The sequence below is a fragment of the Microcaecilia unicolor genome, chromosome 5 (assembly GCF_901765095.1).
Source record: "Microcaecilia unicolor chromosome 5, aMicUni1.1, whole genome shotgun sequence".
Taxonomy (NCBI): domain Eukaryota; kingdom Metazoa; phylum Chordata; class Amphibia; order Gymnophiona; family Siphonopidae; genus Microcaecilia; species Microcaecilia unicolor.
This window is the reverse complement of record NC_044035.1, coordinates 325,603,512-325,881,099: the sequence shown is the minus strand read 5'-3', so window position 1 is coordinate 325,881,099 and position 277,588 is coordinate 325,603,512. Positions and strand designations below refer to the sequence as shown.

General features: G+C 44.3%; 3 protein-coding genes across 4 annotated transcripts; all 3 read left to right on the top strand.

The window, feature by feature from the left end:
* The first annotated feature begins 22,420 nt into the window (after positions 1 to 22,420).
* LOC115470861 (fatty acyl-CoA hydrolase precursor, medium chain-like) lies at positions 22,421 to 91,349 on the top strand. The gene is made up of 14 exons (XM_030204449.1): positions 22,421 to 22,568; positions 22,682 to 22,822; positions 31,714 to 31,918; positions 37,337 to 37,475; positions 40,988 to 41,121; positions 41,321 to 41,474; positions 61,509 to 61,622; positions 64,775 to 64,879; positions 69,271 to 69,411; positions 70,870 to 70,950; positions 73,693 to 73,840; positions 87,723 to 87,872; positions 90,883 to 90,955; positions 91,088 to 91,349. Exons 1-14 carry the CDS (start codon positions 22,562 to 22,564, stop codon positions 91,257 to 91,259), a joined length of 1,764 nt encoding a protein of 587 aa, XP_030060309.1. The 5' UTR covers positions 22,421 to 22,561; the 3' UTR covers positions 91,260 to 91,349.
* Positions 91,350 to 126,942: 35,593 nt separating this feature from the next.
* Positions 126,943 to 189,431, top strand: LOC115470866 (fatty acyl-CoA hydrolase precursor, medium chain-like). The gene is made up of 14 exons (XM_030204459.1): positions 126,943 to 127,122; positions 130,999 to 131,089; positions 140,869 to 141,073; positions 142,422 to 142,560; positions 152,646 to 152,779; positions 157,778 to 157,931; positions 163,594 to 163,707; positions 168,062 to 168,166; positions 169,133 to 169,270; positions 171,884 to 171,964; positions 178,026 to 178,173; positions 180,072 to 180,221; positions 185,217 to 185,289; positions 188,851 to 189,431. The coding sequence occupies exons 2-14, from the start codon at positions 131,008 to 131,010 to the stop codon at positions 189,017 to 189,019; spliced, it is 1,692 nt and encodes a 563-aa protein (XP_030060319.1). The 5' UTR covers positions 126,943 to 127,122; positions 130,999 to 131,007; the 3' UTR covers positions 189,020 to 189,431.
* A 10,513-nt stretch (positions 189,432 to 199,944) lies between these two features.
* LOC115470865 (fatty acyl-CoA hydrolase precursor, medium chain-like) lies at positions 199,945 to 274,933 on the top strand. Of its 2 annotated transcripts, none has more exons than XM_030204456.1 (14): positions 199,945 to 200,065; positions 200,659 to 200,745; positions 206,438 to 206,642; positions 218,035 to 218,170; positions 231,692 to 231,825; positions 234,808 to 234,961; positions 237,761 to 237,874; positions 241,282 to 241,386; positions 243,977 to 244,117; positions 256,345 to 256,425; positions 259,434 to 259,581; positions 265,073 to 265,222; positions 267,678 to 267,750; positions 274,424 to 274,933. In XM_030204456.1, exons 2-14 carry the CDS (start codon positions 200,670 to 200,672, stop codon positions 274,599 to 274,601), a joined length of 1,695 nt encoding a protein of 564 aa, XP_030060316.1. In that variant the 5' UTR covers positions 199,945 to 200,065; positions 200,659 to 200,669; the 3' UTR covers positions 274,602 to 274,933. The 2 variants fall into 2 exon arrangements, with proteins under 2 accessions (XP_030060316.1, XP_030060317.1); XM_030204457.1 differs by having other exon boundaries at positions 265,108 to 265,222; positions 274,424 to 274,512.
* Positions 274,934 to 277,588: the final 2,655 nt, after the last annotated feature.

Below are 277,588 nucleotides of genomic sequence, written 5' to 3'. Positions count from 1 at the left end.
CTGACTTTTGGAACACCTCCACTGTTTATTGTTTATCTGTATGCAAATAAGTTTACAAGCATGTACTCTGAGTGGAGGAGTAACCTTGTGGTTAGAGCAGTAGGCCGAGAATCAGAGTTCAAATCTCACTGACACTCCTTGGGACCTTTGGTAAGTCATATAGGGGATAACTCGTGAACAAACTAATAGATACCACACCGGTAACCACAACCAACACAGACACCCCATCAGTAGACAACCTTGCTAAATACTTCAATGAGAAAATTATAAAGTTACGAATCACGTTACCACCTAATACCACCGACCACGAAAAATTTATGGACTGTCTGGACCCAAACCCCGACGAATACCCAGCAGACCGAATCTGGACAAACTTCGATCTACTAACCGACGAAACCGCCACCCAAGCGATCAACAGGTTCACCAAATCCCACTGCAAACTGGACATATGTCCCAATAACCTAATAAAATCCGCACCTCAACAATTCATAGTAGACCTCACTTCACACCTAAACTTCATGCTACAACATGGACACTTCCCTAAGGATAAAGGAAACATACTACTTACCCCAATACCCAAAGACTCAAAGAAAAAAGCAAAATGACATAACCAACTACCGCCCGGTAGCATCCATTCCTATGGCAGTCAAACTAATGGAAAGTATGGTAACCAAGCAGTTTACCAACTAAACAAATTCTCAATACTACATGAATCAGAATCAGGATTCCGATCCAACCACAGCACCGAAACAGTACTAATCACTCTACTAACCAAATTCAAACAAGCAATTGCAACTGGCAATAGTATACTTCTCCTACCATTCGACATGGTAAGCCACAAAGTACTATTAAATATCCTAGAATACTTCGGGATTGGAGGAAACGTACTTAGTTGGATCAAAGGCTTCCTAACAGCAAGAACATACCAAGTGTCATCAAACTCGAACACATCATCACCATGGAAACCTGAGTGTGGAGTATCCTAAGGATCACCGCTTTCACCAACCCTTTTCAACCTAATGATGACACCCCTAGCCAAATCATTATCTAACCAAGGCCTAAACCCCTACATCTATGCAGACGATGTTACGATTTACATCCCGTTCAAACATGATCTTACAGAAATCACAAATGAAATCAAACACAGCCTCTATATCATGAATTCCTGGGCGGATGCATTTCAATTAAAACTCAACGCAGAAAAAACACAATGTCTCATCCTCTCATCACAATATAACACAAACAAACCCACCACTATAAACACGCCAGACTACACTCTCCCTGTTTCAGATAGCCTGAAAATTCTCGGAGTTACAATTGACCGAAATCTTACACTAGAAAACTATGCGGAAAACACAACAAAGAAAATGTTCCACTCAATGTGGAAACTCAAAAGATTAAAAACTTTCTTCCCAAGGGAAATATTCCGCACCCTGGTACAATCAATGGTGCTAAGCCATCTAGACTACAATGCAATCTACGCCGGATGCAAAGAACAAATCATGAAGAAACTCCAAACTGCCCAAAACATAGCAGCCAGACTCATATTTGGAAAAATGAAATACGAAAGCGCCAAACCCCTAAGAGAAAAACTACATTGGCTCCCACATTGTGTTCAAAATTTGAACTCTGGTTCATAAAATCATTCACGGCGAGGCCCCGGTCTACATGTTAGACCTCATAGACCTACCAACCAGAAATACAAAAAGATCAGCAGGCACAAGGGGGGCGTGTCAAGATGGCGGTGTGATCCGGGTGGTGTGTGAACGCTGTGCTCTTGCTGGATTACGATTTGGAAAAAAATTCCTCATAAACGATGCCTCATTCAAAAGAAAAGGGATGGTGAGGTTTGCCCCCCCCCCCAACTACCTCAACATCGTCCCCAATCCAGCAGAGTTTAGATCGTTTCCTCACCAGGGCCTCTTCGAGTGAAGTGAGGGTGGCAATTCCCGCTACGGAGGTAACCGGAGTGGAACCTCTGCTGGGACAGGAAACATCATTATCTCTTCCCTCTGATTCCTACATACCTCCTTGCCTGGCGCTAACTGCGATGTTGGGAGAAAGTTGCCACGCTTCCAGAAGTGTAGTGTGTGAACTCTCTGGTGGGGATCCTACGCCGCAGCAAAAATGCTTGGAGAATGGGACCCGCGATTCTATCGGAGCCCCAGAAACAACAAAGGAGGTTAGCCTTGGAAAAATCTGGTTAAAGCTTAATGAAATGGACGTAACTCTCCAGAAATCTTCAGGTGAGGTATCCGCCTTGTTTCTTAAATTTGAAGATTTGGTAAAGACAGTGGAAGTAGTAAAGGAAAGTCTGTCCACTCGGGTTAATCTGATTCAAAATGAAGTAAAACAACTACAAGAATTTAATACTACTGCGGCTAAAGATAAATTAGCTCTCCATAGAAAGATTGAGCAGATTGAGAATTTTAATAGGCATTGGAACCTTCGTCTCTCGAATTTCCCTAAAGTTCCAGGGTCTCTACCTTTGGATTTATTTAAGAGATATCTGCATGAAAATTTAAAAATTCCACTAGATGCTATTCCTCCGATTAATAAGATTTATTACCTGCCAAAAAGGCCCGGGAAAGATGAAGGGAATCTCAGAGGTGGGGAAGAAATTGATTTGAACAATATATCTGCTATTCTGGAACAATCGATAGAAAACGCTTCAGAGAGAGCTACACTTTTGGTTTCATTTGTGTTTGAACAAGACCTCAATGCTATCCTAAGACTTTACTTCAAACACTCCAAAGATTTTTTTTGGTGGTGCAAAAATTTGGATCTACCCGGATGTCACTAAAACAACTCAAGAAAGGAGAAAGATTTTCCTGACTATGAAACAAGATGTTTTGAAACTCGGTGGAACATGTAAATGTGCGATTCAGAGAGACTAAGAATATGTTTTATATACCTGAACAATTAAAAGTTTTTCTAGATATGAAAAGGTTGAAATAATGTTGGAAAATATAGTATGTAGAGGTTTCACACGTAACTTTTAATAATTCAAATATGCCTTTATAGCTCCTATTATATTCCTTACATGTCCCCCTACTAATAGCGGTCTGAGAAAGCTGACCTTATCTTAATTTCTTTATTATAATATTTTCTTTGTTGCTAATATTGCATAGCTGTGTTTCTGTTTAACAAGTGAATGACTTGTGAAAAATTGTAAAACGTATATAAATAAATAATAATAATAATAAAAGATCAGCACGCACATTCCTGAATCTCCACTACCCCAGCTGCAAAGGACTAAAATATAAATCAACATATGCATCCAACTTCTCCTACATAAGCACGCAACTATGGAATGCACTACCAAACGTCATAAAAACAATGCAAGACCTAACAAACTTTCGAAAATCACTAAAAACTAACCTTTTCAAAAAGGCATATCACAATGACCCATCCTAAATACCAAAAATCGAAATCTATACCAGAATTGGACAAAACCGAATTCTCTACACCTGACTACTTTACCTCATATTTCGGAAATGAACTCTCTATACTGACTGCTTAACTTATGTGTCACTCAAAGCCATGAGACCAGACAGGATCCATCCCAGGATATTGAGGAAGCTTAGAGAGGTTCTGGCAGGCCCTCCTAAAGACTTGTTTAATAAACCCTTGGAGATGAGAGAGGTTTCACAGGACTGGAGAAGAGTGGATGTGGTCCCTCCTCATAAAAGTGGCGACTAGGAAGAAGTGGGAAAGTACAGGCTGGTAAGCCTCACTTCGGTTATTACAAAAGTAATGGAAGCATTGCTGAAGGAAAGTATAGTGAATTTCCTGGAACCCAATGGGTTACAAGATCCAAGGCAACATGGTTTTACGAAAGGTAAATCATGTCAAACAAATTTGATTGTATTCTTTGACTGGGCGACCAGAGAATTGGATTGAGGACATGCACTAGATGTATTTCAGCAAAGCCTCTGACATGGTTCCTCATAGGAGGCTCTTGAAAAACTTGACAGGCTAAAGTTAGGACTCAAAGTGGTGAACTGGATTAGACACTGGTTGACAGATGCCAGAGGGTAATGGTCAATGGAATTCAATCAGAGGAAGGAAAGATGAGTAGCAGAGTGCCTCAAGGATTGCTGCTGGGGCCATTTCTGTTCAATATATTTGTGAGCGACATTGCAGAAGGGTTAAAAGGTTGGTTTGCCTTTTTGCGGATGATACCAAGATTTATAATAGAGTGGACACCCCAGAGGAAGTGTAAAACATAAAAAAGGATCTACAGAAGTTAGAAGAATGGTCCAGTGTTTGGCAGTTTAAATTTAATGCAAAGAAGTGCTGAATGATGCATTTGGGGAGTAGAAATCCAAGGGAACCATATGTCCTAGAAGGTAAGAGGCTGATATGCAGAGACAGGGAGAGGGACCTTGTGGTGATGGTTTTTGAGGATCTTAAACTAACAAAACAGTGTGACAAAGCGGAAGCCGTAGCCAGAAGGATGCATCAAGAGAGGCGTAACCAGCAGAATAAAGGAGATGTTGGTGTCCCGCCTGCACAAGTCATTGGTGAGGCCCCATCTGGAGTATTGTTTTCAGTTTTGGAGGCTGTATCTTGCTAAGGATATAAAAAAAACTAGACGCTGTCCAGAGGAAGGAGACACAAATGGTATAGGGTTTGCACCAAAAGACGTATGAAAAGAGACTGGAAGACCTCAATATGTAGACCTTAGAGGAAATAAGGGATAGGGAAGATATGATATAGATGTTTAAATACTTGAAGGGTACTAATATAGAAACAAATATTTTCCATAGAAGGGGAAACGGTAAAACTAGAGGTCATGAATTGAGGTTGCGGAATGATAGACTTAAATGTCAGGAAATTCTTTTTCACGGAAAGGGTGGTCGAAACCTAGATTGCCCTTCTGAGGGAGGTAGTAGAGACAAAAACGGGGACAGAATTAAAAATGGTGTGGGATAAACACAGAGGATCTCTAATTAGAAAATGAATGGTATAAAAAAAACCCCTAAACTTCATGGCTACATGTGTGTGAATGTGTCGAGTGATGCTTAGATGGCGACTCTGGCTGTGATGAACTAGGGCTGGTGCCAGGCTGACTTTTAAGGTCTGTGTCCCACAAATGACAAGACAGGCTGAAGTGGATTTCGACAGCAACTCCAGTAGGTGGAACGTGAGGACAGGGCCAGGACAGGGCCAGGCAGATTTCTATGGTCTATATCCCAGAGACGCCAAAGAAAGATCATGATCAAGTATTTTACATCACATTCACTGTTGATGTAATTATGAATTGATAATGAGTATAACAGTTGCTCAGACTGGATGGACTGTTCAAGTCTTTATCTGCCCTCATTTATTATAATGGGTGTTAAGGTGCACCTAACCTGTAATAGAACACAAGCACAAAGCCATTTTGGCACATAGACACCTAGGTGTGACCACTTATGCCAAGACAATGGCTGGTGTAATTTGCCGCACCTAAGTGTGCTTTGCAGCACACTATGTTATGTACTGGACCTGTCATGACAGGAAAAGGTGTTTCTCTTTTAAGAAAGCCAAAACTATAAGTCATATAAACATAGAAAGGTTTAGGCAGATAAAGACCATATGGCCTATCCAGTCTGCCCATCCATGCCATCTGCTCTCCCTATCACTCCCTTAGAGATCCTCTTGACTTGTCTCAAGCTCTCTTGAATTCAGATACTGTTCATCTCCACCACTTCCACCGGGAAGCAGTTCCACAAATTCATCACCCTTTACATGAAGAAGTATTTCCTCAGATTACTTATGAGTCTATCCCCTTTTTCACCTTCATTCTATGTCCCCCTCATTCCAGGGCTTCCTTTCAATTGAAAAAGACTTACCTCCTGTGCTTTTATGCTGCATAGGTATTTAAATGTTTCTATCATATCTCCCCTCTCCCACCTTTCTTCCAAAAGTACACATGTTGAGATCTTTACGTCTGTCCCCATATGCTTTATGACGAAGACCACTGACCATTTTAGCAGCCACCTTCTGGACCGCCTCCATCCTGTTTATATCTTTTTGAAGGTGCAGTCTCTAGAATTGTACACAATATTCTAAATGAGGTCTCATCAGAGTCTTATACAGGGGATTCATCACCTCCTTTTTCCTACTGGCCATTCCTCTCCCTATGCACCCAAGTATCCTTCTAGCTTTCGCCGTCATCTTTTCTACCTGTTTGGCCGCCTTAAGATCATCATATGATCACACCCAAGTCTCACTCCTCTTTCATGCACAAAAGTTCTTCACCTCCTAAACTGTACCGTTCCTTCAGGTTTTTGCAGCCCAAATGCATGATCTTGCATTTTAAGAATTAAATCTAAGCTGCCAAATTCCAGACCATTCCTCTAGCTTTGCTAAGTCCTTCTTCATATTATCCATACCATCAGGGGTGTCTACACTATTGCAGATTTTGGTATCATCCGCAAAGAAGCAAACCTTACCAGACTGCCCTTCAGCAATATTGTTTACAAAAATGTTAAAAAGAACCGACCCAAGAACCAAACCTTGCAGCACACTACTGGTAACATCCTTTTCCTCAGAATAAACTCCATTTGCCACTACCCTCTGTTGCCTTCCACTCAACCCAGACCCTTATTCAGTCAGTCACTTCAGGGCACTCAGTTTATTAGTCGTGTATGCAGAACCGAATCTTGATACACCACATTTATCGCTCTCCCTCAATCCAACTCTTTGGTCACCCAGTCAAAGAAATTAAGCAGATTTGTCCGACAAGACCTGCCTCTAGTGAATCCGTGTTGCCTCGGGTCCAGGTCCTGTAATCCATCGGATTGTAAAAACTTTAGTATTCTCTGTTTTAAAACATTTCCATTCATTTACTTAACACAGAAGTCAGACTTACCGGCCTTTAACTCCCAACCTCAACTTTACTTTCACTTTTGTGGAGAGGGACCACAGCTGCTTTTCTCCAGTCCTCCAGGACCACTCCTGCTCTAGAAAAGCATTGAAAAGGTCAGCCAGTGGAGCTGGTAGAACTTCTCGAAGTTCCTTCAGTACCCTCAGATGTATGCCATCCGGTTCCATCACTTTGTCTATCTTTAGTTCAACTCAAAATAGCAAAACCACTCCAGCTCACATATAGGCATATTATGAAAATGTGACTCCGTCCAACTGGAAGGGATACAGCTTTCACAGCACGAGGATGAAGAACTTAAAGAAGACCTCGGCTGGGTTGGCGGGGGTTGGGGTCCCCCGCCAGCTGAAGTAATATTTTAAAAAACCGGCAGGAGGAAGCGGACCTCGGGGGTAGGTGACGGCAGTAGGAGGGGAAAGGGTTGACGGCGGTAGGGGGGGCGGCCGCCGGGGGGGCGGCTATAATGTGCCCCCTCACTCTAGCCCCTGCCCCCCCTACCGCCGAACCTCAGATACGCCCCTGCCAGGTACGGGGAAATATAAGGAACATTCATAAGTGTAAAGTACAGTAACAATGACGTGTTTCTCACAGAACTGCTGAAGGATGTCCCTCTTACAGCCTCTCCCCCTCCTTACCATACAGCCCTTCAGCACAGAGTTGTGTAAATAGGTATGTTGTCTAGCACTAGTGATCTGCCAAGTAGAAACTTGCAGATAACCATAGGTAGCACATAGACGATGTTTGCTCTCTGATCACCAGACACCCTTACCCACAACCAAACCACATTGGTGAGGGCCAGGAAGGAGCTAGAAACAGCTGGGTCATCTTTTCACATTGAATGTATCAGCAATGGTATATAGTACTGAGGAGAAAAGGGAAAACAAAGGTAACAGCATTAGATGGATGTTTACTTCATCACAATTGCAATATAATACATCAGGTACAGAAGGGCACAGGCTAGGGGAATTATTAGGCACCGGGCTGTAGCCACCTGCAGGTAATTTAGAATTGAAACTGCAACCAGAACCCCTCTCCCTCACCATGACTTAAGGGCTCAAAGCCGCGGTAGGCACTCACCTGTGGCCACCTTGAAAATGGTTTGCAGGATAGAATTTAGAAATGTTGTTGTTCCATAACTATGGAGGATTGTAGGACTGTGTTGAATAATGTGTAAAAGACATTCAGTGCATATATGCTTCCCCCCCTCCCCACCCCCAGCTACCTTGAGAATGGGTGGGCACTTCATAAAAGGGGACTGGGGTTCACCACATAAAGAAGGATGGAACCTACCAGGGAGCGGTACAGGCCCAACGGGAAGTGGAGCAGCAGCTTCAATGGCTGGAGTATAGCATCGAGGGTCTACGGTGTGACCTGCAAGCACATAGTACAGCCCTGATGCAGCAACAAATGACATCTCCTTCCACCACTGAACAGCAACCACCGGCAAACCTGGTGAAAATAGAAGTAAGATTTGAATGCAGAGAACATAGAGAGAATGGGGAGCCCTTGACCATGAGGGATGCACACATCCATTCTCAGGGCCTCTTCCCCTCCCCGACCCCCAGAGGCAGGCACAACTGAGTGTGTCCAATAGAGAACAAGACATCTGTACAATGAACTGGGTAGACTACAAAATCATCAGTATCATAGTCCAGTGTATTAGAGTCCACTGCTGTCCCTTGCAATCCTGTTGACCAGCTGCAGTGCTAAACAGGGCTTCTAGCGCAATTAGCTTGCAAATGCATGCTAATCGGCGCTTAACGCATTCATCCCCAATGATCAGCGACCAGCGCGCCAAAGATTGGGTTGCTGGCCGCAGCAAAATCAACGCCAGCTCTGAGCTGACGTTAGATTTTGCGGATCATTGGGGATGAATGGTGAGCCCTGTCCAGCATGCAGTTGCATGCTGGCAGGCCTCCCTTCCCCCCCAAAGCATACGCGAACGGGGGGTCCCCCTGATGATCCCCCCCCCATGTTCACGGAGGGCTGGAGATCCGGTGGGTCTCCAGCACCCCCACCCCCTGAACTCACAGAAATCCAAGTGGCCACCTCCCGAAAAACGCTGTCCTACCCTCCCACCCAGCAATGGGGGGGGGGGGGGGCTGGAGGATCAGTGGGTCTCCAGCCCCCCAAACCCTCACAAATCGTTGATTGGCCGCCTCCGGCCAAAGGATCGCCCACACGGTGATGTATCGACGGGGGTGGGGGCTGGAGGTCCGGTGGACCTCCAGCCCACCTCAACTCCCCCCCCCCCCCAGTGTTCTACTTAGATTCCCTGGTGGTCCGTGGTGTGGTGTGGTGTGGTGAACCCCCCCTCCCGCCCCCGCTACCTTTTGTTGGAGGAGGGACGCAGCCTGCCTGCCTCCCTCCTCTTCTAGTCAGTTGACGCCCAAAATCCTGGGATGCGCTAGGCGGGGCTACAGACCATGTGTGGGCGATCCTTTGGCCGGAGGCGGCCAATCAATCATTTGTGGGGGTTTGGGGGGCTGGAGACCCACCGATCCTCCAGCCCCCCCCCCCCCCCGTCACTGGGTGGGAGGGTAGGACAGCGTTTTTCGGGAGGTGGCCACTTGGATTTCTGTGGGTTCAGGGGGTGGGAGTGCTGGAGACCCACCAGATCTCCAGCCCTCTGTGAACATGAGGGGGATCGTGGGGGGGGGGGGGGGGACCGGAGGTCCACCGGACCACCAGCCCCCACCCCCCTTCGCTGGGTGGGAGGGTGGGAGGGTGGGAGATGGTTTGCCCGGCGGCGGCCTCGTTGTTCGGGCTTGGCAGGCTGTTTGACAGGTTTGGGCTTTTGACAGCCCAGACCTGTCAAACAAGTGCGGGAGGATCGGCACAATTCTCCCGCACTAAAACATGATAATCAAAGATAATAGCGCTGCTTAGATTTGCATGCATTATCTTTGATCATCGATGCAGAAAAGCCCTGCGCTGTCCCGGCGCTATTTTTAGGGCGCTGTTTGGAACAGCGCGGGGCTTTTGATCATCTGGGCCATAGCAAGCAGCTCCTGGAGGGTAGAGGATGGAGAGTTGGTCAGATGCAGAAAATGCAGAGTATATGCTAAGCTGCCAGCTAACACCCAGCCAGAAACTTTTTGAAAGGAAAGGTACACAGCCCACACACCAGTTATCTTTTAAGAATTGGCCAAAAGGTATCCCCACCCCCCACAAAGAAGACTGAAAAAAACAAACAGGTTTACAAAAGCATACAGTGGCAAAAACATGGTTTACTACAACTGAACGTAAAACGCTTAAAAATACCACCCCATGATCTAAAGAAAAACCTCTAAAGTGCAAGCACAGAGAAAGCCATTTTAAAGAGACGCCAATAAAGGGAATGCAAACTTCCAAACCGGAAGTGCAGCTGGGGACATTTATCATTTTCACCTATAATCGAAATTAGGGAGTACAAAACACAGAGCAGCTGGGGACATCCATAGTTCCCCACCCATAATCGAAATGGGGATGCCCAAATTGCAAAGAGCAGCTGGGGACGTTTAGGGATTTTGCCAATAATCGAAATTACATCGTTCTTACATGGGAGTCCTTGAGATAGTGTTTAAGCGCCCTTCTCTGTATTTTCGATTCTTTGCATCGCATTGGCACAATGGCACCAAAACAGTCACCAACCCACAAAGGTAATTTCACCGTGACCTCTACACTCCTTCCATAGTTCTATGTCTACCACACCTGCCTGTGTGGCTCTCTTGCACATCAGTCTCTAAAGTGCACTCTATTCCTCCTCTCTCATCTGTGATTACCTGCTAACGCCATTCTTCATCATCTGTTTCCTGGGTCTTCACATGTGGGGCTATCTATATGAATGCTGCAAAACAAAACTGGGTTATTTTAAGCAACACACTTCCGTCCATTTTGCTGTGCAGGTGATGACACCAGTCAGACACAGAAGCTGGTCTTAGTGGCCACCAGCCCCAGCATACTGAAGGGCAGATAGAGCAGGAAACCAGGGACACAGACAAAGGTAACAATAAAGACGTCTCATAAAAAAAAAAGGTAACAGGGCACTGAACAACTCTCAACTTTCTCTCCCAACAACGATCTCACCACTCTCCAACTCCACAAAATCACTAATAGGTCTAAAGACGACTTCCCCCTTAGCCTGGTCGCTTTTATTTCAGGTCTAACTAAGGACGCCCATGTTCCCGCCCATGCGAATCCATTTCGCTAGCCGTTATATGGTGGAGGCGCCGATCTCGTAACGCCACCCATAATACGCCCCCAACACGCCCTCTGTGGGGATGACCATAGATGGGCGTCCTCACGCTGAGGACGTCCTTACGGCCCTGTTTCAATTATTAGATTTGGGCGACTTTCTTTCACAGGGACGCCCATGTGCCTTTTGTGTCGCTTTTTCAACACCCTTCTCTTTTGAAAATGAGCCTGATAACCATCACCAGGAACATCCAGGCATGCAAATGTCCTCCAACAACAATGTTTTCATCCAATAAAAAAATCACTTAATCGAAATAACACTTATTTGGACTCGGTGTTCTTTTCCATATTAATAAGAAATCAGCTGAAGATCTCAAAACCACTTTTGGCACATGGTGACAACACTATCAAATAATCTATAGTTCCCCTTTAGTTTAGCCAGCTCTTCATGAGCAAAGTCCTCTGAAAATCGTTCAGGGACTATGACCCCTCCATTCCTATCTGTGTTTCTCTTCTGCAGTCCTTCTAGCAGCCCTTCAGCTGTGAACACAGGACAGAAATATTTGTTAAACAAATCCGCCTTATCTTAGAAGCATAAGAACATAAGTGCTGTCATATTAGGACAGACCGAAGGTCCATCAAGCCCAGTATCCTGTTTCCAACAGTGGCTAATCCAGGTCACAAGTACCTGGCAAGATCCCCAAACAGTAAAATACATGTTATGCTACTTATCCTAGAAATAAGCAATTTCCAAAGTGAGACGGAGGTCTGTGTGCTGAGTATGTCCAGCATGAACAGCCATTTTACAAGCTGGAATGTCCAACATACGAAGGGCAAAAAAGCAGGGCCTAGAACGTCTGCTTAGCAGCATTAGAATGGCCACACAGACATTCCTGCAAAGTAAAGGCGTAGCCTAGTGGTTAGTGCAGTAGACTTTAAACCAAGGGACCAGGTTCAATCCCATTTTAACTGTTTTAAAATGTAATTGTGAGACCTACAGGAACACAAAAATACATAATATCTGAAGCAGTCATACAGCTTAGTATGCCCTTTCAGCTTCACTTTCAGGGGAGAAGGAGGAGGGCAGCAGCTACTGGGGGATTAAGGAGTTTAACAAACAGGAAAAACAGTAAGGGAGATGGATGAAACTTCCAACACAACCACACTAATGAGAAAAGACTCTTAATGATATGGTTTTATTGATGAACAAGAAAGTCCTGACACTGGACTGTGTTTCGGTTTGAAAAAGCCTGCCTCAGGGGTCTGGTAGTGACCATAAATATGGAATACATTAGGGCATATTATTTTTAACTAGGAAAAAATGCCCGTTTCTGAGTGCAATGAAACGGGCGCTAGCAAGGGGCCCCCTCCCTCCGAGGTACTTGCCTTGTTCGGGGTTCGCGTTCGCCTTGCATTTCGGCCCTCGAGTGTTTTAGCTCCGCCCTCGACGTCATGACGTTTTGACGCGAGGGCGGTGCAGACACTCCAGGGCACACCAGATATCTCGGGCGCCTCAACTTCCGTGGAGGCTTCAGAACGTTGGGGTTGCCTTTTATGTAGAGAGATTAAATAAAAATACAATAAAAAATAACTACACAGTTAAAAAAATAACATAAAACCTGTACATATGCTTTCACAGGCAAAACAAAAATACATAAAAAAAGAATATGTACATGTAAAAATATGTGTATGTATAACAAAGATATGTGCATATGATTAGTGAGACAAGCATTTCCCTGTATACATGTACAATTAATTACAAAACATGCTTCTCTAAACACGCTTAGGGAAAAGACATTATTGTTTACAAAACATACTGAGAGAAAAAGCACAGCACCACTGTTGGGCAAGTATATCTTAGGCATATTGACTGAGTAATGAAATGAAAATATAAGTGATATTGCGCACTTGTTTAACCAGACAGAATATGCATATGTGATACAGAAACAGGTGTTGCATTTGTATCCCACATTTTCCCACCTATTTGCAGACTCAATGTGGCTTACAATAATACGGTCTTACGTTCCTGTATTGACCTTTGAAGTCAGAATGATTGAATATTTGGTACCCAACAGACAGGACTTAACAAAGATCTGGGTTTTCTAGCCCATTATAAACCATAAAGTTGTATTGCTCTGTTTATCACCCTCCTCTCACCTATCCACCCCCATCCTGTTAGACTATCTCTGAAATGCTTTGATGTTCCCATGCATACCTCCTACCCATCCCCACCCTGTTAGACTGTCAATGAAATGCTTGGATGTGTTACTTATATATACTGTCATCTACCACATTTGCTTATTTCCGATCTGACGAAGAAGGGCAACCTTCGAAAGCTAATCAAGAAATGTATTAAGTTATGTCCAAAAAAAAAGGTATCATCTTATTTTCTTTTCCATGTTTTATTTTGTTTGATTTCTATTGATCACTGTTCGGGTGCAAGTTTAAAGAAAGTTGGCAGGCCGGGCTGTCCACCAATGCAACATGGATATAGTTTGGAGTGGGCATTGCCCTCCTAACAACTGTAGGATGAAGTACCTCCCTCCCCTTCTCCTTCCCTTCTTTTACTCTTCCTCACATGATCTAGCATCACCCCTTCTTGCCCCTCGTTCCTTGTCTCCCTCAAATTTGCCTTCCTCCCATGGCTCCTTCCTGCTCTTGGAACTGCCAACAGTAATTAAATAAATAAACAAATAAATAAATAAATAAAAACAAATGAAAAGCATAGAGCCTCATGCTGAGGCTGTCAGTTAGGCTCTGCCAGTCCCATCCCCAGGGAGCCTGAGTGACACCTTCAACATGAGGCTCAGTGCCAGCTGCATTTTTGCTTTGTTTTTTTTCACTGCTGACAGTCCAGGACGGATCCATGGGAGGAAGGTACATTTTGGGAGGCAAGAAGGGGTGATGTCTGGAAGGGAGAGAGAGAGGGAGATGCTGAACTATGAGGGAGAGGAGAGAATAAAAATGCTGGGACCATTTTGTGGTGGGAGAAGGGGTTGATGTGGGGACTGGCAGATGCTGGGGCTGAGGTGAGATGAAGGGACTCATTAGGGAGAAAGGGGCCAAAGGCAGACTCTGGGTGAGAGAGACATGTAGAGAAGGAATGGAAGACAACAGTAGGAGAGAGAAGAAATGGAAAGGAGACCCGTGGAGGGGCATTTTCGAATGGGGATGCCCATCTCTGAGGACGTCCCCGTGAAGGGGCGGGGCATCTCCTATTATCGAAACAAGCTGGGCATCCATCTTTCGTTTCAATAATACAGTCGGCGACGCCCAAATCTCAACATTTAGGTCGACCTAAATGTTGAGATGGTCGACCTTAAAGATGGACGACCTCGGTTTTCGCCGATAATGGAAACCAAGGACGCCCATCTCAAAAACGAACAAATGCAAGTCCTTTGGTCATGGGAGGAGCCAGCATTCGTAGTGCACTGGTCCCCCTCACGTGCCAGGACACCAACCGGGCACCCTAGGGGGCACTGTAGTGGACTTCACAAATTGCTCCCAGGTGTATAGCTCCCTTACCTTTGGTGCTGAGCCCTCCCAAACCCACTCCCCACAACTGTACACCACTACCATAGCCCTAAGGGGTGAAGGGGGGCACCTACATGTGGGTACAGTGGGTTTCGGGTGGGTTTTGGAGGGCTCACATTTACTACCACAAGTGTAACAGGTAGGGGGTGGGCCTGGGTCCACCTGCCTGAAGTGCATTGCACCCACTAAAAACTGCTCCAGGGACCTGCATACTGCTGTGATGGAGCTGGGTATGACATTTGAGGCTGGAAAAAAAATGTTTTTTAATTTTTTGTTTGGGTGGGAGGGTGTTGGTGACCACTGGGGGAGTAAGGGGAGGTCATCCCCCATTCTCACCGGTGGTCATCTGGTCAGTTCGGGCACCTTTTTGAGGCTTGGTCGTGAAAAAAAATTGGACCAAGTAAAGCCGGCCAAGTGCTCGTCAGGGACGACCTTCTTTTTTCCATTATTGGCCAAGGACGCCCATCTCTTAACCTTGCCCCCGTCCTGCCTTCGGTACACTGCTGACACGCCCCCATAAACTTTGGTCATCTCCACCACGGAAAGCAGTTGAGGATGCCCAAAACCGGCTTTCGATTATGTCGATTTGGGCGACCCTGAGAGAAAGACGTCCATCTCCTGCTTTGTGTCAGAAGATGGGCGTCCTTCTCTTTCGATTATGCCGCTGATAGTATTTCTTCCCTTCTGACAATGACAATGATATAATTATGTTTTATTTATATTTTTTGTTTTATATAGTTGTCCTCAGTTGTATTTTATTATAAAAATTCTATAAAATGTTTGAACTTAAAAGAAACCCAACAACATAGAAAGACTGACAAGAAAAATTGGGAACAGAGAAATAAGATTACTAGACAACAAAAGATAGAAAAGAAAAACATTTTCCATTTTTACAGACCATCAGCTTGGGATTTGTGCACATCTATTTTCTGCATGTTTGCAAAGTACAGAATGAAAAAGCATTTCACTTTTTCTTTTTCCAGGACTGCATTTCTCAGTCTAGCTTTTTGGGGAGTTTCCGTTTCATTTTTCCTCTTCATTTTTGTTTCTAATTTGTGAGCTCTTATTCTGTACTAGCAGAGGGCATTTTCATGTTCTGCATGTGTGATTGAAGTGAAGGATTCAGCTAGTGGTTAGTTCATGGATCTCTAACTGTTTGATTTGTTGTGTTTCCCCATTAAGAAATGTGTTGATGTTCTAGGGCCTGGTGCAATATTTGCAGATGGCATAGGCGCCCGGTATAAGAGGCTTGGACAGGCTAAGCCTCCCCTGCTGTGCTCTGAGGGGTTTAAATTGTTGATTTACCTCCATCCTCACAGCAGGAGCTGCAGTGAAAGCCCTCTAGCCTTGTGTGTAATCAGTTGTAGAAATTGGTTTATGGTTTGTTTACCTTACTGCTGGGAGAGTGGGGGAGGGGGGTTGGCTGGAGGTGTCCTGGGTTGCCAGGGAGATATTTAATGAGGATGACTTCCTGACCTGCACTGAGGACAGATAGCAGCAGATACTGGGCAGCATGATCAGAAAAAGTCACCAAACAAAGGTAAAAAAAGATCATTTTATTTTCATTATAGTGTTTGGAATATGTCCACTTTGAGAATCAGGTGCTCAACATTAAAAGTTTATATTTATTTACTTATTTATGGCATTTTATCCCACATTAAATATGAATTAGGGTGTTTTGTGGCTCTACACGTATCATGATATTATGATCCCTTGTTTCATATTGTTGACGATCTGCATTTTCCATATGGGTGGTATATTGGTGTATTAGGTTCTGCCCAGTGTAATATTTATGGTACAGTAAGGTTCTGAGTGTGTTTTTGCACAAAGTTGTGCATAGTGTTTTGCAGTTGAGCGATTGTGCTTAGAATATGCTTTGAGCAACCACTTTATTCTTTGACATATGATACATATCTAATATCTAAATTTAATAAAAGGTATTAATTGTGACTTTTATTTTTATTTATTTATTTTTTTCTGTGTGTTATCAGACAATTATGGATTTAAGCTCCACCCCTGGCCCCACCCCTAACCCCGCCCCTTTAGCCTCCCCAAACAGTTGGGCCACCGACCGCCTATGGCAGATGGTGTTTTGCTTTCACAGGTAGGGTTGCTGCAGTTTGAATCGTGGGAGTTAGAACCTATAAAGCAATCACTATACCAAAACCCGAGTGTCTTCTTTGCAGGGTTTGCGTTACTTTACAAAGTGTTTCCAGTGGAAGATGAGTGTGTTCCCAAGATGATACTACAGTTTTAATATTTATATATGTTTGTATGCTGAATTATAAAGGTCCCAGCTTCATTATTGGGGAATGCGGAGTGTGTTACAGAACTGGGAGTGACAGGTTTATATTGAGATTATGTCCCAATCTCTATAACAGGAGTGAGCAACCACGGTCCTCAAGGGTTACAACCCAATTGGGTTTGCAAGATTTCCACAATTAATATACATGCGTTTGATTTGCCTGTACTGCCTCCATTGTATGTAAACAGATCTCATGCATAGTCATTGTGGAAATCTTGAAAACCCAAATGGGTTGTGGCCCTCAAGGACTGTGGTTGCTCACCCCTGCTCTCTAGTCTTCAGACTTCACTCCCATATGAAATAATTCTGTGTGATTGAAACTGGACAAAGGGGTTGCTAAGGCCTTGGGACTTCTTTTTAGATTAGCTATAAACAAAAAAAATACTAAAAGTGGAGGAGGGGAGGGGGTGTCACTTTGACTTGCCTCCCCCAATAGGTTGGTTGCCAACATGGATTTAGTGAAGGGAAATCTTGCCTCACCAATCTATTATATTTCTTTGAAGGGGTGAACAAACATGTGGATAAAGGTGAGCCGATTGTGTATCAGGATTTTCAAAAGGCGTTTGACAAAGTACCTCATGAAAGGTTCCAGACGAAATTGGAGAGTCATGGGATACGAGGTAGTGTCCTCTTGTGGATTAAAAACTGGTTAAAAGATAGAAAACAGAGAGTAGGGTTAAATGGTAAGTATTCTCAATGGTGAAGGGTAGATAGTGGGGATCCCCAGGGCTCCGTGCTGGGACCACTGCTTTTTAACATATTTATAATTGACCTAGAGATGGGAGTAACTACTGAGAGAATTAAATTTGCTGAGGACACAAAGTTATTCCAAGTTGTTAAATCGCAAGAGGATTGTGAGAAATTACAAGAGGACTTTATGAGACTGGGAGACTAGGCATCTAAATGGCAGATGACATTTAAAGTGAGCAAGTGCAAAGTGATGCATGTGCGAAAGAGGAACCTGTATTATAGCTACGTAATGCAAGGTTCCATGTTAGGAGTCACCAACCAAGAAAGGGATCTAGGCATCGTTGTTGGTGATAGTGTATGGCAGCAGCAGCTAAGAAAGCAAATGGAAAGGAATGGAAAACAAAAATGAGGACGTTATAATGCCTTTGTATCGGTCCATGGTGCGACCGTACCTTGAATATTGTGTTCAATTCTGGTCACTGCATCTGAAAAATGATATTGTGGAATTAGGTAAGGTACAGAGAATGGAAAATGATAAAGGGAATGGGACGACTTCCCTATGAGGAAAGGCTGAAGTGGCTAGGGCTCTTCAGCTTGGAGAAAAGATGGCTGAAGGGAGATATGATAGACGTCTATAAAATAATGAGTGGAGTGGAACAGGTAGGAGTGAATCATTTGTTTACTCTTTCCAAAAATACTAGGACTAGGGCACATGCAATGAAGCTACAAAGTAGTAAATTTAAAACGAATGTGAGAAAAGTTTTCTTCACTCCATGTGTAATTAAACTCTGGAATTTGTTGCTAGAGAATGTGGTAAAGGCAGTTAGCTTAGTGGGGTTTTAAAAAAGGTTTATTTCTGGGATAAGCAGCATAAAATGTACTGAGCTTTTTTGGGACCTTGCCAGGTATTTGTGACCTGGATTGGCCACTGTTGGAAGCAGGATGCTGGGCTTGATGGACCTTTGGTCTGTCCCAGTGTGGCAATACTTATGTACTTATGCTACTGCAAGGCAAAAGACTTTGAACTGAATATTCACAGTTAATGACAGTCTGACAGTATTGTAGAGAACTAACTTGATGTTTTGCATAGAAACAAAACCCTATTAATTTAGAAAAATGATAGAGGCAGGTGGCCTTTACAGACTAACCATGAGCTTTCCAGGACCAGAGTCCACTTTGTCATATGAGTGAAGTTTAGGCGGTGGGTAAATGCACATGATGTTGTATGGGGGAGGGGTAGGGATACAGAGATATAGAGAAAATACTGAAACGTGCAGGGCACGGTATGATTATAGCAGTACAGTTAATTGACAATTGCGGTGAGAGAGAATAAAGACAGGATGACTTCAGAACAGTTAAGGCTATTCACATCTATAGTTAGCCATGAATCCATTATCCCTATTTAGACCTGTAGTGATGTTGTGAAATGTTTTGATGAGCTCCAATTCAGCAGTTTCAGGCTGGAGTGTCCCTTGTAGATGTATTTATTTATTTTAAAAATGTATACTACCTATAACTAGGTGGTTTCCATTAAAAAAAACATTCATAATAAATAAAACAACACTACACAAAGTAAAACAAAAAAAATGACATCACTCAGCAATAAAAAGGTCATTTCCAGATATGGTCAAAAAAACAGTCATAAATAATTGTGCCTTCAAAAGATTTTCTGAACTGTGCAAAATTAGGGCAATGGCGAAGCTGGCCAGATAGCTCATTCCACAAGGAGATCCCAGCTGGAACAAACGCTGAAGCTTGTGTATTTGCATGGCGCAACCGCGTCACTATGTCAAAACTGAGCATGTGTGGCCTGAGGGCCTAGCAGCTGCTAGGCAGGCAATGCAAGGGGGGTCCGGCGCCGGAGTTTTCTCTCTCCTGCTTCTGTCAGGATGCGATCACCCAGGTCCCATCAGCAGCAGGACGGAGAGAGACCTCTGTGTCGGGCCCCTCCTGGAGGCCCGGGCCCGGGGAATTTTGTCCCCCTGCCTCCTTTTGGTGACTATGCTTGCAACTCTTCCTCCTCCTTCCCTCCTACTCCTCTCTGGCACATGCGATGCTTCAGCATATGAACTAGGCACCATCCGCCCGATTTACTTCCTCATGCTTGAAACTAATAGCGTGCATATCATTTGCATACTATTAGCTTTGAGCATGATGCAATATTTCTTTGGCGCTGTTGCGGTATTTCCCGACGCTGTTTCATACAGCGCTGGAGGTTTGAGCATCTGGGCCTGAAATTTGCTGATTGTTTATGAGGGGGGGAGGGGAGAGAATACATTTCTTGCTGAATACCTTTATGTGGTGACCTGCCTCATTATATAGCATCTATACAAAATCTCAGCAAGGTGATCACTACAGTTTGAAAGGAAGATTTAAAAAAAATAAATAAATAATGCATGTTGGCAACACATCATCCAGAATAAAAAGATGCCCTGGGCAAATGATGAGGGTTGTTTTAAAGGGCATTAATTACTGTCTCATAACCAGAGCTGGAAACCATACAATAAAAAAAAGTGCAGAGCAGGCTAAAGGACCCACCTCCTTCCAGAAAAAAAAAAAAAAGACCTGAAATAGTAGCAGCACTGCAGTGTGAGACTTCACTTCTTCTTCTAAGACTGTCACTGTGCAGGTCAGTAGAGGAAACAGCAAAGGGGGAATGGGGAAGGCTTTGATTTTGTAAGCTCTAAATTTTTATGCTTATACAGAAAATCAGAAGCTAAATGAAAAGATGGTATCTAAACAAGAATAAATGCATGGAATGTCCTTCCTAGCAGAACAGACTTTTGCTATTAGGCTAGAGATTGAAAACATTTGCTGATTGATTGATTGATTGATTTATTTAGCTTTGCATTGGCTGTATCTCTGTAAAACTATTTTCATTTTCTGCTTATCCTGGGATTAGCTAGGAGGAAGGAAGGAGGCATTGCATGGGCATTTTCTCCTTTTTTTTGTTTCCTCCCCTTCCCAGCTGAACGTACTCTCTTTCTAATATCACTATGAGACAGTAAAATAGTTTTCAGCCTTTGGTATCTCTGGCTTGATTTTCTGTCTGCCTGTCTCTCCCTTTTATTCTAATTTTTTTTTTTTTTGTTCTCTGTGTTCCTTTTTCTTCTTCTCTGCGTTCTGCCCCTTTCTCTGTTGTCCTATTTTATTCTGATGTTTTCCCTCAGCAGTGGAGGCTGTAATCTCGTTCCCAATCTATTCTTCTTCTTCTGGTTTAGCTCTTTTCTTCTCTGATCATTCCTTATCCTTTTCCTCCTACTTTATCTCCCTGGGTTTCTTCTTTTCCAATCCTCACCCCAAACAAAGATCTTCTGTCTTCCTCCCGTTGTCGTCCCTCCATCCTCTGCTATCTTTGGTCTTCTTTCCTTCTACCTTCCTGGGCTCTACCTCTCTTTCGCTCATCTTCCCATATCTTGGATCCTCTCTCTCCTCTTCTCCCCTAAAGCCATCTCCCCGCCCCCAACTCTTGTTCTTTCCCTCTTCTCCTCCTTTCTGCCCCTCTTTGCTATTCCTCAACTGCATAAGCAGCACTGCATAAAGATAAGACTGACTTTTATGCAGTCCAATTTGACTGCTAAACTTAGGCGGTTAAGTGATCAATATTGGCACTTGACTGCCTAAGTACCGACTCCGCCCATAGGCCACCCACAAAATAGCCGGCTTGGAGTTTAGTGGTTGGGATGATATTCAGCAGACAGCTATTTCTGGCCAGTTAAATCGCTTTGAATATCAAGCCTTATTTTTTCATTCAATGAACAATGAAGCTTTGGAATGTTGCCAGAAGATGTAGTCAAGGTACACAAGGTACACAGTGACTTTAAAAGGGGTTTGGTAAGTTCCTAGAAGAGAAGAGAAGTTCATAAACAATTATTAGCCAAGTTGACCTCAGAATTCTACCACTGGGAGGGAACTGCAAGAAATGGATCTATGCCTTAGGATCAGCTGGGTTCATCCTAGTGACCTGGTCTGGGCATTCTCAGAAATAGGATGCTAGGATTGATTAAGCTTTGGTCTGATCCAGCATGGCACATCCTATATGTTCTTTCTAAGGACGGGCTATTTTTTGTAATTTTGCATGTGTCTGTGTCTGTGTGTGTGTGTGTGGGGGGGGGGGGGTCATTCAATAAGTGTGCACTTTTTGCAAAGAGGGTACACTCTTTTCTGGATAATGTATGCATGTAGAAACCATACATGAACACATATATATGCACAATGAGGAAAAGAGAGCCCTTGTTGGAGTGGAGGAGTGGCCTAGTGGTTAGGGTGGTGGACTTTGGTCCTGAGGAACTGAGTTCTGAGTTCAATTCCCACTTCAGGCACAGGCAGCTCCTTGTGACTCTGGGCAAGTCACTTAACCCTTCATTGCCCCATGTAAGCCGCATTGAGCCTGCCATGAGTGGGGAAAGCACAGGGTACAAATGTAATAAAAAAAAATAGTGTGCACTCTTGATGACATAGCTCCTGCAACAAGCAAATGCCTGGGGAAAAAAATGAACAAAAGAAATATTCCCAGAAATGACTTAGGAAGTCACATGAAACAAAACTTCTCTGACTGCCCATCCCTAGTTCTTACATTCCTGGGTTCCTCCTCTCATTCTTTTTCCACTTCCACTCCCCTCATGCAGCAGCAGCAGCAGCTCCAGCAGGAGCACCAGACAATGGGTCTGAGCAACTTGCTGCTTCCGTAGCTCTTGTCACCCATTGGCTCATTTTGCTCACTAGAACCAATCAGTGGTGTTCAGGAAGCGGAAAAGTTTCCCCTTATCTGTTGCCTTTGCTGTGGTCCTGTGCCCACCAATCTCTGCATAAAAGAGGAGGTTACCGCTACCAGATCCTGGAATCTCTCCTGGAAAGTGGCTTCTAACCTGAAGACTCAGGGTGAAACCCAGAGAGTTCTCAAGTATGCTGAATTTGGATTCAGCAGTAGTATAATGGGATGGGAAAGCACAGTCCCTTAATTTGAACAAAACTGATGGACCATGAATGGTACAGTGTAACATTATAAGGTTAATTTTTAAACCAAGTTAAATAGAGTGCCAAGAATAAGGAGCTCCTGTGCCTGTGTGTAATTGATTGCTTTCCTTCTCTTGCATTCCCAGTTGCAATACATTACAGCACTGTGACAAAACTCTACTCCTCGTTACCTCTAGAAACCCCAAGAATGGCTTCCTGTGCCACCGGTCTGCTGCTCTGTTTGATTTGCAATATTTGTTTCACAGCTAGTGCAGCAACAGTCAAGGGTAAGCTCAAAATAATTTTACAACATTGATATTCATATGTTCATAGAGGGTTTGAATTGGTAAAAGCAACCCATTATCCCCTTATTTATATATATGACTCTCAATGTGTTAGCAAAACTAGAAAAAGTTCAAAGAGTGACCAAAATGATAAAGAGATTAGGGCTCTTTAGCTTGGAAAAGAGACAGCTGAGGAGGGATATGACTGAGGTCTACAAAATCCTGAGATGTGTAGAACGAGTAGAAGTGAATCGATTTTTTATTCTTTCAAAAAAGTACAGACTATGGGACACTCAATGAGACTATGGGACACTCAATGAAGTTACATGGAAATACATTTAAACCAGTAGGAGGAAATATTTTTTCACTCGGAGAATAGTTAGTGGTCACAGCGGTTAGCGTATCTGGGATTGAAAACGCTTTGGACAAGTTCCTGGAGGAAAAGTCCATAGTCTGCTATTGAGACAGACATGGGGAAGCTACTGCTTGACCTGGGATTGGTAGCATGGAATGTTGCTACAATTTGGGTTTCTGCCAGGTACTTGTGACCTGGCTTGGCCACTGTAGGAAACATGATACTGGGCTAGATGGACCTGGTCCAATCTAGTATGGCTACACTTATGTCCTTATGTAATTATTTGTGCTAATTGACAATAATTTGAATTTACAAGCGCATCTTTATATTCAGTATTCTATAAAGATGCACATATACATTTTTACATGTAGATCTGAAAAGAGGGTGTGGCCATGGGAGGGGCATGGGCATCCCTAGAATTTGTGAACAGTGTTAAAGAATAAGGTAGATCCATGCTTAATTGGTGTAAATCGTTGGCAATAAATTTTTTTTCTGCTCCCTCCCTCCCGAGTCTTCTTCTGCCCGTCTCTCCCGTCCCGTCCGCGTGGTCACTTCTTACATCCCTGAAGCCTTCTCCGTCTCCCTCCTGCGCAGCACCAGCGATTCGATTCATAGTCAGCCTTCTGCCAGCGTCGGGGCCTCTCTCTCCTCAGGCGCGTCCCGCCTACTCTATTGCAACTTCCTGTTTTCCGCAGAGGTGGGACGCGTCTGAGGAGAGAGAGGCCCCGACGCTGGCAGAAGGCTGACTGTGAATCGCTGGTGCTGCACAGGAGGGAGACGGAGAAGGCTTCAGGGAAGTAAAATGTGGCCACGTGGACGGGACGGGAGAGACGGGCAGAAGAAGACTCGAGAGGGAGGGAGCAGAAAAAAATATTTATTGCCCTGAGGCGCATAGGCGCCATTTTTTCAAAACAGCTGTTTAGGGGAGCGACCGCTCCCCCTGCGCCCCATCTAGCTATGCCACTGACGCCAGCACTTTATCAGCTGAGCTCTCCCTGGACTCCATGCTTCAGCTTCTACTTTGGTAGGTGTTTCTAACTCTGTAGTCTGCTTCTTATCTTTTGGTCCCTCATTGCTGACTTTGCCTGTACCTGGATTACCCTTCTGCCTGCGGCCTGCCTACTGACTTTCACCTGCATCTGGATTATTCTCTTGCCTGCCACCTGCCTGCTGACTTTCGCCTGTACCTGGATTACTCTCTTGCCTGCCGCCTGCCTACTGACTTTCACCTGTACCTGGATTACTCTCTTGCCTGCCGCCTGCCTGCTGACTTTCATCTGTACCTGGATTACTGTCTTGCCTGCCGCCTGCCTGATGACTTTCGCCTGTACCTGGATTACTCTCTTGACTGCCGCCTACCTACTGACTTTCGCCTGTACCTGGATTACTCTCTTGCCTGCCCCCTGCCTACAGACTTTCACCTGTACCTGGATTACTCTCTTGCCTGCCACCTGCCTACTGACTTGCCTGTACCTGGATTACTCTCTTGTCTGCTGCCTGCCTACTGACTGCCGCTTGTACCTGGATTACTCTCTTGACCTGCTGCCTGCCTGGCCGACACATTCATCACCCCACTTCCAGCTCTGTCCCGTAAGTCCTGCAGGCCGCCCGCACCTAGGGGCTCAACCTCTGGGCAACGGCGGTCAGCGCAGGTGAAACCGGGGATTGTCCAGCCGCCAAGCAGAACCTGGTCCGAGTACTGGGCTCAGCAGCGCTCTACTTGGTACAAGAACTCACAAGTCTGACAAGGGCTGATATTTATGCAGCCCAATTTAAGGGCCCAGTTTACTAAGCCGCGCTATAGGTGCGTTAGTGTTTTTAACGTACGTTAAACATGTACGTGTGTTAACAGTGTACATGCTTACAATATCCCTATAGGCGCCTACACAGTTAGCACATGGGCTAACAGGCATGTTAAGAACGCTAAGGCACCTTAGTAAACAGGGCCCTAAGTGATTATCTTATGTGGTCAGCCAACTCTGCCCCTGGAATGCCCATACGTTATCCGGTTCTGGTGTAGGTGCTAACCGAAAATATTCAGCGGTGCTAACCAGTTAAGTGCAGCTGAATATCAGCAGTTAGCCACAGATAGTCCTCTCCTGCCCACTTATATTGTTTTGAATATTAGCTGGTATGCATTCTTTCACTATATTTACATGTTAAAAGCACCTCACCTTGAGTATTGCATTCAGTTCTGGTCGCTGTATCTCAAAAAAGATATAACAGATTTAGAAAAGGTTCAAAGAAGAGTGACCAAAATGATAAAGGGGATGGAACTCCTCTCGTATGAGGAAAGGCTAAAGAGGTTAGGGCTCTTCAGCTTGGAAAAGAAATGGATGAGGGGAGATATGATTGAGGTCTACAAAATCCTGAGTGGTGTAGAACGAGTAGAAGTAAATTGATTTTTTACTCATTCCAAAGGTAAAAAATACTAGGGGACACTCGAGGAAGTGACATAGAAATACTTTTAAAACAAATAGGAGGAAATCTTTTTTCACTCAACGAATAGTTAAGCTCTGGAACTCTTTACCGGAGGATGTGGTAACAGCGGTTATTGTTTCTAGGTTTAAAAAAGGTTTGGACAAATTCCTGGTGGAAAAGTGTATAGTCTGCTATTGAGACAGACATGGGAAGCAACTGCTTACCCTGAGATTTGTAGCATGGAATGTTGCTACAACTTGGGTTTCTGCCAGGTACTTGTGACCTGACTTGGCCAGTGTTGGAAACAGGATACTGGGCTAGATGGACCATTGGTCTGACCCAGTATGGGTACTCTTATGTTCTTATCAAGTAACATATTTATCCAATATTTCCCATATCTGCTGTTCAATGGTATAGGAGGTTAATTTACCTATAGCTATCTATTCATATCTTATTTATTATTTATTTATTTATTACATTTGTACCCTGCGCTTTCCCACACACAGCAGGTTCAATGCAGCTTACATAGTAAAAAAAACAAAACATTACAAAAGTCTTGTAAGTAGAATATTACGAACTGTAATAAACATAATAATAGTAATAGTAATTCCTTCTTTAGAGGTACACCATATTCCACCAGATTGTAAGATCAGTTTGGATGAAGATCTTTCCATCTATTATTTGTTTTAAACAAAAGCTGAAAGAAGTTGAAAAAATATATATCTGGTTTGGTTAATTTGGTTTGAAGACCACCCAAAGGCCAAATCACCACTTTATAATTGGTCTGTGATTGGCAGTAACATTTTGACCTGCTCCCATACAGCTATGTTGTTAGACAGGGGCGAGCTATATGGTCAGCAGTGGGAATCCTTGTTGGCTGAGAATCTGGAGATTTTCAGGGGAGTCAGATAGGTATGATGAGCCAAGAAGAATATTGATTCTGTTATAGAAGCTAAATATGAAGTATAAATACACTGACTCTGAAAGGGGACCCATTTCTTGGGGGTTAGCTTTTAAATCTTTTTGCTGGACTTTACAGACACCATTTCTATTAGACAAGATTGTGACATCATGTAGAACCTGGGTCCAGCGTAGGACAATGTAGCAAAGGATCTGGTCATATCTGTACCATGCATCTTGTCCCCATCTACATATCTGCACTTGGCCCCTCAGCTATTTGTAGAAAAGCATTAGGATCACAGCAATGTTATCTGAATGTTCTAATTGTGTGCTTATTAGATAGTCCGTCATTATTATGCTTGCATCATATTATGTCTCTGTTATTTGAATTTCAGTGCTGTTAAATGTGTATATTTTTGATCCTGTTTCATGGTAGTCTTATTATTAGGTTTCAATTTGCTGTTTTCAAGTTTTCTTCTTTCATTGTATTTATGTTTATACTTGTATATTTTACTATTGTTATACTGATAACAAAATTGTACGTTTGATGTTAAACTGTAACCTCTGTACACCGCTTTCATAAAGGCAGTTAATAAATCTCAATCAATCAATAAATAAATATCAGTTGAAAGGTCAGTAGTATGCAGACCACTGATGCAGTTGGAATCATTTACAAAATTGGGTCTGTGAAAGACTGAACTCAAATCAAAGAATTGACCAACGGGCAAAATTCCTCTGGCATACCTTTTCTTCCAGCAGATTTCAACATTATTAATAAGAATTTTATTGTTGTTCCAAATTGGGAAATGAGCTGGAGAAGGGTCTGGCAGTTCAAGGCCCCAATCCAATGCCTGAAAGGCTAATAAGGTGGCAGTCAGAGGTAGATTAGTAGCATCAACTAGCTTTGGAATCATACTAGTAACTTTTTGAAGAGGGGGGGGGGGGGGGCTACAACAAGGCTTTTTCAAGAGAAACCACAGGGGCCTGTGCTGACTGTGTCCATGCCAGAGAAAAACCACACGGAGTGTGGAGGTGCACTTGATCCCCACAGGACAAAAAAGCGAAAACAAAAAAAGGGGTGGGGAAAATAGGCTCTATTCAAACAATGGGGCAGACGTATAGATTAGTTAAAACAATGATTTTTATTGTGAATAGGTGACTCAACACAGCCGTGTTTCGGCGCCGTTGCGCCTTCCTCAGGAGTCTTCCGGAAGTGTTTCAATCTTTGAGGTGATTGGCACATTGGGGGAAAAAACACTAAGGGATACTTTGAGGTGATTGGCACACTGGGGAAAAAACACTAAAGGTGTGCAAATATTCTTGAGATTTTTGCATCGCCACTCGCTCACTCTTAAGGAGGAACTGTGCATTTCTTTATGCCATTATCTTCCTGAGTGTTACCCATCTAACCATTGAATACTCCTTTGGAAGAAAGGATTGTGTATCCCTTAGTGTTTTTTCCCCAGTGTGCCAATCACCTCAAAGATTGAAACACTTCCGGAAGACTCCTGAGGAAGGCGCTACGGTGCCGAAACACGACTGTGTTGAGTCACCTATTAACAATAAAAATCATTGTTTTAACTAATCTATACGTCTGCCCCATTGTTTGAATAGAGCCTATTTTCCCCACCCCTTTTTTTTGTTTTTGCGACTGTGTCCATGCACCATAGACCATTCTGATGGAACAGACAGAGAAAGGGAAGCATTTCAAGAATAGAAAGTATTTTGGGAGTAACCATCATTTTAGTCACTTCTAATTGACTCCACTAGGACAGGTGTAAGGGAGATCAAGCTGGCAAAAGCTCTTGCAGGGTTATTTGCAAAATCATAACATTCTTCTTGATGGTTTCTCAAGGAATCTAATGCCTTCTTTAGCCAACTGGAAAGGATATTGATGCAGATTTTAGGAGGTCACATGTTTATTCAGGGGAAGACAATCTGATTTGCATCAGTGATCAATAGTAGCAAGATACAGAATTGAATTGTAATCCTGGGTTTGTGTAATTACTTAGGCAGCTGCCCAGTATTATGATCTCAGTAGTGGGAACCAGATACATAAATAAATTTATAGGTTGTTGGGACCAGGGCCAGGACTGGAATAATCCAGGAGGCAACAACAAATCTTGATCAAATTTTCTGAAAATGATAATTTGATAGTCACTAACCTCCCTGTTTACAAAGCTGTGGTAGAATTGCCACAGCCCTTTGAATGGGCTGTGCCAGCATTGCCATATGGCAGCCGCTAGAGCGGCTTTGTAAACGGGGGGGGGGGGGGGGGGGGCTAAATTATTTAAAGAAAACTGACAGCACAAATTGCATATAATGTTTAAAGATATCAAATTCAGTGACTGACAGAACAGTGATAGAGCAGTTCATTGAAGGGACTGCAAATGAAAAGAGTCTGGGACTGAGAATTGGTCCAACAACTAAAGACTTTTAGAATCAGAAACAGAACTGAAGTAAGTAAGAGAAAGAGTATAAACCGTTCTAGTGCGAATGAGTAGAACAGGAATAAACATAAATTTGGGGTGGCTTAGCAGGGTGTCTTAATTATCCATTTATTTTGGGGAGAGTTAATTCACCATTTGAAATGTGAAGAAGGTTACACTAAAAAGAGAAATGCACCCATCAGAGATAAAGTTCTGCCTTGTTTATTTAGTAAAGAAAAGGAGTAGGCTGACATAAAGGAGGAGAGAGAGAGAGAGAGAGAGAGAGAGAGTTGGTAAACATTTTTACAAAAGGGATTTAAATATGTGACCTAAGTACTAACCTGAGTATGGATCTTTCCAGTCTCAGTTCAAGAGCTTAGTTTACTATAAAAGTGATGCTGAAGTTTTTTTTTGTTACATTTGTACCCCACGCTTTCCCACTCATGGCAGGCTCAATGCGGCTTACATGGGGCAATGGAGGGTTAAGTGACTTGCCCAGAGTCACAGGGAGCTGCCTGTGCCAGGAATCAAACTCAGTTCCTCAGTTCCCCAGGACCAAAGTCTACCACCCTAACCACTAGGCCACTCCTCTGTTGAGAAAGCATGATTATATTTGTAGATAAAATATGTTATAATTACCATTGCATAAACTGGTGACATCTTATTTGTGCAAATTAATATATATTTAATATTCTTAATTTCATATTTAAAATTTGAAATATAATTTTAATGTTAAATTCAATGGCTGGTGTTGTTTGAATGGGGAAATAAACCATGACATAAGTAACATAATTTTCATAGGTGTAATACCTGCATAATGGTGTGGTCCATCCAAACGTCATTCATGTGTATGCCCTCCAGCAAAGTGTACATAGTAGTCACACCTATCCCCAAAAATACAACCAGCCAGATCAGCGACATAACAAACTACAGACCAGTAGCCTCAATACCACTACTGACCAAAATGATGGAAGGTCTAGTAACACAGCAACTAATGGAATACTTGACAAAATTCTCAATTCTTCATAGCTCCTAATCAGGGTTCAGACCACAACACAGCACTGAGATGATCATAACCACCCTGATAATGAAATTCAGAAACTTACTACGCCAAGGACAAAACGTATTATTACTACAATTCGACATGTCAAATGCATTTGATTTAGTAGACCATAAGACACTAATGACACTGCTCAACAACATGGGAATCAGCGGTGCAGTGGCAACATGGTTCAATAGTTTCCTAAAGATCAGATCCTATATTGTAAAAATGTCCCACCAAATATCAGTGTCATGGACCTCAGAGTGTGGGGTACCACAAGGATCGCCAATTTCATCAATACTGTTCAACGTAGTGATGGCGCCTCTCAGAAACAAAACTAGAAATAATGGGTTTCAACCCATTCATATGTGCAGATGGCATCACCATCTTCATACTTTTTCAAAACAATATCACAAACATACAGGACAAAATTAAAAAAGGCTTAGACCTCATGGAAGAATGGGCAACAACTTTTAAGCTCAAGGAGAATAGAGACAAAACCAAATTCCTAGTACTATCCAGCCTACACAACCCCCACATCTTACCAAAAGCTTACAATCAACCAACAAACATACCACAACAAAACACAACTTAAAATACTGGGAATCATTCTCGACAAACATCTAACACTAGACACTCAAATATCCGAAGTAACATCAAAATGCTTCAGAACACTATGGAAACTGAGGAGGATAAGAGACTATTTCCCCAGACAATCATTCCCGATACTGGTCCAATCAACGATACTATCTCAACTTGATTACTGTAATGCAGCATATGTAGGTTGCAAGGAGAACACATAAAATCGCTGCAAACAGTCCAAAACACAGCAGCAAGACTAATCTTCAAGAAATAGAAATACGAAAGAGCAACCCCACTGCTTGAAGCACTACATTGGCTACCAATCAAGGCAAGATTACTTTTCAAAACAAGCATCTAATCCTCAAGATATTATTCAGTATGGCACCCGAATATATGCTTGACATGATTGTATTATCCCCAAGAAATGCAAACCCAGGAAACAGATGCTACCTACTCCTACACCTACCAAACTGCAAAAACACTATCTACAAAACCATCTACACAGCAGAATTTAACTACCTAGGTTCCAAATGGTGGATCTCAATACAAAAAGCCTTAAGAAGCTTCACAAATCTCCTCCAAATTCTGAATAGAAATGAAAACCTACCTCTTCAAAACATTCTACAGCTAAGCAAATCAATCATCGACTTCCTTCCTCAAAATTACCTTTTCAAAATATATGAATAAATAACACCAAAATTCCTCAACTAAACACAAATCTACCACCACCTGTTCAAAAACTCCTATTCAAAAACTCTGTGAACAACTACACGAACTATAGAAGCTCTCTCCACATTGCACAACACTACTGTAACTCCACCAAAATGTAAATCGTAATATAAGTAAATTGTAACTCCATTTTAAAATGTAAATTGTACGCCACTTTGAACTGAAACTTGTTTTTGGATAATAGTGGGATACAAGACTGCATAAATAAATACATAAATTAATTAATTAATGCACTATCGAATATAGGTGCGTACTTATAAAATAGCATGTAGCAGAAAAAAGCCATTTACAGGCATATGTGAGCACATCCTCATATAAATGACTAAAATATCACATGTTCTTAGCACCTTAGCCTCCTTATAAAATTACTCCCTTATTGTACTGCATGTAGAACTGTCAATTATTGTTCTTTTAATGATGTTGGCTTTTCTTAAAGGGAAAGGAGTTTTACAGCCCACTGTGGTCACAAAATATGGGAAACTCCAAGGAACGCTCCTGAAAGTAAAAGGCACAGACAGACAAGTTGAGGCTTACCTTGGGATTCCATTCGCAAAACCACCAGTTGGACCACTGAGATTTTCATCCCCACAGCCTGCTGAGTGCTGGAATGGAGTTAGAGATGCTACATCCAACCCACCAATGTAAGACCTTTGTATATCTATAAATTATAAAGGCGGCTGAGGGGAGATATGATAGAGGTCTATAAAATAATGAGTGGAGTTGAACGGGTAGATGTGAAGCGTCTGTTCACGTGTTCCAAAATACTAGGACTAGGGGGAATGCGATGAAGCTACAATGTAGTAAATTTAAAATGAATCAGAGAAAATCTTCACTCAACGTGTAATTAAACTCTGGAATTCGTTGCCAGAGAATGTGGTAAAGGCGGTTAGCTTAGCGGAGTTTAAAAAAGGTTTGGACGGCTTCCTAAAGGAAAAGTCCATAGACCGTTATTAAATGAACTTGGGGGAAATCCACTATTTCTGGGATAAGCAGTATAAAATGTTTTGTACATTTTTGGGATCTTGCCAAGTTTTTGTGACCTGGATTGGCCACTGTTGGAAACAGGATGCTGGGCTCGATGGACCTTTGGTCTTTCCCAGTATGGCAATACTTATGTACTTATGTTAGGTTCAGCCGCACCTGCATTCTATTAGTTGCCCATTTGCCAATCCAGAGGAAGGTCCGGTGAACAGTAACCACCTGTAGCCACTAGTCATCTGTATAATATAATATTAAAAAGTCTTTTCTGACACTAACCACCCTGTTTACTAAGCCGCACTAGTGGCTGCCACATGGCAACGCTGACACAGCCCATTCAAAGTGAACGGGCTGTGTCGGCATTAGCGTATTACCCATCACTAGCGCAGCTTAGTAAACATGGGGTAAACATAGTGATCAACTCAGTTTCCTAGTTTGCCACTTTTAACTAGACTCAATCTATATTATTATATATTTGTACGTCTTGTTCCTTTGATGCTATTCCTGTAACTTTAGACTTCCACATAGTGGAAAATTTTAAAATTGCACTGCTCTATGAAGAATTCCATCCTCCGGAGGCATCTATTTTCCTCTTGTGTGCTTCCTTGTTTTATTCTTTGCACCTGGAGTAAAAATGATGCCTACAAGAGTCTTGATATATTTGTGCAATGTTAAAATATCACCCATTATCGACATTCAAAGAAGGCGTTGCCTTCGAAAGCTAAACAAAAAAAATGCATTAAGTTAGTCCAATACAAAAGGTATCATCTTATTTTCTTTTCTATGTTTTGTTTTATTTCTATTTATTACCTTCATTCTACGTGTAACCTTGGTCTTACTCTCAAGTCCTGGGCACTGGCTAAGCTCTCAGGCTGGGTACCTGAGACCTGGGACACAAACCAAGTTCTGTTTAGGTGAGTTGGGCACAGGCCAGGGCCAGGCTAAATCCTGGTAGGCCATGGGGTTTTAAGCCACTCTTTTATTGGTCCCAGAGTAAAGGACCTTCACTCGTACTACAAAAATACTCATCACTCCAATGCTTGTATTAAATGCAAACAATTTGTACTGGAATGCCTCAAAAGGCAGCTATCAAACTTCATCTGATTCATTTAACAGCAATCTGTGTTACTGGTAGAGGGTCTCAGCAACTAAGTTGATGTACTTTTGAAAAATCCTAGAGTATTTACCTATTTACAGTACTGTCTAGCCCACCTTTACCCATCCTTCCTGGCAGAACAATTCAAGGCCGTAGCTTCCTGCTCCTTCTGCAGGCGAGCGTCCTGCTGGGCTTTTACCCAGCTGCCAGACCCCCTTAGGACCGGACCACCGTGTCTGTTCTCTTCCCTCTCAGAGAGGCACTTCTTTGAGCTGCTCCCTGTCAGGGGCGTAGCCAGACTTCGGCGGGAGGGGGGTCCAGAGCCCAAGGTGAGGGGGCACATTTTAGTCCCCCCCCCCCGCTATTGCCGACTTTGCCCCCCCTGCTGCCGACTCCCCCCACCATTGCTGATTTTGCCCCCTCCCGCCGCTGACCCTCTCAACCCCCCTCCTGCCGCCAACCCTCTCGACCCCCCCTCCCGCCGCCAACCCACCGTTGCCTACCTTTGCTGGCGGAGGACCCCAACCCCCACCAGCCAAGGTCCTCTTCTTCTTGCAAAAGGCTTCCTTCTGTTTCTGACGTCTTGCACGTTCAACTTCAGAAAGCAGCAAAGGCAGGCGATGGCGACGGCAAGTTCGCGGCAGGAGGGGGGTTGGTCGGGTCGTCAGCAAATCTACGGGGGCCCAGGCCCCCCAGGCCCCACGTAGCTACGCCACTGCTCCCTGTGACACTGAACAGGCTTCTCCCTGCTTTGCTCCCACCCGGAACTCTCCTTTCAGTTATTGCTGTTCCAGCAGAAACTACCTCTTTATTCAGCCTTAGGTTTATGGGGCCTGATTAGGATACCCCCCTCTCCTCACAGGTCCGGTGGGGGTGAGGGTAACCAAAGACCCTGTGCTCAACAATGCAACAGTTTTTTTTATTGCATCTTAACTCCATCCCCTTATGATATCCCCTTTCATTCAACTCCTGAAACCCCCCTTTGGGCTGGGTTCTCCACCCCTAGCACTAACACTATACCCCTCCCCCCCCCCCCAATAAATCTGGAGAGTTCCTAACACCAGTTTCGTAATCCCCTGGGTAAATTCAATCAATATAGCTTCCTCACTCCCAATTTCCCAGGGGAGTATATAAGGAAAACAGTTTCCGTTTCAACAATCCTCCATTGTTAAGCCAGGATTTTTATTTATTTTAATGACACCGTTCCCTTTACTTTTCATGAAAGCATGTGCTTCATTTGATTGGCTCGTACTTTATGGAGGGGGGATGGGTAATTACAGTATTTCACATGAACATATAGTAACATAGTAACATAGTAGATGACGGCAGAAAAAGACCTGCACGGTCCATCGTCTGCCCAACAAGATAACTCATATTTGCTACTTTTTGTGTATACCCTACTTTGATTTGTACCTGTGCTCTTCAGAAGAAAGGGTTTATTATATAAACTTGTACTGCCATGTCAAAAGATCAAATACTTTTACACAGGCTTTCATAAGCATTTCTGCAGGTGCTCACTGGGCAGAGCTCCAGCATATGCACATTTTATAAAGAACGTCAGCATGCTCAAACCCTTATTCTATAAATAGCACCCAAAGATAGGTGTGCAATTGGGTGCACGGTTATAGAATAGGGTCATTAACGCACATACACTAATTGGCACAATTGGTGCTTAATTGGCGATAGCTATCAATAATTAGTGCTAAACTGGCACTAATTAGTATTTACACATGCAACTGTTTTACTCCCCTATTCTACAAACAACGCACCTAATTTCTATAGCATGCAATTTTGAGGTGGGTGTGGCCAGTGGAGGGGCATAGGGGAGGGACACATCCAGTATTTTGGCCTGGTTTTATAGAATACATGAATTTTTGTGCCTAAATGCCAGTAGTTAAGTACGTCTCCTTAGCTGGTCTACCAAATCAGCAAAGGTATCTCTGTACATAAATAATCATCAACCCAGCTGTTAATATTTAAATCTGTTTGTAACATCACTTAGATCCAAACTTCTTTTTGTATTCCAACCATCTTGAAACTTTATTCTTAGAAAATATTTTTCATCTTGTATAACAATCCTTTAAAACGCCTTACAGCTTCAATTTGTATCTCTTGCATATCTTCCATACAAGATTACATAAAATGCAGTACACGGACGCCTCCACCTACATGTGGCATGTTTCGCCATTCGCTGCCTCAGGATGTGGTCCAAGATTCAACTAGAGTGCAAAAGAGTTTCTCCACATTGCATCGGTGTCTGACATCTTAGAACAAAAAGATTTTATTGTTGTGATATTGATCTGCTGGCTTTCTTTCCCATATTGGATTTTGCAGATCGTTTGCCTTGTTGTTTTTTGGAACCTAACTTTAGGTGTCCTTTACTGAATCTACCCCACAGACTACAAATAGTTACACCATTTTTGAAGCAGGTGTAAATGTGTGCTTCACCATTCGTACGCTATCGAGGTTGATTCTGGGTGCTTAGAAGGGAATTCAGAACGTGGTGCCCAAAGCTAGGCTTTGAAAAGATCCACGCTAAGATAGTATTCTATAAAGGGTGCTCCATGCAGAGTGCCCTCTGCTGAATACTAGGTTAGCATGGATCTCGTGTCCAACTGTGGGTGCCACACTTACACCTGCTGAAACTTGGTGTAAATCCTGGCATGCAAGTAATTGCAGTTGTGCACAGAAATGTCCCTGTTCTATAACCACGATTAAATCCTCAGAACAACCCTGACCTGCCTGAGCCCCTCCCATGGCCACACCCCCTTTTGAGTAGCATGCTATAAAATTTAGTCACACGGTCATAGAATTAAGCATGGAGCAGATTCACATGCATCTTTCTAATTTTTGACAATTAAGTGATTTTTAACACCACTTATTAATTAACTAATTTGTATGCATGCAGATCTAGGATCCACGCCCAAATTTCTGTGTTTAACTTTGGGCATCCTGTATAGAATCCAGGGGCTATTTTGCTTTTATAAAACAGGCCAAAAATCGGAGCCTGGACTTTCCACATAGGTGTCCTATTACCAGATTACCTCTGTATGTGTTTACATTTAGCAGCACACTTCTAAGTTGCCTGAGATTTCCTGTGCTATATCAGCCTCAATTTAATTCACTGAGATTTTTCTGGGAAAACCTCCAGGTCTAGCTGCATCTCAGTCACTGCTTGTTTGCCATGCTATGTCAGCAGCTAGAGTAATACTAGCTACCTATTGGAAGACCACACAAGTCCCTTCTTTGGTAAAGTGGTTGAATAAGTTGTGGTACGGAACGATTGAGGGCTATACGTTGTAAAACTATATCTAAATGGGAGGTGGTTTGGGAGCCTTTTATTTCACATTGTTCCTTTTAAGCACAGTATTTTATGGAGGTGGGGGGTTTTCTTTTACTGTATTTATGTTTGGGGGTTTTCTTTTATAAATTATTAAAAAAATATAGAAGTTGTTGTATTGTGTTTTATTTCATACTAGTAAAAGAAGCCCGTTTCAGAGCAAACAGGCCCTAGCAAGGTTTTCTTCGCCAACACCCCCCTCCCTCCCTCCCTGGCCAACCCCTTCGTTGTTCTGGCATTGCTCCGCCCCCAACGTCATTACGTTTGACATGAGGGCGGGGCCCAGAGCGATTTACCCCCCCCCCCGCCTTCCTCCCTGCCAACCCCTTCGTTGTTCTGCCATTGCTCCGCCCTCGAGGGCGGGGCCTGGAGCGATTTTGGTGGCTTCACCACCACGAACCTTTGAACCTTTTTGAAGGAAGTCAGAGGTTGGCTTTACTGATGTCAGTGTCCTCAGAACGTTGAGGGTGAGTTTTATTATAGTAGATTATGTGGGGGTAAATGATACTTTACTGCTGTTTACTGTGGTTTGCGTATGCTGTTGTGTTTTACTCTTTGTATTATCTCTCATTGTTTAATAAAGACTTCTTTAATTTCAAAGAAACTGACAAAGATTTCCTTTGATATCTTGTTCTGTCTTGAAAGGTGCCTGCAGTCACAGCACATGATAGAAGTAATAAGATTAATTATGAAAACAGATATTCCTCCCCTTCCAGTTTCAGAAGACTGTTTGTACCTAAATGTTTATACATCTGCACGACGAAAGAAGAAATCAAAGTTACCAGTAAGCAAAAAATGAATGGGCTACTTAGAATGTTCCCTAGAGATACAAAGGGGGAGATTCCATATATGGTGCCTAAAAAAAATGGGCGCTGAAATCAGTCCCGACTAAGCATATTCTATAATCGGTGCTTAGATTTAGGTGCCGATTATAGAATAAGCTTAGTTGATATCTCAGTGCCTAAAACTACACGCATCCATTTACCCAATGAAAATGTAGCGTAAATCCCGGCGCATAGATTTACGTGCACTGGGACATATTCTATAGCTATGTGCGTAAATTTTGGAGCACTCACAAAACGCCCATTTCCCCACCCATAACCACACACCTTTTTGCCTGCATGCATTAGAAGTTCGGTGCACTTCATTGATTTGTATGTGTAAATTCTAATTAGTGCCAATTAGTGCTCATTATTGCTTGTTAAATGCTGTCATCAGCACTCATTAGCTTGTTAAGTGCATTATTATAGAATCTGCACAGATTGTGGCGTGGATCTCTGGGCACGCTGTAGAGAATCCAGGGGAAGGGGTAATTCTATAAAGTGGGCGCTAAGATTTATTCCTGAATAGACACATAAATAATTAGAATAACAGCATATCTGTGCGTATATGAGCATATAAACGAGGAGTGGTCACATTGAACAGTCAACAACACCAAAAGAAACCCAACGACTATTATCTTCAATCAATATGTTTAGCACAAAAACATTTTATATATATATTGTATAATGGACCTCAGCGGCAATGCATCTTAACAGATGCATTGCCGCTGAGGTCCCTTATACAATATATATACAGCCAGACATTATACAATATACAGCCAGACATTTTCTTAGCTCGCCTTGCCTCTTCACCGGTCCATGTTTTTCATCTTGTGTCTTTTCTTATTTTATACTTTATATATATTTTGTAATTTTCTTAGAACTTTAAACTCAAAAACTTAGTTTTTAGATGTAACTTGTAGACAGCCTTGTGATCTTCATTCCACTGTTTGTGCCACATTAGTGGCTTGGAGTCTTCATGGCTCTGTTAATGTCCGTTGCCCCTCTATCGGTGTTGTGGGGTCTTCGTGCTACCCTTGATGTTTTGTAGTGCTTCTGCCTCTCTGGCAGATCCTGCCAGCAAGTTACATTGAAAATGGATGTAAAACCTGACTGAAGTGCAAAATCGTTTTGCCCATTTTACTTTAATGAATCCAAATAAAACAAGTTAATTTAATAATTCAGAATCAAAAAACAAACCAAATAGGTGATAGATCTGAAAATGAATCAAACTGAAAATGCCTGCAAACGCTATTCCGGTACTATGTAAGTCACATTGAGTCTACAAATAGGTGGTAAAATGTGGAATACAAATGTAACAAATAAATAAATCAACATCAAAAAAAGTTTGAAAAGTACGTTATGTAGATGTCTCTCTTTGTTATTAGAGGATTCAATCAACGAATTCCTTAATTGTAGATTAACAATGAGGAACCTCAGAGCTCCTAATAGGGAAAATACAAGAAGTATTTCTCAAACCACTATTAAACTCAGGAGTAGAGTACTATCATAGGTCCCAGTGAAAGGAGAAAAGGAGAAAAAAAGACCAAACGCAAAAAAACTCATGAGTACGTGAGAAAAACGAGTGATCTAAAAAACTCACTCTCTCCTTCACTTTTTTATACTAATAAACAAAGTGAGACAAAAAAACTACATGATCAAACACTACCGGGAAAACACCCAGAAAAACTACTCACGATTCAACCTGTGTAAACTAAGGAACCTCCCCGCATTCACCCTTGTCCAAAAGGCCTCAACCTTCCCCTGCCGCCTAGGGCCTGCACTCCGCAGCCGTGCTGCTCTTCATACAAAAAAGATTGTTACGTAATATAAAAATCATTCACTTATCCTTGATGCTAGGCTCCAGGCAATAATGTCTCTTAAATAAAATGTTCCCATGTGAACTTGACTATGCCCTCATTTTTGAAGCCCTATTTGTAATACACACATGTGAATACAAGCATGTAGATGCTTATAGAACATACATGTGTAATTTTAGAAAGCCCAGAATTTACATAAGTATAACATAAATTTTGTGAATGTAGAAAAGGAGTGTAGATTAGGTGGACAATGGATGTGAATTGGGCGGGAGTATAATTTACATGTATAGAAGGGGAAGACACATGTATGTCCCAACACCTCGTCATTGGGATTTACACCTGCTCATTTGCTCATACATGTTTCTGCAAAGTACTCATTTGGGTAGAAGAAGTGTAGCCAGGTGGCTGCACTTATCTCCTACCCAAATGAGCATCTTGCAAAAACATGCAAGTGAGCTATGGACCTCCAACTCCCACCATCCATTCTATCTTTCTGATCACCATGATCACCCCCCCCCCTCTACTAGCAATCACCCTCTGATAAACCCATGCTGGCAATCTCCTCCCAAGCCCCATCCAAAGCCTCCCCAATGCCAAGCCCCCCCCCCCAAAAAAAAAACTTGTCCTCACCCCAATCCTTCTCCACTGCCTGACCCCACCATAGATCCCCTATCCATCTCTAGGGCTTACCCAGAGGTCATTCTTGGTGGCCCAGTAGCAGGGTACTACTATACACTCCCTATACACTCCCACCCCACCTAGCTCTGTGTTCTTGGGATTGGGGGTGATTGCAAGCAGGGTGGTAACTGGAGGTGATTGTAAGCAGGGGATGATTGAGGGAGGATCACAAGCAGGGGGTGGTGATTGGGGGAGTCTGTTTAGGAGGATTGGCTCTAGAGTTATCTGATGCAAGGACAGTCTGTTCCAGGGTGTGTGTGTGTGAGGAGGGGGGGGGGGGGTCTAGTGGGGACCTCTCTGTTTACTGGGGATCCACATATAGATTAGCAAAATTGCCTGCCTGACATGTGCTGTCATGTACATATGCAGGTTGCTGTTTTTCAAGCTATAAATGTAAGTGATAGCATACACATGTGTAAGACCCTGTGCTTTCCACATGTATTTTATATGAGTATACCATAAATTCATGCATGTAGAAAGGGAGTGTGGATTGGGTGGTCAATGGGTGTGAATTGGGCGGGAGTATAATTTACATGTATGGAAGGGGAAGACACATACATGTCCCAACACCTCGTCTTTGGGATTTACAACTGCTCATTTGCTCATGATTGTATTTTACCCACGTGTAAGTTTGTGACATTGATTCTGCCCCTACATGTCTTTTCCTGGGGGAAGAAATATATTGATAGGACGTAAACCTGCAGATCTGCATTGCTAACATGATGCTCAAAATCTACACATGGTCACTTCCATGTGCCTGCATGGTTGGAGTGTAAGATTACATTCAAAAAATCACAAGTTTCTTTGCTCTCTTCTTATATATATATATATATATATATATATATATATATATATATATATATATATATATATATATATATATATATATATATATATATATATAGGTTGAAAATGATATAATGGATAAAAAGCATTTCTTATGATCAAAATACCTTTGCCTTTGAACTACTTTTCAGGTCATGGTCTTTATCCATGGAGGAGCATTTGTGTTTGGGGGAGCCATATTTTCTGATGGATCTCCGTTATCTGCCTATGAAGATGTGGTAGTGGTAGTAATTCAGTACAGATTGGGGGTCCTTGGATTCTTTAGGTAAGACATCTTGTATTCTATATATCATATAGCAAAACACTTTGAACTTTATTACAATACATTGACCAGCTTTAAATACTTATTGATAATTTTTGGTTTATCCTCTAATGCTACAAGGATCTCAGTATTTTTCATCTATGTCCCAATTAATATTAACATGTCTAATGGTGTCGCATTTCCCTACTCATTCTGCTTCCAGATCTGAGGATGCAGACATTTCTGGAAACTGGGGCATTCTGGACCAAATTCAAGCTTTACACTGGATTCAGGAAAACATCGAAGGTTTTGGAGGTGATCCACATTCTGTGACCATATTTGGAGAATCAGCAGGTGGAATAAGTGTTTCTGCCCTGGTAAGTATTACAAAAATTTGTAATGAACTGATATATAAAACTTCATAAATCAACATTACTCAGCCTGTGGCTCTTCATAACCTCCACGAATGTTACAAAATGTTTAAATGGCACAAAATAAAACAAGAGTAGATACTGACAACTGAAGGGCTAATAATGGGTTCTTTGCAACCCATCTTGCTACTACTACAACATATCATTTCTATAGCGCTACTAGACATACGCAGCACTGTACACTTGAACATCAGTATCATGATTTAGATATATTAAGTATGAGATCTGTTGTCAACTTCACGAGGAGCGTGTAGTGACCAAAGTATAAGCTCATTAAATAATAAAGGATATCTACAGCTAATATTGGAGAAATCTCTTGTAGGTTTTTGACATCGATTGTGCTACGTACTGATTTGTTCATAAAGTTAGTTGGATTATTTAATTTCTTCACATACCATATCACTGAAAACCGGGGACGACCATCTCTAAAGACGACCATCTCTAAGGTCAACCTAAATGTTGAGATTTGGGCGTCTATGACCGTATTATCGAAATGAAAGATGGACGCCCATCTTGTTTCGAAAATACGGGTTTCCCCGCCCCTTCACGGGCTGTCCTGCGAGGACGCCCTCATGAAAACTTGGGTGCCCCATTCGATTATGCCCCTCTGTGTGGTTTGTGCAGAATGTACAGGGGAGGCTGTAGCCTTAAGTAGGATACAATCGTGAAGAAATCTTCCTCCTTGTTGGAGGGCTTCTAGCTGTGTACATGTGTCCGAGAGAAGAGTGGAACAAGGGTTACATTGATTTGCTTCAGTGAAAGGTCAGCAAAATGGAAACGCATTAACAGCAGTGTGAAATGTACATTATTATTATTAGCATTTGTATAGCGTTACCAGACGCATGCAGCGCTGAACACATGACACAAAGAGACAGTCCCTGCTCGTTATTCAGGGAATTTTGATCAGTTGCACAACAGGGGATCTGTTTTTCTATGTGAAATTTTTTGTAAATGTAATTTGTGAGGTTTTAAGAATTTTGTATTTATTTACATATTTGCAAGGATGTGTGAGGGAAGGGAACCAAAGAAATGGCACTTTCAAAATGAGGCAGGAAAGATTTGTTGAAGAAAAATAGCATTTATTATACAAGAAAATTAAATGCCAGGGTAACACAGGCAGTCTGGGGCTCCCAGTCAAAATGATACAGAACACTGTGGGGTCAATTTTCAAAGCTGGCCATCAGCATATAGTTTCTTTTTAAATGCTAGTCACAGTGACCACCAGATGGTGTTATTATCCATATAGTAAACTGCATTGGCTTTCTGTATAGCAGCTGAATCAAGGAGGGCTTTATTCAACCTATTTGAGCTGAATAAGGCTGCTCTCTGGGTAATTTTTAGTCCCATTCTGTCTCTGCCCCTGGCTCCACCATCCCTCTGCCCTTAAATTATATGAATAGTATAGAAAGGTCAGGCACATATTCAGCCCATATTATCTTTATAACTTTTTGAAAATACATAGATAGGGGATTTATGCTGTCACCAGCTTTCAGTGACCGCATAAATCTTTTTGAAAACTGGCCCGTGCCTTTCAGCTCACAGAAATGATTCAGGAATAATTGGCCTCCACAATTCAGTCTAAGGCAGTCTAACGTTGGAAGAACGCAGTGCCTGTAGATGTTAATTAGGACTCCATAGCCTCTCATGTTTAGGCTTTCAGCAGTCAAGGTCAAGATAGCTACATGGTTCTCGGAATTTAAGAATTTATAAATCCCCATCTTATCTCTCTTCTGGTTTTCAGTAAAATACCAGAAAGTATAACTATAACAGTGATGACTAAGTGTATTCTATAATCGGCACCTAAGTCTAGGTGTCGATTATAGAATACTCTTAGTTGATATTTCAGTGCCTAAATCTACGCGCATCCATTTACACCCAAGAAAGCGTGGCGTAAATCCCAGAGTGTAGATTTAGGCGCACTGGGCCATATTCTATAACTAGGCGTGAAAATTTCAGAATGCCCAGAAAACGCCCATTTCCCCACTGTAGGTGGTTATATAGATTTTGTAAGAGGCCAATTCCTACATACGTACTCGCTTATGTCTAGGGGGTGTGGCCTCCGCCCGACATTCGCTACATGGAAAATAACGGACAGACCAATGGAATATATTAGTTTATTTATACAGTGTTATATACAAAAATATAGAAAAATCCTTATCAGCTTATAGCATCAGCAATTCCTGATTGCATGCACAATGATACCAAAAATATAGAGAATAACTATGATTATCCTATTGGCTAATCTGTAATGACAGATAAACACAATACCGAGATCCTAATGATTACCACACAAATCTTATACTAGGCTAACAGCGAGTAGAGATCATAAATCCTGACGTCACGCATCTGATGGGTCCGAGCACAGACCAATTATCTAACCCAGCTTGAAGGAAGTAAGCTATGATCTCACCGTTCCGGTCACCAGATCAGGTTCCTTCCGATACCTCAGCTGAATGTCTCAGCAAGGTCCCACGAGCTTAGGTGATGCACTTGTCTTGCTCAGCAACAGATGATACAGACTCAGTATAGATCCTATAGACAGCTGTAACCTGGGGAAAAGCTTTGCCAGGTATTATCAGTAAGTCTCTCAGGTAAATCAGGTGCTTGCAGAAATGCAAGTCCTCTCCTCTTCTTTTCTTCTGTTCTTCCCCCTTCCGTTCTTCCCGCCAACTAACTTTCTTCTCCTTCTGTTCCCGCTTCTCCGACCCATCAGTTTTCTGGGAGCCAATCAGAAATAATCCCACCATGTACTCCCAGCATCTGTATGAAGCTTCCATTGTCCGTCTTATCTCGTAAGCTCTCTCTCTCTCAGGGACATGCATTCTCCCCCGATACAGAGTGACCTTGGAGGTGGTGCAGGCTTCAGTAAATCTATTACAAGCTGAAATGCTGACTTCTGCACAGTTGGTAGTCAGACATATAGGTGAAAGGTTGCAGCGTCCATGTTGGCTGTAAAGGTGCTCTCATGTGCACACCGGGTGGGTGAGATCACAGCAAATACTCCTACAGATTCCCCCCCTTGGAGATGGAAATTACTACAAAGGAGTAAAGGCCGTCTCCAACCTAACTACAAAAATAAGCCAGACAGTTCAGTCAGGATTCAGGTACAACTTCATGGTCAACTACAAAAAGTTTCAAAGTAAATCTCAACTAATGCAAACTAACACACTTCCAACAGTTCTATTAAGCAAAATAATGTTCACAAGGAAATCAAAAATGCTAATACAGCAAAATACTGAATAATAGAACCCGCATGTGCAGTTAGTTAAAAGTCTTAACACATGAAAATTAATCAAACAAATCATGAACCATAATCACATCATGCAAAGCAAAGCATATTAGTACAGAAAAGTGAAAACGGAATAAATTGTTGGCAAAACGCTGGTCAGATGTAACTACATAAAGTCTTGCAATCTCATCGCCGTAGGTGACAAAGTGTTTACGCGATAGCGTAAATGACGAAGGTCTCTCCAAAACACTACAGCACACAGGAACATGATGAACCACGAGATGGTCAAAAGTGGGATGACAACGTGAGTGGACATGTGGAACTGGGTGACATCAGATGAACGACGTTTGTAATCTGCAACCTCGAGAGTCTCATGGTCAACAGATAATTCAACAGTGTGAGAGTCTTTGGACTGTAAAAATGGTATAAGGTCCATAGCAAAGTCAATAGGATGTCCACGAAATACATCAAGCACTTCCAACTCAGAAACAACCGGGTCTGTGTCAAGATAAAACAGGGAAACTCCTCCTACATGGGCAACAGCATACTTGGGTACAGCGATCACACAAACATTGCAAGGAAGAGTGTAACGGTTGATTACATCATGCTTCTGAAAGGTGACCGTAAGTTCCGTACTAGGTGTGCTAACTAACCATACCGTATCCAGTACAGCTACAGTGGTATCAGAAAAATCGTCATATTTTGACATGGTAACCTTACACTTCTCTTGGACATTCTCTGTGGACAAGCCACAAAGAGCTTCTGTTGTGTCTTTCAGGAAAGGTTTACCAGGGCATAGCCAATTAACATCTTTAGTTTTGTGGCAAAGGTCTAAGTTAGGGACCAAATAATGTTGCGGAGCATCCTGTTGGTAAGCAACATACTTAGGTGTATCAACATTAAGGTACAAATTCTCATGCCACGTACCTACATTTACAACTTGTTTAAGCTGGTATACATTCTCAGGCATAATAAATGGCAAATTAAGGATGAAGGCAATTTCCATACGCTCCATATCCAAATAAAGGGGAAGGGCAGTACCTAAATGAAATGCGATTTGAATTTGAAAAGGTTCAATAGACAAACGGGTAACTTTGGCAAAGGCATCTTTAACAACATCAGATGGTATCAGGTACGTTGGTATCTGTCCCTGCATTAGCTTACTAACACTAGTATCTACTTCCCTAAATAAATCCTGGATAAGATCCTTAACAGGTTGTATAAACACACGGTCTTCATTCATGGTACCTTTAATTGTCAACAAATCAGCTGTGTTAGCACTAATTTTATGTGTATGTAAATTCACAAGAGTGACCGTATCAGCAATAGTTTTACCCTGGGCCACAAGTTGGCTCTGTTGGACTACCAATTTGGTCTCGATGGCTTTCAAGTCTGCTTGGATGGCTTGTATATTGGCCTGTAGCTTTTGGACAGAAACTACGTTGGCAACAGACATGGAAATACCAAAAAGTGAACCGATGGCCGAAAAAATCAAACCACCGGCCAGACCAAGAAAACGCTTAGATCTGGACCTGGAATTATAAGGTTGCATAGGTTGTACCATGACTTTGTCCAGTTGATGCAAAATGTTCTTCACTTGTGCACGGGCATTTTGCATATAATTGAGAAACCAGGAATGGGTAACAGCAGACAGAGATAAGTTACTCATATTGAAATGTTTCAGTAGTACATGCATAGGGTCAAGGGACACAACTACTTTCTGGGGAACAATCTGGGACTGGGTAATCAGGAAGCCAGGGTTATCTTGCAGAACAACTCCAGACATGGGACCAGGTTCGATCATCTTGGACCACGATCCCAGCAGCACGGAGATCAAGAACACGATCATCAGGGTTCTTTTCTGCATCTGCAAGGTACAAAGAAAACAGACTATGCTGTTGGGGTGTTAGTACAGTTCGTGTCATCAACACATACGTCTGGAATCAAATGACTGGGATGACGTGGTCTCAACTGATTGATGTGGACCCATTTAAGGGTGTCTTCACCCTTAGTATTTTTCTTGAGGCAAATTTGGTAAGCCACAGGTGAAGCTTTTTCCACTATTGGGAATGGACCACGCCAACTAGGCAGAAACTTCCTTTCTTTAACCTTGTTTCTGGCAAAATTGAAGTAGAATACCTTGTCGCCAATTTGGTATTCTTTAGAGGTAGTCCCTTGATCATAATAGGCTTTTCTACCTCTAGCGCTACTTTCCAAATTTTTCTGAGCAAAGGCAAAGGCACTTTGCAAATGCTTACGCAAATGGGTGACATATTCATGAGTGGAGGTAGCACTGGACAAGTTCACATCATTAGTCCTGTACAACAAATGCATTGGTAATGTCATTTCCCTACCTGTCATCATCTCAAAAGGAGACACTCCGGTGGAACGGTGGGGTGTGGAACGAATCGCCATAAGGACCAATGGTAAGACAAGGTCCCAATTCTTACCTGAGGATGACACATACTTCTTCAGAATGGTCACGATGGTGCGATTAGCTCTTTCCACCTGTCCCGAAGATTGAGGTCGGTAAGCTATGTGCAACTTACTCTTTACTCCAAGCATCTTCCACATATGTTGAATCACCTCTGCCGTGAACTGAGAACCTTGGTCTGAATCCACTCGCATAGGCAAACCCCACCGGCTGAACACATGATTCAGTAGTAAGGTAGCCGTGGTTTCTGCCGTGCAGTTGGGTGCAGGCAGACACTCCAACCACTTGGTGAACAAGCAGGTGACTGTGAGCAAGTACTTGTTACCACGAGTGGATCGAACTACAGGACCAACCCAATCAATCTGGATATCCGACCAGGGCATGGCGATACCCTTCTTCCTAAGTGGTGCTCGGTGAGATGGTGAAGATGGCTGGAAACGACAACAGGTCAAACACCCTCGCGTGTACAACTGTACATCCTGTCGCATGTGAGGCCAGGAAGCTACTTGCTTTAGGGTCTCATAGGTGATATTCTCCCCTCGATGTCCAGCACATGGTTCGTCATGGGCATGCTGCAACATAATGCCTCGATATTCTTTAGGCACCACCCATTGCTCAATGCCATGCTTACTCGTCCGAATAAGCAGGTCCTTGTGAAGTTTGAACTTCTCTCGGGAGGCGTAGAGTATCCTCATTTCCTCATCTTGCTTGTGTTCTTCCGTCAGGGAACAGTCTTGCAGATTCCATATGTACTCATAAAATCTACCGATCACCGGGTCGGATTTCTGTGCCATGACAAGATCAAAGGATGGGACTTCCCTGCACCACTGGACCACCGGCGTGTCGTTGGACTGCTTCGCCTGTCGTCGGGTGACCGCATGGACAGCCGCAGTCTCCACATCTGGGGGTCGCCATAATTCTCCTGTAAGCGCACCCTCCTTGGCCAGGTGATCGGCCAAGTCGTTTCCCAGCTTGTCGGGACTGTCAACTTTTGCATGACCCTTGACCTTCTTCCAATAGATGGTCATGTCATGGTCCTTTACCAGTTGATCTAAAATCCGGATCAAGTTTCCATGATGTACTGGTTTTCCTTTGGAATTTAACATATTTTTCTGCTTCCAGATGGGCAAATGGGACACAAAATTCTGTCTCACATAGTCCGAATCCGTACATATGACCAACTGTCGGACTCCTTTCTGAATTGCAGACTGTACCGCCACCAGAGCTGCCACAATCTCAGCGTACTGATTAGTTCGCGAGCCCAAGCTGTGTTTCAGGGTCTCTTCAAGATTGGTTGGATCCCATACCACTCCTACTCCTGCAACCAATTCCTTGACTGTATCACGACGGTAAGCACAACCATCTACATAGACCTTAGGCATGGTAGCACAAGTCTGTTCATCATACAGATGGTGTCGATGAGGTTCTTTCTCTAGCGGGGGAACATCTGCTTCGGGAATACCTGCAATGGAATCCTGTTCTGCACAATCATGTAGGTCAGCCATACCTTGGGCTACTGCGTTACGATGTTTCTGAGCATACCTTACCTCCAGAGGCCAGCCTTGAAGAGCCAATGTCCAGGAGACTATTTTGCTGTTTGACACTCGACCGGTCTTAATTCGGTCACTACCCAAGAAACTGATGGGCTGGTGGCAAGTCTCCACAATTAGCTTCTCACCTTGGATGTAACTTCTGAAGTGTTGCAAAGCCCAAACGGTAGACAGGAGTGTTTTCTCACAGTCGGAATACTTCCTCTCCACATCCGTTAGTCCTTTACTGGCATACGCCACTACCCTCTTATCCGTGTCATACTTCTGATATAGGACAGCACTCATAGAGTGTTGGGAATATCCCAAGTCCACGTAGAACTCACGACCTCCCTCGGGGTATGCGAGGCATGGGAAGCAGCTAAGCTTGTCTTTCAGCTCCTGCATAGCAGATTTCTGTTCTGGCCCCCAGACCCAAGGTGTATCTTTCTTCAACAACTTGACCAACGGTCGGGTGATCTCCGCATACTCATCTATGAACTGTCTGGAGTAGTTGCAAATTCCTAGAAAGGAACGAAGTTCAGTGATATTGGTGGGCTGTTTCAACTGTTGTAAAGACTGCACTCGCTTCTTCTGGGGTCGCAGACCCTCAGCAGAAATTTCATACCCTAAGTAATTCAGTGATTTCCTGCACCATTGTCCTTTGGCAAGAGTCAGTTTAGCTCCAGCATCTGCCAAATGCGTGAAGACATGCTCCATCTCCTCCAGGTGTTCCTGAAAGGTAGGACTCTTGATCAGAATGTCATCCACATAGACCACTGTTCCTCGAGCTTCAGCATCTGGTAGGGCTTTGTGTAGGAAAATGTTGAATTCAGCAGGTGAATTGAGAAACCCAAAGGGTGTCCTGTTCCACGTATACTGCTTCTTCCCAAACGTAAAAGCCAGTTTATGCTGATCGTGGGGATGGACTGGTACTGTCCAAAACCCTGATGCCAAATCCAGGCTGGTGAAATACTTAGCCCCCCTGATGGTTGCAAGGTTCTGATCCAGTGGAGCCATAGGCCACCGGGACAAGGGTACTCGCTTATTCAACTGACGGTAATCCAGAGCGATTCTCCAGCTGTTATTCTTTTTCAAGATGGGCCACAGAGGGGAGTTGTACGTGCTGTTGCATTGTCTGATGATACCCCTGGTCTCCAAAGTGTTGAGAATCTCTTGTACAGACTCATAGGAAGCCAATGGAATCTTATACTGACGCACAAAGACAGGCTTGCTACCAGGTTCCGTAGGCACTCTGGTGACATGTAGGTTCGTAAGTCCACAGTCATACGAATCTACAGCAAAAAGGTCCTTGTAATTGTACAACAACTGAGTCAACTTCCTCTTCTCTGTGTGAGTAGTACAAGCATCAGCCTGTTCCACTTGCTCTTTCACCATAGCATCAAACTCTGAGAAAGGTTGGTTGGATGAAATTTCCACCTGTTCTTCAATGTCCTCCTGCAAGGTTGAGGTTTCCACAGAATTCACCCTTCGAGGCTTCTGAGGTACAGACATTTCCCTGGACAGAAACAAGAAGTCATCTTCCACCTGTACCTGAGCACACGTCGCATCATAGGGCCAAACAAACTCGAGAGATATGAGGCCCCTGGGAGAGGTAAACCAACTGTCAGTCGTCTCCCCCCCCTGGCAGGTGTCCCAAGAAGAAGGCAGCCTGCCAAGGATAGGCAAACTTACCTCGACATCATGGAAAGACTGGCCAACCAGAAAGCCAAAAGAATCTCCAGCAGATAGCTCAACTTCAGCAGACTGTGGATTGGTGACCAACAGGTATAAGGTGGTACCGGTGACCTCCAAACATGGCAGAACACCAATTGCCAATCCAAGGTCTCGAAAGTGGGCATGTGGGTTAAAGAACACTACATCATCCAGCAGACGTTGTCCTTGAGCGAGGCGAAGCTTGAGGGAAAAATCCCGTACCCTACCTGGAATGGTTACATCCTTGTCACAGACTACCTCACAGACCTGGGGAATGGTCTGTCCAGACTTCAAACAAACAGCCGTAGGTTCAAGTTCCACTGGGTTGTTCTGCATTCTACTCCACAGGACTAGATTCACCAGGTCCACATAAACTCCCAGTCGTGCAAGGCAATCTGACCCCAAACATAAGGGTTCCCTCAAGCCCCGGACAATAGAGAAGTGGTGAGTGAATGTCTTCTTTCCCACAGTCAAGGGAAGGCCACATATTCCGTCAAGCGGCTTGGAGCCTTGTCCCGGTACCTGTACCGAAGTAGAGGAACATCTGCTGAAGGGAAGTTGTACAGACTTACGAATTTGGCTGTACAACGAGTCACTGATGTAGGAGAGATCACTAGTGAACAGTAAAGTAGCTTGAAGCAATTGGGTGTTAGCCACCTGAACTGGTATGGTGAATTCATCACCTTTCTGGGTGATGACAGTCACCTTGCAAGGATGAGCAAAATCAGGACCAGAGATAGGAGATGAGATTTCAAGTGATGCTGAGTCCTGTGAAACAATCTCTAGATGGTCCGCTTGTTGCACCAGCTCTTCATGCTTCTGACCCCCTTTTGGTGCCTCTGTCAACGGAGGCTCCCGCATGGGCGGATCCGCGGAACACCGGAGATCAGTCCGCAGGGGAGTGTCCTGTAGCTCCACAGAGTTGGCATCACCGACTGTACGCCAGTATCTCCCTCGCACATATTTAAGGGGTCGAGTGACTTTAGACCAGATCGTTTCCTCGTCATAATCCAAAACAGGCCGAAATCTCTTCAAAAGGTCATTTCCAATCAGAAATTCTTCACCCTCACTGGTAGTGATGATGGCAGGGTGCCTGACGGTCATCTGTCCAAGCTGTAAAGATAGCCAAACCTGTCCCACAGTTCCAATACTTTGATTGCCATAGGCCACCAGTGACAAGTCGCACGGTGTGACACGCAGCACATCCTGACCCCCCCCTAGAGATGCCTCGAGTTTCTGAAACAGGCCCTGGGTGACCAAAGTCACCTCTGATGCTGTATCCAGGAGACCTTCACAGGAAAGTACTTGTTGAATTAACAACTCCACGGTATATCTGTAACCTTTAGATATAAGCTTACCTAGAAAATACCTGACTTCCTGGGATGAGTCTTTTGAAAGAGGCCCTTCCGGGTTCGAGGGCTGCGACGCAGAATGGTTCACGGGGGACTCCTCACTGATGGGCGACAACGCATCCACGTGGACAGTGGGGACGCTTGCGGTAACAGGTTTTGTGGCCACGTCTAGTCATGCTTGTTCTTCCTCCGAAGAGGATGGCTGTTCCACCTCAACAGATTTAACACTCAGCCCCGGAGGGGTCGGCGGTCTAGAAGACTGGTCCTTCTGCTTCTGGAATTTGACCTTTTTATGAGATGAAGGTGTCTTAAGTACACTGCTAGACTCCGCGATTGAACATCTTGCCATCAATTGGTCCAGCTGAGCTTGCATAGCACGGATCTTCTCTGCATTCCACTTCTTCTGATTAAACCGCTTCTTTTTAGGTTGTTGCTGTCCCTCCTGTGCAATAGGAGGCGCTGCATCCCGCGGCAGGGCCTGAGAGCCCGGCGGCGTAGTTGGTCTCGGCGCTTTGTTTTCCAGAGAAAGCGTGGAAGTGACCGCACAAACAGCGGGTGGTATCACCCTGTTGCGACTCTTGGATGCCGGTTTCGGAGTCTCTGCGATTGGCTTGGCGCGGCAGATTTCAAAAATTCCTTCAGCCTGCTTTAGAAGGCTGGAATAGGGTTCTGTGTTTTTTCCTGCCAAGGGAATCTTTATCGGATCAGGCAGACCCTGTATAAAAAGTTCCCTGAAATCACCAAATTCAAGATCTTTAGAATCAGGCGGCACCCCCCCTTGGTAAAATGCATGCTTCAAGCGATGGGCCCACTCCCGCGGACTCTCCTCCGGATTACAACTAATAGTATACGCTGCACGCTTAGCTTCAAGAGAGTTGGCAAAGAGACCGTAGCGCTTCGCTAAGGCTTGCTCCACTGACCGTAAATCGGGGTTATCGGACATGATCAAATCTAGAACTTCATGGCACTCGGTGCTAAAGGTCCATTTGAGGAGGGCTCTGATGTCATCCTCAGAAGAGACGTGCATGGTCTGCAGGAGTTCATGCACTGCCTTAAGATGGGTTTCTATGGATACCGAGGCAGACTCTTTAAAAGGCGCTATTACGGTGCGTAGCATCTTTATAATATATGCTTGCCTCTCCATAGACATTCCTTTCTTGGGTTCCGGCCTGACATGCCGCTGATCACTACCAGGTGTAGAGAACCTCGGGGCAGGTGTATTGCTAAAACTGGGTGGATCTGCCGAAGGCTGAAACCCTGAGCTAGGCACCTGACCAAGTGAGCTGATGATTTCAGCAGGCCGTCCCTGATCCCGTGCCCCCAATGGGTGTGTCACTGTCTCGGGTCTGCTGCTTCGGTCACCAGCCACTATGGGGCTGGATTGTACAGAGGGGCGGGAAAGAGCCGAAGCCATGCCCCCAATGGGTGTGTTTAACTCGGGTCCCTCCCGGCTCACGTAACGGTTCATTTCGGGAGCTGGGCTTGGGTGACCCGCAGCAAAACTGTCGGGGAACTCTAAGGTATACGGTACTTCTTCCTGCGCCATGTGCGTAAGCTCTTGCTGCATTGTGGAAATCTTTACAGTGCACTCATCTAATGCTTTAGACAATGAATCTCTGTCCTTCACTGTATATTGTAATTGCAGTGAGACTGTCTCCTGCTTCTCTTTTAACTCCGCCAACTCTAGCTTGGCCGCGTGCCAATCTTGAAACACAGACACAGATTCTTCTTGAGTGGTCACTAGCTCCCTGCGCAACTCACTCTGAACACCTTCTGAGACCTGTTTTAGCTCCCGATATAATGTCTGCAACTTATCTGTTTCCCTAGTCTGGTTGTGTAAAGCACCAGTCAAACGAGAAAATTTCTCTTGCAACGAATCAAAAGACACGAGGTACTGGGCAATTTCTTGCTTTAATGTGTAATTACGTGCTTCACAATCAGATAGGTCACACTGCAAAGTTTTACACTTATCATACAGTGTCTGGCACTCCGTACACATCTCTTCAGAGGAGTGAGGTGGGGCGGGGCTTACATTGGTCCCTGCTAAAGCAGATTTGGCAGTCTCTAAATCAACTCGTAATGCAGCTAACTCGCTGTCTCGCTCCTGGACAGTTTCCCTAGTCTGGGACAAATCTAACTGCAAATCCGCTATGCGATCTGTTAGAGGTACAGATACCTCTCTTATCTCATTCATCAAAGAGTCTTTAACTGCCAAAAGAGACACGCCCAGTTCACAAAGCATCCATTGTGACAAATGCTGTTTCTCTTTTATAATTGTATTTAAAACCGTAGCATATACTTCTGAGCTATTCGGTGAACTGCTACTAAATAAAGCACGTACAGACTCTACTGTAGGAGGTGCTGGTTTCGTCTTACTATGAGAGAGTGGCAGTAATATTTTCAGCACGCCCTTCTCCTGTTCACTTAGGAGCATTTCAGGCAATGTGCCAACCGTGCCGGTCGCCATGTTAAAGACTAAACACACCCTGTTTTCCTTCCTGACAGAGAGTTAGAGAAACCGTTATTTCTCTTTTGGAGCTCAGAGTAATAAATCTGTCAACCAATTACAGCAATAAAACACAGCTGTATAAACAAAGGTCTGCCGTCAGCTAGGGTGGAACTGCAGTTCGTGCAAAGAGAAACAGAAGGTTAAACCAGCTTTCTGAAAAGACCCAGAAAAAGGCTTAACTTCTGCTATTCCTGCACCAACCGTCCCGGACGAGCCCCCAATTTGTAGGTGGTTATATAGATTTTGTAAGAGGCCAATTCCTACATACGTACTCGCTTATGTCTAGGGGGTGTGGCCTCCGCCCGACATTCGCTACATGGAAAATAACGGACAGACCAATGGAATATATTAGTTTATTTATACAGTGTTATATACAAAAATATAGAAAAATCCTTATCAGCTTATAGCATCAGCAATTCCTGATTGCATGCACAATGATACCAAAAATATAGAGAATAACTATGATTATCCTATTGGCTAATCTGTAATGACAGATAAACACAATACCGAGATCCTAATGATTACCACACAAATCTTATACTAGGCTAACAGCGAGTAGAGATCATAAATCCTGACGTCACGCATCTGATGGGTCCGAGCACAGACCAATTATCTAACCCAGCTTGAAGGAAGTAAGCTATGATCTCACCGTTCCGGTCACCAGATCAGGTTCCTTCCGATACCTCAGCTGAATGTCTCAGCAAGGTCCCACGAGCTTAGGTGATGCACTTGTCTTGCTCAGCAACAGATGATACAGACTCAGTATAGATCCTGTAGACAGCTGTAACCTGGGGAAAAGCTTTGCCAGGTATTATCAGTAAGTCTCTCAGGTAAATCAGGTGCTTGCAGAAATGCAAGTCCTCTCCTCTTCTTTTCTTCTGTTCTTCCCCCTTCCGTTCTTCCCGCCAACTAACTTTCTTCTCCTTCTGTTCCCGCTTCTCCGACCCATCAGTTTTCTGGGAGCCAATCAGAAATAATCCCACCATGTACTCCCAGCATCTGTATGAAGCTTCCATTGTCCGTCTTATCTCGTAAGCTCTCTCTCTCTCAGGGACATGCATTCTCCCCCGATACAGAGTGACCTTGGAGGTGGTGCAGGCTTCAGTAAATCTATTACAAGCTGAAATGCTGACTTCTGCACAGTTGGTAGTCAGACATATAGGTGAAAGGTTGCAGCGTCCATGTTGGCTGTAAAGGTGCTCTCATGTGCACACCGGGTGGGTGAGATCACAGCAAATACTCCTACACCACCCATAACCATGCCCCATTTTGCCTGCGCGCATTAGAAGTTTGGTGCACATCATTATAGAATACACTTAGCGAGTTGTATGCCTAAATTATAATCTGTGCCAATTAGTGCTCATTATTACTTGTTAAGTGCTGTTATCAGCGCTCAAAAGGTGGTTAAATTGCACACATTGTTATAGAATTGACGCAGATCTTTTGGAGTGCTATATAGAATCCGGGGGCAAACACTGATAAAGCACCTGCATCCACTTATAGGTCTAGAATTTTATTTATAAAATATTATATACCACCTCCCTGAAACAAGTCATCCAAAATAACTAAAAGATGAAAGAAAAATATAATCTTAAATCTACATCACATAAACATCTACTATAATAAAAAGCACCTCCAATGTTCTGAAGCTGACTTCGTGGCACTGTGGCAGTGTAGGGTTCGTAAGTCTGTCATTCAGCGTTTCATTGGCTCTCACTGTCATGCCCTCACGTCGTCACAAGAACGAGGAACCAATCAATGGTGTGAAAAAATCGCCCAACACGCCTGCCCAGTCCGTCACTGCAACACGCATGAGGGTGTCGTCGTTCCTCCCTTCCTCCCTCCCTCCCAGTTCCAGGGGCCCCCCCCTTCCTCCCAGTTCCAGGGTTGTTGTCCCTCCCTTCCTCCCTACCTCCCTTCCAGTTCCAGGCCCCTTCCCTCTGATTTTTAAAAGTCATCTTCACTTACCAAGTCAGGGTTACGGCGGCGGCCAGCAGCGGTAAAACGCGTGCAGGCTCGGGCCTTCTCTCTCTTTCTCAGCTGTGGTCCCGCCCTCATTTCCTGTTTCCGCAAGGGCGGGACCACAGCTGAGAAAGAGAGAGAAGGGCCGAGCCTGCCCACGTTTTACCGCTGCTGGCCACCGCCGTAACCCTGACTTGGTAAGTGAAGATGACTTTTAAAAATTGGAGGGAGGGGGCCTGGAACCGGAAGGGAGGGAGGAAGGGAAGGACGACGACCCTGGAACTGGGAGGGAGGGGGGCCCCTGGAACTGGGAGGGAGAAGGGAGGGGGGACCCTGGAACTGGGAGGGAGGGGGGACCCTGAAACTCGTAGGGAGGGGGACGACGACCCTGGAACTCAGAGGGAGGGACGGAGGGGGGACGACCCTGGAACATGGAGGGAGGGGGACACTGGAACTGGGAGGGAGGGGGGCCCCTGGCACACACTCTCAATCTCACACACACACACACTCTCTCTCTCAGAGACACACTCGCACCCTTTCTCACTCTCTCTCTGTCACACACACACACTCGCACATTCACTCTCTGTCTCTCACACAGTCACTCTCACACACACTCTCTCTCAAACATACACACTCCGAGGAAAACCCTGCTAGCGCCCGTTTCATTTGTGTCAGAAATGGGCCTTTTTTACTAGTATATATATATATATATATATATATATATATATATATATATATATACAGTGGTGGAAATAAGTATTTGATCCCTTGCTGATTTTGTAAGTTTGCCCACTGACAAAGACATGAGCAGCCCATAATTGAAGGGTAGGTTATTGGTAACAGTGAGAGATAGCACATCACAAATTAAATCCGGAAAATCACATTGTGGAAAGTATATGAATTTATTTGCATTCTGCAGAGGGAAATAAGTATTTGATCCCCCACCAACCAGTAAGAGATCTGGCCCCTACAGACCAGGTAGATGCTCCAAATCAACTCGTTACCTGCATGACAGACAGCTGTCGGCAATGGTCACCTGTATGAAAGACACCTGTCCACAGACTCAGTGAATCAGTCAGACTCTAACCTCTACAAAATGGCCAAGAGCAAGGAGCTGTCTAAGGATGTCAGGGACAAGATCATACACCTGCACAAGGCTGGAATGGGCTACAAAACCATCAGTAAGACGCTGGGCGAGAAGGAGACAACTGTTGGTGCCATAGTAAGAAAATGGAAGAAGTACAAAATGACTGTCAATCGACAAAGATCTGGGGCTCCACGCAAAATCTCACCTCGTGGGGTATCCTTGATCATGAGGAAGGTTAGAAATCAGCCTACAACTACAAGGGGGGAACTTGTCAATGATCTCAAGGCAGCTGGGACCACTGTCACCACGAAAACCATTGGTAACACATTACGACATAACGGATTGCAATCCTGCAGTGCCCGCAAGGTCCCCCTGCTCCGGAAGGCACATGTGACGGCCCGTCTGAAGTTTGCCAGTGAACACCTGGATGATGCCGAGAGTGATTGGGAGAAGGTGCTGTGGTCAGATGAGACAAAAATTGAGCTCTTTGGCATGAACTCAACTCGCCGTGTTTGGAGGAAGAGAAATGCTGCCTATGACCCAAAGAACACCGTCCCCACTGTCAAGCATGGAGGTGGAAATGTTATGTTTTGGGGGTGTTTCTCTGCTAAGGGCACAGGACTACTTCACCGCATCAATGGGAGAATGGATGGGGCCATGTACCGTACAATTCTGAGTGACAACCTCCTTCCCTCCGCCAGGGCCTTAAAATGGGTCGTGGCTGGGTCTTCCAGCACGACAATGACCCAAAACATACAGCCAAGGCAACAAAGGAGTGGCTCAGGAAGAAGCACATTAGGGTCATGGAGTGGCCTAGCCAGTCACCAGACCTTAATCCCATTGAAAACTTATGGAGGGAGCTGAAGCTGCGAGTTGCCAAGCGACAGCCCAGAACTCTTAATGATTTAGAGATGATCTGCAAAGAGGAGTGGACCAAAATTCCTCCTGACATGTGTGCAAACCTCATCATCAACTACAGAAGACGTCTGACCGCTGTGCTTGCCAACAAGGGTTTTGCCACCAAGTATTAGGTCTTGTTTGCCAGAGGGATTAAATACTTATTTCCCTCTGCAGAATGCAAATAAATTCATATACTTTCCACAATGTGATTTTCCGGATTTAATTTGTGATGTGCTATCTCTCACTGTTACCAATAACCTACCCTTCAATTATGGGCTGCTCATGTCTTTGTCAGTGGGCAAACTTACAAAATCAGCAAGGGATCAAATACTTATTTCCACCACTGTATATATATATATATATATAACAATACATGTAAAAAATGAGAACCAGCACAGGGATGCTGCCATTAATGACCCCTTTTACTAAGCTGCGGTAAAAGGGGGCCTGCTCTGGCATCAGCGTGTATTTTTGGCTCACACTGTGGCCACCTTCTACCGCAACGGGTAAAAGGCTGAAGAAATGGCCGTGCAGTGAGTGAACCATGCCTCGTGGCCATTTCAGCGGGGAGCACTTACTGCTACTCATTGAGGTGGCGGTAAGGGCTCCCGCGCTAATCTGGAGGTATCTGGGCAGCACATGGTACTGCCAGATTACTGCTAGGTAAACACTGGCACTACAAAAGTAAAAAATATTTTTGTAGTGCCAGAAATGGCACACAGGGGGTGGGAACTACAGCCAAGCTGCTGCGATAGCCCGGCGGTAGTTCCGGATTAGTGAGTGGTAAGCCCACGTTGGATTTACCACCGCTTAGTAAAAGACCCCCTAAACTATTATAATGATCTCACATAAACAGAGTGTAATTATCCTGGTATATAAATTCCCTGATTGGAAAAATGTTTATACCCTATAAACATGCTCCCCAATATTCAGCTGGTGGCAGACAGGATTTTTTTGTCCACCGCCAGCACTAAAACCAGAAATTCAGTGCCAGGCCCTGTCCAGGCTTCGGCACTGAATATGTATTTTTTTAAAGCTGGCTAGCGCATGAGCTATTAAGCTAAAATTCATACTTAACCGGCCATGAGTTAGCAGATAAAGATAGGACAGCTATTTATGCGGTCCTATCTATGCATTAAACCTGGCCATTAGCTCTGAATATCAGGACCTAACTGCCCCTGGAATGTTCCCAGAAAACCCATGAGATAGCCGGCTTGAAGTTCTGAGTTAACCAGTTGTTTTCAGCGAAGATGATTGGTTACGTGCTGCTGAAAATGACCTGATAGCCGTGAACAAGCAAGTTAACCGGTCAGCGGCCATTCCTGGCCGGTTAACTCACTTTCATTATTGGCCAAATGGGATACAGATTCCATAAAGACTTATGGTGCACAGAAAGAGAGAGTAGATAGATTTTATTCTTGACAGTCTACATGTGAAAAACTGTTTGTTTTTGACCTACTACAACTACGTATCATTTCTAAAGTGCTACTAGATATACGCAGCGCTGTACACTTGAACATGAAGAGACAGTCCCTGCTTGACAGAGTTTACAATCTAATTAGGACAGACAAACAGGACAAACAAGAGATAAGGGAATATTAAAGTGAGGATGATAAAATAAGGGTTCTGAACAAGTGAATAAGGGTTAGGAGTTAAAAGCAGCATCAAAAAGGTGGGCTTTTAGCTTAGATTTGAAGACGGCCAGAGATGGAGCTTGACGTACCGGCTCAGGAAGTCTATTCCAGGCATATGGTGCAGCAAGATAAAAGGAATGGAGTCTGGAGTTAGCAGTGGAGGAGAAGAGTGCAGATAACAGAGATTTACCCAGTGAATGGAGTTCCCGGGAAGGAATGTAGGGAGAGATGAGAGTGGAGAGGTACTGAGGAGCTGCAGAGTGAATGCACTTATAGGTCAATAAGAGGAGTTTGAACTGTATACGGAAACGGATAGGAAGCCAGTAAAGTGACTTGAGGAGAGGGCTAATATGAGCATATCGACACTGGCGGAATATTAGTCATGCAAGCTTACCCTAACGAACCTACTTAATCCTATCAGCCCACTTATAGTACTCCATTCTGACAATGACACTGCCTCTGACACCGATTATACCTTTAACCTTGTCTCCTAATACCCCTATACTCATCCTCCAATCGTTTCTTCTCCATCTTCCTATTCCATCCCCCTCCCAGTCTCCTCTCCTTTTACTAATCTATTGTTTACCTTCCCATATCCAACCCATATATTCTTCAAACCTTATTATTATTATTATTATGTTATTGTAGTTTGTAATTACAGGACTCTATAATGCTTTTTTCTTTACTATGTAAGCCGCATTGAACCTGCTGTATGTGGGAAAGCGTGGGGTACAAGTGTAATAAATAAATAAATGGCTAAGTGGGAGACCTGTGAGAAGCAAGTTGCAATAGTCTTCCTGTATGTAACATAGTAAACGATAGTCCTGTATTGGTCCATTCTGCCTGCTCAACGAAACAGCCAGAGTTGTATCTGGCATTCTATGCAGGTTACGCCACATCATGATTAAACACTGTCATCACAAATAGGACAGCTGGCAATTTGCCACCATGCCAATCCCATTTAGGTACTTCTATATGTATTGTACAATCTTGGAACTCAATACCACAATATCTTGCCAATAGTCCAAAAAAGTGGTTTTATTGTTATGGCCTGCAGCATAGTCACATATATTATCAATACATGATTAATCCAACAATCAAACAACACTGCTACCTAATTTCAACTTTGAAATGTCTTCCCCCCTCCCCCCCATTAAGATACACAGCACACACAATGACGACATTTGATATGAATGTGATAGAAAATATCAACTAAATGAAAACGAGACCGTCCTCTCTGCCCTTCTGATAGCAGATTTGCTGGAGTCTTGTTATGTCCCGTGCTTGCTTGAATCTCTGAGCAAGGGAGCTGACTGTACCAGAGAGCAGGGTGTGGTTCTGGGACTTGGTACAGTTTGCCTGCTTCCTTTTCTCTTGGTAGTGAAATTTTTGATTTAGTTTCAGAGGGTGTTTTTTGGCTGACATATTTGAAAATGAATATAGACTGTATCAGTGTTGGCATGTATATTACAGAGAGCTATTAGTGTTAGCCCTCTGCTCCTCTGAAAACCTGATGACCGTTTTGAAACATGGATTGTGACTTTATAAACCTAAATTTCTATCCTGATGGATCCTGAACTGTACTTTCTAGATACTGAGCTCCCTCTGTAACCTCAACTTTTTTTTTCCAGATTCTGTCTCCTTTATCCAAGGGTTTGTTCCACAAAGCCATTTCTGAGAGTGGGGTGGCAAGAATGCCTCATTCCATCATCTCTGACCCCCAAAAGATAGCTGACTACACAAATGTAAGATTTTTAAAGTTTCATTCACAGCAGTATTTTTCTCTATGGTCGCTTCTTCTCCGTCTCCCCAGCTTTAGATTTTGATTTCTCACCTGCACAGGATAATTGCTCAGGTAATTCAGTTCCTGTATCTCTGCTGAACAATGACCGAAGAGAAGCCTTCACAGACAGTGAAACTTTTCATACTGCTTGAGTGCCAGCAGGGGTCACTGTTCTCCAAGGCCCGCAAAGGCATCACCTCAACTTGCACTTCAACAGCCTTGATGCCAGGAAAACTAAGCACAAACTCATACAGATATCTTTTTTCCTCATTATATTTTAACAATGCAATCATTTCTTTGAAGACGTGAATTAACGTGAATAAAGGTGAGCCTGTTGATGTAGTGTATCTAGATTTTTGGAAAGTTCCTCAGATAGGAGGCAATGTTCTGTTGTGGATTAGGAATTCGTTATTGAACAGAAAACAGAGGGTAGAGTTAAATGGCCATTTTTCTCAATGGAGGAGGGTGAATAGTGGAGTGCCGCAGGGATCAGTATATTCATACATGATCTGGAAATTGTAACGACGATTGAGTTGATTAAATTTGCTGATGACAGAAAACTATTCAAGGTTGTTAAAACACATGCAGAATGTAAAAAATTGCAGGAAGACCTTAGGAAACTGGAAGACTGGGCATCCAAATGGCAGATGAAATTTAATGTAGACAAATGCAAAGTGATGCACATTGGGAAGAATAATCCGAATCATAGTTACCTGTTGCTAGGGTACACCTTGGAGTTCAGCACCCAAGAAAAAGATCTAAGTGTTGTTCTAGACAATACGCTGACATTTTTTGCCCGGTGTGTGGCAGCATCCAAAAAAGCAAACAGGATGCTAGGAATTATTAATAAAGGGATAGTAAATAAGACTGAAAATACTATAATGCCACTGTATCACTCCATGGTGCAACCTCACCTTGAGTATTGCATTCAGTTCTGGTCGCTGTATCTCAAAAAAGATATAGCAGAATTAGAAAAGTTTCAAAGAACAGCGACCAAAATGATAAAAGGGTTGGAACTCCTCTCATATGAGGAAAGGTTAAAGAGATTAGGGCTCTTCAGCTTGGAAAAGAGATGGCTGAGGGGTGATATGATTGAGGTCTACAAAATCCTGAGTGGTATAGAACAAGTAGAAGTGAATCCATTTTTTTTACTCATTTCAAAAATACAAAAACTTTGTTTATATTTTTTAAATAAATAGGAGGACAATTTTTTTTTCACTCAACGAAAAGTTAAGCTGTGGAACTCTTTGCCAAAGGATGTAGTAACTGCAGTTAGCTTATCTGGGTTTAAAATAAGTTTGGACAAGTTCCTGGAGGAAAAGTACATAGTGTGTTACTGAAATAGACATGGTGAAAGTACTGCTTGCCCTGGGATTTGTAGCATGGAATGTTGCTACTATTTGGGTTTCTGTCATGTACTTGTGACCTGTCTTGGCCACTGTTGGAAACAGGACACTGGGCTAGATGCAGTGGCGATCCTAGCCTGCATGACACCCGGGGCGGATCGCCGATGCGCCCCCCCCTGGTGAAATGACACCCCCCCCGGTGCACGCCGCTGGGGGGGGTGCCTCGGCACGCGCCTGTCAGCTGAGTTCGCTAACCGCTGCAGCTCCCTCTGCCCCGGCCGGAACAGGAAGTAACCTGTTCCGGGGCAGAGGGAGCCGCAGCGAAGTTAGCAAACTCAGCTGACAGGCACGCGCCGCGGCACCCCCCAGCGGCGTGCACCCGGGGCGGACCGCCCCCACCTTGGTATGCCACTGGCTAGATGGACTATTGGTCTGACCCAGTTTGGCTATTCCTACGTTCTTAGGTGCAATTCAAAAGAGGTGTGGCCATGGGAGCTGTATGGGCGGCTCAGGGGGCATACCAAGAAGTTAGACGTGATGTTATAGAACACTGTGATTTGCACACCCAACTGCCGAAAATTAGGCACCAGCATTTACACCAGGTTTCAGCAGGCATAAATGCTGAGGCCTTAAGTTACGCACGAAATCTGCTCTAAAAAGCATGTTCAGCATGAAGCACCCTTTATAGAATAGTAGTGTAACGCAGATCTTTCCAGCACCAAACTTTGGGTGGAACACAACACGAACAAATTCACCACCATTAACACACCAAAACTGAACCTCCCAATTTCGGAAACCCTAAAAATTCTTGGAGTTACTATTGACCGACACCTAACACTTGAGAGTCACACAAAAAAAACCACAACCAAAAAGATGTTCTACTCAATGTGGAAATTAAAAAGTGTAAGACCTTACTTCCCAAGGACCGTCTTTCATAACCTGGTTCAGTCAATGGTACTCAGTCATCTAGACTACTGTAACGCAATCTACGCTGGCTGCAAAGAGCAAATACTCAAGAAACTTCAGACAGCCCAGAACACTGTAGCTAGACTCATATTTGGTAAAACAAAATATGAAAGTGCTAAGCCCTTACGAGAAAAGCTACATCGGCTCCCACTCAAAGAACGCATCACGTTCAAAATATGCACTCTAGTTCACAAAATAATCCACGATGACGCCCCAGCTTACATGACAGATCTAATAGACCTACCACCCAGGAATGCTAAAAAATCATCCCGCACATTCCTTAATCTTCACTTCCCCAATTGCAAAGGTCTGAAATACAAACTAATACATGCATCAACCTTTTCCTACTTGAGCACACAATTCTGGAACGCTTTACCACACAACTTAAATACGATCTATGAACTGACTAACTTCCGCAAACTACTGAAGACCCACCTCTTTGACAAAACATACCACAATGATCAACACATGTGAACTCTTCCACATGTAACCAGAACTATCCTACTCTATTATGTGTTATAATATGATCATGTTTTATTATTATCACGCTACCCAAGATTCTTTTGCAATACTAAATGTATACTTTCCTACAAATTTCCACAATTCATGATGTATTGTAAGCCACATTGAGCCTGCAAAAAGGTGGGAAAATGTGGGATACAAATGCAATAAATAATAATAATAATAATTTACTGAATCCAGCCCATTGCTTTTATTTTGTATTTAATTTCTCGAGTGCAGTTAATGAATAAATGAAAAGTTGTTTGTTTGCTTTGTTTTCTTATATTTGCATGGACTACAGAAAATAGCAAATTTGTCTGGCTGTGAAGACAGAGATTCTGCTGCCACTGTGAACTGTTTAAGGAACAAAACAGAGGATGAACTTCTGAACTCCCCTGTAATTGCGGTACGTGGAAATGTTTGATTTTACAAGTTCATAGTCAGCTGTAGGACAGTACAAAGACCTCCTGGAAGGTCCAGGAGATCTGCTGTACACATGGGGAATAATTTTATAACCAGGCACCATAAAGAATTCCAAATACACGCCACGTAGGCTCCTATGCAGCTTTATACATAAGTACATAAGCACTGCCATACCAGGAAAAGACCAAGGGTCCATCAAGCCCAGCATCCTGTCTCCGACAGTGGCCAATCCAGGCTTCAAGAACCCGGCACCCCCCCCCCCCCCCAAAAAAAAAACTTAATTCTTAATAATGTTCAATGGACTTTTCCCTCAGGAATCTGTCCAAATCCCCTTTAAATTCCCTAAGGCCAGCTGCTATCACTACATTTTCCAGAAACGAGTTCCAGAGTCTAACTACACGCTGAGTAAAGAAAAACTTTCTCCTATTTGTTTTAAATCTACCATATTCTAGCTTCATCTTGTGTCCCCTGGTTTTGTTGTTGTTTGAAAGTGTAAACAAATGCTTCACATCTGTCCACTCTATTCCGCTCATTATCTTGTAGACTTCTATCATATCACCCCTCAGCCGCCTTTTCTCCAAGTTGAAGAGCCCTAACCTTCTCAGCCTTTCCACATAGGGAAGTCGTTCCATCCCTTTTATCATTTTCATCGCCCTTCTCTGCACCTTCTCTAATTCCTTTATATCTTTTTTGAGATGCGGCAACCAGAATTGGACACAATATTCTAGGTGCGGTCGCACCATGGAGCGATACAACGGCATTATAATGTCCTTGTGTTTGTTTTCCATCCCTTTTCTAATAATACTCAACATCTGTGCGCGTTCTTAGCCGCCGCAGCACACTGGGCAGACATTTTTAACGTCTTATCAACGATGACTCCCAGATCCCTTTCTAGGTCAGTAACTCATAACGCGGAACCTTGCATGACATAGCTGTAATTCGGGTTCCTTTTACCCACATGCATCACTTTGCACTTGTCAACGTTGAACTTCATCTGCCACTTGCACACCCAATCTCCCAGTCTCGCGAGGTCCTCCTGCAATCTTTCACACTCTTCCTGCGACTTGACAACCCTGAATAATTGGCATCCAGAAATATCCCCAGTAGCACACAAATGCTCTTCCACAAATTTACAGCTTCACTAAGGCAAGTGTAAATATGGGCTTGTGCTCTACGTGGCCACACTTGTATTTTACAAAGTACATGTGTATATCAAAATTCTGCACCTGCGCCACCCAAACTATGCCTCAGGAAAACCTGGTCCATGCATTTGTGCACCTCTTCTATTTAGCACACTTGAACACCGTGTTCAGCCAAATAATTCCATACTAGTGTAACCCGGGTCTCACCCATGCGCTTGCTCCAGCCCCGGGACACAAAAGAAAACACAAAACTTCACAGTCTCCGCTTACTCTCAGGCCACTCTTACCCTGTACCTCCTCCTACTACTACTGATCATTTCTATAGTGCTACTAGACGTACGCAGCGCTGTACACTTGAACATGAAGAGACAGTCCCTGCTCGACAGAGCTTACAATCTAATTAGGACAGACAAACAGGACAAACAAGAGATAAGGGAATGTTAAGGTGAGGATGATAAAATAAGGGTTCTGAACAAGTGACTAAGGGTTAGGAGTTAAAATCAGGTGGGCTTTTAGCTTTTCAGTCCAGCTTTGCTACATCCCTCCTCATGCTATCCATACCATCAGGGGTGTCTATCCTATTACAGAGTTTGGTATCATCTGCAATGACTGAGGCAAACCTTTGCAGACAGCTGTTCAGCAATATCACTTACAAAAATATAAAAAGAACTGGCCCAAGAACTGAACCTTGTGGCACACCACCGGCGCACCACTAATAACATCCCTTCCCTCAGAGTGAACTGAACCTTGTGGCACACCACTGGTAACATCCCTTCCCTCACAGTGAACTGAACCTTGCAAAGCACCACTGGTAACAACCTTTCCCTCAGAGTGAACTGAACCTTGTGGCATACCACTGGTAACATCCCTTCCCTCACAGTGAACTGAACCTTGCAAAGCACCACTGGTAACAACCATTCCCTCAGAATGAACTGAACCTTGTGGCACACCACTGGTAACATCCCTTCCCTCACAGTGAACTGAACCTTGCAAAGCACCACTGGTAACAACCTTTCCCTCAGAGTGAACTGAACCTTGCTGCACACACCTGGTAACATCCCTTCCTTCGGAGTGAACTGAACCTTGCAGCACCACTACTACTACTACTTAACATTTCTAAAGCGCTACCAGGGTCACGCAGCGCTGTACAATTGAACAAGGAAGGACAGTCCCTGCTCAAAGGAGCTTACAATCTAAAGGACAAAGTATGAAGGTACATTATCAGCACCACTGATAATATACCTTCCCTCAGCATGAAATGAACCATGTGGTGCACCACTAATAACGTCCCTTCCCTCAGAGTGAACTGAACCATGCAGCACACCACTGGTAACATCCCCTCCCTCGGAATGAACCGAGCCATGCGATGCAACACTTGGTAACATCCCTTCCCTCAGAGTGAACTGAACAATGTGGTGCAACACTAATAACATCCCTTCCCTCAGAGTGAACTGAACAATGTGGTGCAACACTAATAACATCCCTTCCCTCAGAGTGAACTGAACAATGTGGTGCAACACTTGGTAACATCCCTTCCCTCAGAGTGAACTGAACAATGTGGTGCAACACTTGGTAACATCCCTTCCCTTAGAGTGAACTGAACAATGTGGTGCAACACTAATAACATCCCTTCCCTCAGAGTGAACTGAACAATGTGGTGCAACACTTGGTAACATCCCTTCCCTCAGAGTGAACTGAACAATGTGGTGCAACACTTGGTAACATCCCTTCCCTTAGAGTGAACTGAACAATGTGGTGCAACACTAATAACATCCCTTCCCTCACAGTGAACTGAACTTTGCAAAGCACCACTGGTAACAACCATTCCCTCAGAATGAACTGAACCTTGTGGCATACCACTGGTAACATCCCTTCCCTCACAGTGAACTGAATCTTGCAAAGCACCACTGGTAACAACCTTTCCCTCAGAGTGAACTGAACCTTGCTGCACACACCTGGTAACATCCCTTCCTTCGGAGTGAACTGAACCTTGCAGCACCACTACTACTACTACTTAACATTTCTAAAGTGCTACCAGGGTCACGCAGCGCTGTACAATTGAACAAGGAAGGACAGTCCCTGCTCAAAGGAGCTTACAATCTAAAGGACAAAGTATGAAGGTACATTATCAGCACCACTGATAATATACCTTCCCTCAGCATGAAATGAACCATGTGGTGCACCACTAATAACGTCCCTTCCCTCAGAGTGAACTGAACCATGCAGCACACCACTGGTAACATCCCCTCCCTCGGAATGAACCGAGCCATGCGATGCAACACTTGGTAACATCCCTTCCCTCAGAGTGAACTGAACAATGTGGTGCAACACTTGGTAACATCCCTTCCCTTAGAGTGAACTGAACAATGTGGTGCAACACTAATAACATCCCTTCCCTCAGAGTGAACTGAACAATGTGGTGCAACACTTGGTAACATCCCTTCCCTCAGAGTGAACTGAACAATGTGGTGCAACACTTGGTAACATCCCTTCCCTTAGAGTGAACTGAACAATGTGGTGCAACACTAATAACATCCCTTCCCTCAGAGTGAACTGAACCTTGCAAAGCACCACTGGTAACATCCCCTCCCTCAGAATGAACCGAGCCATGCGATGCAACACTTGGTAACATCCCTTCCCTCAGAGTGAACTGAACAATGTGGTGCAACACTAATAACATCCCTTCCCTCAGAGTGAACTGAACAATGTGGTGCAACACTTGGTAACATCCCTTCCCTCAGAGTGAACTGAACAATGTGGTGCAACACTTGGTAACATCCCTTCCCTCAGAGTGAACGGAACAATGTGGTGCAACACTAATAACATCCCTTCCCTCAGAGTGAGCTCCGTTTACTGCTACCTTTTGTTGTCTAATACTAGGATATCCAGCACTGGCATCTGGTTATGGTTCAGCACTAAATATCTGGGTATAAAAAAGCTCCGGGGGCTGTCAGCTATATATTGACCTATTTACTTTTTTTTTCTTCAATTAAATGCTCATTCTTTACAAATCAGCTGTATGTTTTGTGCTAAATAGTTTTCTAACAATATTTAAGATGAGAACCCTAATTATAAGACACTGCAGCTCATGAATTCAGTGATCAGCCAGCCAGCATTTTTGTGCATTGTATGAACAGGCTACTAGAACTGAAAGATGTTCTTTGCTTTGGTTTTTGGAGGCTATCTTGATCCAGGAAAATAATCTTATAATTAACAAATTATTTTTCTTTAGAACATCTCAGTAGTACCAGTGATTGTGGATGGAGTTCTTCTTCAAAAGAGCCCTGAAAAGTTCCTGCCAGATGAACTGGACAATCCTGTCCCTTATCTGCTAGGAATTAATAACCATGAATATGGTTGGCTACTTCCATCTGTAAGTTCTTTATTATTCTGTGTACAATTTTAAAATGAGTATTAGAGACAGTACGCTTTTATGAACGCTTTCAACTTGTATTGGGTCTAAATTTAGGACACTTTTATTCTAAATGCTGTTGTAAACTAAAATCATACATGCAGTTTAAAAAAACTTAAATACACCGCAGAAGTAAATTTTTACTATTCCACAGGTTATCAATAGAAATCAAACAAAATAAAACATGGAAAAGAAAATAAGATGATACCTTTTTTATTGGACATACAGTGGTGGAAAAAAGTATTTGATCCCTTGCTGATTTTGTAAGTTTGCCCACTGACAAAGACATGAGCAGCCCATAATTGAAGGGTAGGTTATTGGTAACAGTGAGAGATAGCACATCACAAATTAAATCCGGAAAATCACATTGTGGAAAGTATATGAATTTATTTGCATTCTGCAGAGGGAAATAAGTTTGGTTTTGCCTATGGACACCAAAATCTCAAATCCAGTCCTGAAAACCAGCAAATAACAGGCACATGAATGCTAGGTAGAAAAAGAGGCAGAAATTACTCGCTTAAGGGTCCTTTTACTAAAGCTTAGTGTGTACTATGCTAAGAAGCCTATAGGTATAAAATGGACTTCTTAGCATGTAACAAGCACTGAGCTTTAGTAAAAGGGCCCCATAATTTGATTGCTTCCAGAAAGTTTTGAATTTGTTCTCCATCTCAGTCCCAAGCCTCTAAATGTAAGCAAAGCCTGTTGCAAATTCCTGTATCAACATTACACTCAGCTCAAAGTAAATCTGTATTCCTCAGGTTTAAAACAAGCTTATTTACAACCATCCAAGTATTCACCTGCAGCTCATCAGCCACCTCCACACTTCTCACTGGAAGAAATACTGGGGATGTTATCTGCACACACCAAAACCTCCAACCTTTCTCTTGCAACATTTTCACCAATGGTGAAATATAATCATTAAAAAATTCGGCAGTAAACAGTGACCCTTGTGGCACTCCACAGGCTATGCCTTCCAAGCAGATTTCCATTAGTCAACAGTTCAACACGAACATTTTGTTCTCTTTGACTAGGGAACATTCTCAAGTGCGATAATATGACCCTTTGCATTTCAATAGTCATGGTTAGATGTATGGAAAACAGATGAGATATGTAACAGCATCCATAGCCGAAGAGAGAGATACATTGGATTCAGCCTCTCAAGCTACACAGAGACCTGAAGTCAATGAATATCTCTCTGCTGAAAATGTTTATAAACCCCTCTGTCTCCCCTTCTCCTAGCATGGGCTGGTCTAAAGCTATTTACCACAGCCACAGGACAGCAAAAGATTTGTCCCTACAAGAGGAAAGCGTTTCAGTGCTGAAGATTCGGATTGCTAAACCTTTCCTTCTAGTGTTAATGCCATGGTATCATTATTTAGAAAATGATCTATTTTAATATCAGCATGCTTTGTTATACAGATGGCTCAATTGTCTAGATCTTTGCAAGGAGCACCTGAAGAAAATGTTACCACTGTTTTTCTGGATTTACTGAAATTCATGGTAAGGTGTAATCTAAGAATTTTCTCTATCTTGCTTCACTCGGTGTTCTTCAATTTCTCATAAAGGCATACATAACATGAGCATGGAGAAACATTAAGGGCCCTGTTTACAAAGGCGCACTAACGTTTTTAGCATGTGCTAAAAATTACTGTGTGCTAACCTTGTAGATGCCCATAGTATTCCTATGGGTGTCTACACGGTTAGTGCATGCTAAATTCGCTAGTGCGCCTTTGTAAACAGGGCCCTAAAGTTTTCATTTAAAAGAATCACAATGCCTGAGAGTTAATTTTTAGACATTCATTTCTGATGTTCAGTGGCACCTATCTGGTTAGTAATATGTGTTAACCAAGTCAGGACTTCTGACATGGATATTCAGCAGTACTGCACGGGTTATTCTACCAGATATCTTTATAAACTATCTCAGTACTTTCCAGACAGTGGCAGGGTGCTCAGTCGGTGGAGTGAGAGCAGCCCCTGGAGTTTTTGGGTAGCAGAATATTCAGTATGTTAACCAGATAACTATTTAGATAAAGTTAGGACAGCAAAATAGGCTGCCCTAACATCTGGTTTACAGGCCGACCAAATTTTAGCCTTGTTTTGGGCTCGGCTGAAAATAATACTGTTCTGTTCAGCCCCTATTCCCTCCCTCCTCCCCCCTTGAAAAGAAAGAGATTCCCCCCCCCAGGTCTACCATATTGTTGGTGGTGGAGTGGCTAACTAGGGCAGGAGCGATCCTCAGTCACTCCTGCCCACACCAGCTCTCATGAGACTGCCGCTGGAAGGCCTGGCAGCCATTTTGACCAAGAAGCCAGCATGGGCAGGAGCAACTGAGGATCACCCCTGCCCCGGATAACCACTACACCACTGATAAGGTAGGCATGGAGGGAGGGGCTACATGTGGGTCTGGCAGGGGGCTCTTTCTATTTGGGGAGGACGGAGTGCGGGCTGTTCCTGTTCAGAGGCCAAGCAGGGCTAGTTTTAGGTTTGGGTTTGGGTAAAACTGAGTGGTGAATTTTGGCCACAGATTCAAGTTCGAATCCAAAAAACCTGGTTTCGGTTGGCCTCTAATCTGGATAGCTGATCAAATTACGGGCTTAATGTTACTGCTATGCGGATAGTGCTGGCATTGATTGCCCTAAGTGGATATTCAGTGCTGGTCAGTATTCAGATACTGGTGCTGTATATCCACATTACTCACTCTCTGTGGCTCCATATTGACTGGACAGTATGCTCTGTACTTTTATTATGAGCTAAGATGTATAAATTCAGAAAAATTCAACAGACCCAGAAAAGATTTTAAATCAGGGAAAATCCTAAGTGGATCTGGAACCACCATCTTGAAAAATGGCCATGTCTGGCCCCCTGCGATGCATCCTATGATGCACAGGATGGGGGTCAGTCTGCCATATAAGGGAATTTTTCAAGATGGCAGAGTCAGATGCAGGAGCATGTGGGTATCACTCCTGCCTCTTTTGAGGTATGGGTCTGGAGGGCTTGGGAGGGGGCTTGAGGAAGGGTTGGGGGGAGGATGTTACTAGACACCAGGGATGTCTTTTTTTAAATCAGGGCTAGGGGTTCAGTTCAAGTCAGGGGGCGCTAGGGAGGGGGGCCACTAGACCACCAGAGATATTTAACATTGAGGAGTAGGGAGGGACAGAGCCGTTACACCACCGGAGATTTTTGGTTATGTTGCAGGGGGATAGGAGGGTGGTGGGTATGTGGAATGCCCTCCTGAGGGATCTGGTGGAGATGAAAACAATAATGGAATTCAAACATGCGTGGGATAAACACAAAGGAATCCGGTTTAGAAGGAATGGTTCCGTGGAATCTTAGCGGAGATTGGGTGGTGACAACGGTAATTGGGAAACAAAACGGGAGCTGGGCAGACTTCTACGGTCTGCGCCCTGATCGTGACTGAATAGATAGGGATGAGCTGGAGTGTAAATTTTAAGGGGCTTCGACGTTAGCTTCAGAACTTAGTATAAAAACAGTGCTGGGCAGACTTCTACAGTCTGTGCCCTGAGAAAGGCAAGGACAAATCAAACTTAGGTATACATATAAAGTATCACATACCATGTAAAATGAGTTTATCTTGTTGGGCAGGCTGGATGGACTGTGAAGGTCTTTATCTGCCGTCATTTACTATCTTACTATGTTAGGTTGGATCAGTTCAGGAGTGGAAGGAGGGAGCACTAGACTATCAGGGAATAATGCAAAAAGCTACTAGGGGCAGGGAGTTGGGCTTGGGGGCTCCCTCTAATCCTAATATGCCACTTCAGATCTGACAGTAGATTTCTTGCACTGTTGATATCAGTAAACGGGCTATTAGCTTCTCTGCACTGCTGTGGATTAGCTAATATCCTGTTTACCGTACATTTTAATATGTTATGCACCGAGGTCTTCTGTATGAGTTAACCTCATTGCTGAACTCCATAGAACACTCGTTAACCTCTCACTGCAGCCAATGATAGTTTTCTGCATCGGCCCCTCAGGGAGGGAATAATCAAGCAGACACTGTTCAGCAGGGTAGGTCAGATTACAGTTTAATTGTGATGCAATTTATGTATCAGAATTAAACCCACTAACACTCTTTGAGGTGGTAAATTGTCAAAATGATCTCCTTACACTTTTACCATGAAATTTTGATCTCAAACTATTACTGAAAGCATGATACTTTCAGTGGGAGCAGCCAGTTCTGACCAAAAATGATCAGTTAAGAACTAAATGTTATATTTATATCAGATTCCTAATCCTGAAACCTACAACCTGGTGATTGAGGAGTATCTTGGAGATACAGAGGACCCGATCCAACGGAGAGATCGGGTGCTTGAGTTGTTTGGGGATTGGTTCTTTGTTATCCCAGCTGTTCAAACAGCGAGATATCACAGAGGTGAGTCTCCAGATTATGTAAGGGAAAAATGATGACTGTCAGGTCTGTTGGGAGAGGGGTAATGAGAGTGTAGATGATGACAGTCTGAAATCTTAGATTTGAGATCAGGTCTATATATTGTGTGTATTATAGCATTCATTCATTGAATATATTTATTTCTCTCTTTATGTCTGCTCTTGTCCAACAAATGAGCAAAATCAGACTATACGGAAGATAAATGACAATTTATTAAAAAGTGAATTGGAATAAATTAACTTTTAGTTTACATTCAAAGGAATGAAAATTGGGGGGGGGGGGGGGGGGGCTGATGTACTAAAATGTGATTTTCTTTTCTCAAAGGGTGAAGCACCATGAAAAATGCTAAAATTTTAACTCTCATGAATTGTCCTCTTTTACAAAGTAATTTGCGAAATGTGGCCATTCTCTGCAGTATATTTGTGTATGTGGAGCCCTATTTTAGAAAGGACATAGAGAGGGGAATTCAGATGTCCAGGTCAGGACATGGAGAATTCCCACAGTATTTTACAAGAGGTTTGGCCAGACATAGAGGTCGGCTGAAATGCGGGGAACCAGGAGAAAGGAAGAAGCTTTATGGATCGTCCTGGAAAGAGAAGACGGAACCTGTATCCACACGGGGGGTTATCTACAGACCTCCTGTGCAAATAGAGAATTTAGACAAGGATCTAATAGAAGATATTCAAAAGATTGGTATGAAAGGGGAGGTGCTACTGTTGGGAGATTTCAATTTGTCTGATGTGGATTGGAACGTCCCATCTGCGGAATCGGAAAGAAGTAGGGAGATTGTGGATGCCTGTCAAAGTGCCTTGCTCAGACAAATGGTGATGGAACCCACGAGGGAAGGGTTGATGCTGGATCTAGTGCTCACTAATGGGGGTAGTGTTTCCGATATCCGGGTGGGTGCCCACCTATGTAATAGTGATCATCACACGGTATGGTTTGAAATAAGGGCAAAGGCAGAGTGTGGACGCACAAAACTCAAAGTACTGGATTTCAGACGTACTGATTTTGATAAAATGGGGGAATACCTGAAGAAGGAGCTGTTGGCGTGGGAAGGTGCAGAAGATGTGGAAAAACAGTGGTCCAAGCTAAAGGCTGCTCTAAATATGGTGACTGATCTTTTTGAGAGGAAAGTAAACAGAAACAAGAGAAGCAGGAAGCCTATATGGTTCTTCAAACAAGTAGCTCAAAAAATAAGAGCAAAAGAGGCTTTGTTCATGAAATACAAAAGAACACAATGAGAGAATCACGGAGCAGATTATCAGATTAAACTCAAAAAAGCGAAGAGGGAAATATGGTTAGTGAAAGCACGAGCAGAAGAAAAAAATCGCTAAAAATGTAAAGAGAGGTGACAACCTTTTTTAGAAATATTGGAGAAAGGAGAAGAGATAGGAATGGAATTGCGAGACTGAAAGATAATGAGAATGGCTATGTGGAGAGTGATGAAGATAAAGTGAATGTACTAAACAATTATTTCTCTTCGGTGTTCACGGAGGAAAATCCTGGAGAAGGACCACGGTCGGCTGCCAAGGAAACGTCTGGGAATGGAGTGGATACTGTGCCATTTATGGAAGAAAGAGTTTATAAACAGCTTGACAACCCCTCCGAAGGGACACCACCTTGTAGTGGTGGAGGGGCTTCCGTGTTTCAATGACTCAGAGGGCTATGCTGAAGGGCTACCCATATCAGACAGGCCTCTGAGGAGAAACCAGACAAAGAGTGTCCCAAACTGGGAGAGTGGTGAGATCGTGACCTGGAGTTCGTATGCCCAACGGCCCAGCTGCCCTCTGAGGTTCTGTCTTCTTTATGTAAATTTCCTCTCTGCAATTGCATTTTCCTTAACTGAGAGGAAGGGAACAACCAGCGGTCAGCCGCTGACGGCCAGCATTTTGTCCCCTGAGCAGCAAGAGCGGGACCGCTGCGCATCGAACTGCCCACAGATGAAAGGGTTGGCGAGTCCTTTGATTAGCGCCGGTGAAGGAGCGTCGATGCTCTTGGACCTGGAAAAACAACTCCAATCGCTCCCGAATTTTTCAACCACAATGTCCAAAGGAGTAGAGGAGTGAGTTAGAGGCATATGCTGAAACGGAGGACGTTTACAGCAGAACCCGAATCAGCGGAACCACTCCTAAACACCTCAAGAGAAATCATCTTGGAGTTTTTGGCTTCCGTGGAGGTTACATTGAACACCATCTGGAAGGCGCTTTGGGACCTAACGGCGGTAATAAATAAGTTTGTTTCAGATATGATCTTATTGGAGAGTTGCATGGACAATCTGACTGAACCCTCTGAGAGTGAAAAATTGATATGACAGATGAAGTTCTGTACAAGCAAGAAGCGGTTATGATCTTGAAAATGATAATGGACCAGAAACTTTGAATAATAAGGTGGATGTTTTTGTGGATGATTAATGTTGAGATTATTGTTTTTCCCAGAGTTCCAGGTATGACTCCTAAAGTTTTCCTCTGAAATATTTCCTTAATTATTACTTCGAAAGGAGCGAAGCCTGTGAAAACTGGGATTGCTTTAATCAGTGGGATTTGAATTAGAGACTTGAGCATATGTATCGTTAAATAATTTCTGGTTTTTAAAAGAGAAAGAATGTAATCAGATGTATTATTTCTAACTAAAACCTGGACAATAAGTATGTTCTTAATGAATTGAATTGACTATATGCCGTATTTGGTCTTGAGGAAGCCAAACAGATGATCAATGTGGAATAATGTATTAGATGAGTAATATCTAGGGATAATCAGGTTAATACCATGTTTTCTTTTTTCTGTTTACTGTTTAATTGATCTACTTGTCTTATTTCATTCTCCCTATTTTTCTTCACTTTGTGGTCTAAGAAAGAGAAAGATTGTATATAATCCATATATCTAGTTGGGATTGTTTTCTTCTTATATTGTATTAATGTGCAATCATCTCTGTATTACCGTTTGCAAGTGACCCTTGTAAAATGAAAAATTATAAATAAATTATTTAAATAAACAGCTTGATAATCTGAAGGTGGACAAAGCTATGGGGCTGGATAGGATACATTCCAGGATACTGAGGGAGCTCAGGAAGGTCCTGACGGGACCTCTTAAAGATTTATTTAATAGATCTTTAGAAACGGGAGAGGTTCTGCGGGATTGGAGACAAGCGGATGTGGTCCCTCTTCACAAAAGTGGAGCCAGGGAAGAAGTGGGAAACTACAGACCGGTAAGCCTCACGTCAGTGGTAGGAAAAATAATGGAGTCACTGCTGAAAGAAAGGATAGTTAACTTTCTAGAAGCTGACGGGTTACAGGCCCTGAGGCAACATGGCTTTACCAAAGGAAAATCGTGCCAAACGAATCTTATTGACTTCTTTGACTGGGTGACCAAAGAACTGGATGAAGGACGTGCGCTAGATGTAATCTACTTGGACTTCAGCAAAGCCTTTGATATGGTCCCCCACAGAAGACTCGTGAATAAGCTTAAAGGGTTGAACTTAGGACCGAAAGTGGTGAACTGGATAAGAAACTGGTTGACCGACAGGTGGCAGAGGGTGGTGGTAAATGGAATCCGCTCGGAGGAAAGGAAGGTGAGCAGTGGAGTTCCTCAGGGGTTGGTGCTAAGAACCAGAACATCACATAGACAGAATGTGACCCCATGGTTCAATGACAAACTAAAAAAACTCAAAACACAAACCAGAAAACTCGAACGAGCATGGAAAAAAAAAAAAGATGAGCACACACTTAATGCATGGAAACAAACACAAAGAAAATACAAATATGCAATTAGACAATCCAAAAGATCCTACTATAAAACCAAAATAGGTCCAGACTACAAAGACCTGAAGAAATTATACCAACTCGTAAACACGCTCATAGATACCACCCCTATCACTACAATCAACATAGATATCCCATCTGCAGATGATCTTGCCAACTACTTCAAGGAAAAAATAATTAAACTACGCAGTACAATTCCTCAACAGAACACCGATATTGAACAATTCTTCAACCTACTGGACTCAAACTACGAAGAATACCCCTCAGACCACACCTGGTCAAAATTTGCTCTTCTCTCCACCGAATCAGTTACCCAAGCGATTCACAAATTCTCCACTACTCATTGTAAACTGGACACCTGCCCCAGTTATATACTTAAATCAGCACCCAATCGCTTCATTGACGACCTTACATCCTATCTAAACTGTATGCTCCAACAAGGTCTCTTCCCCAAGGAACATGGCAACATACTACTCACCCCACTACCGAAAGACACAAAGAAAAAAACGAATGACCTTACAAATTATCGCCCAGTTGCATCCATCCCACTAATAGTCAAATTGATGGAGAGTATGGTGACAAAACAGCTCATGGAATACCTGGACAAGTTCTCACTATTGCATGAATCACAATCAGGATTCCGTCCTTCCCATAGCACAGAAACTGTACTAGTCACTCTCCTGGCCAAATTCAAGCATGAAATTGCCACAGGTAAAAGCATACTCCTCCTCCAATTTGACATGTCGAGTGCATTCGACATGGTAAACCACAACATACTATTACGCCTCCTAGACCATTTCGGGATTGGAGGAAATACACTTAATTGGTTCAAGGGATTCCTAAACACCAGAACATACCAAGTTAAATCAAAAACAAACATATTATCACCGTGGAAAGCAGACTGTGGAGTAGCTCAAGGATCTCCACTTTCACCAATACTATTCAATATAATGATAACCCCCTTGGCCAAATCCCTATCCAACCAAAATCTTCACCCGTTCATATATGCAGATGACGTCACAATCTACATCCCTTTCAAACACGATCTAACAGAAATCATCAATGAAATCAAGTACGGTTTGGACATCATGGACTCATGGGCAAACTCATTCCAATTGAAATTAAACACTGAAAAAATACACTGCCTCATCCTCTCATCCCAACATAATAATTATAAACCCACAACCTTAAACACCCCAGATCACACCCTCTCTATCTCAGACAGCCTCAAAATACTAGGCGTTACAACTGACCGCAATCTCACTCTTGAGAGCCAAGTAAACTCCACTATAAAGAAAATGTTTCATTCAATGTGGAAGCTTAAACGTATAAAACCTTTCTTCCCAAGGGAAACTTTCCGCAACCTGATACAATCAATGGTAATGAGCCACGCAGATTACTGCAATGGAATATATGCGGGATGTAAAGAACAACTCATAAAGAAACTCCAGACAGCCCAAAACACGGCAGCCAGGTTGATATTCGGTAAATCACGTTTCGAAAGTGCCAAACCCCTTTGAGAAAAACTGCACTGGCTCCCAATCAAGGAATGCATCACATTCAAAATCTGCACCTTGGTCCACAAGATTATCTATGGTGAAGTCCCAGGATATATGGTCGACTTGATTGACCTCCCAACCAGAAATAGAACTAGAGCATCACATACCTACCTAAATCTTCACTACCTGAGTTGCAAAGGTCTCAAATACAAATCAACCTATGAATCCAACTTCTCCTACATAGGCACACAATTGTGGAATACACTGCCAAAGACTGTGAAATCAATCTACGACCATCTAAACTTCAGGAGATCATTAAAGACCTACCTATTCAGAAAAGCATTCCCCACCGACCTAATCTAGATGCCTCCAATCTGCAACATGGCAAACCATAAACTGTACTTGACACTATATATTACTTCCTATCTTCTATCCCTAGGAACCTGAATATACTAACTTAACCCGACCCTAACATCAAATTGTTTCTGTTTCCATACCGGTCTAGGTGATCGCCTTACGTTAAGATGTAAGTTACATTGAGCCTGCAAATAGATGGGAAAATGTGGGATACAAATGTAACAAATAAACAAATAAATAAATAAATAAATATATTTGTGGGAAATATTGCTAAAGGGTGGGAAGGAAAGGTGTGCCTTTTTGTGGATGACACAAAAATAGCCAATAGAGTGGATACCCTGGAGGCAGTAGAAATGATGTGACGGGATCTCTGAACCTTAGAAGAATGGTCGAGGGTCTGGCAGTTAAAATTTCTCACTTGATAGACTTAAGGAAATATAGAAACCTGATTACCTTTATCCAACAAATTACCGTATTTTTCAGACTATAAGACGCACCGGACCATAAGACGCACCTAGGTTTTAGAGGAGGGAAATAGGAAAAAAATTTTTTTTCCTTTTTCCCTCCTCTAAAACCTAGGTGGTCCGGTGCATCTTGTCCGAGTTCGGGATCGCCCTCCCCTACTCACGTCACGCGATGTTCACTGGTGGTCTAGTGACGTTGGGGCAGGAAAGAGCCCCCTCTTTCCTGCCCAGCGCGCTGCTCTCCGTCCTCCTGTATGCTACCTGACGGTCTCGGCGAGATTCAAAATGGCCGCCAAGAATTGCAGTCTCAGCGGCCATTTTGAATCTCGCTGAGACCTTCAGGCAGCATACAGGAGGACGGAGAGGAGCGCGCTGGGCAGGAAAGAGGGGGCTCTTTCTTGCCCTGACGTCACTAGACCACCAGGGAACATCGCGTGATGTAAGTAGGGGAGGGCGATCCCGAACTCGAAACTCGCTACCTTCGGACTATAAGACGCACCCCCCATTTTCCTCCCAAATTTGGGGGGGAAAAAGTGCGTCTTATAGTCCGAAAAATACGGTATAGTGAGTCTTTATTTACATATATGTGATAGTGCTCAGTACTGGGTGCATATCGTTGAGCTAATGAATAACTCATATAATAGCACCTATGTCCACCATCATAGCACTATGTATCCCTACCTCCCTACCAATTGTTCTTTAGTTTTTTAGTGGCTCCTTAACCTCCTCATTCTATTGCAGCCTTTATCTCCATGTATATCTCCCTTCAGGGACTTTTATGCTAAACTGTAATTCTCTCAGTTTCTTAATATTATCAGAAAGTCCACTTATCTTGCAGGGGTCTGTTGTCTCGGATGATCTCCCTATAGTGCCAATAGATGGGCTATGACTCAAGTCTTAAAATCTTTTGTTCTTTTTTCGTTTGCTTGTTATGTGCTACCCATTTCCATCTATGCATAATTCGTGCTACACAACGTGCTCTCTATCCCGGTGTTTTCTGTATCTGATGGGGAGGACCCTAGGGGTTGTTCCTTGTTGCCAATCTCTTTTCAGAGGGGTACCCCAGGGAGATAATTTATGGGGGTTAAGGGGAATTGGGTGCTTTGCAGGATACAAGGTGGGGAAGTTTGAATGCTTGCAAGGTGTGGGAATCTGATGCTGTAGGGCATAGGAGCCATCTTTTCAAAATTATTGGGGGTGCTAAGCCCAATGGAAATAACCCCTCCCTGGACACATACTAGGAATTTTCTCAATATTGGGGGCACAGCACCCACAGAGTCGGCTCCAATGCTGCAGAGGGATGATGAGGGGGCTGAACTTTACATCACACACTTATTCATGCTTAGCGGTAGGTATAAATGCCAACATTTAGTCTTCTGGGGTCAATACAAAAGTCACCCTCAATGAAACAAATCATTCCTTAAACCACCCAAGTACACCAAAACACCTCTCACACGACCTTACCTAACACCTTCTACCTAAATTCCTCTTTCACCTCAGCTTATGATCGACTGTTTTCTTAAAACATGTAATGACGTTCTCATTTCCATACTCTGTAAGCCACATTGAGCCTGCAAAAAGGTGGGAAAATGTGGGGTACAAATACAATAAATAAATAAATAAATATGGATTCCCCTTGTGAAATGGGGAATCCACATCAATATATTAGGCCCACACAATCAACCTTCTCTTCCTGCCCCTACCATGCTTCCTAGCAATTTGGGTATGTGATGAGCATCACCATGTGTAAATAGCCCCCTTTGTAAAATGGTTTTTATGTTTGTATGACAATCTACCCATGTAAAAGCTATGTACTCATAAGGATGCTTCTAAAATAAGGATCATAGTCTTTGACATGTATTAGATTCATAAATAATGAGATGATATGATGCAAAATCATGCAAAGAAGCTCATAACTATACTCCTACACTGTATTTGTTCACACCGGAGCCTGTAATCAGCTCTCCGAAATTATGTAAGCCACTTTGAGCCTACCAATAGGTGGGAAAATGTGAGATACACATGTAATAAATAAATAAATAAATAAATAAATAAATAAATAAATAAATAATCGTGTGGAATCCCTTAGGAAAAGGAAGAGTTAGTGGTTATGGAGGATGGGCAGACTGGATAGGACGGAGGATGGGCACAACTGGATGAGCCATTTGGGCTTTATCTGCCATCATGTTTCTATTCATTTTGAATTATGTGAAAATGGGCACATGAAAGACTGTACAGGCCCATTTTCTTAAAAAAAAAAAAAAAAAAGAATAATAATCACACCTTAATTAGATTTGCTTATTTTGCCAACTGCCCCACAGTTCAATTTCACACAATTGCTTGCTAGAATGCTAATTTGCATCCGTATCAATTTTCCTGTGAAGAAGCAGATAACCTGAGAGCTGTCCTAAGGGTTAGGACATTGGCCCCTTAATTATTATTATTATTTAGATTTAGCTCACATCTTTTACATTCAGGTACAGTAGGCATTTCACTCTTCTAATGTTAATCTGTTCATGAGCCCTTGAGCCGAGGCCGAGGAAGGATCTTAGCCAAGGCCTAGGGTAGACCAAACAGGCGCTAAGCACAACCCTAGCCACCAAGCCCTGCACACACAGGACAAGCAACTAACACCAGCAGAAAACGGGAGATAGACCACTCAGGCGGGCTGAAAGGGAGCCCACTCGTACAGAGTCCAAGCGTGTGGGCCTCACAGCCAAACAGGAACCGAGTCATACAATGGGAAGGGAGAAAGAATAACGAGGGGTCCTTGGCCCAAGGGACTGGAGCACAAGCAACGCACACAGTGCAAGCTAGAGACACCAGGGAAGGGCGACAGACAGAAGCTACTATAGGAATAAACAAGACTGTGCCACACGGCAGTCAAGGCTAATGGAAGCCACTCAAAGGAATACTCTAGGCTGTACCTTACAGCATTCAAAGGTAAGGGGAAGCCACCTATAGGAATACACTAAGATGTGCCACACAGTGCACAAGGGTAAAGGGAATCCACACACAACAATGCACAAGGCTGGCCCCACAACACACAAGGGTAAAAGGAAGCAAACAGAGGAAGTTGCCTTAACATACATAGATCAGATAAGGAGCAATGCTCACCATAATCAGGAGACAGACTCAGCAAACAAAGGGAAAAAACAGGCTAAAAGGAAGGCTGCTTCTGAGACACCACACAGCAGAAAGCAGGGCAAACATGGCAGACAAAGGTAAGGCAAACAAAGGAAAACTTACACAAATGAACAGGAGCAATACAAGGACAGGAAGGCTGCCAACAGAGGCAGGACTACAGAAGGCAAATACTAAACTCTGCGCATAAAGGGTTACACTAAGGAAAGGGAAGCTAAAACAAACAAACTGGAACGATACAAGGGACAAGCTTACCACAGACAACTACATCAGAAAGCAGGGAACAGACACAAGTGCAGGGGAGTGAAACAATGAAGCTCATGCTGGGAACACCCAGCAAACACAGAACCTACAAGCTACGAGGAGAGTAGGCAAAGTCCAACAAACACACAGACTGAGAGAAAGGGAACAGGCTTCAGAAGACAGGAATCAAATGCTAAAGCATGACCTGCAGGGCCGCCGAGTGGGTGGGGCAGGGGGGGGCAAAATTCCCCGTGCCCGGGACTCCAAGGAGGACCCGGTGCCGGGGTCGCCGCAGTCCCCAGTCTCCACCTACTTACCCTCAGCTCCTTTCTGTCTGCCATCCGACCACCTAAATTTAAAAAAAAAATCTTGAAATTGGCAGCGCAGTGTCTTCTACAGTGGGGGAAATAAGTATTTGATCCCTTGCTGATTTTGTAAGTGTGCCCACTGACAAAGACATGAGCAGCCCATAATTGAAGGGTAGGTTATTGGTAACAGTGAGAGATAGCACATCACAAATTAAATCCGGAAAATCATATTGTGGAAAGTATATGAATTTATTTGCATTCTGCAGAGGGAAATAAGTATTTAATCCCTCTGGCAAACAAGACCTAATACTTGGTGGCAAAACCCTTGTTGGCAAGCACAGCGGTCAGACGTCTTCTGTAGTTGATGATGAGGTTTGCACACATGTCAGGAGGAATTTTGGTCCACTCCTCTTTGCAGATCATCTCTAAATCATTAAGAGTTCTGGGCTGTCGCTTGGCAACTCGCAGCTTCAGCTCCCTCCATAAGTTTTCAATGGGATTAAGGTCTGGTGACTGGCTAGGCCACTCCATGACCCTAATGTGCTTCTTCCTGAGCCACTCCTTTGTTGCCTTGGCTGTATGTTTTGGGTCATTGTCGTGCTGGAAGACCCAGCCACGACCCATTTTTAAGGCCCTGGCGGAGGGAAGGAGGTTGTCACTCAGAATTGTACGGTACATGGCCCCATCCATTCTCCCATTGATGCGGTGAAGTAGTCCTGTGCCCTTAGCAGAGAAACACCCCCAAAACATAACATTTCCACCTTCATGCTTGACAGTGGGGACGGTGTTCTTTGGGTCATAGGCAGCATTTCTCTTCCTCCAAACACGGCGAGTTGAGTTCATGCCAAAGAGCTCAATTTTTGTCTCATCTGACCACAGCACCTTCTCCCAATCACTCTCGGCATCATCCAGGTGTTCACTGGCAAACTTCAGACGGGCCGTCACATGTGCCTTCCGGAGCAGGGGGACCTTGCGGGCACTGCAGGATTGCAATCCGTTATGTCGTAATGTGTTACCAATGGTTTTCGTGGTGACAGTGGTCCCAGCTGCCTTGAGATCATTGACAAGTTCCCCCCTTGTAGTTGTAGGCTGATTTCTAACCTTCCTCATGATCAAGGATACCCCACGAGGTGAGATTTTGCGTGGAGCCCCAGATCTTTGTCGATTGACAGTCATTTTGTACTTCTTCCATTTTCTTACTATGGCACCAACAGTTGTCTCCTTCTCGCCCAGCGTCTTACTGATGGTTTTGTAGCCCATTCCAGCCTTGTGCAGGTGTATGATCTTGTCCCTGACATCCTTAGACAGCTCCTTGCTCTTGGCCATTTTGTAGAGGTTAGAGTCTGACTGATTCACTGAGTCTGTGGACAGGTGTCTTTCATACAGGTGACCATTGCCGACAGCTGTCTGTCATGCAGGTAACGAGTTGATTTGGAGCATCTACCTGGTCTGTAGGGGCCAGATCTCTTACTGGTTGGTGGGGGATCAAATACTTATTTCCCTCTGCAGAATGCAAATAAATTCATATACTTTCCACAATGTGATTTTCCGGATTTAATTTGTGATGTGCTATCTCTCACTGTTACCAATAACCTACCCTTCAATTATGGGCTGCTCATGTCTTTGTCAGTGGGCACACTTACAAAATCAGCAAGGGATCAAATACTTATTTCCCCCACTGTATGTGAAAGCGGCAGATCACCTCGGGCGGGCCTTCCCTCACTGTGTCCCTCGCGGAAATAGGAAGTTACCATCAGAGGAGGGCGGGACACAGTGAGGGAAGGCCTGCCCGAGGCAATCTGCCGCTTTCACACAGAAGACGCTGCATTGCTGATTTTGAGATTTTTTTTTTTTAAATGAAGGTGGTCGGATGGCAGACAGAAGGGAGCTGAGGGTAGGTAGGAGGAGACTGGGGACTGCGGTGCCGGCGGCCTGGGAGCTGGCGAGGGAGACAACAGCAGAAGCGTTGGGGGGCAGGCAGGGGCAATCTTTGGGGGGGGGGTGGCTGGGGGTGCCCTTGCCCCAGGCCCAGCTCAATCTCTCAGCAGCCCTGATGACTTGTAAGGAGAGGTAAGCTTAAATAGATCAGGCTTCTGACATCTGCTGCTTCTGGCATCAGCTCAACCCCTGACAGGCCAATCAGAAGTGAGTCCCAAACATTCCCCTGCCTGTCTAGCAGAATCATAACATTTTAGAAGCATTATACTCTTAAATTATGTTGAGATAATAAAAATATCTCCATCTGAAAGAATCCAGTTTTTTCACGAAGCAATATGGATACTTGTACTCTGTAACCTTTTTAAAAATGCATACCCTACCGATCCAACTTAAATGCCTAATCTCTGCAACACAACCAAACTAAAGCACGTAATGGACATAACACAACTCTTCCGTTCTCGATTCCCTAATGTGGCTGTGCCACATGAACTTGATCTTACCACAACATCACCCTGTATTTGTTCACACCGGAGCCTGCAAAGGCCTCTCTGGTACTATGAAACAAAAAAGTGAGGAAAACGAATGAGGATGCCAAAAAATGCTTTATTATATAAGAAAAACGACCCAACACATTGAGCCTACAAATAGGTGGGAAAATGTGGGATACAAATGTAAGAAATAAATAAATAAACAATATATATACATTTATACAGCCACTACTGAAGTGTGTCTTGTTCTGTTCTAGGTCACTCCTTGTTTCCACACCTGCATTTTGACCCTAGTAAAGTACAATCAGAGAGAACACATTTCCTTTTCTCTCACATGATATCCAGCAATCCGCTTCCTCTCCCTCTCCCACTGCCTCTACTCTAATCCTTTATTGACCCATGTCCCCATGGATCCCCCCAACACCATGTTCTGAAACACTTTAATTAATGGACTGTGCTATGCAGCTGTGCAGTGTCCCTTATCAGAGAGGAAAAATTGCAATAAAATAAACTAATGGAGAAAACTCCCACCCTTTCCCACCATCCCCCAAATATTCCATAAATATTCCTCCATCTTTTTTCATGATGTTATTTAATTCTATACCATTAACTCTGGTGCTCTAGAAACCTAGAGTGGAGAGGGAGAGGAAGGATTTATTTAATTTATCTATGTATTTGCTGCCTTTTTGAAGAAATTCATCTAAGGTAGTGTAGAGCAAGAATAAGAAGTAAAAATATTCAAATAACAGTATGCATTATGCATATGTCCACACAATATACATTAGACCGCAAAGGGTATAAGTGGAAGTGGAACATATAGACAGATAGAATAACAAGCAGTAGATAGAAAATAAGGGTGACTAACAAGTACAAATTACATGTAGAATCAGAAAAGGTGCATGAAAATGATCTCAGGTAGAGTAAGGGTGGATAAGCAAATCCTGTATGTGCAGTCGGTGTTAGCTCTTGTGTGTGTGTGTGACTAGCTAGTTAGTCACTTCTGGAGTCTTTCATGAGATACTTTGACAAACGCCTTTTGAAAATCCAGGTACACAATTTTGACTGGCTCACCAGTATCCACATCCTTCAAAGAAATGTAATAGATGGGTGAGGCAAGATTTCCCTTCACTAAATCAATGTTGGCATGTCTAATTAATCCATGCTTTTGAATATGCTCTGTAATTTTGTCCTTGGCAGGACTTTAGCAGCCTCGCAGATGTGACGAGCGAGATTCTGTTCTTCAAGTACTCTAGCCCATTACCTTTAAGGGCCTTGAAGAGTTTTAAATTTAGCCTGTGCTGAGAAGATGGATGGAGGAGGGGAGTGGGGAGGAAGGTGAGATGGATTTTATATTGTGAAAGATAGAGAGGTTTTGTTTAGAATTGTGTGGGCCTGCTCAATGTTGGTTATAAAGAAAGTAATTAAAAAAAAAATCTCATTCAACACCTTCAATATCAGCTGCTGACCAATTCCCATGTAATACCTCCGCCAGAATTTCTGTCTGTAGGCATTTTTAAAAAATCATATTAAAAATGGTAATACCTGTTTATTTAAAAAGTGGTCTGCCTAGGTGAACTGCCATCCTCATAATCTGGATTAAATGTGATTGCGCCAGACATTTCTGTTCTTATCCAGTAACTGTCTCGCTTTTTCTATATTCTGCTAGACTCTGGCCTTCCAGTCTACCTCTATGAATTTCAGCATCGACTAAGCACATATGGTGATTCAAGACCAGATTATGTAAAAGCGGATCATGCAGATGAAATTGGCTTTGTGTTTGGGAGTTGTTTCCTGGATACTAATGCATCTTTGCTAAGTAAGTAATTAAAATAGTACATATTCTCACCTACACCCCCCCTTGTTTTGGGGGTAGATAGGCTTTCCTATAATGTTTTTTATTCCTGAATATTCAGCACTGAATATCTGGGTACAAAGTGCCCATCGGCACTTATCTGGATGCTAGATAACTACCTAGATAAAGTTAAGACAGACATTTTGCTGTCCTAACTTTATCTGGATAGATGCTTGGTTAGTGAACTGAATATTGCAGCTAACCAGTAACTTATGGCTCTGCCTTAGCTCCACCCAGAACTATCCGGATAGCATCAGGGCAGCTCAAGGTAATTTTCAGGCGCATTATCCAGTTAATGATGTTGAAAATTAATGGCTAGCCCTGGTGAGTGGCATTTACCCAGGTAGGAGCCACTCCTACCCAGATAGGTGTGCTGAATGTCGACCTCACTGTCTGGTATGTGCACTAACAATAGTAAATTGACTGCCTGTCTAACAGCAACTCAAGAATGGGCAAAACTACTACTAACTACTACTAATCATTTCTGTAGTGCTACTAGATGTACACAGCGCTGTACACATACTATATAGGTACTTTCTCTGTCCCTAAGTACATAAGTAATTATTATTATTATTTATTGCATTTGTACCCCACATTATCCCACCTTTTTGCAGGCTCAATGTGGCTTACAGGGTGTTAATTTGGTATGATCGTTACATAGTGTTAGATACAGTCAGTAATAAATTGGAAGTAAAAGAGGAATTAATTAGAAGATAATGGGTAAGGTCGTGTCGAAGTGTTTATAGCGTTTGGGTGATGTATGGAGTAGTATGATTCATCAAGGATTGTTTTTGTAGGCTATGTTGAAGAGAAATGTCTTCAAAGATTTGTAGTTTGATTCATCAAGGATTATTTTTGTAGGCTTTGTTGAAGAGAAATGTCTTCAAAGTTTTGCGAAAGTTGGTTAAGTTGTCCGTGGTTTTCAGGGTCTTGGGTAGTGCGTTCCATAGTTGTGTGCTTTTGTACGTAAAGGTAGTCGCGTATGCCTGTTTGTATTTGGTTCCTTTACAGCTGGGGAAGTTCAAGTTGAGGAACTTACGGGCTGATCTTCTGGCATTTCTGGGTGGTAAGTCTATTAGGTTCAGCATGTAGATTGGGGCCTCTGCGTGAATGATTTTGTAAACGGTCGTGCAGATCTTGAACTCAATTCGTTCCTTGAGCGGGAGCCAGTGTAGTTTCTCTCTTAGGTGTTTTGCATTTTCGTATTTGGGTTTTCCAAAAATAAGACGGGCTGCGGTGTTCTGGGCTGTTTGGAGTTTTTGAATGGTCTGTTCCTTACATCCTACATAGAGAGCATTGCAGTAGTCCAGGTGACTTATCACTAGTGATTGTACCAGGGTGCGGAAGACGTATCTAGGGAAAAAAGGTTTTATTCTTTTGAGTTTCCACATTGAGTAGAACATTTTTTTCGTTGTGTTCTTCACATGGGTATCGAGTGTGAAATGCCATACTGGGAAAAGACCAAAGGTCCATCGAGCCCAGCATCCTGTCCCCAACAGCGGCCAATCCAGGTCAAGGGCACCTGGCAAGCTACCCAAACGTACAAACATTTTATACAAGTTATTTCCGAAATTGTGGATTTTTCCCAAGTCCATTTAGTAGCAGTCTATGGACTTGTCCTTTAGGAAACCGTCCAACCCCTTTTTAAACTCTGCCAAGATAACCGCCTTCACTACGTTCTCCGGCAACGAATTCCAGAGTTTAATTATGCGTTGGGTGAAGAAAAGTTTTCTCTGATTTGTTTTAAATTTACTACACTGTAGGTTCATCGCATGCCCCCTAGTCCTAGTATTTTTGGAAAGCGTGAACAGACTCTTAACATCCACCTGTTCCACTCCACTCATTATTTTATATACCTCTATCATGTCTCCCCTCAGCCGTCTCTTCTCCAAGCTGAAAAGCCCTAGCCTCCTTAGTCTTTCTTCATAGTGAAGTTGTCCCATCCCCGCTATCATTTTTGTCGCCCTTCACTGCACCTTTTCCAGTTCTACTATATCATTCTTGAGATGCGGCGACCAGAACTGAACACAATACTCAAGGTGCGGACACACCATGGAGCGATATAACGGCATTGTAACATCCTCACATCTGTTCTCCATACCTTTCCTAATAATACCCTAGGGGGCTCACAATTTAAGTTTTTTGTACCTGGGGCAACAACAAACTCTGCTTGATCTTTGTGAGTTTTTAACACAAGTGGACAGGTACCTGATATCAAAATTTTTGCAGGAAAGGTATGATGCAATTGTGCTGCAGCATTCAGAATTAATTGGAGCTGGTGCAAACTCTTTATGGTTTGACCAATATACAAGGCATTACAGTAGTCTACCATTGATGTTAGACTCTTCTCAATGTATTGCGAGAGATTTTGTAGTTGCCACAAGTAATAGCAGTAGTTTTTAAAGACTGCCTAAATTTTCAGGATCAAAATAAGGGGGTCTTTTACTAAAGATTAGCTCAAGTTATTTATTTATTACATTTATACCCCGCACTTTCCGACAAAAGCAAGTACAATGCGGCTTACATAATACACAGAATTACAATTGTTAGAGTCAGGAGAAAATTACAACTGTAATGTAACATAGTAGTAGAAGGCTTTGAGAATGTGTGAGAAGTTATCTGCAGCAAGGCCCATAGAAATAAAATCCTTTTGGAATCCTTCCAGGTACTTGTGACCTGGATTGGCCACTGTTGGAAAGACGATATTGGACTTCATGGACCATGGTCTGTCCCAGTATGGCAATGCTTATGTACTTATTTCCAAGTTGCACTCATTGTTCTGTGTATTATGCTGACAGTTGGTCATCTTAGTACTGTTTTGTTGTTTAAACAATGTAAACTGTTGCAGTACATTTGTTGCACACTGCTTTGGATGAATCTGTTCATAAAAGTGATTTTAATAAACCCTAATAAATAAATATGTTGTTAATTATAGTAATGTATATCTATTTAGCATTCATATTTTCTCCTTCAGGTAATGCTACAGAGAAGGAGAAATGTTTCAGCAGAAAAATGATGAAATATTGGGCTAATTTTGCTCGAACTGGGTAAGAATTGTGGTACCGTTGATAACAATTTTGTTAAGTCACTGGTTTGTAACCTTCAGATCTAACACGGTGTAGAAGACTGAAACTGACAGACTTTATTCATTCTGGCTGTCGGTATGTTTGTTTTCTCAGAAATCCTAACAGTGATGAGTTGGTGACATGGCCAATCTATGACCAAGCAGAACAATATCTGGAGTTAGACTTACAGCAGAAGACAGGAACAAAACTGAAAGATGACCGAGTGACATTCTGGACCGAGATCCTGCCTGAAAAACTCCAGCAGAAAACCAATGAAAAGAAGTAGAAGGCTTAAGATAACTTGCGCTTTATGTAAATGTAAAGCTTTTAATCATGTTAATGAACTTGTAAAATGATTGAATTTCGTGTTCAGCTACATTAACTCCATATTATATGTGACGAAATGCCTAGCCACCCACCTGGGGTTACCCCAAAGCCACTTACAGAGTCTATCCCCAGCAAAGCTCAGGTCTGCCTGCACCTGCTGCTTGTGCTCTACACTAGCACCCTCCTCCCACCAACTAGATCACAACCGCCTCCGGGCGAGTCTCTCACACTCAAATATATCCCCAGTGATTTCTAGGTTACTGGGGCCACACTCCCAGTGGTCCCACGGTTTCCAGAAAGCACTCACAGACCCAACACACAAATCACCAAGATTCTTTATCAGTCCAGACAGACAGAACGAAAAAGTAATTGTGCTTATTCTCAAAACTTGGAACAGTGGACAAAAATGTGCATTTGGCAAACAATAAAAGGTAACTGAAATATGGATCAATTATAGCACTAACTAAACATCTATATACTGTCTAAACAGTACCTGGGAAGATCAGGACATATAATTCACCAAGCCTCAAGAAAGAGATCTGTTTCTCTTTCTTCCTGGCTAAGACTGAAGCAAAAGCCAGTCACAGTTTTGCGAGGACGTCCTCAACAAAACTTGGGCGTCCCTTTCGATTATGCCCCTCCACATAACCTTGCCTGTGTTGGAAAGGGAAGGTCTAATCATCTCGGTGTAGCATTGCCACTGGCCAACCCGATTACAGAGAAGCAGCCATGGTTCTGTGAATGCAAGATACAGTTGTCTTGGGTGGGAGGACGTACCTTTGCTAGACATGATGTCATTGAGACTGCTGCAGCTGGACAGTTCAAATGATGCCAATATCATGTAGTCATTGTACAGAGCCTTTCCTAGGGCCAGGGATTTGGATTAGACAGTTGACTTTGCCTTTCTGGAGAGGGAGAGGACCTCTATGTAGTACATGGTACTGCTCCTGGCATTCTATATTTGGGACTTGTGATTCCCTACTGACAAGCACAGCAGAGATTCTATCAGGCTTATTTTTGAAAGGGATCGCCGGCGATCTTCCGACACAAATCGGGAGATCACCGGCAATCTCTCATTCCCGGCCAAATCGGTATTATCAAAAGCCGATTTTGGCCGGCCCCAATTGCTTTTTCATTGCGGCGCCAGCCAACCTTCAAGGTGGTGTGTTGGTAAGGTAGCGAAGGCGGGAAGGGGGCGGGGCAGGGTTAAGAGATAGCTGGCTTTACCTTATTATGAAAAAAAAAGGCCAGCTTAAATGAGCATTTCGCCGGCCGGACTTGGTCCATGTATTTTTAGGACCAAATCCAAAAAAAGAGCCCCAACTGACCAGATGACCACCGGAGGGAAGTGGGGATCACCTCCCCTTACTCCCTCAGTGGTCACCAACCCCCTCCCACACACACAAAAAAACAATTAAAACATTTTTTGACAGCCTCAAATGTCATACCCAGCTCCCTTACAGCAGTATGCAGGTTCCTAGAGCAGGTTTTAGTGGGTGCACTGCACTTCAAGCAGGTGGACCCAAGCCCATCCCCCTCCCACCTGTTACACTTGTGGTGGTTAATATTGAGCCCTCCAAAAAAACCCAAAACCCACTGTATCCACATGTAAGTTCCCCCCTTCACCCCTTAGGGCAATGGTAATGGTGTAGACTTGTGGGTAGTGGGTTTTGGGGGGAGATTTGGGGGGCTCAGCACACAAGGGAAGGGTGCTAAGCACCTGGAAGCTAATTTTTGTTTTTTTTTAAAGATTTTTTAAGTGCCCCCTAGGGTGCCCAGTTGGTGTCCTGGCATGTCAGGGGGGCCAGTGCACTACAAATGCTGGCTCCTTCCACGGCCAAATGCCTTGCATTTCACCGGTTTGAGATGGCCGGGTCCGGTTTCCATTATGGCTGAAAATCGGAGCCGGCCATCTCATCTAAACCCGGCAATCCTATTCTAAACCTGGCGAGCGATTTGGCTGGCACCAAGCGTATTTCAAAGATGGTCGGCCATCAATTTCACTGGCGCCGTTTGATTATGCCCCTCTATGTCATTGGGGCTCATATACAATGTGGAGTGTTGTAGGGTGAGCTGCAGCCACACCACATATAAATATTTTCTTTGTGGTTGTTGGGGAATCAGGGGAATGAATCTAGAACAGCCATGGATGAGGGCTGACAAACTTTATGCTTTTTGAATGCGTTGGTGTGGTCACATGTCAATGTTGTGAGAGCACCCAGCCACTGTGTTTTGAGCTGTTAGGGGCATGTGCTGTGATCCAGGTGGTATGCTGGAGCCGGCTCGCAAGAGCCGCTTGTTAAATTTTGACAGATCTTGCGAGCCGGTTGTTCTTCGGGGCGAGCCGGCTCCATTACACGAGGTAAGCATGGCAGGAGGACGCCATCACAGGCCATGCTTACCTCCCCTCCCGCTCCCAAACATGTCCAGCGATTGTCCTTCGCCCCCACCCTCCCCTCCCGCTCCATCCAAATTTTTCTATTACCTCCGTTGAAGTGCCGCGTTATTCTGACGTCATTTCCTTTTTTCCGCGAAGGCAGGACTGAGGGCATGAACTCATCAGAAGCAAACAGGGAAGGCTAGAGATGGGCAGCAGGGCTTTAAATAGCGCGGCGCTTCAACGGAGGTAATAGAAAAAGATGGCTGGAGCGGGAGGGGAGGGTGGGGGCGAAGGACAATCGCTGGACATGGATGAGAGCGGGAGGGGAGGATGGGGGAAACGGAGAATCGTTGGACATGGATGGGAGTGGGAGGGGAGGGCAGGGGAGGGAGGAGAATCGCTGGGTATGGATAGGTAGAGGGGGGCAGGGGAGAGAAGAGAATTGCTGGGCATGAATGGATAGAGGGGGCAGGAGAGAGAAGAGAATTGCTGGGCTTGGATGGGTAGAGGGAAGCAGGGGAGAGAAGAGAATTGCTGGGCATGGATGGGTAGAGGGGGGCAGGGGAGAGAAGAGAATTGCTGGGCATGGATGGGTAGAGGGGGGCAGGGAAGAGAAGAGAATTGCTGGGCATGGATGGGTAGAGGGAGGCAGGGGAGAGAAGAGAATTGCTGGGCATGGAGGGCAGCATCAAATGTTGTTGCCTATTGTGTGGAGGCAGGAAACTACAAGGTCCAGAATGCACTGCAGCAGCAAAGGAAGCAGAGTCAGGGTGAGGACTCTGGGCAGGAGAGTGAGAAGCCAGGAGTTGATTGGGAAATTGAACCAGGTGTGAGAGGTTTTCAGGCAGCTTTATTAAGACAATGGTGGAAAGCTGGAGGGGAGAGGTGGATGCACTCTGTGGAAAAGGAAAGTAATTCTGTTTGTTTGACTGTTTAAGTTTGAGAAGGGTTTAATTCTAAGTTAATGCCTTTTGTTATGTTCACTTTGGGAGAAGAACTGTTTGTGTTAAAGAAGAAATAAGCCATGAGAGTGATGTTAAATGGCACATAATAAAACCCTTAATTATAAGAAGCCTGGTGTTGATGAGCATTTTGTGGAAGGAGAAGAGAAGGCAGAAAGCTCCCCAGTGATTAAGGTAGAGTCCTGGTGACTTACCAAGAAGGGAAGAGCCCAGCAGTGACTATGTGTGAAGGAAGCTAAGCAGCGTTAGCTCTGGCCACAGTCTGGAAGGGTGACCAGCTTCACACTATAGTGGGCACTGTGTGGAGTGAGGCCAGAAACACATGTGAATGGTTCTGTGGACTGAGCTCTGGCAGGCTGCACAGGTGAAGCCATGTAAATTAGACAGAGTATGTCTATGTGTATTGGTCAGAGCACTTGCATGTGGAACCCACTGGCAGGAATGGAAATACCTGGTTTTCTAGCCATCGTGGGAAACCACTGACACTATTTCTGTGGTCTTGCTGGATACTTGAAAATAAATGTTTACTTGGCAGCCAGACCGTCCTACCTGTGCTTCTTCATTTTCCCTCACTTTCCATGTCTCCTCCCCCCCCCCCCCCCAATTTCACATGGATTAGCACATGTATATTTCTGGCATTTTGTAACTTGACACGTATCTCTTGTACACCTGTTTTTTATATTATAATCTACCTGCACTTGAATAACTTTTCTTCTAAAACCATGGTTAAAATCTTCACGTGATCACTTCCGCATGTATTTTGGAGGGTAGAGGAACTAGCTATTACTTCCCAGTGAAATACTTTCTCCTAGAGAAAGTCTGCAAAAAGCAAATAGCTGAAAGATTTTAAGAGAATTGTGATCCTTTGAAAATTTCGGTGTTAGAGCTCAAACCAAACACTTATGTGATACTAAAGCTTGTTACTGAATTTTGTTAAGAGAAAAAAATGATTATTTAGATTCACAATAGTAGTTGTAAAATGATGGGTTTATATATCGTACAAGTGATTAGATATACCTATTACTGCAAAAGAATAGAATCCTGTACTGGTTGAGTATTGTTTATATGGTTAACTTAACTGTTTACCTATCTTGAACATAAATACCATTCTCCAACCTGTTGTCGGGAGACATATTTGTTTTAAAGTATCCTTAAGTCTATTCATGAACAGGTACCATAATTCATTTAACCTTTTTCTTTTCCATCCTAGCCCCTCCTCCCTACCTCTGCTTATCCAACATTGCTGCCTGGATGTCCAACCGCCACCTGAAGCTGAACATGTCCAAAACCGAGCTCCTCGTCTTTCCACCTAAACCCACCTCTCCTCTTCCTCCACTCTCCATCTCAGTTGACAACACCCTCCTCCTCCCCGTCCCATCTGCCCGCAACCTCGGAGTCATCTTTGACTCCTCCCTCTCCTTCTCTGCGCATATCCAACAGACTGCCAAGACCTGTCGCTTCTTCCTCTTCAACATCAGCAAAATTCGCCCTTTCCTATCTGAGCAAACCACACGAACTCTCGTCCATGCTCTCATTACCTCTCGCCTTGACTACTGCAACCTACTCCTCACCGGCCTCCCACGTAGCCATCTATCCCCCCTTCAATCCGTTCAGAACGTTGCCGCACGTCTTATATTCCGCCAGAACCGATATACTCACATCACTCCTCTCCTCAAGTCACTTCACTGGCTTCCGATCAGATACCGCATACAATTCAAGCTTCTCCTCCTTACCTACAAATGCACCCGGTCTGCGGCTCCTCACTACCTCTCTACCCTCATCTCCCCCTATGTCCCCGCCCGTAACCTCCGCTCACAGGACAAATCCCTCCTGTCAGTTCCCTTCTCCACCACTGCCAACTCCAGGCTCCGCTCATTCTGCCTTGCCTCACCCTTTGCCTGGAACAATCTTCCTCAACCCCTACGCCAAGCTCCCTCCCTACCCATTTTCAAATCTCTGCTTAAAACTCACCTCTTCAATGCTGCGTTCGGCACCTAACCTCTCATGAAATATAGTATTACCTACCAGACGGACTCTACACTTGTCTTTAGATTGTACACCTGTCTTTTTAGATTGTAAGCTCCTTGAGCAGGGACTGTCCTTCCATGTTAAATTGTACAGCGCTGTGTAACCCTAGTAGCGCTTTAGAAATGTTAAGTAGTAGTAGTAGTAGTAGATTCTTTAACATGGTGGGACCTCCCACTGGTTAAAGTAACCCTTTAGAGGGTAGGATTGTGGAGAAGAGTGGTAGGGTCTCCCCAGCAAACTATGTACACACCAGGTAATACATGGAGAACTTGGAACATCAAGCCCCAACTGAGACCCTCAACATGAAACAGGTATCTCCTCCATCCTTGGGGTATCACACAAGATCAGACAGGATGAAATGTTCCTTTCTCAAACTGAAAGTTGCTTTATTGTTATTTTGAAGGAAGGTATATGATAATAATTTCAGTTTCTTTCCCAGTGACATTTGCAGGCAATTCTCAAAGCCATTCCTGCAAGAACACAGTCTAGAAAAAGAGTTTCAGCCCACAATGGCCTCCTCCGTGAATACACAGAACCTGAGAATATATGCTAATAATTTCTTGGCCTCTTTTTGGCTTGAATCTAATGTATGGTCTGGGTTTTGAATTAAGGGGAGTCCCTTCTTGGCCATTGGGCAGAGATTGACAGATGTTTACAGTATGGCAAGAGGAAGGATTAACACCCTACCATTCAACCCCACTAAGGACACCATGGTGTTACAAGCATTGCCAAAGCAGGGGGGAGGGGGGTTGTTAAAACATTTTTTCAAAATCTCTGAGAAAATTATTTTGAAAATTGGACTCCTTGAGTGTGGTGATAAGAGTGTGGATGAGGGTTCTGGTAGTGTGCTCAGAAAGGAAAGGGCGAAGTTTGGTGATATTATAGAGAAAGAAACGACAGGTTTTAGCAGTCTGCTGAATATGTGCAGAGAAGAACCCTCCTCTCAGTACCCTTCTCCACCACCGCCAATTCCAGGCTTCACCCATTCTGCCTTGCCTCACCCTATGCTTGGAATAAACTTCCTGAGCCCTTACGCCAAGCCCTCTCCCTACCCATCTTCAAATCCTTACTCAAGGCCCACCTCTTCAATGTTGCTTTTGGCACCTAACCTTTATACCTTTCAGGAAATCTAAACTGCCCCAGTTTGACAGCCCCTACTTGTCTGACTGTACATTTGTCCTTTAGATTGTAAGCTCTTTGAGCAGGGACTGTCCTATGTTAAATTGTACAGCGCTGCGTAACCCTAGTAGCGCTTTAGAAATGTTAAATAGTAGGAGTCGAAGATGACCCCAAGGTTACAAGCTGATGAGACAGGAACGATGAGAGTGTTATCCACAGAAATAGAGAATGGGGGAGGAGAGAGGTTGGTTTAGGTGGAAAGATAAGAAACTCAGTCTTGGTCATGTTGAGTTTCAGATGGCGCTGAGACATCCAGGCAGCAATGTCAGACAGGCAGGCTGATACTTTGGCCTGGATTCCTGCTGAGATTTCTGGTGTGGAGAGAGAGATCTGGGAGTCGTCAGCAGTGCCGTAGCGAGGGTGCCTGACACCCGGGGCGGGTCGCCGCTGCGCACACCCCCCCTCCGGATCGCACGGCGCCCCCCGAAACGCAGCCTACCTTGCAGCGGGGGACAGGCGGGAGGGCAGATCCGCCCCCAGTGCACGTCACTGGGAGCTGCATCGGCTCTGCTGCTTCCCTGCTTTCTCTGCCCCGGAACAGGAAGTAACCTGTTCCAGGGCAGAAAGAGCAGGGAACCAGCGAGCTGACCCCCCCCCCAGTGCGTGCACCCGGGGCGGACTGCCCCACCGTCCCCCCCTTCCTACGCCACTGGTCGTCAGCATAAAGATGATACTGAAAACCATGGGATGAGATCAGAGTACCAAGTGAAGTATAGATGGAGAAAAGAAGAGGTCCCAGGACAGATCCCTGAGGTACACCAACTGACAGTGGGATAGTAGAGGAGGATCCACTAGAGTATACACTAAAAGTACGCTGGGAGAGATAAGAAGAAAACCAGCAAAGAACAGAGCCCTGCAATCCAGGAAAGAACAGAGCCCTGCAATCCAAATGAGGACAGCATATCTAGGAGTAGGCTGTGATCAACAGCGTCAAAAGCAGCAGATAGATTGAGAAGGATGAGGATAGAATAGAGCCCTTTGGATCTGGCCAGGAACAGGTCATTGGAGACTTTAGCAAGCACTGTTTCGGTTGAATGAAGGGGACAAAAGCCAGATTGAAGTGGATCAAGAATAGCTTGAGATGAAAGAAAGTCAAGGCAACGACGGTGAACAGCACGTTCAAGTATCTTGGATAGGAAAGGGAGAAGGGAGATGGGGCGATAGTTGGAAGGACAGGTAGGGTCCAATGAAGGTTTTTTAAGGAGTGGTGCGACTATGGCATATTTGAAGGCATCAGGAACAGTCTCAGTGGAAAGTGAAAGATTGAGGATATGACAGATAAAAGGGATGACAGTAGGAGAGAGAGCGTTAAATAGATGGGTGGGAATAGGATCAGAGGAACAGGTAGTTTTGAGAAGGAAAGAAGATGTGTAGTTTCCTCTTCAGTGATTTCAGAAAAGGAAGAAAGGGAGGCAGGGGTTGGAGGGTTGAGAGAATGGACTAAGGGAAGGAGAACTGGTTGAGAATTCAAGTTTAATCTTGTGAACCTTTATCATGAAAGTACTCAGCCAGAGTCTGGGGAGAAAGTGAAGGGGGAGCTGGAGGTGAAGGCACTTTGAGGAGAGAGTTCAGTGTGGCAAAGAAGACGTCAAGGGTTTGAGCAAAGAGAATTTGTCAACTGGATGTAATAAGTCCTGTTTGGCAAGTAAAAGAGCAGACTGGAAGGAGGTCAGCAAGAATTTGAAATGTATGAAGTCAGCATGGGATTTCAGCCAAAGGCGTTCAGCAGAGCGGGCATAGGAACGTAGGTAGCAGATTCTAGAGGTCATCCAAGGCTGGGGTTTGGTACGTTTGAACGGGGAATGGGAGGAGAGAATAGTATTATAGGAAGAGACAGCCTCATTGACAGACTTGGATAACATAGTGGCAGAGAAGAGATTTGAAACACTGGAGGACAGAGTAGAAGGGTCAATAGCCATTTCTAAATGTGTTGGTTAGGTTTGGACGGGACTGGGGAGGAGGGTGTTTAAGTGTGAGTTATCAGATGATGGTCAGAGAGGGGAAGAATTGAGACAGCTCCTTTGAGCAGGGACTGCCCTTCTTTGTTAAACTGTACAGTGCTGCGTAACCCTAGTAGTGCTCTAGATATGTATAGTAGGAGGATAAGATCAAGACAGTGGCTGTTTTGGTGAGTGGGGGCAGTTGGAAGATTGAAAGAGGATGTTAAAGCAAGAAACATAAAGAGGGCTCATTAGCATGAATGTTAAATGAAATAAGAACAGGACTAACAGCTGTGGGGTGGAGGACGGGACTGTAAAGTTAAAGTGAGAGTTGAAAGTCCCAGATCCCATATTAAGTGGGCTCAGTTGACAAGTGATTTGAGAAACTGGTTGCTGAAAGACAAATTCCCTGCTGACATGAGTAAGGAATGCTAAGGGAACTGTAATTTGCCTAAGGGTTGGTTCATTTGCATATTCTGCTGAATCCTGATAGTAAAGTGTTCCCCATAAACTTATACTTGTGTCAGGAAGTTGTGACACAAGTATAAGGAAACTACAACCTGTTATGAAGGGAACCTCACAAGGAGGGGGGTCAAGAGCAGGAGGGCTGATAACTGAGAAGTCATCCAAAGTTTAAAGAGGAGCCCAAATGTTGAGACAGAGACTACAGCATAGTGAAGAAGAGAACTGTCTTCTAACTTTTCTTAGAGGCAGAGCTCTTGTGAATCCTGGGGGTGAGCTTGGGATGCAGCAGAGACAAGCACTGAGTTATTAACATATTTTTGTAAGCAATGAACACTTGTTTTGGCAAACATATCATTACATTGATGAAAGGAAAGTTGTAAACCTGCAGGTAGCTGATGCTCCAGATGAAGTCCTCCAATGGCATCCCTGCTTCTCAGTTGCAACTGGTTTCACCATAAGGTTGAGCCACACAGCATCGAAATTTGAGGTTAATTTTGCAGTATTAAGTCTCATGAGGCTTGATAACCATTGGAACAGCCTCAACTTCCAGTGCCATGTGGCTCAAGCTCCTGATTATACCAGTTGCGGTAGAGAAATGGATCCTATGAGAAGAGCTTCTGTAGGCCAAGAAAATGAGGTTGGTGGGCTGGGCTTTAGCCTGCGGGCCATAGGTTGGACAAGTCTATAGTAGAGGATGTTGTAAAAGCTATACCCGGCTTCAGCTATTCCTCCTTTAAATAAAATTTACTATTTACCAATTCCTCCGCAAGCTGAACCTGGAAATAGTGGTGATAAAATGGCATATTCAAGAAATTTATCCTCTGATCGACAAAATCTATAAGAACCGTTGGACATTTCACTAATATTAGAAACATCTTTATCTGAAATAGAACAACGTAGAACTCTTTTCGTTTCATTTGTTTTTGAACAGGACTTAAATTCAGTGTTGAAGTTAGTTATATTTTAAGAATTCTTTGAAAACCTTTTGTGGTCAAAGAATTTGAGTATACCCTGATGTCTGTAAGACAACTCAAGATAGAAGGAAAAAATTCCTGAGTTATAGAGAGGAGACCCGAGCTTTGGGGGCAACATACGTGCTTGCATACCCATGTAAATGTCTGATTAAATATATGGGTATAAAATATATATATATTTTTTAACCAGAACATCTTAAAGCATTTCTAGAAATGAAAACGCTAACCATTAAACCTAAAAGAGTAAATGAAGATATCAACTGATTATTAAAGAAATAAAGGGACTATAAAGGCCAGCCCATGTACTTAGGAAAAGTTTTTGTGCTTAATCTCCTATTGTCTTAATCACTCCCCCCCCCCCCCCTTCTTTCTTTTTGTGGTCTAAAGAATTATATAACTTGATTTATGATAATTTTCCTTGTTGGGCCCAGTGGTATGTGCCTGTAATTCCTGTTTTCATAATTTATCCTTATATTTTGTATTCAATGTTATTCAATATGTTTCTAATGCATGTTAATCGTGTAAGAAAGTATAAATTAATAAATAAAAAGGTTTGGATAAATCCTTTGATCTGGGGAAAGCTACTATTTTTGTCTAGGTTAAAAACAGTATGGAATCTGATAATTTTCAGGATCCTGCCAGGTTGGAAACAAGGATACTACCTTCAGTAGGTGAGGCAAGTCTATTAGGTGAGGCAAGTCTATAAGGCAAAAACACTGTTACATAATTGGCTATCCAAGCCAACAGATTATACAGATCTAAACAGGATGAAATGTTCCTTTCTCAAACTGAAAGTTGCTTTATTGTTATTTTGAAGGAAGGTATATGATAATAATTTCAGTTTCTTTCCCAGTGACAGTTGCAGGCAATTTTCAAAGCCATTCCTGCAAGAACATAGTCTAGAAAAAAAAAGAGTTTCAGCCCACAATGGCCTCCTCAGTGCATACACAGAACCTGAGAATATATGCTGATAATTTCTTGGCCTCTTTTTGGTTTGAAGCTAATGTATGGTCTGGGTTTTGAATTAAAGGGAGTTTCCCTTCTTGGCCATTGGGCAGAGACTGACAGATGTGTACAGTATGGCAGGAAGAAGGATTAACACCCTACCATTCAACCCCACTGAGGACACCATGGTGTTACAAGCATTGCCAAAGCAGGGGGGAGGGGGTTGTTAAAACATTTTTTCAAAATAAACCTCTGAGACAATTATTTTGAAAATTGGACTCTTGAGTATCTGTGGTTGCTCATGTTAATAAAATTAGACATTTCCAGATCCCTATCCAAAGGAAAGAGCTCCATTTTCTTTCTTCTTTGTTTTGTCAGATGTGTAAGTATATCTAGAAAATTCTTCCATGTAAGCACTTTAGACAAGCTATTATATAATTACTAGTGGAACCATACCCGTTTCCTCAACAATGAAATGGGCCCTAGGAAGGCTGTCATGTAAGCTTTTTTTTTTTTTTTTCCTCGCTCCCCTCCCTCCACATCCAGTGATTCTCCTCTTCCCTGCCCTCCCATCCGTGTCTTGCGATTCTCTCCTCTACTGTCCTCCCATCCCATCCATGTCCATCAATTCTCTTCTGCCCTACCCTCCCCTTGGTGTCCCGCGATTCTCTCCTCCCCTCGATTTCTACCTCAACGTTCTCTGGCTGGCTGGCACTGGCTTCCATTCTGTTCGTAACATCCCTTCTGATGTCAGCTCGCCTCCAGTGTTCCATTCCTCCTCACTGTTCCGCCCTCTGACGTCTTTACGTCTTGATGCGAGGGCGGGACAGTAAGGAGGAATGGAACACTGGAGGCTGGCTGACGGCAGGAGATGTTACAAACCCAGCCAGCCAGACATGGAACGTTGGAGGTGCAAATTATTATATAGGATTATATAAGCTTTCTAACTGCTGTGGTGATGTGGCAAGCAGATTATAGAAGATTTAATTTACTAGGCAACCTGAATAATCTGAAACCTCTTAATAACTTACTCTCTCTCAGATGATGATACAGATGAAGAGACAAGACCGGAATTGAGGTTATACCTTAGCACTGGGCTTTCTCTACCTTGGATAATGTTGGACTATGTTGTCAGGAACTCTTTGTTAAGATGACTTATGAAAACAGAAGAGTCTTATGGGATGGAGCAGTACTGGCTCAAGATCCTTAAGAAAAAAAAAATAGTGAAGAGACCCATTGATGAGAAATTGGCAGAATATCAACAAATAAAACCTACAACTGTAGTCCAGGGTTGTCAAGGTTATTTGGCCACGAACACCATGAACATCTAAATATTTCCATTAGTAAGCCTAGTTAGGGGCCTTCTCTTTCAAAAAGTAGGTCAATAATAAGTCATCTAAATTAACTGCGATGACCCAGGCAGCTTATTTCTTACTCCACCGTGCATTGTGGACTCCTGATAAACTAGCTAAACATGCAGGAATTTTGTGCCATATGATATTTTACTGCAAATGTTTGAAAATATATTGGGATATGGTTTGGTGTACCATATGTCAAATTCTCATGATCTCAGAGCCATTCACATACCATATTTTGATTTTCCGCTCTGTTAGGCTTCAATCTGATATGACTGATGTGATAAGTACATGACACGCCCTGCCCTGATCTAGTCACTAGAGGGAGCTCCAAAGGGGTATGCCACTGTAATGACCTGAAGGATCAGCTAGGGGGTGCTCATAGTATAGGACCTGCCCTACCCTGAAGAGGCCACCGGGGAGCTCTCACGCTAGAAGATTTCTATAGGGACCAGAAAGGTTCGCTAGGGGGAGCCCTTGAAGAGACAAGCAGGGTCTAGATGGCTGGGGAAGGAAGGCTATCCCTTTAGGAGATGGAAAGGTGGAGATAGTTCTGGTCCTGGACCTTTCTGGAACCAAGGGGAGGGGCCCAAAAGAGGTGGGAAGGATTATTAGTCACACTATAAAGAGCACCCTCCAGGAAGAGCAAAAGAAAGGAGACCTCTGGGAGGAGGCAAAGGGATCTTAAGGAAGCCAGAAGGAAAAGGAGCTTTGGGAAGATGAAAAGGGGACCTCCAAGGAGCAGGAGCCCAATAAGACAAAAAAAAGGTACTTACCTTGCTAGAACTTTAATGTGAAGAAACATTGAAGGAAATGAAATAAGAACAGGACTAACAACCATGGGGTGGAGGACAGGACTGTAAAGTTAAAGTTGAAAGTCATGTCCATGGGAGGAGGCTATTCTAAACTGAGACCCAGATTCCATGTTAAGTGGGCTCATTTGACAAGTGATTTAAGAAACTGTTTGCTGAAAGAAGAAATCCCTGCTTACATGAGTAAAGAATGCTAAGGGAACTGTAATTTGCCTAAGGGTTGGTTCATTTGCATATCCTGCTGAATCCTGATAGTAAAGGGTTCCCCATAAAAGGTGTCAGGAGGTTGTGACACAAGTATAAGGAAACTACAACCTGTTATGAAGAGAACCTCACAAGGAGGGGGTCAAGAGCAGGAGGGCTGATAACTACTACTACTACTTAACATTTCTAGAGCGCTACCAGGGTCACGCAGCGCTGTACAATTTAACAAGGAAGGACAGTCCCTGCTCAAAGGAGCTTACAATCTAAAGGACAAAGCATGCAGTCAATCAAATTGGGGCAGTCTAGGTTTCCTGAATAGAGGTAAATGGTTATGTGCCGAAAGCTACATTGAAGAGGTGGGCTTTGAGCAAGGATTTGAAGATGGGCAGGGAGGGGGCTTGGCGTATGGGCTCAGGAAGTTTATTCCAAGCATAGGGTGAGGCGAGGCAGAAAGGGCAGAACCTGGAGTTGTCGGTGGTGGAGAAGGGTACTGATAGGAGGGATTTGTCCTGTGAGCGGAGGTTATGGGTAGGAGAGTAAAGGGGAGATGAGGGTAGAGAGGTAATGCAGATTGAGTGCATTTGTAGGTTAGTAGGAGAAGCTTGGACTGTATGCGGATTCTGATCGGGCGCCAGTGAAGTGACTTGAGGAGAGGGGTGAAGTGAGTATATCAGTCCAGGCGGAAGATAAGACACGCAGCAGAGTTCTGAACGGATTGAAGGGGGGGATAGATGGTTAAGTGGGAGGCCAGTGAAGAGTAGGTTGCAGTAGTCAAGGCGAGAGGTAATAAGAGAGTGGATGAGAGTTCGGGTGGTGTGCTCAGAGAGGAAAGGGCGGTTTGCTGATGTTATAGAGAAAGAAGCGACAGGTCTTGGCTGTCTGCTGGATATGCGCAGAAAAGGAGAGGGAGGAGTCGAAGATGACTCCGAGGTTGCGGGCTGATGAGACGGGGAGGATGAGGGTGTTATCGACTGAAATAGAGAGAGGAGAAGTGGGTTTGGGTGGAAAGACAATGAGCTCAGTCTTGGCCATGTTCAGTTTCAGGTGGCAGTTGGACATCCAGACAGCAATGTCGGATAGGCAGGCCGATACTTTGGCCTGGGTTTCCGCAGTGATGTCTGGTGTGGAGAGATAAAGCTGGGTACCGTCAGCATAAAGATGATATTGGAAACCATGAGATGAGATCAGCGAGCCCAGGGAAGAGGTGTAGATTGAAAAAAGGAGTCCAAGGACAGATCCTTGAGGAACTCCAACAAAGAGACAGATGGGGGTGGAGGAAGATCCATGAGAATGTACTCTGAAGGTACGGTGGGAGAGATAAGAGGAGAACCAGGAGGACAGAGCCCTGGAACCCAAATGAGGACAGTGCGGCAAGAAGTAAATTATGATTGACAGTGTCAAAAGCGGCAGATAGGTCGATGAGGATGGAGTAGTGACCTTTGGATTTGGCAAGGAGCAGGTCATTACAGACTTTAGTGAGTGCCGTTTCTGTTGAGTGTAGAGGGCAAAAACCGGATTGAAGTGGATCGAGGATGGCATGAGAGGAGAGAAACTCAAGGCAGCGGCTGTGAACAGCGCGTTCAAGTATCTTGGAGAGGAAGGGTAGGAGGGAGTTGGGGCGGTAGTTGGAAGGACAGGTAGGGTCTAGTGATGGTTTTTTGAGGAGTGGTGTGACTACAGCGTGCTTGAAGGTGTCAGGGACAGTTGCAGTGGAGAGAGAGAGGTTGAGGAGCAGTCACCCTAAGTTTAAAGAGGAGCCCAAATGTTGAGACTATAGCATACTAAAGAAGAGAACTGCCTCTGAACTTTTCTTAGAGGCAGAGCTCTTGTGAATCCTGGTGGTGAGATTGGGATGCAGCACAGGAACTACAAAGGGGTCTCAATACATAAGGGGGAAGGGAAATGGGACTTGATATATCGCCTGTCTGAGGTTTTTGAGTGGAGGAGTGGCCTAGTGGTTAGGGTGGTGGACTCTGATCCTGGGGAACTGAGGAACTGCGTTCAATTCCCACTTCAGGCACAGGCAGCTGCTTGTGACTCTGGGCAAGTCACTTAACCCTCCATTGCCCCAGGTATAAATAAGTACCTGTATATGTAAGCCGCATTGAGCCTGCCATGAGTGGGAAAGCGTGGGGTACAAATATAACAACAACAAAAAAAATACATTCAAAGCAGCTTACATATATTCAGGTACTTATTTTGTACCAGGGGCAATGGAGGATTAAGTGACTTGCCCAGAGTAGGCAAAGCTCTAGTGTATACTGGCAGAGAGCTACTGGTTTAAGCTGTTGGCTATGGAGGCATCAGCTGCTGGAATCCAGATAGTCCCCAGTGCGAGAGGGGAGATTAGGTAGAGTGGGCCCTTGGGCATTAAGGGCCACACATTGAGGATTGGTTCCAGTCAATATTATAGGAGTCCCCAGAGATATCAACCAATGGAATCCAGACAGAGCCCCAAGTGAAAGGAAATTGTGTGGAGTGGGCCCATGGGGCCCATCACACTGAGTATAATAAGAAATTATTTAATGGCCATTAAGATGGTTTTAATGTTGTGAGCCCTCTGCAGTGCTAGGGCAAGAACAAGGCGGGAGCTGTTCCTTTGAAAGTCAGCACCCTTCCTCTGTCATCCCTTCTAGATGAGCAGGTCGCCCTCTGGTGGCCAAAGTCTTTTTAGTTCAGGGAAAGAACTACTTCCCCCAGAAGCCACTAGTTCAGGGAAGGAATTACCCTCCCTAGAAGCCACTGTGGTTCCAGCAGGACTCTAAGGAAGGGGAGGGAGAAATGAATGATTGGGAAATGAGTTCTGATTCAGGGAATGAGCATCAGCTGGGGGAGCTCAGGGTGAAGGAGGACATGGAATGCAATAAAAAGGATGTAGGGGAAGAAGAAGGGGTAGAGTGTATGGAGGTGCTGGTTTTGCTCAAACTCAAGGAGGAAAGGTAAAAGCTTTGGTGGTTTCTATATTACCTAGATTGTGGAGGATGGGGGAAGCTAAAGTGAGCCAGCGGGGGAGAAACTGGTGGAAGCAATTAACCCAGAAACTGTCTGCTTATAAGATAGTGCTGATGAGGGTTATGATATGTTTCTGAGCAAGACCAGCAGTTGCTGTTTGGAAATAGAACTGAACTGTGTTAAGGAAGTAAATGTAAATGTTAAGCTGAATCCTCCAGGTGAAGGAGGTGATCAAATGAAGACTAATGCTGTGATGAAAGAGCTTGAACAATAAAGCCTAGTGTTTTCTAAGAATCTTGAGTGTGCTGGAGTCCATGGGGACCGTAAGATGAGCCAGCATGAAGGGTGCTGACTAACAGAGGGAGACACAGAAGGGGAAGAAGCAGGTCCCAGTCAAGAGTTGGGCTGGTTTATTTGGTCAGGAAGAGTCAGTTGAAGCTAAGTAGGAATAGCCTCGGCCTCACCTGGAAGGGTGACCTGGTTACAATGCGTTAGAAGGACACACACCAGTTAGAATTTAACATGTGGTAGAACACTGTGTGTCTAATGGCCAAATATGAACCTGGGCAGCAGAAAAAAAAACAGAACATAATAGCCATAATGGGTCAGCCAATGGTCCACCTAGCCCAGATCCTGTTTCCAGCAGTGGCCAATCCAGATAATAAGTACCTGGCAGAAACCCATTTAGTTGTACCATTATATGCTACCAATCCCAGGGCAAGCAGTAACTTCCCCCCCCCCCCCCCCCCCCATGTCCACCTCAATAACAGACTATGAACTTTTCCTCCAGGAACTTGTACAAACATTTTTTTAACCCAGAAATGCTAACTACTGTTAAAATATCCTCCGGCAACGATTTACTACTACTTATTTCTATAGCGCTACTAGATGTATGCAGTGCTGTACACTTCAACATCAAGGACAGTCCCTGCTTGACAGAGCTTACAATCTAATTAGGAAGGACAAATAAGAGATAAGGAAATTACTAAGGTAGGGATGATAAAATGAGGGTACTGCTAATTCCAGGCTCCGTTCCTTTTCTCTTGCTGCACCTCGTGCCTGGAATAGACTACCCGAGCCTGTACGTCTAGCCCCGTCTTTGGCCGTTTTCAAGTCCAAACTTAAAGCCCACCTCTTTACCACTGCTTTTGACTCCTAACCACCACTCACTTGCCCTGTCCTTTTATCCTCACCTCTTTATTCCCTTACCCTTAATTGTTGTCTGTCTGCCTGTCTTATCTAGATTGTAAGCTCTTTGAGCAGGGACTGTCTTTTTGTGTATGGTGTACAGCGCTGCGTATGCCTTGTAGCGCTATAGAAATGATAAGTAGTAGTTAGTGAGTAAGGGTTAAGTGTTAAAAGCAAAAAGGTGGGCTTTTAGCCTAGATTTGAAGATGGCCAGGGATGGAGCTTGACGTACCGGCTAAGGAAGTCTATTCCAGGCATATGATGCAGCAAGATAAAAGGAACAGAGTCTGGAGTTAGTGGTGGAGAAGGGTGCAGATAAGAGAGATTTCCCAGTGAACGGAGTTCCCAGGGAGGAGTGTAGGGAGAGATGAGTGGAGAGGTACTGCGGAGCTGCAGAGTGAATGCACTTATAGTTCAATAAGAGGAGTTTGAACTGTATGTGGAATTGGATAGGGAGCCAGTGAAGTGACTTGAAGTATCCTGTTTTCCAAACAGTGGCCAACCTATATCACAAGTACCTGGCAGAATCCCAAATTGTGGCAACACTCCATACTGCAAATCCAAGGGCAAGCAGTTGCTTCCCGTGTCTGTCTCAATAGCACTCCTGATTTTAAAAGCACTAGTAGAGCTTAACTATTCTTTGAATGAAAAAAATATTTCCTCTTATTTGTTTTAAAAGTATGCCCATGCAATTTCATTGAGTGTCCCCTGGTCTTTGTACTTTCTGAATGAGTGAAAAATTGATTCACCTTCACCTGTTCCATACCACTCAGGATTTTTTAGGTCTCGATCATATTCCCACTCAGCCGTCTCTTTTTCCAACCTGAAGAGCCCTAACCTCTATAGCCTCTTCCTCATATGGGGGTAGTTCCACCCCCTAAAGCATTTTGGTTTCTCTTTGTTGGAACTTTTCTAATTCCACTTACACAAATTTGAAAAGATTTGTGACCCATTGTTGCATTATTGTCTGTCTGGAATTTGCTTGATGACTAGATGTGCTTAATTTAAAAAAAATTTTATTACTGTTTATGGTATCTGGATTATGTGTGTTTTGTTGCTCTTGTTTTTCTGTGGTGTTGTATTAATATACCTAATAAAGAGATTTGAACTAGAAAAGAAAAATTAGGTCAATTCTAGTCCTAACTTTAGCAGCAGGTCATGAAGTGAAGGTTAAGGACTGAGTTAACGGTCTATCATGTCCCACAGCCCTCCCCCCCCCCCCCCCCCCCTGGCATCCATGCAAGGAGTAGGTTCTAGTAACATGTTACCTCAGTCCCTACCTTTTGCCACTGCTAGTGCTATTGAGACCGACATGGGAAGCAACTGCTTGCCCTGGGATTTGTAGTATGGAGTGTTGCCACAATTTGGGATTCTGCCAGGTACTTGTGACCTGGCTTGGCCACTATTTGGAAAACAGGATACTGGGCTAGATGGATAAGCAATGATCTCTCTCTCCTCTCTCTAACATGAATGTTGGTATTTAAAAAAAATTTGTATCCACATAGGGAGCTGCATGCCATGTGCAGGAATGCTCTTCTGTACATAAATGACTACAGTGCTTTACTATTTTATAACTCTGGTATATCCCTTTCAACTCTCATCTGTACACTTCAATGAATTAAGAAAAAGATTGCGGTCCTTCATGCTCTTAAACAATAACAACAACAAAGTCAGGAAATCTCAGTTAACAGAAGCATGAGGTAACTTTTTATCCCTCAGAACTGGAGTTAAAGCCCCAGCATTAGAAAACCCTGTGCTTGCTCAGTAATTGTAATGCTCCTGGTAGGAGCAGTGCTATGCTGTGAGAGCCTCTAGCCCTTAATTACTTTTATCGGCCTCTAAACCAAGTTAGAAGCAGTGTTGGAACATTATTTCAAAATTGCTCTTCTCTACTTCCCCCCTCCCCCATTCCTTACTGTATTTCCAAACACACACAGAGCAGACAAGTACTGAGCTATGAACACTTGTTTTGGCAAACATAGCATTACATTGATGAAAGGAAAGTTGTGAAGTGCTCCAATGGGATCCCTGCTTCTCGGCTGCAACTGGTTTCACCATAAGGTTGAGCCACACGGCATCGGAAGTTGAGGTTAATTTTGCAGTATTAAGTCTCACGAGACTTGATAACCATGGGAACAGCCTCAACTTCCAGTGCCGTGTGGCTCAAGCTCCTGATTGTACCAGTTGCGGCAGAGAAATGGATCCTATGATAGGAGCTTCTGTGGGCCAAGAAAATGAGGTTGGCGGGCTGGGTTTTGGCCCGCGGGCCATAGGTTGGACAAGCCTGTAGTAGAGGATGTGATAAAAGCAATTAGAGTAGCTTAAAGGTTCGGATAAATCCTTTGATCTGGGGAAAGCTACTACTTTTGTCTAGGTTAAATACAGTATGGAATCTATCAATTTTCAGGATCCTGGGTTTGATTGACCTTTGGTCTGACCCAGTATAGCAATTACGCTCGTATGTAACAATCCTAAATAACACTGTACCTTCAGTAGGGTGACCCAGTATGGCAATTATGTTCTTATGTAACACAATTCTAAATAACACTGTACCTTCAGTAGGTGAGGCAAGTCCATAACGCTAAAACAATGTTACATAATTGGCTATCCAAGCCAACAGATTATACAGATCTAAACATGGCAGTGTCAATATATACTTGGCAGGAGACAAAGGTAAAGTATGAAATATAATTAGGGCCTCAGGCTGGATGCCAAAAGGCGAGGTACAAAACAAGGTGTGGATAAGATCAGAACTGACCTCAGGTCATCAGCTGGGACGTACTGAAATGCCGTCTAGATGAGGAGCTGGGCTATTGCTACACCAGTCTAAATGCAGGAAGCAAGCTAGGTACAAACACAGCAGAAGCAGTAGAAAGGTTAAGTGCAGATGGAACACAGAACCGATCGGCAACCCCCCCCCCCCCCCCCCCCCCCCCCCCGGTGGTTAGTTCATCTGAGAAGAAAAGAAATCCAGGAGCATCACGGTACTGCTTCAAACTTAGCCAGGGCTCTGCCCTGACACTTCATCCACCAGTAAGATCTTCCAATTTTTTTTTGTTAAACTCAAAATGTACAATGCATGAAACCATTGACACACAAGATACCCAGTGTACAGCACTGTAATGTCTAGTAGTGGTAATGCTATAAAAATGGAAAAAAGGAGGGGGGTCCTACAACTTTTGAGTCAAGCAGAAACTAGGGTGAAAGTGAGTGAAGTTCCAAATGACCAAGGCAATCACTTTGTCCACCTTTAGCTAGCAACTCATGAACAGTCGTCTGAAAATCGTTCAGGGACTACTACCCCCCCCCCCCCCCCCCACCCCATTACTATTTTTGTTTGTCTTCTGCGGTCCTGCTCCCAGCTCTTCAGCTGTGAACATAGAACAGAAATATTTGTTAAGCAATATCAACTTCTGCATATTCCTCCCCTTCACCTTTTGCACTTCCTTCTATCACTAACATCTACAAAATATCTTGTCCCCCCTCCCATTTTACTGTATTGTTGTTTTGTTTTTTTTCATTTGCATCTTTGCTTTCCTGACTACCAGCTTCTCAGCTTTTCCAGATATTGTCTGAACTTCTATGATCCAAATTTTTCAAATTCTGGCACTGTGTTCCGCATAGTTGATACAATCCAGAAGACCTGTCTCACACCTTGTAACTTCTCCAACATCATCGTGTCTAATGTCGCATCTTGAGAATCTAACCCATCTTTTATCAACCCTTCTTCCTAATTCTCAGGACAGAGCTCAAGCTACACCCTAAGAATAGAAATTACTAGATTAAAAACAAATTGCACCAAGAGAGCTCTTAATACTGTTTTATCCTTCCAATTCATTCTAAACTTTTACTGTGACATTTCTTTAGTTTTTAAAACATTCTTTTTATTAGTAATCTGAATTCAGCAGAATAAAGTTATATTGGCCTGTGTAACCCGAGGGGTTAATAAAATAAAATAAAATTCTCCAAAGACAAGCAGGCCAATATTCTCACAATTGGGTGACGTCACGTCGGCCCGGAGGACTTTCTAGCAAAGTCTACATTAAAATAAAAAAAATCACTCGTCGCGCGGGTGGATGCAGTGCGCATGCGCGCGTCCGTTTTCCCGCCCACCGCGAGGACACATTCCTCAGTTCTCTGAAGACAAGCAGGCTGATATTCTCACAAGTGGGTGACGTCACGTTGGCCCCGGAGGATTTTAAAGCAAAATCTCTTTTACGGCGTTCCGTCATGCGAGCGATCGCACTGCGCATGTGCGCACACATCTTCCCGCTCGCTGTGCGGACACGCCCCTCAGTTCTTCTTTTTCCGCGTCTGAGGAGACACGGAGTTTGTTAGTGCTTCGTGTTTTCTTCAGGTCCTCGAAGTTAAATCTCTCTTTTATTTTACCCTTTTGGGTGTTCTTTATTTTTTCATTTGTACTTTCTCATGGCAGGCTCATTGTGGCTTACATATACAGGTACTTTTTGTACCTGGGGCAAGGAAAGGTTAAGTAATTGCCAGAGTCACAAGGGGCTGTGCCTGAAATGAGAATCAAAATTTATAAGTTTTTCTTTATAAGTTTCTTTTTTTCTTTTTTCTTATGAAACAAGAGTGTGCTGGTAAATTGTTATCTGTGGGCTCTCTCTCGCCAGCAAAGTAAAACAAGCCCACATTTTAGGATCCATTTGTTAAAGTCCCAAAATTCTTTAAAACTTAACAAATGGCTCTCGAGAGCTGTGAGAGCCTGTTCCAGCACACTACTGTCTTTAAGCCTTGTACCCGCTGCAACCGGATACATCGAGTGAGTCTCCACCCGCCTCGGCGCCTCCTGCTTTGCAGGTCATTCGGGCACATCGGCGGATGTGTCTTGGGCCGGATCATCTCCCTGAGAAGTGCAAGTAGTGTCTCAAAGACGAGACGTATGCTACTTGCCAGGGATGCCCAAAGGAGATCAATTTTTGAGTCCGATAGAGACCGATGCACGCTGGGTACAGTGATGCATCGAGTGGGTCTCCACCTGCCTCGGCGCCTCCTGCTTGGCAGGTCATTCGGGCGCATCAGCGGACGTCGGTACCATCGGTGCCCAGAGCTTTGCTCCCTCTGTTATGGAGGTATCCGGGCATCAGACATCGGTCGGTGCCGAGAGCGTTGCTCCCTCTGTTATGGAGGTATCCTGGCATCGGACGTCGGTACCATCGGTACATCGGTACCAGATGTCATGGGTACCATCGGTACCAGGTACCATGGGTACCAGGTATCATCGGTACCGGGTATCATCGGTACCAGGTACCATCAGTACCTTGGGTACCATTGGTACCAGGTATCATGGGCACCATCGGTACCGTCGGTGCCATCGGTACCGGGTATCATGGGTACCATCTGTACCAGATATCAAGACTATCATGGGTACCATCGGTACCGGGGGTCATCGGTGCCATGGGTACTATCGGTACCATCGGTCCCATCTCTGTTATGGACACGCAAGTCATCTGGCAGTCCGGTTTCGATTCTGCCCTCGGCTTCGGTACCATGGGTACCATCGGATGCCATTGGTGCTAGCGCCTCCTGCGGCATCTAGCTTTTCACCTGGGATTAGATCTCCTTCACCGATGCTGCCTCCGGTATTGGTGTTTGCAGCCTACTGGGTCGATTCTCCTTCACTGGAGTCGTCTGGAGAGTCAACTTCTCGACCCCGTCGTAGAGGTTACCGCGCCTCCATGTCGGACGGGTTTGGATCTGAGCTGCTCTGTTTGAGTAGTTAGCTCAATTCAATGATGGTTCATCTGATGAATATGAAGGTCATGGGGTTTTTTCTGCTGAGAATTCTCTAGATCTTCTATCTGTCTCGACACATTACAGTGGAGATTGTGAATCAGCCCCAGATGCTCGAGGTCCTGGACTATCCATCTTCACCTAAGTCTTCTGCCACATGATACAAGAAGACTGAATCCCTCTATTGGATCCACGGGGAACCCAGTTTCATTAGGCCTCAGTTACCTCATGATTCTGCGGTGGTGGATTCTGCTCTCAGAACAGATAGGAGTTCTAAGAACTTGCTTCGGCGCCCCCGGGGCCAGAGCATACATCCTTAGCCTCTTTTGGGAGAATGGCGTACCAGGCTGGCATGATCGCGTCCAAAATCAAGTCCTGCCAGATCTTTACGAGCATTCCCACCGGAGTAGGCTAAACCTTTTCACCAGGTGGTCAGGTAGCACACGGTGTGTCGCAGGTTCCTGTCCAGGGGCATTTTCAACACTTGTAATGTAACATCTAGATTTCTGCTCTGGGTATAGTGATGCGCAGACTCTCATGACTGTGTGCCTCTCACCTGGAGGAGGGGACTCAGCAGAAAATTGTAGATATTCTGTGCATACACTTCCTCATCTCGGAAGTTCTTTAAAGAGAAGAGTAGTTTTCCTTGTGCCTTAAGGGATCGTACGTATACTCCTACTTCTCGACAACCGGTTCAGGCTATGCCACAGCACGCTCGTTCTAGTCAACGGCGTGCACCTAATCAGGCCCCTGCAGCTATTCCGCAAAAACCAGGGAGGGGTTTTTGACTGGCTCCAATTCAGCATAGCCACCATAAAAAAAATTTTAAAAAAAGTCCGTACCGGCCAATCTGCCTGTCGGGGGGAAGTTTAAATTTTCTCCACCAAAGGTGACTTCTTGTAACCTCCAACCGGTGGGTTTTTCAAATAGTCCGGTTAGGATACATTCTCAATCTGGAATCAAACCCTCCACATTGCTCATTGGGAGCTTAATCCTTTAGCTTCCATCACAAGTGGGTACTTGCAGAGGAACTCTCTGCCTTTCTCAGTGCCAATGCAGTCGAGCCCGTTCCACCAGGGCAAGAAGGGTTGAGATTCTATTCTAGGTGCTTCCTTGTGGGTTGCGTCCCATCATAGACATAAGGGGCCTAAACAGGTATTTGGTTCAGGATGCTTTCCCTGGGCATCCTTCTTCCCATACTTCAGGAAAACAATTGGTTATGCTCTCTGGACTTACAGGATACTTATACCCACTTTGCGTCCAGAGTATGTTTTTCCTAGTGCCTGGCTGTTGTTGCAGCGTATCTTCATGGACTGGGAGTGCATGTGTTCCCTTAACACGATGATTGCCCGTCTCAACAGATTACAGCACAGTAAATATTGAGACTTCTAGGCACATGGCTTCCACAGTTCACGTAACTCCCATGGCACTTTTACACATGACATCCGCTCAGTGCACCCTAGCTTCCCAATGGTATCAAGTTCAGGGAATCTAGAGGATGTGACCCAACTGTTCACCAGTTTTCGGAATTCCCTTCAGAGGTGGTCAATTCTCTCCATTTTGATTCTGAGGCGTCCCGTCCAACTTACTCAGTCACAAAAGCTGCTGACGAAGGTTGCATCCCTCCTGGCTATCCAACCAAATTATTTTAATTCAACCAAACAATCGGGTTGTGATGTACTCGATAACAAAGGAGTACTGGATCTTGCCCTCTGAGTCAGGATGTCATGCAGATGTAGCGGTGGGCCCGCCAACACGGCATGTTTTCTCCAAGCCACTTATCTAGTTGGCGTAAACAGCAGTCTGGCCGACAGGCTGAGCAGGATAATGCTACAGTCATGGTTGTTGAGCATGGCTGTAGCTCGAAAGATCTTCCGGAAGTGAGATACCCCCTCAGTGGATCTTTTTGCTACTTAGTCCAATCACAAAGTCCCTCAGTTCTGTTCCAGGCTGCAGGTTCATGGCAGGCTAGCATTGGATGCCTTTCTCCTTCATTGGGGGATAGGCTTTCTGTATGCGTATCCTCCCATACCTCTGGTGGAAAAGACTTTGCTGATTCTCAAGCAAGATTGTGGAGCCATGATTCTGATCGCTCCCCTCTAGCTGTGTCAGATATGGTTCCCTCTTCTTCTGGAGTTGGAATATTTTCCAGCTCTCATTACGCAGAACGGGGGGGCACTTCTACATCCCAACCTCCAATCTCTGGCTCACACGGTCTGGATGTTGAGAGTGTGGGTTTCGTTGAGTCTTCCAGAGAGTGTCTCCCGACTCTTGCTTGCTTCCAGAAAAGATTCCACAAAGAGGTGTTATTCTTTTTCATGGAAGAGGTTTGCCGTCTGGTGTGACAGCAAGGCCCTAGATCCTGCCTCTTGTCTTATACAGACCTTGCTTGAGTTCTTTCTACACCTGTCTGAGTCTGGTCTCAAGACCAACTCTGTCAGTGTTCATCTTTGTGTAATAAGAGCTTATCATCAACGTGTAGAAGGTTAGCCTTTAGCTGTCCACTTCATGAGAGGTTTACTTCTCCCCCAATATTGAGAGAATTCCTTGTATGTGTCTAGGGGGGGTTATTTCTGTTGGGCTTAGCACCCCCAATAATTTTGAAAGTTGGCTCTTATGCTTCGGTCAAAGCCCCTATCACTCCTTATCCAGTATCTTGGGGTCTCAATGTCGTTTTCATCCAGCTGCTGCAAGCGCAATTCAGGCCACTGGATTCCTGCCATCTGAAGTATTGGACCTGGAAGGTCGTTTTCCTTGGTGGCTGTTCCTTCAACTCGTAAGGTTGGTGAGCTTCAGACTCTAGTAGCTCAAGCGCCTTACCTTACTTCTCATCTTAACAGAGTAGTTCGCATGCAGCCAAAGTTCTTACTGGCGCTGGTATCAGAGTACCAACTGATCCAGTCAATTGTCTTGCCAACATTCTTTCTCCCTCATCTTACAAGCCCTGGCGAAAGCAAGCTGCGCACTTTTTACGTGGAGCGGACGAGCTCCCTCAGACAGTCCGCCCAGTTGTTCATTTCTTTTAATGCCAGTTGCTGTCGGAAACCGCACCATTTCTTCTTGGCTAGCAGATTGCATCTCCTTTGTTTTTGTCCAAGCTGGACTGACTCTAGAGGGCCATGTCACGGCTCACAAAATTAGAGCCATGGCTGAGTCGGTGGCTCATCTAAGATCAGTCACTATTGAAGAGATCTGCAAGGCTGCGGTGTGGTCATCAGTCCACACATTCACATTTCACTACTGCCTTCAGCAGGATAGCCGACGCGACAGTCGGTTTGGGCAGTCGGGGCTGCAGAACTTACTTGGGGTTTAGAATCCAACTCCAACCCTCCTAGGCCCATTTTTGTTCTGTTCCAGGCTACACTCATTTAGATGTTTCTTCTTTTCAGGTCAATTTTTATTCTGGCCTCGCCATTGCGAGACTCAATTGACCACTGTTTGTTGTGTTGTGTAAGCCTGGAAGCTAGGGATACCCCACTTGTGAGAATATCAGCCTGCTTGTCTTCGGAGAAAGAGTAGTTACTTACCTGTAACAGGTGTTCTCCGAAGACAGCAGACTGCATATTCTCACAAACCCTCCCACCTCCCCTTTTGGAGTTGTCTCCTTCATCTTTTGGATTTAACTGAGGGGCGTGTCTGCACAGCGAGCGGGAAGATGTGTGCGCACATGCGCAGTGCGATCGCTCGCGCGACGGAACGCCGTAAAAGAGATTTTTAGACTTTGCTTTAAAATCCTCCGGGGCCGACATAACGTCACCCACTTGTGAGAATATGCAGCCTGCTGTCTTTGGAGAACACCTGTTACAGGTAAGTAACTACTCTTTTTTTTTCTTCTCCGCATCAGAGGTGACACGGTGATTGATAACGTCTTCGTGTTGCTGTGCCCGGAGGTGAAGAAGAACTTCAAAAAGTATCCTTTTTTAGTGTATATTAGTAATTGTTTTGTCGTTAAGTTTTCTTTCTTTTAGCCTGCGATTTTATTTAAATCGCTCGTCCGGGTTTTTTTTTCTTGTGTCCTTTTCTTTTAACGACACAATCGCATCTTTTGATTTGGCAGGGGCTGTTTTTCCCGATATGTCATCGAAGACGCCCAGCGGCTTTAAGCCTTGTGCCCGCTGTCATCGGGCCATCTCCAGCACTGACCCACACTCGTGGTGTTTACAGTGCCTTGGGCTGGACCACCGCTCGGAGGGCTGCAAACTGTGTCTCGCTATGAAGAAGCAGACACTGCTCTCCCGAGATGCCCAAAGGGAGAAGATTTTTGGGCCCGGTGCTTCGTTGGCGCCGTCCAAATCGGCGCCACTGAAGTCGGTGCCGGTGAAGTCGGTGCCGTCGAGGACGATGCCTTCGAAGCCGGCGTCGTCGAGGTCGACATCGAAGGAGGCGTTGGCACCGGGAGACCGGGGACAGGCTGCCATTCGACCGATGCACGCTGGGAGCAGTGATGCATCGAGTGGGTCTCCGCCCACCTCGGCGCCTCCTGCTTTGCAGACCCCCCGGGACCGTCCTGCATCGGACCCGGCCCCGAAGAGACGTGTGGATTCCACATCCTCTTCTCCGGTGCCGAGGAGTCTCGACGATGGGCGTCGGGCGAAGGCCAAGAGGCACCATCGTCGTTCTCCTTCGCGTCACGGCACCGGGAGCTCCGGGTCATTGATACATTCGATACCCGATAAGCGTCGGTGCCGAGAGGATCGCTCCCCCTCTATTACTGAGGTACCGACGCGTGGGGTCACTGGCAGCCAAGTCCCCATTCCCCAACCTCAGCAGACTTTGCCTCCAATGCCTCAACCGACCCCTCAGCATCTTCCGGCAGCAGCTCTTGATGAGCGTATGCAGGCCCTATTTCCTTTTTTTATGGAAATGATGCAGCAGTGGCAATCGGCACCGAGGTTGTCGGTGCCGGCGGTGCCGCTGTCGATTTCAGAGGCACCGGTGCCGACGGCGTCGGAGGTATCGACATTGCCGGTGCCGGATATTTATGCATCAGGCCTTCAGCCTGTGGTGAGGTCTGTCTCACCGGTGCCGCCTCCGGCGCCGGTGTCTTTGACTTCCCAGGTTGGCTCTCCCGAGACATCGGGGCAGGAAGCTTCGCCGGAGTCTCAGGGACCGTCAACTTCTCGACGCCATCATAGAGGCCGTCAAGCCTCTTCGTCGAGACAGGCTCAGATCCGGGCGGCTCTGTCTGAGCTTTTAGCCCCATCTGACAATACCTCATCAGAGGATGATGATGAAATGCATGGGAGTTCTCTGGTGAGGACTCTCAAGGCATCCCATCTGATTCTACTCCCTCGCCCCAAAGACAGCTTTCTCCTCCCGAGAGCTTGTCTTTCTCATCTTTTGTTCAGGAGATGTCTGAGGCCATCCCCTTCCCTGTGGTAATTGTGGATGAGCCCAGAGCTAAAATGCTTGAGGTTTTGGACTATCCATCTCCACCTACATCTTCTGCCACAGTTCCTTTCCATGAGACTGTTGAGGAACTGGGAGAAGCCTTTTTCTTGTCCAACCGTCCCCAAAAAAGTTGAGTCCCAATACCGGATCCACGGGGAACCCAGTCTCATGCGGGCTCAATTGTCTCATGATTCAGCGGTGGTGGATTCTGCTCTCAGAAGAGCCAAGAGTTCTAGGAACTTCTCCTTGGCGCCCCCAGGGCGGGAGTACAGAACTTTGGACTCTTTTGGGAGGAAGGCGTATCAGGCTGGTCTGCTCGCCACCAAAATTCAATCGTACCAACTCTACACGAGTATTCATTTGCGGAACTCTGTGAGGCAACTTGAGAGTTTGGTAGATGCACTCCCACAGGAGAAAGCTGAACCCTTTCGCCAAGTGATCAGGCAGCAGAAGGCGTGTCGCAAGTTCCTGTCCAGGGGCGTTTTTGACACTTGCGATGTGGTATCTCGCTTCTCTGCTCAAGGTATAGCGATGCGCAGGCTCTCATGGCTGCATGCCTTTAACCTGGAGGAACGAACTCAGCAGAAGATAGCAGATATCCCATGCCGGGGGGATCACCTTTTCGGAGAGAAGGTAGAAGAGATGATTGATCATCTCTACCAGCGAGACAACGCTATGGATTCTCTCTCCCGCCGGGCGCCTTCTGCATCCACTTCCACTTCTAGGAAGTTTTTTAAGGGAAAAAGAAGTGATCCTTACGTTTCTAGAAACCGCAAGTACACTTCTTATTCCCGTCAGCTGGTTCAGGCTCGACCCCAGCCCGCTCGCTCTCGTCAGCAGCGGGCACCGAAGCAGGCCCCTACAGCTCCCCAGCAAAAACCAGGGACGGGTTTTTGACTGGCTCCAGCAGAGCATAGCCGGAATCAAAGTACCTGTGCCGAACGATCTACCGGTTGGGGGGAGGTTAAAATTTTTTCACCAAAGGTGGCCTCTCTTAACCTCCAATCGGTGGGTTCTCCAAATAGTCCGGTCCGGGTACACTCTCAATCTGATTTCCGAACCTCCAAATTGCCCACCAGGAGCTCAGTCTTTCAGCTCCTACCACAAGCAGGTACTTGCAGAGGAACTCTCCGCCCTTCTCAGCGCCAATGCGGTCGAGCCCGTTCCACCAGGGCAAGAAGGGCTGGGATTCTATTCCAGGTACTTCCTTGTGGAAAAGAAAACAGGGGGGATGCGTCCCATCCTAGACCTAAGGGCCCTGAACAAATACCTGGTCCGAGAAAAGTTCAGGATGCTTTCCCTGGGCACCCTTCTTCCCATGATTCAAGAAAACAATTGGCTATGCTCTCTGGACTAGAAGGACGCTTACACTCACATATCGATACTTCCAGCTCACAGGAAGTATCTTCGATTTCGGCTGGGATCACAGCACTTTCAGTACTGTGTTTTGCCTTTTGGCTTGGCATCTGCTCCCAGGGTATTTACGAAGTGCCTGGCAGTTGTGGCAGCGTCGCTACGCAGACTGGGACTGCATGTGTTCCCTTATCTGGACGATTGGCTGGTGAAGAACACTTCTCCGCAAGAAACTTTGCAGTCCATGCGGATGACTATTCAGGTGCTAGAGATGCTGGGGTTTGTCATCAATTATCCCAAGTCCCATCTCGTCCCAGCTCAGAAATTGGAATTCATAGGAGCTCTGTTGTGCACAAAGACAGCTTGTGCTTATCTTCCAGGACCCAGAGCGGACAGACTTCTGTCTCTGGTTTCCAGAGTGCAAGCGTCTCAGCAGATCACAGCTCGGCAGATGTTGAGATTGCTTGGCCACATGGCCTCCACAGTTCATGTGACACCCATGGCATGTTTACACATGAGATCTGCTCAATGGACCCTAGCTTCCCAGTGGTTTCAAGCCACAGGGAATCTAGAGGATGTTATCCGGCTGTCCATCAATTTTCGCAACTCCCTCAATTGGTGGACCATTCGATCCAATCTGGTCTTGGGACGCCCATTCCAAATTCCTCAGCCACAAAAAGTGCTGACGACGGATGCATCCCTCCTCGGGTGGGGAGCGCATGTAGATGGGCTTCACACTCAAGGAGCTTGGTCTCTTCAGGAGAGGCATCTCCAGATCAATCTCCTGGAATTGCGAGCGATCTGGAACGCCCTGAAGGCCTTCAGAGATCGGCTATCCAACAAAATTGTTCTCATTCAGACAGACAATCAGGTTGCTATGTATTACACCAACAAGCAAGGGGGTACCGGATCTCGCCCTCTGTGTCAGGAGGCCGTGCAGATGTGGCTATGGGCCTATCAAAACGGAATGTTTCTCCAAGCCACTTATCTAGCCGGTGTAAACAACAGTCTGGCCGACAGGCTGAGCAGAGTTATGCAGCCTCACGAGTGGTCCTTGAACATGACTATTGCCAAAAGATCTTTCGAGTTTGGGGCACTCCATCGATAGATCTTTTTGCTTCCCAGGACACTCACAAGGTTCCTCAATTCTGTTCCAGACTTCAGGCCCACGGCAGACTAGCATCGGATGCCTTCCTCCTGTTTTGGGGGACAGGACTCCTATATGCGTATCCTCCCATTCCTTTAGTGGGGAAGACTCTCCTGAAACTCAAGCAAGACCAGGGAACCATGATTCTGATAGCGCCCTTTTGGCCCCGTCAGATTTGGTTTCCCCTTCTTCTGGAACTTTCTTCAGAAGAGCCATGGAGATTGGACTGTTTTCCGACCCTCATTACTCAGAACGAGGGGGCGCTTCTGCATCCCAACCTCCGGTCTCTAGCTCTCACGGCCTGGATGTTGCGAGCGTAGAGGTTGCCTCTTTTGGTCTCTCTGAGGGTGTCTCCAGAGTCCTGTTTGCTTCCAGAAAAGATTCCACACATAAGTGTTATTCTTTTAAATGGAAGAGGTTTGCCGTCTGGTGTGACAGCAAGGGCCTAGATCCTTTCTCTTGTCCTGCACAGACCTTGCTTGAGTACCTTCTGCATTTATCCGAGTCTGGTCTTAAAACCAACTCGGTCAAGGTTCATCTTAGTGCAATCAGTGCTTATCATTCACATGTAGATGGTCTGCCTATCTCTGGACAGCCTTTAGTCATGCGTTTCATGAGAGGTTTGTTTTTGACAAAGCCCCCAGTCAAACCTCCTCCAGTGCCATGGGATCTCAACGTCGTTCTCACCCAGCTGATGACAACTCCTTTCGAGCCACTGGATTCCTGTCATCTGAAGTACTTGACCTTGAAGGTCATTTTCTTGGTGGCGGTTACTTCAGCTCGTAGGGTCAGTGAGCTTCAGGCCCTGGTAGTTCATGCACCTTTCCTTGTCTTTCATCATGACAGAGTAGTTCTCCGCACGCACCCAAAGTTTTTACCGAAGGTGGTGTTGGAGTTCCATCTGAACCAGTCAATTGTCTTGCCAACATTTTTTCCCCCTCCTCACATGAGCCCGGGCGAAAGCAAGTTGCACACTTTGGACTGTAAAAGAGCACTGGCCTGTTACGTGGAGCGGACACGCCCCTTCAGACAGTCCGCCCATCTGTTTGTTTCTTTTAATCCCAATAAGAGGGGAGCTGCTGTCGGAAAACACACCATTTCTAATTGGCTAGCAGATTGCATTTCCTTCTCTTATGCCCAAGCTGGGCTGACTTTGGACGGCCATGTCACGGCTCATAATGTTAGAGCCATGGCGGCGTCACTGGCTCATCTAAAGTCAGCCACCATAGAAGAGATTTGCAAAGCTGCGACGTGGTCTTCAATCCACACATTCACATCGCATTACTGCCTTCAGCAGCATAGCCGACGCGACAGTCTGTTTGGGCAGTTGGTGCTGCAGAGTCTGTTTGGGGTTTAGAATCCAACTCCCCCCCCCCCCCCCCCCCCCCCAGGCCCATTTTTATTCTGTTCCAGGCTGCACTCTCAGTTAGTTGTTTTGTTTCAGGTCAATTTCTCTTATGTCCTCGCCGTTGCGAGGCCCAATTGACCATTCTTTGTTATGTTGAGTGAGCCTGGGGGCTAGGGATACCCAATTGTGAGAATATTGGCCTGCTTGTCTTTGGAGAAAGAGTAGTTACTTAACTGTAACAGGTGTTCTCCGAAGACAGCAGGCAATATATTCTCACAACCCTCCCACCTCCCCTTTGGAGTTGTATTCCTCTTTTTCTTGGAATTTAACTGAGGAATGTGTCCTCGCGGCGGGCGGGAAAATGGACGCACGCATGCGCACTGCATCCGCCCGCGCGACGAGTGACATTTTTTCATTTTAATGTAGACTTTGCTAGAAAGTCCTCCGGGCCGACGTGACGTCACCCAATTGTGAGAATATATTGCCTGCTGTCTTCGGAGAACACCTGTTACAGGTAAGTAACTACTCTTTACTCAAGTTGTCCCAGGGTTCCATTGTGGCCATCAGCACAGGTCTTAGAATTAGCTGAGAGCTGAGCTTCTGTTGGCTTAGCAACAGCTTGGCTTACTGTTACAGAGAGGCTCTCTGGCTGGCAGTTAGGTGTGGTAGCCGTGTTAGTCCACTCTTAAAGGTTATCAATAGAAATCAAACAAAATAAAACATGGAAAAGAAAATAAGATACCTTTTTTTATTGGACATAACTTAATACATTTCTTGATTAGCTTTCGAAGGTTGCCCTTCTTCATGGCTGGCAGTTGGAAGAAGAGGCTGAAGACAGAGAAAAGAGAGGTTGTGTGTTGAATGCTGGCTGAGTTTAGAGAAAAAGTGAAGGAGTGGAAGGAAAATTTAAGCAATAAAGTTGGGAAAGTGAGTAAGTGGAAGGTGAAGGGTAAGTGAGAGAAGCAAGGAAGTTTGTGCTTAATTAATAAAAGTGTCTGCAAAGGTGTGTTTTTAAAGTGTTGGGAAGATTGAATGGGGGTTAACTTACCTGAAAGGGGGGAAATAAGAGTGAAGGAAGGCTGAGACTGCATGATAGTGAGTGGGTTCCTGTGAATTTCGGTGCGCCTCTTCTATAGGTAGGGAAGAAGTAAAATAGGATAGGCTTTAAAGAAATAGGGTAATTTAATTTTGTTTAATTTCAGTGTACATGGCCATAGTTTTGATGTTTTAAATTTTAATGTCATTTAGCATAGGGAATCTCTTTGAGATTAGGGAGTGAGGGTATTGCTTCCATTTAAGTTCTGTTAAGAGAGGTTTAGGGAGAAAACAGCGCTGAAGAAAATTTGGAACAGAGGAAGAAATCATATGGGCCCCCACGCAAGAAAGTAATTGCTCCATCAGAAACTTGCAGTGCAGCTAAGTGACTGTAAAAGGGAAATTCATGTAGCAAACTTGTATTGAAGAAAAAACCCCCACTATTTAACTACTTACCTGCGGTGTCCTGTGCTTGGAAAAGGCGGGGACTGAAAAAGATGAATTAAAACACAAAGTATCAAATTCTAATATTTTACATACTCGAACAGAAATTCATTGACTGAAGTGAAAAGAATAAGTTGATATTGATAGAGGTGCAAGATACTTATCTAATAATTATCTGATTTAGTTAAAGAGGGATGAACCTGTAAGGAAAAACAAAGAAATCCTTGGTTAACAAAGTATGTGTTATTTAAGAGAACAGTAGTATACATTAATAGAAGGTATATTTGAAGCTAGAAAGAGGTATAATTCTCCTGATTTATTTAGTGCTTAAATAAATCAATATTTGTTTTAAAAATTTAAGTTTGGTTCTTTTCTAACCGGTATAAATCCGGTATGTCTGTTGTTTCCTCCCATTCCTGATCTAGGTTTGGGACGAGGTTAGCTTTATTTAACCTGTTTCCCCCTGTTCCGGAGTTTAGTGATAGCTCTCTTGGCACGACTACAGGTAAAGAGAGTCCTGTATCACTTACTAACTAAAGAAAACATCTCTTTGGAACGGGGGCAGCAGGTTACACCTGCACCCTTGAAATATGCATACTTTCTCTGTGAGAGGAGGAATAGTAGACCCCTAAAGTTACTAATGTATATTGGGGATAATTGTGTAACTGTGCAGTAGGAGGCTTATTCTATAATGGAACTGAGGTGTCTAGGTTCTATTATAGAATGCTAGCGTGACGTAGGATACTTATGCCTAACATGTAGGTGCTCACACATGTGCCAGGCATAGAGCTGGTGTATTACAGCTCTGTTTGGAAACTCTCTCAAATGAGTGATTCCAGGATTGGATATGTGGCACTGAATATGAGCAATTTTTTTAAATATTAAAGACACTTATCTTGATAGCAGAGATTATTCCCTCTAACAGCAACCTCCTGAAGAAGCCCATCTATCAGGTTCCAATGGGTTTATAATTCAGATAAGTGGTTGGGGTTTTTTTTCCTTCTGTAAAATCATACCATCATTCTGCAATAATTAATGCCTGAGCAATCACAGTATGTGGCAGGGACATATGTATTCTGTAAGTTATCCATGTAAATGGGAGCCCTCACCTTTGTCCCATCCATGCTTCTCCTCCCCTGTACAACCCTCCCCCTTGCAAATACCTGCCTGGTTCATAGAATTGCCCTTCACATGTGCTGTAAGCCATTCAGTAATTTACTGATGGGCAGATTATAAATGAAATAGGAATCGGAGTGGCATTGTACAATTATAACCCAAGGGTCTAATAAAAATATAATGTTTGGAGCCAGCATCTTCCATTCCCTTCGCTTCTCTACCTCCCCTTTCCCTCCATGACAGCTCCCCCCCCCCCCCCCCCCCCAGCTAGGTGATGTAGGATTAATATTAGAACACTTATTTTCTGTGATGATCCCCTCTTCATATATCTAGAAGGCATATGCATTTACAAGAAATACATGACTAATGGTTTTTATAACTATTTTGTTATACATTTTTTACTTGTTGTATGTTTACTTTTTTGAGATAAGATAAATCAAAAGAGAGCTGTGGAGTAGAAGATAAAAAGAATTCAGCTTCATCCCTCCCACTCTGTAATCATGTATTATAAATGCTATCAAACGGACAGGAGAGAGTGAAAATAAGGAACTCATAAAATCATTTTTAATGGCAGTATAATCACACCTTATTTAACACCGGCAGTATAATCACACCTTATTTAACACCATCTGACTTTCTTGGAAAGAGGTGTGTTTGAGGGCAGCCAAACGAATCATTGTCCTGGGAAAAAGTACAACAAGACCAGAGAAAAATGCAGATCAGGTGAACACACCTCTTTCCAAATAAAGATCCCTAAAGTGGAAGCAACAGTGAGAGGAAGACCTGTCTTCAGTTCCAAGGCTGTCACTGTGCAAGGGAGACATCTCTTCTTCCAAGGCTCACTGTACAGGTCAGTACTGGCAAACGGTAACACTGAATATCCCCAGGAAACAGCAGAGGGAAAATTGAGAGTTTTTATTTTATACAAAATTAGTTCATTTATAGCATGTGATTTAACAAAGGGGCCTTTTTACTAAACCACACTAAGCACTAATGCATGCTTAACATGTGAAAAAAGGCTTACCACAAAACATGTTAGAGTTTTGCCTGTCCGTGTGCACTAAAATTGTTTTTAATTTTTTTTTTTCAGGATGGGGCATGTCATGGGTGGGGATAAGTCCTTCCAATAATTTTCTATTTAGAGCACTTGTAGCTTTGAGCACGTTTAGTAGTATGTGTGTTTGCAATAGCACTATTAAATAGCTTACTAAGGGATTGCCCGATGAGGAGACGCTATGCCACTAGGCAACAAAACATTTAGGAGTGTGCCGTAAGTGGTGTCTTCTGAGGGTTCCCATATTAAGTTCAGTATGCATTCATGTATTTGCAGTTAACACATTTATGCAATTGAATACATCTTTAGAAGTTGGGATTCATGTTGTTATTATCAAAAGAACAATTTTATTGAAAATAATACAACGATTCCCACAGGTGCATGCTGCACACACAATTAGTTCTTTTTTCTTTGGATTGGTGTAGTATATGGGTGGGGAACTGGCATGGAAGCGTTCACATTAGCACACACCAACTGGATGACATGGACAATGCAGAAGCATTTAATGCCTCCTAAATAGGAGGCAGAAAGTGTTCCCACATTATCTTTTTTGGGCTTAGTGAACAGGAAAGTCCTGCATTAGCATGCGCTGTCCAGATTTTCCCACAGCTTAGCAAAAGGGCCCCAAAGATAGGAAAGTTCCTAGAAGAACTAAACTGAGACCCTGAAAATCTAAAAACACTTGCTGAAGATATTTTTGCTTTGTTTTGTGTTTAATTTTTTGCTGTGTTTCTTGTTTTAATATTTTATATAAGGGTTTAGAATGAAGGCGCTGGAAAGTGTTGTGGTTTTTGTTTTTTTTTCTTACTGCTAAGGTGGAAGCTCCACCTTAGCTTTTATAAGTTTAGGACAGGTTGATTTATAGGGGCTTGATATTTATTTTATATATATATTTTTTTTCTCTAGGCTTGAGTATTTGCCTTATTATGGGCTCCTTTTACTAAGTTGCAGTAAGCCCAATGCGGGCTTACTGCTCGCTATAACAGAAGTACCGCCAGGCTATGGTAGGAGCCCGGCGGTACTTCCCACCTCTACAGCATCACTTCTGGCACTACAAAAAATGTATTTTGTAGCGCCAGACTGTACCCGGTGGTAATCAGGCAGTGTCGCGGGTTACCACCATGTTTGTGCAGGAGCCCTTACCACCACCTCAATGGCTTCCCCCCACCCTCTTCTATAGCACCAAGGCCACTGAAAAAATTAGCTATAGAGTTCTTTAACTTATCAGTGCATTTTGCAGGCAGCACTAGTGCACTACAGTGTTTTGTTTTTTTTTCAGATCTGAGGGGCCCTTTTACTAAGCCATGTAGGTGCCTACGTGCACCCAACGTGTGCCAATTCAAAACTACTGCATGGCCCGGGCACAAAATTGTATTTTTTTTTCTATACGGGCCCGTGCCCACTACATGTGCCAGAAACTTTCTAGCACGTGGCACTAACTGGGTGGTAACTGGCATTGTATGTGTGCTGACGATTATCACCTGGTTAACGCGTGAGACCTTACCACTAAGTCAATGGGTGGCAGTAAGGTCTCAGGCCCACAATGGACGTGCGCCAATTTTCATTTCGCCGCCAAAAAGGCCTTTTTTTTGCAGGTGCACTGAAAAATGAACCTGTGCACGGCCAATACATGCGTCTACACCAGTGCAGGCCACCTTTTGGCGCACCTTAGTGAAAGGACCCCGCATCACCAAGGAGGGGAAATTTGGCATTTTGCACAAAATGTTAAGAATGCCCTTTTGGCAAAAGCTACATCATGACTACCTAAATTTAAATCTGAGCCCCCCTAGGCTTCTGCCCTCAAAATGAAAGTTAAGCCATCCATCTAAAATCAAGGTCCCTTTTGCAGTAAATTTGCACTTCCAATGCATTAGGTGCAAACACCAGTGAGAGCCTGTGTGCTAACTGCTGGGAGCACAGGGCAGACACCAAGGCATAGATTTAATAAATGGTGCCCACAGATAGGCACCAGGATTCTGTACTAAGCTGTTATTCTATAACAACATGCCTAATTGCCGGGAATGCCTCTGGCCTGCCCATGCCCCCTCCCATGGTCACTCCTGCTTTGGAGTTGCGCTGCGCTGTGAAATTTAGGCACGCATGTTGTAGAATAGAGTGTAGGGCAGATCTGTGCTTAACTCCTAACTAATGCCATGTAAGTGCTTGTTAACTCCAATCTCACCTAATTAGCTAATTAATTTACACATGGATCTGTGATCGGCATTCAACTTTGGGCAACCTATATAGAATCCAGCAGTTGGGAGGTAATACTTAAAATGCCTACAGTTAGGCGCAGGGATAAAATGTGCTACATATGAATTCTATAATGGCAACTGAGCACGCAATTGGTGGTGGTGAACACTAGTGCAAGGCCACGTTTACATATTTAATTTTAGGTGCAAGAAATTACTCTAGCTCAAATGCTCACACCTAACTGTAAAGAGGGAGACCAAAGACACAATAGAAAGCAAAAAAAAAAAAAACAGCACTTGGGTCTTATAATAATTCTTTATTATGAGACCCAACATGGGCCATGTTTCAGCATCTGCACCTGTGATGGGGGTCTGGAAAAGTGACTTTATTAAAAGCTATTCAAAAAGATGGTCAAAAGAATCAGTATTTGAAGTCAAATACTCAAAAATCCAGGAACGCGTCCGGAATACGATCCTCAATTGTGTCACGGCGGCAACCAACTAACAAGCTAAGTGTAAAATTGGATGTGCAGGTTTATAGAATTAATGGGTTACTGCATGGTAAATGCATTGGTAGATAATGTAAGTGCATCCACATTAACTGCTAATGTAATTACTCCAGTCCTGAGAATCACCACGCCCTACTGACATCGGCATCAGTGCTCTTATCTCCCCTCATGCGATCTCCACTGCATACACATATTCACTGTTACTGCAGCTCCAGCCATGACAAGCTACTACTACTACTACTTAGCATTTCTATAGCGCTGCCAGGGTTACGCAGCGCTGTACAAGTTTGAACATGGGGAAGGACGGTCCCTGCTCAAGAGAGCTTACAATCTAAAGGTAACAAACTAGGTATCATGAATGGGGGAAGGTGGTTAGGCGCCAAAAGCAAGGGAGAAGAGATGGGCTTTGAGTAAGGACTTGAAAATGGGCAGGGAGGGCGCATGGCGTATGGGCTCGGGAAGTCTGTTCCAGGCATAAGGTGATGCGAGGCAGAAGGGGCGGAGTCTGGAGTTAGCGGTGGTGAAGGGTACAGATAGGAGTGATTTGTTCTGAGAGCGGAGGTTACGGGTGGGAACATACGGGGAGAGGAGGGTAGAGAGGTAATGGGGAGGCTGCAGATTGAGTGCACTTGAAGGTCAATAGGAGAAGCTTGAACTGTATACGGTAGTGGTAAGCTACATCTCTTATGCCACAGAGCTCCAGGTCCCCGTGGCACCAAATGCTTCTACCTCCTAATCTGCATGGGCATGGCACGTAGGTTTGTTTACACATATGCAAACTTATGTATACAGGCAGATGGACCCTCCATGGCAGATGCTATTGCTCAGTGAAATGCACCTAAAAATGAGTTGCTAAACTTGTGTGTGATTTCTGGGTTTTTTTCTTTGAATTTTCTGGGTAATGCTACCGCACTCGTTTCTATTCCATACCACAACAGTATAAATAAACAGCACTCATTGTTACCCTACAGATCTGAAGAATGGCTTCCTGTGTCGCAGGTTTACTGTTCTTCTGCCTGATTTCTGGCATCTGTTTCACTGAAATTGCAGCAACAGTAAAGGGTAAGATCAAAACGTTGATTTATATGATTGGTAACGGGGCAATTGAATCGGCACCAGCTTAAAATGCATGTGTCCAAACACAAAAGAACAGCCACCACCTTGAAGTGAAGGCAATAATAATGAAATAGTACTATAGAGGGCACTGGAGTTCTGCTTTTTTCTAACATTGCACAACAAAGACCTCTAGTAAACTCTACCAATATAAAGTATGTGACCTTGTGAATACTCACTGCTTCTGGAACAGAGGGATGGCCCTTCTGCCTGTGATTGACAGTGGTGGGAAGAGAGACCCATTGGAAGGAAACTGTGTTCCTATTAATGACAAGCCCAGTGGGGGTAGTCTGGTCTTTGGCTCCAGCTCCCCGGCTTTATTATTTCTATTTAATGTACACCTAACAACCCGCTGCACCTGGGGAGAGCAGGAGGGAAGTGCATTTAACGGAGCTAATGCAGCTGCTGCTTTTACACAAAGTGAGGCCTGGTACAGAGAACCAGCTCGACACCCTTCCTACAAAGAAGCCAGGGGAGAAAAAGCAACAAAATAAAGCCTGAACCAACAGGACTGAGGACTCCAGGAGCTTGTATGTCTGTTGGGGCAGGGATCACTTAAAAGGACCTACACAGATCCCAACTAAGGGCCAGATGCACTAAACCTAAGGAGCCAGCACCGTGGTTTTTAAACCAGTTCTAGCCAGTCTAGTGAGCAAGTAGTAAAACGAGACATGCACAAAAGGGTTCTCTTGTTGCAGGAATTACCACTATTGTTAGCAGAATCTGTGGTACTTCAGGAGTCAAACACCACACACCAGAATGAGAGAAAAGTCTTCTTTATTTGCCAGCAAACAAAGTAGGACATCAGCGCTAGCTCTCTCCTTCTCTTCTCAGCTCCTTCTCTTCTAACGTAAGCTGCTTCTGTTCCCATTTATATAGGGTCCTAAACCCTTCTAGCCCCCCTTTCTCACCAGATGGTAAAGAATAGATTGATTACCCTGTCTTGAACTAATTATCTCTACACCTTTACTCAAAAATATCAGTTACATAGGTTTGAGATATTTCCTAAACTGACCTATGACCTGGGGCCTCTCAAACTAGACAATGTGGCACCTATCTCCTGCATTTTATTATTATTCACATAATCAGATTCCCGGTTAACTTCATAACTTGAGCTGGGTTCATTGAGGGGCTAAGGGGCCAGTCTTGCTTAATGGCACACAGACATGGTTTGTTGTTACTTTCAGAAGACCAGTCCTACACTTAACTATAATCCATCAAGGAGAAGACTTGACTTTCTCTGACCTCTTTCACCTATTAGCTTCATACACAGAACTAGCTAGGACTGTGGATAATTCAAACCAGATGATGACCTCTTAAACTGCAGACAAATCTCACTTGAAAAGTCAGACAAAGATGTAACACTGAATTGAAAAGATATTCTACATAGAAATAGAACTTATTAATTAAACAGAATAAAATATATTTTAAAATAAGCAGAAATCAGAATTCCTTATAAGACAAAATCTAACTTATCTAGAATTATTTAAATCTACTCTATCTCCTTCTACAGCGTTCAGTCTAATCTTTTAAAACAGCTTGCTTGCTGATCCCCTCGAGATTGTCCACTATGCCTTACTCAGAATGGCATCCAGATGTGGTAAATAATACCTATGAACAATCCATCACTCAAAAAGGGACACACAGTTTCATTTCTCACTGACCTTTCTAACCTCTAGTCTAGCAAAAGCTAGACTTCTGAGTAATTAAACCCAGATGGCATTCTACCACTTTCCAGGACTGAACCAAAATTAAACAGAATTAACAAATATGATTTCTTTGTCCAAGCTGCCTCACTCTGAGCCATTTTCCTGTCACGGTAGCAGCTAACGGAATGCAAATGATCTAAAAGGTATTATGAGCTAATTAGTATTATAATGTGCATGCAAGTCAGATGCACAGCTGTTTTTTGACCCCATGCACAAAAGCAGTCCCTACCTTTACTGTGGAAAATCTAACAGGAGGTCTGCACACCTCTCGTTAATGCCTGGCTGGGGCTGCTGTGAGCTGTTGCTGGTGCAAGAAGCATAACAGGCACTTCTGTGGCAATTTATTGGAGGCTGTAGACAGCTATTATACATGCAGCTTGTCTGCGTGTATGAAGCTATCTTTGGCATTGTGCAGCAGAGGGAGAGACAGCGTGACCCTGGAAAGAGAGAACTGCAAAGATCTGAGGGAGATCCAGGTCTCTCTCAGCCAATCACAGCGTGTTTAGTTAACAGCAGTGACAGCTAAAATGTGCTGCGATTGGCAGGCACTACTTTTTAGTGTTCTGCTTTCTTTTTAAATGCAAGAAGCATAAGTGCCTGCCAATCGCAGCACTTTTAGCTGTCACTGGTGTCGGCTAAACGCGCTGTGATTGGCTGAGAGAGACTTGGATCTCCATCGGATCGTTTAGTTCTCTTTTTCCAGGGTCCTGCTCTTGTCCTCTGCTGCACAGTGCCAAAGATGGCAATTTATTGGAGGTTGTAGACGGCTATTATACACGCAGCTTGTCTGCGTGTATGAAGCCATCTTTGGCATGCGCAGAGCAGCCACGCATGTCTAGTGCATTCGACATGGTAAACCACACTATATTAAGAGTACTAGATAAGTTCGGGATTGGTGGAAACATATTTAACTGGATCAAGGGTTTCCTAACCACAAGAACATACCAAGTAAAATCAAACTCAAACATATCACCATGGAAAGCAGACTGCGGAGTACAACAAGGATCACAGCTATCACTGATCCTCTTCAACCTAATGATGACCCCACTAGCCAAGTCCTTATCCCAGGGGCGTAGCCAGACTTCGGCGGGAGGGGGGTCCAGAGCCCGAGGTGAGGGGGCACATTTTAGGACCCCCCCCCCCGCCGCCGCCAGCACCACCACGAACAACTTTGACCTCCCCCCCCTGCCGACGACCCTCTCGACCCCCCCCCTCTCCAACTGCTCCCGCCGTTGCCTACCTTTGCTGGCGGGGGACCTCAACCCCCGCCAGCCGAAGTCTTCTTCCTTCGTTTGGTTTCCGAGTCTAACGTGCAGGACATCAGACTCGCAGAAACAGAACGAAGCCTTGCAGGGCTTCGTTCTGTTTCTGTGAGTCTGACGTCTTGCACGTTGTACGTGCAGGACGTCAGACTCAGAAACCAAACGAAGGAAGAAGACTTCGGCTGGGAGGGTTGGGGTCCCCCGCCAGCAAAGGTAGCAGGCGGCGGGTTGAAGGTGGGAGGGGGGGTTGAGAGGGTCATTGGCAGGGGGGTCCAGGGCCAAATCTACGGGGGCCCAGGCCCCCACGGCCCCATAGTAGCTACGCCCCTGCCTTATCCAACCAAGGCCTTAACCCCTTCATCTATGCAGACGATGTCACAATATACATTCCTTACAAATCTAAACTGATAGAAATCACTAACGAAATCAAGATCAGCTTCAACATCATGGACTCTTAGGCAAATGCATTTCAACTAAAATTCAACAAATAAAAAACACATTGTCTTATCCTCTCATCCCAACACAGCGCGGACAACCCCACAATTATCAACACCCCAGAGTACACCCTCCCTATCTCAGACAGCCTGAAAATCCTCGGCGTTACATTGGACCGCAACCTACTACTACTACTTAACATTTCTAGAGCTCTACTAGGGTTACGCAGCGCTGTACAGATTAACAAAAGAACAGTCCGTGCTCCAAGGAGCTTACAATCTAATGGGCGAAACGTCAAGTAGGGGTAGTCCAGATTTCCTGAATAGAGGTATGATAGTTAAGTGCCGAAGGCAACACTGAAGAGGTGGGCTTTGAGCAAGGCTTTGAAGATGGGCAGGGAGGGGGCCTGGTGTATGGGCTCAGGGAGTTTATTCCAGGCATGGGGTGAGGCGAGGCCGAAAGGGTGGAGCCTGGAGTTGGCAGTGGTGAAGGGTACTGACAGGAGGGATTTGTCTTTAGAACGGAGGTTATGGGTAGGGATGTAAGGGGAGATGAGGGTAGAGAGGTAGGGAGGGGCTGTAGATCGAGTGCATTTGTAGGTTAAAAGAAGTTTAAACTGTACCTGATCGGAAGCCAGTGAAGTGACTTGAGGAGAGGGGTGATATGAGTGTACCGGTTCAGGCGGAAGATAAGACGTGCAGCAGAGTTTTGAACGGACTGAAGGGGGGATGGATGTCACTAGAGAGCCAAGTGACATCCACAACAAAGAAAATGTTCCACTCAATGTGGAAACTCAAACATGTGAAACAATTCTTCCCAAGGGGAACATTTCGCAACCTGATACAATCAATGGTACTAAGCCATTTAGACTACTGCAATGGAATTTATGCAGGTTGCAAAGAACAAACATTAAAGAAACTTCAGACTGCTCAAAACACAGCAGCTAGACTGAGTGCATTTGTAGGTAAGAAGGAGAAGCTTGAACTGTATGCGGTATCTGATCGGAAGCCAGTGAAGTGACCTGAGGAGAGGGGTGATATGAGTATATTGGTTCAGGCGGAATATAAGACGTGCAGCAGAGTTCTGCATATACCCTCTTCTCCAAGGAAACAGGTTCTTTCAGGGTAAGGGGGGATGGAATTTCCCTTCAAGGTCCCAGAATAGAACCCCCCCCCCCTCTTTTCTGCAAATACTCAAGAGACAGCTGTAGGGTGCTTCAACTAAAGGATTGAGGTTTTTCAGCGTTAAGTAAACACTGTAAATGCATACATTTCTAATCTCCATCTGTGTCTGTGATCCCCTCGAATGACTGTCTGCCTTTTTGGGATTTGGGGTTTCCCACATGCTGGGTAGACTAATCCCTGTTGGTTAACCCTTCATAGTACCTTTGCTTTTAGGATATTCTTCCACACAGACACCCTCCCTCCTCACCCCCCACCCCACATAGGAATATTGTCCCTATAATACCTTTTCCCATAGTTAAGCTCCAGGCTGATGCTGCTTTCACTCTTTCTCTCCTCAGCTTGTAACTCAGGCTCTTAGTTCTTTATCACATGCTAATGTTTGTTAGCGCATGCTAAGCTTTAGTAAAAGGGCTCCTAAGACATTTACCCCATCTCAATTTCTATGCAAAATTTAAAGCATATTCTATAACTATGTACATATCTTAATTGGTTAATTTGCACTGTTGAATGTCAACAAGCAATTAGCAGCATTAATTGGCATTGAGGTTTATGAGCACAACTCGCTAAGTGTATTCTATAAAGTGGTGCGCCAAAATTCTAAGTCGTATAGTTGAAAAGGGGGCATGGGCGTTTCTAACAACCCGTTCTGCACCTAATTTAGGAGTCTGGATTTACACCAAGTAAAATGTGGCATTAATGGACGCTATCAAATTTGGACGCATTGAGAGCCACTTGGTGTATTCTATATACTGTGCAAATCAAGGGCAGACTTATATGGTCTGTGATGGGAGGCGGGACTGGTGGTTGGGAGGCGGGGAATACTGCTGGGCAGACTTATACGGTCTGTGCCATGAAAACAACAGGTACAAATCAAGGTAAGGTATACACATATGAGTTTATCTTGGGCAGACTGGATGGACCATGTAGGTCTTTTTCTGCAGTCATCTACTATGTTACTATGTGCAGAATTTAAGCCTATTCTATAAAATGTAGGTGTACTTTACAGAATACGCCTAGGCATTTTTTTTTTTTACATGGAATTTTCAGGCATGTATGTATAGAATGTAGCCCTTAACACAAGACTTAGCTTGTGAATGAATTAGAAAGTACCTCGGGCTCGGAGAAAATGTAGGGCACTGGGCATGGAATCTTCTGATCTCTTTCAGGCCTCTGTAGGAATTTGTCACCCACAAAGGCATCTGCAGAGAGTACTGTTTTGGAAGCATCTGATTGGCACTTTGGTTTGGCTGGCCATCTGATTCAAGTCAGTGCTGATGACAGATTGATCCAGCCATGGTTTTGCCCCATTGCTTCCATATGAACGAGAGGACATGAAATGAGATTGAAGGGGGGGCAGACTCAGGAAAGATGTCAGGAAGTATTTTTTCACGGAGAGGGTGGTGGATGCTTGGAATGCCCTCCCGCGGGAGGTGGTGGAGATGAAAACGGTAACGGAATTCAAACATGCGTGGGATATGCATAATGGAATCCTGTGCAGAAGGAATGGATCCTCTGAAGCTTAGCTAAAATTGGGTGACTGAGCAGGTGGGGGGAAGAGGGGTTGGTGGTTCGGAGGCGAGAATAGGGGAGGGCAGACTTATATGGTCTGTGCCAGAGCCGGTGGTTGGGAGGCGGGAAAAACTGCTGGGCAGACTTATACGGTCTGTGCCCTGAGAAAGACAGGTACAAATCAAGGTAAGGTATACACATGAGTTTATCTTGGGCAGACTGGATGGACCATGCAGGTCTTTTTCTGCCGTCATCTACTATGTTACTATGTTACTATCTCTGCTTTTCTGAGAGAAACGAATCACAGGCCTGTAGATGTCATGGGCCCACATCAGGGCTAGGTCTTGTTGGTGCATTGTGAATTACCAGAGGCAGCGTAAGAAGGAAAAGACCTTCCAACAAAACCTTCATAAAGATAATTTACATAAATGTAAATATATGTGCAGGACCTTATGGCACACAAGCCCAAACCTAGCTATTATCAGTCCCAAAACGGTGAAAAGTTCATGCACAAAATATGAAATCAAGAACATGGTCCCAAAGTGAAGACTGCAAAATCGCATCCAAATTGGTCCGAACCATAAAGTTCAAATGCAATATAAATTGCACACCAACCACATATGAACCTTCAAAAACACAGTTACTTAGCTTTGCATATAATAGAAAAACGTATTTATTCACATCTATCTATTCATTTCCATATTTTTATGTAGGCTTTGTTGGTGTAACATTTTCTTCATTTATTTTGGATAATGTTCAAGTGATCCATTGGCCAACATTTTTATTATTCACATACTAAAGTTCTCTCATTTCAATAAAACTAAGTCCAGCTTTGGATGTTTTCACAATGTTCAAAATCTGAAAAGGAAGTCATTTTCAAAAAGAAAAATGTTTGTTTTTTTTTAATTTTTTTTTCTGAAAATACTGTTTCAAACAAGGTTTTGTACTTGGGATGTTTTGGGTTTTGGTCCATTAAAAAAAAAAAAAAAAAAGAATAAGTGCAAAATGTAGATTAATGCTTTTTTGGGATGTTGGAACTAACATTTTTAGTAGACTGGTCCCTCAGACATCCCAGGAGAAGAGTGGGGCACCCTAGAGGGCACTTCTGTGCAGTTCATGAAAATGCTTCCAGATGCACAACTCACCTTGTCCCCTGAACCCACCCAAAACACATTGTCACCCACTGTACACCACTATAATAGCCCTTATGGATGAAGGGGGCACCTATATGTGGGTACAGTAGGGTTTTGATGGGAGGGGTCACAGTTTCCAGTACCCTTCTCCACCACCGCCAACTCTAGGCTTCGCCCTTTCTGCCTCGCATCACCCCATGCTTGGAACAAACTCCCCGAGCCCATACGCCGGGCCCCCTCCCTACCCATCTTCAAATCATTGCTCAAAACCCACCTCTTCAATGTCGCCTTCGGCACCTAATCACTACACCTCTTCTCAGGAATCCGTAACTACCCCAACTTGACATTTCGTCCTCTAGATTGTAAGATCTTCTGAGCAGGGACCGTCCTGATTTGTTAATTTGTACAGCGCTGCGTAACCCTAGTAGCGCTCTAGAAATGTTAAGTAGTAGTAGGGGTCACAGTTTCCACCACAAGTGTGACAGGTAGAAGGAGATAGGGACCTGGGTCCCCAACTCCATAGTGCACTGCATTGACCACTACACTACTCCAGGGACCTGCATGCTGCTCTAATAGACTTGACTTTAACATCTGAGGCTGTCAGAAGTTGGTAAGTCATATTTTATTTACAATTTTAGGGAGTGGGAGGGGTCAGTGACCACTGGAGGGGGGGGGGGGTCACCTCTGATTCCCCCCAGTGGTTATCTGGTCATTTAGGGCACATTTTTGTACCTTTATTTGTTCTGAAAACCGGTCTAGACCAAAATGTCTTAGTTTTAGTCCTGGACGTTTTTGTTTTGTTCCATTATAGCTGTAAAACATCCAAGTCTTGGCATGCCCTAACCCCGCCTATGAAACACCCCTTTGTGACTTGGACATACTGCAGATGAATTGCATAAATAAATGTCTGCAAAATAGGTTTTGAAAATACCAATTTGGATGTTTTGGGAAGAAAAATGTCCAAATGGTGCATTATGACACTTTAGATGTTTTTCTTTTTCAAAAATGAGTCCCATAGAATCCTTATCCCTCTTCACCCTCCAATGAGGAGCAAATTAACCATTTTTAAAATATATGAAGGACCTTTGTGCTTAAAACCACAGCACTCTTATCACCTCAAGCTTAGACTACCGCAACTTGCTTCTTAAAGGTCTCCAACTAAGCCATCTCTCTCCCCTTCAATCTGTTCATAAATGTGCTGCACAACTTATATTCCACCAGTGTCGCTACGCTCATATTGGCCTCTTCTCAAGTCACTTCATTAGCTCCCTATCTGTTACTGTATACAGTTCAAACTCCACTTACTGACTTGCAAGTGCATTCACTCTGCAGCTCCTCTATAGTGCTCCATTCATCTCTCCCTACACTCCTCCCCAAGAACTCTGTACCCTTCATCTCCACCGCCAGCTCCAGACTCCATTCCTTTTATCTTGCTGCACCATAGCCTGGAATAGGCTTTCTGAATTGGTACATCAGTCGGAGCTCTGGCCATCTTCAAATCTAGGCTAAAAGCTCACCTTTTTGAGGCTGTTTTTTTTAACTCGTATTCACTTGTTCAATGCCCATGTCTGTTTTATCATTCCCACCTTAAGTAATTCCCTTATCCCCCTTAAGTAATTCCCTTATTTGTCCATCTTGATTAGATTGTAAGGTCTGTCGAGCAGGGGCCATCTCTTACATATTTAGTGCATAGCACTGTGTACATCTAGTAGCGCTATAGAAATAAGTAGTACATAAGTATTGCCAGACTGGGACAGACTGAAGGTCCATCAAGCCCAGCATCCTGTTTCCAACAGTGGCCAATCCAGGTCACAAGTACCTGGCAAGATCCCAAAAAAGTACAATACATTTTAAGCTGCTTATCCTAGAAATAAGCAGTGGCTTTTCCCCCAAGTCCATTTTAATAACGGTCTATAGACTTTTCCATTAGGAAGCCATCCAAACCTTTAACTCCCACTAAACTAACTGCTTTTACTACATTCTCTGGCAACAAATTCCAGAGTTTATTTACATGTTGAGTGAAGAAATATTTTCTCAAATTCATTTTATATTTATTAGTTTGTAGCTTCATTGTGTGATCTCTAGTCCTAGTATTTTTGGAAAGAGTAAACAAGCGATTCACATCTACCCGATCCCAGTGCACTTTTTCTAGTAAAAAAGGTGCCGGTACTCAAATCCTAGGCCACCCTTCAGGGGTGGGGGTAATCACTGAGGGACCCTCCCCACAATAGCCAGGCCCCCTGCAACCAATCACAGAACCTATAACAAGGCAGAATTGGTGTGTAGAGCCTGAGATCTTTCATTAAAACTTGAGGTCCATGGGTCAATTTTAGCAGAGAATGGAAAAGGTGCCGGTACTCAGTACCTCCTCAAAAAAAGCCCTGCCCGTTCCACTCCACTTATTTTACCGTAGTAGTAGTATGTTATGGGGCATTGGGTGATGCTTACTGCATGTAGAACTGTACTTGAATTATTTCTCTTGTATTGACATTAAAGGGAAAGGGGTTTCACAGCCCACTGTAGTCACAAAATCTGGAAAACTGAAAGGAAAACTGCTCAAAGTGAAAGGAACAGACAGGCAAGTCGAGGCTTACTATGGGATTCCATTTGCAAAACCACCAGTTGGACCATTGAGATTTGCTCCCCCACAGCCTGCTGAGCCCTGGAAAGGAGTTAGAGATGCTACTGCCTACCCCCCAATGTAAGATTTTTCTTCATCTATATTTTATTAGTTTATTATGGATCAGTACATATATTTACACTGTGTTTATATTGTCATATGAATGAATGCTGCATATTTGTTAGGTTATGCATGCCCTTACTATGGTCCTTTGCTTCTTTTAATGTTACTTAGGGTCCTTTTTTACTAGTTGCACTTACTGTAAATTACCTGCAAAGCCTGTACTGTAAATACAGGGAGCATGCCCAGAATTTGCCCTGCATTTACCACACAGGGTACTGCTACTGCATAGACAACTGCAGTTCATGCACCTTTAGACAGCAAGAGTGCTCCCACGCCACCTCTGGTGCATGAAATGCAGTTGCCCCAGCTATCTAAAAGATACCATGGTAGCAGTGGTTTACTCCCTTCCAGTCCCCATATCAAGTACTCCCTTTCTGATCCCCATCCTTCAACAGACACTAACCCTTAAAGCAGGCCTCCCACCCTCTCACACCCCCTCTGATCTCTCTACCAGGACTCACCCAGGGGTTCCCTGGTAGTCTAGTGGAACAGGACAAGAGTAATTCCCCTCCATTCCCACCTCATCTTGCTCTGGGTGTCAAAATACTATCGGACTGCTGGTAACATCTCTTGAGCTGGCATTATACTCACCTCTTTAGGGGCAGGAGTGGCTCCCACCTATGCCTGTTCCAATCTCAAAATGGTTGCAGTGACCTCCCACAGAATGTCGCGGCAGCCATTTTAATTGCAAAACCAGCATAGGCAGGAGTGACTGGAGATTGGTCTTGCCTCGGAGGCTCCTAGACCACCAGGGTTTTTAAGGTAGGCCCTAGGAAGGCCTACATGTGGGGGAGGGGGCAGCTATAAAAAAAATTTTTTTTAATGCAGCCATGAAAAAGGTACCAGTACGGTGTATCGGCACATACCTACTCAAAAAAAAGCCCTGGTTACTTCAGCTCTATGGTTGGCATAACTGCCGGCACATAAGTGTTAGGCACACTAGAGTTCTATAATGTAATCCAGGTGCCCAGATGCTATTATAGAATAGGTTTTTATGATGTGACATTAAGGTGCCCCCAAAGAGGCTGGTGGTGGCACCTGTAAACTACCTAATTACTGAGGCATGAGCTTTCAAGGACCAGATGTGTTCCATTTGATTGACTTGTATTTTATATTCATTGAAATTTGGTAGTAGTGGTAGGAGTCGGTGGATCTTTGCTTGGCACTAATAACAATCTCGCTGTACTATCTTCATTCTAATTGGTTGCATGATTCTTTTACAGGTAAATAGAATAACCTAGGAAACTGATCAGCTGACGTAGAAGTCTTTCAGTTTAAATATACACATTTTGTTCTGTTTTGAAAGGTGCCTACAGGTACCAGAAATCTCGGAAACCATTGAAAAAGTTACAAAAGCAAATTATCCTCCCCTTTCGAATTCAGAAGACTGTTTGTACCTAAACGTTTATACACCTGCACAGCGCAACAAGAAATCACAATTACCAGTAAGTACGTCTAGTGGACTATTTTTTGTTCTTTGTTCATTAATGCATAAACATGAAGCAAAGAGTATGGAGGTGATTTTAGAAAATTCATGCATGAAAAAGTCATTGAGGCCAATTCAAAGCAATTTAAGTGGGCAGGAGCCTCTCCTGCCCACTTAAATTGCTTCTCGCCGCCTAATTAGGGATATTCAGAGGCACTTAACCGGTCAGTTAAGCCGTTGCATATCCCCAGAGACCACCCAAACAAATTGGGCAGGTCAAGGGCAGTGCTGGGGGTGGCATTGAGGAGGAGTGCCAGGTTATAAGTACATAAGTATTGCCATACTGGGACAGACCAAAGGTCCATCTAGCCCAGCATCCTGTTTCCAACAGTGGCCAATGCAGGCCACAAATACCTGGCAAGATCCCAAAAAAGTACAATACATTTTATGCTGCTTATCCCAGAAATAACAGTGGATTTTCCTTGAGTCCATTTTGATAATGGTCTATGGACTTTTCCTTTAGGAAGCTGTCCAACCCTTTTTTAAACCCTGCTAAGCTAACCGCCTTTACCACATTCTCTGGCAATGAATTCCAGAGTTTAATTATATGTTGACTGAAGAATTTCTCAAATTTGTTATCTGAGTGCCGGCAATATTCAGTGCTAGCACCCACATAGCTAAGCAGGTGCCAGCTCTGAATAATCGGGCTGGCACCTGCATAATTTGATTTTTTTTTTTTTTTTTTGGGGGGGGGGGGGGTTCTTTAAAAAAACAAAAGGGCCCCCTGCAAGACTCCCTGCCCCCCCCCCAGGCTTACCTATATCCCTGGTGGGGTCATTGAGGATGGAAGCACAGTTGCCTCGCTCCTGCTCCTTGTGGCATGCCTCTAAAATGGCTGCCACAACCTCTAGTGGCAGCTTGTGTGGGCCACAGCAGCCATTTTAGAGAGGCACCGCAAGGAACAGGAGCAAGGGGGCTGTGTTCCTGCTCCCAATAACCCAGCTGGACCACCAGGGATACAAGAGAGCGTGAGGGGAAGGCCTACCTGCATGCTTGGGGGGTGGGGGTCTTCCGGGGAGTCTTGATGCAGACTGGGGGAGAGAAGGAGGGAAAGAGGAGACACAGGCGGGGGGGGGGGGGCAAGACGTGGCTCAAGGGGGTTTTTTTTTAACAAAAAAACAAAAGGTTATGCGGGGCCTGGGCCACAACTCTTATGCAAACAAAACTGAAATAGAAACCCCAAAAAGCTAAACTAAGCAGTGAAATACTGGACAATGGTTTAGGTCTGGGCAATCCAAGACTTGAAATTGCCTCTTAACAATTCTGTAATAGATTTGCTTAAACGTTTAGGGTTGTTCTCTTAAGTACATAAATACTGCCATACTGGGAAAGACCAAAGGTCCATCAAGCCCAGCATCCTGTTTCCAACAGTGGCTAATCCAGGTCACAAATACCTGGAAAAGTACAAAACATTCTATACTGCTTATCCCAGAAATAGTGGATTTTTCCCCAAGTCCATTTAATAATGGTCTATGGATATTTCCTTTAGGAAGCCGTCCAAACCTTTTTTTTTTTTTTTTTAACTCTGCTAAGCTAACCACCTTTACCACATTCTCTGGCAATGAATTCCAGAGTTTAACTACATGTTGAGTGAAGAAGAATTTTCTCCGATTAGTTTTAAATTTACTACATTGTAGCTTCATCGCATGCCCCCTTGTCCTAGTATTTTTGGAAAGCGTAAACAGATGCTTCACATCTACCCGTTGAACTCCACTTATTATTTTATAGACCTCTATCATATCTCCCTTCAGCCACCTTTTCTCCAAGCTGAAGAGCCCTAGCTGCTTTAGCCTTTCCTCATAGGGAAGTTGTCCCATCCCCTTTATCATTTTTGTTGCCTTTCTCTGCACCTTTTCTAATTCCACTATATCTTTTTTGAGATGCAGTGACCAGAATTGCACACAGTATTTGAGGTGCAGTCGCACCATGGAGCGATAGAAAGGCATTATAACATCCTCATTTTTGTTTTCCATTCCTTTCCTAATACCTAACTTTCGATTTACTTTCTTAGCTGCAGAAGGTTTCAACGTATCAATGACACGACACCTAGATCCCTTTTCTGGTATGTGACTCCTAAAGTGGAACCTTGCATGATGTAGCTATAATTCAGGTTCCTCTTTCCCACATGCATCACTTTGCACTTGCTCATATTAAACGTCATCTGCCATTTTGATGCCCAGTCTTGTAAGGTCCTCTTGTAATTTTTCACAATCCTCCCACGATTTAACGACTTTGAATAACTTTGTGTCATCAGCAAATTTAATTACCTCATTAGTTACTCCCATCTCTAGGTCATTTATAAATATGTTAAAAAGCAGCGGTCCCAGCACAGACCCCTGGGGAACCCCACTAAGTACCCTTCTCCATTGAGAATACTGACCATTTAACCCTACTCTCTGTTTTCTCTCTTTTAACCAGTTTTTAATCCCTAATAGAATACCTCCTGTCACATGACTCCCCAATTTCCTCTGGAGTCTTTCATGAGGTACTTTGTCAAACGCCTTCTGAAAATCCAGATACACAATATCAACCAGCTCGCCTTTTTCTTGTTTCATGCTCAACTTCTGCTCCGCTTCAGTTCATGGATGTAAGGTCTTTCCTCTAGAATTTTTTTATATAAAGTACAAGACTGGTTTTATTATTGATGGTAAACTAATCAAGTCATGATGAGCAAAGCAGCCCCACACACATCATTTCACCATTACAATGCTTACAATACAAGATGAGGTTCTTATTTGGAAGGCAGTGTTTGGTTTTTACCAAGCAAAATGTTAGCTCAATTTTGAGCTCGTATGTCTAATGAACATTATTGCAGAAGTCTTGTGGTTCATCCAGAGCCTCTTTGGTGAACCAGTCAGCAATAGTATTTTTGAGACTAGTGGTATCTTCCAACTCTCCTCTCATCAGTGCCAATCCCATCCAGTTTCATTCAGTGGTTGATGCATGAATCCTCTCAGCTATAGCAAGAGAGGCCTGCAGAACTTTAGTTGTGTTTGGGTGGTTCTTGGAGTAGCAGCTCCTGGGAAGAGTCACTTTGGTTTTCAACTCCATTTGTAGCCTGCCAGTATATGGGCAGAACCATAGATGTTTGGAGATGGTCTTGTGCACAGGTATTGACAGGGTTACATCAACTTTTTATAGTATGTCCTCAGATACTACTTTTGATCATGGCATGATGAGTTCCCTCTAGCTCACAATCTTTTGGACCTTTATATAGTACAGGGTGGCCAAGTTCAGTCATGAACATTTATTCTGCAGGGTAGTTTACTTGTTACACAATTATTTAAGCACCCAATTCTAATTAGCTAGTTAATTGTGCTAATGAAACTAGTGGTTCATTTACTATTTTCCCACACTAATTCTGAATTAGGCTTTGTTCCTTTTTTATATGTTATGGTCTCGGGGCTATATGTAAAATTATACTTTTCAAAAGGCTACTTTGAGGAGGTTTTTTTTTTTTGTTCAATCAATGTGCATTAATTAAGTCTATGTAGTGCATGACAAGAATAAATAGACCTTCTCCTAAAATGGTTCTCATCCTAGTCCTTAAGGACATAATCTAGCTTTCAGTTTTACAGTCCTTGCAGAAATGTTGCCACAACACCAAGCTTGACTGTCAGTTAAACCAGAGTATAGAACATTACTGTGAAGACTAACTCTTGAACCACAAATCTTCTTTAATGTAAAATCAAACGAAGGAAATAATTTACAGTTCTGAATTGTTGAACAAAAGTGCCCTGCAGATTGTAGTCTTCATCCTATAACCCACTCTCTCAACCAACCTACCCAGGCCTCCTTCTCCTCTTTTCCTGCTATCACCGAAGAGGAAACCGCCCATCTCCTCTCCTCCTCGAAATCCACCACCTGTTCCTCAGACCCCATCCCCACCAACTTACTTAACACTATCACCCCCACCATCTGTCATATCCTCAACCTCTCTCTCTCCACTGCAACTGTCCCAGACACCTTCAAGCATGCTGTGGTCACACCACTCCTCAAAAAACCATCACTTGACCCTACCCTTCCTCTCCAAGATACTTGAACGCGCCATTCACAGCCGCTGCATTGATTTCCTCTCCTCTCATGCCATCCTCGATCCGCTTCAATCCGGCTTTCGCCCCCTACACTCGACAGAAACAGCACTATCTAAAGTCTGCAATGACCTGTCCCTCGCCAAATCCAAAGGTCACTACTCAATCCTCATCCTCCTCGACCTATCCGCCGCTTTTGACACTGTCAATCACAACCTACTTCTTGACACACTGTCCTCCTTTGGGTTCCAGGGCTCTGTCCTCTCCTGGTTCTCCTCTTATCTCTCCCATCGTACCTTCAGAGTACACTCTCATGGTTCATTCTCCTCCCCTATCCCGCTCTCTGTTGGAGTTCCCCAGGGATCTGTCCTTGGGCCCCTTCTTTTTTCAATCTACACCTCTTCCTTAGGCTCCCCGATCTCTTCTCGTGGTTTCCACTATCATCTTTATGCTGCCGACACCCAGCTTTATCTCTCCACACCAGAAATCGCTGCGGAAACCCAGGCCAAAGTACTGGCCTGCTTATCCGACATTGCTGCCTGGATGTCCAACCGTCACCTGAAACTAAACATGGCCAAGACTGAACGTATTGTGTCCCCACCCAAACCCACTTCTCCTCTCCCTTCACTCTCTATCTCAGATGATAACACCCTCATCGTCCCCGTCTCATCTGCCTGCAACCTTGGTGTCATCTTCGACTCCTCCCTCTCCTTCTCTGCGCATATCCAGCAGATAGCCAAGACCTGTCGCTTCTTCCTCTATAACATTAGCAAAATTCACCCCCTCCTCTCCGAGCACACCACCCGAACTCTCATCCACTCTCTCATTACCTCTCGCCTTGACTACTGCAACCTACTCCTCACCGGCCTCCCTCTTAGCCATCTATCCCCCCTTCAGTCCATCCAGAACTCTGCCGCACGTCTTATCTTCCGCCTTAACCGATATACTCATATCACCCCTCTCCTCAAGTCACTTCACTGGCTTCCGATCAGATACCGCATACAGTTCAAGCTTCTCCTATTCACCTACAAAGGCACTCGATCTGCAGCCCCTCCTTACCTCTCTACTCTCATCTCCCCTTATGTCCCCACCCGTAACCTCCGCTCTCAAGACAAATCCCTCCTTTCAGTACCCTTCTCCACCACCGCCAACTCTAGGCTTCGCCCTTTCTGCCTCGCTTCACCCCACGCTTGGAACAAACTCCCTGAGCCCATACACCGAGCCCCCTCCCTACCCATCTTCAAATCATTGCTCAAAGCCCACCTCTTCAATGTCGCCTTCGGCACCTAATCACTACACCTCTTCTCAGGAAATCTTAACTACCCCAACTTGACATTTCGTCCTTTAGATTGTAAGCTCTTCTGAGCAGGGACTGTCCTTATTTGTTAATTTGTACAGCGCTGCGTAACCCTAGTAGCGCTCTAGAAATGTTAAGAAGTAGTAGTAGTCTGTTGTCAACTAGCTCACTCTGTATGCGAGAGAAGCCAGGAGATCTCAGCACCAAGCTGAGCAAGTAGATGTTGTAAATACTATTCAAATGGTGAAAATTTGATATTTCAAAAGGTGTTTTTTTTTTTTTTTTTTTTTTGAAAGGCTCATGCAGCAAGATAGTGTTAGATACAGTTCATAGAAAAAGCATGCATGCAGATTCCCTCACAGCTACAACCCAGCATCCACAGGGACAAGAACCAGCCAATAGGAAATGTCCCATAAGCAGGGTTGCTAGATTGAAAAATGTTTCCCTGCCCAAAACCGCACAAAGGCAAACCCCGCCTCTAACATCATTGACCCGCCTCTGATGTAATTAACCCCCGCCTCAGACATCATTAACCCTGCCTCCATGGGGATTCTATTGGACCAATACAAGCCTCACCGGAAAAGCGCCCAAACCCGCAACGCGTCTGAGAAAAAGCCGCCCAATTTCCCGCAGTCCGTAGCCATCAAAAATGTCCCACAAACTAATTGGGCGAGAACCTCCCACTTGGCAACACTGCCCATAAAGCACAGGGACATGTGCTCAGGAAGAGCCTATCACACAGCACTGCAGGAAAACTAAGATTTGTAGTTCAAAGGCACTTCTTGCCTTTCTTTCTTAAGGGTACAAGCACCGCAAATTGTTTATTTCGGACTGTATTGCCAACAATGTCCAACATCTACTATAATAAAACGCATCTCCAACGTTCTGAAGCTGACTCCGTGGCTTCAGTGAAGGGTTCGTAATGGTGTCACATCTCTCTGCCCCGCCCTCACGTTAACACGTGATGATGTCGAGGGCGGAACAGTGACAGTGAAGGGATCGCTGCAGAGTTGCCAGGCAATGGTACACGACGACACATGAAGGACCTATCAGAGGGAAGTGTATGGTAAGAAGGGAGGAGCGCCAGGAAGGATCACTGCACAGTTGCCAGCAGGGGCGTATCTGCGTGGGGCCACAGGGGCCTGGGCCCCCGCAGATTTCGCCCTGGACCTCCCTACCACAGACCCTCTCCACCTCCCCCTCCCTCCCGCCCGCCCACCACCAACCCGTCGCCGATCTTTGCTGGCGGGGGACCCCAAGCCCCCGCCAGCCGAAGTCCTCTCTTCCATGCAGGATGCAAGTTTCAACGCTTCCTGTTCTTCTGAGTCTGACGTCCTGCAGGTACAACGTGCAGAACGTCAGACTCAGAATTTGGAATTCAGTCTGACGTCCTGCGCGTTGTACGTGCAGGACGTCAGACTCAGAAGAACAGGAAGCGTTGCAACTTGCAGCGGCGCAGCCTGCATGGAAGAGAGGATCTCGGCTGGCGGGGGGTTGGGGTCCCCCGCCAGCAAAGGTAAGTGACAGCAGCGGGGGAGGGTGTCATTGGTGGCGAGGGGGGGGTCCGGAAATGGCAGGGGGGGGGCTAAAATGTGCCCCCTCCCTCTGGCTCTGGCCCCCCCTACCGCCCGAGTCCAGATACGCCCCTGGTTGCCAGGCAATGGTATGCGACGTCAGACGCATGAGGGACCTATCAGAGGGAAGTGTATGGTAAGAAGGGAGGAGCGTCAGGAGAAGGGGTCATTTTCTGTGCAGCACGCAGGAGAGGAACATCGCTGGAACGAGAAGAACATTGTTCCTATGTGTTGAAAGTTTGGCAAAGGTATGAGGAACTTATTCCTATGAAAGTCTAAAAACAAACAAACAAAAAAAGACCGGAGGATCTACATTAAGGGGACTTCTATTGTCCATATTTGATGTTATGTGTTCTTTTGTTGCTGGTGTGGATATCTGGGATAACAGACGGAGGGGTTATGTTGTGTGGCTTCAGGGTTTTTTCCTGCCTGCTGCCGGTACTGAAGAGCGGCGGAGGGGGTATAGCGCTCTCTGTCACAAACACACTCTCACATTCACACTCTCTCTCTCTCACACACAGTCACTCTCATACACACTCCGACAAAAACCTTGCTAGCGCCCGTTTCATATGTGTCAGAAACGGGCCTGATTTACTAGTATACATATAAACTGGCAACCTGCCTCCATGCAAATGGGGTCAGAACATTCAGGATATCCAGTGACTAGACATGAGACTTATTGCATGTAAATCTACCTCCTGCATATTTGTGGCTACCCTGAAAGCCAGACTGGCTGGGTGTGTCCAAAAGAGGCAAAAAAAGATGATTGAGAACTACAACCGGAATTCCTACTTATAATCCAGATATTACTCAATTGGTGTGGACTTTTTGGATCAGTTTTGTAATCCCAGCAAAGTGATCCAAAGACATTGGAATGTAATGAGCCAGATTTAGTCCCTGATTTTCCACACTGTGTTAATGTTCCTGTTGAGATCCAATATACCTTCCAAGTTTAATCAATTTTGATATACCGCCCATTGACAAAATGTCTGAGCAGTTTACTTATATCAATAAGATAAATTCAAGAGAAGTAGAGTGCAGAAAGGAAACAGAAGTTATAATCTTAATTGAAAAAAAACCCAGCAAGAGGAAAGAGTATTAGCCACATGTATCCAGTCTAGCTGAGTGTGAATCCCAAAACACCTCAGGAGGCAGCAGTAATCAAACTATGGAATTCATTGCCAAAGAATGTGGTAAAAGCAGTTAGCTTAGCAGGGTTTAAAAAAGGTTTGGCTAGCTTCCTGAAAAGTCCATAAACCATTATTAAAATGGACTTGGGGAAAATCCACCGCTTATTTCTGGAATAAGCAGCATAGAATCCATTGTACTTTTTTGGGATCTTGCCAGGTACTTGCAACCTGGATTGGCCACTGTTAGAAATAGGATGCTGGGCTTGATGGACCTTCAGTCAGTCCCAGTATGACAACACTTATGTAGTTATGAGTGAAAGAAGAAAAATGTTCACGTTCAAAAATCCAGCAGCGTACCAAGGGCGGGGCGATGGGGGCGGTCCGCCCCGGGTGCACGCTACTGGGGGGGGTGCCACGCGCCTGTCGGCTCCGCTGGTTCCCTGCTCCCTCTGCCCCGGAGCAGGTTACTTCCTGTTCCGGAGCAGGGAGCCAGCGGAGCCGAGAGCTGCGCGGCTGGTCCCCGCAGGTAAAGATGCACCCGGTGGGGGGGCTGATGTGCCGGGGGGGGGGGTGTCGTGCTACATCCGGGGGGGGGGGGGGGTGCGCATCAGTGATTCACCCCGGGTGGCAGCCGACCTAGGATCGTCACTGCAAAAATCACAAATCCTTTTTGTTCTTTTTGCCCTCTTCTAAATAAGGAGGATAAGTTTAAAAAATCTGGGATAAATGTTCAACTGGCAGCGGTCAATGAATTGTTCACCACCACCAGCTTAATGCCCAGATATTCAATGCCGGGTCATGTCCAGGCACTGGCACTGAATAGCCAGGTATGTGGATGGATGGCACTTAACTGGTTAAGTGCCAATATTCAGTCTTAACTGGTTAAGTTAAACCACACAAAGATAAGACTGCTTTTTATACAGTCCTATTTGGCTGGTTAAAGTTGACAAGTGCCAATATTCATCATTAACTAAACTGGTTAAGCACTGACTCCACCCCAACTCCGCAACTGAACTTCCCTTGATAGTTTGTATCCAGCATATTCTGTTTGGTGCTACGTGATCAGTGAGTTGACAACACATATACAAGTAGGACTCTTCGTTTTGCATTCATTACTTGGTGTATTTATTGACCCCTGATGCAGACGCTTTTTAGCGTTGAAACACGGCCTGTGTCGGGTCGTTATCTCTGATATAATAAAGACTGTTGGACTCACGTCTCCAGTGGTGAATCGTCTATTAGTCTCTACTTTTGCCTTCTGTGCTTCCCATGAAATAGCCAGTTTCATTTTCACCAGCAGCTCTATCCCTTTAATGTCAGTGGATTGCTCCATACAGATGATTTTAGCCAGGTAGGAGCCTCTTCTGCCTGGTTATATCACTTTGAATATTGACCTCTCTGTAGATTTTGAACCAATTCTTGGAATGGAAAGCCATTCCCTTTGGAAACTGCCCTGGAAAAGGCATCTGTGGAGATTTGTACCTGATCTTATTTTGGATATATTTTCCATGATAGGTTTTTAACCTCTTTCTGATCTTTTTTTTTTTCCCCCCCCCCAAAAGACTGCTTCATAATCCATGACTTCTACTTCCTAGTATCAACCATTATCCTTGCCTTTAAATGTTTTTAGTCTCATGCATTACACCAATGGTCTCTAACGTTTCTCATACCTCACACTATCTGCATTTGTCTTCCCTAGAATGTGCACTGAACCCAGGAAAGGGGATACTTAGCAGTATACAAGAAGTGAATATTTTTGAAAATGCAAAATATTGTACATGATTACCTCCCACCCCCAGAGTTGTCTCCCCCACAAACAAACATACATACATACATTAGTGTTCCCATGTATACATACAGCTAGGGAAAGGATGGGCGATTTTCAGATAGCCTGTTTAGCCAGGTAAATGGTTTTTCAAAATTGCCTTCAGATTTATTTCAGCAAGGAAAGACTGAGAATGAGTTTACGATCAAAATACCTTTTCCATCTGAATTACATCTACTGTATCTAGGTAATGGTGTGGATCCATGGAGGAGCTTTTCTGGGTGGTGCTGGATCCGTATACGATGGGTCTGCATTATCTGCCTATGAAAATGTGGTGATGGTGTCAATTCAGTACAGATTAGGGGTCCTGGGACTCTTCAGGTAAGACAGTTTATATTCTACTTTGCAAAATTTTTATTTGTATGCATTTGACATTCTGCCTTTTCCTGGGCTAAGGTACAGGGTGGAAGACATAAAGGGCAGTCACTTTAGAAGTCCCATTTGTGATTTGAATGTGTATAAACCCAACACTTAAGTGTATATATCACATGCATGTCTAAATCCTGATGTTAGAAAGCTGGGAGATACACATCTACATGGCAAATACATGCATATAGCAAAGGGATGTGGTCTAGGTTTGTTTTGGATAGGACTAGGGAAGTGCTAATAGATACACGTGTATTCCCTATTTCAGAAGGGGAATGCACTTTCATGTCCACCAAAGTCAATTTCAGAAATTTCTCTTGCTCCCAGGGTCATCTAGATTATAGAAAGGTGCTCTACTGGAGAGATTCTATGGAGTTGCCCCCTTAATTCCCCAGTGCTTTTTGTACCCCCTCCCCCCCCCCCAAGTGATACTAGCAATGATGTTGGGCACTGTGAGAGCTCTGGGAAGCTTACATGTGTGTGCTGAAACCACCAACGTGGAGGACCGGGTGATCCTTACGAAACTGCCACAGCCAGAAAAGGATGGGTCTTTCAATACTGGATACTAAACACTGGTACGCTGGTTAGTTCTCAAAAGCAATGTTTGCTGAGCAAACAGCAAGGACCCAACCCTTGATGTAGCCTCTTATGATGAAGCATGGTCCTGTGCCAGGTCCTATCTGTTTGTTGCTGAAATACCATCATACATGCGTATGTGCCAGGATATAGATGTGTAGGTTGCTGTGTTGACCCTGTTGACAATTGGGCCAGATTCAGATGGCACTGAAATGTGGGCGCCATAAAAAATCCGCATTAAGTGTGATTCTATGAAAGGCACTTGCCCTTTATAGATCGTGCTTAGCTCGGATTCCTGTGCCCAACTTTGGGTGCAAGGATTTACTCCAACTGAAACCTGATGTAAATCATGGTGCGTGCGGATTCCCCAAATTCACATCTTGGAGAGAATGCCCCTGACCCACCAAAGCCCTTCCTATGGTCATGCCCCCTTTTTGGGTTGTATACTATGGGTTTTGGGAGCGCAGTGTTACAGAATAGTGCGCAGAAATCTCAATTCATGCCAATAATTGATCACTAACAATTACTACTTCACTTAACTGTCAACAGAGTGAAGACCTCGGGAACCTCAACCTCCAGGTTAAGTGAAGTAGTAATTGAAAGTAATGGTAGAATTAAGAAATGAAGCATGACATTTCTAATTAAGGGATGTTTATAAAAAAAAAAAAAGTTACACACAAACATACACTAAAGGATCAATGACTATGTGCACTTGAGTTCAGCATTCTGGATGTTGGAATTCTGAAGATCCTTCACAATAGGCTAAACTCCACTAAATATTTATTTGTGCCTGGGATGGGTTTTGAAGACATTGACTTTTGTTAATCCCCCCCCCCCCCCACTGCTTTTAAGTAATTGTGCCCAGCTCTGTGATTTATCAATTGATCACCAGCACTCAATTATTGGCATCAGTTGAGATGTCCATGCATTTCAATTGATCACCTTATATAGAATCTGGGGGTTTATACACTGACAAATGCAGAAAAGGTGCTGCTGCTGCCGCCCTTTTACAAAGCCCAATGTGGGCTTACTGCACACTAATCTGGAGCTACCGCCATCACCAGCGGTAGCGGCAGCCCCAGTGTGTGCCATTTCCCACTCTAGGGAAATTGGGCCATTTTTTAGCACGGCACTAACCTTGTGCTAATCTTACTGCATGACCACATGGTGTGTGTTTTTTGTTTTGTTTTCCTCTGGCCTTTTTTTACCCACTGCCAGCAGTGGCGTACCAAGGGCGTAGCAGTGGAGGTGGTCTGCCCCGGGTACACGCAGCAGTTTGGGTGCAGGGAGCAGCCGCACAGCTGGCTCCGCTGGTTTCCTGCTCCCTTTGCTGTTCCTGTTCCGGGGCAGAGGAAGTGGGGAAGCAGCAGAGCCAACGGCAGCAGAGCTGCTCCCAACACCCCAGCAGGTAGGAAAAATGCACCTGTGGGGGGGGGGGGGGGCTTGGAGGTGATGCGCCAGGGAAGGATGGTGATGTGCTGCACCTGGGGGGGGGGGGCGGACTGTGCTGTACCCCGGGGGGTGGGGGAGTGTGCAGTGGCAATCCGCACCAGGTGGCAGCTGACCATAGAACAACACTGCACTGTGGTAAAAAGGAGCCCGGCGCACAGTAAAAATGGTCCCTGCCGCTAGCGCAGGGTCTTTTTACCGCAGCTTCATAGAAAGGCCTCTTAGCCAGCACATACTTTTCTGGGCTTTTTCAGATGTCGAAAAATAGAGGAGGTACTTATAACTTGAGACCTTAATCTTCTCTGGGGCTCCTCCGTTACTAAGATCACAGTCTTAGTAACGGAGGAGCCCCAGAGAAGATTAAGGTCTCAAGTTATAAGTACCTCCTCTATTTTTCGACATCTGAAAAAGCCCAGAAAAGTAGCGTGTAAATATATTTCTGATGTTTTGAGCAGAAGGCAAGTTAAGAATACCAGGAGGTTTTTCCGATGATGAAGAAGCCCTAGCCCTTTACCCGCCTTGTCAGTGGGATTAAGGCGCTTCTAGAGGTTTTTCCTCCTTATATACTCATATACAGTGGTGGAAATAAGTATTTGATCCCTTGCTGATTTTGTAAGTGTGCCCACTGACAAAGACATGAGCAGCCCATAATTGAAGGGTAGGTTATTGGTAACAGTGAGAGATAGCACATCACAAATTAAATCCGGAAAATCACATTGTGGAAAGTATATGAATTTATTTGCATTCTGCAGAGGGAAATAAGTATTCAATCCCTCTGGCAAACAAGACCTAATACTTGGTGGCAAAACCAGCAAGGGATCAAATACTTATTTCCACCACTGTATTTGCTTACTAGATTACTTGTTTCCAAGCACTCCCCCTGAATGTCCAGCATCTGCATCTGTACTCAACACCACCACCACCTGTGTCCAGTAGCTCCCCATTTCCATTCTCCACCACACACTAATATCTCCCCTCAAGGTTCAGGATCCCACCTTCTCTAACCCACTCCCCCATGTCCATTCTCCCTCTTTCTTTCTGTGCCCAGCATCCACCTTCCTTCCCCCAGTGTCTATCATCTTTCCTATTACCTCCCACCACTATGTTCAGCCCCCCCCCCCCCAGCTTTCAGCATCTCTTTACTCTCCTTGTTCATCATTTCCATTCTCCTTCCCTGTCCATTTTCTTAACTACCCCATCCCCTCACAAAGCATTCCACCTCTCCCCTAGCCCCAGATATCCAGCCTCTTCCCCTTTCCTAATCTGTTACTGCTCAATAAAATGAACGTCCATGCAGTGTGGAGGTTTGAGCACAGTCCCATGCTGAGGCCCATTGTTGCCTGTCTTCTTCAGTGCAGACTTTTTTTTCCAGAAGGGTTAGGATGCTGCAGGGCATAAGTGTTGCTCTGTACCTAAAAATGTTCTATGCATGCCGGAGCCATGCCACCAGTCCAATTCTGCCACTCCAGGTGGATTCCTACTTTGTCCAGTAGCAGGGCTGACCCTGAAAGGGTGGAGTGAGTGCTTAGTTTGGTGAATGTGGTAAGATTGATGCTCTGTATGGTGACCAAAGGCTTCTTGCAGTGGTGACCTAGCAGCATCTTTTTCCTTGAGTAACTGTGGAAAGATTACTGTTTCACCCACAAAGTGTTGCTGCCCCTAGTCTCCAGTTCCTTTTAATAACATATAGTAAGAACAGGAAAGGCATGTTTTCCAGCACTCACCTGCCCTCGCTCAACCTTGGCAGACTCACAGCCCTAGGTTTTCACCCTTGAATGTCTGGGCTCACTTAATGCATTTCAAGGTGCCAAGTCTGAGCGTATCAGTTGAGGCTACACTGTGCAAAGTTAGTTTCCTTTCCTCTGGTGAGTGAAGGCTGTGTGATGCATCTGTGACCAGTCCTGCATTGGTAGAGAGATAATACTTTTCCTACATTTCCTTGTTTTACTTTATCCTCTACCATGTAAAATGCTTTCTTTTACTATGTAAGCCGCACTGGACCTGCTGTATGTGGGAAAGAGTGGGGTACAAATGTAATAAATAAATTATTCTGTTTTTAGGCATGTTTCAGGGACAAGTGGTTTTATAGGTCAAAATAAAAATAATTTTTTTTTAATGCAGATCTCTTTTGTTTAAACATAACTAAATGGGCTATAAGACCCTAATGGTGTGTTAGGTTCTGCCCAGTGTAATATTTATGGCATAGTAAGGTTCTGAGTGTGTTTTTGCACAAAGTTGTGCATAGTGTTTTGCAGTTGAGCGATTGTGGTTAGTATATGCTTTGAGCAACCATTAAATTCTTTGACAGATGATACATATCTAATATCTAAATTTAATAAAAGGTATTAATTGTGACTTTTATTTTTATTTATTTATTTTTTCTGTGTGTTATCAGACAATTATGGATTTAAGCTCCGCCCCTTTAGCCTCCCCAAACAGTTGGGCCACCGACCGCCTATGATTGAGTGCTAAGATAAGAAAAAGAGGAAGCATAGACAGTCTTATATTTGAGGCCACTAAGAGCTGGATAGTGGAGACTGAGATACGTGCGAGCTGACTTGCGGGAGTTCCTGGGCGGCAAGTTAATGAGAGTGTCCAAGTAAGCAGGAGCATCTCCATAGATGATTTTGTGCACCAATACGCAGATCTTGAAAACGATACGGTCCTTCACAGGAAGCCAATGCAACCTCTCACGTAATGGGCTTGAACTTTCAAATCTCGATTTGCCGAAGATGAGTCGAGCTGCTGTGTTCTGAGCAGTTTGCAATTTCTTTAGTAGCGTGGATGTGCATCCCCCATAAGTACTGTTGCAGTAATTGAGACGACTTATAACTAGGGACTGAACTAGGTAGCGGAATACCCCAATAAATAGTAACATGTATAAAAGCCTCATTCAAAAGAGCATTTTCCTCCTTGTTCTGCTTACAGCACTGGGGATGAAAATGCCAGTGGCAACTGGGGGCTTCTGGATCTACTTTCAGCTTTACATTGGGTTCAAGACAACATTGAAGATTTTGGAGGTGATCCACATTCTGTGACTGCATTTGGAGAATCTGCAGGTGGAATAAGTGTCTCTACCCTGGTAAGTTTTTTTTTTACAAAGATACTTCCAAGAATTGATATGTAAAACTCCATAAGTCAGTGTTAGTCTGTGGCTCTTCGACATTACAAAATGGTTTGAATTGCATAGAATAAAATATCAAAAATTACAAAATCTGCTTAGAGCAATAAAATTAGAAACTATTATATATGTTTGCTCAAACAACTTGATATTGCTTGTGCATATAGTAAAGATCACTTATGTGTACCAAAATAGGCCACATAAGCCAAGGGTACCAACTCTGTGGACACACATCACAGGCCAACCACCACCTCCGAAAAACCTGCAGAGTGAAACAAACTCTATATCTAGAGAAAAAAACAGTCTGCAGTAAAAAAAAAACGGAGGATATACTTGTGACAAATCATATATCCAAATGCCCAAGCAATGTGCTGATAAGCATCTTAATTATACTAGCGGAAGAGTAATTGTATATAGTCAGAACTATACTAACGGAAGAGTATTAGTCCAAAAAATTATAACATTGATATTTAGAAAGATTCACCAAAAAAAAAAAAAAACAGAAGTACTTAGCTTCATCCAAAGAAAAAAACATAACACGCTTTCCACAGGCCACTCCTGGAATGGTGAATCTTCAAATATATGAAGAAATGTTTATATCGTAAAATCAATAGCCTCTCCCGACATCAGATCTAAAGATTTTCTCAAAGTATAGTCAAAACCCGTCTCTCTCGACAGTCAGAGAATTCCCTCTGTTTCGCTACTTCATCAGGAGAGGATATGCATGACACTCATCTTCCTTACTGCATTTTGGACTAATACTCTTCCGTTGGTATAGTTCTGACTATATACAATTACTCTTCCGCTAGTATAATTAAGATGCTTATCAGCACATTGCTTGGGCATTTGGATATATGATTTGTCACAAGTATATCCTCCGTTTTTTTACTGCAGACTGTTTATTTCTCTAGATATAGAGTTGTTTCACTCTGCAGGTTTATGACATCAAGCTCATTTTCGAAAGAGGAAGCCCATCTTTCGACACAAATCAGAAGATGGGCGTCCTTCTCACAGGGTCATCCAAATCGGTATAATCAAACTGATTTTGGACGTCCCCAACTGCTTTCCATCGCAGGGATGGCCAAAGTTCAAGGGGGTATATCGGAGGCGTAGCAAAGGAGGGACTTGGGCGTGCCTAACACATGGACGTCCTTGACCCATAATGGGGGGGAAAAAAAGGGCGTCCCTGATGAGCACTTGGACGACTTTACCTAGTCCTGTTTTTCTTATGACCAAGGCATAAAAAGGTGGCCAAAATGACCAGATGACCACCAGAGAGAATCGGGGATGACCTTTCCTTACTCCCCCAGTGGTCACTAACCCCCTCCCACCCTCAAACATCTTTAAAAATATTTTTTGCCAGCCTCAGATGTCATACTCAGCTCCGGACCAGGCCCATCCCCCTCCCTACCTGTTACACTTGTGGAGGAAACAGCGAGCCCACCAGAAACCCACTGTACCCACATCTAGGTGCCCTCCTTCATCCGTAAGGGTTATGGTAGTGGTATACAGTTGTTGGTAGTGGGTTTTGGGGGGCTCAGCATACAAAGTAAGGGAGCTATGTACCTGGGATCTTTTTCTGAAATCCACTACAGTGCCCCCTGGGGTGCCTGGTTGGTGCCCTGGCATGTCAGGGGGACCAGTGCACTACAAATGCTGGCTCCTCCCACGACCAAAGGGCTTGTATTTGGTTGTTTCTGAGATGGATGTCCTTGGTTTCCATTATCACCGAAAATCAAACAACCAAGTCTAGGGATGACCATCTCTAAGGATGACCAAAATTTCAAGATTTGGGTGTCCCCAATCATATTATCAAAACGAAAGATGGACGTTCATCTTGTTTCGATAATACGGGTTTCCCCGCCCCTCCCTTGGGACGTTTTGCAAGGATGTCCTCAACAAAACTGGGGCGTCCCTTTCAATTATGCCCCTCCACGTGACTATTGTTACCCGCCTTGGATAAAAGCAGGATCTAAATTTAACAAGTAAATAAATAAATGTGTTGGACCCTGGTGGTTTTCAAAAGAGCTCTGACTTGCTGCCAGTCTGTTAGAAATTACTGAAGCAGAAGCCCCCTCTACCCCCACCCCCTTCAAATCACAATTCTGGGCAGTCTGCCCACTTCATCTAACCCAAGGTATGTCTGTTACCAGAGGATAATACGCCATTCAGAACCTCTTTTGTTTTATTCATTGAGTCTTACAGACCAGAGAAATCACAAATCTCTTATTTGTGTGCACATTGTTGTTATCATTTTATTTTCATTTATAAAGTGCCAAGGCAAGGAATAAGCTAATAAAATAGAATTCAAATATCATTTCAAGCATAAACTAAAGGGGCCCTTTTAACTAAAATCTGATAAAATCTAGGCTTAACGTGGTAACAGAATTTTACCACATGCAAAGCCTGGATTTAACATGGCACTTGGGGGTTTTAAAACCTATATTTTTATAGGTCATGTGTTATTGTACCTGCCTAGAGCTCGCACGTGAGCACTGTTTTGGGAGGTGCTAAGCAAAATCCTCCAGACTCTATATAGTGCGACTAGAGATGTATGTGCAAATCTAGGTGTATTTTGATTTGCGCATGCAACTCAATTGGTTAACAAGCCAATCAGTACTAATTGGCACTAATTAGAATTACTTGCTAAGCATAGTCTATAATGTAGTCCGCATAAATTCTACCATATGCATCCCAAAAGGGGGCGTGGCTGTGGGAGGAGCATGGCAAGTCATGGGCATTCCTAAAATCTATAGAATAACCCACTCTGCACCTAAAGTTAGGCATGTACATTTACATCAGGTTTTCATTGGCATAATTTGTTGGGCCTAAATTCTAGTTGCGTGGATAGGCTTAGGCGTATTTTGTAAACTGCACCTTACCTTAGGCCCAGTTTATAGGCTATGCCTAAATGTGTTTTCGATTGGCACTGATTTTTTTTTAATTTTTTTAGGTGCCATAATTTGAACCTAGCCCAGTACAGTACCTGGATAATGCAGGAACACCCACTCCCCCACCACTGACATGCCCCCTCCAAAAAAATATTTAAAAAAATTAACAAGCAGGTTAGCATGCACAAACGGGCAGAAACTGCAAAATGTTCTAACTCATTTCTGCAATAACTTGTTTGCGTGTGCTAGCTGTGTGTTACGGGCTTAAAACTGTCTAGTTAAAGGGCCCCTAAAACATTTATCGTAGATCAAGGGTTCCCAATCCAGTCCTCGGGACATACCCTGCCACAATGAATATGCATGAGATAAATTTGCATATACTACCTCCATTTTATGCAATTGTTATACACATTCACTATGCATGACTGGTTGGGTGTCCTGAAAACTGGGTTAGGAACAATTGCCTTTCATTAAACAATTAATCATTACAATTTAACCGAGTTGCAAATTTTTCTATACTCCTTTATACAGTTAATTGGAAAAGAGGGTTCTTTTAATCCAACAAGGAACTTTATAGTAAAACAAATATGAATTCAATTGTCTAGCTGTTCTTCTTATATCCTGATACTTTCAAATCCTAATTGTGAGAAGCTGTGATGTTAATAATCCTCAGTGTGTTTTGTCTAGCGAAAAAGGTGCTGGTTCTCAAATGCCAGGCCACCCTTTAGGGGTGGGATGGTCATTGAGTGACACACCTCATAATAGCCAGGCCCCCTGCAACCAGTCACAGAATGTATGATACGGCAGAATTGGTGTGTATAGGGTTACCATATGTCCGGATTTACCCGGACATGTCCTCTTTTTGAGGACATGTCTGGACGGGTTTTGCCAGTCTGCCCGTTTGTCTGGATTTCTGGACAAACGGGCGGGTGGCGGGCCTATCCTAGCCTCCCCTTCCCTTACTTACTATCTACTGCCCTAGTGGTCTAGTGACCTCTTCGGGGCAAGAAAAAGCCCCCTCTTTCCTGCCTGGAGCGCTGCCCTTGCCCTGCATCCTGTTGCTGTGACGGTCTCGGGATTCAAAATGGCCACCGAGTTGAAGTCTTGTGAGGCCGCTTCAACTCTCGGCGTCCTCTTTTTGAGAGGGCAAAATATGGTAACCCTAGGTGTGTAGGGCCTGAGCTCTTTCATTAAAACTTGGGGACCATGTGTCAATTTTAACAGACAATGAAAAAGGTGCCGGTACTCCGTACCCCCAAGCACCCCCTCAAAAAAAGCCTTGGTAATCCTGATAATGTTTGCCACAGGGACATCTAGAATTTTCCTCCCACTGAAACTGTCCATCTGCTTCAATGAAAACATGTAACAGCAGTGCACAGTACATGACTTAAACATTATGGGGCCCTTTTACTAAGCTACAGCAAAAAGTGACCTCGATAGGATTTTCCTGCATGCTAAAGTCCTAAAATGGCCAATTTTTTCTATTAATGGCAATGCACTAATAATGCATGTAGCCATGTGAGTACTTACTGTCACCCACTGTGTAGACGGTAAGTGCTCCCACTGTAATCCTGCACTAACCAGCTAGCACGCAGTAATGTAGCTACACTGAGAGGGTCTTTTACTAAGGTGCACTCACGTTTTTGGCACGCGCTAAAATTGTGGGCATGCTAAACGTTAGACGCCGACGCAGTCCTATGGCCGTCTCTAACATTTAGCGCCCACAATTTTAGCATGCTCTAAAATAAGCGTGCCTTAGTAAGATGCCCTAAATGATTAGTACAGGAACGCCACCTCCAAAAAAAACAAAAATTGAAAAATACTTTAGAATGTGGATTAGCATGCACTAAAATAACAATTACCACAGGACACCTGGGTGCATCTCACAGTATGCCATTTTAAGTTGCCCCTGTGAAATAGTTTTTGGTCAGTTGCCCAATAAGGCATCTCTGTATGTTTCTTGCATGAACTTTTTGTAAGTGTGGTTTGTGCTTTGTTTAATGTTTAGTTTTCATTTTTATTGATTAGTGGGAGGTATTAGTATATCAAAGAGTGTTGGTTCCTGTGCATTGTGCTCATTTGAGGATGACTCCGTGTATGATAGTATAAAGGTAGGCCCTGAGACCAGTTGATCCTGAACAGGGGCGTAGCCAGACTTCGGCGGGAGGAGGTCCAGAGCTCGAAGTGAGGGGCACATTTTAGCCTCCCCCCTGGTGCCGCCAACCCCCCCCCCCCCCCCTCCTGCCACTAACCCGCCGTCGCCAACCTTTGCTGGCAGGGGAACCCAACCCCCGCCAGCCGAGCCGAGGTCTTCTTCTTCCCAATCCCGCACAAGGCTTCATTCTAGTCTGACGTCCTGCATGTTCTACCTTTGCTGGTGGGGGACCCCAACCCCCGCCAGCCGAGCCGAGGTCCTCTTCTTCCCAATCCCGCGCAAGACTTCGTTCTAGTCTGATGTCGGACGTCAGACTAGAACGAAGCCTTGTGCGGGATTGGGAAGAAGAGGACCTCGGCTCGGCTGGCGGGGGTTGGGGTCCCCCGCCAGCAAAGGTAGGCGATGGCGGGTTAGCAGCGGGAGGGGGGCGAGAGGGTCACCGGCAGGGGGGTCCAGGGGCAAATCTACGGGGGCCCAGGCCCCCTGTGGCCCCATACTGGCTATGCCACTGATCCTGAACTATGAACACCATATTTTCCAGTTATTAAACTCATTGTAACCTTTAATTGTGTTCCAGATGCTGTCTCCCTTATCTAAGGGTTTGTTTCAGAAAGCCATTTCTGAGAGTGGAGCTGCATTCATTCCTGGTTTCATCGTCTCTGATCCTGAACTGATAGCTCAGGTTGCACAGGTAAGATTTTTTTCTGGAGTTTGTGGGCCCTTTTTACTAAGCCACATAAGTGTCTATGTGCGTCGGTGTGCCAAAATGGAGTGACCACCCAACTACCACGTGACTCTTGCGGTAATTTCATTTTTGGTACACATCTGATACACACATCTGAAATTTTTTTTTAATTTTTGGGTGTGCATAACAGGCATGCGCCAAGTGGCATTTGACACGTGTAGGTCATTACGGCCCAGATTCTTTACCTCTAGGTCAATGAGTGGCAGTAAGGTCGCGGATCCAAAATGAACGTGCAGCAATTTTGATTTTTGCTGCAAGTCCATTTTTGGCAAACAAAAAGGCCTTTTTTTTTTTTTTACAGGTGCACTAAAAAAATGGATCGGCATGCGCCCAAAACCCGCGCCTACACTACCACAAGCCATTTTTCAGCGTGTCTTTTGTAAAATAACCCAGTTATTTCTTGTCCTTTATATAGTCTTCTACCTCCCATGACCTTACCCTTAGATTTTGATTTTCCACTTCCATGGGAACCTTGTACAGGTGATTTACATAATGCTCATGCTGGTCAAGATGAAAAGGAGCCTATTGCAAGACTTGACTGCTTGTCAGTGGCGTACCAAGGGTGGGGCGGTGGGGGCGGTCCGCCCCAGGTGTCAACAGGTGGGGGGTGCTCTGCTGGCGAGTCCCTATCAGCTCCATCCACCCGGCAGCTGTGTGGTGCGGCGCCTTGCTCGACTCTGCACTGCTGTAAAAGAAGAAAATTGCCTTGTCGGCCCTTCCCTCACTCTGCCCCGCCCTTGAGGAAATAAGATTGTTACATCAAAGGGCGGGACACAGTGAGGGAAGGGCCGGCGATGTTCTTCTTTTACAGCAGGGCAAAGTCGCGCGAGGCGCGGGGTGGACGGAGCTGGTAGACAGGTGGGGACTGGGTCGGGTCGGGGGGGGGGGGGGGTGCTGTGTTGCCCTACAGCCGGGGGGGGGGGGGGGGGTTGTGTGCAGCAGCGATCCACCCCAGGTAGCAGTGAACCACAGAACGCCACTGCTGCTTGTACACCAGCACAGTCTCCTCTTCCTTAAGGCCCCCTAAATCATTACCTCCGTGCATATCAGCAGCCCTGTGGACAGGAAAACTGCTGTGAAATTCTTGCACAGATCAAGCCATTTGACCAAGTGTTCACAGGTTCCTAATCTATCTCTCTCTGTTTGCGAAGGCTGATATCTATTCAGTTTTTACTGAATCAAAACATAGTTAATTCTAGTTCTTAAGCCCATCTACAAATTTTTAAAAATATACATAGGAAGAAAGCAGCCAAGCTTTATTAGCCTAGTTCTCCATAGGGAAACTGGCCTTATAAAAAAAATCATGTCTATGTGCCCACCCCTTCTCCCCTATGAAACTGTTAGCCATTTCATTCATATTTGTTCCACAGATAAGCACCCAATGACCTCTCTCATGCTTTTTATGTATCCTTGATGTTCCTGACACTTAGAAGCTCTTTTACTAAGCTGTATTAAGCAGTCTGCATGAGTTTTATTGTGTATTAGATGTTAGTGTAGATCCATGCTAATAATGCCTTGTGTTCAGTTCTGGTCGCCGTATCTCAAAGATATAGCAGAGTTAGAAAAGGTTCAAAGAGCAACCAAAATGATAAAGGGGGTGGAATTTCTCTCATATGAGGAAAGGCTAAAGAGGTTAGGGGCTTTCAGCTTGGAAAAGAGACGGATGAGGGGAGATATGATTGAGGTCTACAAAATCCTGAGTGGTGTAGAATGAGTAGAAGTAAATCAAGTTTGTTTTTTACTCAACCAAAGGGACAAAGACTAGGGGACACTCGAAGTTACATGGAAATACTTTCAAAACAAATGAGGAAATATTTTTTCACTCAACGAATATCTAAGCTCAAACTCTTCGCCGGAGGATATAGTAACAGCGGTTAGCGTATCTGGGTTTAAAAAAGGTTTGGACAAATTCCTGGAGGAAAAGTCCATAGTCTGCTACTGAGACAGACATGGGGAAGCAACTGCTTGCCCCCCGGTATTGGTAGCATGGAATGTTGCCACTAATTGGGTTTCTGTCATGTGACCTGCTTTGGCCACTGTTTGGAAAACAGGATACTGGGCTAGATGGACCACTGGTCTGACCCAGTACGGCTACTCTTATGTTCTTATGTAAAGCCCAGCATGTTACAACAGTCAGTGTGATAAAAGCCCCACACTAGCTGTTTATGCAGGCAGGAACCGTGCATGAGCATGATAGGGGTGGAAAAGTAGGGTGGCCAGAAGTGAAAGCCAGTGCGTGGATTAATATGCTCTAGCTGTCACAGCTAGCACTGAGGTAATCCCCTTGTTTTCTTACTCCTGTTACACTCATCTATCTATATGTTCCATCTTTGCTTATACTCTAGGCTGTCTATGAAAATGTTTTACTAGGTATTGTGCTGACATTGTGTAATGTACCATACCTGTTTGAATATTTTTACTGCTGTAATTGTCTATGGCTTATGTTTGACTTATTCTTGCTGTACACCGCCTTGAGTGTATGGCCCCATTGTCAGCAGTCCAGTAACATGGACACAGACATGCTGTGTGGAACACCTCCTTCCCAACATACTAACTTATTCTGATCCACCTCAATGTAACCCTCCTACCCCCCCCCCCCATGTTGCTCCCCTTGTCTGGATCACTCCCCCCTCACTTCTGATCCAGCTCAATTTAACCCTCCTACCCCCCCATGTTGCCCTCCTTATCTGATCACTCCCCCCTCACTTCTTCTGATCCACCTCAATGTAACCCTCTTGCCCCCCCCCCCCCCCATGTTGCTCCCCTTGTCTGGATCACTCCCCCCCTCACTTCTTCTGATCCAGCTCAATGTAACCCTCCTAGTCCACCCCATATCACTACCCCCACACCCAATACTCCCTTCCTAAGCCAAAAATCAAGGCTTTTGAGCACAAGCCTCACTCACCATAGAGTCCAACCCTCTCTCCACCCATGCTTTCTTTAATTTACCCCTGAATGCCCCATGCTTTGAATGATCTACTAAAGCTTAGCGCATGCTAACGGTCATTACTGTACATGCACTAAACTTAACGAGCCCTTAACAAGCCATTAACGGGCAAGTAGTAAACCCTGGCATGCACTAAATACTTTTTTCCGACGACGGTAGCAGCTAACGAAAACGGAATGCAGATGAGCAAATCATGTAGAAACCCTATTGTAATGAGATGCACTAACCTTTTTCGATTGCCTTAATGCTGGGAAACGGTGGAAAATGTAACGAGAGGTCTGTACCTCTCGTTGGGGCTGTGTGGGATTGGAAAAATTATTAAAATGTAAAAAAAAAAATTGGGGGGCTAAAACGGCCAAGTGCTCATCATGGACGGCCATTATGGCCGTTCTACACCCAAAAAACCGCCCAAGTGCTCGTCACTTTATTGATAAATGTTCAATAAAGACTTCATACAACTTAAAAAAGTGGGAAAAAATCCAAGTGCTCATCCTTTTTTTTTTTTTTTTTTTTTTTTAACAAAACTGTTAGGATTTGAACCTGCCATCTCTAGATTAAGACCACCATGCTAACCACTCAGCCACAACTGTATTTACTTTAATGTCCCGCCTTTACTTCCAGGTCTCTGAGCTGAGTGAAGTACGGCCAAAAAGGACATTTTTATTATTGCGGGCGGGGGGGGGGGGGGGGGCACCCAAAATGGATGTTTTTTTTTTAAGCAAAGCTTTATTAAAAAAAATCAAACAGGCTCCGATGCTGCAGGCTCTTTTTTGGACATCATTCAACCCCGCAATAATAAAAACGTCCTTTTTGGCTGTGCTTCACTCAGCTCAGAGACCTGGGAGTGACCGCTAAGTAAGTACAGTTATGGCTGAGTGGTTAGAGCTGTGTTCTTATAATCCAGAGATGGTGGGTTCAAATCCCCTAATAGGTTTTGTTAAAAAAAAAAAAAAAAGGACGAGCACTTGGATTTTTTTTGGCATGCGCAGAGCAGCCAGCATAACGCTTTGCTCCTCTGCGCGTGCTTGACCGGCGGGTTAGCCGACAGTTTTACGATGGAATAGAGAATGCAAGTGAGCTACAATGAAAAGCTCATTTGCAATCCCTTTCCTTGATACATAGCCGTTCCCTTCTGATTCGCTATGGAATTCGGTAGGGAATGGCTCTAACTACGACTTTAGTGCATCCCCCTAGTGCCACATAGCCCACAGATATAAAATAGGATGCACAGCGTTTAGCACGCGCTAAGTTTTTGTAAACGAACCCCTTGTTATCAAATTGAATGAGTAAACAAATTGCTAGCTGAAAACCATTGCTGTTTCCTTTCTTTTCCTGTTTTCACACTGATTTCAGTCAGTTGCAAGCAAGAATGGCTGTGGAGGAACAGATTCTGCTGCCATGGTGAAGTGTTTAAGGGAAAAGAAGGCAGAGGAGCTTCTGGATCCCACCTTAATTAATGTAAGTGAAACTCTTAAATCAATTGAGCATACTAATTTTGCAAGAGCATACATGAAAGTAAAGGCCCAAGAGATTTACAACTAATATTTTATCTCCAATAAGAAGAACAAATCCTCTAGGGCAGAGCACATTTGTACAGATTTATTCTTTCCTTTTTTGGGTGGAGCATAGGGAGGAACCTTCTTTTTCTTCCTTCAAGCTCAATCAGAATCAATGGTGCAATCCTGGTACCATGTATCTTCATTTACAACTTGCCAGGGATTCTGTTCCTATTTTCAAGTAGATTCCCCCCCCCCCCCCCCTTCAGTAGTCACTAACACCCCCCCCCCCCCCCCCCCCCACCCCCAAAGATGCAAAAAAAAACAGTGCATACCAGCCTCTGACAGATTCAGATGCTATGGCCAGTCCCTGGAGTAGCCTAGTGGTTGGTGCAGTGCACTGTAGAGAAGGGGACCCAGGCTCATATCCCACTCTTAACTGCTACACTTGTAGTGGAGAGCGTGAGCCCTCCAAAACCTACTGTACCCATATAGGTGACACCTGTAGCCATAAGGGCTATTATAGTGGTTTACAGTAGGTTTTGGAGGGCTCACCCTACAATATAAGGTGGTAACGGTGAGATGTGTACCTGAAACCTTTTATATGAAGTCCACTGCAGTGCCCCCTGCCCCACTACTCTGCTGGGAGGTCTGTGTGGCCAGTGCCCCTCCCCCCCATACATCCCAACGACTGTGCGTTTTTCCCTTGGACTTTTTTTTTTTTTCAATAATATCACAAATGCACTGAGCACAAAACGTCAAGGAAATGGCCATTTTCAAAAGAAAAAGATAAAACGTTTTTTCTGGTTTGAAAATCACTGTTTGCCACTTGATTTGGGATGTGTTCAGCAAAATGTCCAAAATCGGATTTAGATGTCTTATTGAAAATCCCCCTCTATACAATTAACAAATGATTATTTCTTTGTAGAGAATTCCAAATCTGCCAATAGTTGTGGATGGCGTCTTTCTTCTAAAGAATCCTGATGAGCTGGAACCAGGAGAGGCCAATCCTATCCCTTATATGCTAGGAGTTTGTGAGCAGGAATTTGGTTGGCTGCTTCCAATTGTAAGTTTTGAGCAATTACTTTGTGCATGCCAAACTTTAAAACACCGACTGGTGTTCATAAATCATTTTCAACTTTTACTGGGTATAAATTTACAGGGCTTTGGTTTAGAATCCTCATCCAGGGTGTCGTACAACAAATATACTGTTACAGTGAATCCACATCCTAAGGATTTTATTATCTGATTGCGTAACTGAAGCAATGGAAGATGAAAGGGCTTCTCCCATGTCACAGTAAATGTCAATATCAACCAATGTTGGACCAAAGAGTCACCAAACAAATTTACATATGGAAAAAAAGAATTTGGGGGTGGGGGGGGGGGTTAGAAGGTCTCATAAATCACCAGGTCAGCGCTCCATGTATTTGGATGTTAAGGAGCTATATTCAAACCCTCGGTGATAAATATAATCATTGACCAAAAAACCCCCTTCCATCAAAAAACATATTTGTGCAAAAAGTGTTACTTAATTTGTTATAAAACTGTGCTGAGTGACTGGCGGTGCGCTAATGAGGCGGTATGGTACTTATCCTTGGCTCTACAAGTCCTGACAGACAACTGTTTCTCCATCGCTTTGTCGAGGGATTGGAGCTTGCAAGTAACTCCATATGCCACCTACTGCTTCCGGTTAGCTCAGTCGTGCTCAGTGCCAGCATCGGGGGTTGATGCTGCCGACTTGAGTGCTGCTATGGCTGCACAGGGATTCATGCAGGAGACCTTTCAGCTGACAGGGCTTGGACATCCCTGCCAGCAAAGAGATGGTTTTAAGGTGGCAGGAAGGCAGGGAGAAAGAATACATGGCCCCCCCTCATTCCACCTCTGGGCCCCTCAAATGGACTTCTGGCTACACAACTGCTGTGCTCCCCTTCTTTCTGCTGGCAGCTGAGTCACAAAGGCATTTGAGCTACTGGATTAGCATACCTGAGAGGGCCCCTCCTAACCATTTAGGGGGTAATTGTATATCTGGGTACCTTCATTTAGGTGCCCTGATGTCACGTGGTGAGTCTATTCTATAACAGCATGTGGACACCCAGATTCAGTTATAGAATTCTAGCATAACCTGGTGTCAATGTGCCTAATATTAATGCACCTGCAGTTATGTAAATACAGCAAGGTCATGCATAACCTACAGTATTCTGTAAGTTACATCCATAAGTAACAGTACCGCCCATGCTGTATCCCTGTGAATGCCCTCCCTTACATTTATGTGCTATGCCACTTATACCCCTTACAGAATAAAGCTTAATCACTTTGCTGCTACTCCGTACCCCTTACCCATGGTATTCTGTGCATTTGCATGCACAAGTGGTATGTAAATGTGGGCACCCAATTATAGAATTGCCCTTTACAACCCTAAGCATGTGCCTAGTTTGCCTACACTATATGGTACTGCCTTGCTTCAGTTTCAAGGCCTTCAGGCATTTTGTTGGTAGTTCTCCCTCTTCAGACCATAAGTAGACATTAACTTTTAAGACATAGACTTAAAAGTTAATGTCTACAATGACTAATACACTATACTTGGGGATGAATTCATGATAATGCAGTAAGTAGTTACTGTATAAATCATAAGCACAATCACTCAGGATCCTTTAAAGAGTTGCTTTCTTTAGGTTCTCCTTGTCAAATGACCGTGCGGCTTCCTTAACTCTTGGAACCTGAACTCCAGTGCTTGTTGTCTCTCATAACTTCTCTCTCCTTGTTCCCTCCATAATAGTGTACCTGATGGTGATCCTCCGTTTATCCTCAAAGGGTTTTGACATGGGTGGCAGGAGAATTTCTGAACGATAAACATTCCAATTGCAAGCACAAGTTCTCAGTTCCCCTCACTGGCAAACTTCCAGTTGCTCTAATCCCACCATTTCAAGAAGGACTCCTTCCTACAAGGAAGGAAGACCTAAGGATAAAGTTTGTCTTCCAATGCCTAGGAAACATTTTCTCCTTAACTTGGGATCACTAGCTTCCAAATCAAAGGGAGGAAAAGTGTAGAGCCCCTCTCACAAAGTGGTAGTCAAAAAAAAAACAAAAAAAAAAACAGACCAGTGGAGCCTTGTACCTGACCCCTTAGAGTCTGTAGTCTGTGCCTTCCAAGGAAATTCTACAGATCCAAGACTGAGCATCTTTCCTGCAACAATGTTCTTTCATTCCCTCTAAATGTTCTTCTGCAAAACTCAAGGGTCTCTGTGTTGGGCCTATTCTCACCAAGCACATGTCCACTCCAAGCAAGGATCCCAATGTGATTGTGAATGGGGGGCATGCCTGAAAACCAGCCTAATGGGGGTGGGAGAGGTTAGTTCAGTTTCCCAAAGGTACACAAACATTGAATCATATTTTATTAAAAGACAATACAAAACAGTTATTTCTATTCTCTGAATTCAATCTGGTCAGAAATGTACACAGGTCTTGCATTTTGGTGAATCAGCACCCCATGGCCTCCCCTTCCCCAGCATCTGGTTTAAAGCTTTTTGCCAAAGCTTCGGGACAGCAGAAGGGTTGTTCTGACCCAGGGGAGAGCATTTCAGTGCTGAACAATTCTTTGTAGTAGAATTGCCTGTTTTACATTCATGATTGAAGAGTTTAAAAACCTACTGTTAATATTTCATTGTGTCCTAATGTGCAGCTATCAAAAGCTGAAGTGTTGTTGCAAGAAAGAAGTAGAGAAGATGTTATCTCATCCTTGGAGGACTCAACGCTATTCCAGGTAAGACACAACTTCAGCAACATTTATTTATTTTGTTTTTTTGTTGTGATTTATTAACCACCTTTTATAAAGAGATTCACCCAAGGCAGTATACAGCAGGTACAACTTGACATAAAACTAACAATTTTTGTTAACAGCATTACAATAATAAAATGACCAAACATAAGTGGAGGAGTGGCCTAGTGGTTAGGGTGGTGGACTTTGGTCCTGGGGAACTGAGTTCGATTCCCACTTCAGGCACAGGCAGCTCCTTGTGACTCTGGGCAAGTCACTTAACCCTCCATTGCCCCATGTAAGCCGCATTGAGCCTGCCATGAGTGGGAAAGCACAGGGTACAAATGTAACAAAAATAAAATAGATACTATTGGAGATTCTACATGGAATGTTGCTACTATTGGAGATTCTACATGGATTGTTGCTATTCCACTAGCAACATTCTGTGTAGAAGGCTGCGCAGGCTTCTGTTTCTGTGAGTCTGACGTCCTGCACGTACGTGCAGGACGTCAGACTCACAGAAGCAGAAGCCTGCGCGGCCACATTGGTGATCTGCAAGGGCCGACTTCTACATGGAATGTTGCTTGTAGAATAGCAACATTCCATGTAGAATCTCAAATAGTAGCAACAGTGGAGGAGTGGTCTAGTGGTTAGGGTGGTGGACTTTGGTCCTGGGGAACTGAGTTCAATTCCCACTTCAGGCACAGGCAGCTCCTTGTGACTCTGGGCAAGTCACTTAACCCTCCATTGCCCCATGTAAGCCGCATTGAGCCTGCCATGAGTAGGAAAGCGCAGGGTACAAATGTAGCAAAAATAAAATAGATACTATTGGAGATTCTAGATGGAATGTTGCTACTATTGAGATTCTACATGGAATGTTAATGTTGCTATTCCACTAGCAGCATTCCATGTAGAAGCCTGCCCTTGTGCGGCTGCGCAGGCTTCTGTTTCTGTGAGTCTGACGTCCTGCACGTCAGACTCACAGAAACAGAAGCCTGTGCGGTCACATTGAGTGGCCTAGTGGTTAGAGTGGTGGACTTTGGTCCTGGGGAACTGGGTTCAATTCCCACTGCAGGCACAGGCAGCTCCTTGTGACTCTGGGCAAGTCGCTTAACCCTCCATTGCCCCAGGTACAAATAAGTACCTGTAAATGTAAGCCGCATTGAGCCTGCCATGAGTGGGAAAGCGCGGGGTACAAATGTAACTAAAAAAATAAATAAATAAGCACAATGAGGTAAACTTGGAGTTTGCAAATTAATCCCCCTGTTTACTAAACTGCACTAGTGGCTGGCAGTGTGCACTGCCGCATGGCTTAGTAAATGGGGTGGGGTTAAATGTTCATATTTAGAAAGAAGTTTGCCTTTTTGCAGATGGCATGAACGGTTGCAACAGAGTGGATGCCCAGGAGGGAGTAAACAACAAGAGAAGTGATCTACAAAAATTAGAAGAATAGTCTAATATTTGGCAGTTATTATGGCAAAGAAGTAAAAAGTGGTGCGCTTGGAGTGTAGAAATACAAAGGAAATGTACGAGATAGGATGTGCAAGACTGATGAGCACAGTTCAGGGGTGATAGTGTTGAGGATATCAAGGTGGTGAAGCAATGTGATAAGGCGGTGGCCATAGAGGACCTTGTATCAAGCTGCAGTAGGACTACCATGCCAATGACGCATGTTATGTTGGCCCTACTGCTGGGGATGCTCAGGAGGCCGGCTGTAGTTCCAGCTTCTGCCATGTGCCATATCTGGCACTAGGAACATTTTTTTTTCTAAGGAGTAAATATTCAGCTGTTAATGGCAAGTGATTTATTTTTTTTAGCCAGTGCCGGCCAGGGGCGCAGCTACATGGGGCCAAGGGGGCATGGGCCCTGCCGCCGCCAACCCTCCCCCGCCGTCAGGTACCTGTGCTGGCAGGGGTCCCCAACCCCAAGTCCTCTTCAGCGCCAATCTCTGGGCCAGCGCGTTGCTGCAGCTGATGTGGAAGGATTCTGTTTCTGTGTGAAGGATTCTGCAGCGACGTACCGGCCCAGAGACCGGCGCGGAAGTTGGGGACCAGCGGCGGGGGAGGGTTGGCGGCAGCGGGAAGTGGGGTCAAAAGTGGTGGCGGTGCCGGGGGGGGGGGGGGTCAAAAGTGGCAGGGAGGTTGGCAGTGCCAGGGGGGGCTAAAATGCACCCCCTCACCTTAGGCTCTGGACCCCCTCTCCCGCCAAAGCTGGCTATGTCCCTGGTGCCGGCAATGCTCAAATATTCCATATCAGGCCAAGTCTAGGCACCAACATCAAATATCTGGGAATATGTGGACATAGAAGCCAACTTTTCAAGATGATTGGGGGTGCTGAATTTTTGTTACAGGTACTGCGCTCCCCCCCTCCCCCGTACCTTAAAATCCTGTCTGCTGCAGTCTTCACCTGGGCAGTGGCAGTGCCACTTCTAGGCTGCCTGCAACAGGACTTCTTCCCTGAACAGTCCAGCCCCTCAGTCCCCCTGTACCATGCAAATATAAAGAGATGCAAATTTCAAAAACTGACATATTTCAATGACTACACTATAGGTTAACAAATACAAAACAAAAAATAGAAAAATATGATAACATTTTATTGGACTAAATGCATTTTTCAATTAGCTTTCAGAGGCCAAAACCTCTTTGCTCAGGTCAGGACAGTATACTGCTGTTATGGTATTCTGTTCTGACATGAGAAAGGAGGGTTTGGTCTCCAAACATTAGTCAAAAATATATTAAAATTTAGTCTAAAAGATATTACCTTATTTCCATTTTCTGTATTTATTAACACAGCTACCACACTACTTTATCCTAAACTAAAAATAAAATTCATTTTTTCCTACCTTTGTTGTCTGGTCGTTTACGGTTTGTAATTGTGTTGGTCCCAGTCTCTTGTTTCATCTTTCCTCGATCTTAACTCTACCCCCCCCCCCCCTCCTTTCCATCCAGCATCTGCCTCCTTTCCATCCAGCATCTATTTTCTCCATCCATGTGTTGTTTTTCTCCTCTTTTCCCTTTCCTTCATCTCCATCAGTATGCATCTCCTTCCTCTTTCTCCGCCCCTCCATCCATGTTCATCTCACTTCCTGTCTTCCCTTCCCTCCATCCATGTCCAGCAATTTCTCCTGTCTCCTCTGCCCCCCCAAGTTCTAGTTCCAACCCCAGACCGCCTTGCCTTCCTGCCGCCCAGCATTTAAAACTTGTTTTACCTCAAGTCGCAGCAGCAGTGAAAGGAGCAGGCTCGCCTTCAGCTTTCCCTCTCGGCGTTCCACCCTCATTTCCTGTTTCCGTGAGGGTGAGGCGCTGAGAGGGAAGACTGAAGGGGAGCCTGCTCCTTTCACTGCTGCCGCGACTTGAGGTAAAATGAGTTTTATACGCTGGGTGGCAGGAAGGCAAAGAGGGGCGGGCAGGTCAGGCCAGGTTTGGAACCGTAACTTCTGACATGTTCTGGTTGGGTGATGGGCTGCAAAATATTGGGGGTGCTTGAGCACCCACAGCATCCACGGAGTCAGCGTCTGTGTGTGGATGGCCGGATAGCGCCACACAGGCAATTTTAACCAGGCAGGAGTCAACCCCTAAGTTAAAATGAAATGTTCTTAAGAATCAGCACTTCATGAGACTTAATTTTTAGATATACATGCATTGATGTATACATTGGTCCTCATTTTCGAAAGAGAAAAACATCTAAAAAGTGTCATAAAGCAGCATTTGGACGTTTTCCTCACCAAAACGTCCAAACAGGTATTTTTGAAACCTTATCTGCACTGCATCCAAATCTCAAGGGGGCATGCTGGAGTGTTAAGGGTGGGATTTGGGGGTTCCAAAGATCTGGATGTTTTCAGCCATAGTGGAGCAAAACGTCCAGGACAAAAGCTAAAACATTTAGAGCTAGACCTGTTTTAATAACGACTAAGCCACAAAAGAGTGCCCTAAATGATCTCATGACCACTGGAGGAAGAAAGATGTGATGTAAGAGAAACAGTACATACCAGCCTTTGACAGCCTCAGATATTATAGCCAGTCCTATTACAGCAGCAAGCAGGCCCCTGGAGTGGCCTAGTGGTTGGTGCAGTGCACTAGGGAAAAGGGGACCCAGGCCCATAATCTACTGTTACACTTGTGGAGGAAAGTGTGAGCCCTCCAAAACCCACCAAAAACCTACTGTTTCCACATATAGGGTGACACCTGCAGCCATAAGGGCTATAATAGTGGTATACATTTGGGTACAGTAAGTTATATATATACTAGCCATTGAGCCTGTTAAAACGGGCTAGTGGGTCGCCGCTGCCCCTCCCCCCGAGTTTGCCGCCGCCACCCCGCCCGTCTCTTCGCTATTCAACTTACATCTTTGCAGCAGGCAGATCAGCTGAGCTCCTGTCGGCCTTCGTTCTCTGCCTGTGTCCCGCCCTCGTGTGATGTAACGTCGGCGAGGGCAGGACACAGGCAGGGAAGGAAGGCCAACGGCAGCTCAGCTGATCTGCCTGCTGCGGAGATGTAAGTTGAATAGCGAAGAGATGGGTCGGGTGGAGGGGTGGCGGCAGCGGCGACTCCAGGTGGGGGAGGTACCAGTGGCGGCGACCTCGGGGGGGGGGGAGCAGTGGTGACCTCGGCAGTTTCCTCCCCTTCGCGCAGTTTCCCTCTCTGTCCCGCCCCCCGTCATCACGTATTGACGCAGGGGCAGGACAGAGAGGGAAGTCTCTACTGCGCATTTGCGAGTGAGTCGGTCACTCGCCATTTATATGTTTGAGATATATATTTATATATTTGTTTTGGAGGGCTCACTATACAATATAAGGGGGCAATTGTGAGATGTATACCTGGGAGCTTTTATGTGAAGTCCACTGCAGAGCTCCCTAGGGTTCCCCACTGTTCTGCTGGGATGTCTGTGTGGCCAGTCTACTAAGAATGCCATCTCCTCTTGCATCCCAATAGCTTGACTTTGTGCATTTTTTTTACTTGGACTTTTTTTTTTTTTAATGGACCAAAAAAATAAACACTCGGAGTACAAAAACAAGTGTCCATTTTCTCAAAGACATTTTGCTGTTTCGAAAATAGCTACATGCGCTACTGGATGTTTGAGCAAAATGTCCAAAGTCGGACTTAGATGTCATATCGAAACATCCCCCCCCCCCTCATTAAATACACTTCTGTAAGCATGGATTTGGTGGATGGCAAATAAATGGACATGAATAAAATAAATACAGGGTGCTCTCTACTGGATTATGGAATTGTGCAACTTCTTTGTTTCCATTTACAATTCAATGGATCAGTAAAAAAAATCCAAAACCTTTGAATCAGCTCAACATTCAAAAATCCATGAATGGCAATTCAAAAACTCTGAAGCAGATTTGGTAGACCCACTTTTTTCAAATTTCCTCATTTTCCTTTACTCTGCAGTGAAAAATCTGATAAACATTTCCAAAGAGTCTAAGGAAATCCAAATCCTCTGTCTCGTATTCCCTCCATGCTGCATAGGGCACTGTCAAGACACACTACAATTCTTTCAGGAGTCCTTTTACTAAGCTGCGTAGGCGCCTGCGTACGCACAATATGCATCAATTTGGAACTAACGCTCGGCTACCGTGTGGACCAGGCAGTAATTCCATTTTTTACGCACATCTGAAAATTATTTCATTTTCAAACACACAGCGCTAACCAGGTAGTAATTGGCAGTGTACGCACGTTGACGAATACCGTCCAGTTAATGCGCGAGACCTTACCGCTAATTGAACGGCTGGCAGTAAGGTCTCAGACCCAAAATGGACACGTGCCAATTTTTTTATTTTGAAAAATGGATCTGCGCGCATCCAAAACGTGTCTACATACACCAGCGCAGGCCATTTTTCAGCACATCTCAGTAAAATGACCCCTCAGTCTGAACTGCACAGAGCCAGAAGCACTGTACTGTAGGGCCCCCTATAGTTCAGATTGTGAAACAGCAGGAGCTGCCCCAAGCCAAGAGCAAGATGTCGGCAATTGTCCAGGCAGCTAAGAGAAAACATTGCTCCCATTTAACATCTAGAGTTACTAATGCTTCTGTGACTTTTTTTTTTTTTTTTTTTAATCAGGGCCCCTACGCCAAAATCTTTCCTCTGGTGAAAGAGGAGTATTTTGGAGATACAGAGGACCCCAGCCAATTGAGAGACCTGGTGCTTGAATTGTATGCGGATATAATATTTGTTATCCCAACTGTTAAAGCAGCTAGATATTATAGAGGTGAGTAAAATGACTGCTTATAGCTCTCTTAAGCTGATCATGGTAAGCACTGTTGCTAAATGGAAAGTTTAGATGTTCCTATAGGCCCCAGGTCTGAGATAGGGAGGACTGCAAAATTACAAGAATATATTTAGAAAAGTAAAACTAAAGTGGTGAAATGATAACTGTAAGAGAATGTCTGTGTGAATAAGTTATCTAGGTATCTCCAGAAATTGATTTGAAAATGTAATGATTACAGTTTAGTAATGACTATTCTCGGTTAAGCAGAGATTATGAACTTAACAAAAAAAATATATATATTTTTTAGTTTCTCACAGTAAACAGTATTGCAACTAAGTAAACAAAATGAGGGCAGTTTTAAAGCTGTATCTGAAATAGGCTAGTTGAGAATTACCCAGTCTTTCTGCCGGTGAAAGTCTGTGTGTTGTACCATGAAGTGCAAACTTCTGCCTGTATTACAGGGTTAGAGCCAGGGCTGCAATAATGCAGAAAATGGTGACCTTCCACTCCAAGACTCAAGTGACTGAATCGTCCTGGTCACGGTTCGTTTCTATATAATCATCGGTCAAAAAACCCCCCAGCCAACCAAAATGGTTGTGCAAAACTGTTTATCTCTCTTGACCGCTGAGTCCGAACCTGCATCGATGATATTGGTATCCTGCATCCCCTGAAGAAGTCCCTTGGTGAAACCGGTCCATTGGGTTTGGATGCCTTTTTGTGACTACCACATGCAGTCAAGCTCAGCCAGTTAAGTCGAGTTGAACTCTCCTATTTAGATTGTAAGCTCTTTTGAGCAGGGACTGTCTCTTTGTGTCAGGTGTTCAGCGCTGCGTGTGTCTGGTAGCACTATACAAATGCTGCTAATAATAATAATATTATTATTATGTTGACTACAATCTGGCAGTGGGGAGCGCTGGTTGTTTAGTTACAATTTCTTTTTTTTCTTCTCGGTACAATTTCTGGTATTTATACAACGCAATAAAAAAAAGAGATATAAACAGTTTTGCACAACCGTTTTGGTTGGCTGGGGGGGGGGGGGGGGCGTGGTTTTGATCGATTATATAGAAACGAACCATGACCAGGACGATTCAGTCACTTCAGTCTTGGAGTGGAAGGTCACCATTTTCTGAGGCTTCTTCCCCGACTTTTTACTTTTCAATTGTATGGGGTTAATTCATATCAAGGTTTATGCTCAAAGTTTGGTTGCATTACTGAGGTGTGTAATATCTTATCCATATATCTGTTAGTGGATCGAGAAGACTAGGATAATCGAGAAGACTAGGATAGAAGAGGCTGTATGTGCAAAGAGCAGAGAAATCAGCAGAACAAAACTTTGTTAAAATCTGGGAGTCCTTTCCTAGATTAGGAGTGCATTACTAGATAATTTGGAGATGTATTTTAGGTTTGGGGTGGGACTGAGAGGGTAGGAAAGAGGAGAAAAGGATCATTCACATGATATAGATGGAAATGAGAAGTTATTGATGAGACTGTGCGATGGCCAATTTTTTCAGAGGCCAAAGCTCTGCTTTATTAATGCATTGGGGGGAAAAGAGGAGAAATCATACGTAAAGGTTGGAAAAGAGGGTGCAGGTAGGAGAGAGCCTTCTCTTCGTGTAAGATCAGTGTTTTGAAATATTAATGTGCCCTGGAAGGATAGGTCTATAAACTGAGTGGAGTGGAACAGGTAGACATAAATCACTTGTTTACTCTTTCCAAACATACAAGAACTAAGAGGCACAATGAAGCTACAAAGTAGTAAATTAAATAAAAAATTGGAGAAACTTCTTCATGCAAATGAGCCAAATTGAACTGCAATTCTTATGGTGTGGAAGAAATGTAAGACTGCTCCCGATGAGCCTGTTCATATAGTAACTCTCTCCTTTTCTGTATTCTGCTAGACTCTGGCCTTCCCGTCTACCTTTATGAATTTAAACATCGACCAAGCACGTATGGTGATTCAAAACCAGATTTTGTGACAGCGGATCATATGGATGAAATCGGCTTTGTATTGGGAGGTCCATTCCTGCCTACTGAGGTTTCCCTGCTAAGTAAGAATAAACTAGCATTAGAAGTGAAATATTCTGCTAACCGGAACAAAATTATTCCACCCAGTTAAAAACAGGGCAGCATCTTTCTTACAGATGGGGAAATTCACCTCATAATTTAATCTAAAGCAACTTACTATTGCCATCTAAGGGTCTGATTTAAACCTGATAGAATGCGTTGCAATTTCCAATAGCATAATCTCTGCTGGTTGTAATTCCTAAGAAAAGGTGATGTGAAATGGCATTTTAGGACGTCCAACTCGAAGTAAAGACGTTCAAATTGATTCGTCAGATATGGATATCCATTTTTCAAGTGTGTTGGAACAGGATCGCCTGTTCTAAAATGCATGAGACGTGGACATCCCAGGGGCATAGCTATGGGTGGGCCTGGGTGGGCCTGGGCCCACCCAATCACAGCTCAGGCCCACCCAATTTTCCCTACTCCAACCAATCAGTGCACAGCCTTTCTGTTCTGCCATGGCAGCGTATACGACAGGAAAAAGAGCAGAATGCATGGGCATAGTTTGGGAGGCAATTGCCCCCCCCCCCCAAACGAACTGCAGCAGCATCCATCTTTCTCTTATTCCATCATCGCAGCGCCCCGTATTGCTCCCCCCCCCCCCCCCCCCCCCCGCCGAGTCCTCCAATCCCCGAGTTGCCGGCAGCCTCAACGAGAAAGCAGTACACACGCTGCTTTAGACCTGCCCCCAGAAGCCTTTCTCTCTGCTTCAACTTCCTGTTCCCGCGTAGGAGGGAAACTGTAGGAGAGAGAAGGGCTTCTGGGTCTAAAGCAGTGTGTATACTGCTTTCTCGCTGAAAGCTGCTGGCAACTTGAGGGATTGGAAGACTGGAGGGGGGGGGGCGATACCGGGCGCCACAGGGCTGGAAGGAGAGAAAGAACTGGAAGACTCCAGTGTGGCGGGGGGGGGGGGGGGGCTGGAAGGAAAGCAAGAGAGAGACAGGGGCGAGATCGGCTGGTGAAGGGTAAAACAAATTAGACCACCGGGGGGGGGGGGTAGTAAGAGAGGGAGATGGCAATGGAGCACAAGATGGATGGGACTAGGGGGTGTGAGAAGGGAGAGGGAGCAGAAGATGGATGGGACTAGAGGGGGTGGGAGAGTGTAGGAACAGAAGATGGATGCAACTAGGGGTGTGGGAGAAGGGGAACAGAGAAGAAGATGAGTGGGACTTGATGGGGAGGGAGAGAGAGCAGAAGATGAATGGGACTAGGGGTGGGGGGGAGAGAGAGGGAGCAGAAGATTAATGGGACTAGAGGGTGTGGGGGAGAGAGAGGGAGCAGAAGAATGAGAGACTAGAGGGTATGGGTGGAGGGAGGGAGAAGGAGCAGTAGATGGATGTTACTAGGGGTGTGGAGGGAAGGGGAACAGAGCAGAAGATGAGTGGGACTTGGTGATTGAATGGGAAAGGATGACGACAAGAGGAGAGACAAGAAATGGAAAAGCCATCCTGGAAAAGAATTTAGAAGACGGACACATGGAAAGTGGAAGAAAAAAAAATATTTTTATTTAATATTTTTTAAAGATTGAGATGTGCCTGCTTTGTGAAATGTACCTTTTAAAAAAAATTTTTTTTTTTTTTTTTTTAGTTTTGTTTTTTTGCAGAATACAGGAGAAAACATTTATGTTTCTCTGTTACCCATATTGCCCTGCTTGTAGAGACTGGCTTTCTTGGGTGGAGGGAAGGGGGAGTCTCCATTTCAGTTTTTGCCTAATGTTGTTTTTTTTTTTTGTGAGTGTAATGTTGGTGGTGGGGATGGGCTCTTCACTGCCTAGGGGAAAAAAGGTATATTTAATCTTTTTTCCTTAGCCAGTGAAGGGCCCACCCCACCCAGTAATTCACCAATAATGTTGGGGTAGGCTCATTGCACAGGTTAAAAAAAACAAACAAACCTTTTTTTCAAATTTTATGTTGGTGGGTTTTGGGGTAGGGATGGTCTCTGCAGTGCCCAGGTTTAAAATTTTAAAAACCTTTTATTTTTAATGTAGGCAGGTTCCTGGATGGGGGTGATATTAAAAAATAAAAAGTTTTATATTTAATGCTGGTGTGCTTCAGGTTTGGGGGGAGGATGCCAGACTATGGGGGATGGGTAGGGGATAGGACAGGACTGACTCTAGACTATAGGGAGGGGTGGGGTTAGGGTGATGCATAGCAATGGGATGGATGATGAGGAAGGGAAGGACTGATGCTGGGCTATGGGTGGGGGGGGGGGGGGTAGAGAAGAGAAGGGCTGATGCCGGGCTACGGGGCTGGATGGAGGAGTAGAGAAGCAATTTTATGTTCAGCAACTGGGTTTCAACACTGAACTTACAACATTTCACCTGCGTTGCACCCCGAATCACACCCCTTTATGGATGGATCCATACAGAATGGCCAAATTTAAGAAATACATTTATGCTGTTAGTGCTGCCACTGACTGCATGAATGTATTTGAATACTGGATTCAGTGGTGTGCTGGAGCAGGCTCTCGAGAGCCGTTTGTTAAGTTTTTAAGAATTTTGGGAGCCGGTTCTCCATGGCTACTTTAACAAATGGATCCCAAAATGTGGGCTTGGGCCCCTCCTGAATTCTCTTTTACTTTGCTGGCGAGAGAGAGCCCACTGTTAACAATTTACCAGCACACCCCTGACTGGATTGGATTTATTAACTTGATATACTGCTTTGTACCAGGTAATATATAATAAATAGCAAAAACAGTTACAAATTACTATAATGCAAAACATAAAAACAAATTCAAAATATACAGGTTTTTTTTTCCAAACATAAATCGCAGCCAACCATAAACTTAATGAAAATAGGTTTCAAAAATCCAAGTTTTCAGGACTTTAGGAAAACCCAGATAACTAGTTAAATTACTAACATTAGGACGTAAAGTATTCCACAAAGGAGGTCCCACATCAGTGGCGTAGCCAGACTGCCAATTTTGGATGGGCCTGAACCCAAAGTGGGTGGGCACAAAATTTTCTCTCTACCCCCTCCCCCAACAAAATTTAGTCACGCTAATCAGATGCATTTGTCACACATGGTAAAGTGCTGCTTTTCAGTGCATCAGATTTCAGAAAATTTATTTAATAGCCTAACACCCTTTTCAATGAGCTTTCAGAGGCCAAAACCTCCTGCCTCAGGTCAGTATAATGCTGTTACAGTATCCTCGCCTGACCTAAGGAAGGAAATATTGGTCTCTGAAACTTCATTAACACAGGTACCATATTACTTTATCCTAAATTAAAAATAAAATTATTTTCTTTACCTTTCTTGTATGGCCATTTACTTTTTCTCATTGTGTCGCTCCCAGTCTCTAGATTCTGCTTTCCTTCGTTTTCGCTTAACTCTTCTGCCACGGTTTCCTGGCCATTTCTCATTTTTCTCTCCTTTTTCTTTGCGTTCTTCAATATTTTTCTGCCTCTCTCTCTCTGTCCTGATTTAATTCATTCTTACTATCCATTCTTTAATTTCCTTCATCTACTTATGGCTTTTCATCTTTTTCTCACCCTTGTTCTCCCCATGCCCCTTCCTCTTATTCTCCAGTCTTTCACTACTCTCCTTTTCCATCCAGCAGCTCTCTTCTTTCTCTCCCCATCCTTCCAGTCTCCCCTCTTTCTTTCTGCATCCTTCCGTCCAGTGTCACCTTTCTCCCTACCCTTCCATCCAGCGTCTTCCCTCTTTCTCTCCCCATCCTTCCATCCATCTATCCTCTCTCCTGATCCTTCCATCTAATGTCTCTCTCCCTCTTTCTAACCAGTGTCTCTGTATCACTCTACCCTTTTCTGTTCAGTGTCCCTTCTCTCTCCACATCCTTCCAGTCTCTCACCTTTCTCTGCATCCTTCCAGTCTCTCCCCTTTCTCTCCCCATCCTTCCATCCAGAGTCTCTCTCCCCATCCATCCGTTTTCCCTCTCTCTCCCCATCCTTCCATCTGTTTTCTATCTTTTCTCCCCATCCTTCCATCTGTTTTCTATCTTTCTCCCCATCCTTCCATGTTTTCCCTCTTTCTCCCCATCCTTCCATGTTTTCCCTCATTCTCTGCCATCCTTCCATCTGTTTTCCCTCTTTTCTCCCCATCCTTCCATGTTTTCCCTCTTTTCTCCCCATCCTTCCATCTGTTTTCCCTCATTCTCTGCCATCCTTCCATCTGTTTTCCCTCTTTTCTCCCCATCCTTCCATGTTTTCCCTCTTTCTCCCCATCCTTCCATGTTTTCCCTCATTCTCTGCCATCCTTCCATCTGTTTTCCCTCTTTTCTCCTCATCCTTCCATCTGTTTTCCCTCTTTTTCTCCCCATCCTTCCATGTTTTCCCTCATTCTCTGCCATCCTTCCATCTGTTTTCCCTCTTTTCTCCCCATCCTTCCATGTTTTCCCTCTTTTCTTCGACGAGGCCCGCCCTGCGTGCCAGCGCCAGCCCCAGCTCCCATTGCCGGCCACTGCTGCTTTTCCTGTTGAGCAGCAGGGCCGGCGCTACAAAAAGAAGAAGCGCTAACGGCGCTAAGGACCGTAGGATGAGAAATGTTAAAAAAAAAAAAGCGCGGCACCGGCAGGCACTGTCTCGGCAGCCTTGAGGCATTGGCTGCTGAGGCATTGGCTGCTGGCTCGCAGGCTCCTCCCGCTGTACCATATCGCCATCACTACCTCCACACTAATGGGAACTGGGCTGGGTGGCTAGTTGCCAAATAGTGAGCTTCTGGTGGGAGAGTGTGGGCACCCATCGGGGCCAAACAAAACCTTTGCTAGGTCTTACTTTCGGGGGAGGCCTTATATTTAGCAATTCAGCAAAACCTCTACTAGGTCTTATTTTCAGGGGATGTCTTATTTTCGGGGAAACAGGGTAGAATCTGGTCCCATACATGCTGCGGTATTTTGAACAAGCTGAAGCCTCCTCAAATTGCTCGACTATGCACACTAGCAGCATAAGAAAGCATGTATACAGCTCTGTTTTACTAAATATAGTAACCCATTTCATGTGATATTTGTATTCTTTTCTTTAGGCGTTGCTACCGATGAGGAGAAAAGTTTAAGCAGAAAAATGATGAAGTACTGGACTAATTTTGCTCGAACTGGGTAAGAATCGTAGTCTATTTGATAATTGTCACTGGCTTGTGGCATTGAATATGACCTCTGGTGGCCCCTATAATATGATTCCCAAGATAGTGGGGACTGGGGATCCCTCCCAGAGCCTTAATCGGGGAACAGAGGATTGTGCAGGGTTGTGTGTGTTTATAAATTCAGAGTGTGTGCAGATGGATATCAAGGGACCAGAGGTAGGAGTGTATTGGGCAGGGGGGTATATTTGGGGTCCGAAGAGGGGTATCTAAGACAGTAGGGGTGTGTGCAGGTGGAACAGAGGATTGTGCAGGGTTGTGTGTGTTTATAAATTCAGAGCGTGTGCAGATGGATATCAAGGGATCAGAGATAGGAGTGTTGGGCAGGGGGGTATATTTGGGGTCCGAAGAGGGGTATCTAAGACAGTAGGGGTGTGTGCAGGTGTTTGCTACAAGTGAAATCTCTCTCAAGGGGAGGAGTAGAAACTATAGGGTTGAAGTGGGTGTGTGATTTGTGCAGTATGTATACACCTGGGTTGTCGGTTGTATGTGGGGTATCTGGTGAAATGGTGGTGTCTGAGGCAAGATATGTGTGTGTGTATGTCAGGGACCAAGAAAAGGGGTGTTGGGTATACAGGGAAGGAATAAGGATATGAGGGTCCTAGTGTGACAAGGGCTTCTGGGGCAATAGTGCTATGGAGGAGGGGCATGACTGAGGGGGGCTGCAGGGAGGTTGTCAGGTCTATAGTGAAGGAGGCGGGGAACACTTCCCCTTTCACAGATAGTCATGAGTGCTGGAAAGAGGTAAGCATGGCACACTGCACTTTCCTCCAGCAGTGTTACCACGCTGCCCAGAGCCGGCCGAAGACTGGCTGCCTGAGTCTCTGATGCAACAGGAAGTTACATCAGAGGTGGCAGCAGTAAAGGGAAGAGGTGGGTGCTGGCAGGGCAGCATATGGGAATTGCTACCAGATTTGAAATGTCACTGTGATGAGGTAAAACGCCGCGAAGGGGGAGATGCCGCTCCTGAAGAGTGCCGCATGAGGCCCCTGCCTAATGGTCAGGCCACTCCTGCCGCTGCCTCTCAATCCCATCTCTCAAATCTCCCATGCAGACTGGCAGCAGGAGCATTTAAGCACCACCTCTCCCACTGCCATTGGGCCAAATCTCATGGTATGATCTGTAAAATTGTGTGGGTCCTACCATGAGACCTGGTCTACAGCAGGGGGAGAGGAGGCACTTCAGCATTTTTTTCTGCTGCCCAGCTGCATGGGAGGTTTGAAGAATGGGTTGGGAGGCAGCACAGCAACACTGCCGGAGGTAAATGCTGGTTAAGTGCCATTTAACTGGCTAGGTGCCGTTCCTGGCTGGTTAAATGGTTTTAAATATCGGGGAGATTGGACTCCCTCTCCTTTGTATTATTATACCAAACACGCCAAAGCAATAGACAAAGCACAAGAGGTCTTCAAGAATGGGGACGTCTCGACTTCATTTTGTTGAGCAGACCCACCATGGTCTACGTTTCGGCAATAAATGCTTGCGTCAGGGGCCTATTTATGGTATCTAGTACCTAGGTAACAAACCATCTGATGAGGGAAAATAGCCTCATCTTGACAAAGACAAATCTGCTAAAGACTTGAATAAATGTCAACAACTCAAAAGCACGGAAACAGAACCACAGCCTGCTTTCGGTTCCTATTTCTCTACAGCGTTCTCTCTTGGCAGCACACGATGCTGTCTCAGTGTAGGAAGTATTTTCAGTTTGGTTAAACCCTTGACACAGGCATTTATTGCCGAAACATGGACCATGTCAGGTCTGCTCAATAAAGTGAACTTGGGACGTCCCCATTCTTGAAAGCCTCTTGTGCTTTGTTGTCTATAATAATCACTATTAAACCAACCATACTATCCCAACTACTTCTGAAAAAAGCTTTCAAATATTTACAAAATAATGAATATGAAGGTGGTTGTTTAACAATTAAAGGTAAATTGTTCATTTGTGCAGCCTGATTAAGTCTTTGAACATTTTTTTTTATATATATGTCAAACACCCCTAGAGGAAGGAAAGCACAACAAAATGCAACTACTCAGATGAGAAGAAAAATTAGTTAGCAAAATAAGTATGAAATTTCTTACGTAAATTAGTGCTATGCCAAAATAGGCCTTATAAACAAAGCATGAAACCTTTAATATGACCAGTGCATTTTGTCTAGCAAAAAAGGTGCCAGTATTCAAATGCCAGGCCACTCTTCAGGGGTGGAGTGATCATTGAGGGACCCACCCTACAATAGCCAGGACCCCTGCAACCAGTCATAGGATCTATGACAAGGCAGAATTTGTAAGTAGAACCTGAGCTCTTTCATTAAAATACGAGAACCATGGGTCAAGTTTAGCAGACAGTGGAAAAGGTGCCGGTACTCAGTACCCCCAAGTACCCCCTCAAAAAAAGCCCTGAATATGACCCTAGCTCAAACAGGCTGCCAGTAAGAGACTTAAGCAATGGAGAGATGTTCAAATCTTGTTTTTATAAATCCTTTGAACTGCCATATTCTGAACTTAGGCACGACAGTTTATGCAAGGTGAACGGCAGGAATAAGTTGGTGCACTTAAGTGCTTTTTTGCAAATGATGCATCTGATACTGTTCTACAAGGTGCATGTGTCGCTAGACAGAAGGCCTAGGACACACCTATGCTCCACCCACCAGTACAGCCCATTTGTTATACACCATACTACTACTACTACTACTACTTATCATTTCTATAGCGCTACTAGATGTACGCAGCGCTGTACACTTGAACATGAAGAGACAGTCCCTGCTCGACAGAGCTTACGGTCTAATCAGGACAGACAAACAGCACACATAAGGGATAAGGACAAAGAGTAGCAAGATTCCGGAATCCCAAAGAGTAGCAAGATTCCGTGCAGAATCCCAAAGAGTAGCAACATTCCATGCAACTAGTGCACCAGTTTTATAGAATAGCACCTAGTCCATATGGAGGAGATTCTATATATGGCACCTAAAAAAATTGGTGCTGAAATCCGTGCCGACTAAGCGTATTCTATAATTGGCACCTAGATTTAGGTATCAATTTAAAGAATAAGCTTAGTTGATATTTCAGCTCCTACATCTGCGCACATCCATTTACACCAACTAAAACATGTTGTAAATCCGGGCACTGGGCCATATTCTATAACTAGGTGCCTAAATTTTGGAGTGCCCATAACCATGCCCCTTTTTGCCTGCAGGTGTTAAAAGTTCGGTGCACATCATTACAGAATACGCTTAGTGAGTTGTGTGCCTAAATTCTAATTGGTGCCAATTAGTGCTAATTATTGCTTCAGTGCTCATTAGCTTGTTAAGCCATTTAAGTTACGTGCGGTGTTAAAGAATCCACGCCAATTTTGGAACCTAAATCTCAGCGCACTACATCTATAATCTGGGGGTATGCACATAAATGTCAATTTGTGTGCAATTGGCAGCTATATTTAGGTGTCCTCTAGAGACTTGATTGTAGGTAGCCCTGCTAACAATTACCCTTCTCATGCTTAACTCTGGGTGGGGATTTTTTTTTTTTCCAGAAATCCTAATGGCGATGGGTTGGAGAAATGGCCAGTTTATGACCACCGTGAACAGTACCTGGAACTAAACTTAAAGCAGAAGACAGAAACAAAGTTGAAAGATCACCGAGTAACATTCTGGACGAAGACCCTGCCTCAAGCAGTCCAACAGAAAAAAACAGAATTGTAAAATGGGACTGTTTTATCTAAATAGCTTTGAATAATTTAGGAGGCAGCAATCAAAAGCAGCCATTGGTGGAAGCATTTACTAGTACTTTTAAGTGCAGAGTTTGCACCAATAATCAAGAAAAATCTATTTCCTAACACCTGTCCCATAATTGTCATCTGCTTTCAATGTGGGAAATTTATTTGCAATAACACAACGCGTGTTTAATCTAAACTACATGTGTTCTGCTCTCTGACCTCCCTATGCTAATGAGTCATTTTTATTAAGCCATATCTAAGAGGTAGTAATTATTATTGTTAAATTATCCTCATGCTATGCAATTGAGATTAGCAAGGAGGGTTGGACTCATGGCACAATACTTGTTACACCCTTTGAAGACTGAATAAAAATCTGTCCATTTTTTTTCTTTCTCCTGGAAATGCTTCCTTCATTGTGTTCTTTGCATGTGTTGATTTATCATTAGCAGTTGAAACCAGGTCTATGTGAAGGACTGTAGCCATTTCAGCAATCAGCAGGGGTCTGGGTCAGTCAGGGGGAGAAATACGCACAAGACCAATATTCAAAAAAGAATGAGCTCCTAAATTTAGACTTCTAAGTTAGGTTCCAAGATTTGTCCCTTAGTTGCAGTTAAAGATAGCCTTAGTTTTTTGTTTATTCACCTAAATTTCAGCTTAAATTGTGATTCTAAAATTTGGCCTGTCATTCATTTGCTTAGAATTAGAAGCTTAGGGGTTAATATTCACAATGATTTAACTGGGCAGGAGAGGCTCCTACCTGGTCATATCGTATATGCAGGGTTATGCACTGAAATTCAGGGGCACTTAACTGGATATCCCTTTATAACCATCTAAACCAAAATCAGCTATGTTGTGGACAGTCCAGGGGTGGAGTCAGCACATGTGGTTAAGTCCGATATTCCGCATTTAACCCTTATAAGGTAACAGGACAAATCTGACTGCATGAAACAGTCCTATCTTGTCTGGTTTCACTTGTCCAGTTAAGGGCTTAATATTGTCCTTAATCAGATAAGTGCCATCTGACCACACATACTAGGGGCACAGCCACAGGTGGGCCTGGATCCACCCAGTTTGGGCTCAGGCCCATCCAACAGCGGATGCACCTTGACAATGTGGCATGGAGGGAATAGGCTAGGCTCCCATGGTCCTGTGTCACTCTATTCAATGGGTACTGAGTAGCAGCAGCAATTCGCACACGCTGCCTGCCAGTAAACTGGAAGCCTTTCCTCTGCTGCGTCCTACCCTCCTCTGTTGAAGTTTCCGGTTTGCCTGGGCAGCGGGATGCAACAGAGGAGAGGCTTCCGGGTTAGTGGAAAGCAGTGTGTGGGACTCACTGCCACTACCTGGGATCCATTGAAGCAAGAGGGTCAGAAGGAGAGTTGTGGGGTGAGAAAAGGAACAAAGATGCTACATGGGGGGGATGGTGGGCTGAGAGAGGGAGAATTGTTGGATATGGGGTGGAGGGGAGGATGAGAGAAAGGAAGAGATACTGAATGGAGAGGGAGAAATGTTGGACATAGGATTGGAGGGGAGGGAGAGATGGTTCATAGGGGAGAGGTAGAAATGCTGAGCATGATAATGGAGGGGAGGAAACGAGAGATCTTGGATCTGGGGCATAAGGGAGGGAAAGTGGACAATAGTGGGGGCAAGAGGGAGAATTTGTTGGATATGGGATAGAGGAGAGGAAGGAAGAGATGCAGCAAAGGGGTGGAGAGGAGTGAGAAAGGGAAGGACAGATACTGCATGGTGAGGGGTGAAAGAGGGAGAAATGTTGGACATAGGGGTGGAGGGGAGAAAGATGGAGAAATATTGGGCATGTTGGACCCAGGGCACAAGGAAGGGAGACGGAGATGGTGGACAATAAGAGAGAGGGAGAGATGCACAGGAAGTGGAGAGGGGAGAAAGAGGGAGATGTTGGCTCCAGGAGCAGAAGGATAGAGAGATGCCAGACAATGGGAGTGAGGGAAGATTGGGAGAAATGCTAGATCATGGGGAAGAGGGCAGAAGGGAAGAGGACAGGGAGCTGAGGATGGGGAGGGGAGAAAGAGGGAGCTGATGCTGGGCTAGAAGTGTGTGGAGGGAGGGAGGAAGATGCTGGGACTGGTGGAACCATGTGAGAAGCCAGGAGGGGGAGGCAAGGAAATGAATGAAAGGATAGTGTTTACAGAGGGTAGAAATATGGTACTGGGAATGGAGGGCTGAGGAAGGAGTGAGATGGAGAATAGGACAGCTAGTAGGTGAGGAAGATGGAAATTTGTTAGGTAGCTGAAAAGTAAAAAGGAGGAGAAGGGTGAGAGGTTGAAATTTTGAGTTGACAGGGAGAAAAGCAAAAAAAAAAAAAAAAAGGAGGAGGAGAAAAGAGCTAAAAGAGTGATCAATATGTCCGACAGGTGTAGTGAGGGAATAGACAGAAGAGAGAAGAAAAGACAAATGGACAGCAGCCACTTGAAAGAGAATTAGCAGGTGACAGACAGGAAAGCAGAAAAGGAAAACTGGAACCAACATGATGGAAAAATAAAATGTCCAGACAACAAAGGTAGAAAACATTTTATTTTGAATATTTTAAATGGAATGTTAGCTTTTGGAAATGTGCATAGCAAAAATCTTTGTATTGTGTTCTGTAGAAAGGAAATGCATTTCTATTTTTTTTTGTCTAAATATTTTTATAACTTATGATCCCTTGTTCTGTATTTGGTGAGGGTTTGGTGTGATTTGGAGGGTAGGCAGGGAGCATGGCAGGGGGGCGGCGCCGCCGCACCATGCTCATCTCGCTCGCTCTCCCGCTCCCATTGTTTGACTTCCCGCCCTCTTCTCCCCCCCCCCCCCAACATCCCTTTTCTTTTTTTTTTTCCTTTTTAAATTTACCTCTGTGGCGGTTCCGGAAGCGCAGCGTCAGTGAAGGAGGCGGCGCTCGCTCCCGACGTCTCTAGCCTTCCCTTCGCTGTGTTCCGCCTTCTTCTGACGTCATTTCCTTGACGTCAGAAGAAGGTGGAACACAGCGAAGGGAAGGCTAGAGACATCGGGAGCGCAGCGCCGCCTCCTTCACTGATGCTGCGCTGCCAGAACCGCCATGGAGGTAAATTTAAAAAGAAAAAAAAAGAAAAGGGATGTTGGGGGGAGAGAAGAGGGCGGGCAGTTGAACAATGGGAGTGGGAGGGCAGGGGAGAGACGAGAGCATGGATGGGAGGGGAGAAGAGGGCGGGCCAGGCCAGGCAAACTGGGACATGGGAGCGAGAGGAGAGAGAGGAGCATGGATGCGACGGAGGGGGTCATGGAAGGGAGAGAGGGGAATTGCTGGAAAAGGATGAATGGAGGGGGCAGGGGACAGAGGAGCATGGATGGGCATGGATTGGGAGGGCAGGGCTCAGGGAGAGAGAAGAATTGCTGGATAGGGATGAATGGAGGGGGCAGGGGACAGAGGAGCATGGATGGGCATGGATTGGGAGGGCAGGGCTCAGGGAGAGAGGGGAATTGCTGGAAAAGGATGAATGGAGGGGGCAGGGGACAGAGGAGCATGGATGGGAAGGCAGGGCTCAGGAAGAGAGGAGAAATTGCTGGACATAGAGGGGAGGGAAGAGAGATGAAGGAGATGAAATGAGGGAAAAGGAAGAGAGGAGATAAACTGCACATGGATGAAGAAAATAGGCAGAAGCTGAGGACCAGAAATGAAGAAGAAAGGAGGAAAGAAATAAATGGAAAGGAAGCCCTGGAAACGGAGTTAAGAGGACAGATAGCAGCAGAACGAGATACTGGGCCAGCATGATCAGAAAAAGAAAGTCACCAGACAACAAAGGTAGAAAAAAATTATTTTATTTTCATTTTAGTGTTTGGAATATGTCCACTTTGAGAATTTACATCTGCTATCTTATTTTGCAATGTATAGCAGTTTGTTTCTAAGAATATTGCTGACAATTCCTGTCAGTGTGGCAAGTGGTGAGCAATCATTTTCACGGGGGGGGGGGGGGGGGGCGCCGCCGCCGCCAACTGATAGTCTGCAGGGGGGGCGCCAACTGATAGTCTGCAGGGGGGCGCCAGAGACCCTAGGCACGGCCCTGGCAGGGAGGAGAGGGGATCATGGATAGGGGTGGTCCTCCTTTATTTTATTTTCTGGCCTGACCCTAGCATGTCTAACCTTGGTCTTGACCTTGCTGTATAGCTTGTGGGGATCCCTTGCCGAGGACCTTGTCCAAAGATGACTAGAACACTCTTCTACCAAATTCTAAAGTTGACAAATGGCATCCTTGAACCACCAACTAAGCAGGCCTAGAGTGCCAGCATTTATGGCTTAGGGGCATTGCTGCTGCCTGACAAACTTTGAAAGTGGCCAGAACTCCCTTTTTCCGAGAGTCTTTAGCTGATGGAGCTTGGGGATCCTCATTAGCTAAAGTATTTATATTTTGAGGTGGGGTAGGGCGGGCCAGAGAAAATTTTGTGCCCACCCACTTTGGGCTGAGGCCCACCCAAAATTGACTGTGTGGCTCAGGGCCGCCGAGAGACTGGGCCAGGCCCGGGACAAGGCCGCCCCCCCCCCCCCCCCGCCACAGGGCCCTCTCTCCACCCCGGGCCCTCTGCACTGACCTTAAGTGCCTCACCTTCGAAAGTGCAGCAACAAGCAGCGGCAGACGACTCCTTCCTTCCATGTCCCGCCCTCACAGAAGTTATGTCAGGCAAGGGTAGGACACGGAAGGAAGGAGTGGTCTGCCGCTGCTTGCTGCACTTTTGAAGGTGAGGCGCTTAAGTTCAATGCCAGGGAACGACGGAGGGCGGGCAGGCTGGACTGCGACAGCGGCGCCGCCCCCACCCTCTCGGCAGCCCTGGTCTGGCTACACCACTGACACATACTCAGATATTCAATGCCGGAGCCTGGACATGGTTCACATTGCATATCTGAGCATACAGCCAGTGGCAGCTAAAAAAAAACACTCACTGTCGTCAGCTAAACATTTACCCCTTAATTTGAGTGCTGAAAATTAGCACTAACCTCTTAAGATTTTTTTATCCCTTCCTAAATCCATCCTGACATTTTAATGCTCATAAATTTAGGGCCTGCTTACTAAGGTGCGTTAATGTTTTTAGCATGCCTACACGTAGTGCACACGCTAACCATGTAGATGCCTATAGGGATATTTATTTTATTTTATATCATTTATACCCCACAATTTCCCACCACTGGCAGGCTCAATGTGGCTTACAACATTTAGTTAACAAACAGGAAAGTACAATTAAAGGAAAGTGATATGTGGGGCGGAAAGGTTCAGGGTTAAGAGAAAGTAGTTAAGTCCACAAGATCTTTAGAGGAGTTGGAGTCCAGGAATCACAGAGGCAGGACGGGATCTTTAGGGTAAGCTTTCCCAAATAAGTAGGTCTTGAGAGACTTCCTGAAAGTCAAATGATCTTGAACCGTTTTTACAGATTTAGGTAATATATTCCAGAAACGAGTGCCGATATAGGAAAAGGTGGAAGCATATGTGGTTTTATACTTGAGACCAGAACACGCAGGGTAATGGAGGTTTAAGTATGAACAAGAAGCTTGAAGCGAATTCCTCGGTGATAAACTGACAAGGGCATCCATATATGCTGGAGCTGCTCCATAGAGGATCTTATGGATTAGGGTGCAAATTTTAAGTTATTCGCTCCTGCACAGGAAGCCAGTACAATTTCGTAGGCACGTACATGGTTAATGCATGTTAAAAACGTTAATGCTGCTTAGCAAACAGGGCCCTTAGTGACATTTTTCAAACATTTATTTATTTATAACTAGCTCTACCCGGCCACGCATTGCTGTGGCTCAGTCTGGTTAAATGGAAAAGAAAGAAAACAGGAAGCGCACATTTCTAATATGTTTAATTTCACAATGCTTGTGGGTATACAATATTTTTTGTTGTTCCATTGTGTGTGCAGAGATAGAGATTGTCTGGTTTGCCGACTGTAGAACATGCAACATATAATTGTCCATGTGAGAAGCAATCCGTGTGTAGATGTAAATGGGTGAATTCTAAAGATTAGCCCTGAGCTTTGTTGATGATGGTTGCAAACACCAATCGAATTGGGAATTGCAATCCGTTAAATTGAAATGGCATATCTGTTGGAATCATAGGAATGTGAGGAATGAGGACATGTTCACCTTTGAAAGGTCCTGTCAAGATTGTTGCTTGTACGACATTGCTCATTCATTTTTTTACTGCAAGCCACGTGGCGTTGGAAAGCTTTGGCTGGTTGATATTTCGCAACATGATAATTTGCACGCCGATTTTCAATTGCAGTACGTGCGGTGGCATCCCTGGCAGATCGAGTGAATTGAAAAAGTCTGTTGGATAATTAAGTGCTTCATCTGCTTCCAGAACAGTGTTGACGGACTTGTATGTGAGTGGCTCACTTGGAATGTTAGACTGAATAATATTGTTCAGTTCGTAGACGTCTTTGTTCTGCCGCAAGAATAGCTCGTTCACTCAGCGAATCGTGATTCTTATAATTGGTTTGAATATTGGGAAATACTTTTTCAACCAATTGTTCTTTTGAGGTCACTAAATTGCAGAAGTTATGAGGCAATGAAATTCGTCCTGAGGTCAGATCAACCGGCACCATTCCGTTCCCAATTTTCAGCAATTAATGTGAGAATATCTGAGCTGATTGATAGTTTTGCAGCTGGACACGCATATTTGTAGTTAAGTTTAACGTCTTTACGTGTTGCCACAAAGTACAGTATTTTAGGCAAGCATTTATTTTGTCCGCTGGTGTCGATCGAGGAACTACAGGTAATGTTTGCCTGAAATCTCCTGCAAGCAATATTAATGTGTTCCCAAATGGTCTGATGTTTCCACGCAAATCTTGCAATGATCGATCAAGAGCCTTGAGCGATATTTTTCACTGTGCTGTTTCCTCGGCACATATTTGAGCCATTCTTTGTCTGTTTCGCTCGTTCACTGATGCCCGTTCTTCCTCAGTTTGATTTGTAATTGTAGATATATAAAAACACACGCGTATTCGAATGCAACATTGTGTCAAAATTTCAAAGCAATCTGTGAAGAACTTTGGGAGATTTAAGCCACTCTCAGCCTGTCGCATTGATTCTGTTGAGAACGAAGCAGATCTGAAGCTGCAGAACGCAATCGCCGTGCTCGCAACCGTGCATCATCAAGTCTGGCTGCACGTCGCTCTGCTGCTTCCTCAGCACGTATATGAGCCATTCTTTGTGTGTTTCGCTCGTTCGCTGATGGCCATTCTTCCTCAGTTTGATTTGCAATTACTCGTCGCACTGCTTCCGCTCCACGAGTACGACAGCTGTGACATCTATGTAATAGTAGGTATATAAAAACATGCGCGTATTCGAATGCAACGTTGTGTCCAAATTTGAAAGCAATCGGTGAAGAACTTTCGGAGATTTATGATTTTGAACAGACGAACATTTACATTTGTATTTATATAGATTTTTAAATAAAAAAAATTTAAAACTTTAAGTGTAATTTTAGGCATTCAGCTCTAGTAGATTTTCAAAGAGGTCTATTTATTTATTTCAGTCCATTTGATATATTGCCAAAAGGCCTACACATCGGTATCAAAGGGAGAGTGATGAACTAAGCAGTGCTAGTGAAGGATATGGAGAATAAGTGGCTTTTTAAAGCTTGCTTGAAGACAGAGAGTGTTGGCATGTTCCTGATGTGAAGCGGGAGATTGTTCCAAAGTTTAGGGCCAATATATCTGAAGACAGAGTGGTGGGAAATGTTGAGGCGTAGGAGGGAGTGTGAGGGGTGAGAGAGAAAGCTGTTGTCTGATGAACAGAGGATTAACTCTGAAAGTTAGGAGAATAAACTATGGATGACAACAATCCCTAGCTAGTTTACACATGGTGATGGTGCTTTTAATGTGCCTTACCCATTTCCAATATATACTGCAGGCATTTAACACACGTAAGTACTTATGTGTAACCATTAACATGGTTTAGTTCATTGACCTCTTAATGTCACATTCAATAGTTTTCACCAATCTCTTCTTGCTACCTGTGTTTAGCTCTGCCTCTTTGCTTAACCTTTCTTGGGGGAAATAGGTTCCAAATCCTTTACTGGTTACTGGGTTCTTAGTGGATTTAATCAGGCAGCTGTTGTAGTGGACCTGACCCCAGGATAAAACCTACGTTTGGCAAAACAGATTCCTCTGTGACTGACTGCTGTCTTATAGGCATGAGCTGGGCAACCCACTAGATGAGAAATTTGTTTCACATTTGTCGTAGCACCTTTCATCTGGTTCTCTGACTTAAGGGATGCAGTTAGTATACATTGGTCAAACAGGATCTCCATGATTGCTGGGCTTTTCAGAAGTGTTGGGGCGGGGTGGGGGCTAATAAAATGTTAGAACTCCTACTTGTCTCTAAGGCTTCAGTATTTGGGAACTGGCTAGTGTTCTCAGCAGGGCCGGTCCTAGGGTCTCTGATGCCCCCCTGCAAATTATCAGTTGGCGCCCCCCCCCCCCCCCCGCATCTCCTTTCTCTCTTCTCCCAACCTGCCCCTGTCCAGTGATTCTCCTTCGCCCCCATCGCCCTCCAATTTATGGCCACCTGCCCGCCCTCTTCTCCCCCCAAAATCCCTCTTTTTCTTCTTGCCACCCTGCGTGGTTTAAGTCTTTTTTAATTTACCTCCGTCCCAGCGGCCGTGTCATTTCAAAGCCCTGCCCGTCTCTAGCCTTCCCTCCCTTCGTTCCCTCAGATTCCCGCCCTCGAGGAAATGACAGAAGGCGGGACTCTGCGGGAATGAACTCACAAAGGGAGGGAAGGCTAGAGACGGGCAGGGCTTTGAAATGACGTGGCCGCTGGGACGGAGGTAAATAAAAGATTTAAACCCCCAAGGGCGGCGCGGTATTGCAGCACTGTGCCACAGCAGCACCCTTGAAGGCAGGCACCCCCCTGCGGTGCTTACCCCGCTTATACTGGGTTTGACTGGCCCTGGTTCTCAGGACCCAGTTTCAAACAAAAAAATGCAAAAACAAAAGTTGGGGGGGGGGGGGGGGGGGGGGAGGCAAAGGATGCAAGCAGGAAAGTTCACACATAGCATATTTGGCCCTGGTGAAATCCTGGTGCAAAGAAAACACAATACTGCCCAGAAAGTAATGTATCACTCAGAAATTCAAATTAGGTAGAGATCACATACACGACAGATGAGGGTTTCTTCTGCTTCTAGCATATGAGGCACTCCTTGGGGGAAAAAGGGACCCTTCTTTAGCTTACCCTTTTGATATTGCAATTGTAGGTACAGCCCTTGTGTAGCCATGGGTGGGCTAGGGCCCATTCAATTTGCATGCTGTAGCCCACCAACTGAAGACCTCCTTCTCCTTTGGCAGCCAGAACTCTTCCACAGCAGCATGTTCCCAAACCAATGCCAACACCAGCCCCCTGCCCCCCCCCCCCCCCCCCCGTGCATGCTCAGTTTTGGCTTATGAATAAATATTGAGCAGGTATGGCCTGCTAGAGCCAGCAACAGTCTGGGGACATTGCCACAGACTGCTGCTTGAAAGAACTCTGGCTTCTGAAGCGGGAGGAGGTCTCCAGCTGGTGAGGCTTGGAAATTCCCACCAGTTCAGGTATTTGATATTGCTATTGTTTTTAAGGAGTTGAGGGCCAGGAGAGTGGGAGTTGGGGGAGGGGATAGATAATTACGTTCCCATCCATCTTGGGCTCTGACCCACCTGAAATTGGGTGTCTCTGGGTATGCCACTGGTAAGAGACACTCTACTTCTAGCAGACGACCAGAGCTGATCTCCAGTGAGATCCTGATGCATCACAATTCAAACTAAATGTCTTCCTGCAGGACAATCCTCCCTAGGACTTTTCACAGAAAATCCTCTAATCAGACATGAAGGGGCCTCTCCACTGTAATGTAGGAGAGTTTCCCTCCTAGCTTGCTCTAAGGCCAACATGTCTCCTAATTGTGAAGGCTTCAGTACCTGACCTTGGTCCCCAGCCACTTCCTGCGACAGAACAGTATGAAATTTTTTAGTACATAACCACTCAAGCCTGCGACAAAACAGCAGGCAGGTCCCATTCTGCTGACAAAGTATATTAAACACATAGAACAAAAATGAAACTCCAGACTTTTATGGCAGCTTCTAGCATCAGCAATGCTCTTTCTCATAACACCTGCAAGGAAGGTATGAGGTTAGATATCAAGGAGATAATTTTATAAAGTCCCCAGTAACTTTGAATCCACAAGGCAGGTGAAAATCTCCATATACATTTTCTTACACTTCTTGGTTCTGCAACGTTGCTCTGTATCCTTCTCTGAGTATATATGGTGACAAGGACCAGTAATCTTTGGGGTTTGGGGCCCTGGACCTCAAAGCCATAAAGTGGTATCAGTCACCTGTAACACCAAATGTCTATTTTCTAATATATTTCCACCATTCATGATGTATTGTAAGCAGTGGCATGGGGGGGGGGGGGGAGAGGCAGTCCGCCCTGGGTGCACGCACTCGGGGGTGCCGGCCCCGCTGGTTCCCTGCTCCCTCTGCACTTCCAGGGCAGAGAGAGCAGGGAACCAGCGGGGCTGACGCAGCTCCGAGTGACGTGCACTCGGGGTGGATCGGCCCTCCCGCAGGTAAGAATGCTGTCCGGGGGCAGTTGCGCTCCGGGGGGGGTGCGCTGCAGAGGGGAGGGGTCGTGCCGTGCTGCACCCGGGGGGTGCGCAGCGGCGACCCGCCCCGGGTGCCATTAGCCCTTGCAACGGCACTGATTGTAAGCCACATTGAGCCTGCAAAGAGGTGGGGAAATGTGGGATACAAATGCAATAAATAAATAAAACTTGTAACTAGAACTCAGGAACCTGTTCCATGTCCTAGGCACCAGCAGGGAGTGCCAAAATCCCTGAGAGATTGTGTGATTTATGGACAAACAAGATTGCTGCTCTGGTCACCAACACCTTCCTGGGAAATGCAAAGTCCAAAAGGGAAAAGTGCACTGAAGGCAAAAGGACCTGCCTCCTTTCAAGAGCCAGAGACTCTAAGCAGAAGCAGTTCTCTTCTCCTAAAGCTGTCCCTGCCTGGGTAGGTCAGTACTGGCAAACTAAAAGACAGATTACTCACTGAGGCGCCTTAAACATTTTAGAGCACACAAACTGGATTGTGCAAATGTAAACCTATGATGATTTTATTTATGCTTCTACAGAAAATCAGGAGATACATTACAGCACGTGCTCTAACAAAGGAAGATAAATGTATAGAAATATCTTTCCAGTTACATTAGGTGAACAAATGAAAATATTGTTCATGTTTCTACCCTTGCTTTGAATTTTCACAGTGGAGTTGCATAGAAGGGAATATGGGATCCAAGAACAGAGAGGTTTTCTAAAAGATCATGCACAGCCTTGAACATTGAGAGGAAAGAGCTGAGATTCAGCCAGTAATCCAGGAGAGGGATAGCAGCTGTCCCTTGCTTTGCACAAAAGTGAGGGCGTATGAAATATTACAATTTAACAGAGTGGGACTGGGATTCCTTTTCAATCTGATCTAAGAGAGAGCTTAAGATAGTATAGCTCAGCCCATGAATTCCAGCTTTCCTTCTTTTGCTGTTTCACTATAGTGTAAGTCTTCACATGTAACTCTTCCCAACTATTGGAACAAACTCAATCATGTTTTCTCTAGAGATCTGAAGAATGGCTGCTAGTGCCAGGGGTTTACTGCTTGTCTGCCTGATTTCTGACATTTGGTTCACCACTTTCTCAGCAACTGGTAAGATCAAAACAACTTTCCATCTTTCATATTTAAAAGTTCTCAAGAGTTCGATTGGCACAAAATTGCAGCTAGGGTCTTTATTCACTGTTTTTGTGCATATGCTTCCATGTATCCAGGGTGAGTGAATGCATTCAGAGACGATTAAGACATAGGCAAATTAGACACCTACATTTGATAAGGTACCTCATGAAAGGCTACAGAGGAAATTGGAGGGTCATGGGATAGGAGGAAATGTCCTATTGTGGATTAAAAACTGGTTGAAGGATAGGAAACAGAGAGTGGGGTTAAATGGGCAATATTCACAATGGAGAAGGGTAGTTAGTGGGGGTCCTCAGGGGTCTGTTCTAGGACCACTGCTTTTTAATATATTTATAAATGATTTAGAGATGGGAGTAACCAGCGAGGTAATTAAATTTGCTGATGACACAAAGTTATTCAAAGTTGTTAACTCGCGAGAGGACTGTGAAAAATTAGAGAAGGCTGGGCGGCTAAATGGCAGATGACGTTTAATGTGGGAAAAAAGAACCTGAATTATAGCTCTGTCATGCAAGGTTCCACGTTAGGAGTTATGGACCAAGAAAGGGATCTGGGTGTCGTCGTTGATAATACACTGAAACCTTCTGCTCAGTGTGCTGCTGCGGCTAGGAAAGCGAATAGAATGTTGGGTATTATTAGGAAAGGTATGGAAAACAGGTGTGAGGATGTTATAATGCCATTGTATCGCTCCATGGTGCGACCGCAACTTGAGTATTGTGTTCTTTCAGGTTGCCGCATCTCAAGAAAGATATAGTAGAATTGGAAAAGGTGCAGCGAAGGGCAACAAAAATGATAGCGGGGATGGGACGACTTCCCTATGAAGAAAGACTAAGGAGGCTAGGGCTTTTCAGCTTGGAGAAGAGACGGCTGAGGGGAGACATGATAGAGGTATATAAAATAATGAGTGGAGTGGAACAGGTGGATGAGCGCTGCGTAAGTCTAGCAGCGTTATAGAAATGTTTAATAGTAGTAGTAGTAGATGTGAAGCGTCTGTTCACGCTTTCCAAAAATACTAGGACTAGGGGGCATGCGATGAAACTACAGTGCAGTAAATTTAAAACAAATAGGAGAAAATGTTTCTTCACTTAACGCATAATTAAACTCTGGAATTCGTTGCCGGAGAACGTAGTGAAGGCAGTTATCTTGGCAGAGTTTAAAAAGGGGTTGGACGGTTTCCTAAAGGACAAGTCCATAGACCGCTACTAAATGGACTTGGGAAAAATCCACAATTCCAGGAATAACTTGTATAAAATGTTTGTACGTTTGAGTAGCTTGCCAGGTGCCCTTGACCTGGATTTGCCGCTGTCGGGGACAGGATGCTGGGCTCGATGGATCTTTGGTCTTTTCCCAGTATGGCATTACTTATGTACTTATATGTACCTGGGGCCCAAATGTTTGGGGGGGGGGGGGATCCTGTCACATGTGCTCAGGATTCAGGAGGCCAGGATTTCCAACTGTCTGGATTTTTTCAGGATTCTGAAAATATGTACACCACCTGTCTCAAAGCCAGAAGGATGGCTAAGTGTGTTGATATTTTCAGAATTTAGCCCATGACAGCTCTCCAATACTCCCCCTTTCTAGTACAGAGGCTGTGGTAGAATCCAGCCAATGGGAAGGCTCTAGTAGTCACAGGAAGGAAGGGGCTGAGCTGCAGGGGCTGTGGGGAGAAGCTGAATTTGCAGGGGGTGTTTGGAGAGAATCAGTGAGTGTTCTTGGGGAAGGGGATATTGTTGCAAAGGAGGGGTCTGCTGTGGAAAAGAACAGGCAGCAAATATCAGAATTTTACATGATGGTTGGCAGACCTGGTGGTGGGATGTGATGCACTGCCTGAATGAGCACATGAGCAGCAGGAGAGCTAGAAAGTGCAGGTCATGTACTTGTGGATGTTTCTGTGTAACTGGTGAGGGCAGTCCCATAGAAATGAAGCTTCCCTTTGAAATCTGGGCTGGAATGGTGAGGTTCATTGGTACAAATGTACCTGTGCACATCAGTGGCGTAGCTACGTGGGGCCACGGGGGCCTGGGCCCCCATAGATTTGGCCCTGGACCCCCTGCCGACGACCCTCTCGACCCCCCCCCCTACCGCCGCCAACCCGCTGTCGCTGTCACCTACCTTTGCTGGCGGAGGACCCCCAACCCCCGCCAGCCGAGGTCCTCTTCTTCCTTCGTTCTGTTTCTGAGTCTGACGTCCTGCACGTACAGCGTACAACGTGCAGGACGTCAGACTCAGAAACAGAACGAAGGAAGAAGAGGACCTCGGCTGGCGGGGGTTGGGGTCCCCCGCCAGCAAAGGTAGACAGGGGCGGGTTGGCGGCGGGAGGGGGAGTCGAGAGGGTCGTCGGCGGGGGGGGGGGGTCAAAGTCGGTGGTGGTGGCTGCGGCGGGGGGGTCGGCAATGGCGGGGGGTCGGCGGCACCGGGGGGAGGCTAAAATGTGCCTCCTCACCTCGTGCTCTGGACCCCCCTCCCGCCAAAGTCTGGCTATGCCCCTGGTGCACATCCAAAGTGAAGGGAAGTTTTCAGCCCAGGATGTTAACTATTAAATTACTCGGGCAAATTCCTTTGAACACTATCCTAATACTGCCTCTACTCAGCCTATATTCTTTCAGAAGCATTTTTTTTTACAAAGCTAAAATATTTTATTTTGCTTTTTCCATTTGTAAACCTTTTTTCATGTTCAAAACTTTGTAAATATAAATCTTGGACCCATTGCCCTTAAATCTCACTCTTTCGGGCAGTCCATTCTTGGAACCTCTGGTTTCAGAGGCAATAGAGAGTGAATATATGATGTGCTGCTCCCATATAGGGGCAGAGGGCATTATTGTGTACTAGTAAAAAAAGGCCCGTTTCTGGAACGAATGAAACGGGCGCTAGCAAGGTTTTCCTGGGAGTGTGTATGTTTGAGAGAGAGAGCCAGAGTGAATGTGCAGGTGTGTGACAGAGTGAGACTGTCTGTGTGACAGTGTGTGTGTGAGAATGAGAGTGTGTGACAGGGCCCCCTCCCCTGTTCCTAATGCCCCTCACCCCGTTCCCTCCCCTCTTTTTCCTCCTCCTTCCCACACTTTGGGTTCCTTAAGGTTTTCAAAAGTCTATGTACCCCCATGGCCCTAACGCCCAGTATCCGGATACCCCACCGCTTTCCTCCTCACCCCTCCCCCAAGATGTAATACTTTCACGTAGTAGTAGTATGGTGAGGGGTGGGTTCCTGGTAGGGGGGGGCCCATCCTATATAATAAAACGCACCTCCAACATTCTGAAGCTGACTGCATGGCCGAGGCATTCCTGTTCTCTGTATCCATCTCCTGAATTGACATCACGTACTTCCGGGTTCGTCACAAGCAGAAGTGACCAACCACACAAGGTTTCTCGGCTTCAGAATGTTGGAGGTGCATTCTGTTAAATAGGATTGGTCAGTTCCTTGAAGCACAGCCAGAGCTCAGCATCCTGCACAGTAACGCTCAGACACCAGAGAGAGAGAGAGGGGGGGGGGGGGGGGCCTGACACTAGAGAGAGGGAGGGAGGAGGGGCCTGACACAAGAGGGGGGGTAGGTATCTCTGTCACACACACACTCTCTCTCTCACATACTGTCTCTCTCTCACACACTGTCTCTCTCTCACAGTCAATGTCTTTCTCTCACTCTCACACACTGTCTCTCACACCAGGGGCGTATCTGAACTGCAGCGGTAGGGGGGGCCAGGGCCAGAGTGAGGGGGCACATTATAGCCCCCCCCCCGCCGCCGCCGCCGCCGCCATTGCCGATCCCCCTCCCCCCAGCCGCTGCCATTGCCAACCCTCCCCCTCCGTTGTTGTCGCCTACCTTCGCTGGCGGGGGACCCCAACCCCCGCCAGCCGAGGTCCGCGTCCTCCTGCCGCTGCCGGCTGCCGTTAAAAGAATTCCGTCAGCTGGCGGGGGACCCCCAACCCCCCCAGCCAAGCCGAGGTCCTTTCATTTCTTCTTCCAGTAAAGCTGGCGCCGAAAGTTTCTTCTGAGTCTGACGTCCTGCACCAGTCCATGAACCAGTGGCGTAGCCACAGTTGGGCTTGGGTGGGCCAGGGCCCACCCATTTATGGCTCAGGCCCACCCAACAGTATCACATGTTTAGTGGTAACTGGTGGGAATCCCAAGCTCCTGCAGCTGAAGATTTCCCCCTGATAGTAACGAAAACGCTACTCTCCACAACACCGGCACCTGCGCATGCTCAGTTTTCAGTGCATTCCTGCTGCCAAGGTGGAAAGAAGTTGTTTTTTTTTTTTTGGGGGGGGGGGGGGAAGAACACGGTGCCCACCCAATTCTTGTCTAGGCCCACCCAAAAGCTGTTGTCTGGCTACGCCTCTGCCATGAACTAGCCCTGTCTCAGGGCAGGTGATTACGTCCTTCAAATGAGAGAATTAATTATGGACTGAACATGGGACAAGCACAGATAAGTACATAAGTAATGCCACACAGGGAAAAGACCAAGGGTTCATCGAGCCCAGTATCCTGTCCATGACAGCGGCCAATCCAGGCCAAGGGCACCTGGCAAGCTTCCCAAACGTACAAACATTCTATACATGTTATTCCTGGAATTGTGGATTTTTCCCAAGTCCATTTAGTAGTGGTTTATGGACTTGTCCTTTAGGAAACCGTCTAACCCCTAACAAATGAATTCTGTGTGGGAGAGGTCCAGATCCTGATATTTTGAATAGTTTACACTGAAGAGTTATTAATATTCTCTGTCAGATAAATATTTGCATCTTTGGTGTTTTTCTGGCTCAGGGTATCCGTTTTTCATGTTCTGTCTTAAATTTCTTTCTTTCTTTTTATTTATTTTTTTTGTTTCTCTCTCCCTCTCTCTGGTGGCTTTCTTGAATTTGAATTTCAGTTATAATTTCTTGCATTTTCCAAATCCAAATTTAAGGTGGAATAACTCATTCGGGTGCTTGAGTTACTTCTCTGCCCATGGAAATTCAGGATCTAAATTGTACCTGAGGCAACAAAAGGCAAAGTGACTTGCCCAAACCACCCACATTGTTGTTAATCAGAACAAAGTTACCCAAGTTGTTTTGCTTTGATTGATGACCTCAGAAAATTCACTTAGAGAGGTTTTTGTCTGCTTTCCATGCTGTTTTTTTCCCCTTTGGAAATATGGTGCACAGTTTTGATTATGCAAACATTGTGTTCCCAAGTTGTGCCTGTGGGAAAGACTGAAAGTGAAATGCTGGTCTGCACTTGAAAATAGCTTTTTTTATTACCCTTCTTGAATATGAGCTCAGAGCCTGACACTGGGAAGACTCAAGTATTATTTCAGGAATCAGCAGATGATCTTGACAGTATTTCTCTGGCATCTTTTTTTTTTTTTTTTTTTTTTTGCTTTTATATTTCAAAGTCTTGTGATCCTTTGCCAAAATTCACAACCCTAGTGGACAGTTAGATTGTTAGATTGTCAATCATATTGTAATTTATGGGCAAGCCTAAAATTATACCAACAGTTCTGAAGTGGCAGAGAAAGTGTCAATGTATTTATTAACCTCTAACAACACTCTTAAGCTTATGGAGGGCATGGGCTGTTTTGAAATCTGCCCTGCCTGTATACAAGTAACAGTGAATGCTTTCTTCCATGACACATGCACATGTGCTATTCTTCCTTTTAATGTTGTTGGCAATTTCTTACAAAGGGCAAAAGGTTTCCCAGCCCACTGTGGTCACCAAATACGGAAAAGTACAAGGAAAACTCCTCAGTGTAAATGGCACAGACAGACGCGTCGAAGTTTACCTTGGAATTCCATTTGCAAAACCACCAGTTGGACCGTTGAGATTTTCTCCCCCACAGCCTGCTGAGCCCTGGAATGGTGTTAGAGATGCTACGTCTTACCCTCCAATGTAAGACCTTTATATTTCTATGTTTTCTTAGTTTATCACAGATCAGTATTATATATTTATACAGTATAATATGTGTTTGTTTTCATATGGAAGAATGTTAGACATTTGTTAGGTTCAACCATCCCATATTCTTCTGATTGTCATTCCCCTCTAGTGCCAGCCCAACCCTTAAGACAAATTTAGACTGTTGTCTAGGGCAACAGCCTCTGGGGGCAGCAAAGAGCAGCTACTGCCAAAGCAAAACAATAGATCCTGACAACCACTCAAGTTCAAAGAACCATCAGCCTGTATTTCAACCTGCAGGAAGGGGTCAGCAAAGAGCAGCTGCAGTCAAAGCAAAGCAGTACATCCTGACATCCACGCAAACTCATACAACCATCAGAACATACTTTAACCTGCAGAAAGAATGAGTAATTTTCAAATAATCCATTTGACTTATGAATGGCATTTGGAAATTGCCCTCATTTTGTGTGTGTGTTTGTGTGTGAGAGAGAGATAGATAGATAGACAGACAGATATAGGATTGTTCTGGGAGTGATGGTTTGGTATGATTATGATTGTTCAGTTTAATTATCAAATCTTGGAGAGGGAATAGGAAAATAAAAAGTTTGAGAGGGGGTGAAAGACTGAAATTTCACCTAGGAGGCTTGCAGTTGCTCTGCATCTCTCTCTACATGGTAATGTAGAGATAAGTCCAATGAGCTCGACCATCTGTCACCGTTTGTCTGCTCTGAAACACTAATTAAATTTAATGTCTTTTCTGACACCAGATATGGTAATCAACTCAAATTCCTAATGTAGCAGTTTTTACTAGAATTAAAGAGTACTATTGCTTTCGTGCTCACTATAATTGATAATAATAAAAGTATTCTCTGCACGTAAATCGTGTTTACACAGTCTTTTTCCTCTTTTAATTATTTAATCTTTTAGACTTCAGATTTCACCGGTGTGTTTATTACGTATCATAAACTACACCTCACCGCTATGTTTAAATATAAACTGCGGGAATCCTCATTAGTCTTAAATGTTCTTAATTTTTTTAACTTCTTTTTTACATGTTTGATAACCCTTAAACGTAGCACTTATCTTGTTTTCCGGTTTTTTCTACTGGTTACTAAGACGCTCTACAGTGCGCTTCTGTTTCGTCAATCCTTCATCTGGAGCGATAACTTTAGTGTGCCAGTTCTTATGTCCTACGATAAAACATTTTATTATTATTGCTTCTTCTGCTGTGTTAACATTATTATCTTTTCTTTATAAATACTCAGGTACTCACAGTTAGGTCTTCAAGCTGCTTAGTTTTTCGGTCTTTTTTCTATATATGTGTTACTCACAATGGCGCTGATCACATGATTATATAGTGTCAGACGCCTTGCTGACCTCTACTTCCTGTAACTTTTCGAATGTTCGGGAAGCTGTATGAATATCCAATCTTATTTATAAAAAGACTTTCCATTCAATTTTGTTATTTAACCCAGTTGGTATTAAAGATTCCAATTTATAAATCCAACGTTGTTCTTTCTGCAACAATTTTCTGTTGCGATCACCACCTCGTATATCCAATGGGACGTGATCAATTACCAGACATTGATATTCTTTAAATTCGTGATTCTTTTCTAAACTATGTTGTACTAACGGAGCTTCTTTCTTTTTAAATTTAAAATTATGTTTATGGTCACTCATTCTAGTTTTTAAGGATCTTTTAGTCTTTCCCACATATAGTTTCTGACACGGGCAAATTAGAATATATACCACGTATGTGGATTCACAATCTGTCTTGTATCTCAGGTCATATATCTTCTCGTTTAGTGGATTTTCAAATGAATTTGTCGTTCTCATTATATCGCAATATTTGCATTTTCCACATTTAGTGTGTCCTGTTGTGGTAGTTTCTAATTGTTCTTGTTGTTCTTGAAGTAGTTCTTTTAAATTTTGATTTCGGGTATACGCTATTCTTATATTATTATCTCTAAATGCTGGATGCATTTGCATCAGTTTCCAATTTTTCTTTATGCTATTAGCTATCTGATTATTACTGTGTGTGTATCGAAGTACACACGTTTGTATATCTGGATTGTTCTTTTCTTTATCTTCCTTTTTTAATAATAATGTTTCTCTATGATTGCATTTAGCTCTTGTATATGCTTTATTAATTGTATCAGTTGGATAACCCCTTTGCACAAATTTTTCTTTCAATGTTTTAGCTTGTTCTTTAAATGTATTTGTGTCTTTGCAAATTCTTCTATATCTCAATAGTTGCGCAATTGGTAAACTTTCTTTCATTCGCTGTGGGTGATTACTAGTATAATGTAATAATGTATTCCGATCTGTGGATTTGATATATATTGCGGTATCTAGTTCATTATGTTGTTTTGAAATCTGAATGTCTAGGAAATTGATAGTGGTATCTGATGCTTGCATGGTGAAGGTGATATTTTCGTCTCTTTCATTTAACCAATTTGTGAACTCTGTCAATGCTTCTGATGTTCCTTCCCATAGTGCAAACACATCGTCGATATATCTGTACCATTTTTTAATGTGTGCTTTCCATGGATTTTGAATTAACCACTTATTTTCAAACTCTACCATATATAAATTAGCAACTGAGGGAGCACATGTAGCTCCCATTGCTACTCCCTTTAGTTGTTTGTAGAACATACCATTAAATATAAAAAAATTATTAGACAGGGTTATTTCTGTCAATTTGACTAGAAACTCGGTAGGTATTTGATGTGGTCTTTGTCTTGTAGTCAGATTTTGTTCAACTATTTTTAAGCATGATTCTAATGGTAACGAAGTGTATAATGAAACTACGTCTAAAGTCACTAATATAGTGGAATCTGTAATATTATGTATCTCAGCAAGTATCTTTAGGAAATGGGTACTGTCCTGTATATAGGATGTACTTTTTTTGACTATTGGTTGTAAAAACCAATCCACATATTGGGATAATGGTTCTAAGATAGAATTTTTTGAAGCCACGATTGGTCTTCCTGGAGGGGTCTGTGCGTTTTTATGTATTTTAGGTACTGTATAAAATAATGGTACCTTAGGATGGATTTTATTTAAAAAAACCATTTCTTTCCTCGTAAGGAAGCCAGCCTCGATTCCTTCCAATACTATTTCTTTAATGGTATTTTGTAACTTTTCTGTAGGATCTTCCTTAAGTTGTTTGTAAGTCTGGATATCTGATAATTGATTTAATATTTCTTCATCATAATAATTTTTATCGAGTATTACTAAACCACCTCCTTTATCCGCTCTTCTTATTATTATCTGTTTATCTTCTTGGAGAGACCGTATCGCTTTTTCCTCTCCTTTTGTTAAGTTATACTGTGTATATTTTTTTTTGGATAGATCTATCAAAAAGAATAAATCTATATGGAATCCTCCTGGACAACTAGATCCATTGGTAAAAGCATTCCAAACTGTAGTCTTGGATGACGTAAGAAAAAACGCCAATAAAAAATATACACAGTATAACTTAACAAAAGGAGAGGAAAAAGCGATACGGTCTCTCCAAGAAGATAAACAGATAATAATAAGAAGAGCGGATAAAGGAGGTGGTTTAGTAATACTCGATAAAAATTATTATGATGAAGAAATATTAAATCAATTATCAGATATCCAGACTTACAAACAACTTAAGGAAGATCCTACAGAAAAGTTACAAAATACCATTAAAGAAATAGTATTGGAAGGAATCGAGGCTGGCTTCCTTACGAGGAAAGAAATGGTTTTTTTAAATAAAATCCATCCTAAGGTACCATTATTTTATACAGTACCTAAAATACATAAAAACGCACAGACCCCTCCAGGAAGACCAATCGTGGCTTCAAAAAATTCTATCTTAGAACCATTATCCCAATATGTGGATTGGTTTTTACAACCAATAGTCAAAAAAAGTACATCCTATATACAGGACAGTACCCATTTCCTAAAGATACTTGCTGAGATACATAATATTACAGATTCCACTATATTAGTGACTTTAGACGTAGTTTCATTATACACTTCGTTACCATTAGAATCATGCTTAAAAATAGTTGAACAAAATCTGACTACAAGACAAAGACCACATCAAATACCTACCGAGTTTCTAGTCAAATTGACAGAAATAACCCTGTCTAATAATTTTTTTATATTTAATGGTATGTTCTACAAACAACTAAAGGGAGTAGCAATGGGAGCTACATGTGCTCCCTCAGTTGCTAATTTATATATGGTAGAGTTTGAAAATAAGTGGTTAATTCAAAATCCATGGAAAGCACACATTAAAAAATGGTACAGATATATCGACGATGTGTTTGCACTATGGGAAGGAACATCAGAAGCATTGACAGAGTTCACAAATTGGTTAAATGAAAGAGACGAAAATATCACCTTCACCATGCAAGCATCAGATACCACTATCAATTTCCTAGACATTCAGATTTCAAAACAACATAATGAACTAGATACCGCAATATATATCAAATCCACAGATCGGAATACATTATTACATTATACTAGTAATCACCCACAGCGAATGAAAGAAAGTTTACCAATTGCGCAACTATTGAGATATAGAAGAATTTGCAAAGACACAAATACATTTAAAGAACAAGCTAAAACATTGAAAGAAAAATTTGTGCAAAGGGGTTATCCAACTGATACAATTAATAAAGCATATACAAGAGCTAAATGCAATCATAGAGAAACATTATTATTAAAAAAGGAAGATAAAGAAAAGAACAATCCAGATATACAAACGTGTGTACTTCGATACACACACAGTAATAATCAGATAGCTAATAGCATAAAGAAAAATTGGAAACTGATGCAAATGCATCCAGCATTTAGAGATAATAATATAAGAATAGCGTATACCCGAAATCAAAATTTAAAAGAACTACTTCAAGAACAACAAGAACAATTAGAAACTACCACAACAGGACACACTAAATGTGGAAAATGCAAATATTGCGATATAATGAGAACGACAAATTCATTTGAAAATCCACTAAACGAGAAGATATATGACCTGAGATACAAGACAGATTGTGAATCCACATACGTGGTATATATTCTAATTTGCCCGTGTCAGAAACTATATGTGGGAAAGACTAAAAGATCCTTAAAAACTAGAATGAGTGACCATAAACATAATTTTAAATTTAAAAAGAAAGAAGCTCCGTTAGTACAACATAGTTTAGAAAAGAATCACGAATTTAAAGAATATCAATGTCTGGTAATTGATCACGTCCCATTGGATATACGAGGTGGTGATCGCAACAGAAAATTGTTGCAGAAAGAACAACGTTGGATTTATAAATTGGAATCTTTAATACCAACTGGGTTAAATAACAAAATTGAATGGAAAGTCTTTTTATAAATAAGATTGGATATTCATACAGCTTCCCGAACATTCGAAAAGTTACAGGAAGTAGAGGTCAGCAAGGCGTCTGACACTATATAATCATGTGATCAGCGCCATTGTGAGTAACACATATATAGAAAAAAGACCGAAAAACTAAGCAGCTTGAAGACCTAACTGTGAGTACCTGAGTATTTATAAAGAAAAGATAATAATGTTAACACAGCAGAAGAAGCAATAATAATAAAATGTTTTATCGTAGGACATAAGAACTGGCACACTAAAGTTATCGCTCCAGATGAAGGATTGACGAAACAGAAGCGCACTGTAGAGCGTCTTAGTAACCAGTAGAAAAAACCGGAAAACAAGATAAGTGCTACGTTTAAGGGTTATCAAACATGTAAAAAAGAAGTTAAAAAAATTAAGAACATTTAAGACTAATGAGGATTCCCGCAGTTTATATTTAAACATAGCGGTGAGGTGTAGTTTATGATACGTAATAAACACACCGGTGAAATCTGAAGTCTAAAAGATTAAATAATTAAAAGAGGAAAAAGACTGTGTAAACACGATTTACGTGCAGAGAATACTTTTATTAGAATTAAAGAATGCAATTTTCAACAAGCCAGTGTCCAGTTAAAGTGAGCCAGCAGATATAACCAGATAAGACCAAGCATGAAATGTAGCTGGTTGACGTTATCCACGCATATGTAGCTTTAGGACAGTTGTTTGGATGGAGACCACCAATATTCAGCACTATCCAGCTAAACTAAACCTGCACGCCTATAACCCCTAAAGCATCGCTGCTCCTTAACTGGATACATTTTCCTGGTCACTGGGGGATCTCTTAAAATCAAAAGATTAGTCAGGGTAACTCCTAAACCCCAAACCATCTTCTGAATATCTGAGGACAGATTTTTTACCTGTGGATTTTATTGCTGATAAAAGAAAATTTGGAGAAATCTTTATTCTTTGGCATGTGAAAGAGAGGGTGAATTCCCTTATGGGCTTTTTTTTTTCATATAGCTCTGATTAAGGAGGTTTGCTTCTGGATAGCCATTTAAGCCACTTCAGGCTATTGACTTTGGAAGCATTAACATACATAGTAGCATAGTAGATGACGGCAGAAAAAGACCTGCACGGTCCATCCAGTCTGCCCAACATGATAACTCATATGTGCTACTTTTTGTGTATACCCTACTTTGATTTGTACCTGTGCTCTTCAGGGCACAGACCATATAAGTCTGCCCAGCACTATCCCAGCACTATCCCCGCCTCCCAACCACCAGCCCCGTCTCCTGCCACTGGCTCTGGCACAGACCGTATAAGTCTGCCCAGCACTATCCCTGCCTCCCACCACCGGCTCTGGCACAGACCGTATAAGTCTGCTCAGCACTATCCCCGCCTTGATCTTCACTGAATTAGGAACATATTTGTGGACTGTAACATCTGATGCTATAGACCGTGGTTAGGTTTCAGGGATTGATTAATGGATTTATCTTTAGTGCACCAGACTCCTTCATTCCATCTCCTTAGTTTGAGAGTGGATTTTAAATGTAAAAGTTTACAGCAATATGAATAAAAGTTTGTATATTCTATAAATGTATTACCAGTGACAAATTTTTTTTGAATTAGTATTTGGTTCTGGTATTTATATTTTGATTTTATCCCTGCATTTCTTGGTTCTAATGGCATTAATAAAAAATGACCACATGAGCACCTACTTCCACATACGTTGAGGGGCATAATCGAACGGGGACGCCCATCTCTAAGGGCGCCCATCTCTAAGGACGGCCCCATAAAGGGGCGTCCCCAATTGTATTATCGAAACAAGATGGACGTCCATCTTTCGTTTCGATAATATGGTCGGGGACGCCCAAATCTTGACATTTGAGTCAACCTTAGAGATAGCCACCCTTAGAGATGGCCGACCTTGGTTTTCGCCGATAATGGAAACCAAAGACGTCCATCTCAAAAACAGCCAAATCCAAGCCATTTGGTCATGGGAGGAGCCAGCATTTGTAGTGCAGTAGTCCCTCTCACATGACAGGACACCAACCGAACACCCTAGGGGGCACTGCAGTGGACTTCACAAATTGCTCCCAGGTGCATAGCTCCCTTATCTTGGGTGCTGAGCCCCCCAACCCCCGCCCCCCAGGTCTGCCTGCCTGAAGTACACTGCACCCACTACAACTGCTCCAGAGACCTGTATACTGCTGCAGTGGTCCTGAGTATGGCATTTGAGGCTGGCAAAAAAGTATTTTTAACCTGTTTTTTATGGTAGGAGGGGGTTAGTGACCACTGAGGGAGTAAGGGAAGGTCATCCCCGATTCCCTTCGATGGTCATCTGCTCAGTTCGGGCATCTTTTCACGGCTTAGTCATGAAAAAAATGGACCAAGTAAAGTCGGCCAAGTGCTCGTCAGGGACGCCCTTCTTTTTTCCATTATCGGCCGAGGACACCTATCTCCTAATCACGCCCCAGTCCCACCCCAGTCCCACCTTCGCTACCCTGCCGACACGCCCCCGTGAACTTTGGTCGTCCCAGCGACGGAAAGCCATCGAGGGTGTCAAAAAATCGGCTTTCCATTATGCCGATTTGGGTGGCCTTGCGAGAAGGACGCCCATCTCCTGATTTGTGTTGAAAGATGGGCGCCCTTCTCTTTCGAAAATAAGCTGCATAGTAACATAGTGATGGAAGATAAAGACCTGAATGGTCTATCCAGTCTGCCTAACAGTCACATTCATTTTCAATTCTAAATTAAATCAACAATGAATGTGATATTATAAACTTGATCATGGTTTTTCTTTGCTGTTTCTGGGACATAGACCGTAGAAGTCCACCCGCCTGTCCTATGTTCAAACTACTGGAGTTGCTGTCAAAACCTATCCAAATTTGTCTTGTCATTTGCGGGACTGTCGAAGCTCTCTTTAGCTCATCCTAAACTAGATTGCTATATTTGGCACTCAGACCGTACAAGTCAGCCCAGCACCAGCCTTAGTTGATACAGCCAGAATTGCCATTTGATACGCAAACACATGTGCAATCCTTTAAGGTTTTTTGTTTTTTTTTAACACCATTCATTTTAGATCCACTGGGTTCATCCCATGCCATTGTGAATTCCGAACAAAAGAAAAATTTCTGTAAATGACCAATCAAGAAGAAAATCTCACTAAATGGCACAGGAAATGTTACAGTTTACAAGGGATTGTATTATATGTGCACTAGAACAATATGCATGCATTTCTGATTTTACAATTCAAATCATGCATTTGTAATCCCTTGTTAGGTTGGGATTACTGAAGGAGTGAGCCCTGGTAGAGAGTCACTGGCAGGTCCCTGGGTGGGAGGACTAAAATGCAAAAAGATAGTGCCCAAGAGGGGGCGAGTGATAGTTCTGCGAAGAGTTAAAGGAGATAAAAGAATTAGAGCGGGGGGGGGGGGGGGGGGAGGAAGTGTCCTTGGTTACCTAAAGGTCTTTGGTTGCCTGCAAGCCCCTGCCAAGTGACCCAAAGAAGGAGAAGGAGGATCCTGAAGTGTCACATTAAGTCTGGGCTAATATCAAGGGTAATTTGTTGTCCCATTTACAACTAGAGAAGGAGCCAGAGGGTCAGGTGGATTGGGGAGTCTGGCCTGTGAGCGGGGTTTGGGATAGGAAGAAGCCTGCCCAAGGCCGGGGTGCTGATCTATGAGGTACGTACACCCATGGAAGGAGGACAGCCATAAGGGATCTGTGCCTGGTGGTAACGGAGTGCATCTGGAGGAGGAGGAACTAGCACTGGGGTTACATCTGGTTGCCGGATAGGCATCAGTGGAGAATCTGTAGCCCTGGGAAGAAACATCTCTGTAAATATTCCTGAGAAATACAGTGGTAAAGGTGCTCCCCATGGAACGACAGAAGTCTGACATTGAGTAATAAAGAAGCTTATATCATTGACTGAATCAAGAGTTAATAGTTGCCAAAGTTACAGTAAAAGAGTTGGCGTTTGTTATTAAGCCTCCCGGTGTGTTGCATGGTTCCTGAATTGGAGAGCTGAGTGGAAACCAAAAACTGAAACAGTGTCTCCCAAACCCCCAAATCCCTATTCTGGACCATTACCCACCCCGGCTCAACTTTGAGGAGACTGGATGGAAGTGTGGGGTATGAGTGGCCTGAGAGCGTAGAGTTTGAAGAAATGTGTGAGTTTGTGTTTGTGGCCGGGTCCGGAGCTAATATCGGGTGAGGCCCGGGTTACACATACTTAAGAAAAAAATAGACACTGGCATGTACACTTGCTCTGGGGAAGGCATACGTGTCCACTTGAGGTTTGCACAGAGGGGCCCTTGGGCTTATCTCTATGATATTAAAAACCACTTCAGAATTTAGACAAAAATAAGTGTTTTTTTGCTCTTTTATTTTTATTGGGGCCCTTTTACTAAAGCTCAGCTACACTAATGGAATTAGTTCACACTAAGAACTAAATTTTATAAATGGCGCCTAAAAAATCGGCGACCAAAAAAAAGCGCTTAGAGCTGTTCTATAAATGGCACTTAAAGTTAGGCATCGTTTAAAGAATAGCGCTTAGCACCAGGAACCGTGACTACATTTAGGCACGACCAATGAAACCTTGGTGCTAATCCACGCGGATCCCCATTATCCTATAAAAATGCAAATAAATTAAAGGAATGCCCTCAATCCTCCCACGGCTGTGCCCCCTTTATTGGACTTGTGCGGATCGCATGCATAAATTTACATGCATAAATTTTAATTAAATCCAATTAGCACCAATCATTGCTTGTTAAAATCTGAATTATTGGCACTAATTGTCTAATTATTCAATTAAATTGCATGCATAATTTTTAGCAAATTTTATAGAATTTGGGGGTAAATGCTGTGCATTCCTTTGTATACCTGTAGGCCAAGTGGTGCTAAATGTGTGCTAAAAGTACATAAATAATGCCACACTTGGAAAAGACCAAAGGTTCATCGAGCCCAGCATCCTGTCCACGACAGCGGCCAATCCAGGCCAAGGGCACCTAGCAAGCTTCCCAAATGTACAAACATTCTATACATGTTATTCCTGGAATTGTGGATTTTTCCCAAGTCCATTTAGTAGTGGTTTATGGATTTGTCCTTTAGGAAACCATCTAACCCCTTTTTAAACTCTGCTAAGCTAACCGCCTTCACCACGTTCTCTGGCAACGAATTCCAGAGTTTAATTATGTGTTGGGTGAAGAAACATTTTCTCCGATTTGTTTTAAATTTACTACACTGTAGTTTCATCACATGCCCCCTAGTCCTAGTATTTTTGGAAAGCGTGAACAGACGCTTCACATCCACCTAATGTCCATTAGTGCACTAAGGCGCCCTTTTACAAAGCGGCGGTACGGGTACCGCCGCTATGTCGCACGCCAATTTGGCACTACCACCGGACTACCGCAGTAGCCAGGCGATAGTGCCTTCCCCTACCGCGCGCCATTTCTAGATCTGAAAAAACTTTTTTTTTTCAGCGCTGGGGGCTTACCTGATGATAATCAGGCAGCCCTGCGCACTGCCTAGTTACCGCTGGATTAGCACAGGATCCCTTACCGCCCTTAATAAGCAGTGGTAAGGGCTCCCCTGGGAAATGGCCTTAGCAAACAGCCATTTTCTTTTTTAAAAAAATAACTTTCACCGGGTGGCTCTAAAAGGGGGCCTCGTTGCACGGCAAACCTGAGCGTCGACGTCGCCTCGGGGCCCCTTTTACTGCCACTTGGTAAAAAAGGGCCCTAAGCTTCAGTAAAAGGTTCCTATTATATTTATTACTAAAATGGCTATTCCCACTGACCTCACATGTCTTTCCTGGCATCTTTACAGTATTTTACAAAAGGCTTTTCTGTTTGTAAAATACTCAGGGAGCTGTGCATATCTGGGACTGGAAGTCCTAACTCCTACCTAGATGTCCTAGACGGAATGAGGCTTCACTTAAATTATATTACCTCTATACCTTGCTGTGGACTAGTATGGAAGAATGTTTTGTAACTTACTGTAAAAGTATTTTGTTGTTCTGTTTTGAAGGTGTCTGCAGAAGATGGATATGGACTTATTAAAAGAATTTATAAAAGCCGATTTTCCAACCTTTACAGTTTCAGAAGACTGTTTGTTCCTAAATATTTATACACCTGCACACCGCAAGAAGAAATCAAAGTTACCAGTAAACAGAAAATCTATTAAACTATATTTTTAATTATGTGGAAGGTAACTTTATAACAAGGCACTTACAACCAAATTCTATATATGGCGTTAAAAATATTGGTGCTGAAAAAATACACATTGGGTGCTATTCTATAAACCACACTTAAAATTAGGCAAGGTTTATAGAATAGTGCTACATTTCGGCACAGCCATTTACACCAATGGAAACATGGTGCAAATGCTCATGCCTAAATTAGTTATGGATCCCACCTTATTCTATAATTACGCGCATAACCAAAAGGAATGCCCCAATCCACCCATGACCCTCCCATTTCTACTCCTCCTTTAATGACTGACGTGTAAATGTTAGGCATCGATCCCGTGCCTAAATTTACATGCACACATTTTAATTCTAATTAGTGTCAATAATTGCTCGTTAAAAAGCCAGTTGTTAGCACCAATTAGATCATTCAATTAAATAATGTGCCCAAATTCGCTTGCGCAGTTTTTAGCGATTTTTATAGAATTAGGCTGTTTCCCCCAGATTCTATATAGTGCGCTTAAATTTAGGTGCCAAAATTGGCGTGGATTCTATAACACCATGCATAGCTTAATTAGCTTAACAAGCTAAAGAGCGCTGATAACGGCACTTAACAAGCAATAATGGGAACTGATTAGAATTTAGGTGCACAACTCACTAAGCGTACTCTGTAACGATGTGCAGCGAACTTCTAACCTGTGGAGGCAAAAAAAGGGTGTGGTTATGGGCAGGGAAATGGGTGTTTAATGGGCGTTCCTAAATTTAGGTGCCTAGTTATAGAATATGGCCCAGCGCACCTAAGTCTATGCGCTGGGATTTACACCAGATTTTCACTGACGTAAATGGATACACGCAGATATCGATGCTGAAATATCAATTAAATCGAACCAAAATTGGTATCCACTAATCTCTGGTAGTTAAATCAATGATGACAAAATACTATAACCAGGATATAATAAACCTAACAATTTCAACAATAATCCTTATAATTTTTTAAGAGCACCCTCAGATATTCCCACTATAAGAAGCACAACAAATTTTTGTTGCTTAGTGGTGTAGCACTTCTTTCATCGGGTTACTCATTTTTATTCTTCTTTTGTGAATCACCGGATAAGTGCTAGCAGGCTGGTATAATTCTTGAAATAGTATTATAACAATGTCCTGCCAGCCTTATGTGCAGTACAAAAAATAACCTGCCCCAACGTTCATCAAAATCAGTGATATGTAAAAGTATTTAATATTAAAATGTTTAATGAACACTTATCTGAGTTGTGCTGTATCCACGTTATTTTTATGCTGTGTCCATGATCTCCTTGTGTCTGAAAATCAATTTCTAATTAGTCGCCTTCCCCTGAACACGCCCGACACCGCGGGTTTCAGTATTCTTTCTTCAGGGACTAGGGTTAAGATGGCCTCCTGTTCATAACATTATCAAGACATCAGCTGCAGAGATGTTTAAACGTTCCGTCTTCAAGGTTTTAAAGGCGCCTTTTCAGTGGCTACGCCTCCCAGCCTGCATATCTACCTACCTCTGTCATTACATCTGCACCCGTAAACACCCAGTCCCTACATATGGCCCCCATACACATTTTCTTCCTTGCCCTATCCCTCCCCAACCTTTTCCCCCTCCCACCACCGCATACCACACAAACTCACTGCCCATCCATGTCCTCTCCCGTCCTGCTCACTACTCCAATACCCTACCCGCCCCGTCCCCCACCTCACCATCCCTACTGTCCTCCTCCTCCTTCCTAGCTCTCAACCTTCAACACCTCCTTCCTGCCATGAACCCCTCCCCATTCCTCCTAAGCGCACCCCGTCTTCGTGTCCTTCGTCGCCCTACCTCCCCCACCCTCCTCCGCACTCTCTTGCTCCTTCTCCTGCTATCCGCGGGAGACATCAATCCCAACCCAGGTCCCCCACACCTGTCCTCGTCCTCACTTCATCCATGCAAATGTTTCCGCGATATCTCCACTCTCATCTCTATTCCCCTCCCTCCCCTTCTCGTGTGCCCTGTGGAATGCATGCTCAGTCTGCAACAAACTTTCCTTCACCCATGATCTCTTCATCTCCCATTCCCTTCAACTGCTCGCCCTAACTGAAACCTGGCTCACCCCTGACGACTCTGCCTCAGTCGCAGCCTTATGCCACAGTGGTTATCTTTTCTCCCATTCTCCCCGCCCAGCTGGCCGCGGTGGCGGCGTCGGGCTACTACTTTCGCCCTCCTGCAGTTTTCAACCTCTCCTTCTACCACACTCACTGTTTCTCATCCTTCGAAGTCCAATACATCCGTCTATTCTACCCGCTGCCACTCAGAGTTGCAGTGATTTACCGCCCCCCTAATAAGTCCCTCCCTCCCTTCCTTCCTTACCGACTTCGATGCCTGGCTCTCCGTTTTTCTTCAGCCCTCATCCCCATCCCTCATTCTTGGTGATTTTAACATACACACTGATAACCCTTCCGACTCATATGCTTCTCAATTCCTCACTCTAACCTCCTCCTTCAACCTCCAACTGAGCTCCACCACCCGTACTCACCAATGGCCACTGTCTTGACCTCGTCCTCTCTTCTACCTGCTCACCCTCCAATTTCTGCGCCTCAGCTCTTCCTCTCTCTGACCATCACCTGATCACCTTCACACTTCATCACCCTCCCCCTCAGTCCCGCCCAATACTAACCACTACTTCTAGGAATCTCCAGGCGGTCGACCCTCCCACCTTATCCTCTAGTATCTCTGATCTCCTCCCTTCCATCATGTCCTCCGAGACTGTCGACAAGGCTGTCTCCACATACAATGCCACCCTCTCCTCTGCTCTCGATGCCCTTGCACCGTCCATCTCCCGTCCCATAAGGCGTACTAATCCCCAGCCCTGGCTGACCCCTTGCACCCGATACCTTCGCTCCTGCGCCCGATCGGCTGAATGCCTCTGGAGGAAATCTCGCATGCACACCGATTTCATTCATTATAAATTCATGTTATCCTCCTTCCAGTCCTCTCTATTCATCACCAAAGAGGACTATTACACCCAATTGACTAACTCCCTCAGTTCTAACCCCCATCGTCTCTTCGCCACCCTTAACTCCCTCCTCAAAGTGCCCTCTGCTCCCACCCCCTCTCACTCTCTCCTCAATCACTGGCGGACTACTTTCGCGACAAGGTGCAGAAAATCAACCTCGAATTCACCACCAAACCATCTTCTCCTCCTCCTCACCCTATAACACACTCCCTCAACCAACCAACCCAGGCCTCCTTCTCCTCTTTTCCCGATATCACTGAAGAGGAAACCGCCTATCTTCTCTCCCCTTCGAAATGCACCACCTGTTCCTCAGGCCCCATCCCCACCAACTTACTTAACACCATCACTCCTACTGTCACCCCCCCCCCCCCATCTGTCATATCCTCAACCTCTCTCTCTCCACTGCAACTGTCCCTGACACCTTCAAGCATGCTGTAGTCACACCACTCCTCAAAAAACTATCCCTCCAACTACCGCCCCATTTCCCTCCTACCCTTCCTCTCCAAGATACTTGAACGCGCCGTTCACAGCCGCTGCCTTGATTTTCTCTCCTCTCACGCCATCCTCGATCCACTTCAATCCGGCTTTTGCCCCCTATACTCGACAGAAACGGCACTATCTAAAGTCTGCAATGACCTGTTCCTTGCCAAATCCAAAGGTTACTACTCCATCCTTATCCTCCTCGACCTATCCGCCGCTTTTGACACTGTCAATCATAACTTACTTCTCGCCACACTGTCCTCACTTGGGTTCCAGGGCTCTGTCCTCTCCTGGTTCTTGTCCTATCTCTCCCAACGTACCTTCAGAGTATATTCTCATGGATCTTCCTCCACCCCCATCCCGCTTCAATCCGGCTTTCGCCCACTTCACAGAAATGGCACTCTCTAAAGTCTGTAATGACCTGCTCCTTGCCAAATTCAAAGGTCACTACTCCATCCTCATCCTCCTCGACCTATCCGCCGCTTTCAACAATGTCAATCATAATTTACTTCTTGACACACTGTCCCTCATTCGGGTTCCAAGGCTCCGTCCTCTCCTGGTTCTCCTCCTATCTCTCCCAACGTACCTTCAGAATATATTCTCATGGATCTTCCTCCACCCCCATCCCGCTCTCAGTTGGTGTTCCTCAACGATCTGTCCTTGGACCCCTTCTTTTCTCAATCTACACCTCTTCCCTGGGTTCCCTAATCTCCTCCCATGGGTTCCAATATCATCTTTATGCTGATGACACCCAGCTTTATCTCTCCACACCAGACATCACTGCAGAAACCCAGGCTAAAGTATCGGCCTGCTTAGCCGACATTGCGACCTGGATGACCAACCACCACTTGAAACTGAACATAGCCAAGACCGAACTTATTGTCTTCCCTCCCAAACCCACTTCTCCTCTCCCTCCACTCTCTATCTCAGTTGATAACATCCTCATCGTCCCCGTCTCATCTGCCCGCAACCTCAGGGTCATCTTTGACTCCTCCCTCTCCTTCTCTGTGCATATCCAGCAGATAGCCAAGACCTGTCGCTTCTTCCTCTATAACATCAGCAAAATTCACCCCTTCCTGTCTGAGCACACCACCCGAACTCTCATCCATTCTCTCATTACCTCTCACCTTGACTACTGCAACCTACTCCTCACTGGCCTCCCACTTTGCCATCTATCCACCCTTCAGTCCGTTCAAAACTCTGCTGCACGTCTTATCTTCCGCCTGAACCAGTACACTCATATCACCCCTCTCCTCAAGTCACTTCACTGGCTTCCGATCAGGTACCGCATACAGTTCAAGCTTCTCCTACTAACCTACAAATGCACTCGATCTACAGCCCCTACTTACCTCTCTACCCTCATCTCCCCTTACATTCCTACCCGTAACCTCCGTTCTCAAGACAAATCCCTCCTTTCAGTACCCTTCTCCACCACCGCCAACTCCAGGCTCCGCCCTTTCTGCCTCGCCTCACCCCATGCCTGGAACAAACTCCCTCAGCCCATACGCCAGGCCCCCTCCCTGCCCATCTTCAAAGCCTTGCTCAAAGCCCACCTCTTCAATGTCGCCTTCGGCACCTAACCACCATACCTCTATTCAGGAAATCTGGACTGCCCCTTCTTGACATTTCGTCCATTAGATTGTAAGCTCGTTGGAGCAGGGACTGTCCTTTTTTGTTAATCTGTACAGCAGTGCGTAACCCTAGTAGCTCTCTAGAAATGTTAAGTAGTAGTAGTAGTGGGACGATCCTGAAGTGACGTCACTGCCCCTCTTTCATCCACACAGGTTGTGTTTAACGGAATCTTCGTGGCAGGCAGGAAAGATCCACGTTCCTGCCTGCCCGCTGCTGGCGCTGGCGCTCCCCCGATGCCGGATGCCGGATGCTTCTTGTAGTGGGAATATCTGAGGGTGCTCTTAAAAATTATAAGAATTATTGTTGAAATTGTTAGAAATATCAATTAAGCATATTTTTTTGTTACATTTGTACCCCACGCTTTCCCACTCATGGCAGGCTCAATGCGGCAATGGAGGGTTAAGTGACTTGCCCAGAGTCACAAGGAGCTGCCTGTGCCTGAAGTGGGAATTGAACTCAGTTCCTCAGGACCAAAGTCCACCACCCTAACCACTAGGCCACTCCTCCACTATAATTGGCTCCTAAATCTAGCTGCAGATTATAGAATATGCTTAGTTGGCACTGATTACAGCACCAGTATTTTTTAGGCACCATATAGAGAACCCCCTTCTTAGTGCTTACCACAGCTAAAAAGGGCTTTCCACAGGGTGTTCTGAGGCATCCCATGGTAAGTTTCAAACATGCGCACGCTTCTCACATGCTAAAAAATGTTGTTGTTTTTTCAATTGTTTGGCAGAGAGGGTGTGTTGGGGGCAGAGAGGGGATGTTTCTGCGCTAATCAGTTAGCATGTTGGCACTGCCATGCACTAAGGGGGCCTTTTACAAAGGCGTACCAAAAGGTGGCCTGCAGTACAGTGGGCACTTGTAATTGGACGTGCGCTGGACCATTTCTCCACAGCATCTGGAAAAAGGATGTTTTGGGGGGGCCGGAAAATGGACCTGAGGCCAAATGAAAACCAGCGCATGTCTATTTATGAACTGAGCCCTTAATGCCACCCATTGACTTAGCGGTAAGGGCTCACCCGTTACCCGTGTGGTAACCGTTGAGCACGTGCCAACTGCCAATTACTCAAAGGGCACAAAGAAAAAGGGGTTCCAAATCTTCCACAAACAAGCCAAAAGTACACAAGAGTGGAAGAAAACCAAGTCCAAAAGACCAGTACTGAAACCACAGTGGTAAGAGCACCAAAAATACAGTCCCAATAAACTGTATTTTTGGTCATCTTACCACTGTGGTTTCAGTACTGGTCTTTTGGACTTGGTTTTCTTCCACTGTTCTGTACTTTGCTTCTAACTGCCGATTACTGCCAGGAACACCCACGCGGTAGGAAATAGAATCTCATTTTCTACCGTGTGTTTTCAACACACAACAAATTTGGAATTACCACCTGGGGCATGTGGTAGCCAGGCAGTAATGCCGATTTGGTGTGTGCTGGATGTGCTTAGGCCCTTACATACCTTTGTAAAAGGGCCCCTTACTGTTTACTGCAGGATTAGCTCTTGAGCTCTTACTGCCTACAAAATAGGTGGCACTAAAGGATCATGAGTTAACTTTGGTTAATGGTTGCATGCTAATAGTGCCTTCTTGCGACCGTCGGCAGACTGAATGGATTTTGGCATGTTGACTGGTGGTTCTGACGCCTCATTGGTGAAACGATGGCCAACATTGACCACGGTCATTGAAAAATTCGATACCATCAGAAAGAAGAACGGTGAGACTTAAACAGCCTAAGCTAAGTGAATATTAAAAATAGTTGAAATTTGTTTCACTTGAACTTTTGAAACTAGCTTAAGTAGGCTGTCCACCTTATAATTGAAAGAGAAAAACGCCTAGATTTCGACCCAAATCGGGAGATAGACGTTTATCTCACAAAAACGAATAAATCGGTATAATGGAAAGCTGATTTTGGACGTTTTCAACTGCACTCCATCGCGGAAGCGTACAAAGTTGACGGGGGCGTGTTGGAGGCGTGGCGAAGGTGGAACTGGGGCGTGGTTATCGGCCGAGGAGAGATGGGCGCCTTTCGCCGATAATGGAAAAAAAGTATACGTTTGTAGCTAGAATTTAGGGCACTTTTCCTGGACCCTCTTTTTTCACGAATAAGGCCCCAAAAAGTGCCCTAAATGACCAGATTACCCCCAGAGGGAATCGGGGATGACCTCCCCTGACTCCCCCAGTGGTCACTAACCCCCTCCCACCACAAAAAAATGATGTTTCACAACTTTTTATTTTCACCCTCAAATGTCATACCCACCTCCCTGGCAGCAGTATGCAGGTCCCTGGAGCAGTTAGGGGGTGCAGTGGACTTCAGGCAGGTGGACCCAGGCCCACCCTCCCCCCCTACCTGTTACAATTGTGCTGCTTAATGCTTAGTCGTCCAACCCCCCCCCAAACCCACTGTACCCACATGTAGGTGCCCCCCTTCACCCCTTAGGGCTATAGTAATGGTGTAGACTTGTGGGCAGTGGGCTTTGAGGGGGATTTGGGGGGCTCAACACACAAGGGAAGGGTGCTATGCACCTGGGAGCTCTTTTACCTTTTTTTTTTTTTTTTGTAAAAGTGCCCCCTAGGGTGCCCGGTTGGTGTCCTGGCATGTGAGGGGGACCAGTGCACTACGAATCCTGGCCCCTCCCACGAACAAATGCCTTGGATTTATTCGTTTTTGAGCTGGGCGCTTTCATTTTCCATTATCACTGAAAAACAAAAACGCCCAGCTCACAAATTGTCGAATAAAACATGGACGTCTATTTTTTTCGAAAATACGGTTCGGTCCGCCCCTTCACGGACCCGTTCTCGGAGATAAACGCCCATGGAGATAGACGTTTTCGTTCAATTATGCCCCTCTGTGTATCACAAATACAGGAGGGTTTTTGCCTATGATGAAGCAGGCCCAGCTTCCCTAACACAGCTGTGTATGAAAAGGAGCTTCTTGAGGCTTTTTTCTCCTTTAGTAAAAGTCATTTTCCTCCTATAACTGGGTTTGCTTACTATATATGTAGTTTTCCTAAATATATGATTTGGTATTTAACATTAGTACCTGACCATTAATTTGGAAAATGCAAAATAAACCATTTTCTGGCTGTGGTAGAAATATCCTTTTTCCCTGTGTGCCAGGGCCCTTTTTACTGCAACGGGTAAAAATACCCCAGACAAACATGGCCGTGCGGTATGAAAACACTTATCGCATGGCTATGCGACGGAGGGCACTTACCGTCACCCATTGAGGTGGCATTAAGGGCCCCTGCGGTAACTTGACAGTAACCAGGCAGGGCGCGGTGATGCCCAATTACCACCACACAAGCCATTTCTGGGGGTTTTCTTTTTCCCTCAGAAATAGCGTCCACTCAGGGCAGAACTACCGCTGGCAGCCGCGTTGGGCCGGCGGTAGTCCCGATTTAACGTTCGGTAAGCCCGTATTGGGCTTACTGATGCTTTGTGAAAGATCCCCTCAGTTCATTAGCGTGCCTTTAAAAATGTAGTGTATGCAAAACCAATGTAATGCATATTTAACCCATAACTTAACATGCATACAGTTAATTTGCAAGTGTTAAATAGTACTAATGCACTGAAAACAATTCTATTAAAATAAATGAAACAATACAAAAAAAAAGTTAGGACTCTGAAAATGAGCCAAAATATTTGTGGCTGTTCACCACTCAGGTACAAAAAAAAAAAAAAAAGCAGTATATATGTCTATCTGCTTTAATAAAACAACCCCCCCCCCCCCCCCCCCAGATGGCTACCACATAAAGTTACACCTGCTCTGAGACAACAGTAACTGTGGAATTGTTTCTGTTTAGGAAGAATTGGCTGCTGTGCATAAGTGTTGCTCCCTACCCCATTCCACCCATTCTCTGCCTCCAGGAACACTTATTTATTTATTTATTTATTTATTTATTGCATTTGTATCCCACATATTCCCACATATTTGCAGGCTCTATGTGGCTTACATTGCTCCGTCATGGTATCACCATGACTGAATAAACATATACAATTAGTAATTATATAAGAAGCATGGGAAATATAGTGTATAAAAGTAACATGTATAGAGAGAACATTAATGGAATAACAGAAGAAAATAGTACTGTACTAAAGTTCAGATGATGGATCATTATGGTATGTTCTATTAAAGAGGTGGGTCTTCAAGGATTTCCGAAAGTTGATTTGATCATGCATTTTTTTCATAGCAGTTGGTAGTGCATTCCATAGCTGCGTGCCTACATAAGAAAAACTAGATGCATGTGTCTGTTTATATTTTAGTCCTTTACAGCTTGGGAAGTGGAGAGTTAGGATTGTGCGAGATGATATTTTGGTGTTCCTGAGTGGTAGATCTATTCCTATACCTGCAAATTCTATATAGTGGGCGTAGAGTTGCGTACACAAATCTGGACATATTATGATTTGAGCATGCAACTCAATTAGTTTACAAGTCAATCAGTGCTGATAATTGAATGCTAACAAGCAATTATCGGCCCTAATTTGAATTTACGCGCACTGTGGGTATGGCCACAGGAGGAGCATGGGCAGGTCGTGGGCATTCCTAAAGTTTAGGCGCAGTATTATAGAATAATTCATTCTGGGGGAGATTCTATTTATGGCGCCAAAATTTTGGCACTGATATCGGTGCCGACTAAGCAACTTCAGACCGCCCAAAATACAGCAGCCAGGCTTATATTGGGGAAAAACATGTTTTGACAGCGCCAAACCACTCGGAGAAAAATTGCACTGGCTACCAATCAAAGAACGCATCACTTTCAAAATCTGCACGACTGTTCATAAAATTATTTACGGCGAGGCACAGGGATATATGACAGACCTCATCGACCTGCCAACCAGAAACACTACAAAATCTGCCCGATCATATCTAAACCTCCACTACCCAAGCAGCAAAGGACTCAAATACAAATCCACCTATGCAACCAGCTTTTCCTACCTAAGCGCACAACTATGGAACGCATTGCCAAAAGCAGTAAAAACTACGATCGACCACCTAAATTTTCAGAAAGCACTAAAGACAGACTTGTTCAAAAGAGCATACCCCACTGACCCAACATAAGGATACCGGTTACTTGCGACACAATATAACCAAAGACCGTAACGGACATTACCTGACTCTTTACTACTACTACTACTTAACATTTCTAAAGTGCTACCAGGGTTACGCAGCACTGTACAATTTTAAACTAGGAAGGACAGTCCCTGCTCAAAAGGACAGTCCCTGCTTACAATCTAAAGGACAAGTATGCAGTCAATCAAATGGGGCAGTATAGGTTTCCTGAATAGAGGTAAGTGGTTATGTGCCGAAAGCTACAGTGAAGAGGTGGGCTTTGAGTAAGGATTTGAAGATGGGCAGGGAGGGCGCATGGCGTATGGGCTCGGGAAGTTTATTCCAAGCATAGGGTGAGGCGAGGCAGAAGGAGCGGAGTCTGGAGTTGGCGGTGGTGGAGAAGGGTACTTATAGTAGGGATTTGTCCTGTGAGCGGAGGTTACGGGTAGGAACGTACGGGGAGATGAGGGTAGAGAGGTAATGAGGGGCTGCAGATTGAGTGCATTTGTAGGTTAGTAGGAGAAGCTTGAACTGTATTCGGTATCTGATCAAGAGCCAGTGAAGTGACTTGAGGAGAGGGGTGATGTGAGTAAATCGGTCCATGCGGAAGATAAGACGCACGGCGGAATTCTGGACGGATTGAAGGGGGGATAAATGGTTAAGTGGGAGGCCAGTGAGTAGTAGGTTGCAATAGTCAAGGCGAGAGGTAACGAGCGAGTGGATGAGGGTTCGGGTGGTCTGTTCAGAGAGAAACGGGTGAATTTTGCTAATATTATAGAGAAAGAAGCGACAGGTCTTGGCTGTCTGCTGGATATGGGCAGAGAAGGAGAGGGAGGAGTCGAAGATGACTTCGAGGTTGCGGGCAGATGAAACGGGGAGGATGAGGGTGTTGTCAACAGAAATGGAGAGTGGAGGAAGAGGAGAAGAGGGTTTGGGTGGAAAGACAATGAGCTCAGTCTTTGGCATGTTCAGTTTCAGATGATGGTTGGACATCCAGGCAGCAATGTCTGATAGGCAGGCCGATACTTTGGCCTGGGTTTCCACCGTGATGTCTGGTGTGGAGAGATAAAGCTGGGTATCGTCAGCATAAAGATGGTATTGGAAGCCATGAGATGAGATCAGCGAGCCCAGGGAAGAGGTGTAGATTGAGAAAAGAAGGGGTCCAAGGACAGATCCTTGAGGAACACCAACTGACAGCGGGATGGGGGTGGAGGAAGATCCATGAGAATATATTCTGAAGGTACGTTGGGAGAGATAGGAGGAGAACCAGGAGAGGACGGAGCCTTGGAACCCGAATGAGGGACAGTGTGTCAAGAAGTAAATTATGATTGACATTGTTGAAAGCGGCGGATAGGTCGAGGAGGATGAGGATGGAGTAGTGACATTTGAATTTGGCAAGGAGCAGGTCATTACAAACTTTAGAGAGTGCCGTTTCTGTGAAGTGGGCGAAAGCCGGATTGAAGCGGGATGGGGGTGGAGGAAGATCCATGAGAATATACTCTGAAGGTACGTTGGGAGAGATAGGAGGAGAACCAGGAGAGGACGGAGCCTTGGAACCCGAATGAGGGACAGTGTGTCAAGAAGTAAATTATGATTGACATTGTTGAAAGCGGCGGATAGGTCGAGGAGGATGAGGATGGAGTAGTGACCTTTGAATTTGGCAAGGAGCAGGTCATTACAGACCTTAGAGAGTGCCGTTTCTGTCGAGTGAAGTGGGCGAAAGCCAGATTGAAGCGGATCGAGGATGGCATGAGAGGAGAGAAAATTGAGGCAGCGGCTATGGACAGCGCGTTCAAGTATCTTGGAGAGGAAGGGTAGGAGAGAGATGGGGCGGTAGTTGGAGGGACAGGTGGGGTCCAGTGATGGTTTTTTTGAGAAGTGGTGTGACTACAGTGTGCTTGAAGGTGTCAGGGACAGTTGCAGTGGAGAGAGAGAGGTTGAGGATGTGACAGATGGAGGGCTTAACTGTAGGAGAGATGGTGTTAAGTAGATTGGTGGGGATGGGATCAGAGGAACAGGTGGTGCACCTCCTTTCCCTCTCTAAGTTCCCCCCAACTGTTTCCTACCATATATATACCGCATTATACCACAATATCACTTTGTATTCATTCATACTATGCATTTGTTCATACCGTAATCGGCTAACACCATTAACAGTTATATGTAAGCCACATTGAGCCTGCAAAAGGTGGGAAAATGTGGGATACAAATGTAACAAATAAATTAAATAAATAAATATTCTATAACTGGCACCTAGATTTAGGCGCAGTATATAGAATACATTTAGTTGATATATCAGCGCCTAAATCTACACGCATCCATTTATACCAACGAAAACCTAGTATAAATCCCTGCGCACAGATTTAGGTGCACTGGGCCATATTCTATAAACATGCGTGTAATTTCTAATCAGTAGCAATTAGTGCTCATTATTGCTTGTTAAGTGCTGCTACCAGCACTCATTAGCTTGTTAAGTTACGCACATTTTTATAGACTATGCCAGTTTTTGCGTAGATCTCTAGGCGCGCTATATAGAATCCAGGGCATGCTAGCTTTTCATTGGTGTAAATGGCTGTGCTTAAATTTTAGTCAGATGGATGGCGCTATGCCTTTAGGCGCAGTTTATATAATACACTTAGGCACGTTTTCCATTTGTCTTTGTTTTTTCAGTGCCAAATATAGAATCAGGCTTATAGTGTATAAGCAGAAGATATGTTCTCTGTTTGAGGATTTCTTTCTTGCTTTGGGATTTCCACCCTCCAGGCTACTTCCACAGTTCTTCTCTTTACTCAGTTCAGTATATATAGATGGAATTACTCGCTCCTTCCAAATGGAAAGGGATCCTCATAAAAAGAACATTTTTTTAAAAACCCATAAAAATAGCCATACTGGGTCAGACCGATGGTCCATCTAGCCCAGTATCCTGTTTCCAATAATGGTCAATCCAGGTTACAAGTACCTGGCAGAAACCCAAATAGTAGCAACACTCCATGCTACCAATTACAGGTACAACCTTTCTGGCTGCATCTCATTGCTCCCCCGGTCATGGATACCAAGCAAGGACTCATTGAGTCCCCCTCTTATAACTGTACCCCTCTCTCTGAGGAATGGACAGAATCTTCCTATCATTACCCAAAAATCTTGGACCCTCTCAAACCTGGAAAGATCCTTGTATGTTATATATAAAAAGAAATAAAATACTCAGGTGGAAACCTAGGTCTCCACATTCCCTTGCTCAAATAAATCTGTATGAAAGATTATGAATGAGCTTCTGGCTCAATGACATGATTTACTGTGCATCTAAACTATTTCTCTGTATTCAGGTCATGGTTTGGATCCATGGAGGAGGTTTGACGAGTGGCGGTGCCTCAATATATGATGGATCTGTATTATCTGCCTATGAAAATGTGGTGATGGTGCCAATTCAGTACAGATTAGGGCTCCTGGGATTCTTTAGGTAAGCTATCTTGCATTCTAACCACCAGTGGTAGCCCTACTATTACGCCAACTGAGGTGGGGGGCCTCAGGCAGTACTTTTCACGGAGTGGCATCTCACTTCTTTCCTCCCCCCCAAACCAGCCGCGGTCTGGCTTCTCCTTCCTTCCTTTCTCAATCCTCTTCCCCAAGCCTACTTTTTTTTTCCTAGAGGTGGCGGCGACTACAGTGATTCCCATACACTGCCCTGCTGCCGGCTTTTTCTCTGTACTGCATTCCCGCCTCTGAGGAAACAGGAAGTTACATCAGAGAGGTGGGCCACAGTAGAGAGAAGAAGCCAGTGTCAGTGGCAGGGCAGGTATGAGAATCGCTGCTGCTTACAACTTTTGAAAAACCATAAAAGAAAGTACACTTGGGGAAGGGGGTTGAGTAAGGAAGGGGGAGATGCCAGACCGTGGCCTAGGGGGAGGAGGTGGTGGGTGGGGGAGGGAGGGAGGGGGAGAGAGTTGGGAGAGATAGAGTGTGAAAGGAGAGATGGGCGGGGGGGGGGGGGCCCGGGGGCACCATCTCATCCTTGCCTCAGGCAGCAGATTGCCTTGAGCTGCCCATGCTACCTATTGTGTGCCAAAGTACTTTGAACTCTGTTAAAATGAACTGATCATCAGCTTTAATAACTGCTAAAATTTCTGTTTATTTTAGAAGACTGCAGTATAATTACAGTAACATAACAGATGACAGTAGATAAAGGCCAAAATGGCCCTTCCAGTTTGCCCATCCAGGTAGTTAACTGCTGTCCATGCAAACTATCCTTCATGCTTTCATTTAGGGTTGTTATGCAGAAGACTCACAATATCTCAATATTATGTCACACTGCATGTTCCAATTACTACCACTGCTTATCATTTCAATAGCGCTACTAGACATATGCAGCGCTGTACACTGGACATAAAGAGACAGTCCCTGCTAGACAGAGATTACAATCTAATTAGGACAGACAAACAGGACAAATAAGGGGATTACTAAGGTGGGAGTGATAAAACATGGGTAATGAACAAGTGAGTAAGGGTTAGGAGTAAAAAGCAGCATCAAAAAGGTGGTCTTTTAGCCTAGATTTGAAGACGGCCAGAGATGGTGCTAGACATACTGACTCAGGAAGTCTATTCCAAGCATATGGTGCAGCAAGATAAAAGGAACAGAGTCTGGAGATAGTGGTGGAGGAGAAGGGGGCAGATAAGAGAGATTTACCCAGTGGACGGAGTTCCCGGGGAGGAGTGTAGGGAGAGATGAGAGTGGAGAGGTACTGAGGAGATGTAGAGTGGATGCACTTGTAAGTCAATAACAGGAGTTTGTACTGTATGCGGAAACGGATAGGGAGCCAGTGAAGTGACTTGAGGAGAGGGCTAGTATGAGCATAGCGACACAGGTGGTGTTGCAGAATTTTGAACAGATTGAAGAGGAGAGAGATGGCTAAGTGAGAGACCTGTGAGAAGACCTGTGAGAAGCTTAGTGGAGATTGGGTGGCAGAGCCGGTGGTGGGAGGCGGGGCTAGTGCTGGGCAGACTTCTACGGTCTGTGACCTGAGAATGGCAGATACAAATCAAGGTCAGGCATACACAAAAAGTAGCACATATGAGTTTATCTTGTTGGGCAGGCTGGATGGACTGTACAGGTCTTTCTCTGTCGTCATCTACTATGTTATGTTACTATCCACCTCATAATCGAAAGTGAAAGACGCCCATATTTCGACCCAAATCGGGAGATGGGCGTTTTTCTCGCATGGGTGCCCAAATCGGTATAATTGAAAGCCGATTTTGGGCGTCTTCAACTGCACTCCGTCCCTGGAACGAATAAAGTTGATGGGGGCGTGTCAGAGGCATGGTGAAGGCGGGACTGGGGCGTGGTTATCGGCCGAACAGAGATGGGCACGCTCGGCCGATAATGAAAAAAAGAAAGGCCCTTTTTTATCATGAACAGGTCCCCAAAAAGTGCCCTAAATGACCAGATGACCACCGGAGGGAAACGGGGATGATCTCCCCTGACTCCCCCAGTGGTCACTATCCCCCTCCCATCAAAAAACAAGAACTTAAAAAACTTTTTTTTCCAGCCTGTATGCCAGCCTCAAATGTCATCCCTAGTCCCTGGAGCAGTTTTTAGTGGGTGCAGTGGACTTCAGGCAGGTGGACCCTGGCCCATCCCCCCCCCCACCTGTTACAGTTGTGGTGGCAAATGGGAGCCCTCTATACCCCTCCAAACCCACTGTACCCACATGTAGGTGTCCCCCTTCACCATTAAGTGCTATGGTAATGGTGTTGAGTTGTGGGGAGTGGGTTTTGGGGGGGATTTGGGGGGGCTCAGCACCCAAGGGAAGGGAGCTATGCACCTGGGAGGTGCTTTAATGTTTTTTTCTATTTTTTAAAAGTGCCCCCTAGGGTGCCCGGTTGGTGTCCTGGCATGTGAGGGGGACCAGTGCACTACGAATCCTGACCCCTCCCACGACCCAAAGCCTTGGATTTGTTTGTTTTTGAGCTGGGGCGCTTCGGTTTTGATTATTGCTGAAAAATGAAAACGCCCAGCTCAAAAAACGCCCACATCCAATGCATTTGCCTGGCACAAACCATATTTTCGAAACTAAAGATAGACGTCCATCTTTTTCAAAAATACGGTTCGGTCCGCCAATTCATGGACCCGTTCTCGGAGATAAACGCCCATGGAGATAGGCATTTGCGTTCGATTATGCCCCTCCACGTCTAAGTGAGAGGTGATAAGAGTGTGGATAAGGGATCTGGTAGTGTGCTCAGAAAAGAAAGGATGAATTTTGGTGATACTATAGAGAAAGAAACGGCAGGTTTTAGCAGTCTGTTGAATTTGTGCAGAGAAGGAGAGAGGAGTTGAAGATGACCCCAAGGTTACGAGCTGATGAGACAGGGAGGATGAGAGTGTTATCCACAGAGAAGTCTGATGGTCTCACTCAAAACAATATTTTTCCTTCTCATTCTGCTTCCAGCACTGGGGAAGAACATGCCCTTGGCAACTGGGGGTTTCTGGATCAACTTGCAGCTTTACGTTGGATTCAGGAAAATATTGAAGATTTTGGAGGTGATCCGGATTCTGTGACCATATTTGGAGAATCAGCAGGTGGAATAAGTGTTTCTGCACTGGTAAGGGTTGCGACAGTCTTCAGTGTTCATGTAGGCAGATTTTAAATACTACATGGGGAGGGGGAATCACAAGTCCAGGTCAAAATGTCCATACTATTTTACTAGAGGCCCTGCCAAAAATAGAGCCTTTTCTAAACTAAATGCAGGACTGCATATTAAAGGCCCTCCTACAGAGGGAGCAGCAATTTATTCTTTGCTTTTTTTTTTTTTTGGTGTGTGTGTGGGGTCGGGGTTAGAAAGCTGCATGTGGGGATAACAAACATAAATACCCACCTCCTCCACCTACGTAGACAAGAGAGCAGTTTTTCTAAAATCTCTGCTTCATCTGTTCAGGGCCCCAATCATTGTTGGCCCATTCTATATCAACCACCCCTCCCCAATCCAATCCCCAGGCTTAGCAGGAGTCCCCTGGGTCCAGTGAGGTGGGAATGATAACTAATTACTCTTGCCTCAACGATTGGGCCTTCAAAATGGCCACCAAGACCTCTAGTGGTAATCTTGTTGTACTACTGCTAGGGGGTCAGACTTTTGAAGGTCTCCAGCCATTTGGAATAGCACGATCATAGAGGTGGGAATGACTGGACATTGCTTTTGCTCTACTAGACTTCAGGGATACCCCGGAAACCCGGGCATTGGATTGGGAATAGGGGTGGAGGCATTTGCTGGGGGGGTTACACATTCACAACTTTGACCCTTTGGGGGGGAATTCAGCTTCAGGGGGAGGGTACTCTGTGATGAGTGAGTTTCCACATGTGGGGGGTGGGTGATGCGGGGGAGCTGGCATGAGTGAGGTATGAGTGGGCTGTGGCTTCGGGGGGGGGGGGGGGGGGTTTGTTGCAGGGATGAATAGATGCCTTGAAGGGGCAGAGGTTTGGATATTAGGATGGATGATTATGGGGGAGAAGAAGAGGGAAAAGCAGACCTTGTTGATGAAAATGGTCTTTAATAAGTTGTATTGATGCTCTCAGGGTTCACAATCAGATGCCCCACATGGCCATGCCTCGCCAAGAGTATAGGCTGTGTCAGGGGCACTAGAACCAGTTGGTGAAAACCTAAAAACGCCACCGAATCAGGTCAATGTGTGTCTTCCTGGGTCCGTTTGAAACAGTAAAAAGTAAGATGGTAATATTTATGTGCTGTTTTGGGAAGACGTTTTTCAATTTGAAAGATATTCGGCAAACAGCAAAACAGTACGAGATGACTGAGCACTGCATTTTCGAAGAACTGATTGGCAGAGACAGGTCATGTGGACAGATTGGCATCTCTTTGAAACTGAGGCACCATTTTGAGGTTGCTGATTCTGAGAGAGACAATAAAAATAACTGTGTATAGATTAGTAAAAGTCTTATGAACTGCTCCACATTGGTGGTGAGGAAAAAGACTTTAGATATTTATCAAGAATAATTAGCCCTGGGCAAAAGGGGAAATAAAAATGTCTGTATGTAATGAAAATGTTTTGTTTTTCATTCTTGAACAGTTTTTAATTGCTTTACACTGGTTGTGAGTAAAGGTTTTCCTTGATATTCTGGAGAGTAATTGAATATTTTGGACAATGAATAAAAAGATCATCTTGACCTTTCGGAAACTCCAAGTATATGCAATGAATCTTTGTTATAATCAATTCTTGAACAACTCTGTGAAAATCCAATTGGTTTAACCACGGAGAGGTACAATATAACAGCCATAAACAGAAACCCACTTCTACAATAGCAGGAATTTGCTTATACATTTTTTAAATGGGAATCTGATATCACCTTTACAAATTGTACCTGACCAATTTGTGTACCATCTTTATAGAAGGTTTACGTATCCACACTCTCTGATTCTAAGAGATTAAGGGTAATACATTTTCATCCAAAGGTTCATTTCATTGAAGCAGTGATTTATCTTCAGCAAAGTGTTTCTACTGTATAAGGAAGCATAACTGAATATCATCTGTATATATGTAATATAATTTTTAAATCCCTAAACAATGTTTCTGGGGCCCAACTATAAATATTACAGTACTATGGATAATACTGAACACAGGCAACCCCAAAAATTAACAACTAGGAGAAAGAAGCCTTCCAGAATCACTTACAGACATTTTTCTTCCTCACAGGATATTAACATAAGTACATAAGTAATGCCATACTGGGAAAAGACCAAGGGTCCATCGAGCCCAGCATCCTGTCCACGACAGTGGCCAATCCAGGCCAAGGGCACCTGGCAAGCTTCCCAAACATACAAACATTCTATACATATTATTCCTGGAATTGTGGATTTTTCCCAAGTCCATTTAGTAGGGGTTTGTGGACTTGTCCTTTAGGAAACCGTCCAACCACTTTTTAAACTCTGCTAAGCTAACCGCCTTCACCACTTTCTCCGGCAACGAATTCCAGAGTTTAATTATACGTTGGGTGAAGAAATATTTTCTCCGATTTGTTTTAAATTTACTACACTGTAGTTTCATCGCATGCCCCCTAGTCCTAGTATTTTTGGAAAGCGTGAACAGACGCTTCACATCCACCTGTTCCACTCCACTCATTATTTTATATACCTCTATCATGTCTCCCCTCAGCCGTCTCTTCTCCAAGCTGAATCACTTTAGACACTTTAGACATCTGTCCTTTATCACAGTAATCTACAATCTATGTAACAAAATCAGATGGTCAACTGTGTGAAATTCTGCAGGTAGCTACATTAGCATTAACAAAAACGTTTATTTAATAAGTGTAGGTCCTGAGCCTGGTTAATTCTAAATGATGATTCTGTACTTTTTAGTCACTGCGCTCATTGTAACCTTCAAATGTTTTCCAGATTCTTTCTCCTCTATCCAAGGGTTTGTTCCACAAAGCCATTTCTGAGAGCGGAGTGGCAACCTTTCCTGGAATTATCATCTCTGATCCTGTTGTGATAGCTGAATTTGCAAATGTAAGATTTTAGATTTTTCTTCATGGTAGTATTTTTAACTATGTTTTATTCTTTTCCTTTAAATGGTCTTCTTGGAACTCCACAGCCCTTAAAGTCTGATATCTCGCCTCCCTGGGATAATTGTGTAGTGCCCTTCTACCTTGCCTTTGTGCAGTCACTCTATACTTTCATGCCTATCACATGGGTGTGCCTGAGGACCGAGTTGAAAACCTCTGGATTAGGAGATGGCTGGTTAGTGGTGACATTGAGTGGCACTAACTGGTTAAGAGCAGCTGAATATCATGTGCCAGGTTGCTCAGTTACGTTTAACCAGGCAGGAGCCTCTTCTGCCGAGTTAATAACATATCAAAAGTCTTGCCATACTGGGACAGACAAAAGGTCCATCAAGCCCATTATCCTATTTACAACAGTGGCCAATCCAGGCCACAAGATCCTGGCAATGTACCAAAAGAGTAAAACAGATTTTATGCTACTTATCCAAGAAAAAGTAATGGATTTTCCCAAGTCCATCTTAATAATGGCTAATGGACTTTTATTTTAGTAAATTATCCAAGCCTTTTTTAAACACTGCTAAGCTAACTGCTTTTACTACATTCTCTGGCAACAATTTCAGAGTTTAATTACACACTGAGTTAAGAAATATTTTCTCCAATTTGTTCTTAATTTACTACTTTTGAATACTGGGTGGTATGTGGACAATATTCAAAGCGTGCTTCCTTTGCAGAAAGGGTTAGACAAATTTCGATAATCATCTCAATAGATGGCACAAAATAAAATAGCTTTAAGTCTGCTGAAGACCGAGTTATTGTGGGTTCGCAAACCTAGTCCTAGTTCTGCCATTTCTTTTACAGATATAGTCAGAGCAGGATTAACTGTTCAGTGGGCCCTAGCCACATAAGTGCATTGGGTCCCCCATCATAATAAATACATTATAAAGCTTCCAGAAACAGAACTTTGCATGGTTCTAACTGCAGAGTAAAATCAAAGGAGGAAACTATGAGCAAGAAGCCTTTCTGTGCCAAATTCCTCCTGTTTTGTCAAAGAAAATGAATGAGTGGGGGGAGGAAGGGGTTGAGAAGAATAGACTGATCTCTGTAGGCAGCAGCGACTCTGGTTATTCCCTCTCCCCCCCCCCCCCCCCCCCAACTTTTTCCAGCCAGCCGTTAACTTATTAAACCAAAAATATACCTTGGGAGCATTAAATTATATGGAGATGGGGGCATATGCTGGTTGGAAAGGAGAGAGAGAGAGGGGGGGGGGGGCATTAGTGCAGCTACATTATCATGTGCTAACTGATTAGCACATGAGCCTTTACCACCTACAAAATAGGTGCCAGTAAGTGCTCAAGAGCTAATCTTTGTTAATGGTTACGTGTTAATGGAAAAATTAGCACATGGCCATTAATTGAGAAAATGGAAAATCTGCCATTTTCTGGCTGCAGAAAACATGGCCTTAGAATGTGGGGAAAGACCTCCGTAAAAGTATGCTAAGGCCACTTTTTACTGCAGCTTGGTGAAAGGGCCACTTAGGGGTCCTTTTCTAAGCTGCGGGAAAAATAGGCCTTAGCTCACCCTTAAGTGGATCTTTCCCTGCACTAAGACTATTTTTACCACGGTCATAAAAACCTCAATTTTATTTTTTGCATTAATGGCCATGTGCTAACGTTTACATTAGCGTACAGAGATTTTTTTTAAATTACCACAGGAGTATCTACCACCTCCTATTTTGTAGGCAGTATGGGCTCCTTCATTATCCATGAACTACATAAGTACATAAGTACATAAGTACATAAGTAGTGCCATACTGGGAAAGACCAAAGGTCCATCTAGCCCAGCATCCTGTCACCGACAGTGGCCAATCCAGGTCAAGGGCACCTGGCATGCTCCCCAAACGTAAAAACATTCCAGACAAGTTATACCTAAAAATGCGGAATTTTTCCAAGTCCATTTAATAGCGGTCTATGGACTTGTCCTTTAGGAATCTATCTAACCCCTTTTTAAACTCCGTCAAGCTAACCGCCCATACCATGTTCTCCGGCAACGAATTCCAGAGTCTAATTACACGTTGGGTGAAGAAAAATTTTCTCCGATTCGTTTTAAATTTACCACACTGTAGCTTCAACTCATGCCCTCTAGTCCTAGTATTTTTGGATAGCGTGAACAGTCGCTTCACATCCACCCGATCCATTCCACTCATTATTTTATACACTTCTATCATATCTCCCCTCAGCCGTCTCTTCTCCAAGCTGAAAAGCCCTAGCCTTCTCAGCCTCTCTTCATAGGAAAGTCGTCCCATCCCCACTATCATTTTCGTCGCCCTTCGCTGTACCTTTTCCAATTCTACTATATCTTTTTTGAGATACGGAGACCAGTACTGAACACAATACTCCAGGTGCGGTCGCACCATGGAGCGATACAACTACTCAGTTAAGGAGTGGCAATTCAGATGCACTAATTGATTAGCACAGGAACACCAACTCTCTGTCCCTGACACACACCCTCAAATTAAAAAAAAACAAAAAAACATTTTTTAGTTTGTTTAGCACACACAAATTCCAAAACTACCACAGGATGCTGTAACGCGTCCAAGCAGTAGTCCATTTTAAGCTACATTAGGCGTATGTTAGCGCCTAACGAAGCTTGTGTTCTTTCTCCATTTTAAGAGCATAAGAATAGCCATACTGGGTCAGACCAATGGTCCATCTAGCCCAGTATCCTATTTCCAACAGTGGCCAAGCCAGGTCACAAGTACCTGGTGCAAATACTAGCAACATTCTATGCTACCAATCCCAGGGCAAGCAGTAGCTTCCCCATATCTGTCTCAATAGCAGACTGTGGACTTTTCTTCCAGGAACATGTCCAAACCTTTTTAAAACCCAGATACGCTAACCGCTGTTACGACATCCTCTGGCAGAATTCCTGAGCTTAACTATTCATTGAGTGAAAAAATATTTCCTTCCATTTGTTTTAAAAGTATTTCCATGTAACTTCCTCAAGTGGCCCCTATTCTTGGTACTTTTGGAACGAGTAAAAAGTCGATTTACTTCTACTCACTCTACACCACTCAGAGGGTCTTTTACTACGGCGCGCTCACATTTTTGGCGCACGCTAAAATTGTGGGCATGCTAAATGTTAGAGACGCCAATTCATTTCTATGGGCATCTCTAACATTTAGGGTGCCCTCAATTTTAGTGCGCACTAAAAATGTGAGTGCGCCTTAGTAAAAGACGCCCTAAGGATTTGGTAGACCTCAATCATATCTCCCCTCATCCGTCTCTTTTCTAAGCTGAAGAGCCCTAACCTCTTTAGCCTTTTCTCATATGAGACTAGTTCCATCCCCTTTATCATTTTGGTCGCTCTTCTTTGAACCTTTTCTAGTTCTGCTATATATTTTCACACTGATTTCAGAGGACTGCAAACCTTTTGGGCTGTGAAGGAATGGATTCTGCTGCAGTTGTGAACTGTTTAAGGACCAAAACAGAAGAGGAACTTCTAGACCCCAACTTCTTCACAGTAGGTGAAACTTTATTGATAACATCAATTGAATTAACAATTCCACATCTGCTTATAGAATTTTAGTATAGCACACGTGAATGGGAAGAAAGGCATGTAAAACGTTTTTGCATCTACAATAAGCCTGTGTTTTCTCTGGTGCAGCACAACATGCCAAATTAAATTTTCTAATATTTTATCAAAATATAGGTCAGAAAATCCAATTTATTAATCCGTGCAGCTCTGATTTGTGAACTCTGTGGTCAACTAGCCGGCTTTTTCTTTAGTGTATGAACTAGCTTCTGGAACTGAAAGACATTCTCTGTTTATATTTGATTTGGGGAGGATTTGTTGGCTCCCTTTTTGGCTGGAGGGATCAAACAAATCAATCTCTAGCCCCATTCCCAAGATCTAATAGCTGATGCTGTGCTCAGAGCATGTTGATCAGGCCATGGCCCCAGTGGCCCATGCTATTGCACATAGGACACAGTGAAGATGACACAATGATATGGATTCTAGACGATGCTTAAAAAGTCCAAATTTATTGTGTAGCTTAAAAGACTTGACACGGCCATGCTTCGGCCAACTGGCCTTCCTCAGGATTCTTTGCAGTCTTTCAACAATGTCTATGGAAAAACCATGAGGGGCATTTTCGATATGACGTCTAAATTTGAATTTGGACGTTTTACACAAAATCTCCAAATTCAAAACCAGGGGTGTAGCCAGACAACAGATTTTGGGTGGGCCTAGGCAAGAATTGGGTGGGCACCAAGTGTTCTCCCCCCCCCCCCCTCCCAAAAAAAGGTTATCTCAGCTGGTGGAAAAACACTTCTTTCCACCTTGGCAGCAGGCATGCACTGAAAACTGAGCATGCGCAGGTGCCGGTGTTGTGGAGAGTAGCATTTTCATTACCATCAGAGGGAAATCTTCAACTGGCAGAGCTTGGGATTCCCACCAGTTACCACTAAACGTGCTACTGTTGGGTGGGCCCTGGCCCACCCAAGCCCACCTGTGGCTACGCCACTGTTCCGAACAAGAAAGGTAATTTTTCAAAAATACTATGGACGTTTTGTGATTTGGACATTTTGGGGGGGGGGGGGGGGGGGGTTTGGTCCAATTTCAAACAAAAAAAATGTCCAAGTGCAAAACGCACAAAATCAAGCCATTGAGATGTAGGAGGAGCCAGCATTTTTAGTAGACTGGTCCCCCTGACATCTCAGAACAGCAATAGGGCACCCTAAGGGGCACTGCAGTGGACTTCATAAACTGCTCCCAGGCACACATCTGACCATTGCTCCCTTACCTTGTGCAATAAGCCCCCCAAAACCCACTATCCCTAATTGTAAACCACTACAATGGTCCTTACAGGTGAAGGGGCACCTATACGTCGGTACAGTGGGTTTCTGGTGAGTTTTGGAGGGCTCACAGTTTCTTCCACAAGTGTAGGGAGAGGTATGGGCCTGGATCCACCTGTCTTCAGTGCACTACACCCAACACTAGGCTATTCCAGGAACCTGCATGCTGTTCTAATGGACCTGAGTAGAACCTAAGTGGAGGAGTAGCCTAGTGGTTAGAGCAGTGGACTTTGATCTTGGGAAACTGAGTTCAATTCCCACTGTAGCTCCTTGTGATTCTGGGCAAGTCACTTAACCCTCCATTGCCCCTGGTACAAAATAAGTACCTGAATACATGTAAACCACTTTGAATGTAGTTGCAAAAACCTCAGAAAAGCAGTATATCAAGTCCCATTTCCCTTTCCCCATCTGAGGTTGGTAAGTAATGTTTTTCATCACATTTTTTGGGGGTGGGAGGGGATTAGTGACCACAGGGGGAATAAGGGGAGTTCATTCCTGATTCCCTCCAGTGGTCATCTGGTTATTTAAGGCACCTTTTTGTGCCTTATTCGTTATAAAAATAGGTCTAGCTCAAAACGTCTAAGTTTTAGTCCTGGACGGTTTTGTTTTGTTCCATTATGGCTGAAAAACGTCTAAGTCTTAGGAATGCCCAAGTGCCACCTTGAACACGCTCCCTTGAGATTTAGACACACTTCCGACGGACTTCAGAGAAAAACGTCTAAAAAGAGGTTTTGAAAATACTGATTTGGACGTTTTTGTGAGAAAAACGTTCAAATGCAGACTTATGTCACTTTTTGGACGTTTTTATCTTTCGAAAATGAGCCTGCATGTGTCTGTCAATATACTATCAAATTAAAAATCTTGTATAATGAAACCTCAACGCGAAACCCTTGAACTTTACAGTTTGGCGGCTTTTAATTTTCCTGCCAAAGGAGAGAGGGTTTCACGTTGAGGTTTCATTATACAAGATTTTTAATTTGATAGTATATCGACAGATACATGGTCTTTCTATAAATATTCTTGAGAGTGCAAAGACTCCTGAGGCAGGCTGGTTGGCCGAAACATGGCCGTGTCAAGTCTTTTAAGTTACACAATAAATTTGGACTTTTTAAGCATCGCCTAGAAACCATATCTTTGTGTCATCTTTGTTGTGTCCTGTGTGATTTTGAGTGTGCGAAGACTTGTGTTCTTCTGTGTTTGCATCCTTTCTATTCTGCTACATATGTTTATAATTAATAATAATTATTTCTCTCTAGAAAGTCCCAAACATACCAGCAGTTGTGGAGGGTGTCTTCCTATCAAAGAGCCCTGAAAAGTTCCTGCCAGGGGAAGAGGGCAATCCTGTCCCTTATCTGCTAGGATTTAATAACCATGAATATGGCTGGTTATTTCCAAATGTAAGACTTTTTTACAATTAATTTTTTTGCACCAAACTTTAAAACATTTACTAAGCATAATGAGTGTTCGTATAACCTTTTCATCTTTTTATAAAGGGCTTTATTTTAAATGTTTCTGATGTTGGACTGTGTTAATGTTTCCCTTAATTTACAGGGCACCTTTACTCAGGGTATGATACATTAAGTATACTGTTATAATGAATCTCTACCCTGAGGATTTTATAACATGATTGGGAAAATGGGGCAATGGAAGATGAAGGGGGTACTTGTATTAATTACTCTTAATGGTCTTGTCCGTGTTTGTTTCTGTATTGAGTTGAGCCAGTTTACTGTATTGATTGGTTATTGTTTAAAAAATTGTTCTCTGTAGCTGTCTTGCTGCTCACGGAAGGAAAAGCAGTTGATCAGATATAATAAACTATGGAGTCCTTTTACTAAGCTGCGTTAAAAGGGGGCCTGTGCTAGCATCACTGCATGTTTTGAAGCGCACTGAGGCCCCCTTTTACCGCAGCAAGTAAAAGGCTATCTTTTTTTTTTTTTTAAGAAATGGCCGTGCGGCAAGTGAATCACTTACCACGTGGCTATTTCAGGGGAGAGCACTTACCGCCACCCATTGAGGTGGTGGAACGACTCCTGAACTAACCCGGCAGTAACCGGGCTGTGCACAGCACTGCCCAATTACCACCGGGTAAACACTGGCACTACAAAAATAGAAAAATCTATATATTTTTTTTAACTTGAATTTTTATTGAATGTTTTGAAATATTTTCTTTACAATATTTGAAGCATTATGAAACATTAATCTAGATGTCAGAATAAATACGTACCACTATATATTTCCATTTCCTTACATCTTTTCAGTATATTGGCTGTCCACTAACTTTTATTATCAACACTAATACATCTTGTAAACTTCACTCCATTCTCATATTTCAGTTCCCTCCATCCATGTTCCGTTTTTTAATATGCCCAGCTTTATTTTACCTCTTCCCTTTCACAGGTGGTGGGATCATTTTTGTCCCCCTATCTACCCCCTCCCGCCCCCCTCTCCTTCAATCCGTAATCCCTAGATAATTCCCTCCCCCTCCTTCCCTACCTACCCCTCTGCCTTGGAATGTATCCTTACCCCCCTAAATTCCATGAATCATTTGTTGAAGTCTTGCCCATCCCCTTTTATGTCGAAGCTCTCCCTCTCTTCTATATACTGTTAACTGCTCCATTTGCCACATCAGTCTCACTTTAGTCCTCCAACCCCCCAAATTTGGCAGGTCTGTCGATTTCCAGCAGCGTGCAATAAGGCACTTAGCTGCTGCTAATCCCCACCACCATCAGTTTACTCTCTTCCCATACCTCTCTCTCGTTACACATTCCCAATAAACACTGTTGCGGCCCACACACCAGTGACACTCCCATAGTTCGGGCCATCGCTTTCATCACTGCCTGCCAGAATATTACCACCCTCTCACATGTCCACCACACGTGCAGGAATGTACCTTTCTGTTTTTTACATCTCTAGCACACGCCTGCAGCTCCTGGGTAAATCTTTTATAGTCTCTCTGGAGTGTAATACCATCGTAATACCATCTTGTAAGTACTTTATACGCATTTTCCTGTATTATTGCACATACTAAGGCTTTTTGTACTTCCCCACATATATTTTCCCATTCCCGCTCTGTAAATTGATATTGCAAATCCCTTTCCCAGGCTTCCTGGAATGGGTATTTTTTATCTTCATCCCCTTGTAGAAATCGGTATATTACCGATATGGGTTTTGGGACTTTCCCCAATAGTATCCACAGGTTTTCTAGACTTTCCGTTTCCCTAGGATATCCCCTTTTCCACCCCTCTTTATCCAGAAAGTGTTTTAACTGCATATACGCAAATCCCTCTCCCTCTGGGATCCCATATCGGGCACACACCTCCTCAAAACTCCTTATTCCACTCCCATGCAGCACATCCTGGAATTTCATCTCCCCCTTCTGCTCCCATCTTACAAAAACAACATTTTCCCTACCCGCCCCGAACTTGGGTTCCCACCTGATGGAGGCCATTGATGATACCCCTTCTTTCCACCCCCACCGTTTCCGTATCTTCCCCCACAGTTCTAATAGGTGCCTTAAATATGGGCTATGTTCCCCTTGTTGCCCTTTCCCTGTTAACTCTGTCGTCCACAGCAGTGATTTCAAGCTCCTTTGTGGCCAATATGACTGTTCCAACTGAACCGCCGGTTTCTCCGCCCCCCTTTCCAAATCTAAAATCATCCTCATTTGGGCTCCCCAGTAATACCACTCGAGATTTGGGACCGCTCTTCCCCCCCTCCCCACCTCACCCCATATGATTCTTTGTGACATTCTCGGTTTCTTGTTTCCCCATATATAGTTCATTAAAGTGCCTTGTAGCCTCCTAATAAATGGTTTCGTTACCGCTAAGGTCAGTGCTTGAAATAAGAACAGTATGCGCGGAAGTACATTCATCTTAATCACCGCCATTCTCCCACCCCAGGACAGCCATTTATTTCTCCACCTCAACAGGTCGTTTCTGATCTGTTCCTGTAAACGACCGTAATTCAACTGAAATACCCTATCCAAGTTCTCTGGTATCTGTATCGCTAAATACCTAATTTTTTGTGGTGTCCATTTAAACTCATACCTCTCCCGCACGAGTGACTCCTCCTCTTTATTCATCGATATTCCCAGAATCTCACTTTTTTCCATGTTTATCTTTAACCCAGCATATGTACCATACTCTTCGAAGATCCCTTTAATCACCGACAGCGTCCCTCCCGGGTTCTTCACATACAGTAACATATCGTCTGCAAATAACGCTATTCGATGTTCTCCCCCGCCTCTCCTCATCCCTTTTATCCCTGGATGCCCCCTTATCTTTTCTGATAACAGTTCTATGTATAATGCAAACAGAAGTGGGGACAGCGGGCACCCTTGTCTAGTCCCTCTACTGATCGGGAAAAAGGCTGAATTACTCCCATTAATATTCAAGCAAGCTCTTGGGCTCTTATACAAAGCATCAATCCATAGACTATAATTTCCTCCTAGTCCCATTCTATCCATCACTTCCCTTAACAACCCCCAGTGCACCCTATCGAACGCCTTTTCCGCGTCCCTCGATAGTATTGCCATTCCCCCTTCTGTCTTTTGAGCCTCCCATAGCAAATGCAATGTCCTCTTGTGGACCAATTTTGGTAGCAATCTACTCAATCTATTAGCTAACACTTTAGCAATAATTTTTGCGTCAACATTTGTTAGGGAGATGGGCCTATAGGACCCGCACCTAGTCTGATCTTTCCCCGGTTTTGGTATGACCACCATCCCCGCCTCTATCATGGATCTCGGAAGCTCCTCACCTTCTAGTACTCCATTTCTCACCCTCATTAACATAGGACTAACCAAGCTCTCAAAATATTTATAAAACCGGGACGTGTAGCCGTCTATCCCTGGGGCCTTTCCATTTGGGAGATTTTTAATAACCCCCTGTATTTCCCCTAGTCCTATTGGCTCCCCCATCCTCTGACTCTCCTCGCTCAATTTATATAGGGGGATCTGACTCAGGTAACGTCTGATATTCTCTCTCTGTTCCCCTCCGTATAATACTTTAGAAATTCTTTTTCTATTTCCTGGTCAGTATACAGCCACCCTCCCTTTTCATCTCTTATTTTCCGTATCATTGACTTGCCCCTCCTAGCCCTCAAACATCTGGCCAACATTGAGCTTGATTTGTTAGCATACTCAAAATACTTCTGCCATAGGTGCGTTCTCATGTATTCAATCTCCACCATCTGTGCCTGTTCCATCTGCCCCCTGACCTTTTTGAGTTCCGCCCATACCCTCGCCGATGGATTTCTCTGGTGGGTCTTTTCTAATTTGTTCATTGTCATTCTCAACACCATTATCGCCTGGCCCTTCTCTCTTTTCTTCCTCGCTCCCCATTTTATCAATACTCCCCTCACCACGACCTTCATAGCATCCCACAAGATCCCATCCCTCACTTCTCCTGTGTCATTAATTTCCCAATATTCCTACATAGTGACCTGCACCTCTTCCCTCACCTGCTCCTCCCCCAAGAGAGATTCATTCAGTTTCCAAGTCGTGTGTCTCTCCCCATACCCCCATCCCTATAATCTAAGCCATACAGGCGCATGGTCTGATATGTGGATAGATTCAATTTCTGCCTCTGTTATCATCAGCACACAATTACGATGCATTGTGAAAATGAGGCTATTGTGAAGATGAAGCTCCCACCTCAGGATTCCAGGTTCCTCTTTCACTCAGGGTGAGCTGGTTCTCAGTATGCAGATTTTATGCAAATTAGACTACTACCCCTTTCTACTCGGGGTGACCTGGTTCTAAAAAACCAAACATAGTCAGGTCTCATCAACAGGATTTTTCTCATACAAATCTTTATTCCAGCCTCTGGGGCACACTTCTTTTAGCTGAAAAACCCTTTCACAAGCTTAACCAGTTCTTCTTACTCAGTGCAATCTTCCAGCTTAAACATTTCTTCTTGCACAGTTCAAACCCACAGATTTCTTCCCCCTGAGCCCTCTCACACAGGCATTTGGGCTCAGTACTAACTCAGTCCTTCCTTGTAACACACAGCTCTAGACACCCAGTCTTTTCATCTTGGACACACAGTCCCTCTTTGAACACACAGTTCTTATCCCTGACTTGATACTCTAGGGCCTTCTTACCCCAGCCGTATTAACTCAGTCCTTCTTGGTAACACACTGTTCTAGACACACAGTCTTTTCATCTTGGACACACAGTCCCTCTTTGAACACACAGTTCTTATACTTGATACTCTAGGGCCTTCTTACCCCAGCCAGCTTCCTTCTTGGTAACACACAGTTCTAGACACACAGTCTTAAGGGCACAGCCAGTACTTCTCATGGGGATCCTCCTGCTCACAGCCAATACTTCTCATGGAGATCCTTCTGCTTCAGCTACCAGCTCTCTTCTTCAGCTGCTAGCTCTCCTCTCTCCCTCACCACTCAGGTGGGGTATTAAGTGGTTAATGGCTAAACAGGACCCAGCCCATAACCTGCTGCACCTGTTTCTATCCCCAGGACTCTCCTCGGTCCTAACGACCTCCTGCTATACATCCCCTTACTGACTCACCCAGCCCTTCTCCCTGGACATTTTAGCGGAACAGCGCCCTCTAGGGGCCTAACCAGGGTAGGACAGCCTCTTCCTTCTCACAGCATCCACAACCCATCTATCCTCATGTAGGAGCTAGCTGCATGGGAGTAGAAGGTGTATCCCCGCTGCGTGCCATGTATCACTCTCCAAGTATCCACCAGCTCCATCTGTCTCCAAAATTTCTGTAGTACCTTTCTCCCCGAGCTTGATCGATATCCCCCTCCTCCCGAATGGTCTAGCCGCGCATCTGGAGCTATATTAAGATATCCGCACACTATCACCTGTCCCCTTATGAATCCTTGTATCTCTTCCTACAAGGTCTGAAAAAACTCCCCTTGTCCCGTATTGGGGGAGCAAATGTTGATCAGTGTTACCTCCTTCCCCTGTATCCTACCTCGTATAGCCACACATCTCCCTGTTGTATCTTTGAATTAGTTTTCTATAATCATCCCACTTGTCTGTCCTATCAGTATGGCCACTCCCCCCACTTTCCTCCCCCCTTTAGCTTGGTGTGTCACTACCCCTTTATACCTTTTTCCCCTTAACAAATGTCCATCCCTAGGTCTTAAGTGTGTCTCCTGCAGCATCACCACTTCCCATCTCAACCTATTCAGTTCTTTCATTACCCTTGCTCATTTCCCCGGGTTATTGAGCCTGTTGACATTCCAGGAACCTATCTTCATTTCTTCCCCCTTCCCCTTTCTCCCTACTAGAGTTCCCCCCTCCCTTCCCGTCCTTCCCTCCCCCCTCCCTCCTGTCTCCCTCCCTCTCTCCCCCCTCCCTTTCCTTTCCTTACTCCGGACACTGCGGAGTCCGTCATTTAGAAAGGACGCTCCATTCTTGCCCCCCGGGCCCACATACCCCCTTCCTTTATCCCCTACACCTCTCCCAGCCCCCCTTCTCTTTATCTTAATAGCTGAATGTCCCACCTCCCTGCCCCCCCACGCAGCTCTTCCCCCACCAGACATCAACTCCCCACTAAACATTCAACCTGAAACATAGTACATATCATACATATCTAGTCCATCAATGTTCTTTCCCCTTAAGGGCATCAGGAGGCGCTTTTATTTTATTTATTGCATTTGTATCCCACATTCCCCCACCTATTTGCAGGCTCAATGTGGCTTACATAGATTTGTTAACATTGTCATATCAGGATATCAGATACAGTTAGTGATGTGTGGCGATCAAGGAAGGGAATAGGGAAGAAGGAAGAGAGTGATTAGGGTAGTTAAGGATGGTAGGCTTTCATAATTAAGTGAGTTAGTGAGGTGACTTAGTGGGCTGTAGGTTCTCATTGTAGGCCTTGTTGAAGAAGAATGTTTTCAGAGATTTTCGAAAGATAGTCGTTTCGTTGATTGCTTTCAAGTCTGTGGGTAATGCATTCCATAAATGCGTGCTCATGTATGAGAAGGTAGTGGCATGCACTGTTTGTACTTCAGTCCTTTGCAGCTTGGGTAGTGCAAGTTGAGAAATTTGCGGGATGATCTTGTGGCATTTCTGGGAGGTAGGTCCACGAGGTTTTGCATGTAAATTGGGGCATCTGCATGAATGATTTTGTGTACAATCGTGCAGATCTTGAACGCGATGCGTTCCTTAAGTGGGAGCCAGTGAAGTTTCTTTCTTAGTGGTTTTGCACTTTCATATTTAGTTTTTCCAAATATGAGTCTGGCGGCCGTATTCTGTGCGGTTTGGATTTTTTTGATTGTCTGTTCTTTGCATCCGGCGTATAGTGCATTGCAGTAGTCCAGATGACTTATTACCATTGACTGTACTAGGGTACGGAAGATGTATCTCGGGAAGAAAGGTTTTACTCTTTTAAGTTTCCATATGGTGTAGAACATCTTTTTCGTCGTGTTTTTCACGTGGGTGTCAAGAGTGAGGTTTCGATCTATGGTGACTCCAAGAATTTTCAAATTTTGTGAGACCGGAAGGGTCTCTTCCCTCTGGTGGTCACCGTCTGCTATGCCGAGTCTGTTCTGGGCTCCTCATTTTCCTGTAGCTGTTTCTCCCTTGCTGGTAGTCCCTTGCATCCCAGCATTCGCAGCGCCTCCCACGCTTCTGCCGGTGTCTTCACCTTCCGTGACTTTCCCTCGACTGTGAGCCAAATTGCAAAGGGGAACAGCCATCAATATCTAATCCCATTGGCTCGCATGTAACTAGTCACTTCCCCCATTGCTCTTCATCTTTGCAACGTAATTCCTGCCAAGTCCTGGTATATTCCAATTGTATAATTTTTCCAGTGTATCACTTTCTGTTGCCTCGCCTTCGCCAATATTTTTTCTTTGAGAGGAAAGTCCAAAAAACAAGCTATGATATCTCTTTGAGGGCCCGCACTGCGGTGTACTCTTTGCAAGCTGATGTTTCGTTGCCCAGCTTCACCCTCCAGGTTTAAAATATATTGGCACAATTCCTGGATCACCGCCTCGCAATTGCTGAAAATATCCAGCTGTGGAATTCCTTTGAACCGTAGGTTATTACGGCGGGATCTATTTTCCAAGTCCTCCACTTGATCTTTTAACTGCTGGATCTCTGCTGGTGTTTTTTGTGACTCTGCTTTTTTACTCCGAACTTCAGCCTGTACTGTTTCCATCTTCTCCTCCATTTCGTCCACCCGAGACCCCATATCTCTGATCTCTGTCCACATCTCTCTGAGTGTACTCTAGATATGTTTTTGGTACTAAACGGACTTGGAAAATCCAAAATTCCAGGAATAACATGTATAGAATGTTTGTACGTTTGGGAAGCTTGCCAGGTGCCCTTGGCCTGGATTGGCCGCTGTCGTGGACAAGATGCTGGGCTCGATGGACCTTTGGTCTTTTCCCAGTATGGCATTACTTATGTACTTATGTACCCTTCCAGATCAGACTTCAGCTCCTTGAACCATCCCACCACGTCTGCTTTGGGATTTCTTCATTGTTCTCACCCAGTTCTCTATGGGTGTCCTCTTCCGAGTCTGAGGGAATCGTGACCATTTTTTCTACTTCCTGAGTAGTTCCAACCACCTCCTGCTTCGCTTTTCCTGCCTGATCTGCTGTGTGCCGGAATTTTTCTAGACTCTTTTTCGGTGGCATTCGTTGTATCTCTTTATACCACTCTTAATTTGTTTAAAAGTCCCTGGAATCCGGTTGTCAGTGCTCTTTGACCTGACACAAATCGGGAGATGGCCGGCGATTTCTTAAAAGCGGCGAAATTGGTATAATCGAAAGCGGCATTTTTAACAGCATCGCCGCTTTCCCGTTGCTTCACCGGCGAAAGTTCAAGGGGGCATGTCGGTAGATTAGCGAAGGCGGGACATGGGCGGGCATGGGCGTGGCTACCAGATGGCCAGCTTTCGCCGATAATGGAAAAAAAAGCGGCGTTAAGCAGTATTTCACCGGCTTTACTTGGTCCTTTTATTTTCACGACCAAGCCTCAAAAAGGTGCCCCAACTGACCAGATGACCACTGGAGGGAATGGGGGATGACCTCCCCATACTCCCCCGTGATCACCAACACCCTTCCATACTAAAAAAAAAATAACTAAAAACCTTTTTTGCCAGCCTGTATGCCAGCCTCAAATGCCGTACCTACCTCCATGACAGCAGAATGTGTTGTATCCTCCGACAGCCTTTCCCTGGTTGCGATGTGGCTCTCGGGTGAGTGTGACACCTTTTCTGTTAGGTGCCCTGCAGAGTCACATTAGCAATGCATTGTGGTGGGTGTAGGGTACTGGGCTCTACTCCCATGGTGCTTTCCCCCCCCTGCTAACTGGGTCAGAGTGTGCCCTGATTTGTTTCCTGTTGTAGTCCATGCGGTAGTGGCCATTTTTGTAAGCCAGTTTTAGTTCCCTTTCCTGTGTTACCCACGTTAGAGAACGTGGTTCTTACCTTGAATGGTGCTGAAAGAGGGCATTGTACACCATTGTGCCAGCTCTGACCTACTGCTAATCTTAGTACCAGGGGACTCTTTGCCAGTGGGGCACAACCTCTGATCTGCAGTTAACTGTGAGTAAACGTGGTTATTTCAAGAAAGGACTTTTTCAGATAGATTAGTCTTCAGGTGTGAACTGGTGTGCCAAAGTTATACAGCAGCAATAAGTCCTAGAGGCTGTATGCAGGTCCCTGGAGCAATTTTAGTGGGTGCAGTACATTTGTGGGTAGTGGGTTTGGGGGGCTCAGCTCCCAAAGTAAGGGAGCTATGCACGTGGGAGCTTTTCTGAAGTCCACCACAGTGACCCCTAGGGTGGCTGGTTGGTGTCCTGGCATGTCAGGGAGGCCAGTGCACTAAAAATGCTGGCTCCTCCCACGGCCAAATGCCTTGAATTTGGCCGGGATTTGAGATGGCTGACATAACTTTCCATTATCGCTGAAAAACAAACCTGGCCATCTCAAATTCGGCGAACTCCACGGCATTTGGCCGGGATAAACCATATTATCGACAAAAAAGATAGCTGGCCATCTTTTTCGATAATACGGTTCCGGCCAGCTGTAGCGCCGCTGCCAACATAGATCGCTGGCGATCTATTTGGCCAGCGACGTTCGATTATGCCCCTCCACGTTACTATGTTAAGTGTTAACACTATAAACTGTGCTGAATTTTAGGCGGGGCTTATAGAATACTGCTCATGTGGGATTTTTTCGTGCAACACTCATGACTCACCCCTGTCCTGTCTACGTGTAACACACCTTTTGCACTTGCGCAGTATAGAATTTAGATGCTGAGGGGTCCTTTTACAAAGGTTCTCTGAAAAATGGCCTGTGGTAGTGTAGACGCGTGTTATGGGCATGCGTAGAATTATTTTTTGTGCACCTACAAATAATGCCTTTTTTAAATTTTTGCCGAACACGGATGTGCGGCAAAATGAAAATTGCCGCGCATCCATTTTGGGTCTGAGATCTTACCACAAGCTATTGACCTAGCGGTAAGGTCTCACGCAGTAACCAGGCAGTAATGGTCTACGTGCGTCAAATGCCACGTGCCAGAAAATAAGAAATATTTTTCAGACGCGTGTAGCAGACGCACGCCAAAATTGAAATTACCGCAAGGGCCACGTGATAACCTGGCAGTAACTCCAATTTGGCACGCGTTGGGCGTGTGTAGGCGCCTACGCAGCTTAGTAAAAGGGCCTCTAAGTTTGTAGAATAGGGGCATAAAGCAATTAATGCATAAGTGTAAATTAGTGCCAATTAGTGCTTGTTAGAGCTATTGCAAATTAATTGCCAATTAAGTTTTGTTTACAAGTGATGGTATTCTGTAAGTAGACGTGCGATTTCACACCTACCTGTGCATGCCACATATACAATTAGTGGACATACCTTTAAGCAATGTGAGCATGCAAACCGCTTATTTATTTACAAGATATTATTACTAGATTTTATATACCGCCTAATTTGAGGGCAAGTCTAGGCGGTTTACATAATTCAAAATAAAGGTAATAAAAGTGGAGAGGAGGAGTAGCCTGGTGGTTAGAGCACCAGTCTTGACATCCAGACGTGCCCAGTTCAGATCCCATTGCTGCTTCTTAACTCTCCATTACCTTAGATACAAAGTTAGATGTGAACCCTCCAGGCACAGAGAAATACCCAGTGTACCTGAATGTAACTCACCTTGAGCTACTACTGAAAAAGGTGTGAGCAAAATCCAACTAAAGAAAAAGGAAAGGAGGTCCAGCAATAAGATAGGAAAGACACAAGCATAAACAGTAGTAACATAGTTTTATGATATGATGGAGCTTTTTGTCTCTTTGGTTTATGTGGATGATGAATGCTGTATTCTTTTATTGTGTATGTTTATTCTTCTCCGCCAAGAATCCCAGGATTGTGCGGAATATAAATAGATAAATACACCTAGGTATTCTCAGGGGCAGAGTCCATTCTTATCTTACCAATATATATACACATATATAGTACCATTAATCTCTGCATGCCTGGTGAAGAAACAAATACTGTAATACATAGTAGATGATGGCTGAAAAAGACCTGCACGATCTATCCAGTCTGCCCAACAAGATAAACTCATATGTGCTACTTTTTGTGTATACCTTACCTTGATTTGTACCTGTCCTTTTCAGGGCACAGACCATATAAGTCTGCCCAGCACTATCCCCGCCTCCCAACCACCATCCCCGCCTCCCACCACCGATTCTGGCACAGACCATATAAGTCTGCCCAGCAGTATCCCCGTAAAGAGTATGTAAAGAGGAATGGCAGCCTTGGTCTTGTTTAAATCCAAACATTATCAAAGCTATGGATATTTGGAGAGATTGTTTGTAATGGGAGTATTCATTGATCAACATGAGAATTGGGGAAGAGACAGAATTACCGTCTGTTTTTATTACTAGTACCATGATATCAGCTGTCTCAGACTTGTACAAAACAGCCGCTGTTCCCTCTAAGCCGAGCAGGAGTCCTCCACCTACAGTCCTGCCAGTGGGAGGTGCTGTTTCACTATCACATCTTCAATAGTGAGGGACAGGCAAGTTCTGCAGGACTCCAGGAAAACCTTCTTGTCCCTAGTGACTGAAAACATAATATTGAAGCACTACCTCCCCCCCCCCCCCCCCGGCAGCAATGCAGTTGGAGGACTCCTGCTCACCTTAGAGGGAACAGTGATCATGATAGATCCAAAGGTGTTTTTTTAAAACAAATTTCTTCCATTTTTCATGCACTGATGAATTTTACTCAGTGGTTATTACAGTACAGTGTGGTTGAAGTAAGGGATTTTGAGCACATGCACTAAATATGAGCAAGCTTTTTAGGTTCCTTCATTGATTTCTAGCCAGCTTCATGGAGTTTGCCTGCCAGAGGCAGGTGTTTGAAAAAAGCATTAACGTGATCCAGAGGGTGGTTTGAAAACTGCCATAAATCCAGGAGGAGGGGAATTCTTGTCAGAAAGTTTAGTGAGTCGACACCCCCTACGCTCAGGTCTAAAGCTTTTTGTGATCAAATGTTCTGTTCCATACAAGAAAAGAATGTTTTTACTGTTGAGAACTGAAGTTGGTTCCTTCCAATAAGAGTTGCCTGCTATATGTACCAGACTGTATTATTTAGAGAAATTCTCAGATTTGAATGTTTCTATATGTTTTATTATGCAGATAGCACAAGCTCATGAGCTACTACAAGGAAAAAGTAAAGAAAACATTACCTCTTTCCTAGAAAACGCAGTACCATTCACGGTAAAGACATAATCCAAACAGTTCATAATACATCATGCTTTTGGCAGAGGCTGCTGGCACCTTACTAACAGATTTATTAAGGCATCAGCTTTTAAGGACAAGACTAGCACGGCTCCCCATCCCCTGCTCCTAAAAGTTATCATTCATTTAACCTCTTTCGCTTTGCTCAGCGTTGATGAATTTCTCAGAGAAACATACCTAGAATGAATACAGTGAACCTTAAAGAATCCACAGCATCCGTGAGTTATTTTTGGACTTACTGGGACTAATTCTTTAAGTGGTCCTTTTACAAAGCGACGGTAAAAAGTAGTCTGCAGTAGCAGTGGAGTTCCTAGGGGGGCTAACACCCGGAGCTTATCACCGATGCGCCCTGCCCCCTGGGTGCAGCGCGACCCCCCCCCCAGCGCCCGGGTGCACGCCGCTGGGGGGAGGTGCCGCGCGCCTGTTCGCTTCATTCATTTCCATGCTCCATCTGCCCTGGAACAGGAAGTAACCTGTTCCAGGGAAGAGGGAGCACATAACGAACGTAGCGGACAGGCGCGCGACACACCCCCAGTGGCTTGCAGTAGTGTGAGCGCATCTTTTGGGCACGTGCTGGGCCACCTTTTACTGCAGCTGATAAAAAGACCATTTTTTTAATGGGCTTGGAGATAGCCGTGCGCAAAAATTAAAATTAACAAGTGCCTATTTACAGCCTGAGCCCTTACTGCCAGCCATTGACTTAGCAGTAAGGGCTGACATGCTACCCACACAGTAACCATGCAACGTGCACCAATGTGGCCTTGCTGCCAATTACCGCTGGGAATGCCCCCCCCCCCCCCCCCCCCCCGCAGTAGAAAATATAAAAATATGTTCTACTGCAGGATTCTGCGCGCATGCCAAACTCAGCTGAATTGGCACACACTACCCACAGCTTTGTAAAAGGATCCCTCAAGGAACTTGAGCAAGTAAAGCAGTGTTTTAAATGCTCAAGTTATATTTAGGGTATTTTCTCCAGCAGATGTAACTAAAGATTTTGATTGTACAAAGTGTTTCTATGAAAGTTCATCAATAAAAATGTTGAAACATAAAAAAAAAGAGAACTGTTTAAATTATAGCAAATTAGAAAGATTTTGTTTGATGTTAAGCTATTTCCCTCAGATATAGGCATGCATATACATATAATATCCCCTGGATTCTATATAGGTCGTCTAACATTGAGCGCCAGACTGCGTATGACTCTTGGATCTATATGCAACTTAATTAATTAACGGGCAGTGACAAGCACCAATTAGGCATTTAATTGGGGTTGACAAGTACTTAATTGGAGTTGCGTGTGGATCTCCTCTGCACACTTTCCTATAACATTGTTCCCATCTATGTATCTGCACTTGGCCCCTCAGCTATATGATAAGTTGTATTGTATATTTTTGATCCCGTTTCATGGTAGTCTTATTATTAGGTTTCAATTTGCTGTTTTCAATTTTACCTCATTTATTGTATTTATGTTTATACTAGTTCATTTAACTATTGTTATGCTGTTAAGAAAATTGTAAGTTTGATATTAAACTATACCTGCTGTACACTACCTTGAGTGAATCTCTTCATAAAGGTGGTTAATAAATCCCAATAAATAAATAAACATTGCTCCTAATGTTTCCCGTGTGCAACCCAAAAGGGGGCGTGGCCATGGGAGAGGTATAGGTGGGTCATGGGTGTTCCCAAAGATTAGGAACCATTTTATAGAGTAATGCCAGGTTCTATCAGGTGCAAGTCAGGCATCCAAAATTGGGGATGACCTGTGTGCTATGTTAGCATTCTATAAAGGTCGGGCACCCTTTATAAAATATAGGCTTCAGTGTAGGTCTTCCCAGTGCCTAATGTTCAGTGGCATATACAGAATCCAACCCTATATGTCTCCTTTCCCAAATATAGAACTTGCTGTGTGACTTAAAAAAAAAAACACCCCCAGGGATAGCAAAATGGCATGACAAATTTTGCTACCACACTAGCAAGAAAACCAGAATTAATACACTCCTTGGCATGATTTTTTCATCACAGCATCGCAATACTTTTAAATTTAAATAAAAGTGTTGATGGGCCTGGTAGCCTATATGCAAAAGTTTGCTCTTGCAAAGGGGGATAAACTGCAAAGGTTTTTGCAAACATTCTTGTATAGCTTAACATTGCAGTGTAGTGAACATTTCTGATAAAAGATTTTATTTGATTCATTTAAAACATATAAGCTGCACTACTGATAAACATTCAGGATCCTGTTTACTAAGCTGCACTAAAGGCGCGCTAAACATTAGTGCATGCTAAGTGCTAAAAACACCCATATATTCCTATGGGTGTCTGTAGCATTTAGCGCGTGCTAAATTAAATGCAAGCGTGCCTTAGTAAACAGGGCCCTCAATATAGTATTTCCTTACTCTTCTACCATGAAGTTTTGTAACACCTCTTCTCCCTGACCCCTGGTTGCTTGTCTTGGCCCGCCTTAAATTTAAAATTCTCCTTCTTGTTTTCAGTTGCCGCTTACCAACTGCCCCAGCCTACATTAATAACCTTCTCATTCCTTATGCTCTCTCCAAATCTCTCCACTCTGCTAATATCAACCTTCTCACTCTCCCCTCTCCGACTGCCCTCCGCCTTAACATTTCACGTGAAACTGTTTTCAGGTACCTGGGCCCTAAACTATGGGACTTCCTCCCATCTCACCTCAGGACACAATTGTCTTGGCTAATGATCAAGTCAGTGCTCAAAGCTCACCTCTTTTCTGAGACCTTTGGTCCTTCCTTTTCTTAACTTTTTTCCTCTCTCTGCTTTGAATTCTCTCCTACCAACCCTCTCTCTTTCCCTTTTTATTACAATTGTAAACCGCATAAATGCCATCACTGGCCCCCTTGCGGTATATCAAATTTTTTAAGGAAAAAAAATGTTTTGCCCCCAAGATAGTGCTGAAAGAGCAGACAGTTCATTTAAAGAGCTGGGATCAGTTAAACATCTGATTTTACTGTCATTTATGTCAGAGTTCCTATCGTGAATATTTTGATCTGGCGAGAGAGGAATACCTTGGAGATACAGAAGACCCCATTCAACTGAGAGACCTGGTGCTGGAAATGTTTGGGGATATGATGTTTGTTATCCCATCTGTTAAAACAGCTAGATATCATAGAGGTGAGTCTCCAGTTTATGAAGGAAAAGAATGATAACCAGATTGGGGAGAGGCTGCAAAAATCACAAGAATATATTCAGAAAAATAAAAACAAGAATGTTTATGAAATAATTGTAAGGATGTTTCGTATAAATAGTTACCCAGGTATCACTAAAACTTAATTCAGACTGTAGTAAGATTTCATGATGAACACAGGTCTTATAAGGGAGATTTGAACCAAGCTTCCCTGGTTCGCAACCTGCTGCTCTATTAGGCTACTCCTCTACTCTACATAGCCCCATGCTTAGAGCAGAAGGCTGAGAACCAGGAAGCTCAACTCAAATTCCACTGCAGCTCTTTCTAACCTTCCAGGGGCATAGCTGGGCAACAGATTTTGGGTGGGCCTAGGGAAGAAGTGGGTGGGCACCAATTGTTCTCCCCCCCCCCCCCAACCACCACCCAAGAAATATCTCAGCTGGTGGGAAAACGCTTCTTTCCACCTTGGCACTCTGCAACAGGCATGTGCTGAAAACTGAACATAAGCAGGTGCTGGTATCAAGGAGAGTAGCGTTTTCGTTACCATCTGGAGGAAGTCTTCAGCTGGCCGAGCTTGGGATCCCACAGCTACCACTAAACATGTGCTACTGTTGGGTGGGCCTGAGCCCTAAGTGGGTGGGTCCCGGCCCACCAGGCCCACCTGTGGCTATGCCACTGCCTTGGGCAAGTCACTTAGGGGTCCTTTTACCAAGCTGAGGGAAAAAGGGCCCCCCGGTAGTGGCAGGGGCCATTTTTCCTGCGTACCAGAGTCTTTAAGCCCCAAAAACAAAATGGCCATGCAGTAAGAATACTCTTACTGCATGGCCATGCGGTGGGGAGCCTTTACTGCCACCTCAGTGGGTGGCAGTAAGGGCTCCCATGGTAACCTGGTGGTAACCTGGTGGTAACCGGACAGCGTGCAACAATGCCTGATTACTGCCGCGCTAACCATTTCTGGGTCCCCCCCCCCCCCCCCGGAAATGGCGTTCACTTGACCTAGAACTACCACCTGCAGCTGCGTTGGGCTGGCAGTAGTACCATATGGGGCTTACCGCCGCTCTGCAAAAAGGGCCCGTTAATCCTCCATTGCCCTAAGAGGGTGAGCCATCCAGGGACCTGAATGTAACGTGCCTTGAGCTACAAATGAAAAAGCTGTGAGCCAAATCGTAATAAATAAAATGAATTGCTAGAAGCTAAATATTAATACAAGAAAATGTTTGGTGTATCACAATATAAGAATTCAGTACTGCAGCTAAAATACCTTATATTACACCAACGAAGAGCTCCTTTTACAAAGCGACGCTACCAATTAATGGCACGCTGAACGCAAAGAAGCTCATTAGTTCTCATGGGTTTCTTCGCATTCAGAGCAGGCAAATCGGTAGCACCTCTTTGTAAAAGGAGCCCAAAGTTTTCAAGACTAAACCAAGAAGTCCCCAGTGTGTTCCCATCATGAGTGCTATGTTCAGGTCTAGAAGACTATATCTAACCAAATTAGAGCCTCTAGAGTGTAAAATATTCAACAATCCTTCCTAAATCAATACACTCTCCTATGTTCTACTGTTCTGGTATTATATTGGAGGAAAATATATCGTAGATTGTGCACGATAAATATCGATTCGAAGACACCACGGTACCCTGAAGCAGAAGTCGAAACTCAGCCGGAGTCGGGCCGTGGCTGTTAGATATATCGGCGAAACAGCTACAAGATAAGTGATCCCTACACATTTACAAAATTGAGTGTTAGGAGTCACACCATTAAAATCTGTGAGGTTTTTTAGCCTTTGATGATTAGGTAGAAGCTCCCTTAGGTTGAAGTCCAACAAAGGAGTTTTCTACCCGTATTTGAGGCTTTTTCTTCCAATATAATACCAGAACAGTAGAACATAGGAGAGTGTATTGATTTAGGCAGGTCTAGAAGACAACATTTGTAAGGATGCTGAAAGGTATGCAGCAGAAAAGAGTAGGTTAGTGAAATGATGCAGGGCCTGCAACAGGGAAAATCGCTGAAAATCAAGTCAGTATTCTCTGTTCTAAGTCACCTTTTTACTTCTACACCTGCCCTGTGTGCCCAGTAGAGTACATTCAGAAAACAGCTCACTTACCATTATTTCCAATAAGAACATACACAGAAAAGCTTGCATGCCCCAGATGCAGTGGCGTACCTAGCGTATTTGACACCCGGGGCCGATCATTTTTTAACACCCCTCCTCTGTATGAAAATATTATTTTTAGTAATAATCAACGAGTCACACAACAAGGGTGTACCTAGGAAAGGCAGCATCTTAAACACTGCTGTGAGCACTAGAACATCAATACACCCATTGTAAAACTAACCAAGACATTAGTAAAAATGATCCTGTCAACAGACAACCATGTCTTTTTCACAAATATAGAACACCGATACATCCTCACCAAGTATAGAATAAGAAACCACAAACTAAAATTAAACTGAACCCCCAAGAGGCCAGATCCCGCATACAATGCAACACCATAGAAACAGTGATGCATGGCCCCTAGAATTGTGCAAAATATAAAGATAGAAGACATAAATTTAAAAAACTGACAAATAGAAATACAACAAAAAAAATAGAAAATAAGATAATACCATTTTATTGGACTAATACATTTTTCAGTTAGCTTTCAGAGGCCAAAACCTCTTTCCTCAGGTCAGTACAGTATACTGCTGTTACGGTCCTGTCCTGACCTAAGGATGGAGGTTTTGGTCTCTGAAAGTTAGTCAAAAATGTATTAAAATTAGTCCAGCAAAAAGATCACCTTATTTTCATTTTCTATTTATCACCACAGCCACAATACTACTTTATTCTAAAGCAAATAAATAAATAAATCTTTTTTCCTACCTTTGTCGTCTCTGATTTCTGCTTTCCTCGTCTTCTCTTCACTCTCTCCCTTCCATCCAGCATCTGCTCTCTTTCTCTCTCCCTTTCATCCAGTGTCTGTCTGCTTTCTCTGCCCCTTCCATCCACTGCCTGCCTTTTCTCTCCCTTCTATCCAGCATGTGCCTCCCTCTCTCCTTTTTATATGATGCATTCCAGCATCCCCCCTTCTCGCCATCTTTCTCTCTCCACTCTCTGTTCCTCATCCATATCCATCTTCTGTTTATCTCCTGTCTGTTTGACTTTTTTTCTCTCCATGTTCACTGTCATTCCCTCTTACTCCCTCTCTCTCCTATCCATAACCTCCCCTCTGTGTCTCTGTCCCTATTCGCCCATGTTCAGCATTTGCTCTGTGTCCCCATCCCTTCCCATGTTCTTCACCCTTCTTTCTCCCTCTCTCCTGCACTCCAAACCCAGGGCCAGTATCTCTCTCCCCTGCTTCATAACACTGCATCTTGTTCTCTCCCTCCCCTAATCCAGCTTTTTCCCAGTCTCCTCTCCCTCATGCATCCCACCTTTCTCTTCCCTCCCCTTCTTGCTTCCCTTAGATGTAGACTAGCATCACTCTCACTCCTTTCTCCACCCCCTTTTCCCATTCCCCTGCCATTGCTTTCCTTCCTCTCTCCACCACCCTTTCCCCTTAGGTCTGGCATCACAGTCTCCACCCCCTCTTCCCCTTAGATGTGGCATCAAATCCTCCTCTCTCCACCCCCTTTCCCTTTGGTCTGGCTGGCTGACATCGCTTCCCCCCCCCCCCCCCGGACTAATGCGGTATTGCTCTCCCCCTCCTCACTCCATGCCCGCTCCACTCCTGCACGTCTTTAAACTTCAAGGCTTCTGGCAGCAGCATGAGCAATGTAAGCGCTGCCTTCTGCCTGCCCCGGAAGCACTCTCTATATAGCTTCCTGGTTGGGTGGGACGCTGTCCAGAGGCATGAACATCTGGCATCATTTTCAAAACTATGGCCACATATCCCTGTAGAGCAGTTGATTAGCCTGGTGGTTAGCGCAGTAGACTGTAGACCAAGGAACAGAGGTTCAAACCCCACTATAGCTCATTTTGTGTAAATATGATCCCTGAAAAATACCTATTGTACCTGGATGTACACCACTTCAATAGCCTTCAGGCTTGGAAGTGTCTTATATATTTAGGTACAGCAGGTATTTTTCTGTTTCTGGAAGGCTCAGAATTATTTAAAAAAAAAGTTGAAGTGGGATGTGAACCTGGGTCTCTTGAATCCCAGTTAATTACACTAACCATTACGCTAATCCTCTGACATTCTTTCTGCTTAGTTTTACCTCCAGCTGACATAGAGCCTGGTTTTCCTTTCCAATTTCACTTTCAGGGGAGAGGGAAGGAGACAGCAAGCGCTAGGCGATTAAGCAGGTGTTATGCCGTAAGTGGTCAGGTCCTTCATTTTAGACATGGACGTTTGTTCCCATTCCAAAATCTCTGTTGGATGTCCTACTTTTGGGCCCCCTCTAGACCCGCCGAAAACACGCCACAACATGCCCCCTTGCTATTTAGACAAATTGCAGTGTGAAATGTCCAAATTCTGATGTTGCAAAATTAGGATTTAGATGTTTTTAGCAAATGGACAATTTTTTAGGCATGTTAACACGTCCATCTATTCCAATCTATCTAATATGGAGGAGAAAAAAGAATCACCATCAAAAAACAATCCCGGCGCAAATCTCTCAAAACATTTGAATACTAAAGTGCTACTTTGAAAATGAGCGCTTTAGTATTCAAATGTTTTGAGAGATTTATGCCGGGATTGTTTTTTTGATGGTGATTCTTTTTTCTCCTCCATATTAGATAGATTGGAATAATTTAAAGGAATATTATCAGACCAACATTGCAGCATATTGAGAAATACGGGGGGGGGGGGGGGGTTCTGCACACACCTCACCTCTCCAGTTCGATTTTTTTTCCCCATGCTCTTCATGGAGGTCATGGAAAAAGCTGTGGGTACTGTTATGCTAACAGCAAAATGAAGGAACAGGCGATAAATATTCACAGACACTACTGCAAAAAAAAAAAAAAAAAAATTAGCTAACATTTCTAAGCTGCCTTAGAGCTGGCATTCAATTTCCTGCATTCTGCTTGCCTTAAAGGGGTTCCTCTTCTTTGATTGGTTCACATTCCTCCAAGTGGTCTGTTCTGATTGGTTCATTCATGCCTTAAAGTCTTCTGTGCACTTCTCTGCATCTGAGTGGGATAGTTAATAGCTTCATTACGACTGATTTTAATCTGCCGTGTGCTGGTGTCTAATGCTAGGTTTTGTACAGGGCTTTTTCTGCACAAAATGTTTTTCATATACGTACATCATACACACAGAAAATTGTGTGCAAATGTCACGCTAGCTTTCTGCATTGGCCCCACAGAGAGAGCAGCAGGATTTCTATCTAACATTTTTGTTTGGTTTTGGTTTTTAAGTTAGATGGTAGTAGCTATTTAAAAAAAAGTTAGTCAGTCTAGTTGCATTGTGGTCCTCACGGTATGGATCAAAAGTGATTGCTTCAGATGGTTCTGCGCTTGTTCTGAGGCTTTTTCTTCTTTTTTTTTTGCATTCTGCTAGACTCTGGCCTTCTGGTTTTTCTTTATGAATTTCAGCATCGACCATCTGGATTTGGCAATTTAAAACCAGATTTTGTAAAAGCAGACCATGGAGACGAAGTCAGCTACGTGTTAGGAATTCCATTCCAGCCTACTCATCTATCTGTTCTAAGTAAGTAACTCACTTAGAAGTGAAATATTCTTTTAAAAGGAAGAGACTGTTGAAAGAAACATAGAACACAATAGTAGAAAAACACTGATTGATATTCAGCGCTATTTAACTGGCCAAGAATGGCTCCTGGCTGGTTAAATAGCCTAAAGTCGGCTAAGCACTAATATTCAGTGCAAGATAGCCGGCTATCTCAACTGAATATCAGCACTTAGCAGCTTGCCTGGTCACCGGCTATGTTGCTTGACATAGCTGGTTAATGCCAATATTCATTGGCTGACTGGCTAATTTTAGCTGCCAGATAGACCCACAAAAAATATCAGGCCTATCTTTGGGCCTCTATAACTTAGCTGGTCAGCCGACAAATATCGGCTTAACCCATTGGTTCCTGAACTTGGTCCTGGAGGCACCCCAGCCAGTCAGATGTTTGGGATACCCATGATGAATATTCATGAGAGAGATTTGCATGCACTGCCTCCACTGCATGCAAATCTTTCTCATGAACATTCATTGTGGATATCCCGAAAACCTTACTGGCTGGGGTGCTTCCAGGACCAGGTTTGGGAACCACTGGCTTAACTGTCCCCCCAAAAAACCAGAAATTCAATATCGGTTGCCATATAGGGATCAGCACTGAATTTCCGGGTTTGCCGCTGACCACAGGAGGTAGCTCGGCTAACTTCCATGGTCTGAATATTGGCCCCCATCTGGCCTACCCCAAATCAGGGGTGGACTGACCATACAGGCAACTGGGCATTGCCTGAAGGCCTAGGGCTATGGGGGGCAGTGCTTCTCTCCCATGTGCCTGATGTGCAATGTCCTTCTCTCTCCACTGGGACTGAGATGGCCCACCCCCCTTCATGTGGGGACACTGGAAGCTAAATCAGCCATCTGCTGCAGATGCTGGAACTTCCCTCTGCTGTGGCACATGCTTATGGAAGAAGGAAATGATGTCAGAAGGGGGTGGGCTGCTATGGCCCGCCCCTTCTGACATCACTTCCTTCTTCCACAAGCACCAATTTGCAGTTGTGCATGCAACTGCCTTTAGTTGCTATTCTATAACCCGGGCCGTGTAAATTCAAGGGCGCGCATCTTCAAAGGGGGCATGGACGTGTGGGGAATGAGCAGGTCAGGGGCACGTGTAGCTTACAGAATACCTGCAGTTACTTGTGTATTTTGCACATTTAGGCACTCAGCCTTTGAGCATTTTCCTGTACCTAAATGTGGGCACCCTATACAGAATCTATCGCAATGTGCATACTTGAGCAGAGATGTTTCCATGACTAGATGAGCACATTGGCGGCTACAATACACATTTCCATAACTTTAAATATCATGTGTTTTCCAGTAAGACACGGCATTATTAAATGTGCAGAGGACTAGCACTAGCAAAAGAAGAAATAGGCCAGTGGTGTTCCTAGGTCGGCTGCCACCCGGGGCGGATCGCCACTGCGCATCCCCCACCCCAGCACATCACACCCCCAGTGATTCACACCCCCTCCCACCCTGTGAACCATGACACCCTCCCAGTGCATCACCTCCACCTCCCCCGAGCTCATCGCTCTTACCTCCTGAGGGTGCAGGGAGCAGCTGTGCAGCTGTTGGCTCTACTGGTTCCCTGCCCTGGAACAGGAAGTAAGGTCAGAGGGAGCAGGAACTGGTGACAGCCGCGCGGCTGCTCCCTGCAGCCCCTTGCAGCGTGCACGCAGGGTGGACCGCCCCTCTGCCCTGCCCTTGGTATGCTACTGAGTGAGGCAACAAAGAAGGCAGGATCCGATGAATGCACCAATGCCCTTTAATTCACTCATAAAATACAAATTTCAAAGACAGGAAAAACAAATGTAGTGGAGTGGAGGAGTGGCCTAGTGGTTAGGGTGGTGGACTTTTGTCCTGGGGAACTGAGGAACTGAGTTCGATTCCCGGCACAGGCAGCTCCTTGTGAACTCTGGGCAAGTCACTTAACCCTCCATTGCCTGCCGCATAGAGCCTGCCATGAGTGGGAAAGCGCGGGGTACAAATGTAACAAAAAAAAAAAAAAAGACTGGAAAAACAAATGTAGAGGTGACTCAACACAGCCATGTTTCAGCATATGTGCCTGAGTCAGGACTCCTTCTTCAAAATCAGCTATTCGGATATTGTTGGTATGCATGCAAGTGAAACAAAAAAGAACAGCACTATTTGGTCACTTCGCAGTTGCACCACTTTAGAGCTGGATGTTCATTTTTGTTTTGGATTTTAGGAGTGCATTAAAAGGCTTTGATGCATTCATCGGATCCTGTCTTCTTTGTTGCCTCACTACTTTTTCTTTTCCTGATGCATATCCATGAGGCTTGGACCTACTTCTGTTGTTTGACTGAAGACTAGCACAAGCAATACCTGCAAAGGAAGAATGTACCCAGCTCTCTTTCACTAATTCAAGTAATCCATGTGCATGTAACATTCCTATTCTCTACTTCAGATATTGCTACCGAAGAGGAGAAAAGTTTAAGCAGAGCAATGATGAAATATTGGGCTAATTTTGCTCGAACTGGGTAAGAATCGTAGTACATTTGATGACAAATTTATAAGTCACTGATTTATGGCATTCGATTCAAACTGCTTAGTTAACTGTAAGATATTTATTTATTTATTCAAATTTGATGTCTTCCCTCATCATACACACCCAATGCATACGAATAGAATAAAAACAAACATTACCCAATGTACCCCATAAATAGAGTCTGAACCCTCTTCCAAGCACTATCAAAAACATGAAACACTGCTGTCACGAAACACCTAGCCACCCGCCTGGGCTACCCTGCAGCCACATACAGGGTCTATCCCCAGCACAGCTCAGGTCTGCCTGCACCTGCTGCTTGTGCTCTACACTAGCACCCTCCTCCCACCAACTGGGTCACAACTGCCTCTGAATGAGTTTCCCGCTCTCAAATTATCTCCAATGATTTCTAGGTTACTAGAGGCCACACTCCCAGTGGTCCCACAATTCCCACAGACACAACTTGCAAACCACCAGTATTCTTAATCAGTCCAGACAAGCAGAGGCAATAAACTAATAGAAATGTTTATTGTCTAAAAAATTTAGAACCATGAACAGAAAAGGGTCAATCAGCAAACAGTAACAAGTAACTGAAATATGGATCGATTATAACACTATCTAACATTTGTATACTATCTAAATAGTACCTGGAGAGATCAGGACATATAGCTGCTCACAAGTTATCAAATATGTTTACAGTGCTTCAGCAAAGAGATCTTTCTTTCTCTTCTCCCTGGCTGAAACTGAAGGCAAAACCACTAACTCCTGGGTAACTTCAAACTCCCGGCCAATCAGAGCTCTGAACAACATTTGAAAATAGCTGGCCACATCACTGCAGACACTTCCTCTCTGTGCTTAAACTAAAGGAGGAATCATTCACTTTTCTGCAACAGCTTAAAACATAACATGCACCACCTGTTGGCCAAACTAGAGAAATACATTGCAGGAAAATATCAAAACAATTATCACAAGCTTAAAAACCCACTGTTTTGTCACAAATGCAGTTTCCAAAAGCTGGCGTCCACAAGTCAGGGGGTCTATGAACATAAAAACATAAGCATTGCCATATGGGAACAAAGGTCCATCAAGCCCAGTATCCTGTGTCATAGCCACAGTCATGTCCTGCGACCTGACTCACCTCCTTCTACTGGTGGTCGGGCTCTCTGACTTCCCCGGGGCTTCCGGTGGTCCTCCTGACACAGTAGGCTGTTTGCGCGGTGGACCGGCAAACTGCTCCCGCGCTACATTCCCAGTGTCAGCTGATTCTGGCCTCCTTAGGCGCGCATGCACACTGAAGAACTTACTTTAAAGGGCCAGTGGCAGGAACTCATCCTGGACACCCGGAGCTGACATCATGAAGCTGGGGCCTTAGAAGGGATCCTGCCGTTCTTCCACTCTGCCTTCGCAACAGATCACCTAGCTTTGCCTGGAGTGAGTTGCTTTGCTTGTTCCAGAGTCTCTGAGTTTCTGCTTAGCCTAGTTCCTGAGTTCCTGTCTGTTCCTTCCTTGTCCTTTCCCTGTGTTCCAGTCTGTTACCTGCTTAGCCCTGTTCCAGGGTTCCTGCCTCGTGCAGCCCCCCAATGGTGGTTCTAAGAACCACCCTCTGCCTTGTTTCCTGTACGTCTCTCCAGACCCTCTGCCTTGGTTCCTGTACGTCTCTCCAGACTCCCTGCCCTGGTTCCTGTTTGCCTCTGCAGTCTGCCTGCCTGTCACGTCTGTGGCCGTGACCACCCTCAGACTTACCTTATTCCTGGGGGTCAGCTTCCTAGCTGGCTCCTGTTTCTTCTGTCTGTCCTTTCTGAGCTAGCTCTGGCTCTCTGTGCTGGCTGCATCCAGCAGCATGACACTAATTGCCTCACTATACTGCACCTGTGGGTGTTGCCTGGGTTAGCTCTCTCTCTCTCTCTGTGCTGGCTGCTTCCAGCATGACTCTAATTGCTTCACTACACTACACCTGGGTGTGGGAAGCCTCTCTGTGTTTCACTGTGCTTTCTGCCTGCTCTGTGGTTTGTGCCTGTACAGCCTCCGTAGTTGCTTAGAGATTGCTGCAGCTGTGCCTTTGGTGTTGAAGGACTTTATTAAGCACTTAGAGACTGCAGCCTTTGCCTTTGCATTGCCAATGCCTCCGCAGTGCCTTAGGTCCCGAGGTTAGTGTGCTGTTTGCACAGTTAGCTTTCCTTGTCTTTTCTTGTGGGCTTCCAGCCCTTCTGCTTTGCGAGTTACTATCACCTGTGGGCCTTGCCTTCTGGCTCAGGGTATTATTGCTCTGTGGGCTTTCAGCCCTTCTATGTTTATTGCTGTGTGGGCTTCCAGTCCTTCTGTGTTTATTGCTCTGTGGGCTTCCATCCCTTCTGTGCCTATTGCTCTGTGGGCTTCCATCCCTTCTGTGCCCATTGCTCTGAGGGCCTCCAGTCTATCTGCGTATATCCCTTTTACCTGTGGGCTTCCAGGCCTTTCTGGGTGTATCTCTCTGACCTGCAGGCTTTCAGCCTTTCTGTGTTTATTATTTCTCTGTGGGCTTCTAGCCTTTCTGTTATCCCTGTGCAGTGGTGCTGCTCCCTGTCTGAGGTTGGTCAGCGGCTGATGCTGCAGCCATTTCTCTCCTTTCTATCTGTTAGCTACTGTAGCTCCAGTCTATCCTTCCTCTGGCAAGCGTAGCTGTCATTCCCATTCCCTTGAGCTTAGCTTGTATGTAGCTCCTGTGTCCTCTTCCCTGCCTGTCTGCCTTGCTTTAGCCTAGGTACCTGGGAGCACCGCTGGATCCTGACTCCGGTTGTTCCTGTTGCTGGTTCCAGTTCTGGTTTTCCTGTAAGCCCTACCGGCTGCTCGAACCTGAGGGCTCAACCCTCGGGGAAAGGCAGCTAAGCGTAGGTGAAGCCTACTCCAGTGTGTTCCGGTCCGGTGCGTTCCAGTCCCGAGTGTTCCAGTGCAGGACTCCAGTCCGGGGTTCTAGTCCAGCCATGTCTCTTCTCTGCTCCGAAGGTGATCTTGCCTGCCACTGCCGCTCCTCGGCCGTGGTCCAAGGACTCACGTACACAGGGTTCCCGGGGAAGAAGCCTGACAGAATGCCAAGGTCCTCGAGAACACGACACTGCCCCTATTCCAGTACATCCCTTCTGCCTGCCCTGGTTCCTGCTCCCTTCCTTGGATTGACTTCTCGGCTTAGACCTCAGCTTGCCTCCTCTACTCCTCTGATAGCTGCCTGCTCCAACCTCTAGGATTGTTTGGACTTTGTCTACCCTTCCCAATACCATTGTTGGTATCTGGATCAGCTGGCCTTCTGAGGTCTCGGTTACTCTCTTGGTGTACCTCTAGACTTGGCCACCCTGGTCCTAGCCTTGGTGTGACTCGCCTTCCACCAGTCGGGGCCTACCTAGCCTTCAGGCTAGTTAGGCAGTGTCAACTCGGCAGCGGCCCAATGGCTCACCCTCTCTGGCCTATAACATCCTGTTTCCAACAGTGGCAAATCCAGATAAAAGTACCAGGCAACATCCCAGAACAGTAAAAACAGATTTTATGCTGCTTATCCTAGAAATAAGTAGTGGATTTTCCCAAGCCCATCTTAATAATGGCTTCTGGACATTTCTTAGCCACTGCTGCTCACTAAGCTGAGGGATTCACTGTATCATCAGCGATGACACCTAGATCCTTTTCCTTGGCAGTTACTCCTAATGTAGAACCTCTTGCAATTTTTCACAATCTTCTTGTGATTTAACAACTTTGAATAACTTTGTGTCATCAGAAAGTTTAAATACCTCACTAGCTATTTCCATCTCTTGATCATGTATAAATATGTTAAAAAGCAGTAGTCCCAGCACAGACCCCTGGGGAACCCCACTATCTACCCTTTTCCATTGATAATATTGACCAAGTAACCCTACTCTCTGTTTTCTATCTTTTAACCAGTTCTTAATCCACAATAGGACACTACCTCTTATCCAATGACTTTTCATTTTCCTCAGGAGTCATTCATTAGGTTTTTTGTCAAATGCCTTTTGAAAATCCAGATACCCAATATCGACTGGCTCACCTTTATCCACATGTTTATACACTCCTTCAAAGAAATGTTGTAGATTGGTAAGGCAAAATTTCCCTTGATTAAATCCATGTTGGCTTTCTCTGATGAATTCATACCTATGTATTTGCCCAGTAATTTTGTTCTTTATAATAGTCTCTACCATTTTGCCCTGCACTGACGTCAGGCTTACCGGTCTATAATTTTCCCTGACCACCTCTGGAACCCTTTTTAAAAATTGGCATTACATTGGCTACTCTTCATCTTCCAGTGATTTTAAAGATAAATTACATATTATTAACAATAGCTCTGTAAGTTCATTTTTCAATTCTATTGGTACTCTGAAATGTATACCATCCAGTCCAGGTGATTTGCTATATTTTTACTAACCTCTAACTTCAGTTTAGGGATCATTTTACCAAGCTGCAGGGTTAGCACCGCAGTCAAAATTCTGAAAATATTTTCTGGCTCGCCAGAAATGGCACATGCTCGAGCCGGAACAACCAGCTGCAGCCCTGTTGGGCTGGCAGTAGTTCCTTTCATAAAAGAGACCCTTAGCTTTTCATTCATTAATGAATGTAGACAGTAAAGTAATTTATGGCCTCTAGACTCCAAAAATATTTAAAGTCATTAAATCTAAATGTCTAAAATTATTATACCCCCAAAAAGTGAAACCAGAATATATTTGGTTGTGCAAAGCACCTTTTTCTCTAAAAGTGTGTAATTTGATAATAGTCACTACATATTTGTTATTTTTTTATGTTTTGATAACTGTATTTGAACATAATTGGTTTCCTTTGTAAAACAATGAACTTATCTCAGTACCCTTCTCCACCACCGCCAACTCCAGGCTCCGCTCATTCTGCCTCGCCTCACCCTATGCTTGGAACAACCTTCCTGAGCCCTTACGCCAAGCCCCCTCCCTGCCCGTCTTCAAGTCTTTGCTTAAAGCCCACCTCTTCAATGCTGTGTTCGGCACCTAACCCTTACCGTTCAGTGAATCCAGACTGCCCCAATTTGACTGCCCCTATCGGACCGACCGTTCACTTGTCTATTAGATTGTAAGCTCTTTGAGCAGGGACTGTCTCTCTTTGTTAAATTGTACAGCGCTGCGTAACCCTAGTAGCGCTCTAGAAATGTTAAGTAGTAGTAGTAGTAATTTATATATCATCAGGCCTTCTTCAGTGGATATTCCATAATACTCCCATAACCAACGATAGCCAGCGTTTTGTTCAGCTGCTTCAGGGTCAGTAAATCTGGGATTCTTATTACTGCTGATAAAACCCAGCTGACCAAAACATTGGTCATCATTGCTCATGGGAGTATTATGGGATATTCATTGAAGAAGGTTGAATGATATCTAGATTGTTACAATTCAGAAGTTCATTTCTTCAAGCTTTTTTTTCGAGCTTTCAAAGTTTATTTATGCACAATTGAACACTGAAGGTGAATAAAGAGATGTTTGTGTAGGAAGGTTTTTATGCCAGTGATGAAGAGTTATTGCTCCGAAGGCTTTTAAATCTGGAGCTCTCTGAGGCTTTTTCCTTCCACCATCTTTCGTTTTTTTTAATAAATATTATGCTAGAGTGTTTGGAAATAGCAATGATTGATAACATTATTTATATCACTTCTAAGCATTGTTTTGGGGAACAGAGTTAAAATTTGAGATTGCTGTTCTTCGTTCTCATCCCACTAATTGAAGTGTAGTCATAGACAATATTCATCAGTGTTGCCCACTTTTGCTGCTCAATATTGGCAGATGGTCAGATCAAGTGTTGTTCCTGCCTGGTTAAACTCTTTTGAATACTGGACTCAACATCTTAAAATGGATCCTTGACTAACAGCCGTGTCACTCTCACAAGATTGGCACGCGTTATACGCTTTGGAGGTAATTCTATAAAGTCATTCCTGTGTGTATATGGCCACATAAGTGAATAAACCACCTCTTATAGAATGCCAACTGCATAAAAGTGTATGCTTTGGCATGTACTTTGCTAGTTCACGTGCACATGGGTGGAGATGGGCGAAGTTTGAGGGGACAGTGGGCAGTGTACGCACGTGTGCAGGTAGATTATATGTGTGGATATTACATGAGCTCAGTGGCATACCTAGCTTGGTTGCCACCCGGTATGGGTTTCCACTGTGCCCCCTACCCAGAGGCACATCACACCCCCACCCCACCCTAGAAGTGCATCACCCCCATCTCCCCCACCCCAGAAGTGCATCACCCCCCACCACCCTTCCTCCTAGTAAGGGGGTGAACGGAGCAATTGTGCGGCTGTTGGCTCTACCGGTCTCCTGCCCCAGAACAGGAAGTAATGTCAGAGGGGGCAGGGGACCTGCGGAGCAGACAGCCGAACAACTGCACCGTGCACCCCATTGCTGCCTGCACCCAGGGTGGACTGCTCCCACTGCCTCTCCCTTGGTATGCTACTGCATCAGTTGTAGGGCTGGTGTTAATGTCCTTACCGGCGATGTAGGTGTATGTTAGATAACTTACACTAGTATTTTAGAAAGAAAAGCAGGCAATTTTTTTCTTTATAAAACAGGCCCTATGTAAGTGCCTCTGTAGGCTCTTAATCCTGGCACCATGTTATAAAATTACCCTACATATGGTTAACTCCGGGTGGGGTGCGGGTTTTTCTTTTCTCAGAAATCCTAATGGCGATGGGTTGGTGGAATGGCCAGTCTATGACCATAATGAACAGTACCTGGAGATAGACTTACAGCAGAAGGTGGGAACAAAACTGAAAGATCACCGAGTGACATTCTGGACCAAGATCGTGCCTGAAAAAATCCAGCAGAGAATCAAAGAAAAGAAAGAATTATAATTCCTATAGTTTCAAATATTTTGGGGATTTGGATAAAATAGAATCTAAATGTGAAGCTTTTAATAATTTAGGGGCCCTTTTACTATGCGGTGGTAAACACTCATGCACTCGGGAATCCTGCGGCAGTTCTGGGATTGGCACGTGCCAATCCCATGCTAAAATATTTTTTAGCGCGGGGCATACATGGGGGCAGAGAATAAGAATGCCTTGCGCTAATCTGCAAATCACCGTGTGCTGCCGATTAGCATGGGTTTTACATGGGAGCCCTTACTACCTAGTAAATAGGTGGCTACTTGGGAAATTAGCTTGTGGCCATTAAGAGGAAATTTGAAATTGTGGCCATTTTATTGCTGCACTTAAAAGTGGCCTCAGCATGTGGGAAACCCATTTGCTAAAAAATAGCGCAGGCCACTTTTTAGCGCAGCTTAGTAAAAGGGCCCCTTTATATGGCTTAACGTGGGAAATCAAGGTGCTGCAAAATTGTTAAAGCATTTTTCGATCTTTGCCTGTTTTTCATAAAGACGGTTAAGAAATCTAAATAAATAAATATTAACTATGGGGTCCTTTCACCAAGCTGTGGGAAAAAGGACCCTGGGCCATTTTTTCCTGCACACCAGGGCCCTTTTTACTGCCAAGTACACATGGCCATGCAGTAAGAGAACTCTTAGCGCATGGCCGTACAACAGGGAGTCCTTACCGCTACCCATTGAGGTGGCGATAAGGGCTCCCGCGCTAACTTGGTGGTAACCGGGTAGCAAGCGGCGATGCCTGATTACAGTCGACTTATTGCTGTGCAAGCCATTTCTGGGGGTTTTCTTTTTTTCCCCGGAAATGGCACGTGCTCGGGGTGGGATTACTGCCTGCAGCCCAAAACAATAAAAACATATACGTGATACAAAAAAAAAAATCAATAATCAAATAGTAAAAAATGTTGCCTATGTATTCAACAGCAGACATATTAACGTAGACAAAAAAACCATTTAGAATGAAATATGATAAAATATAATAAAATTAATAAATCATATATCAGTGGACTATGAGCAACTAAATCAATGGCCAGGTTAAGCCAATATAACAATTATATAGCTATCTCATCCCAAGCTCAGATAATCAGATCTGAAATCCAAATCGTTTTGAGTGAATAAAAACATCTGTCTTTCATGTTCTTTCTTCTGAGTATCCTGAAACCTCTCCCATGGGGGGTCAGGGGGGCAATGGGAACCTCCAATGGGGAGCCAGCACCGGCAGCCCAATTGAGATCCAGCATCTTTCCCATTCCTTCTGTATATTATCATCATAACTAAGAGCTTTGATTCAAGGCCTAACTTTGGTTCAGGATCTAAAATGAAAGAAAAACTTACAGGCCCATGACTCTAACCTGAACTCCAGTGTGACTGCAGAACTCATGATCTGTTGTGACACTCTCATGCAGCAGAATGAGGAATGGGCGTAGGTGGGAAAACAGAGTAACATGATTTGGCAACATGGTGGTCACAGATGTTCTGCAGTTGACAGAACAAGATAACTCCTCAGGAAAATGACCTAGCTTTCTAAGAAAAAACTAACCAACTCATTACCATAGCCAATCATTGTTAACTATAATATTAGCATATATCCAATAAATGGGATTATTGTCAGATTACCTATGTATGACCTGTTACGTTAATGAACGTATATAAGTGATTGCATTTCCTACTTCTTTGTGCAAGCAGGGCTGCTCTCCCGTGAGAAACCAATCAATTGTATCTGCATTGGCAAGTAATAATAAAAGAATTGTCTTTCTTTTAAGGAATGAATCCTATTGCTTTCTCATAAGTAGTCTTGAGTCTTTTATATCTGCAAATTGGCTTTAGCTGGTAATTTGGGGTGAGGGCGAAAAAGAACCTAAATAAAACATTAGAGACTCAGACCCAGAGAACACCTATGTGTAGCTGTGTTACTATACTCTCATAAGCAATTAATTGTACATATACTTGGAGAATAATAAAAGTATTTGATTGCTTATTCTTTGGAGTCTCACATACAGCACTCCCAGTGAGATATCACTGATCTGCTAATTGTACAAATACTTGGTAAGAAATAAGGTATCTAATTATATTCCTAAAGAGATGCAGCCTTGGGTGATTTATTTCTTCCTAGGTATTGGTGGGTGGAACACCATATTGGGAGGGATAAATTCACCTTAAATCACTTCCACCCCCTGTCTTCTACTCACCTACAGTCATTGAATCAAGCAAAACTATTCTGCCAGCCATGGGTCCTTCTTCCTGACGCGTCCCAACTATGTGGAAGCAGGAAGTTATTTCACAGGAGACAGGACACAGCAGGAAGAAGGACCTGTGGATAGCAGAACAGTTTCGATCACTACTGCCTGCCATTCAATGACTCCAAACAAACAGAGGAGTGGGAGGCACGGTTGCGGCAACGGGGGAGAATACGGCGGTGGCAGGCTCCTTTACATTGCTTGCACCGGGCCTGGTTTTGTCTCTTGGCGGTCCTGTTAACAGCTACAGCCATATCTATATGAAGTGCTTTGGCTCATGTCAGCAGCCTGCATCTGGGGAAGAAATATGAGGTCTTCAAGTCACCAAACTATCATACCAACTCCAGGTTGCCAAAATCCTAAGATTTAAAAAAAAATGCTGATCTCCACAGCAGTATTTGAATTGGAAACAAGTGCCTAGCTACAAAAGAACAAACCCCTCGTTCAAAATCTCTATCCACACCTCCTTACATAGCAGGTGTAAGATGACTGGAATGACCTTGAGGAATGTGCCTCATAGTCTTGACCAGGATTTGTTTGTGCATCCTACCGGTTTGTTTTGCTCCATCTTAAGTTTTAGGGATAGAGTTACTAAAGAGGTAAAAGATTCAGACACACTGGAGGAGCAAGAAGGTACAAGAGCAAATACCCTGCCTGTGACTTGTGCTGATGCGTCTGTTTCAGTCTCAAAGCTTTGGTTCTGATTTCTGAAACAAAGTGAGAT

What these genes read in the sequence shown, in the direction of transcription:
- LOC115470866 (XM_030204459.1), top strand. Translation starts at nt 131,008, where the DNA reads ATGGCTTCCTGTGTCGCAGGTTTACTGTTCTTCTGCCTGATTTCTGGC. An exon ending in ACAAGAAATCACAATTACCA is followed by an intron (nt 142,561 to 152,645) that starts GTAAGTACGTCT and finishes TACTGTATCTAG; the next exon opens with GTAATGGTGTGGATCCATGG. An exon ending in TGATAGCTCAGGTTGCACAG is followed by an intron (nt 163,708 to 168,061) that starts GTAAGATTTTTT and finishes CACTGATTTCAG; the next exon opens with TCAGTTGCAAGCAAGAATGG.
- LOC115470865 (XM_030204456.1), top strand. Translation starts at nt 200,670, where the DNA reads ATGGCTGCTAGTGCCAGGGGTTTACTGCTTGTCTGCCTGATTTCTGAC. An exon ending in AAAACGCAGTACCATTCACG is followed by an intron (nt 256,426 to 259,433) that starts GTAAAGACATAA and finishes CATTTATGTCAG; the next exon opens with AGTTCCTATCGTGAATATTT. An exon ending in GCTAATTTTGCTCGAACTGG is followed by an intron (nt 267,751 to 274,423) that starts GTAAGAATCGTA and finishes TTCTTTTCTCAG; the next exon opens with AAATCCTAATGGCGATGGGT.
- LOC115470861 (XM_030204449.1), top strand. An exon ending in TAGTGCAGCAACAGTCAAGG is followed by an intron (nt 22,823 to 31,713) that starts GTAAGCTCAAAA and finishes CTTTTCTTAAAG; the next exon opens with GGAAAGGAGTTTTACAGCCC. An exon ending in AACAGCGAGATATCACAGAG is followed by an intron (nt 73,841 to 87,722) that starts GTGAGTCTCCAG and finishes ATATTCTGCTAG; the next exon opens with ACTCTGGCCTTCCAGTCTAC.